Source organism: Diadema setosum, chromosome 20 (assembly GCF_964275005.1).
Source record: "Diadema setosum chromosome 20, eeDiaSeto1, whole genome shotgun sequence".
Classification (NCBI taxonomy): Eukaryota; Metazoa; Echinodermata; class Echinoidea; order Diadematoida; family Diadematidae; genus Diadema; species Diadema setosum.
The window spans coordinates 23,181,180-23,434,419 of NC_092704.1; the positions used below are offsets into that span (position 1 = coordinate 23,181,180).

The 253,240-nt window shown below is 37.8% G+C and overlaps 2 protein-coding genes across 2 annotated transcripts in view; one reads left to right on the forward strand and one right to left on the reverse strand.

Annotated features, from left to right (window-relative positions):
* Window positions 1–10,613, reverse strand: part of LOC140243926 (natural resistance-associated macrophage protein 2-like) — a 14,759-nt gene extending 4,146 nt beyond the window's left edge. Inside the window, exons 1-8 of the mRNA XM_072323596.1 lie at window positions 10,448–10,613; window positions 9,278–9,504; window positions 7,295–7,365; window positions 6,725–6,792; window positions 5,989–6,144; window positions 5,335–5,493; window positions 3,473–3,565; window positions 1,778–1,897 (exon numbers count right to left, since the gene is read on the reverse strand). Of these exons, the coding sequence (XP_072179697.1) occupies window positions 1,778–1,897; window positions 3,473–3,565; window positions 5,335–5,493; window positions 5,989–6,144; window positions 6,725–6,792; window positions 7,295–7,365; window positions 9,278–9,504; window positions 10,448–10,519 (966 nt within the window). The 5' untranslated portion in view covers window positions 10,520–10,613. The remainder of the gene's footprint in view (window positions 1–1,777; window positions 1,898–3,472; window positions 3,566–5,334; window positions 5,494–5,988; window positions 6,145–6,724; window positions 6,793–7,294; window positions 7,366–9,277; window positions 9,505–10,447) is intronic.
* A 32,555-nt stretch (window positions 10,614–43,168) lies between these two features.
* LOC140243760 (unconventional myosin-X-like) lies at window positions 43,169–238,950 on the forward strand. Its single transcript, XM_072323425.1, has 51 exons — window positions 43,169–43,274; window positions 75,650–75,781; window positions 92,571–92,677; window positions 135,617–136,062; window positions 137,688–137,875; window positions 139,506–139,634; window positions 140,579–140,703; window positions 143,209–143,222; window positions 144,125–144,209; window positions 148,556–148,659; window positions 150,357–150,486; window positions 151,222–151,340; window positions 152,088–152,234; window positions 153,301–153,468; window positions 157,078–157,170; window positions 157,833–157,984; window positions 182,674–182,776; window positions 183,515–183,595; window positions 190,569–190,693; window positions 191,371–191,607; window positions 194,623–194,677; window positions 196,035–196,207; window positions 197,097–197,157; window positions 199,284–199,424; window positions 200,989–201,029; window positions 201,629–201,800; window positions 202,317–202,437; window positions 202,926–203,002; window positions 203,505–203,563; window positions 204,212–204,322; window positions 204,571–204,669; window positions 205,645–205,794; window positions 206,596–206,681; window positions 207,148–207,402; window positions 210,125–210,331; window positions 214,757–214,768; window positions 218,821–218,978; window positions 219,667–219,793; window positions 220,868–220,971; window positions 221,612–221,805; window positions 222,738–222,858; window positions 223,319–223,405; window positions 224,128–224,264; window positions 224,856–224,979; window positions 225,815–225,927; window positions 226,720–226,831; window positions 227,461–227,512; window positions 233,485–233,573; window positions 235,031–235,227; window positions 235,967–236,054; window positions 238,238–238,950. The coding sequence occupies exons 4-51, from the start codon at window positions 135,943–135,945 to the stop codon at window positions 238,307–238,309; spliced, it is 5,715 nt and encodes a 1,904-aa protein (XP_072179526.1). The 5' UTR covers window positions 43,169–43,274; window positions 75,650–75,781; window positions 92,571–92,677; window positions 135,617–135,942; the 3' UTR covers window positions 238,310–238,950.
* Window positions 238,951–253,240: the final 14,290 nt, after the last annotated feature.

Sequence of the window (253,240 nt, forward strand, 5' to 3'; positions counted from 1 at the left end):
TGTGTGATTACATTTTCACAAAATTGGCAAAATATTGAAATGACAAGTTTGTCACAAATGTGTTGAATGTTCACCTTCCTTGACGTAGGTTTAATTGGATGAATAGGAGAGCATGTATCTAGGGATTTAAGGACTTTAACTTGACTTTGACCCATTCATACATTTAGGCATTGAGTAATTTTCAAGGTACAGGTGTGGAGAAAAAGTGCAATTTCTGAATTGAATAGTAAATTGTTACCATTTTCATCTGACCCTTGACCCTAAAATTCATAAGATAATCACTTTCAGGTAGAACATGCATAATATGTACTAAGTTTCAGGATAACTTGAGCCACTTCGAGATATGGAGGAAAAAGTTAGTTCAGCACTTTCACTTGATCTTTGACCTTTTGACCTTTGAGGCAAAAAAAAGAAGAAAAAAAAAAACTTTCCAGAGAATTTCTATTAGGTTACACATGCATACACCAAGTGTAAAAAAATAATAACCCTGCTGGCATTGCATAAATATGAGGGAAATAGTAAAATTTTGAAGTGTTACACTTGACCTTTGACCCCTGACCTTTGACCCCATGAACCCTACATTCTCTAGATAATCACTTCTAGTCAGTACATGTATATACTATGTTCCATGAAGATACCTTGAACAATTTTCCAAGGCACGGAGAAAAAAAAGAAGTTTTGATATTTTTACTTGACCTTTTGACCTTTGACCTTTGACCTCATGATCCAAACTTTCACCAGAGAATCTTAATTGGGTAATACATGTATACACTAAGTTTCAAGAAAATATCTTCAGGCATTCAATAGATATGGCGAAAATAGTGAAATTTCAAGTATTTGACCCTGACCTTTTGACCTTTGACTTTTGACCTCATGACGCAAACTTTCACCAGAGAATCTTAATTGGGTAATACATGTATACACTAAGTTTCAAGAAAATATCTTCAGGCATTCAATAGATATGGTGGAAATAGTGAAATTTTATGTATTTGACCTTGACCTTTTGACCTTTGACCTTGAGCATGTGCACCCAAAAGTTGATAGGCACAACTTCACCCCCTAATACACACACATGCCAAGTTTCATTAGGATACCTCAACAGGTTTTGATAGTTACCTTGTCCACAAAATTCGTTACGGACGGACGGAAGGACGGACGGACGGAAGGACGGAAGGACGGACGGATGGACGGACAACCCAAAAACATAATGCCTCCGGCACCACTTGGTGGCGGAGGCATAAAAATGGGTTATCTTTTGGGGGCCTGATCAGGCAACTAATATTCAAAATTGATCTTTATGTGTGCTTTTATTTCAGGCTACCACATACGTACCTTTACCAGGCCACCAAAATTTCAGATTTCAAGATTGAAGTGGCCTGAATGGGTCGCCAAAGGAAACATACGTGTCAAACATTTATACGTATAGCTATAGATCAATCCGTCTGATCTTTCAATATTCCTATACATTTATATATCCATCCATTATGTATCTATCCATGTATCTTTCTGTTTTCTTTCTTACAATTTTTCTATGTATTTATGTCTTTTATGTATCTACTTATAGTGCAAACTCCTGCCACCTTATACATGATAGATTGATTCACACTTTTTTGGGGGCCTAATGTAGAAAGGTTTTCTTCAGAGTGACAGGAAGAGAATGAACACAGCCTTTCAGTTTCTTTCTTATATGCTTAACAACCTTCAAACAAACTTTTTTCGAAACAAATTTCAAAAAAACTTTTTCTATACATCATTGGTCTCCTCTGGCCATACATACCTCCATGGCAAACTGGCCGGCATACGTCCCCGTCATTGTTGAACTTTGACCCGAGGCAAGGATCCCGATTGCCCAAATGTAGAGGGCGGGGCTGCCGTACTGACAGCCTAAGAATACACCCTGATAAGAGAGATGAAAAATATAGGGAGAGATGAAACATATAGGGAGAGATGAAAGATATTGGGAGAGATGAAAGATATTGGGAGAGATGAAAGATATTGGGAGAGATGTAACATATAGGGAGAGATGAAACATATAGGGAGAGATGAAAGATATTGGGAGAGATGAAACATATAGGGAGAGATGAAAGATATTGGGAGAGATGAAAGATATTGGGAGAGATGAAACATATAGGGAGAGATGAAACATATAGGGAGAGATGAAAGATATTGGGAGAGATGAAAGATATTGGGAGAGATGAAAGATATTGGGAGAGATGAAAGATATTGGGAGAGATGAAAGATATTGGGAGAGATGAAACATATAGGGAGAGATGAAACATATAGGGAGAGATGAAAGATATTGGGAGAGATGAAAGATATTGGGAGAGATGAAAGATATTGGGAGAGATGAAAGATATTGGGAGAGATGAAACATATAGGGAGAGATGAAAGATATTGGGAGAGATGAAAGATATTGGGAGAGATGAAACATATAGGGAGAGATGAAACATATAGGGAGAGATGAAAGATATTGGGAGAGATGAAAGATATTGGGAGAGATGAAAGATATTGGGAGAGATGAAAGATATTGGGAGAGATGAAAGATATTGGGAGAGATGAAACATATAGGGAGAGATGAAACATATAGGGAGAGATGAAAGATATTGGGAGAGATGAAACATTGGGAGAGATGAAAACATTATAGGGAGAGATGAAACATACATGTATAGGGAGAAATGAAACACATTCTGTTATATAACTTTTCACATGTACTATATTGAAGATGTGCAAGAAGCCTTCAATTATGTAACACAATTGCATCTCACTCATGCTTTAGTAAGTAATCATGAACCATGTCCACAATACTGATAGAGAGGCTCTGCACACTAACAAATATTCTCTTGAATCACACTTGGAACACCTGCTGGCTCACATATCAATGCTAGAAGGTGCTATATATTTGTACACAGTGATGTCTTTTTGTTATACCTACCAATGTGAATGGTCACCAATTAGAACCCACTTAGGACTTACAAATTTTACACAGTAATAGAATAAGAACATGGCTTTTTAGTGACAGCACTCAAAATATGCAAGTGTTTATGGCAAGTTAAGCATACAAAAAAAAAATATTCCAACGCAAAAAGATTTGTTGACGTAAATTGCACTCTGATGAAAAATTCCCCGTACAAAAGATGATTAATATATTTCTATTAATTCTGTTTACATTTTTACATACTCAGTTTGGGAAGATTGAATTCCATGCATACTTTACACATTGAAGGTGGGCAATGATAAACACTAGACAATAAAAGGTCAGTATTGAAGTTCCACACAAAATAGACAAAGCTAATCTGTATTCATAGCACACTTGATGTATCATGACTCCATGCATATTTAGAATATTTAGAGTACCACATCTACCTCAAGAAATTTATGATTTTCTTCATCCATTCTGGTGTATTCAAAATGTGTGACACAGAAAGGTCCATATGTTGGACATGCAGAGCGCAAACATGGACAATGTACTCACCCCTTTGTAGAGATCAACATTTTCCACCAGCGTGTCGTTGTCTGGAAATATGTCGACATATCGGTCCAGGTGGTTCTCGACGCACTTGTCATGCTAAAAAAGGTGAACATGAATATAGGCCAATTTGGTTTGGGTACTGTTTTTTTTTTTTGTTTTTTTTTTTTATGGTAATTTCTAACTGGGGGGCTTCATGTACACCTAACAAATGATAATTTATGCACTGACATACACTTGTAGGAAACACACCTGACTCATTGCATTACCCATAGAAAGTGTTTTTGATCTTCTTCGGAAGCCACCAGTTATGGCCGCCATAAGTTACAGTGCTCAGGGGGGCATTTCATGAAGGAACTTGTCAGATAAAATGTCCGACAAGTCAATTATATCCGACAAGTTCAGAGAAATCAGCCAATCAGACTAAAGAATTTCTCAAAACTTGTCGGATATAATTGACTTGTCAGATATTTTATCCGATAAGTTCCTTCATGAAATGCCCCCCTGAAGTCGGATTCATCTACGATACAGCAGTACGTCTAATCACTGGATGGATATTTGTCAACAGGGAAAATTTCTATGTCAAACTCATTACTTCTTTTCCCTTCTGCAGAGTACTTATGAAAATGAGGGGATGGCATGAATATCTGATCATCAAGAAAACCACTACCTGGGGTGTTTGTTTTTTTCTTAAATTCTATCATGCACTAACACTACAGAAATTTCATGTAATGTTCAACAATAAACATTACATAACTACATCTGTATGGATACATGTATGCTATCGATGCACTGGAAATTCCTGCCAGTTTCAAGAAACAGATGATGCAAGATTTGATGACTCTATGGTCTAACCCATTGAAGATAAATCCTGAGTACTGTAAAAGTGGAAATTTCCGCGGTGTTGAAATTTTCGCGCAACCAGAAACTAGCGCGAAAATAAAAACACGCGAATATTTTTGCTTGCCATATGTTCCCGTGCGTGATGTCTTGATTCCACGGAATTAAAAACACGCGAAACTCTTCTGACCCGGCCTAGCGCGAAAAATTAGTCGCGCGAAAATATCCACTTTTACAGTATACAATGGGCTGGTGTCTATCGAAAATGTGTGTTACTGCAAAATTAGCCTGTCCTCAATGGGTTAAGAGAGCGTGAATGAAACATGACAAGGCTGCCTCACTTCCAAGTGTACATTGTAATTACACCTTGTGGGTATTTTGTTTACTGTATAAGTGGTTATTTTCGCACGAGGAATTTCTGGCGCTCAGCTTGGTGAGATGAATTTCACATTTTTAATTCCACAAAATCAAGACGTTAATTAGTGGAACATATGACATGCCAAAATATTCGCATATTTTTACTTTCAGGCTGGTTTCTGGTTGCGCGAAATGCGCGAAAATTTCCCCTTTGCCAGAATTTCCACTACAATACAGTATTGTATAGAGAGGGGAGGAGAATGCACTGAATGAACCTCATAGGGATGAATCATAATGTACTATATTCCTCAAATAATGCAAACTTCCCCAACGCTCTCACAGTATTTAAAGTCAAGTGTCTTTCGTGGGCCAATATAATATGAGATATACATGTACATGTATATCAAACTGATGTATCAGTCATTTAATATTATACTTTATACTTTGTGTTTGATTTAGGCAATAGTACAGTCACCTTCACACATGGAGATATCAATATAGACTCTCTGAGGCTGCGTAGCTCCAGAATAAATGAGTGCGTCTCTGGATCTCAAGTCTACAAGACTTTAAATATTTTGTACCAGTGTCCACAATCAAGTAGCACTCCTACATTGCTCATACATGGGGCAAGTAATGCCCATCTCCTTGTTGGAAATCTCCTCCTTTCCTACCAATTCTGAGTTGGTCTTGTGGTAGAGGCCCTCGGCAAAGACGGCGACAACGAAGAGGTTGATGATGAAGGAGATGAGGAGGGCAATGCTGGCCTCGATGAAGTAGTACATGTTAGCCTCCTTCACAGCCTTTTCCTTGCTTCTGTCCACATCTCTGGACTGGACGAAAGAATGTGTCCACATTTCAGTCATCTTTTCTGAGAATGGTTGCAATTAATGTACATATAGAAAGGCAGTGAAGGCTGAAGCAAACTCTTTGTGGCAAATATACTACCACAAGCATGGAGCACACACCGGCCAAATTTTTCTCAACCAGTGACAGGTGAGAGGTCAATGAAAGGTGAGAGGTCAATGAAAGGTGAGGGGTCAATGAAAGGTGAGGGGTCAATGAAAGGTAAGAGGTCAATGATACGTGAGAGGTCAATGACAGGCGAGAGGTCAATGAAAGATGAGGGATCAATGAAAGTTGGCAATGACAGGTGAAAGGTCAATGACAAATGAGAGGTCAATGAAAGGTGGCTATGGGTGAAAGGTCAATGATAGGTGAGAGGTTGATGAAAGGAAAGAGATTAATGAAAGGTGGTTATGATGGGTGAAAGGTCAATGATAGTTGACAGGTCAATGAAGAGTGAGAGAGTTAACAATGTTTCTCACCTTCACCAACGCCGAGTGCAGGTAGATGTTGTGGGGCATGATGATGGCGCCGATCACGCCTACCGCCTGCAGAACCACCTCCGAGTTACATGTCCCACATGACGGCACAAACAATCCCTTCATGACGGCTCCTTGGTCAGGGGCAACTGCAATATACTGCATGAGGGGAGAGAGAGTCACTCATTCCTTGTATGTTGACCAGTTTCATCATGACTAAGAATTTTGTCCATACATGTACCTTCAGAATAATGGCTGCTGAATAAAGACAAACACCTTGGTCAACAATTGTCCAACATCGCAACATCTAATCCTTGGATTACATTAGATTCCAGCCAATGTTTTTAAAGAGGAGCAAGTGACTTGAATGGCTCATAACTAAGTACTGGAGGAGGGATATACATGTACACATACTTGAATACACTAGTAGAGACCAGTTTATCACAGTATATATCCCTTCCCTTCCTGCACAATTACAATCAATATTGTGCATTTCTTTATTTCAAACATCATCTCTGGCACTCGTGAATTGTATATATTGTGGATATGAGCCTCCTACACTTCTGTCCTTTCTCATACCTCTGCAATCATTTGATCTCAAATCGAGATACCTCGGCTCAATACCTAAATACTTGGCCGTCATTCTGCTGAAACTTGGTTTAATACAGCATTTCTGGTTCCATTCCTTCACTCTAACAATTTTACGGGAGGATAATATTGGCTCTCATGCTCTACTCACCTCATAGCCAAAAGTGATGGCCATTACTGTGATCAGGAAAGCAAAGAAAGCCTCTAGCCTTCGTAGACCTGGGACACAAAAACAGGAGCAAGACTTGGTATGTTGAAAGATATTGTTTTACCAGAACATTACGAACATATGAAGTATAAAAATACCAGATTTCCCGATTATTACATCTGGTGCATGAACTGCACTGCCATTGCATTTGATAATGATAATTTGATGATTTTATGATATAAAACTAACAGTGACAGTATAAATGTTTGGGTTTTTTTTTTTCTCTCTAATGGACAAGCATAATTCAAAGCATTTTCTCATACAAAGGCACACTGATCAAAGTGGGTTAAAGGTTTACAAGTGAGTCATCTTTCAAAAGATTTTTATGCAGTAAAAATATCATTCAAATCATGTTTTTAGTCTGTAAATTAGCAACTACAACCCTTTCCCCTGAAAGTCATCACTGCTTGGTAATACTGCAACAACACAGCAAACATGAGTTAGAGCCAACATGGACATGATAAGGAATTCAACTCCAATTCTTTATCACACAAATCTAGTACAAGGGCTTACCATATTTATCAAGAAAGAGGAAGACAAATGTATCTGTGATGGTGATCAGCACTCCTGCATATAGTGGAATTCTGAAATGAAAAAGAAAAGAAAATTGGATAATTCAATGGCTTCTACAGCTACACATAACTGCATATTTCATGCAGTATATATGAATTCTGTTCAAAGCAGCATAAAGTGGAAATCTTCGAGGTGTTGAAATTTGTGCGCATTTCGCGCAACAAGAAATTAGCGCGAAAATATAAGTATGTAAATATTTTTGCTTGCCATACGTTCCAGCAGTTGATGTCTTGATTCCGCAGAATTAAAAACACATGAAACTCTTCTTACCCTGCCAAGCGCGAAAAATTAGTCGCGCGAAAATATCCACTTTTACAGTACTTTCATATACTATTTGGGCTAAAATTTTCACAGTGTTTTATTCTCACAAATTTTGCAAATTGCCTTTGAACTGCAAATATAAAGACATGCAAAAAAATGTCATTAAACTAGATATATCGCTACGGCGGCTGATATGCCTCCGCCATAATGCATGGTTCTCCTAATAGGTCTATAGTACAATGTCTTGACAATGTGTGATGACAGTTTCACACAATTGGCAAAATATTAAAATGACAGGTTTGCCACAAATGTGCTGAATGTTCACTTTCCTAGAACTAGGTTCAATTGGATGAATGATTAAAATGTCAGAGTGCAGGTATTTGGGGAACTGATGATTTTTACTTGATTTTTGACCCTTTTATAAGTTTATGCATTGAGTAATTTTCAAGGTACACATGTATTGAGAAAAAGTATAATTTCAGTATCAAATGGGAAAATAGCATTATCTAAACCTGGCCTTTGACTTTTGACCTCACAGTTCCAAAGAGAATCACTGTTAGGTTGAACATGCATAAATATGTAAGTTTCATGATGATACCTTGAGTTACTTTTGAGATATGGAGGAAAAAGTGCAATTCAGCACTTTCACTTGACTTTTGACCTTTTGACTTCTGACCTTTTTGCAAGAAACTTCCCACAGAATATATATTGGGTAATACATGCATACATCAAGTTAAAAAAAAACAAACCTTCAGGCATTGCATAAATATAAGGAAAGTAGTGATATTTTGAGGAGTTGACCTTGACCTTTGACCCCCTGCCCTTTGACCCATGACCCCAACTTCACTAGATAATCACTGCCCATCGGTACAAGCATATACAGTTGAACCTCTCGTATCCGGACAAGTCGGGACCGGGGCTCGTCCGGATAAGGGATTTGGCCGGATACGGGAGACTCAATGCTTTATACATGTAGAGTCTACATATACATACACATGTACATGTACTTATGTAGCCCATTGTAGTACCACATGTAGTAATGTTTATACTGCAACCTTTTCATTGTTACACTAAGTAACAGACCCTAAAATAGAGGTTCGTGTTTGCAAGAATGAAATCATTTTCTTTTATAAATTCTTGGGATGATTTACCTATATAATTATTAAGAAATGTATCCGTTGGGAATCCCCCTTTCCTCCCGTAATTATTACAAAAGATAAAAAAATCACGGCGAGATTGCGTCCGGATAATAGAGAGATCCGGATAAAGGGAGGCCGGATAATAGAGGTTCAACTGTATACTAAGTTCCATGAAGATACCTTGAACCATTTGCGAGATATGGAGAAAAACATGAAATTTCAATTTTTTTTTCACAAAATAACCTGTGACCTTTGACCTTTGACCCTGTGACCCTAAAATCCACACAAAGTATTATCCCCCAAGGATATACCCTCATACCAAGTTTGATGTAAAACTCGACAAACAATACAAAACGGGACGGACGGACGTACGGACGGACGGACGGACGACCCGAAAACATAATGCCTCCGGCCACTTCGTTGGCGGAGGCATAAAAATGCAGAAAAGATGACAATCATGGTAACAGCAAAGAATAATTATGATATCGTATCATTTTCTTGTGGAGAGAGACGGGTGACTTACTTTCCATTGGAGAGGAGGTAGAAAGCGATGGCCGTGCCGATGACCTCCTGCATGTCCGAGCCAATGATGGCGATCTCCACCATGAGCCAGAGGACGATGCGGGGAGCCTTGGGGTACTCCCGGTAGCACACCTCGGCCAGGTGCATCCCTGTGACCACACCCAGCCTGGCGGCCAGCCGTTGCAGCAGGAGACCCAGCAGCGTGGCCAGCAGGAGCACCCACAGGAGCTGGGAGAGTGGAGGAGAGGGGGAGGTAGAGGGGGCAAAAAGACCGGTAAGTACACAAGAGAAGGGGGAGATAGTCACACTGAGTTGCACTTTCTCTTGATAATCGCAAGCATTAGATCTGCGACGCGAACGCTAAGACAGCAGCAATTACAGCTGTAGGCCAAAAATGGTGTTCTGCGAAGGTGCAAGATAGCTGTTTCCATTGTGCTATCTGGGGAGGCTGAGTTGTCTTAGCATTCGCATCGCAGATCTAAAGCTCACTAATGTGTGGTGTCAAAACATTGTTGTTGTTTTTTTCAGGGAGAACTTACTGTAAAACCAGAAATATTCATGAACTGGAGGCGTCAACCTTTTTTGTGGCATGAAACTTTCACGAATTGTTGACTGGCATTCAATGTATTGTGTTTACAAAACATTACCCAGGCATTAAACAGAATGATAAAAGCATATAACTGTATAAATGATATATATACCTCTGCATTCTATCTTTTGTTCTTTTTCTTTCTTTCTTTCTTTTTTTTTTTTTTTTTTTGCTAGTCGAGTGATATTCCTGATTATAGCCCACAAACAATGGCTGCACTCTGGGCATTGCTGTTGGTCCCTAAAAGAAATCTTATTTTTTTTTACTTTTTCTTTAGTGAGGCTTATAAATCTCTGATATGTCACAGATACACAGACACAAACGCACACAAACATACACAAACACATACACCCATACAAACACACACGCTTGATTAAAATATCAAAGAGAGAGGTGGTTTAAGACTTCCTTTTCATGGTCTTTTTACGGCCAGATTTTACGGCCTTTTGTTCTAATCTCACAAACACCCAAACCAGTCAACACTACTACCGGTACATTTTCAATATGTTCCATAACACCAAACCAATGATACCAAGCACAGGCGATGCTTATTTCCTTCCTGTCCATGCTTTAACTACTCACATTGAACTCGGCAATAAATCCAGACTGCAGGTCAGACTCGATGTTTCCTGGGTCCAGGTACGCGATGCTCATGAGGAAGCCTGGACCGGTGAACGCCCACAACTTGCGGAAGCTGAAGGCATACTGCCAAGTGCAAAGATAAAAAGATATGACAGAGATGGGGTCAAGAGAGGTAAAGCCAAGTGCCATCTCACTGGAGGCCCATTCTCATTGGGAAATATTGCAACATTTAAAAATTGCAATATTTGAGCTCTCAATTCACTCATAATGCTAATAGGCGCATTTGGCTCAGCTGTCTGATGCAATGCAACTACATGTATGGCTATGACTATTAAGTTTGCAGGAAAGAGCCCAGATACCCAGTGGAAGTCATGTGACCAACACTCTGATCTTTGCAATAATCACAGCGCTCTTTTTTTTTTAATACTGATCATATGGCTGAACTTGCAAACTGATGTACTTTAAAAGTTGAAATTTTGGCTCATTTTGCTCAACCAGAAGCTAGCGTAAAAAAAAATAAAAGCACGCAAATATTTTTGCATGCCATATGTTCCAGTGATTGATGTCCAGATTCTGTGGGATTGAAAAACACCCCAAATTTATCTTACCCAACCGAGCATGAAAAATTAATCATGCAAAAATATCCACATGTAAAGTAAAATCTGAAAATTCATACAAAGAAAAGATGTAACTCATATATCTTAAACATCTGTGTATACATACAAGCAAGTATGGTAAAGTTTCGAGAGTGACACTCACATTGTCCTGGTCTGGGATGGGCACTCGCTCTTCAAAATACGTCCCTCCATTTGTTGTCGGTGCAGTGGTGTTAGCAGGCGTCGTCTCATACACTGCCTGCTGACTGCTTGATGCAATTGGAGCTGGTACAAAGATGAGAGAAAGTGTACCTTGTGGCTCAATCAGTTACAATGTGGGTCCAATGCTTAGCAAGCATCAAATGACTTTCGTACCCCACTATGAGATTATCAACTACTTCATGGACAAATAACGAAAGCTCATATATATGATATGATATGATACCATTATAAACTATCCATGGATTGTCTACAACCATGCAAATGAACCAGATTAATTGGCACAAAGAGGTGTTTAATAGCATTCACTCTGGGCCTATTACATCATCAGAGATTAAATGAAACATTTAGTGCTATTGTGCCTTTATAAGGATGGTAGAGTTGTTGCTGAGATGGGGCTTCAGTTTTTGAACTTCTTTGTGAAACAATGAGAAACCGTTTATGAAAAATAGCTTACAAAATTTCTAGGAGGAATTCAAAGTTTACAATTTGATGAAAAGCTGTCTTGAAATGGTTGATATCCAAAGACAAAGTAGTCCTAATAAAAGTTGGGTCCCAACTTTCATTAGGTTTTTGGATATCTCAGCTATTTCAAAACCAATTTTTATCAAATAAACCTTGAATTCCTCTTAGAACTGCTCTTTCATATATCATGTTAAAACAGGTTTCTCATTATCACACACACACACACACACACACACACACACACACACAAATTCTCCTTCTCAACCAAAACTACATCCCATTAATGCTTCAGCTGGCACCTGGCAGAACGAGGTTGAACAACATTTGCTGGTCAAAGGAGGGGAGGGGAGATGAACATCATTGCCTTGTGTCTCTTTAAAAAGATGCACCACACCTGTCTTCCAATCCAACGTTCATCAATCACCACTCCTGTAGCATCATTATATACAACTTGTATCATTCTAATCTAAGGAACGTATCCACTCAAAAACAACGTCCAACAAACAAAATGTAAAATCTGAGAAGTATGCAACATGTACAAGACAGTAGTGTACGGTTTTCTAATTTAAGCTTTCTGATTATCAATAGACAAAAGGAATCCATACCCTTTGTAATATTGTAACTAAATAAAAAAGTACCCATCCACCATCATAAAAAGATATAGGGAATAGTGTTCAGAATATGAGCAATTCCTGCAATATCACTGAAAAATGAAGTACGTAGAAGAAAAAGGCAAGACTTATAATACTACCATATGTTGACAACAAGGAAAACTGCAGATGGAAAAAGACTTGAAGAAATGTATGATCAATAGTGAGCTACATGTACATGTACTTTGTACATACACAGCATCCATGTAAAAAGAAGAGTATTCATAAATACAAGAATGAATATCTCATTGAGTTCAGTAATGAAGTAATCTTGTTGGTATGTTATATTACGGGTACATGTTATGAACATACATGAGGACCACGTAAAACAAGGTACTGTTAGTTTACTACACACATGCAAAGAGGTTTTGAATAGAAAAATGTGTCAAAAGGTGCAAAACTGTAATCTCCACAAGGTGGACTACAATGCAAGTAGAAGAGAAAAATGTAGTCTTATTAGGTGCCCTGATGATTTATGATATACAGTAGGTAATCAGCAACAATGACAACACTGAACAGCTACAGCTACAAATTGTTATGCCAAAAAGATTCACAAAAACAATGTTAACTTTAATAGAACTATTCTGCAAGCCTGGGATTCATTATTTGCTCTGACTTTTTTTTTAAATAATGCAAGCTCCTGATAACAGCAGAGCAGCTGAAATTATTGTCAACTTTCTATAAAAGAAGAAAAAAATCTTTTCAGGACCATAAGACCTCTATTAAAGTAAATGAGATATCAGACTACACCAGAGGTACAGCTGTATTTGTAGTCAGTTGATGGGTTCTACAGTAGCAGCCTTTCGAGAAGCCTAAAACCACATTTTAATAGCCTTTGATTCCAAAAGTTCTCATCTCCACAAGTTCATTTATAGTTCTGTTATACTTTGACTATTAAAACCAGGTGTTTATTTGTTGTTTCTATTCTGCTTTTGTTGATAAAATGACTGATTTTATACTATTAAACTTGTTTTTTAGCACTTATTCCATTTTGATTGAGACACCATATTATATTATACAGAATATCTCAGTTGTGCACTTACACTGTCTTGCACAAGTAACATCATAATAACAAAATTGAATCTTGTTTCATATTGGTATGATAAACTGTGGCAATTCACTGCTCACTTTAATAGACTTTGTTCAAGACTTTGGTCTGGAAGAACAAATTAATCTGTAAGCCCAGGCTCAGATAAAGGACAAAATCAGGGACACTTACCGAATCTGACATTTGACCCCTGATCTTGGCTGGTCATTTGGAAATCACCACCACCACCATTGGCTGCGAGAATTGAATCAGAGCCTAAATGTTAAGATCAAAGAGATGAGGTGCATTGATGGGTTAAAGGAAAAGGGGATGAAGAAAGAGAGGAGAGATTAAGAGGGAGTGAGTAAAAGGTACATGTATGCCAACAGCAGGTCACAAGACTAATTATTTGACATGCAAGGTGCGTGACGAAGCTGAAAAATGTGTCATAAAAAGCCCTGTAATTCTGGCTGTAAAGAAATACTTGAGCTAACCTTTTAAAGACTGCATTCAAACACTGACCATGCCTTATAATACACAAATTCTCAAGTAGCATTCTGATATCATGGCAAAAAGTCACTAAACGGAAAACTAATTGAATTCTAAACTTATCTGTAGGCTTCAAACATAAATTTGGGTACATGGGACCATAAAGTGTTACCGGTCTTTCATCACTTCATATTTTGCTCTTGAAAAGTTTAATACCCTGCAGAAGGCCATTCGGCCATCTCCTTCTGACCATTATTTAGGAAACAGATACTTTTCTCAATGAACTCATGTTTGATAGGGATCAAGGTATTTTCCAAGACTAATGAGGGATTTATCAAAAGGATGAGGCTTTATAAAAAGTGCTATGTGCTATCAAATGAAGATTTTAGAAATAATTAGTATGCAAAGGGGGATTTACCTAATCTTAACCCAAGGTTCCCATAACTTCTGTTTGCACAAAACACATCTTGTGCACATACATATGATTATGTGTTTATTATTTTGGAATGATTATTAACTGTCCAGATCGTTTGTGCTCGTCTGTGAATTGGCAATTCATGCACAATGTCACTCTGCAGTGTTTACAACACCCAGCGACAAGCGTAGTTACAATGTGTATCATCTTCAAATTGGCAACATCCAGTCATGATAACTGCATCTTTCATGTCTTCAAGTTGCTGTATCTAACCTATATAAGTGCTTATAGTGCCTTGTATATCAGAGTAGGTTGTATCTTGTTCTCTATGCTAAGTGCAACATCCTTTGGTATAGAGGGTGAAGTACCCGTGGGCAATATTTTGACTGAATGCTACATGTTGCCAAGTTCTGACTGTTACATTTCTGTCTTCCTCATGTACTGTATGTACGTAGGTGTGTGAGTGTGTGTGTGTGTGTGTGTGTGGGGGGGGGGGGGGGGGTCTACGAAAGTGAATCGATCTTAAAGTGAAATTTGCCAAACCACTGGAACACCATTTACAAATGATACAGACACTAACTGGGGAAATGGAAGTAGGGTGTAAAAGTCCAGTTCAGTGCATGCAATGTGAAATTGTGAAATTATCATCTAAACACACACATCATAGTGATGGCTGAAAAGTGTACATGTCACTCCAAAAGTGTGCTTGCAAAGCCTTCTCTGTCTGAAGTGTGATGATTTAAAAAAAAAAAAAAAAAATGTTTAATAAAGACATGCACAAAAGACAACAGAAACCACAAAAGGTAAAGTTAAAGAAAGAACATGCACATGCAGTTAATACAATAGATTATATAAAATGAGGGCAGTGAGGTCAATGTTAAGATTTGATTTCAACCAAACTTCCTTCACAAATTAATTAGTGTTACTGTTACATGCCATGCACTCAAAGCATTCCTCACAGCATTGCTACCCCATCGCTCTTCCCACACTGACCCTATAATATTTTGTGATACCCATGCATCACTTGTTCCTCTGTCAACAGAAGAAAAAAAGGTTTAAAACAATATAACTCAGGGAACACACAAAAATAACAGCACCACTCCAACCCACTTTGCTGGCACAAGCATTGAAAAACAAAGAAACACCCAAACAAAATACCACAGACTTTCCTGAATTGCACAACATTTCATGAAACAGGGGAGAATAACAAAATGCATGACAAAACCCCTCACCCTTTTTAACAGACACTGATGTGACGATATTATCATACATATTGCATGTACAAGCATATATAGTGTAGCAGAAACTTACTGTATCAACTGATTTTTAAGTATCAGAGTACGATATACAGTGTACATTATATGTATAATTTAAATAATTAGTACATGTGTACAAATGTACATGTACACTTTGTACATGTACACTGCATGCCAGCATATCATTTCCTTCACACAAATACAGTGAAGCAGTCCCTTTCAGCATACTGTATACGCTGTTATTTTCGCGTACAGATATTTTCGCGAATGAGGAGGTCAGTCTTTTTTGCGAGATGTTGTTTTCGCGAACTGACACCTACGCCAATTTAAATGTCATATCACTCTAGCCTCTAGCGACATTTTCACGTGTTGTTAAATTCGCGATCCAACTGTGATTCGCGAAATTCGCAAAAATGAAACCCTCGCAAAAATAACAGCTTATACCGTACATGACATAAATGTCACTAAACACTATCAACAAACCATTACAAACATACAGTTTTGTGGCAAACACACACATTCCCAGATTCATGCACTGATGCATGAAAACTTTATTTTCCATGAGCTTGCCACACAACATAACAACATTTTCAAGGTGGCACATCTTAACAGTGTGGTCATTCCGCATTCTCAATTGGCTTGCACAATAACATGGCCTAGCAAATAAATGTAAAAAAAAAAAAATTGCAGGAGAAAAAAAAAAAAAAATCTTGCCAAGAATACTGGTAGTTATTCAAGAAATGATAAGCTACAATAAAAGCAAAGCACATTATACAGAACTGCATTAGTTTATGAAATGCAACAAAAGTCAAACTTTCAAAACAATGACTGCTTTATGTTGTTTTACAAACTGTGCTGGTATCAAAAGCTGATGATGTATATAAAATAACAATTCCTCATTTAATAGACAAAGAAAACGACATACAATGTACGTACATTGTACATATCGGTACATACATATAATCAATGTACATTGTACAGCATCATAAACATGAATGAGAGCTGTATAATAACAACATTCTCTTCCAAACTAAACAGAAGCATACTTTCTTTACAAGATTCCACGCAGAAGCAAACAGTATTCTGATAGTAACATGTGTATTACAGAAATATTAGGAAAATTTCAAGACTATTCACAAACTTGATATTCAATGTACCTTGATCACCCAATACATGTGATGAAAGCAGAGGACCAGAAATTACTATAGAAAAAGGAAAGTTCGTGTGCATTTTACAAGTTCTGTAATTTGTGAATTTTGTGAGAGCCAAGATTTGCGAAATTAAAATGCACACAAAAGTTCTTGCCTACACTAAAATGTGTATACACTGAATGTCAGAGGCATTTCGCTAAAAGTTCATGCTGCAAAAATATCTTGCTTTACGGTAGTCCTTGGCCAACCAACCAATAGCAATGACCCTGTATTTCAACATCCATGCACAGTCTCTAAAGAGTTTCCCATGTGTTCTATAAAACATTTCTGAATTGTACTATGCAAACCTACAATGTATAACAAAAATATGGTTGGATCACATCAATTGGGCATGACAAGAAATGTGACCCTTTACCACTGACATGACATTGATAAATTCAGCTCAAGATGTTTTATGTGAATATCATCACACACTCTGAACAGCATGGATTAACTGGTGTATTAAATGGAGGAGGCCCTCTATAAACAAAGAGTTGTGACTCACTGTTCTCTCCAAGTGCATCATTGTGGGATTTTTGACTGGTCTCTCTCTTTGCTGAGAAGTCTTCATCGTATTCAACCTCCATGTGTTCCGCCAGTGGGAGCTCCTGTAACCATGGTAACCACAGTGGGAGAATGCAGACATAAAAAGTTAGATTACGTGACAGATTAGCGTGAAACTCCCCTTGCCAAAAAGTAGGGTGCCAAAATTATGTCACCTTTGATTGGGAAAAACAAAAAGACATCTGAATTTCACATGATAAACTTTACTTCTTTGCAAACCATTGTCAGTTTAGTAGATCTGAGGAACACCACACACTGGTAACGCCTGACAAGAGATAGAGAAATACGTTAGCAAGTAAGATGAGGGAATTACTTGATGAACATGACTTTCTCTCTGGAACACAAGCATACTAGGTTTAATATGTAAAGTGTGATTCCACACCATGTTACAGTTGGGTTAACTCTTGTGCCACGTTGGCACGCCCGACTCAGACGATGGCGTGCCAACTTCGCATACATGTATTCTGCTCAAACGCACAAAGCCGCCCAAACCGATCGATGAATAGCCAAATGCCACGGTACAATTAAAGCGTTTCTCGCGATTCCATTCCTGTCACATGTTGCTTGCATTTTATGTGGTGAGTGGCTATCAAGCGGTGTTCTCTACTGGATTTGCAGGTAAATTCTAGGTTTCAGGCACTGTATTGTGTGCAAAAGTCATGCCTCTACAATAATTGAATGTAGTAACAGTTCATTTAAAAGTACAATTGTAAATGTCGTAACTGGTCATTTAAAAGAAAAGTGATCATAGATTTGTCATACAATTTACATCAAAGCAAAGCTTGGAATTTTCGTTACAACTTTGCTCATTACATGTCCAGGGTAACGAAAATCTATTGAACAATACATAGATTTGAAAAGCAGAATGTTTCCCCAGAGCATGACTACATTGCTTTCTCAGAATAATGTGGCACACATAAAGAGTTATTAGTACTTAGTAAAATAGTGTGTCACACAGTACATGTATATGACCAAAAAAAAGTGACATAAGGAGTAAAACATGACAAACAATACACTGTATATCTCCATCATCATCATCATTCATTCATTTTTTTAAAAATCTAACTTTAATTTTAACCATTCCGGATGGATTTGAGGAACAGTCTACACTTGGAGCAGTAGGTGAGAGATCAAGAAAATTAGCCGGCATACAGCTGTACAAGTGTACGATCTGTAGATAAGATAGGACTCTTAATGGACAACTCTCTGAAATTCACACAGAATTTATTTTTGCATTTAAAAGTTCCACTTCCTTTCTGAAAGCAGTAAGACTAAGAGCTTAGTTTAGAGTGTACTTCCTTACTTCTCATTCAATCTGGCTTTCTATATAATGTACAGGGAAAATCTGATGAAGAAAATGAAGGACATTTCATCTATATCTGACCAGGAGTGCTGTTCACATTGCCAGTGAAGTTACTCGAACTTAGAAATTTTGTGAATTTTAGGTGAAAGCAAGGCAACATTATATTGACCCAAAATATGACTTCTACTATGTGCAAACTCATGGCAGAGTTGATGAGATTATCACATGATTTGTAAAAATGTATGTTTCCTCATAATACCACTCTTTGGTGAAAATATGTAAAATATCAAAATTCTACAATTTCTTATATATGCAAGACTTTCATGAAACTTCCACAACTAGTTTAATCTGAGTTTGCTAAATTTCACCAAATCAACTTAATACATAAATATGGTAAGATTGCACTTTGAAATAAGGCTAAGTAGAGAATCATCCCAATTATTGTACATTTGCATCAAGGATAGTTTTGTAGCAAATCACCACAAAGTTTGTTGAAAGATTTTAGTCCAATGGTGAATAATGTCTTACTCTTGCATATAATTATATTACATTTGTCTGCTCATAAAAACCAAAGGAAAAGGAAAAAAGTTTTAAAAAAACCATCTGAAATTCAAAAGATACCTAATGCGCTTTACAGCATGTAAATAAGATAGTTTTGGTTGCGAAACAGACCCTTGGCTAAACTCTTTTGATAAAACAAGCATGGCAGGAAATTCAATTTGTGAGGATTAGTTCCTGTCTGTAACAACCTTGCACAATTTTGCGGGATGTCTGAGAGGTAACATGATTCTTGGCAACATTCCCTCAAGTCTTCAAACAGGCTGTCAAATATGGTATGTTACAGAGGTTGGGAATTCTTTAAAATGTCATTGAAATATGCTTTTACAAAATGACTAAACTTGCAATACCTCACACATTTACATTGTAACATAAAAACAGGAGTATAAAGTAAAACAGACTTTTGTGAGATTGAATAGCGTGTAACTTGAAAGCTCTGAATACAGGCACAGGTGTACATTAACTGAAGTCAAGTAGGCAAAGGATACATTCCAACTGGCTGTAATTATTAAAACAGTTGTCAATTTTCTATTGATGTACAAAAGAATTCCACAGGTGCATCTGTGCCTTTGGTGGCGGGGTTTGATGCCGCCGTCTTGCTGAGCAATCTGAAGATTCATTTTGAACGTTAACTTAATGTTGGCTATATTTTGCTTGTTTATCTATTAAATGAAACGAAATCTCACTTAATGATAAAGCTCATTAAACAAAGGTCAATCCCTTCAAGAAATGTGTGCAAAAGTGTAAATCAGAGCTGTATCATGTGAAAGTGTTTAAAACTGTACCCTCCTGGAAAGCCGGTTTTATCGCTTTTCCACTTGATTCCTCCAAATAAAACTGATATGGAATAATCTTCCAGTATAATTATATATTAATAGATATATCAGATTAGTGGCCGGGCACGGCCAGTCAAGGAATTTTCATTTTCATTTCATCATTTTTTGCGCAATTTCTATTCGCGCATCCCCGTGTCTTTACCAGTATATACCACCTATCTTTTATAAGTAGGGATGGCGAAAAGTAATTACCATCACAAAAACATATTTTCGTTAGAAAGTGGCTGATGATTATGCAATGAGATATGAGTCAATTGTCTTCCTATCTGCGCGGCAGATCCAGTTTGCCACATGCTTCAAATACTTTCGAGTGGCGGCATCAAACGTGACTTCAAAGGAAATACGACAGTTGTGACTCCATTCTCTTGAACCTCCTTGCATACAGCATACATTGTACATATCATGTACAATGTACATCAGGAATTGTAACTATGTCACATGAGACGGTGTTATATTCACAATCACATGTTAATTTCAGGCATGAGTGGTCATAAATGAATACAACTCACTCCAATGGCTGCAAATTTGATTGCCACTCAGTCGTGAACTGGAATCGTGGTGACATGAATTTTGGGGAAAAAGAATGCAATTGTAAGGAAACCCTCAAAATGGTTTCAGTTACTCAAATACAGCACACTAAACTGTAAAGTTCACAGATATAACATTGTTGGCTTTAATATTATAGTTGGCTTACATAAGTGGTGATTAGCTAATTAATACTGTATATGCCAAAACATAAATTCACAAGAGTATCAAAATATTTCATGAAATGGGACTTGTATATTGTCGATTTTGTGAGTGGTTGAATTTGCAATCACAAACTGTAGTGACAGAATGAGAATTGAAATTATTGCTTTTCACTTCAGAAGAAAAGTTAGTGACTTTCTGCACTATGCGTCTTCACCTAGCATTCTGGTAAAAATGTTAACACAATCACATTCTCTGTAAAAGGAATATCATGTAGCATGGTTATTGTTACAGAGGTTAAATGCTGAAATTTCATTGAAGACAAAAAAAAAAAAAAACATGCAAAAAAAAAGAAGAAAGCATCACGTAATTCTCCATATCGCGTATAGCCGTTATACAGCGATATCAGCTATCGATATCAACATCCTGGTATTTTTGCTGGGAAGCTCACTTCCGGTAACAGCTTTGAAATGTTATACCCTCAATGAAAGTGCGAAGTTTCATCGTTCTTTTTCTGAACTGTTCACACATTCATCATGGATGAATTTCAGGGAATGACAGTGCCACAACTGAGAGAATTTTTGAACAGTCGCGGTGTTCCAAATGCGGTGAAACGACGACAGGAACTCGAGACACTCGCCACGAAAGCCAACGAAGCCGTCGTATAAAAGCAAGAAAGCATCGATCGCCAACTGGCGCGCCAGCACCGGAAGTACCCTTCCCAGCACATCCGGGTACTTTGAAGGGAATTTTTTGCTATCGATAGCTGATATCGCTGGATATCGGCTATATGCGATATGGAGAATTGTTAAAGCCAAACAACTGTTTCTGAGAGATAATCAAAAGAAAGAGCTCTGTAGCAGAGATTGGGGATGATGACGTAAAAATGGAGCAGGAAAATTTCAGCAATAAACAAAAACAAAAAAAAAGAATGAAGAAGGTGATGATACAAAAAAAAATGACAAGAAAGCAGGGACAATCAAAATGCATGTACAGAATAAATCAAAATGTGTAAGAGGGATCACAGAGATTAGAGGAGGGAAACAATGTATCTACAGCTAAAGCATTCATGAATCAATTGTGTTTATCAAACTTTTTTTTCTTTTTAGCTGGAGGTGTAGCTCAGCATTTCATGGGTAATAATCAATAAGCTCTCACAGTACACTGAACATTTTACAACTGAATGTCCAAATGAGTTCAGGTCAGATGTTGAGGCTTTGAAAGTAAGAGAATGCCAAGATGTTTCACAGAACGTGTTTTTTTACAGTCAGTGCATGCAATATTTGTGACAACTCACAACATCGCTGATCGCAGATGGGTGTACGTGGACATAGGAACAAAAGTTCAAAGTCACACTAATCAAACAAATCAAACACTAATCAAATCAAATCAAAACTAACCAAACAAGTTGGCATTTTAAGCATGCACATGTACATGCACACCTACTAGAGTTCATTCAATACTTCCTCATATAGTGGCTGGTCTGCAGGAATTCAGAAGGCATATGAGGCTTTCTTCACAATACTCAATTCAACACAAAAACAAATATTGCACTACTCTTATCAAACTTCTCAATATGATCTGTAAGCTATTACATGTACATGTAACCCTCCATTCATGCCCCCTAAGTATACACTGAAAATTCTAATTGGCAGATTATGATTTGAAACACTGGCACTCAATGTTCAAGGTGGCTTTGACATATCAGAGCATGTAAAACTATTTTGATATGTACACCGATGTATGTACATTGTACAATGTCCAAAAAATAAATCAAACATAGAGGCAGAAGTTCTACCAAAATTAAACCAAAGACAGGGATGACATGTTTCTACAAAAGAGTCATATTCTGTAGCAATCACACATTATATATAAAAACAATATGCAAATCAGGCAAGGGGGTGATGCCACTACCAAACACTGCTCTCACTGTTCTGTACATACTGAAGAAATCATATTTTAGATTCAAAACCATGACTAGACAATGATTTAATAATGAAGATTATACTTCTGTATATGGCCCTCATTCCTTTGAAAATAACTAGAATTTCAATCAAGTTTTTTTTTCTTTTTTTTGTTCAGATCGATGGGAGATTTCAGGTTGGATGGGACAGTATACTTGTGTGTGATTGGGACTAACATTACTCTTTCAGAAATAGTGTGATGTTTTCAAAATCTGCAACATTCTAATTTACATCCAATTCAATATTAAAAACGTTCAAGTACCATCTCCGACCCTATCATGAAAGTCAACTTGATGGAACTACAGTACATGTACACTGTACTTCAAAGAGCAGTATCATATGCAGGGGCAGAAGGCCTTTTGTTTTTATTTTTGTATGTTGCTTTTTTTTTGCTTGTGAGCTCTTGAAATCCGGAAGTGGCGCCCCCCCCCCCCTTTTGAAAACTTGGCGGCGGCGGTGTTTGTACATGCTTGGGTAAAATGACAGTTCTGAGCTGTACCTATAAAAAAACAGTAGAACCTCATTTCAAAGAGGTCAAATATAGCAAAACCCTCTCATAACATTAACAGGGCACTTTACCAGGTCCCTACTCTCCATCTACACTGTAAATTGTTTTCCTACCCTGATATGGTGAGAGCCTAATGAAACAAGGTACCACTGTAACTGTCATGGTTCTTAGGTTCTAGTTACATGTATACACTGTAGTTTTGATACCCTCACAAAGGATTTCATCTTTCAAGTAGCACAAGAATGACAACCAGGGCCCCGTTTTATCAAAAGACAAAATCGATTGAAAATTACCTTACCACACAGGCTGCCATAGACTTACAGTTGAAATCAACTATGTAATCAATTTTTATCTCTTCATAAAACAGGGCCCAGAAATCACATCAAAAAATATTAGAAGCACCTTATACTTATATCCCTCTGCCATGATGAGTTGACTGAATTGTGCTCTCCTCAATTTATACACTCGTCCTCCTAGTGTTTGTGTTTTCTATCCGACAGCGCTTTAAACTGGGAGCTGGGAAAGTGAGATGAGGAAATATGTCCGGCATCAATAACCTGCAGGTATTCAATCCACACTTTTCAACCCATTGAGGACGAGTCCCGAGTATACTCGGGCAAGTGTCTATGGGAAATGCGTGTTGTAGCAAAATCAAACCGTCCTCAATGGGTTAAACTACAGTGGGTTGTTTTTTGTTTGTTTGTTTTTCCAATCCATGTGGAAGCATCCATCAACTTTTTTTTTTTAAATGATGCTATCAAATGTCATCCTCCTCTTTGATGCACAATTAAGAAGGAAGCTATCATTCCAGAACACATTGTGGAGTCTCTACCATCAATGGATTCATAAAACAAGGAGTGATGACCACTTATGCTACAAAGTGTATGTACGTGTACAAGTATACCTACTAAGGACACGCATTGCAGTTTACATCAAATGGTCAAAGAGTAATAATTCAATTTCACCAACAATATCAACATAAATTTTGTATTGTTGTGCAATGTACATTGATACTCACATTTTGGTGCAACTGTAGCAGGGTGGTCCACAACTTGAAATGTGAGCATGTTGCAAGCTCAGAATCTGAAAATATTGCAGAAATTGTATGTGCGCGGAGCACATATCACGAGCAGGACCGTGATACGCAATATTTCGCAGCTTAGTTTACCTGTATCTCTCTTTGTGCTGCTTACATTCAATGTTCTCTCTCATGTTTTGCACACAAATATCCAAGTACAGCTTTTGTACCAGGTAGTTTGATGTTTATGTTTTGCACATGTTTTTTATATGTTTGAATACCTTTTATTATGAGCTTGTTTCAAAATTCTGAAGGATGTTGCACAGCATGTTGCTGGCTTTTGAAGATATTGCCCAAGAGTTGAGGATGTTGCACAAGAATTTGCACATGTTGCAGCGACATGCTGAAACCCCTCATGGACCACCCTGCTGTACATTGTACATATCAGGGAATAATTTTCCTGGTATCGCATTGCAATTTGCTATGCATTTTTACACCACTGCTATACAATCTAACTTTTGTATAGCAGTTTTCTTCCATAGAAGTGTGCAGGATACCATGTGAAATATTGTTCATCAGCTGAAATTGCTAATCAAATTTGAGTTCGAAAATTATTCCCTGCATATGTACCTGTGGTTGACGATGAGCTGATTTTGCAATAACACACATTTCACATACTTGCCATAGACTCCTGCCCAAGTATACTTGGGACTAGTCTTCAGTGGGCTAATTTTGTGAGACTGCTGGTCAGATACAATGTGAAGGTTGTTACAGTACATGCACAATAATACTTGGCTCTTTCCAGACCCGGGCTGCCCAACCTGGTGCACCCTTACCACTCCAGTGTATGTTCTGATTTCGAAATATGTACTGTGATATTTGTGAATGAAAGCCGAATAAATAATAATAATAATAGTTAGAATGCATACAAACAGCCCAGTAATGTTCCTTATATCCAGTGGTCATATCTTCACATGAAATCCTCCACCAAGCGATTAAGAAAAAGAAATACCAAGACTGCAAGAGTAATCTGATCATCCCTGTTTGTGACAGGATGCTTCTTTGCAGCAGGGGTCTTTTCATTCATTGATGAAAAGGCCCACTCGGGTGTGAGAGTACCCTTATAACTTCCTTCAACACTTGGGAGTAACTCCTGCTTTTGTTCTATAGTGGGACTAAGCACACTCAACGAATAGCTGTCTATATCGATGAATGAAACTGCCCCTGCCGCAAATACACTGTAGGCACGTCACCCTGTTGCAAACAGGGATAATTACTCTATATTCTCTTCAATTAAATCCCGAACTTCACTTAGTGATCAAATGGCTCAAAGTCAAACAATGGTTATTTAATCACCGATCACCTAGATGAGAACAATGAGATGTAGACAGCAAGCTTTCATTTTACACTGAGATATGAATTGCTCTTTTTTTTGTAGTCTTGACACTCTTGTTGCTAGATTGGGCAATAGCCCTGTTGCTAGTACGGCAAGTACAGCAAGTCAGGATGCCGTGCGAAGCATGGCGTCTGGTCGAGCTAGGTCACGGCACAATCAAAAGCACGAGCAAAGCACAAGCACAAGCATGGTGAATCTTACTCTACAATTTCAAAGGCAAAGTAAGAAAAAAATAGAAATGTCGCTACGGCGACTGGTGTACAGTATATACCAAAAGAAACTTTGCGTTAAATTTACGTGTAACGCAAGCGCCGATCGTTACTGCGTTAATCTTTCTGCGTTACAAAATTAACGATCACCGTGCGTGAATGATCGTTACAGATCGTTACAGATCGTTACTGTGCGTTACAGATCGTTACTGTGCGTTAATTTTTAGATCTTGCGTTAGCGGACTTGTCATGTGGACTGGCAAGAAATCTCGGAAATTGCGAGACTCGGAGATGCCTCGGTTAAGTAACTGTCGTTCGTAATATTTACTACGGACAATTCCTGCCGGCGGAAGGCATTTAAATAGCGATATCAAATGCCGAAAAGATTTTGTAGTTGAGCAGAACTCCCCTGGCAATGTCGTGTTGTCATGGTCGTCAAATTTGTACTCATGGGCGCAGTCAATGGAATCGGGCAAGCAAAAATTTCGAAGCCACATTTTTCCCCACAGCCAGCATATTCCATCGAACATTGAACCCATGAAATCACACATACGCAAGCCTAAAACTAACGCCGACTGTCTAACGTTAGCGATGTCACGATTTCAACAACTGTCAGACACTTACTCAATTCAGGAAGGTGCAAAAGTCCATTTATATTCCAATACACAAAGTCACAACGTGTGTCTCGCCGAATAACTGGTGGTAGTGTGTGGTGACAAAGCCGAGTATTTCGGCAGTAAAAGTAGCTGCAGCAGAAGAAAATGTCTACCACTTTCTGCTCGCATTATTACACTGCCAGCAGGTGAGTCAAGTGGTGACTTGATAGGCACGCTTCACATGAAAGTTTACCCAGAAACATGAAAAATCCCACGATGCCAAGGTGCCAGAGTGGGGAATGGGGAGGGGTGGAGAGAGAGAGAGACCAATCAACAGAAGAAACCGCGCGTACTGGCGCATTCTCGGAGGTCATGAACAGTCTGGGGTCTTGGAGATGAACAGAGAAGGAATGTTTAATTAAAGATAGCTCAAGTCGAAGACCCAGGATTACAAACGTTGATTCTTTTTTCCCCTTTCGTGAAACATGCCTTCACGTTTAGAAATGGTTGCACTCCTTTAAAAAAAAAAAATCTCCTGCGATTTTTGTTAACTTAATATAGCCGTTTAAAACGTCAAACTTACCATGAAAGTGTTACTACTTGTAATACAATAGTTAATACTATACCTATTGCTTTAATCATATCTGTATAACACAAATTTGACTAGCAATGACAATAAAAAATACTTGTATTTGTTTTGTGCGGAGATTTTTTTTTTTGTCTTTATCCTGACTAGTTCCTATGAAATTTCTAATGTTTTTACGGCAGCATCAACAGCCTAAAATAAATTACTGACAGATTTATAGATTATGAAATTTTTGGCAACCATCCATTTGAACGTCAGGCATGAAAAGCTGATATTCAGCAAAAACAACTCAACAGATCAGAGACAAAGTTCCTTCAAATTTTGAGAAATAGCACGCAGATTTGCTGGGCGTGGTAGGGTCCATGCTTTGAGATCGTCACAATCGTGTTGTCACCAGGGAGGTGGAGTGTCTCTCTTCCACCTCCCTGTTGTCACGGAGTATCGGGAAGTTCTCACAAACTCCAGGATCACCCCTCCCTGCCAACTCCATGTTGCTCCCAGGGAGGCGGGAAGAGTCTCTTCCCACCTCTCTGTTGCTCCCCAACGTGCATCGTGAATGCGTGGCGTTTCTTGTCACCGTCAGTACCCGAGGCTGCTTTGTATTTGTCTTGGAATATTGATTCTTCTTGTCAAGACTTGAGTGTAGTAATCGTTTTGCATGGCTATGTAAAAAATTGTGATACAACGTGTACTCAACTCGTCTTTGTGATTTTTTTCTTCAGTCCAAAAGGAAGACAAAATAGTATCATGACGTTTGCAATTGTTCGAAAGGTCTGCTTTTGATAACTCAGACTACTCAGTAATCACCCTTGTTTTCCCGCTCCCAGGCCCTAGTAGACTTGCTAAGGGGGTAAACGCTGCATTTTTTAGTACAAATGTCCTACTTGGCACAGATGTTCCCTAGGGCAATTGAAAATTTTTCATCTAAAGAGACACTCTGTATCTATGCAAATAAGCCTTAATTTGCATAATTTATGCCGAAATACATATAAAAATTATACAATTATAAAAAAAATATATGTGCATCCAGCAGAAACACCTAATTTGTTAGAAATATTCCATAGAGTAAGTGAAAACAATTCCTGCAAAAATTGATTTCATACCTATGTAAATAAACATAAAATTTACATAATTACGCAAGTTATTGTGCAAAAATCTGCATTTTTTAGAGAATTTCTAAACTTTTAAGCATTGGATCTTGTAGTATAAAGTTTGAACCTGAGATGGATGTTCCTTGGGTCAAAAGAAGAGACAAACTGTCTCTATGCAAACAACCTGTTATTTGCATAATATGCATATCAATACCTACACATCTGCAAATAATTAGAACAAACAAAAAGCCTTAATGTGACAATGTCTTAAATTGCTTTGAACTTAATATCCAAAAAGCTAACAGAATACGCCAATATTCTCACAACAACACTTTTCAGTTGCTTAAATTTTTTTTCCATATCATTTCATCAATTTAGACATTTTATGCATAAATTATGTAAATAAGTACACCAGACGAGAAAATTCGAAACGTATTGATCTTTGAAATAATTTTTGCTATCAATTTTCTTTCATTGCATAAATGCTTTGCAGGGTGGGAAAAATAGCAATCGATAGTGACACTCTCTAAATATGATTATGCAAATCTAACAGTAGGGCCTATGAACAGATGCAAATCGGAACAATATTGCTTGCAAAAGGACTGTTTTTCCCTTGCAAACAGTACACAACTGAGGTCATGGTTAGAAAATCATTACAAAAAGCAGTACCATAGTGAAAGTGTGAATTCTGATTTTCATTGTATTTTGTAGGCAGTCAAGCGAATAAGAGGCTTTTTACATCAAACTGATTATAAACTTGTGCAAATTATGTGGATGCAAGGGTATCTGCACACATTAAGAACTTACAAGCTTGAGTTAGAAACAAAGTCTGTTTCTGAAAAAAAAAATGTTAACTCAGTATACTATGAGCTATATACGATGGCATAAAAACTATGCTAGGAAATTTATACACAATAACATTTTGACAAGGCAATAATTATGCAAAAATTGTCATGCGAACAATATAGGAGATGTTATACTTAAAGTTAAATAATCTCAGTCTCTGACTTAAAACCAGTCAATTTCAACCATAAATCAGAGCAGAAATAATATGTTCATAGCCATAAAAGAGTATATTCGATGGCTCTTACAATAATTACTTATAGGATGTGATTTGTCAACAGATCGTCACAGGCTACTGTTTACGAGAATCGTAAATGTCATATTCTCCCTGGTTGTGATTGTTTTCCCTTGAGATAATGTAACTCCCTGGCGGTCCAAAGAATGCTATATTCCACCACATATCAGCTAATACCTGTATAGATGATCATGACCTACATGATCTTGAAGCTTTTTCCAAAAAAAAAAAATAATAATTATGTTAACTGGTTTAGTGTAAAGATGTCAGAGGTTAAATTGAAAGAAATACACAGGTAAAATGTAAAAGGTAAGAATGTCAGAGGTTATACATGTGTGCATAAAGATTAACTTCTATGTGACCCACACATTAAATGTAATGATGGTGATAACTATACAATGTCACTGAACTCCATGTCCTTTCCTACTTATCAAGAGGAAACAAAAACACTTGAGAGGGGAGGGCTTAACATTTTTTTCGATAATCACCAAAGGTATCACTGTCAGGTAGAACATGCACAAATATATACTAAGTTTCATGATACCTTGATTCATATTCAGGATATGAAAGAAAAAGTGAAATATAGCACTTTTATCAGAGCTTTGACATTTTGGCAGGAAATTTCCCAGGGAATATCCAGGTAATACATGTTTATATTAAGCTTCAAGAAAAATCCTACAAGCATTGTAAAAACATGAGGGAAATAGTGAAATTCTGAGGGCCCAATTGACCTTGATCTTTGACAAATGACCTCTGACAAATGACCTCTAAATTCCATAGAAAACCCCTGCCAGTACCAAGTCCCATGAAGACACCTTGAACCATTGGCGAGATACAGAGAAAAAAGGTGAAATTTTAACATATTCACCTAAACTTTGACCTTTGACCTCTTGACCTGAAACTCTGGAGAATCTCATTTTGGTAGTACATTGTATGCAGTCACAAAGTTTGACAAAAGTACCTTCAGACGTCGCATAGGTATGGGGAAAATAATGACATTTTAGCATTGACCTTGAACTTTTTGACCTTTAACCTCTTGCCGATTTTACTTAAAAACTGCTTAATCACTTGCCCCACTATACGTCATCTTTGGACCAGGTTTGGTGAAATGTGCATAATCCAGTCTTGAGTTATCGCGTAAACTGATACAATTTCGTAAGTTAACCTTGACCATTGACTTCTGGTACATTCGGGTATTACTATGCACATATGCTAATGAGGTGGTATTTGCATAGACAAATAGTGTTTTGATATTACAAACCATTTCCTTTTGACTAAAGGAAATGCATACTACTTCCGTACTTTTCATCATAAAATGCAGTTCTTAGACTTTAAGATAAACTTTAAAAATCATGTTTTTACTTTACTTTCTTTAGTAATTATGTAAATTAGCTGGTAATGATGGTTCAGCCATTCAAATTCTTTCTCATTTTGTTTTATAAAGTGTTTCTAACAGGTTATATCTATCTAGGATGAGATTTAAGGGAAGTTTCATTAAGGCTTCATTAGGCTTTTTGTTTGTTCTGATTATCTAGATGTGTAGGTAATGATATGCACATATATGCAACTTACAGGTTGTTTGCATAGAGACAGTTTATCTCTTCAGATAAATCATTTGCTTTTGACCCAAGGAATATCCATCCCAGGTTCAAACTTTGTACTACAAGATCCAGTGCTTAATAGTTTAGAAATTCTTTCAAAAATGCAGATTTTTGCACAATAACTTGCGTAATTATGTAAATTTTATGTTTACTTACATAGGTATGAAATCAATTTTTGCAGGAATTGTTTCCACATACTCTATAGAATACTTATACCAAATTAGGTATTTCTGCTGGATGCACATGTATTTTTGAATAATTTGTATATGTATTTTTTTACATAAATTATGCAAATTAAGACTTATTTGCATAGATACAGATTGTCTCTTTAGATGAAAAAATTCCAATTGTACAGAGGAACATGTGTGCCAAATAGGACATTTGTACTATAAAATGCAGCGATCACCCCTTTTTTCGCCCTTAGCAAGCCTACTACCCTCCAATTTTATTGAGCAATCCACACGCGCGCGCAAATTCCTTTGCCATGTGGTTTTGCCAGCCAGCTGTCGGAATGTGCTTTGAAGTTACATTTCAGCCTGGCCTGGCTGGCATGAATGGGTGTCGAGTTTCAATCAATACCTACTGTTGTTTTATTCTTGTATTTGAACATGTCGTTTCACCTGACAACACACGGAGATCGGGAAGGTGTAGGGCTAGGGAAGAGGTTTTTGTTGTGTGTTGCAACCTAATCCGGGCAATTAACCCCAGAGGGCAATTACCCCCCCCCCCCCTCCCCCGAATACTGGTTAATGGTAAGGTTAGAGTAAAGATTAGGGTTAGGTTTAGGGTGAGGAGTTTGGGTTATGGTTAGGATTAGGGCCAGGGGAAGGGTCCGGGGTAATTGCCCAGGAAGAAAAGAGGGACGCGCTTTTGTTCTTGGTCAAATCGATTTTCCTAGGTGATGCTGTGGAGCTAGAAAGGAACAAAAAAAGCAATTATGATGTCTGGCGTACTTCCGGGACGTCTTATTTTTCTTGCACTCTAAAATTTCCTATTGTTTGGCGTTATCAATTTCATTAATTGTTGTTTAGTTACCCTCTTTCGCATTATAAACTTAAAGTCCATAGAACATTCATTCGCATTAAGATCACACTCGAAAAGCTATACTGGTGTATAGTTTGAACACAGCAAAATGAAATAACGAATATCCCGCAGATTTTCCAAAATTATGCGTCATGTGGGTCAATTCATTTTCTTTTCTTTCTTTTTTTTTTTTCATTTGTCTTCTTGTCGATGTGGGGGGTAGATTCAGGATATATTACTTTTCCTTTTCCCCTTTCGGCCCGATGCGATTACTCCTGGTGCTGACATTCTTTCTGCTCGTCTTCCGATTACAAGTTATACTGTTGTTGTAAATAAATGCGCATGGAGCCCCAGCTGTATCGAAAAAAAAAAAGAAAAAAAAAGCTATCTAAAGTTGACCGTCAAATACAAGTAAAATCAGAATCAATTTAATGGTACGGGTTCGCGGTTTCAATCCCCTCGAAGCCCGCGATATTTGCCTTTCAGCAAGACACTTTATCCACAAAAGGCCAGGGCTCCACACTAACTTTTATTTCGGTGGCCCGATCGGGCCACCAAAATGATTGATTTTTATTTTGTGGTGGCCCGAAAAGAAAAACAAACAAGCAAAACTACCGGTCCTAAACATAGAAAAATAAATATCAAGTATTACTGAAGTGAGTGAAATGAGAAAGTGGGAGCATTTGCAGACATTGTAAACATCCGACATTTGTTTTAGCATCGTAAAGAGGGAAAAGTTACCGTTATTTATTTCTGATGGAAATTCAAGCAATCATCCAACATTTACAAGTATTTTAACACCTTCCGGACGTGAAAGCAAACATCCGCTCTTTATTTTATCATCTATGAGCCGATTGATACCGTTAATCATTTCCAAACGTACAAACAACAATCTGTTACTTATTTTAGCATCGTACGGAGCTGAATATTACCGTTATTCATCTCCAAATTCAAAAGCAAACACCCGACATTAATTTTATGATCGAAGGAGCCGAATGTCACTGCTGTCCACTTTCGAAAGTGAAATGAATCATCTGACATATTTCAGCATCGCACGGAGCCGAATGTTATACTGTTTTTCACATTCAAACGTCAAGGCAGACATCCGACATTTACTTTAACATCAAACGCAACTGAATGTTATTGTTATTCATTTCGAAATGTTAAATAGCAAATGTCTGATATTTTTTTAGCATCTTAATTATGGAGCAGAATGTCGATACTGCTTTTCACTTCCGAACGTTCAAGCAATCATCTGACATTTATTTTGGCATCTTCCGAAGCCGAATGTTATTGAGCACTATTTACTTTCGAACGTAAAAGCGAACATTCGGCATTTCATCGTCGTATTTGTATACGGAGCTGAATATCATTGTTATTCATTTCCGAACGTCAAAGGGATCATTCGACATATATTTTAGTATCTTCCGGAGCTGAATGTTATTGCCATTTACTTTCGAACGTAAAAGCGAACATCTAGCAATTATTTCATCATCGTACTGAGTTGAATACTATTGTTATTCATTTCCGAACGCCAAAGCAAACATTCAACATTTATTTTAGCATCTTCCGGAGCTGATCGTTATTGCTATTTACTTTCGAACATAAAAGCAAACATCCAACAGTTATTTAGCATCGTATGGAGCAAAATATTACTGTTATTCACTTCCGAGCGTAAAAACAATTATCTGACAATTATTTCAGCATCTTCTGGAGCCGAATGTTGTTGCTATTCACTTCCGAAAGTAAAAGCAAATATCCAACATTTATCTCATCGTTGTACGAAGTTGATTATTATTGTTATTCATTTCCGAACGCCAAAGGGATAATTCGACATTTACTTTAGCATCTTCCGGAGCTGAATATTATTGTTATTTCCTTTCGAACGTAAAGGTGAATTTCCGGCATTTATTCTATCATCGTACGTAGTTGAATATCATTATCATTTATATTCGACCGTCAAAGCAAACATTCGACATTTATTTCAGCATCTTCCGGAGCCGTATTTTATCCTTATTCATTTCCGAACGTAAAGGTAAATTTCCGGCATTTATTCTATCATCGTACGTAGTTGAATATCATTATCATTTATATTCGACCGTCAAAGCAAACATTCGACATTTATTTCAGCATCTTCCGGAGCCGTATTTCATCCTTATTCATTTCCGAACGCAAAATCAAATATCTGACATTAATTTCAGCACCGTACGGAGCTGAATCTTACCATTATTCATTTCCAAAAGTATAAGCAAACATCCGACGTTTATTTTTGTATAATACGGAGTCGAATATTGCCGTTATTCATTTCCAAAATTAAGGGCAAACATCTGACATTTATTCTAGCAGCTTACGGAGCCGATAGTTACGCTGTTCATTTTCAAAACTCAAGGCAAACATCCGGCTTTTTTGGCGGCCCGGCGTGCGTTTTTGGTGACGCCGGTCGCAAATTAACAATGCGCGAAATCGTGATTCGATTCGCGAAAAGACTACGCTAAATCGCTACACTCGGCAGGGGCTACGTCGTCCTTTCACCAGGTCTCGTTACAAAACCAAAATCTCGCGTGAGTTCTTGCGTTACCTATCGTTAATTTTAACGAAACATCGTTAATTTGCGATACGGATCGTTACTCATCGTTACTCATCGTTACTCATCGTTACTACAAACGTTAATTTTCCCGATCGTTACTTTGCGTTACTAACGATTCAGGTGAAAGCGCTTGCGTTAATGAAACGTTAATGTTGATTAACGCAAAGTTTATTTTGGTATATACTGATGCCTCCGCCATAATGCATGGTTCTCCTAATAGGTCTATAGTACAATGTCTTGACAATGTGTGATGACAGTTTCACACAATTGGCAAAATATTAAAATGACAGGTTTGCCACAAATGTGCTGAATGTTCACTTTCCTAGAACTAGGTTCAATTGGATGAATGATTAAAACATCGAGAGTGCAGGTATTTGGGGGAACTGATGATTTTCACTTGACTTTTGACCGTTTTACAAGTTTATGCATTGAGTAATTTTCAAGGTATTGAGAAAAAGTATAATTTCAGTATCAAATGGTAAAATAGTATTATCGAAACCTGGCCTTTGACCTTTGACCCCACAGTTCCAAAGAGAATCACTGTTAGGTAGAACATGCATAAATATGTAAGTTTCATGATAATACCTTGAGTTACTTTTGAGATATGGAGAGAGAAGTGCAATTCAGCACTTTCACTTGACCTTTTGACCTTTGACCTTTTGGCAAGAAACTTCCCACAGAATATATATTGGGTTATACATGCATACGTCAAGTTTTAAAAAAAATCCTTCAGGCATTGCATAAATATAAGGAAAGTAGCGAATATTTTGAGGAATTGACCTTGACTTTTGACCCCCCTGACCTTTGACCCATGACCCCCAACTTCCTTAGATAATCACTGCCCATCGGTACATGCATATATACTAAGTTCCATGAAGATACCTTGAACCATTTGTGCGATATGGAGAAAAACATGAAATTTCAACCTTTTTTTCACAAAATAACCTGTGACCTTTGACCTTTGACCCCATGGCCCTAAAATCGAAACAAAGTATTATCCCCCAGGATATACCCTCATACCAAGTTTGATGCAAAACCACCTCACGGTTCTTGAGATATCGACAAAAACAAAACGGGACGGACGTACAATACGGACGGACGTACGGACGGACGACCCGAAAACATAATGCCTCCGGCCACTTCATTGGCGGAGGCATAAAAAATGTTACCATGGGTCTATGCAATTATGAATATGAGAAGATAAAGCAAGGCTACCCTACTATACAATTGTGACCAGCCCTAATGAACTGTGTTAAGGAGCGCCCCGGGGTTACCCTACAATAAGTGCAGCTCTGTCATACATTGCAATTGCTTCAGTGACTGCATAACATAAACAGTGACATCAACACTGTTCAATTCAAACGGTTTAGTTAAATTTACACAATTAGATCTAGGTAGGGCCCTCCGCTCTGCTCAGCTCTGTAACATTAGCCATTTTCAAACCCTATTCTGCTGAAACGGATGAAATCAAAGATGTTTGCACTTGTTTGTTTTGGGTTGGGTTTTTATTTTTTGTGACTAACGTCAACGACGACGATGGGTCGATGACGATGACCAACATCGTCCAAAATCCAAATTTAATGTCTAGGCCCTAAGTTATAACATTATGAGGCCTATGGGCAGCGTAGCCCGACCAGACACTGTGCGAAGCAACAGCTATTTATACAGCGACTGGGCTGTGTATAGCTAACATTATAGAAACAACAATGGAATGTGATATCTGAGAATATTCTGACATAAATTAGGCCTGCGGCCTACATCGTATGCGCGATGCTCCAGCCAGCCAGTGCGGTTTCAAGTAACCATCTCATATTTGAGTACGTGGGACCACGGAGAGAAGACGCTCTCGTTTCCCAATTTGCTCCTGTAGGCCCCCTACTCCTGTTCTATAGCATTGATTGGGTCGCTCTTTTATACTCAGTAACACTTTCTGACCTTGGCCACCTGGGGTCACCCGCAATATTTTGTCATTTCAAAGAACTTACCATGCTCATCGTAAAATCTTACGGACGGTTTAACTTCGTTATTTCCGTCCTTCGGACCGTGGTTGCCGTGATGTAACGAACCGTTTTTGCGTTGAATACCTGGCAAAGAGCTAGCTATTTAGCTAGACGTACGGGGCCGTACCGTGCTGGAGGAGGATGGGTAGTATACGCCCGGTACCGGCCTGTGTGACCGCCGCCGCGGTTTACGTTTCGGTGGTCGGCCAAGGCTGCTGATGGTAAAGTTTTGCGAAGTAATCTACCGCCATCTAGTGACAATTATTGACACCATTGAAATTTTCATCGCACGCGGACATTCCCAAAAACTACGAAACGATGATAAATCCCGTTTTCTCTCCTTTGGTCTAACCATAGAGGGTCTAACCTAAGGTTCAAGAATGGATTCTCTTCGGCAATCCTATTCTTTTCTTCTTCTTCTTCTTCTTCTTCTTCTTCTTCTTCTTCTTCTTCTTCTTCTTCTTCTTCTTCTTCTTCTTCTTCTTCTTCCTTTTTTTACAAATCAAATTTAGGCCATGTACAGTATACTACTGTCGTACATAAGTGATGTCGGTTGCGCTGTTTATTCAAAACTAGAAATATTCCGCGTTGGTCGTTTGAGAATGTCATTAATATGAAACAAGTCTATGGTCTTTACATGTCATTGTGATACTATACATATATTTACTACTGATACACGGATTATTAGGCCCTACAGGCATATCTTTACAAGGGTCTATGGCAATTATTAGTACCTCCTGGAAAATATACCCCAGATCCTTAAAACCTCCTAACTCTAATCCGAATCCTGAACCTACTCCCTAACCCTAACCCCGTTTTTTACTCTAACCTTATCACTAACCAGTATTTAACCGGGAGTAATTGCCCTGCTACGCTTGATAAAAATGAAGGGAGTTCCCTATTCCACGAGAACTTTGAATTAACTCTGTATAGAAAGTCTTCACAAAATTATTGTTCCACTGCAGTCTCTCCCTCCCTCGCAACCTCCCCCGCCCCCGCCCCCTCTCTCTCTTTCACTGTCTATACGTGTATGAGGTATGACACTATATATACAGTCATATTTGAATAGAACATGTTCAGTATTCCGAAGGTTTGTTTAATGAAACACAAAAATTGCATATACAATCATGTATACATATAGATTTAAAAAAAAAGAACAAAAAGAAACGTTCTTTTATCCGAACACTAAATTTTGTGGCGTTATAGCAAAGGTTCATTACGTTTAGGGTTCATTACCCCAAGGTTCGTTATTCCGAAACACACAAGATCCATAAAATCCGCTAATAAAAAGGGTTCGTTTATTTGAACATTAATTTGTGGCGTTATTCCAAAAATTCGTTCTTCCGAAGGTTCGTTAATCCGAAAATAAAAAAGAGAGAAAAGAGAGAGGGAGAGAAAAAAAGTGTGTACTAACGAATCTTCGGAATTACGAAACATTGATCGTCAAGCAATCGGATTAACGCACCTTCGGAATAACAAACTGTATAAACAAATTAAATAGAGCAAGAATTGGAAAAAAAAAAAGAACCAGAAAAGTCGTATCGACTCAACAGACTTCCGCTTGTCAGTCAGAGAGGCTACTCATTCATTTGTGAACAAAATATCAGCAATTCCGTTAAGTCACTAATAAAAAAGATTCTTATCCAATTGTTTCACATTCTCTCTGAATAAGTTTGCTGAAAATCGTACGATACAGAATAATAGCTGCGATATTCAGGGGATAGATGATGTTGTTAACGTATTGTGCTGAATATCCAAACAAGAGTTGATATCATTATGATATTTGTATTCATGTTTTGTTGAAAATTACGTGATTGAAAGTTCCTTTTGATGTTATGTACTCATGTAAGCGTTATGTATATTACTTTGTATTGTACTTTATATGGAAATAAAATCATTTGAATTGAATGATTGCATTGAATTGAATTGAATTGAATTGAATTGAATTGAATTGAATTGAATTGAATTGAATTGAATTGAATTGAATTGAAATCGAATGTGGAACGCCGGACACAAAATTTTGCAGTTACCAACGTAGTTTCCGAGAGCATAGATTGTTTTATCTCCCCACCCCACCCCCATCCAATTTTACCTCTCCGAAGATGAAAAGAAATTGTGTCATGCTTCTCTTTTCTCTTAGACGTATATAGTCTATATTGTCATTCAAATTCAGACTTAGAATCCTATAAGGCCTATCCGTGCATATAACAGGGCCCTACAATGAAGGACAGTATTAATAAAATTTTCATATGAAATGGCAAAACACACCCATCAATAGGGAAACTGCTGCAAATTGTCATATTGCCATCATTAAATAATTACACATTTAAATTTCATGACATGTTTATAATGGGAGAACCATCAGGGGAAACTGCCTAATGGCATCAAATCTGCACAAAATAAGAAAATGTCATAAAGATGTACGAATTCCACACAGAAACATGAGCTTATATTATCTAAAATGTGTTGACAATTAAAATGATCACTTATGAGTGTATCAGTATTCAAAATGTTCTTGAAAATTTTACAACCAAAACAACAAATTGTATACTTAACCCTTGCGTGCTTTGAGTGGCAGTGATTGGCGCGGAAAGCATTACAGTGTTGTAACACATTGTCCAAAGTCCCTGGCACAGAAAGTGTTAAACAATTAGAGGGCTCATGATTATACCGTTGAGTTACGGCTCTGGACGTCTGATATACCCTATACTCATGGGAAGAGTGTATCGTAAAATGTCTGTATAAGAAGACAAGAGTGGACGAAGTCATATCGGAGGCTGGGTTATAAATTCTAATTTAGAAAAACCAAATATCTATAGTTCTACAAACTTTTCCCTCTTGTCCATCTCATATTAATACTCAATCCTGCCTGTCTGATACTACATTATGTTTAAAAGTCGTCTTATCTGTCTTTATTTCCCATTTAAAAACTGTAATACGAAGATCTATGTAGGTATACAAAAATATACACCACACTGCAAAAAGTCCGGTGTTAAATATGAAACACCCAGCTGGTGTTAAATTTCCGGTGCTCATTCATGGTGTCATTTCAAAATATAATTTTTTTTTTGGATAGTTTCTTAGTTACAGAATTTCTTGTTAATTCTGAACTTCAACGAGACGATGAAGAATTTTCCGACAAAGTACTTGATTTTTGAAAAAAAAAATGTGTAAATACATTTACACCACAGTAACACCAGTTGGTGTGGTCTCCTATTGAAGCTGGACGGGTGTTATACCATTGAAATTAACACCACCAGTATCAAATCAACACCATGCGGTGTCATTAATGAATTAACTCCAGCGCAGTGTCAAAAATATCACCAGCTACAGTGTCAAATTAACACCACGAAGTGCCAGGTGAACACTTTTTAACACCGTCACAATACATTTTCTATACACCTGTGGGTGTGGTCCTCTATTGAAGATTGATCGGTGTTAGATTTAACACCCATGGTGTTAAATCTAACATCGATGTTTTTACAGTGCAGATATACACCTTAATCATCACTATACTCATTCGCTATATAGACTCACAAGAAATGGATTATGAACGCATCAAGAAGCAATAGTTCAGGATTTCAAAAATTTGTTCTTTTTTATAATGGAAATTTTGATTTTTTTGAAGTATACATCATACGCTACTGTTTTGCCCCACTTAAAAAACCAGAAAGGATGTTTTCATTCTGAAGTGAACAAAACCACTGATTCTTTTCAATCTGTATAAGCTTGTGAGAAGATGATAGTAAAATACTTAGTAGTACAAAAATAATGATGATAAAAGCAACAATATTTATAATTCAATAATATTAAAAATGACAATATAAATGTAAAAATACGACACATGCCCCAACTCCATCATGCATAATGGTGCAGCAATAATCATCTACACACATGTACAATGAAATTACTAATGAGGAAAGAAAAACGTGAATAGGAGAGGGAGAATAGTTCAGTTCAGTTTTATTTACCATCATTTCAGGAGTATACAATAAAAGGACACACAAAGATACATAATTATATACAAAGTAAACATAAACAAAACAAATACAAGACTTGATGATGGGAACCCCGAAGCGGCGCTTCCGGGGGCCCCAATCGTGGTTAGATATTATATATATATTATATATATATATATATATATATATATATATATATATATATATATATACATATACATATACATATACATATATATATATACACGTAAAACAAAGCAAAACAAAACAAAACAAAAAACAAACCAAAAGAATCAATATATATTTCAAGTTTGTCTGTACATATGGTTTTGTGGGAACCCCCCCCCCCCCCAACTGATTATATCATATACAATAATATACATGCTGTAGATACTTTGGCAAACAACAAATGAAATCATGGAGAGATGAGAAAAGAGTAGAAAACAAGGTGAGTATAATATAGGAAAGGCGAGAGTATATATACGCGAGAGCTGGACTTGAGACATATTGCTTAGTAATGATTTTCATTCATCATGTGAATACAAAGTGATGTGAATACTGACGATGACAAAAGATTTGTCAACTTTCCCTCGGGAGGAGCATGTTAAATGACAATCTCTTAAATCGTGATGAAGTAGAACTATGCTTTATGTCTTCTGAATAAGAGTATGAATCCACGCAAAAACAAAAATTGAGCATAATCGTTTTATGATAATGCCTTCACGCAGATCTGAAAAGACGCAGCGGAGGAACTATGTCGAAAATAATAATATATAGAAGAGGAAAGGTTATCCGAAATCTATAGAAATACCATGTCAACGATTCCCGGTGTGCAATTTTCCTGTGTAATGAGCCCATTAGATTTTGCTCTTTTTTGTGACTGTGAATTGGAGCTAAACAGTGTTTGAGGATTGAGGAGATCTGCAAAAGTTCTGAATTTATACAATTGTTTTATCAAGAAAATAATATTTGATTATACGCTTTATATTGTAGGTGCAGAATTACATACACGATGAAAAACAACTATAATAATTATAACTTTATCACAATACGAAATCAATGGGTATAACACTTAATGAGAATTCAACACCGGAACGGTTAGATTACATTTCATGGAAAGTATCACACTGCGAGGCATTCGTTTTGTTGTACATGACTAGTTTGTCGTAGGAGAGTATCAAAATCAAAGTCTGAACGAGAAGAAATTGATGAAGTGAAACGGAAATAACATGAAATGACTGATGATGTTGAAGAATAACAATGAAAAGTAAGATAATCACAGCTGCATAAAGTGTGATAACCCATGCACATTTCCAATATTTTACAAAAGCCTGCTTGAAATGGTCTCACAATTTGAGGAGTATTCTGCCACAGCTATAAATACTTACATGTATATAGGCCTTAAAGGTATACTTAAACAAACAAAAAAGCCATGTAAAGGTAAAAACACCATAACGAATGAGTGGAAAACAGGTGTGCTATACATTGTATGCTCAAGCCATTACAGGTGCTATGGCTCTGAGAAGGGTATCATACGTTTACGAAATGATCAATTCAATTCAATTCAATTCAATTTATTGAAAACCAAACCAAACATAGTCCCCCAAGAAGCACAGCTTGTGAGTGGGGCCTACTATAACATATGTAACATATAAACATTTATATCATACAAAAACATTTATAACATTTACAACATCTATAACATTTATATAACATGTAAAACATATAAAACATTTATAACGAATATGAACATTTATAACATTATTATATTGATTATGGAGCCAGTCTTAATCTTTATGAAGATTGGCGAGCCTACACATAGTCTTGTGTGTTCTGTGTGATGTTAATTCGTGTGTGTGTGTGTGTGTGTGTGTGCGCGTTGGTGGATATAATGTGTGTATTTTGTTTATGGTTTATGGTCTTCACTTTTTATGAAGTCCACTTATCTCATTATGTTATGTTTGATTGTATTTTGTATAATAGGGGGCCCCATTCACAAGCATGGCTTGTAAGGGGTCCTAAAAAATAAATATTTATATGTAACTCGTGATTTTTTTTTTTTTTTTTTTTTTGAAGAATGATTTATGTAATCTCCGATATAACTTATGCTTGGTTTCTGGTTTTAGATAAATTGAATTGAATTGAACTGAACTGAATTCAATCGAATTGAATAAACCAGTTCAATCATGTACACACAAAATAGTGCGATCTATTGGATGGTCAAAGATCTTTGAAGGTGTCCACCCCTGTATACTGACATTTCGTTCAAAAGTTCCAACCATGCAGAGTCTGATATAATGACAACAATGACCGTGTATTACACCTGGTACGACTTTTCCGCAACAGCTACTATAGTAGTCCAAGTTATAACATTTATGATATTGAAATAATCATTGACTCCTAAAATTTATTTGCGCAGGTGAAAAATACTGCACGTCGGTTTCAGTTTATGTTTTCATGGTTGTTTTTAGAAGTTTGTTTCATGTTTTGTCTTCGTGGCTAAATACATGAAACCAGCGCAAAACCAGTGAAAATATGCAACTTCCCACGCACTGGTCGTGCATGCTACTACTGTACCACATACACGCATTCTTCATGCACAATACTGGAGTATTCACAAAGTTTTGATGCCACGCCCACACACGACCGCTTCCGCGCTTGCGACGGACGGTGGACTGAGAGTTGCTGTGAATGCACCCTCGTGTGGCGTGAATGCTACGGTTTGTTATGGGCTGTGTGTAGGGATTCCCTGTGTGTATCATCGACGAATTATCATTCACGCACTACACAGAGGGTAGTCACTGCGTATGCGAGTGGCGCGTGCATTTACGCCAGGTGGGTGTTGCGTTGAGCTGAGTTCGGAACTTCCGATTGAAGGTACACACCCGTAGTGGCCGTGGTACACGGATCGGATACGCTACTCGCCTCTCCCGTCCTCATTTCTACCGTGGATTATGTAAGTTTTAATTTTGTTGTCGTTGTTTTACTTAATAAGAAAACCTTGCAAAATTCTGTTTAGTTTCGTAAGGTATATAAAGTTTTCAGTTTGTGTCATTGCTGTATTAACGACAATTGTCGATAGTTGTGCTGCTAAACGGATCTAAGCACGAATCTCTGCTGAACAAGGTACCGCAAGCCTCAACTCAATAACCGGAAGCGTTGCCCGGTAGGGTGCAGTCGGAGCTCCGTAGTGGGTTGGTGGGGATTCGTGGAACGGACTGTTGTGTGAATGGGCTCGATTGTTAGTCATCAACTTGGCATTTTAGTAGAATGAGCTTGATTTGTGCATTGTTGTTGAGTGACTGTATTTGTCACTCACTGTAAAATTGTCATTTCAGTGGTGTAAACAAATCTTTTAAGTAATTGATGCTGCTTCAACATCAGACTGAATGCATGTCTTTTGAATAGTTTGCAGTAATTTTTTTTTTTTTTTTACCTCCGTGCCTAAAGAGACCTATGGCTATGTCTTTGATACAACAGGTCAAATGAGAAAAAGCACTGTAAATACAAATTGCAGTTGAACTATTGTGGAAGTTGACATGTTTATGCAGTAGGCCTACATTATGACTTTTGTACATGTTGAGTCTAGCTATGCATGACATGATTTGATTTTACAGGGTTATTGCAATTTAGCATTAGCAGAGACAAAGTAATATTATTTGTCTCATGTTGACAAGAGCCAAGATCTGTATTGATCTACCCACAAATCAAATTTGCCATAAAGCTGTAGCACCTCAGACAAACATAAAATATTTTCTGATGATGAGAATGAGTGTCATATAAAACATATCACAGGTTTATAGAGAGTTTACGTACAGCATACCTAATTTTTTTTTCCACTTGATGTAAATTTAAAATATTCATAATCATAATATACAGACAAGTGATATGATAGTGTAGACAGAGAGATTTGTTTGAAGACTTCCGTAGGTGAAATGCTGTGGTTGCTTATATTTAAAGCTCTTTGATGACTGACTTGCTTAAATGAATTAAGTACAGAAAGTTAACATTATCATTAATTTTGGAAGCAGTAACCTACATTGTATGCTGTTTCCACATTGATATCATAAGTGTCTTGGTATATTCTTGCATGCAATCATTCACTAGACTGCTTTTACTCCTACTCTATCAAGAATGACCTCAAATATATATGTTATATGTACAATTGTACGTATGTACATATTGATGATACCTTCAAGGTCAAACTATACATGGGCGATATGATCATATGCACACCCCAGATGTGTTTCAGTAGGAAGTTCACTTCCGCGTTCTTTCGTGTGTGCTTCTGATTACAGTCAGCTGTTGTAGGATTTGACACTACCGAGGTTTGAGCAAGGAGGATGTTACTTCCATTCACATACACGTATCGAGCTATTATTTATTTTTGTCACGTAAATGTCAGAGCCAAAGTGAGAACTGTAGTGAGACTGATAGTCTTAATATTGCAGGTATCATAGGCTGCAACAATTTAAATTGACATGTTATCATATCCCTGCATACTACTACCAGCAGCTTCTGACACCCATTTTTCCCCTCCTAAACTTCCCCAGTGAATTCACAGCTTAAAGTTGTAAATATCACCTTTGAGCGCTCTGGAAGTGAAAAGAAGGAATTGTCATTGTGTGAAGTTGTAGTTTTGCATTCGAAATGATATGTACATGTATACAAGTAGCAATCACCAAGCAAGAAAGAAAATCAAATGTTTAGTCTCCCTTCATTGTATTAAAATAAAAGATATTATCAAAAAGATACCATAACTGTTGATCAAGGGTGGTATTCTGAAAATCTTCCTAAGTTTCTTCCTAAGTTTCTTCCTAAGTCAGAAACTTAGGAAGTGCCGAGGAAAGACAAAATTGGTATTCTGAAATTTCTTCCTAGGCACTTCTTAATGCAAATTAGGCCATCCTTTTCCCCGCCCACGTCCTTTCCTAAGCCAATACGAAATGCCGTATCATAAGGAACTAACCAATGACAATCGCATATTACTATGACGTAGGGTCAAATACACGAGTGCGCGGCATGTCCCCTTTCTCACGCTCATTTCGCGCATCAAAGTACATGTGCGCGCAATGACTGACAAGCGCGCCTATCATGATGCTTGCAGTTTGCTATTCTTAACAACGTACTTAGGACAGGGGTGGGGCTTTCCTAAATATTTTCCTAAAATTCTTTCCTAAGTGCATTCTAGAATACCAACTTCTTCCTAAGTCAGAAATTTGCATATTCCCGCCCCCTTCCTAAGTTTCTTCCTAAGTGTACTTAGGAAGAAACTTAGGAAGATTTTCAGAATACCACTTAGGAAAAAATCCTGACTTAGGAAGAAATTTCTTCCTAGGAAGGATTTCAGAATACCACCCCAAGTGTTCAGCTCAATGCCAACTCAATGCTAACTTTTTGAGATACAGTGCACTCCTTGGTGCTAGGGAAATCAGTTTGTTGTATTGAAGGTGAAATGTATTACCGGTATTTCAGGGTTGAGAAATAACCACAAAGGCACTATAAACTATAAACAAAAATAAATACATTATAGTTTGATAACAAGTGGTTTGAATAGCTGTGTTCTGTATTCAATAGGGGTTCACTGCATACAAAACTGATTGGATCCTTATACAGTTAACAACAAAATTATTCATACATGTACCCCTGAGAAATTATTAGTTTTGAGCAGATTTCTTACAAGTGAAGGATGGAGTGATAGTGATTGGGTGTTAACTTTTTACTCTATTTGTCTTCTTTAGATTGACATTAATTCCAGTTTCACCTCTTTTGCATAACAATAGAAATGTTTAAACTTTAACATCCAATCACCATCACTCAATCCTTCACTTGTAAGAAATCTGCTCAAAACAAAATATTTCCCAGGGGTATGAATAATTTTGTTGTTAACTGTATATATTGCTTGTTTGGAAGGTAATACTTCAAAGCTTTATTTCTCTTATACTTAACGTAGGGAACCATTCTTTCAGGGTGTTCCTCGTATTGATGGGGGAGGAGAATGTGCCTTTTGAAATTGAATGCACAACCCGAGAACAAAATGATTTCTTTAGCAAACAGAAAGTTTGTTTCAACCTAGCTTGACAGTGGTCTAGCTAACAACTTGAGAACAAAATATCTTTTAAATAGCAATCAGAAAGTTTGGTTTAACCTTTCCCTACCTTGCAAACCTCTGATTAATTCCAATTTGGTCAGATGTAGGTTTGAAAGGATATTAAAGAAAGGGTGCAAAGCAGGCGATTTGCAAATTTGCAAATTTCAACTGACAGAAACATCCATTAGTATGAAAGTTCGAGTGGTTTATACTATGAAACTTTCTAATTGTGTAAGTGCATGGCATTGCAGTCTTTTTCAGAGAAAGAGGTTTGATATTCATATTCATGAAACCTTTGTTGCAAGACATTTATTTGCTGACAGACTGCAACCCCAAAAGAAAGCAACCTGAGTATTAGTAAATAGCAGCATACTGTAGAAACCCATCTTTTACAGTGCGTCACATACACTGAATATTACTCATACTGTAGCGGTACGGCATATTAAAGTGATTGTGCTGAATAAAAGTGTACAGTTCATTTCTTAAAATCGTATATGATGTAATGTTTTCAACCAGATTACTGGGTACCGTTTTAGACTAACAGAACTCCGAGAGATGGGGGGGGGGGGGGAGGGTAGATGAGTTTTTCAACCAGAGAACCTCTCATGAATGGAAATTACGTGATGTCAGTGTACTGTTAATCTGTCAGAGAATTACCGAGGGGAATACAAAAGCGTGAAATAATTGTTCCCACTGCCACAAGAGACCGTGTTATTGCATGTACCTATTAAAGTCATAATTGTGGAAAGAACAAGAGCAGGAACACACATCGGATTGTATGAGAAAAACAGCCAATGACTGGCAGATGGCGCCAGAGGTGGACTCACAATTGGACGTACCCAGAAGGTGTCAGAAAGACACCTCTGGTAATGTACTGTATCTGACCATGACATGCTGGGGGAGGGGGGCTACCTTACTACTACTGGTCATTTCTCTGCCTTGTGAATGCTGTCACATTGTGTATAGACTGTTTACAATTCTGTGTTTCTTTTTATGGTAAAAATAGAGAGAATTGGGTGAAGATCTGATCACATGAATGCATTGAAGATGCTGTGCTAGGCTAAATCAAAAGAAAAAATGTGTAAACTGTACAGATTGAACTGGGTACACATATCATTCAAATCAATCAAAAAAAAAAGCTCAAGCATACAACAAAAGTTAAAAAGTAGTGCAATTGATGTGGCAATATCAAGGAGCTTATTGAGCTAAGGTAGTGTCCATTGTTTACTGAAATATATATTTAAATCCTCTTGTCTATAAAAAGATTGGAAATGGGGATATTTACATGTTTTCACCTTTTTTTAATGAATATTCATTTTAACATTTATTTTCAGCTATCATTTTCTTCAGAATGTGTGGAAACATGCAGCTTATGTTTGTTATGGATTTGTAAAGCTGGAAACATTTATAAACAGTGCTAATGTCACTGTGTCATTTGGAAATATTTTGGCAGACAGGCTATCTTAGTAGGATAAAGGTGACAGAGAGAGAGAGAGAGAGATGGAGAAGGAAGTTCTTATGTTGATCAGAAATGGTCTGAAATATGATATCTTACTCAATCACCTGATGTGATACATACATCATACATATAAGTGTGCACCTACACTTTTGTATTTTTTTCCCATTTTTATACCTTTGACCTTTAAGAGAAAACACATCTGTACATCTGTAGGCTACATTGTGAAATTTTGATAAGGCAAAAAAAGAAAATGTCATTTAAATTCATCAAGCTCAGTGACCATGGTAATACTACACTGTGTGTAGACTTTATTCTGTTGGTTATAAATTTAAAAGAACTGGAAGTATGCATTTTGACATACCATCTTTACACTTTTGCCATTGTTCCTAGCCTGGCTTCCAGACCCTCTGCCCATGCTATTTTGCCATTCAGGATATTGACGCCCTCAACGTCGAAAGCTAGTATAGTTTAAAGGGACTGTACAGTACTGGTTGAGGTAGGGTTTCATGTTTTGAACATTCCTAAGTGAGATAATGAAAAGCCTCTTATGAAATATGAAAGAGCATGTAATTTTAAGAAGGATTCAACGTGTATTTGATGAAAATTGGTTTTCAAATGGCTGCGATATCCAAAAAAGTGCTAATAATAAAAGGCGACATGCCCCAACTTTATTAGTATCTCTTTGTTTCACTTTGTTTTTGGATATCTCAGCCATTTCAAAACCGATTTTCATCGAATAAACTTTTGATACCCTTTAGAACTGCATGCTCCTTGACATCTCATAGAGTGGTTTCTGAATATCTCACAAAATGTTAAAAGCTAAATCTTCACCTCGACCAGAACTGTACACACCCTTTAAGGTGGTTTTGCCTTCGGCAAAGGCGGCGACACATGACTTTGTCGCGGGGCAGTGAATTCATCACAGCGGAGTCCAGTTGGCAAAGGGTCTGGAATCCAGACTACATTGTTCCATGATGAGGATTTCTTTTAATGCATACATGTATCAGTAAAAATTACAAAACTACCTGTACTGTAATCTAAATGAATAATGACAAAGATTAGGATATGATCAGCTCTTTCCTGTGTCAAGATTGGAATTCAAAGACATAACACACAAACAAACACTTGCATAGAACATAACAGTTCCATGACTACTGTAAAACGAGGAATGTTCGCGTGCATTTTAATTTCGCAAATTTCGCGAGAGCCAAGATTTGCCAAATGCACGCGAAAGTTCTTGTCTGTACACTGTATGCATTGAATGTTAGAGGCAACTCGTGAATATTTCATGCCGCGAAAAAGGCCGTCGGCTCCAATTCATGAAAGTTTCATGCCGCAAAAATATTGTGTTTTACAGTATTCACTTCATAGTGTCACTTGCCCCTTTAAATGATGAGATACACCTACATAGTTTTAAATACCAGTAAATGGTATTTGTGACATTGCATAGAATTACTAGTACAAGTGACTTCAATAGACCATTTTAGGCGTATGTACCAGGTACATTTTGTAATGTGTTCATATTCTGTGCATACTTTGTTCACACAAAGCTTGCTGTAGGCTTATTAAACCTACCTAGAAACAACTACTGTAAAACGAGAAATTTTTGCGTGCATTTTAATTTCGCGAATTTTGGCGCTCGCGAAATTAAAATGCACGCGAAAGCTTTTGTATACGCTACATGCATTGAATGCCAGTAGCAATTCGCGAAAATTTCATGCCACGAAAAAGGCTGTCGGCTCCAATTCGCGAAAATTTCATGCCGCGAATATATCATGTTTTACAGTAATCATTATGAATGCTATTAAGAAAACTTTTGCCTGAGAAATTTAATTGGAGGGAGCAGGTGGATAAGTAGTTCGTTACCCAGCTGTGGGAAACGTTTATGAATTTTAATACATTAGAAAAACCATCTACACTTGGAGGATATGAAGGTTGACCACCACAGCAGTTGCCTCTATGTTGATATCTGATTGCATTTCCTTGTGTGAGTGTGTGTGTGTGTGTGTGTGTGTTTGCTCGAGCATAAAGCTCCTTGAGATGTGTGTAAGGGGGGGGGGGCGCTAAGGTATGAGGGGTCACTAGTGGTTTACGTGATTCATACTCGTGTACTAGCAGACAATGTTAGGCTTCAGATACAGGCAAACCACACACCACACATTTCTCCAAAGTAGTCCATTTATTATTTTTTTTTTCTTACCAATGCACACTTGAACAAGTTACTGGTACTATTCATACAATACCAATGTGGTCTTGTGAAGTTGACAATGACTCCACAAGTGATCAATCAACCGACAGACGAGATTAAAGTCGTTTTTTCCCCTTACAAGCAGATGTTTGTAAGAAATTTTAAGATTGGTAGTATGAATCACTGTTTGTATCAAAAGAATGAACACCAAAGTTTGCCCCCCACCCCACCCCTATTTTGGAGATCTGCAATTTAATGTAACTACATGTAGTAAATATGTCAGTGGGTAAAAATGTACTTGGTATGATTGACAATGATTTTTTTTTTTTTGCAAAAGTTATCATTAAAGAATATCTGTACTACTTTTCTTTTCATCCCTGGTAATTCCTTACCAACAATTTGAATAGGATTTTCTTGTTGTTTTTTCCCCGTCTAGATTATGCAAGTTGTCAAGTGCATATGTGCAAAGTAACATCTATGGAGTAGTCCTTTTGAAGCTTTACAAGCTCTGGACTATGTCTCTAATACATACATGTACATGTTGGAGAAATAGATTCCTATTTCCATGGGTGATTAATATGATGTAAAGGGATAGTCATGGAATTGTTATATAATGTTATGTAATCATATGATGTATGACAACAAATGCTTGTGGTATTAAATGAAGCGCTAAGACTAGAGGCCCAAGCGGGACTGTGATTATCACATATAATAAAGGGCAAGAGTATCGTCTTCTTAAAGTTTCACAATGAGTTGATAGTGTCTGTGAGTCTGCATTGGTAGTGGACCAAAAATATCCAGTCAACTCAGTGTGTGCTCCAAGTAAAGTTCCACCTTTTTTGTCATCTTTAAAGAAATAAAAAGGCATTTTGATATGGTGAAGGAAATTATTTTGCTATGTATTGTATTTATAATCAAATGGTGCTCAAACACTGATTTCATTCAGCTGATTATACAACCAAGGAGGTGGTCTTCCCACCTCCCTGATACAACCAAAGTCTACATGTACAAATGGGAAATTTTCCTTTCGAAAGGGGATCCAAACTAGAGTATTTCCTCATGCCCTACGAATGTATTTGCCCCAGATTTGCACAATTTCAAGTCTGTTTCTTTTTGAAGTGTATCGTAATTTGTGTCATCAAGTGTAGACAAAAATTCATCACCTTTCAATTTCATTGTTTATGGTGTATTATCAACAATCCCGTCCCTGCCACTCCTCACTACATTTAAAGGGATCGTATAGTTTTGGTTGAGACCTAATTTCAGGTTTCTAACATTTTTGGTGAGATAATGAGAAACCTCTTATGAAATATGAAAGAGCATGCAATTCCATGAGGAATTCAACGTTTATTTGATGAAAATTGGATTTGAAATGGCTGAGATATCCAAAACAGAGCGATTCTAATAAGTGTGGGACCCACACTTTATTACGATCGCTTTGTTTTACTTTGTTTTTGGATGTTTCAGTCATTCCAAACCCGATTTTCATCAAATAAACTTTGAATTCCTCTTAAAATGGTATGCTCTGTACTATTTCCTAAGTGTTTTCTTGGTATCTCACAAAAAGTTAAAAGCCCAATTCTCATCTCCACCAATACTGTACCATCCCTTTAAAGTCTTGTATGAGACGCATCGTCAAAGAGCCTCAAGTTTAGGCATGCTGCTCAGCCTGGGGATTCAAAGTGCTGCATTTTGCAGCCAAGTGTTCTTTTCCTTTGCCCCACATGTGTGAAGGGTGGCAAATGAAATTGCTTTCCACATTGCGATGCAAAGATTGATAGCTTGCATGTGTGTGAATGCAGGTATTCTAGGTCTAGGGCTAGTGAGCAAGTGGAAGATTTCGCTCTGTCAACACAGGTTGATCATGGCACCTTATCAAATTAAGGGTGATTGGGGAGGATTATGCATTTGCTCTGTGGGATCAGATTCCAGGAAATTCTTTTCGTAACAATCCATGAGGTAAGTGGCCGAAAGAATCCAGTGCTCAAGCAGGTAACTTCCAGTTTTTTAAGGCAAGGTTTCTAGGGATTTCCTCAAACAGCAACAGTACATGTATCGTGGATTCTGTGCGGTACTCATGATGAAATCTCTCATTAAATGAAATATGATTAGTCACAACGAAAGGGAAACATAATTCATCTCAACAGAAAGTATATTAGCGAGCAGTGATTTAATCAAGAACTCAACGATGCAAGTCTTCCTGCCATATTTGTGTGTTGATGTATATCTGTGCAGAGATGAATGTGCGTGGCACATATGTATCTGTTCTATCATGATGAATGGGAATTTCAAAAGAGCACACTTACATGTAGGTCTTACAAACTCACAATAATGTTGGTCTCTAATGGAAGAAATAAAAGACTGGCTGTGAAACACAGGTTATCATAAGTAAATCTAACATAGCTGTCATCAAATTTGTATTCTGGGGAACATCAACGTGATTTTCAAATCCACTCAAAAATTACCCCAAATCCTCCATCTAATGACTTCAGCTGTGCAGGGTAATATCGGTATTTTACCTGAGCACTACCTGGTAATTCTTTCTCATTATTTGCAATATTTTGACTGAATTGAGTAATCATGTGTGATGTGTACCATTGATAACCAGGCTGTCGTCATTTTGGATTGCCTCTTCTTTACTTTCGCCCACTAGTGGCCCGTGGAGTTGTAGCTGTTACCGCAGTGCACATTCATGCATGCTAAACATCAGCAAAAGAGAAGAGAAAAAGAAGAAAAAAAGAATGTCTGTGCTCCCTGAATCATTTTGTCTCACATATTTTTTTTTATTATTCAGTCCTAAAAAGATGATTTATATCAGTTGATTTATGAAATGAGTCATACCTATGGTGGTGAAGTACCACTGTTCAATCAGGCAGCCTGAGAATTTTCCGCAATATCGATTTGGAGTGCGTTCTGTTCGATCTTGTATCATCATTACATCATGCTCTTTCCCCTGATTCCCCCTCCTTCTCCACGAATGAGAGAAAAACCAGCAAAAAAATATTGTGACAACTCTTACTTTATCCATTTTTGCTTGCTGATTTTATTGTTTTTATTATTAATATTGTAATTATTAGCATTATTAATCATCATCATCATTTGTTATCATTATTATGTAATTATAAATTGTTATATCTAATTATCATGATTGGTACCGGGTACTGTAAAACCAGAAATTTTGCAAATTTCTCAAGGAGCCATATTTACAAAATTAAAATGCACGTGAAAGATCTTGTCTGCAGTGTATGCATGGAATGCCAGTGGCAATTTACACAAATTTTTTGCTGCCAAAAAGGCCATCAGCTACAATTCTAAAAAAAAAATTGTGATAGAGCTGTGATGTGTAGGCCGTAGGTTCCTCAAAAGGGATTTTACAGACATATTTTTTTGTTGTTTAATTGTGTTGGGGGGGGGGGGGGGTTGGGAGGGAAGGGAAGGGAAGTGAGAGGAGGTTTCGACAGATCAAACCATCACGGTTGTAGAAAAGTCCAAAACAATTAAGAATTATGTCTCTCTCAAATTCCTGAAATCCCATCTTGAATTCCTAACAGCCATGGCAGAAAGCTGGCGAACGTTCCTCTGCGCATCGGAAGCTTTGATTTATTGCAGGTGCTAAGTGTATAGTACTGTATCAAGCTCTCCTGTGCAGAAGTATTGTTTACATCCCCCACGAAATGGAATGGGCAGGTTTGTTTACAAGTTTGTCCACTCAGATGCTACTTCTGTCAGAGTAAGAAAAAAAAGTGATAACGAACAAGAACGACTGAATCTCAAAGCATCCCAGCTTGAAGTACATCTTCCAGGAGCGTGATTTGTTGTTAGTTGTTATTTCCAGAATTTCAAAATTTAATGCGTTAGTTTTAAGTTTGTAATGTCTGGTCTGCTGCACTGTGACTAACAGGGTGTTCAGATGCATAAAATTTATACTAGAACAGTATAGCTATACCAAAACAGTAAAGCTCTACGATGAATTGATACGTCTGAACGCTGACTGATGACACGACGTATAACGAAACGACGGTCTGAGCATAGTTTCGAACTAGAACTCGATGACGAATCAGCATTCCATCGTGTCCATTGTGCGTCAGAACATATGGCGACCATAGAACGGTATAACTGGGCAGGGCTTAAAGGGAAGGTAAACCCAAAGATCAATGTGGATTGGGTGAAAGCAGCAACATTAGTAGAACACATCAGTGAAAGTTTGAGAAAAATCGGACAATCGATGCAAAAGTTATGAATTTTTAAAGTTTTGGTGTTGGAACCGCGGGATGAGGAGACTACTAGAGGATATGACGTATGAGTGGACAGCAATACAAAGAAAATATAAAGGATATTCAACAAAAATTCACTTTTCTAGAATTATGAAAGAGCAGTGAACCAACCGCTTTCAGAAAGCAGGGGGAATAATTGCTACCCTTAACATATGTCAATATCAAGTTGATGGAATTTGTAATTTTCACGAAAAATGGATTTTTGTAGTATTTTCTTTATATTTTCTTGATATTGTAGTCTGGGATACGTCATAACCTCTAGTAGTCTCCTCATCCAGCGGTTCCAACACCAAAACTTTAAAAATTCATAACTTTTGCATCGATTGTCTGATTTTCTTCAAACTTTCACTGATGTGTTCTACTAATGTTGCTGCTTTCAGTCAATCCACTTTGTTCTTGGGGTTTATCTTCCCTTTAATGGGAGCGCACAAGAAAGGTGACCCCATAGCTGTCACTCATGACAATTAACTCTTTATGTGCCACGTTCGCACGTCCGACTCAGTCGACGGCGTGCCAACTTCGCATATTCTGCTCAACAAACAAAACCGCCGAAACCGATCGATAAATCGCTAATCCCCCGGTACAATAAAAGCGTTTCTCGCGCTTTTGTTCCTCTCACTTAGGGCTTGCAGTCTATGTGGTGGTTAACTATCAAGCGGTGTTCCTAACTAGATTTGCGTTTACATTTTAAGTTTCTGTCATGGTTTTATGTGCAAAAGTCATGCCTGTACAGTAATGTAGCAACTGGTCATTTAAAGGAGATTTTGATATAGATTTGTCATACAATGTATATCGAAGCAAAGTTTGGCATTCCTCTAATACTTTGCTCACTATTATGTCCAGCTTAACAGAAATTTGAAGAAGTTATACAAATTGGAAACACACAATTCTTTCTCAAAGCATGACTACCTTCATGTCTCAGAATAACGTGGCACACAGGGGGTTGCCACCATGGCACATAAAGAGTTAACAGCATGTACAGTGGGAAACTGCACATCTATACAGCGTGCTACATAAGCACTTGCCCGATTGCCCAGGGCAAGGAAAAAAAATCAAAGTCGGGCAAGTGTTTTGGAACAATGAGAAAGAATGCTTGCCCGAATTGGGCAAGCAAAATGTTTTGAAGCCACTTTTACTTCCCAACACATACGTGAAGAAGTCTCAATACAATCCAACACCAACACTCTACTGAACCAAGTTTGTTACTTCACACATGTGCTGTTTATGTAAATGATTGTGTTTTATTAAGCCCTCGAATTTTTCAGTGATTTTCTATCATTTTCTTCTATCTTTGGACTTTCTTTTTGGGCAAGTAAAACTCATGTTTGGGCAAGTGTTCTGCAACAATTTGAAAATCTGCTTGCCCGACTGGGCAAGTGGTAAAAAAAAGTTACCTAGCACCCTGCTATACATTGTTTTCCAGAACAGTCGAGATTGTCTGTCTGTCGGTTATACGATGATTCTTTATACGCCGTTTCTTTGTCTGAACAGGGGGTAATTTATATCAAATGAAACCTAATCCCCTCACGTATTGAGTTATGTTCAAGTGTTTGTGCCTCAGTTTGATGCATTCTCACGTAAAAACTCATTTGACAACATGATAAACTCTTTCATTTTACAGACTTGAAATAGTCCCTGGTTCAAGCAGGTTGCCATGGTGAAGTTTAAAAAAAAAAAAGAACATGTATTTTTTTTTCTAGATTGTTTACACTTTTGTTCTCAAGTGTAGTCACATAGATCAAAATAGAAAAGCACCAAAGATAACAAATAGATAATCTTTAGATAGTTCAGGCTTCCTTGGCCCATTGTTGAATACACTGTTGTAGGTGCTGTTACCCAGGAAAGTCAGATGTTGTCTCCTAACATGTGTTACTCACATCACACTTTTTGTTCCGCAGTTTTAAAATTTTTAGTTTCAGTTTTGAGTCGGTTCTATAATATGCATTGTCTGGAGAGTATTATGCGAAATAGCATGCTTTTATAGTTGATGAGCCTCAAAGCACCAATAGTGAGGGGTAAAAATAAAGTGCTTCATATTCTTTCTCCAAGCAGTTGATTACTTAAAATTGTAACTCACTCTAGGGCTGGTTGGGCTATTAAAGGACAAGCTCACTTTCATATATGGGTGGATAAAGTGAATGCAGCAATATTACCGTAAAAGTGGATATTTTCACAAGTGTAATTTTTTTGCGCTCAGCAGGGCAAGACGAATTTCACATGTTTTTAATTCCGTGGAATCGGGACACTAACTACTGGAACATCCGGCACGCAAAAATATTCGCTTGCATTTTTTTCGCGCTAGTTCTGGTTGCATGAAATGCGCGAAAATTTCCACTTTTACAGTAGTGGAAGGCATCAGTGAAAGTTTGGGGATAATCTGACAACCTGTTAGATTATGATTTTTTTTTTTTTGACTTTTCAGTGTCATTATTGCTGGATAAGAAGACTACTATAGTTTGTGATGTCACATGCATAGATTGATATGAGAAACTATAAAGATAATTTTACAAAATTTTATTCTTAAAAAAAAAGTGCACATTCCCTTGGGTACTTGTTACTGATGTGTTAGTAATATTATTCCCCCTGCCTTCTGAAAGAGGCAAGTTGAGTGTTTTTTCATTATCCAAGAAAAGTGAAAATATGTTAATTTTCGTTATATTTTCTAAATACCATTGATATGCATGTGATATCACAAACTGTAGTAGTCTTCTCATCTAGCTATAATGGCACTGAAAACTCAAATTGTTTGATTTTCCTCAAACTTTCACTTATAATGTGTTCTACTAATATTGCAGCAGTCACTCAATCCCCATAAACATAAAGGTGAACAGGGCCCCGTTGCAAGAAAGTTGCAATCAATTGCAAATAATTGCTAATTTTGAAACAACCATTCTGATTGGCTCAGGGTCTGCCCTATTAAGAAGACATGCATGCAACAATGATTTTGATTGGCCAGTGACAATCAGTTGCAAGTTGCGTTTAAATGCAAAGTTTCTAGCAACGGGGCCCTGGTCCTTTAAAGCTATGCCAAACCCTCTCAGCCACTAGCAGTGAAAGACAAGGGAAGCTAAAGATTACTGTCCTACTATATATTACTGTTTGCATACTAGATTCAAGGGGGGAAAACATTCAGTATTGTGCTTGTGCTATCAAAAACTCACACTGGACAGGAAAGGGAATGCACAATAGGTTGCACTTTGCAAACAAGGTGTTAATTATAGTTGTCAGTATTGGTTGCTGTCCATTGTTCTGTGATATGACAAGGCACAATATATAGGCATGAAAGTAAAACAATGACTGTAATAGGACATGCAAAGAGGCATTATGAATCGTTTTTATGCATGGACAGAGAGATTTGCAGGTATCCTTTTCTCGTCATATTTTCTCGTCTGATGTCATAGCCTTGGTTGAAAAGGTAAGGAGAGTGTCTTGGATTAAATTACCTACATTGTGTTTCGTGAAATGTCATTTAAGGCCTGAAACAAGGAGTGATTAATAGCATTTGAAACTGTCAAGGCTGTTAACGACAAGATTCAAACTGCATTGTGTCTATTTTTACCTCAGGTTGATCTTGAAATACAAATTAATGACTATTGAGCATGGTAGAGTCCATAGAACAGCATGTAATATCCATATTTGTGTAAAGGCTATTAGAAGAATGTCCTTTTGTGGGTGTTTTATTCCCAAGTTTTCATCAACCTCATTTGTTATGTGCATTTTCTCTTACCAAAACATATAAAGTAAACCTTCTGCTTAAAAATACTTTTGACATAAAGACATGATAACAAAACAAACAAAAGAGAGTATGCAAAGTGTGAAATGTCTGTTTCTGTGTCTTGGTATGTTTTCTTTTGCACTTCATATGACAATAACAAGTTTATGCTTCCCACCTAGTCTGAAATCACGCATGACTCAAGTGAATTCACCTACCGTAAAACAAGGAATGTTGGCATGCATTTTAACCTGTTGAAGACAAGCTGATTTACAGTAGTTATAACACACATTTTCCATAGACACCTTCCCAAGTATACTCGGGCCTAGTCTTCAAAGGGATAATTTTGCAAAATTAAAGTGCACACGAAAGTTCTTGTCTACACTTTGTACATGTTGAATGCCAGTGACAATTCACAAAAATTTCATGCCTTAAAAAAGGCCATTGGCTCCAATTCACGAAAAATGCTTTACAGTATAAATTTGAAAGAGTATAGGCCAACATGTGTTGTTGAACCTACGTAGGTCTCTTTCAAATAAATGCCTGTGATTTCCAGCATATGTCTGGAATAGTTGATCTTATATTTTTGATATGAGGCAGGAATATCATGGGCACTGAGAATCACACTTCGAACAACTCAAATAGGACACTTAAAAAGCCATTGTTTACCATTGGGAGCAGTGATTTAAAAAGTGTATCACATTTGATGCATACATATAGTTCAGTTGTATCACAAAACATTGTACCATATAAAGATTTGGCAACAAAACCGCAAATATTTACAAGGAGATATCACTAATTTTCTCAATAAACCAAAGCTGTGAACGCTTCGTTATAGAAACTGTTTTGATAAAACTATTGTTTCATTTTGTATATTTAACAGTACTAAGTATCAATTGATTATACTGATTAACATTTTTATGTTGTTGTTTCTATCCTGAACTCACATTTCAGAACTATTTTTAAGCACTGAAGTTTTTGTTTTTGTTTTTTTCATCTGCAAATGATAAATAGTGGCTTTAAGCTTCGACTATACCATTCAGGACCTTGACACCTGATTTGAATGATTGAGAAAAAAAAAAACCCACAGAAAGAAAAGTCATATTTTTTGCAGATTTATAAAGCCTATCTGAATCTGAAATTTGCTGAAGAGGCAATGTGTTTTCATGTGACTGTATAGCAGAGAAAGAGTAAGACTGAGAGTAAAAGAGAGTGAGAAATAGATATTAAAGGTCCTGTTTACCTTTGGGAGCAGTGATTAAAAAAGAAATGTTCAAGATATCACTTTTGATGCATATTGTGTGTACGTGTAGGTCAGTTGTATCACAAAACATCCTACCATATAAGATGTTTGCAGTCAAGCCTAAAATATAAGGAGATTTCACTATTTTTCACTATTTTTCTCATTAAACCTTAAAGGCATAATTTACCATTTGCAGATGAAAGCATCAGTGCTTTAAAATAGTTCTAAAATGTGAGTTAGGGATAGAAACAACCACTGTCAAAATTTGAATCCGTATATAATCGATGTTAAGTGTTGTTAAATACACGAAATGTGAACAATAGTTATAATAAAAATGTTTCCAGACTAAACCGTATACAGTTACGGTTTATTGAGAAAAACCCTGATATTTCCTTATATTTTAGGTTTTATTGCAAATATTTCATATGGTAGGATGTTTTATGATACAACAGACCTACACATATGCATCAAATGTGATATCTTGAACATTTTTGAAATCACTGCTCCCAAAGGTAAATTGGACCTTTAACTGTAGAGGGTTTAGTCTGGAAACAATTTTATTATAACTGTTGTCCACATTTTGTATTTTTGACAATATTATAGATTATACTGGTCCAAACTTGTACATTGGCTGTTTCTATCCCTAACTCACATTTTAGAGCTACTTTGAAGCACCAATGCTGGGTTTGTGTTTCTTTTGCAAATGGTAAATTATGCCTTTAAGGGGATATAGATGAAGGGGAGAGAAGCCTTGGACAGATAAGAAAACCGAAAGAGAAAGGGGCAATTAGGAGGCAATCTATATATAGGGTAATTAGTGTAGGTGGAATTCATACACTACAGTGACCTTTCACCGAGACTAATCAATACATACAGGGGAAAGGTGTGCAGGATGAACTCAAGCGATGTCATGTGAAATCGAGAGAGCCGAGTTATGATAGTCAGTACAGCTGCAGATACCATTATGAAACACAATGAAACAATTTTACACTTTCATATTAGGCTTGTCTGATTTGTCTGATTTTTCTTATTTTGCCCAGGTGGCGAACCTGAACCATAGAGATGTTTAAGACAGGGCTGCACACTAACCTACTGTATACACCGAATATTTCGCGAGGTTTTTATTTTTGCGAATTTCGCAAGTTAGGTGCTATTCGCAAAATTAAAGACACGCGAAAATATTGACTCTGATGCCGATGTGAATGTAACCTACGTGTGTTCATTTCTCCGTTCCAGTGCAGGACTCCACGATCGCGAATTTAAGAAATTGTCGGGAGTTCCTGATTTCGCGAAATTTTAGACTCGCGAAATATATGGCGTATACAGTATTTCTTCTACTGATCCGACCTGTCTGTCAGCGCAGTACCGTAGGTACCCAGTTTTACTGGTCAGGGACCGTTGGTCCATGGAGGTACTAGGCTCGCCTAGTACCTCCTTGGTTGGACCAGTGCCAGTGTGCAGCATTGCATAAGAGCACATCTCTATGGTCTGCGTGTTGTAGCAAATTTTGCTACAACACGCATTTCCCATAGACCCCTGCCCGAGAATACTCAGGGACTCATCTTCAACAGGTTAATAAGCAGTGAATTTTAGAAGCATGATTTCAGACATGTTTTTCTGTAATTGTGAAATTGCTTTTTAGTGTCTGCTTGAGAAGCAGGTAAAGAAGAAAAAAAATATATGAGGATGAAGATTTTTGGTCGTCAGTGTTTGATGGTGTTTGTGTCAGCCCTAGCCATCCACATTCCATTAGTGATGACCTACTGTAAGGTCATTGGCCTGTCACTTTCTGAGACTGAAGGAAGAAGAGGGGGATTTTGTTGTCTAGCCTCTGGCAATGTCACCCATCAGAGAGTGGTCTAGCCGAATATTTACCTTACAGAGAATTTTTGAGGTGATAGATGTTTATCACTCTTAACCCAGTAGGGGGGGGGGGGGGGGGGTGAGGCTTTGAAATTTGCTGAGCCTGAAGCCCAGAGCCCTGCTGAGTCTGTTTCTGATAATGTTTCTGATGACCAACTTATCAGTCATCATTTTGCTCCTATCATGAATATGCATGAGTGATGACATCATGGGATTGATTGTACGCGAACAAAAGTTTGTACCTCACTTTTTTCAGCACATGTAGCCTTACAGCCAACCTGACATGCATCATAGAGTACTTCATAGTCATGTTAACACATTCTTTTTGGTCTTATCTGCATTATTTGGATGCAGATGATGTATTGTATTAAAACCACAAAAACCTGAAAGGTGTAATGTCCAGTGTCATGATAGGTGAATGAAAAGACAACATTGAATCAAAGCCCAGAATGGTGTGACATTCCAACGGAGTTCATCAGCAAGATACGAGTGACCCCAGATCAATTGTAGTGAGATTCGTGTTCATACAAAAGACAATGATGATAAGGATGACACAAAGAAAGAACGAATATTAATTGAGCTGAAGAGGTAGTTGTCTCAACTTTTAGGCTCTGATTTCTTTTTTCCAATCTACATTTGGCTAATCCAAAACCTGTTCAGTGAAAGCATAATAACATTTGTTTTCTTCTTCCATATACCATGTACGAGTGCCAAGGTGGAAACATTCTTAATGCAAGACTGATCTTTCATGCAAAGAAATGAACATGTAGGTAGGCAGAGCAGCTCACAGTCTGGGGATGAGACTATGAGAATGTGTCAGCCTCCATTCAGCTTGAACTACTGTGGTTTTCTTGGGTCGCCCAAGGTCAGACTATGACCTCATTATAGCAGCATTGATGTGTGAAGTCTGGTAAAAGGCATCTTGTGTGGCACACAATGCTCCCGTAGAATCTTACAACTCCCTCGAGGAACATGATATATTGTGGTTTGTAATGCACAACTGAAAGCTAAATTGATTGGAAATTTATCCCAGTGAGAAAGATGTTTTGATTGAAAACTATTGTTCCAAAGCAATTTTGAGTGTATGTCAAGATTGATATGTTTTTTTTTTTAACTTGGCTTGAAAAAAAAAAATAACACACACACACACACACACACACACACACACAAATGCATGTGTAAATGGCTGAATGTATGGAGGTACAATGTTCGTCACCATATTTCATTTGGAATGTTAGTAGTCGAACATGGTGACATACTTCCCGTGTAAAATGCCTAGATCATATAGAATGATGTTGCATCTTGTGTTTCAAACATTAATTATTGCTATCATTATTTTCTTTACAACAGAGGAAATTGTAAGAAAATGTCTTTCCCTTTTTTTTTTTCCCGAATCTATCCCTACATTGTAGTAGACAGGTAGCCCCTGTGATACAGCTGTGCGATATTATATTTGAAATGTCTGCAACAACAGTCTGTATTGCTCCTTTAAGAAATTTTACAACTTGGGGACAAAAATCCCCTTTTTATAGGGAACAAGCATGCATAGAATCCTGTCCCTTCATCAATTGACCATTGACCGAAATACACCTTGGGGCTACATCACTGGCCAATCCATCAACAGATTTTGAGCAAATCACCGGGGCGCCATTCAGGGGGCACATCTACCGCTGTGAAGCCACCCCCAAGAAGAAGAATATGGCTCCTTCGTGTCGACATCTTTGGTTGTCATTTATTGATGCATGATCGAGGAAGAGGTAGTGAGATTCTAATAGCGTTAGGAGCCTAGCAAAAAGAGTCACACTTTTTTATTCTTTTTCCTCAAGACCAATTTCAGATACTTTAGGCAGTTTGTGTCCATTTCAAAATTCTCAGTTACTCTTCCCCAATCTCCATGATATGGAAAGGATTAATAATCCATGGACAGTGGACAGTGTGTAGGCCTTCCTCAGTGTATAATATTGGATACACTGCTACTGTAGTTTTCTTTTTGTCTTCTATTTTCAATTTGAATATGTTGCATTTCGATAAACAAGAGTTTTCTATAGTTTTGAACTTGAATTATTATATGTACAGTGTATACGTAGTTTGCTACTTTGCGTTAATTAGATCTATAAACCAAGTCTTTGGAATTGAATGGAATAAATCGATAGGTCTTTACTGAAATCTGACCAAAGGTCAAACCGGCACAGATAATGTACATAAATACAAAAACAAAATATGGAGAGTTCTTTTTTTTAAATATTTTTTTGGGTAGTTTAAAGGTTTAAAGGAGAATCACTTGTTTTATTAAGTTTTTTTTTATGCCTCCGCCACGAAGTGGTGCCGGAGGCATTATGTTTTCGGGTTGTCCGTCCGTCCGTCCGTACGTCCGTCCGCTTTCGTTTACGCGATAACTTGAGTAATATTGACTGGAATTTTACCATACTTGGTCCAAGTATAAAGTATGATGGGGCAATTATTTGATTAGATTTTGGGTGAAATCGGCCAAAGGTCAAAGGTCAAAGGTCAAGGTCAAATCATGAAATTGTATCTGTTTACACGATAACTCAAGACTGGATCAAGCAAATTTCACCAAACTTTGTCGGAGGATGATGTATGATGGGGCAATTACTTGATTAGTTTTTTAGTGAAATCGGACAGGTCAAAGATCAAGGTCAAATCCTAAAATTTATCTCTTTATGTGATAACTCAAAACTGGATGAAGCAGCTTTCACCAAACTTGGTCCAAGGATGATGTATGATGGGACAATTAGTTGAGTAGATTTTAGGGACATTGGCAAGAGGTCAAAGGTCAAAAGGTCAAGGTCAAATGCTAAAAATGTTGCTATTTCCCCCATAATGTATCTATGCAATGCCCAAAGGTATTTTCTTGAAACTTAGTGTAGACCTGTACTACTGCATAAAGATTCTCCAGAGAGAGTTTCATGTCATAAGGTCAAAGGTCAAAAGGTCAAAGGTTAGGTGAAAATGTTGCAATATCACTTTTCTCACAAATGGTTCAATGTATCTTTATTGAACTTGGTACATACGCATGTACTGACTGGCAGGGATTATCTAGGGAATTTAGGGGTCATGGGTTAATACTGTAGTCAGGGGTCAAAGGTCAAGGTCAACTCCTCAAAATTTTACTATTTCCCTCATATACTAATAATGCTTGCATTATTAGTTTAAAAACTTAATATATACATGCATTACTTAATGGAGATTCTCCGGGAAATTTCCAGCCAGAAGGTCAAAGGTCAAAGGTTAAGGGTCAAAGGCCAGGTTTCAATGCCCCTCAAATAATCTATTTTGTACTGTAATTACACTCTTTCTTCATACCTTGGAAATTACTCAATGCATAAAACTTATAAAAGGGTCCGTCAGAAGTCAAGTAAAAATTCTCAATTCCCTAAATATGTGTACGTGCACTCTTAGACAGTGTGTAGCAAACCCAGTTCAAGGAAAGTGAACATTCAAGATATTTCTGACAAACCTGTCATTTCATTATTTTGCCAGTTATGTGAAACTGTCATCACGCATTGTGAAGACATTGTACTATACACCTATTTGGAGAATCATGCATGATGGCGGAGGCATCAGTCGCCATAGCGACATTTCTAGTTTTTATATGCATCCATTTTTTTTAGGTTGGTAATTTGCTGTACTTTTGAATGTCATCTCTTTTTTACATTGAAAAATGAAATGTAGGTCTCAATTGCTACCTAGAATTACTTTGTTTATGTTGCACAGTAATATCAAAGTAAATTGCTGTTTCTGGCATTATTTGAATGGAAGTGAATACATATTACTGTAAACTTCAATATTTTGCATGATTAATTTTTCATGTTGAGTGGCCCAAAAGCATATTCGCGGGTTCTTGAATTCGCGGTGTGCAGTTGTCTCCCCATTCAAACTGTGCAAAGAAAACTGTGAAGATATTTTCGCTGGTTTTAGAATTTGCGAAATGTGAAAAAAAAATAATGTACCACGAAAATTTGTGCGTTTACGGTATTTGGGGAAAAAAAAACCCCAAAGATGATTGTGTTCTATCATGAAAGAACTCTTCGTGAAAAGACTCATGTTATTGTCCACCTCTGGCTTGTAAAGTCAGGAAACAAATATAATAGTATGTTTGCTCTTGATTTTGGGGGCACAGTAGGTGATCTCAAACTGAATTAGGCTCATTGTCACTCAGAATGATGACTCAGAAGGCTACATGCCACTGTGGGGTTATAGTTACTTTGTATAGTTTATTATAAAAAAAAAAGGGGGGAAGGGAATATCACTGAAGATGGAATGAGTTCCAATTCAGATTTCACACAAACTTCACTCAGCTTCTTCGATTACAGTTAGATTAATCCGCGAGCAAGTGTATTATTAAACAAGAGCATCACATTACATTGTTGAATAATCATCAATAATTTGATGACCAATTCAAAGATCAAGTGCATATATTCTTGGAATATTGTTAGCAGTTACTTGAGTTGTAGGCATGATATTCTGTAGATTTAAATCTGATTTCAGAGTTTTTCTTTTCTCCAGTCTATACTCATTTTGCTTATTCTATGTATTATAAACAAAATAACCCAAACATTTTTGATTTCAATTTTTTTCAACAAACCTCAATATCATCCCTGAGTTGGGAAACTTAATTTTCATGTCTGAATAATCTGTAACTCTGAAAATGGATTGTACAATGTACGTGCAAAAGCATCATTGAAGCGTGATTGCAGATGAGAAATGTTAGACGGGTGAACTGAGAGCGTATGACACAGCATATGCGCTCATGCTCAGTACAGCAGCTATTAAAAAATCCATTAGTCCCGTGCATGCGTGAGGATAGACTAGGTTTGAGAATGAAAGCACTGTCTGTTTATTCTCACAACCTAACTGCCATTCCACTCAGTCCTGTTTATTGTGAAAAGGGTGAGAGAGGTGGAGGTGGTGGGGGTGGGGGTACTTTTGGCTGTTACTGACAGTGGGTATGTATTTTCAGCAGATCTCATATCCTTCTTGACAAAGCCTACATGGGGAAATGCCTGATGGGAAGGTATATAAGGTTGGCGAGAGTCTTTGAACGAAGGCTAATGTCCATGTCACTTCCCAAAACATTCTGGTTACCAGGAAAAGGCGCTCTTTGAGATAGCTATCAGGGTGAAAATTTTTGTTTTTCATTATGTTCATACTGACCTTTCGAATAATGAAACAAGAGAACTCATAAAGGAGAGAAGTGAATGTCGAATCAAATAAAGATATACATTTTTTTTTTTGCCATTGGATGTTGATAGACATTCTGATGTTTTTATGATTGTAAAAGGAGACATAAGTTTTTGCAGTGCATTTTTGTGACTTACGTAGCAACTGGAAGCTACCAAGTGCTGCAGGCTGCATTATGGCTGATAAGGAAATGTGATGTGAACTATGTAGACTGACATTGCTGCCAGGCCTTGGGGAGGCATTTAAGTCTATATTAAAACCATAAATGTTCCATGTACCAACAACTGCTCTGAGTAATTATATCTGAATACAACCAGTGACCACCCGCAACCAACCGCATGATTATGATTAATTATTGTCAGAAAGTGGGAGCTAAAAACTAAAGTGGACTTTGAAATGAAAGGCTGGAGCATGGAATTGAAAGGATCATATAATGTAATACCACTTTCACATGCTCCATGATCATACTTTCTCTTTTTCAGATTTTATGCGAATGACATCTCCTTGACCATACTAGGCAGTGATATTAGTCAGCAAAATTTGTGAAAATGAAAACCTTGCAAAAAAAAATTGCCGTGTACTACAGCACCTATTATAATAGGTGGCATACTATGTAGGTCCACTACAGAAACTTCACCTTCAAAGAAATGCTGAAAATCCCAAACATGAATAGGGGTATGTGGGACTACATTTACTTATAGAAGCTGCTTTGCTCACATTTTCTTTTAATGAATGGTATTTAGGCCTATACAGTATATATTCATCATACAGGATGAAGACTCCGGGAATATTTATAAACTTAAATATGAATAGCTTTTTCAGATTTTAATGATGATATAACATCACAGCTTGAAGTATGAAAATGGAGTGTTTGTTCAGCTAATGAACACCGAGGATTTCCTCCCCCACATCCTGTTTAGATGTATGAGGAGTGTTAATAAACAGGATCGCTTCTAAAGCTTGACTTCCTGCTGTAGGGTGGTGAAAATGATAATTATGTGTGTGTTGTCTTGTCTGGGACGAGGGTCGTCAATTCTTTCTGTGGCTTCAATCACGCTTTATAATAGATTATCCTCGTCAAGGTATGCAGACATTAAATGTCCCCACATTGTCTACCTAATCATCAGGTGGTTATTGCCTGCATTAAGCATTGCTGATATCCCAAGACAAATAGACATGCATGTGAAAATGTGTGCGGCTCAAAAGTGGATGCTTTTGTCAGTGGTAGGGTACTTCCGGCATCGTCGATGTTGTTATCACATGTTGCATCCTGATAGCATGGTATCTTCACTGTTTGAGAATTGTTAAGGGCAATGCAATGTTAAAAGTTTATAACAGTTTTCCTGTGCTGCTTTTTCAGTGACAATTTTCCGTCAAAACAACTTCTAGCAAACTTCTCTGGCTGGCCAAGAGATAATCTATTTATTAAAGACAACTTTTATCCATCTGTTCTTATCTGAACAGCGAGATTACATTTAGTTCTTTGTGCATACTCATAGGACACAAAATATTTCTGTAAAGATAAAATCATCTATGGGGTATATGCATACACAGAGTGTGCTTTCAAATGCATGCAAGCTGTCGAATGCTCTTCCCCATCTTGTAACCCCTCGGTAAAGTGCTAGTGCCCGAAAGCGAGGGGCCAAGAGGTGGGTTAATATTCAAAGAGAACAACAGTACGATTTCCTAACGCATGGGATCATAGCACAACAACACATGTATGCAAACACCCATGCATTTGGATGTGTGTGTGTGTGTGTTTTTTTGTACATGTGAGTATAAAATCATCATTTGGATAATAACACATCTGGGTTATAGTTCAACATTAATTGATTTTGACATTCGAAGAATGTGTAATGAAAGGGGTGCATTTGCATGCGTCTTCACTGCTGCAAGACTTGCCTGCGATATCACACTGTCTTTGAAATCTAGATACAGTACATTTGCATTACAGTTCCCTCACTGGTTCACAGTAAATTGGCAGAGGGGCGTATAGATTATTTCACCTCTTGATTATTCTGCTAGTGTTACAGAATAATTCACAACAACATGGTTGGTTCCAGCTTATCAACTAGCAGTTGCAACTAGCAACCAGTGAACTAGTAATTATCTCCCCCCCCCCCACCCCCATACCAGCATCACCAACAACTGCAGCTGCAATAAGTTACCATAATTCACATTAATATGTGCCAGATCCCAGACCCTTTTAATAGGAAATACACCGTATGATGATTAAATACGTCTCTATGCTTGAGCTTGCACTTAGTGTATTTGATCGAATTGCAATCCTAATATCTGACAACACTTCCGCTGTGGAATCTGTTGAAACACTCTATTCAAGACTAGAGTTATTTGTTTTTCTGCAGTCAGGGTAATTTGATCCTTTAAAGCACTTGAAACTTTCATTTGAAGCGACCTACATTAATCCTGCACTATATCATCGTTGCCCTTCATTAAGAGCCAGAAGATTGGAACTCTTGTGATATTATAGTTGCTGGACATAGGAGCATCTCAGTCCTCACTATATTTAGTGGTGGCATATTCCTGTTTCTGCATTTGCCATAGGAAACAATGTGATGGTAAGGTGTAGGCTATACATTGTTATTAAGCCTTTCAAAGTCGAGTTACCGTTACAACGTCCGGGTAGTGTCTGGGTAAGTTTGTTTGTTTGTTTGTTTGTTTGCTTCTTTTTTAACCCAGGTTGTTAAAACTGTCCTCACAAAATGTTGCTTGGTCGTTTTCAAGGTAACTTTTGCTTTTTGCTTTTGTAATCTCCTGCTGGTTTTTTTTTTTCTGTTTTTTTTCTGTTTTTTTCTTTTTCAAGGCAAGGAATTTTGTTCTCTGGATATTCTTGCAATGTTGCTGTAGTAAGGTCTACTAAAGCAGGGCTTTAGACTCTATTTTAGCATAATATACTGACTTTCTTTATTTCAATCTGCACTTATTGCCTTTGATGGCATGAAGCAAATTGATTATTAATATGTATACAGTACATTGTTATGAAGTGTAAGACTCTTATCATAACTCACTGGAGTTGTGACTTTGTGCATCTCAATCTGCACTTTAGCACAGTGTAGTCATTGCCTTTTACACTAATTACAAAACAATTTGATTTCACACATTGTGTTATGAATGCAAAATTGGAGTTAAGACTATCTGTGCCTCAGTCTACATTATTCAGTATTTTGTGATAAAGTATAGATACTGTAAAACCAGAACTTTTCATGTACATGAAACTTTTGCATGGAGCCAAGATATTTTCAAATAAGTAAAATGCATGCAAAAGTTTTTTTTTTTGTTTTGTTTTGTTTCTTGTCTTCACAATGCAATGAATGCCAGTTACCAGCAATTCCTAAAAGTATCATGTCTTGCCATAAAGGCTGTTGGCTCCAACTCATAAAATTTTCATGCTGTGAATGTTGAACTGGTTTCACTATGAGTGCGGATTGCCTCTGACCATAGAAAACAAAGTGATGTACTTCTTTTAATTGAAATAGTCTGTTACAAGTAATAGGAATCATAATAACAATGCACATAATAATCATATATTTATGTATTGAATCCATACAATATTTTACTGATAAAACAGTCCAATTTTGACATTCTACTGGAAGAAAAAATGGCAGAAATGTCATGAGTGCAAATGTACATACTTTAATTGTACATCTGCGTATCAATCTGCAGAAGCTAAATTTTGAATGTTTGAAATATCTGAAGAGCCTTAGCAAGATTTCCATAGGTCTGCTGTGTAAGAGTAGAGTGTATGTATGTTTGTATGCAGTCAAGATCAGATTCTTGTGATCCCACACGTGTATGAAACTGTCATTTAATATCCAGTGGAAAATGATGCACATTATCAAGTGATAGTAATCAGTTTTCCAGTGGAATCATGTAACTACTTGAAGTATTGCCACCATTGCCATCTCTCCTCTTTACTATACTACTAGTATTACTATACTGCTACTAGTACTACCACTACTTTTACAACTCTAGATGGTGAATATTATCATTATTGGTGAATATTATTATTATTGTATTTGCTACTTACTAATTATTATTTATTTACTACTACTATTACTACTATTACCTCTTTAACTACCATATCTACAATATGTACTACTACTGACACTACTTCTACTACTACTTCTTCTACTACTACTACTACTACTACTACTACTACTTCTACTACTTGTACTATATTTGTTCTTATTACATTTACAAATGTATCACAGTTAATTCAAAATGCAATCTCCATCATTACTGAAGGATCGTCATGGAAAAGGTCTGCAGGAAAATGCCGCAAAATGTGTGATTCTGTGATGCTTTGCTCCCAGAAATCATTTTACAGGAGTTGGTGGAAATATTCAGCATTCCACCGACATGAATAAGAGTTTTATTAGCTGCCCTGGGCAAAGAAAAAGAGAAAAAGAGATATAGAGAAATAGAAAGGGGGGGGGGGGGAGCGTGACAGAGAGACAGGAATGGAGAAATATAGAGAGATAGATAGAGAGAAATGTAGGCCGTTTTCACACTTACTGCGAGTGCGTAGTTGGAATCGCGATTGTAATGATGCATCAATAGAATCATGATTCAAATGACGCATTTTAGCCGTGTGTATGCAAACTGGAATCGTGGAATGTGATTTGAATCGTAATTCCAGACGTGATTCAAATTGTGGCCAGGAGGTGTTTTCCAATCACCAATTTCCAGAATTATGGCGTGAAACAGTCACGTGTACGGATTGACCCCCCAGATCATATTATATTTTGGGGGGCGGAGCTTATGCTGACCTTTCAACCCCCCCAAAAAAAAACAAAACAAAACAAAACAAAACAAAACAAAACAAAAATGCATTCCTCATAAAGTTTATGCTGGTGCTGCAATCACAGTGTGTGCTACTTACCGCTTAAGAGTAAATTGATGGGAACTCGGAAAGAAGCCACACCTCCTCATCCTGGCTCTGAAATTCAAAACCACAGAATCTGCAAAGCATTCCTTGGTTGTGTATATGGATGATAATTTCTATCGTAATTGTAAGCATAATTGTAATTCAGCATTGCAATTACGTTTCTCAACTTATGAAAATGACCATATAGAGAAATAGAAAAAGACAGATATATAGTGAAATAGAAAGAGAGAGAGAGAGATGGAGGGGGAGGGGGAGGAGTGATGGCCCAGAAAGAGATAATTATATAGGAAGAGAAATAGAAAAATAAAGAAGTAAGAGATGGAGAGGTAGAGAGTGAGCGAGAAAAGGGAGATGAAAGTGAGCATGAATTACTCACATTTCTATGGAATACATGTGTATTGATATGAGATAGACGTCATAAACCCTCTCTCTCTCATTTCATTTCATTTCCTCTTCCCCGTTAACTTCCCTCCTGCCGCCAACCCTTCAGTCTAGCCGGTGGCTTTCCCCCCACAACGCTATTGAAATGATAATCACAAGTCGGGCCCAAAGTGGCGAAAGGAGCATGACCCTTTGCCAGAAATTGATGTGTTTAAAGTGCAATCACTCCATATTTTGAATTGAGTATTGATAAAAAGAGTAACACCAAACAAATCTGGGGCCCCGTTGCATAAAAGTTACAATTATGGTAACTTTGCCATCCAATGGTAACTTCCATGGACTTCTTAATTTTGATTGGCTGTTGAGTATTGTTGCCATGGTAGTTACCATTAGGTGGCAAAGTTACCATAATAGTAACTTTTATGCAACGGGCCCCTGATTGTAGTAGATATTTCATTAAAGTCTTTATTCCAAGCAGCAATAGTAGTGAGGTGATTCAATCATCATCATATCACAAGTCTCAAATTAAGATCTTTCGATTTTTTTTTCTTCACACAAGCCAAAGAAGTGTATTTTATGTCCTTCCTGTCATATTGTTGTAAAGTTTAAATGATTTGTCAGTGATTATCTGGTGTTTTTTTTTTTTCTGAATGAGGTAGGGGTTATGGATGGTGTAGTATTGACAGAATATTTTGTTAATTATAATTTGTATTTTACTGACCAGTAGAAGAGCTGTGAAGATACGACTAAATTGGAACTGACATCATTGTTTAACAAAAACACGTTTCATTCATGAAACTGTTTTCAGACGTGCATCTGCTCTTCATGAAAACTTTTATACTCTTGTGTGTACTTGACTGTTATACTCATACTTCCTAGAATCCACTTGGACTACAGATGTGGACGTTGACTTTTTCTTCAAATATTTTGCCAAATGACACATGATACCCTGAACGGACTAACCTAGTGATAGACATAAAGGAATAATGGGGAGTCTTGATTAAAGCAGAAATTATTTCCTGGAGCTATGTTGTCGTGGGGGGAGGGAGGTTATTGATCTTTCTTGGTCTCATTTTCGTTTCCATGTGGTATAAAATTAGTCTTGATTGATGTTATCTTATTCAGCCGGTGCTCTACCTTTCTTGTTACTGGAGGAAAGAGAATGGCCAGTGTAGCCTTCCATCCAGCTGTCCCAGTGAATTAAATCCTTTTTCTACACTGGGTTGTTTGAATCAACTCCTACAACTGAGAGTAAGAAAAGTATGTGTTGTTTTTCAGTTGACCTGTTGTTGCTAGACGGGGATGGTCCACAGACACCTTTGTGATTTCCTTGAATGGAAATTTACCTTTATGGTGTATCTGCGCAGTCACTGCTGGATGAGAAGACTACTACAGTGTATGATGTCACATGCGTAGAATGATAATGTGAAGAGAATTTCACAAAATGTTATTTTTTGAAAAAAAAAAATTCTTGACTTGTAACCGATGTATGTTAAGGGTAGCAATTATTCCTCGTGCTTTCTGTAAGTGGTGAGTCAAGTGCTCTTTCATGATGCTAGAAAAGTGCATTTTTGTAGAATTTTCTATATATTTTCTTTGTATTGTTGTCCACTCATACGTCATAACCTCTAGTAGTCTCCTCATCCGGCGGTTCCAACACCAAAACCTAAAAATTCATAACTTTTGCATCGACTGTCCAATTTTCCTCAAACTTTCACTGATGTGTTCTACTAATGTTGCTGCTTTCACTCAATCCACATTGCTCTTTGGGTTTGGGTTCCCTTAAATAGTGTTGCATTCACTCAATCCACATTTCTATGAAATTGAACTTGTCCTTAAACAATGATGTGCTTGCATTTTACTCTTCCAAGCACATTGGTAATTCTTGTGCATCATCAGGGATCATTTCCATCACTTCCTTGTGTAAGCACTTCAAACATGCAAGGTGTCACTTTTAATATCTTTTCCTGTTCAGCTGTTGTTTTTACCATGTGATCTTGCGAATCATATTTCCCTGACATGAAAAGAACATTCCTCGACGTTACTTTGCTTCACAAATTTATGATGTATGTAGAGCTTTCAGAAATTATGTGAGCAATGTATACCAAGATATTCACTTCATTGTGAAATGTAATGTCTCAAGTGTACAGCAATTAGCAAAAAGGAAAAAATATTTCTTTCAAAATTTCTTTCAAACTTCGAACTGCTTTAAAGATATGAAATCAAATTGGTTGTCAAATATCCTTCTCCCCAGTTGCTTTATGGTCGTGGTCCCTCCAATATAAAGATGCCCAGTAAAGCCGTGTTTGATTGTATCCAATTATACTGCAAGTACTGTTTTGTTTTTGTTTGTATGTCATGCTTTTTCTTCAATAAAAACATAAAAAAAAAGATTCCCAGTAAAATCCATTAAAATAAGATATGAAATGGCACTTAAGTGTTGAAATAGATGTTGTATAGTAGACATACTCTCTGAATCATTGTTTCATGTAATACGTGTAGTATTATGCTTCTTTAGGGTGGCAGGTTGGGGGTTCTTTCCAAAAAGAACATAAAGAAAGTATAAGGAGAATTAAAAAAAAAAATCAACCTCTTACATGAAAAGTACGAATTCCATTGACTGGGTGCTGACATATGATGAGGGTATTATTATTTCCCCTGCTTTCTGAAAGATATTAAAATCAAGCACTCTTTCATTATGCTGAGTAAGTGAAAATATGCTCTATTTCTTATGTTTCTATATTCTTGTCCATACTTGACATCATGAACTGAAGTTGTCTTCTTATCCAGCAATTTGTTTTGGTAATATTTGCTGCTGTTACTCAAATCACATTCATATTAGGGTTTTCGTTTCCGTAACTCACATTTGGAACCATTTTGAAGCCATGAAGCTACATCTTTTCTTCTTCTTCTTTTTTTTTCTTTTCATTGTGCAGATGCATGGGAGTGGTAATACATTAGGCCCGTTCACACACAAGGGAAAAAGTGCGATTTAAAAATCGATTTTCTTATCGCGATCAAAATTTCGAAATTTTTTCCAGTGTGGACAGAAAAATCTCACTAATTACCGCGATCCTTATCGCGATCCAACTCGCACTATTAGTGCAATTTTTCAGAATAATCGCGATTATTTTGCCAAGCGTCCTGTGTGTGAGCGCGATCGAGATTCGGAAATCGGTATTTTTAATCCCATCGTTCGTAGCGCGTGCGAAACTCTATTTGGACTGCGGGGTCAGTCTTCGGTCATGCAAGATTCGCGCATGCGCAGTTTGGCCACTGATCGTTCTTTCCTTGCTGCGAAGTGCGATTTTTCCCTGTGTATGAACGGTCGAAAAAAAAATCGAAATTTGGATCGCAATTGAAATTTCGATTTTCGTTGTTTGTGAACGGGCCTACTGTAGTAGAAGTTTCTGATGTTTTCACAAAGTTGTGATATCACTAGCAGTCACATGTCAGTATGCAAATTGGATGATGTAAGGATGTTGTGACCTCACAAAGAGGTTGCCACTACTGACCTACAATCAATTAAGGACTAAATGTCCTTTTTACTTGGGCAGAAAAACAACCAGAGAATTTTGTAGTCTTCATTTTGAAGCATTGTTGTGTTGTGATAAACATGCATTCCGTACATAAACATATCGTCTGATTCAGCTCATTTTGTTTTTAAACAGTAAGATCAATGTGAACATTTCTGGAGTGGAACTTTAACTTTCTTATAACTCTCTATGTGCCATGGAGTAAATCCCCTGTTGCCACATCCCCTGTGTGCCACAAGAAAGAAAATGGAATTACAGTTTCGTATGGTAAATATTTTTTCTTCGAACCTGAACTCAATTGGAGCTCCCGGATTAAAATTGGTTTCACTGCATGTTGTACTTTTATCGAGTCATTTGACCTGCTCCATTGTAAGTGTGTAGTGTTACTGTAAATTGATGTTGGCAAATGAATGACCTACTTGTGTGCTGATTTCATAGGAGACATTTTCATTTCTGTTCATTATCTCTCTCAGATGTTGGAGTGACATTGGAATGATATCCAAGCAGTGTTTGTATACCCAAATCATTGTGCGGGCAAGCGGATTATTCTAATGTGGTCGTCAAGAAGTCAAGGTCAGAGGAAACGGAACGCTTGAGCAGCTAAGGTAAGCCTTTGGATACCCGCTGTCTGTATAAAGGTTGAGTGCTGATCCTATGAATTGCAAAGGAGGCACCAGTCTCTTCGTGAGCTTCATTGAGAAGAGTTAGATCTATGCTGGCCTAATTTCAAGGCTTTTGGTTGATTTTTTCCCCTTCTCTGGAGATAAATGTTTTGTGTGTTTATATTCTGCTCCAAACACTTCAATAGTTTGTCTGAGTTTGTCACAACTTCACAATAATTTTGCTGATTTGCACTCAAAATTTTCATGTATAACCAGCTGGTATTCTCATAATTCTTCAACTTTCCTCTTTGAATTTGATCATTTGAGTAGATTGCATCATTAGATTGTTAGACTTACTTGTATTTCTGGGGATAAAAAATGAAGATAACACTGTTTTTGCTGCACAAGATTTGATTTGACTTCCCAAATACTCATGCTAGGGAAAATTATCATTGCATGATCAACTTTTATTCTTTGTGTGCCGTGTTTGCATGCCTGACTCAGTTGACCCATTGCCAACTTCACATGTTTTGCTCACGCGAACAACAGTACATGAACCTACAGATGAATTGCAGTATGCTACGGTACATATACCATATGTCACAAAAAAATTACAATGGGACCCTCCGCAATGATAACTTTAAAAAAAAATAGAGAATCAATCCAAATACAATTTTGGGGTATGAAACTGCAACTTTTTACCCACATCTTACAGAAAACCCCATCCGATTTGGTTCAGTGATCAAAGAGACATGAGAATTTTTGTAGAGCATGTCAGGAATCCCTTCCCTCTAAGTTTTGCCCATTGTGTTCACACATTAATATGCAGTTCCAAGAGCATCCAAGTGTTAAACTTGGAAGAATCAGACCTGTGACATGCTTTAAAGCAATCCACACTTCTCTGTGACCACTTAACCAAATTGAATGGGGTTTTCTGCAAATTAAAGCTAAGATGTTATATTTTAAGACCCTGAAATAGCATTCAGACAGTTACATGTACATCATATTGGCAGTTATCAATGCGAAAATCCGATTGTAATTTTTTAGGGGACATGCTGTAAAGAAAGCGTCATAGACATCCATGTAGCTGTGCCACAAAATTTACCTTACAGCAAAGCTTGCAATGTTGTATACAACTTTGTTGTTCTACATTTCTAGCATGAAATCTTCTATAAAAAGTTGCATGGCTTAAATACACGGAATATTTTTCAACAGCACTCATGCATTGCAGTCTCAAAATAATGTGGCAAAGTAGGGGTTTACATTGCAGCACACAAAGAGTCAAATTTATGAAAGTTGTGCCAGTGCACTCTAAACTACCAGTACAACTGCAATATGACCACATTTACAACAAGTGCAATTACTGTAAATTACATCGCTTTGGCTTTTTTCCCTCTTTGGCTGTAAAATGCTAACAAAAGTCATAGTTGGTCTGTTCTGCTGGGAAATTTGAAACTTGTTTTGAATGAGCTCTTTATTATCGTGCCAGGTTCTGCTCTGGCATGAGATAAAGTTGACTCTCTATCAAGGGCTTTCATATGTACCACATGTAATGAACTTGCTTTTAAATGTTTTCTACATAATATCATGAATTTACTGCTCATTGTTAATGTTTCATAAGGTATAGAGTGAGGTATATAAATTTGATTCTTCTGCCATGTAGACCTATTAAGAGCATGATGCTTTAAATTATAGAGGCCAGAGAATTTGTTCTGTTCCATGGAAAGTTGTTTGCATCCAGTAGATATACTTGATATTTTGTAACATGTGTAATCATCTCCCAGACAGTACAAGTACTGTATCATATCTTGTACCAATAATTCCCAATCGTATACCTATACATGTACAGTATGATTACTGTAAAAGTGGATTTTCGCGTGAGAAATTTTTTGCCCTTGGCCAGGTATGAATATCGCATGTTTTTAACACGTTGAGGACGGTTTGATTTTGCTACAACATGCATTTCCCATAGACACCTGCCCGAGTATACTTGGGACTTGTCCTCAACGGGCTAATGCTGCCGAATCAGGACATCAATTACTGGAACATATGGCATGCAAAAATATCTGCATAGTTTTATTTTCACGCCAGCTTCTGGCTGCGTGAAATGCACGAAAATTTCCACTTTTACAGTAGATGAAAAGAGAATAGACCAGATTGCTTTATAGAGCAAGAAGCTTTGATCTTGCTGCTTGCATTAATCTGTTTCACAATCCTTACTGTGAAGTGCACTTAATTCTAAATGCATAATGACACAGTCTTTTATCGGTGCTTTTAATTCCTTTTGGCAAGCCTGTTAAGACGGCCATGTTAAATTCTTTGGAGTGAAATCATTGCACAAGAAGTCTCTGCAAGACCAAACAGTAGAAAATCAAAAACTGGGTGTCTAACCACATATCAAACTACATTGTGAAAGGAAGATTATACGGATAGTTGTCATAATGATAATGATAATACTTGTGCCATTACTGCTACTTTTAAGAAACTCTATTAAAAAGTAATCTGAGATATTTTTCTTTAAAAGGTAAAAAGTTTTATGATTGCAACAGACCCCAAATCACCTATAAAAGGCATTATGCCCAGTAGGATGTATTTGATTTCATTTCCCATGACTGGAATCTGAAGTATATTTTTCATACTCCACACTATACAGGTTATGTGCAGTTGTACACGTACACATTCCGCAGCATAGCATTTGTGCTGATGACATGAACACGATTTATGATTACGCAAGTCAATCAGTCTAAACGATCGTATCATCAAGCAATCTTTCACAAGCATTCATCTGCATTGATTTTGCTCATACATCTACATGTACCACTAATTAGCCCTGTTTTACTGCTCCTGTAACGATACTGATATGTGTGCACTCTACAATGCAGTGGCCAATCATGTGTATTAGAAGAAATTCCTAATCTTCATACAACTTCTGGTTGATCACACAGAATGTTAAAAAGGAGAAAAATTGAATATGTTGTCTTTTCAAGGATGAGAATTAGTGCTATGGCATAATACAAATTTTACATTGAACTGACACAGTACATGTGTATAAAAGTTAACCCGTTGAGGACGGTTAGATTTTGCTACAACACGCATTTCCCATAGACACATGCCGAGTATACTCGGGACTCGTCCTCAACGGGTTAAACTGATCATCAGCTGTTTTAGGACTTAAAATATGGAAGTGCTCAAAAGCAAACCTTGTGATTGTTATTTTTGATTTGCTCTGAGGCTTGTGTGCCTCATTTCCTTCACCTAATCCAAGCCAAAAGCCTGACTACCATTTGTAATAACAATGGGATTTTGAGGAGCCCTGCAAATCTGTAGGGATGTACATCAGTACTTTTTGGAGCTGTATGTATACATACTGAGTGACCGGTGCAATGTACATTTTATCTGTATCCAACTATGGAGGTACAAAACAATCATATTTTGTACTTGCCACAGCAGTCATCATTTCTGTCTCTTTTGTTGTCAAATCATATATTATTGAGGCTAACAGAGACATTTTTGGTAAACCGTATAGTTCACTCTAAAGTGTATCAGAAAGTGATTAAAATTCATTTCTCATGAAACCGCTTCACTCTAAAGTGTATCAGAAAGTGATTATTCATTTCTCATGAAACCGTTAGGTTTTAGTTTCAATTTATAAAACATGTTTGCACTTTATGATATCATATCTGTGTGTGATCATCTGTTGAAATTCAAACCAGACCACCATGTATCATTATCAGGAAATGGCGATCGACAACGAATATCGTTTTGGTATCCGCCTTGCAAGTCTACATTGGAGCATATCATTATATTGTGTCCTTGGTACAGGCTTTGAATGAAAAGGATTAATGATGAATGATTGAGAGTAGGTTAGTCTTTGGCACAGACGCAGTGGCAATGTTTTAATTCCTGTGCTCTAAAAGATGGAAGAATGACCATGGATGTCTAGTTTGTTTTTTGTTTGTCTGTCTGTATGTATGCTGTAGATCTTACTAACATGATTTTTAAAAAGAGTTGTTTGATTTGCTTCATATTTGGTGCATAGATGCTAGTATACAAAGGTGCAGATGTGGTGATGAAATCTTCGAACAAAAATTTCCATACCGGTAGTCGTGCCACTTGACTGTAGGTATAAGGTCACTGCCCTTTTGTCATTGATAAAATATGTTGAATGTATAGTGATTTTCTCTAGAGATGTAACTTAATCTAAGAATGCCTAGTGTTTTTTGACATTATTGATGATAATAATATTATTAGTATTATTGTTGGTATTCAATCTTATGATTACATATTACATGTATGTATGAATCATGTTTTTAATATAAGTCTGGCAAAAGTAAAAACATATGAGTAGAAGCTTTTTTAAAATGTACTTTTGAAACTTGTATGTGGTCCAGCTTCAACTTCTATTCTTTTTCTTTTTCTTTTTTTCATATTGGATGTTTGCTGAGCACTGTGCCGTCTAGGCACCACAATGCAATTTGACTCGCAGAATGTATTGAAACCAGATATATCCAGACGACCATGTGTGTATCAAATTGTATTAATTTGCCAACTAGTCTCTTTGTGTGTGTGTGTGTGTGTGTGTGTGTGTGTTTAATGAAAACTTGTCAATGAAGTGAAACATAACATACGTAGATGCTTCTTTTGAATTTGATATTGCATGCCTACTACTATTTTTTCTATATCCTTGCCAGAATGTGATTTTTGGCTTCAGGCTAGGGTATTTTGTTGTCTACTTATATATTATTCATTTTGTGTGTGTGTGTGTGTGTGTGTGTGTGTGTGTGTGTGTATGTGTGCATTGGTATGATTGTAAGATCCAAGTTGGCAGTGCCACTGTACTTGTGTGTGAACATTCAGCTTGTTTTACTCTCCTACTGTGAAGAAGGAATTAGCTTTATAAGGAGATGCTTTGCTTTTTAAAATGTTGCATAAGCATGAGAAGATCTGCCAGTACTGTGTTCTTAAATATTGTAGGAATTAATGCTTTCTGTTATTTTACTGTTTATGACCAGGATAGCAGTGTTGATACATGAGTATGTGTGTAACTTGAGGGGATGAATGCTTCTTAAATCCTCTTGTGTTTGCCCTATCACATTGCCATTGTATGGCATGCTAACAGGATGCCTGTGGTCATGAATGAGTTAAAGGGATGGTATAGCTTTGGTTGTAATTGGGGGATTCAGATTTTAACTTTTTGTGAGATAATTAGAAACCACCTGTGAAATATTTAAGAGCAAACAATTCTAGGAGGAATTCAAAGTAAAACAAAGCAAAACTAATAAAAAGAGGTCCTAATAAAGTGCAGGTCCCATCTTTTATTAGGACCTCCTTGTTCTTGGATCTCAGCCATTTCAAAACCAATTTTCATCAAATTAACTTTGAATGCCTACTAGAACTGTAACATGCTCTTTCATACTTCATGGAGGTTTGTCATTGTCTCACAAAAAAGTTGGAAACCTGAATCCCCATCTCAACCAAAACTATATACATGTATAGTACCATCCCTTTAAAAACGAGTCCATACAGCTTTGGCTGCAGAATAAGAAAGTCTGGTTGTAAAGACTATTATACTGGCAAAGGGCAGTCTGCGGCAAAAAGACGGCAAAACTCAATTAGAGATGGTCACCCAAGGAGGCCGTTATATTTGATGGGGCTCTTCCTCTAGTAATGCATGTGTTGGGGGACAGTCCAATTAAGTATTCATAGCAAGCCAGGCTTTTAAAAAGTCGTTTGTGTGTGTCCATCATTTATCTTTTCAGATTTGTCATGCCAAGTAAAAAAAAATTTGTAAGAATGGCAACAAAAGTTTATAAAAAAATATGAGCTTAATTTTGTTTAGAATGAGCAAATCTTTGTGTGGTATTTGCCAAAACGAAAATAGATTAACTCATTTACACTGTATTTTCAGTGATATAGACTTTAAGATATAAAATTTGTCACGTATTTGTTCAAATATATTCAGAAATTTATGGAAATTTTTCAGTCAGATGGTATACATTGACAGCCTGTTACGACTTGGTTTTTGAGAACTGCATAGATCTCCTTTTTTTTCAGGGATATTATTGTTCAGTGTATTATGAAATGCATCATTCATGTATATAATCTATCCAGTCATTCAAATATTACATCAACATGTACATGTATTCATATTTCAAAAGTATGTTTGTCCTAAAACATTCTGAATCAAGTGTGCATTCATTCCTTTTGTAATATATTTTTCTGTTTGATTAAATCCATCGAGACAAGGAATCTGTAATATATCAAAAAAAGACTCGCTAAATTTACCTGTTGAGGACAACCTGATTTTGCTATAACGCACATTTCCCATAGACACCGACACAAGTATACTCAAGACTACAATGTAGTCTTCAATGGGTTGATTGATAAATACATGTACAATATGTAAGTTGTTCATCGAGTCAGAAGCATCCAGGAAGTATGATTTTATATTTGTTTGTGTTTTATCGTCTTCATGATTAATACGACAGTTGGCATGAAAAAGGTGTCTACACGTAGTGATTACCATCAGAGTTAATCTTGTCGGAAGGCAGGATTCTTTAATAGTGGACTGTACAGAGCTTCTTCATTTACTTGTTGAAGACGAGTCCCGAGTATACTCAGGCAGGTGTCAATGGGAAATGAGTGTTGAAGCAAAATCAGCCTGTCCTCAATGGGTTAACATGCTGAGTGTTTTGGAATGTGACATATTTGTCAAATTTAATTCCCTTTAAAGCCGAAAATGGGTCCAGACGTGGTGCATCAGAGGATTACAGGTCATGAGGGTGTCGTACTGGAGGTATTTAGTGTGAAGATGGACTAAGAGTTTCTCTTCAAACATCAACAGGAAATCTCCCATTTCCTCAAGGCAGGGCTAGATTTCATTCCGCGGCTGAATTGGGCGTCTTGCGGAAAGGAAAGGAAACCTGCGCAATTTGAAGAATTACATCAGCCCAGACAACTCCTTTGCATACATGTCTAGTTGGTCTACAAAGATCCAGGTGCCATTTCATTAAGAAGAACAAAGGAGAAGAAGAAAAAAAAAACAAAAACAAACAAAAACTCATCCTTTATGAAGGTACTGCAAGAAATTTGGGTTCTGTAAATAGAGTTATGTCTCCCAAAGCTACAGTATGTAGAATGTCAGTTGATTTGGTTTCCACTATAAAGTACTGGTGTCAATAGTTCGCCATTAAAGACAAGTTTGTAAATAAACAAATTACAAAATGTCTATTGATAACACAAGATACTGACACAAACATGGGTATGTTGGCTAACGTATTTTGAGGCAATATCATTGGTGATTTCGTTCATGTACTGGATTGCAGGAAGCTGGGTTTGTGGCCGGTAGAATGTGTGTATATTTGGCAGCTTGTGTATGTTTATGTCCTATACACATTTCCTTCATGTTAAAACTGCCATTAAAAAGCAAACATGGAAGTACATTTTGTGGACTCCCTCCTGTTTGAAAATGGGGCTGTATACAAGCTAAAGCTGTATCAATGTTGAGTGCAGTGTGATGAACAGGTTGTTTTACCTCCCTGTTTTTATTGAGGCACTCAAGTGTAGTGACATGAAACGCCACATTGTACCTGCACGTGAGCTTTTGATTATGACAACTGCCTCGAAAGCTACTGTGATGCATAAGTATAAGACTCATAGATCACTTCAGGAATTTACTTACAATATGAACTTGGCAGCTTTTGACCTCGGGAGTTGTATTTGATTACTGTAAGAGTGGAAATTTTCACGCCTTTTAATTTTGCGCAACCAGAAACCAGTGCGAAAATAAAAGCGTGCGAATACTTATGGACATCATATGTTCCACTAATAAATGTCCTGATTCCGCAGAATTAAAAACATGCAAAATTCATCCCACCCACCCGAGTGCAAAAAATTATTCGCGCAAAAATAACCACTTTTACAGTATGTCCAATCCTAAAAATGACAAGTTGTTCTTACAGTAAAAGGGATGAATGAATGAATCACGCTGAGATTAAAACATACTGTTGTCTAAGGAATTGAGATATCACTTTCATAGAACTTGCATCCTTCATGAGGAGACATGAGCTGGTGGGGGGGGGGGGGAGGGGGAGAGGGAGGAGGGTGGGAGGGAAGGAGGGGAGAGGGGGAGCAGAGCTTGAACTAGTTTCAGAAATAGGCTAATGCCTCCCTCTGGTAATCATGGATGCGGATAATGTGAGTACCAGGTCATAAGAAGACTTACTACATGACTGAGATTGGGATAGGATTATCTGCATATTTCATGGACACTTTCCACTACTTGTGTAGATAAGTCTGGTTTAAGAGCTTACAAGACTTAAAACACAATGATTCTGCAATATGTTTCCTCATCAATTATAAAGTGTACCACTCATACAACTGTACATGTACACGTTTGCAGTTGTATGTGTGGCTCGTATCACATGAGCTGTATGTGCACTTCAAGATTATTGCTAAAATATTACACCATCATAGAAGTGGTGCTTGTACAAGTGGTGCTGACTTCCCAGAGTTATATGAATGTGAATTTTTTTTTGTATTGTCTGCGTTAATATTTGGATGCAGATAATTTATTAGCCATGAATACCCGAAAAGGGCCTCAATAACAATAATGACCTGGTACGCAAAATGAAAACACGTACTTTTATAGTCTGGAAGAAGAAAATAATATCTGCCAGAATGTTTTCAGTATTTTGCCCTTTGTCTCACGCTGGTTTGATAAGAAATTTGATTCATAGCTCTCTTTTTTTGCCGCACTCAGTATAGTAGTCATCGTCTACGACATGCGAGAAATTTTGCAGAGAAGCTAGAGGCCTTTCAAATGTAGGGCTACCACGTTGACGATAATATAGTTCCCTGTGGTGCTCACACACTGACAGTCAGGTGGTAAATACACCCCTCGGCTAAGCTACATTCAGCCCGAGGTGCGTACCCTCTTGATTCGGTGTCAAGGGCATGATTCACACAATCACTGGGGGGGGGGGGGGGGGGGGAGGGGAGTGGGGGTGGTGAAGAATGATTGCGGATGGGGAATGCGTGGTCCACATATCCATATCTATTTTTAATGCAGGGAGCATTCTATTTACATCTTCTAAGTTGGTTGTGTGTGTGTGTGTGTGTGTGCGTGTGTGTGTGTGTGTGCGTGTGTGTGTGTGTGTGTGTGTGTGTGTGTGTCTTTATTTTACCAGTTGGTTAGAAGATGAGGTGTTATAACTTGCCAGAACACTGTATGTAAGACAAAGTGGAATAGGGTTACAGTTGGACTTGAATACATGTGAAGCAATTGTGCCATGAGTGATCAATCAGACAAATGTTGAACAAGCCCATCTTCAACTACTATGCACACTTTTTAATATTTTGTGCATAGGGCCTACATACAATTGTATGATCTTCTGTGATATTTTTGATAAGTTGCATATTTTTATATCTGTATTTTTTATGCTCACTATTAAATTTGTGAAAAATACATGTTACGTTGCTCAAGAATTTCCATGAATATGGTATGTTTTCAGTACTGTTATATAGTAATGTCGTAACAATGTTACGTCTTCAATGTGAAAGGCATATTTGAAGGTACATGTATGTCAGTTGGTTTGTGAAGACTTTGCATGATGGGATACCTAGATTAATCACATGTGTACGTTTTTTTTTTCATCAACAAGATCGTTTATTCTAAAACAAGACATTATATATACATTATTAACTAGACTGATAGTATTTGCTAGCCAGACTATTACATGATGAATAAATTGTATGAGGATGATTCAATATGCTGTTTGCAAATCTCTGCATTAAACATATAAGTTTAGATACATTTTGTTGAATTGTACATTATTTGATATCATTCAGTCACACCAAAGAGGTACGTGTATCATATACCTGATATGTCCTTGATCATATTATCTTATTCAGTCTTGTCCAGTACCTTTAATCTTGAACATGCAGATGAAGTGATACTCTAGGAATTGCCTACAATATTCAGAGTGTAGTCTTCACTGGGCTGAATTTAGGTCACAATCTAATGTAGGTCGTATTCTAAGTGCTGATGATATCCAATTTATCCTCATGCATTCTTGACTCGGCGAGATGCCGAATAAGGGAATTATACAATGCTCTCATCCTTTTCCCTTTCTGGGTTCCAATATCGACCACCAAACCGACCTAAAAAATGCAACATTCATGCATATTATCAGTCTGTAAACATAGAGGGCGACTCTCAATGAATCAAACATGATGTCATGTGTGTGCGTAGCCATAGTGTCTCCATTCAATTGTCATTGCTGGAATTTGAATAATTTGTGTATTACACATCGTCTGACTGTTAGACGCTTGAAAAGGTATTGAGTTTCCTGCCAGAAGGGCCTTAAGGGCAGGTAGGCGAAATATGACATCTCAAACACTTGAAAATGGGGGAATAGTTATGGTATGTAGAGTAGGCTTCAGGATGAGTAAACTTTCTCAAAGGGAAATTCCACCATTCCCCTTTCCCTGCTGAAGTCATAATCAAAGGGGGACCATCACTTTCATGTTATCTGTTAATTGTTTTAGTGATTTACCAAAAACAACAGTTTATGTAATCCATTGTTGAGTAACAATGATTGTTATATTTTCGTAGATTTAATTTTGTAATTCATCATTTTTTCCTGTTATTGAATTTGTACTGCTAGCTAGGTATAAAAATAAGATTTCCTAGAATGTTTCTTGCATATTTAGCCCAACAGATGTAGTTTTCAAATAAAAAGTGAATACTTTTCATAAGGGATTATTGCAGTTCCTTTCACGTGAAAAAAAAAAGAAATTCTGATTATCTGTTCAAACATAGATTCCACTTGAATTTATATAGTACAAGCTGAATAAAATTGCTAATTAAGTGATTCCGCCAAGATAACACAAAAAACTGGATTTCTATTTTGAAAACACTCTGAAAGCTAAAAGTATAGAAGTTCAGGCATCCCCTGATATGAATGAAATTCCTCTGAATTCTTTGAGTGTTCCCTTCCTTTTTGTCAGAAGAGAGCAGTGTAATGCTTTACAGGATATGATGAGAGTAACTCCAACCACTAAAAATCATTATCGATATGATATCAATATTGTGTGCTTTTACCCGATATGTGCATTTACTCTCTTAGAACTTTGCTGCAAGACAATTTTGTCAGGCTTTATTATGAATATTCTGTGGTGCAATACAAAACATACTGGTAAACATGTATATCATAGAATAAAAGGAGTTGCCTTTACACGATCAGAGGAAATGAAAAAAAGAAAGAAAAAAGGTAGCAATGCTCATTGTGGTTTGTATACCTAAACCACATTTCCTGAGTAAACCCTCCTGTGTTTGCCAAGTACAAGAAAGGGTTGGTTGTCTCCACTCATGAACTCCCAGATTAACCCTACAGAGACTCTATTGTGTGGGCGCTGAACAAATTTGACTTGGACTGGAGAAGCGGAAAATGGATGGTCTGAGATCGCTGTTTCCTTTTAATATTTCTCATGTGCATTTTCAAATGTAGCTGACCTTAAGATTCCATGTGCTAAATATGACCAAGGTCTACAGAGTACTTTTTTTTTGTCAATTAGAAATGATAAATAAAATGAAATGCTGGAATGTAAACATGATATATGTGACTGTGCATCACAAAACAAACAATAAGTCACAGTCCTTGATTTTATGTGGGGATTCAAAAAGGTGAAATGGGTCAACCAAGTCAATCTTGAGTTTTTAATATTTTCTGAAAGAGCTATCCTTGTACAATATTCTTTCGTTTGGGATCATAACGTGAATGGGAAAGTGTGTTTCAGCCGTTTTTCTACAACCCTTTTTTGGGGAGAGTAGAATGATCAGGTATGTCTTACAGGCCCCTTTTCACTTCTTGTAATCCTGCGCACACTCTCCACTTACAAGTCTAATAACTTTTGAATGAATAATGCTGCTGCTTTGAAAGCTGGCATTAATCATGGACAGAATGTGTTAATGGAACGTGCCCAAGTTCAGCTTAATCCGATAATCCCTTTATTGTTGTTGCTCCAGTGGTTTACATCCTGTGTTTTGTCCCTTTCATCACACAGCAAGTATGGCTTGGTAAAAGATTAAGCACTTGAATAGACCCTGTACTTGCCTCTTTTCTCAGTTCACACTTTTCCAGATTGTTTGCTTTTTTTCCAGTATTTAGATAGGGGAGTTACGGGAGTCCATTTGAGATGAATTATACTTCATTTTAAAGCTCAGAGTCTGCTCCCTCAGAATCTACCCTTAACTAAAAATCCATGTCTGGCGACTTTTTGTTGGTTTTGTGATGCAGGGTCACATAATCATGTGATGTTCTATGAAACAGTCAAGCTTTTAAGATTTTGTTTTGTTTTGTTTTGTTTTGTATGTTTGTTTGTTTGTTTGTTTGTTTGTTTGTTTGTTTTTTAAGAATTGGTTAACAATTGGTTGAGGAGGACCTATCTTGTGATCATGTGGCTTATGAATATTATGGCAAGCCCGTGACAAAGGCTCAATTTATAACAAAAACACTAGAATTTACCATCACCACCTTGAATGTTTGGGACTACTTCATCTTTTTTTTCAACAAATTGCACTCTGGCACTTAAACAATGTATAAGTGTACACGTTATAGGTAGATCTTTGTGTTAAGACAATGTGTCAATTTCTTTCACACTGCTACTTAAACTGTGACTGAAAGTGAAACCGACAAACTGTCAAAAGATGTTAGCTGTCAGTCATAAAATGGGAGAGTAGATGGTAGTCTATTATAATGAGGGAAGTATAGCATACTAGTACAGGTCATGCGGGTAACATATTTTGCATTTGCATGGTACAGAGGATCCTCTTTTAATGTCATGACAATCTTAAGACACCTGGATCATTTAATAAAAATGATGAAAAATTCATGAAATTGTCTCATTTCTTTCTTCTGTAAACATCTACTAAACTTTTGCATTATTGCACCTTCTCTCTCACACAAGTTAGTTTAAAGGGATGGTATAGTTTTGGTTGAGTTTGGGGGATTTTGATTTTAACTTTTTGCGAGTTGATTAGAAACCACCTATGAAATATGAAAGAGCATACAATATTCTAAGAGGAATTCAAAGTCTAGTTGATCAAAATTGGTTTTGAAATGGTTAAGATATCTAAAAGCAAAGTATATAATAAAATGGTCCTAAATTGTATTGAACGTCGGTCCCGCCATTTACATGTATTAGGACCTCTTTGTTTTTGGATATCTCAGCCATTTCAAAACCAATTTTCATTATAAAAAATATCAACTTTAAATTCCTCATAGAATTGTATTCTCTTTTATATTTCATGAGAGGTTTCTAATCAACTCGCAAAAAGTTAAAATCTGAATCCCCCATCTCAACCAAAACTGTAATTTCAATTCATATGAGGTTCTACATACCCCCCCTTTTTTTTAATCATTGCCTGGTTGGACAAGGGGATCTTCAAAATGTTGCAGAATACAGAACACTTGCCCAAACATATTGCCCGAAAAGAAAGTCCAAAAATATGTAAAAAAAAGAAAAAAAAATGGAATGGAAAATTATTTGTATGTCAGGGATTAATGATGCAATCATTTGAATATAGGATACAGCATATACATGTATGTTGATTCCCATACACGAACACACGGGAGTAGTGAACTTGGTTCGATCGAGTGTTTGCATTGCATTGCATTATAGTGCTTCTTCGTGTAGGTGTTGGAAAGTTGCTGAAATGAAATGAAAGTTTGTTGCATCACTGAAACTTGAAAAATTCATAACTTTTGAACAGGTTATCTGATTTTCCACAAACTTCACTAATGTGTTCTACTGTCTTTACTGCACTCACGCAATCCACACATAACATGTATATTTGGATGGATTTGTCCTTTATTCTTGACAACAATTCGAGCTATGGTCAGACAGATTTTCCATTTTGTCACACATGTTTCCCCCATGAGAACTTGCCTGCAGGTTTTGTTTATATTGTTGTTGTTTGTGAGTTGGAAGACAACTGACGACAGACCGGCATATCTTAAATAGTGACAGATATCCATATTGCAAGCTACTTCGTGACTACCCTTGGATGACTAAGCCGGAGCAAATTCAATTCTTCTGCCCTCAATTTTCGCGAGATGTAAATGTCACATGTTCAAATTGCCTTTACATGATATAATATCTTTTACATGGATGGAGGGATCGCTCATATATGGTGACATTAACGATGCATCGCTCCGATGTATTAACTTGTTACTCTCCTTGTCCAGCGTACGTCAAAGCAGTGACTCAGAGGCCCGTCACAATACGTTGCTAATGACTCCATTGAGGAGGCGAAGATGACAAGTTATATCGCAGGGTCCGTTCATCCTCTGGTCTATATGAAAGCACGGGATGGGGAATTGCGGTGTTATCAGACCTTCGTTTTATAGCGGTTGAAGAGTGTTGGGATCACTTTTCCAAACCTTGGGTGGGAGCGAGCTTCGGTTTTGTCATGGATTTGGGACGACAAATGGACCCGCGGTCGGGTGACAAACAAAAGCGAAGAATTGGAAGGAAATTTACGACAGATATTGGTTTTTCGGTGTGGCTATACCGCTCCAAATACTTTCCCAGTCTATTCTGATGGGCTAATGTAATTTCAATTACTCTAGCCTCAAGAACGGCATTATTTCGGGGGGGGGGGGGGAAGGGTTGTTGAAAGATATTCTGCCTCTGCATCACTTCTATGCATAATGGTAAGGGACATAGAGTCATGGAAACTTTCAGAATTACTAAGTACCATTTTTTAATATGTTTAGGAGCACATTTCATGGCCATCAGGTTATTTTTTTGAAGGTCCATGAAAGGAAACTTGAATCATATACCTCCAGTAATTTTCCTTACCTGCTTCTGAAGACCAACTGTTGGCCAATCATGGCCTGTGGAGAAGTTTTCTGATGGAGTTGCGCTTGGTGTTGTTGCATACCCTATTTGTAATCTAAATTTTTTGACTGAATGGTAGCTTGATCTTTACTTATTTTGACCAATTCACTGTGTTATCATCATAATCTAGTATACATATGCCTTGGGCATATATTTCACTTGCATGAATGTCAAAGTGTTGTTTGAGTGACAGGATTTTGTGTCTGCAAAACATCTGTTGAATTTGACGCCATTTGCAGTTTTGCATCCTGATTCATTATTCTGTATCATGCATTCTTTGCAAAACACATTTTAGAAATGTGATAGCAAATGAAAATTGTGAGAGTTACAATTTGGACATGATTTTCAGCTTGCCAGCATGCAAGCGGTGGCACTACTCTGTATTTTTATGTTGAGTGTCGAGAGAGTTATATTCAATATCTGAAGTGATCTGAGTATTTTGATATTGGCCAAATCTGGTTGAGCATAGATGACATATGAAAATATTTTGATGTGAAAGTTTGCAAGGTTTCTTTGAAGTTCATTCCACAGATTCTCAGATACCAACTAATACATGTACATGTGACTTTTTTTTTAGTCACAAGATTTAGAAATCTATGAATGAGTACAAGTATGTTAGCAGAACATGATGAATTTCTATTATGGTGTTAGAAAAGAATTCCAGACCAGTTAAAAATGTCAGTCTGAAAAAAAGAATAAAATGTGATATTCACAACAGTGAAAATTTAATCAAAATTGGATGAAATGGAAAGAAGCTTAAAAATTTCAAAGATTTGCAAATTTTGTACAACAGTTCCTGAACAGTTGATATACATGTATGTGAATGAGTGAGTAGTGATGTCATCTCCTCACAGTTTTCCATTGATCATGGTCTAGAAATGGCAAAATTCCATTGTCTTGTCATAAAGTTTAAAACATTATGTCATTCCTGGATGAATAACTTCAGAATAATGATCAGTCAGATATATCAGGATTTAAAAGTGGGTGATTGTGTTTGATCAAAAAAACTGGAAACTTCATGATTTTTTATTTGTATGGCAAATTGTAAGGGGATGAAATCATTAATTCACAATTTACATATTACATATTCATATTGACTGTTCAAGAACTGTTTCATAGAAATTGGCAAGACTTCACAATGCCATAACTTAATTTTTATCAGGTTGGCAAAACTTCATGATGTCATAACTTATTTTCATCAGGTTTTGATCAAACTTTCACTGTTGTACTTGTGAGATTGTACTCTTTCTTTTAGGACAAACTTTCATTTGATTCAGATTCTTGTTATACAAATATAAAAAGTAGTTTATGCATGTCATGTAGATTGTGCCTGAATTTCATGTTTATTTGTAAATGTCTTGAAAGTCCAGTATCTATTGTGAAAGTTTTCTTATTGTTGAGGATTTCATATACACATCACCAAAGGATAATGTTTCTGTGATCATTACTGGAATTTATTGTTACTTTTTTCCCCCTCAAAGACACCATATTATTTTTGTGTATGTTCTTTCGCGTATGAAGAGAATTCATTTTCTTCAATGCACACTGTCATAATGAATTAGTAATGAAGCACCAGAAACACACCATATTATTTTTGTGTGTGTCCATTTGTATACAGGAAAGTTCATTTTCTGTCATGTGTACTATCATAATGAATTAGTAATGAGGCCCCAGAAACTATAAGTAAACATCAATTTCTAAAGCCTATTTACGGGAAACAATATCCTGAACAATGAGTAAAACGATTTCTGGGAAAGATTAAGATGTCTCACTGTTGACAGTTCTGTACCTCGACGTGAGGATGTGCCATACTTGAGGGTATATATGGCCACTTTATTGAATCAGTGCTCTGAACAATTTGTTTTGTGTTTTTTCTTTCCTTTCTCAGCGCTCTCCCCATATACCCAGAGAGATTTACGAGAGGCGTGTTCGTGTGAACATCTGCGACTCCTAACTTGAGCGACATCATTGCTCCTCAAATTGGCCATTAATCAGGTAAGAGTCGCTGGTTTCGTGTGACTAAGGACCCCCCTGGGAACTGAACTCCCGAACGCTGTCGCTCGGGTGTAGCTTCCCCGATTTAAACTCTCTTTTGGAGTAGAATGATGTGCTCCATTAAAGTTTTTTTTTTCCCACTGAAGTTTTGTAAATCGGAGTTGCAAACTAATAAAGGCTATACACTGTCACAACATTTAGCCCAGGGAGTGCTTGAGGCGGTATGCATTTTTTGTGTCATGTTTTCAATACTCTGAAGGCCTCGGCTTTTCTGTGCCAAATTTGCAAATTCTGCCGACTTTCCGTACATGTTGGAGAGCAATAGTCACTTCAGACTGTAGTGTTGTGTGACAAGTGCTCAGACATTCATGTTCAGCATCCACCGCTGCTACGGAGCTGCTGTATACAATATAAACCTGGCAGCAACTTTGCCTAACTCTGTCATATTGGGATCGAATCATTTGCAATGAATAATATCATTTTTTTTTTTCGAGGTATTGATTGGCGCGATTGACTTGGTGAGTCACCAATGTAACTGGAGGATGATGAGTATTTCGGTCGGACCTCCCCGCATTCCCATGATACCTTGCGAGATTCTACCATTTCTAGGATTCTCTTTATGAATGGTGTACAGGAGACTGCCTATGGGTTGGCTCTCATCCACGTACTTGACTTCCAGTAAACTTCAGGGAAATGCCATGGTCTCGGCTTCCATGTTGTACCCTGTGGACACGTTAATTCTATGGCATATCTGTAGCGCCTCCTCCTCCCCCCCCCCCCCCACTTCGCATGCAGTATGTAAACTTGTGTGCCTCGGGACCTATCCAATGAGGATGGGCATTTGCAATTCAAATTCTGTTCGTTCATCATGTGAACTGGGCACCTGGAGACATGATTGGGGAGGGGGAGGGGTAGAAGGGGAGTGTGGGGGGGGGGGGGGGGAATATCATTGTCATGGAAAGTTTCGTCTAATATTAAAGGTACCATTGGGAGCAGTGATTTAAAAATATTTGAGTTCTCACATTTGATACGTATGTGGAGGTCAGTTGTATCACAAACATCCTACCATACAGAAATTTTGCAATAAAGCCTGAAATATAAGGAGTTATCACTATTTTTTTCTCAAGAAACCATAACTGTAGACAGTTTATTCTAGAAACAATTTTATTGTAACTATTGTATACATTTTCTATATCTAACAATACTTAACATTAATTATACTGATTAACATATTTACATTGGCTGTTTCTTTCCCTAACTCACATTCGAGAACTATTTTGAAGCACTAAAGCTTGGTTTTTGTTTCATCTGCAAATGGTAAATAATACCTTTAAATACAGTCTGTATTTCACAAGTCCCTCTCTGTATTGGAAGTGAGCAAAGCTGAAATGTTACCATGTTAAAGGGATCGTATACAGTAGTTTTGGTTGAGACCTAATTTCAGGTTTCTAACATTTTTTGGTGAGATAATGAGAAACCTCTTATGAAATATGAAAGAGCATGTAATTCCATGAGGAATTCAACGTTTATTTGATCAAAATTGGTTCTGAAATGGCTGAGATATCCAAAACAGAGCTATTCTATTACATGTGGGACCCACACTTTATTACGATCACTTTGTTTTACTTTGTTTGTGGATAATTCAGTCATTCCAAACCCGATTTTCATCAAATAAACTTTGAATTCCTCTTAAAATGGTATGCTCTGTACTATTTCGTAAGTGTTTTCTTGGTATCTCGCAAAAAGTTAAAAGCCCAATTCTCATCTGCACCAATACTGTACCATCCCTTTAAATTATCAAAATTGAAGTCAGTGCAGAACAAGACATACTATTCCATCCAGCAGTCTAATGTGTCTACCTTCACATGACTCATGACACACAAATATGCATAATGACCATCCAACCTTGGGAATTTTCAAGGTCACACATGGGGGGGGGGAGGGGAGGGGAGTCATAGTGAATTTATGTTTCCTGTTAATTTCAGCTAAATTTAGTAGATTCATCTTCCTTTGTTTAAAATATCATGCAGCATTGTAAAGAAGAAACATGTACCCCCTATTGAAAAACAATGTGATGTATGCATAACCATATTTTTCAGGGTCATAAACTTTATTTTTAGATTTCAATTTACCATTTTCTATGAAGAGTGAAAGCCGGATGTTGAACCATTTATAGTTTTTAAACCCTTTCTATGCCAGTATCATTGGGCAGTGTGTACAGTGCTGTGGGGTTTTCTGGGCCAATCATTGCTCAAAGCACACAAAGGAATATACAATGCAGAGGAAAATACATTGCATACTCCAAAGAGAGAAACACAGAGCTATACTTTTGAAAAATAAAATGGAAAGCATGGAAATAAAAAAAAAATAATAAAAATTCAATCAAGAAATGTATTACACGTCTAGCTGGAATCTGTCAAGAAATGGAAACAGTCTAGTTTTATTCTTGGAATGTCAGTCAAAGATTTAAAGGTACTGTTTCCCTTTGGGAGCAATGATTTTAAAAATGTTTCTAGAATCAGTTTCTAGTTATCACTTTTGATTGATACATGTATGTATAGTCAGTTGTATCACAAAACATCCTACCATATAAAAAATTTTGCAATAAAGCCTGAAATATAAGGAGATATGACTATTTTTTTCAATAAACTACAACTGTAGATGGTTTATTCTAGAAACAATTTTATTATAACTATTGTTCACATTTTGTAATACTTTACATTGATTATGCTAATGAACATTGTTACATTGGTTGTTTCTATCACATTTTAGAAGTATTTTGAAGCACTGAAGCTGGGTTTCTGTTTCATCTGCAAATGTTAAATGATATCTTAGAGGGACTGCACAGTACTGGTTGAGGTGGGGATTCATGTTTTCAACATTCCTAAGTGAGATAATGAGCAAGCTCTTATGAAATATGAAAGAGCATGTAATTTTAAGAAAGATTCAATGTTTATTTGATGAAAATTGGTTTTCAATGGCTGAGATAAAAAAAAAAGTGATGATAATAAAAGGCGACAGGCCACGCCTTTTATTAGGATCTCTTTGTTTCACATTGTTTTTGGATATCTCGGCCATTTGAAAACCGATTTTCATCAAATAAACTTTTGATACCCCTTAGAATTGCATGCTCTTTGACATCTCATAGAGTGGTTTCTGAATATCTCACAAAACATTAAAAGCTAAATCCTCACCTCAACCAGAACTGTACACACCCTTTAAACTTGATGTCTTATGAGATTGGACATTTTTATCAAAATTTTTCTGGCATGGGACTATTATAATGTTTTTCTGGGACTAATCATTTACTTTATGGACTGAAAAGACACAAATTTCTCATTTTCTCAAAGAAAGCACTTTCTCAATTTATTCATATGCTCGAGAAACATTTGCATATTGGATGCAAATCTTGATTTTGTACATCTTCCAAGACAGCGCAAGTTTGTGCTGTCATGCATGTACCAGAAAAAAAAGAAAAATCACATCGGCATTTGCTCTTCATGTAGACAAAAGAGAAAGTCAATATACACTTAGTGTACAATAGCTGTATGTCATGTGACCAAAACTAAAGCAGCCCACATTGCGTGGACATTGACTGACACAGAAACAGTCATTCTTTCAGTTTTATTTTTAGATTTTCAATGATCTACCTATTTCACAACTTCTTCCCATGAAAAGGTTTTTGTCTTCCCTCTTTAATAAGCACAAAGTACTTCTAACATGTCTCCTTGTTGTGAACAAGGGCTCAGAATAGAATACTGCTGACAGTTTTGTGAACCTGTCAAGTCTTCTGCGTTAATTTTACCTCAGAAATTATCCATCTTTTATCCTCACGAAATGGGCAACTCTTAATTTTACTGCATATCAAATGTTGGAGTAAGATCAGATTGAAGTGGTTGAACTCCTCAGAGCTGCACAAAATATTTTAAAAATATACAAAAATAAGTCAATCTGAGACACAGACAGTAACTTTGAACAGTCATCTATATGTGTTGCCAATTTGCGAATAATTCTTGGAATTCAGAGTTGTTTGAATATTCTGCAACTGAAACGAAATATGTATGAACAACAAATGGCGCAAATGAAAGATTTTCCTTTTCTTTAATTCTTACTAAGAAATCACTGAAAGTGAGTAATGACAAGAATAAACAAACAAACAAACAAACAAACAAACAAACAGAAGATGTGGTAAGATACTGCACCAAACCACAAAAATGTGTTCTCTGTTATTATTAGGCTCAGTGGGCTAGTACAAATTTTGAAACTTGTATCAATACTCGGGACTTAAATAGAGCAATGAATTTTTCAAAACTCTGAGGGCTCTGGCTGAGAACCAGAACTCTACCCATATTTGCAATGAATCATTTAGTGAACAGTAAGTCTTGTACATACATGATATACTGTGCATAGTTTCACTCTCACATGTGGGGCTTAATAGCTGTGATCATTTGCGTGAGATGAAGGTATATATTGTGATAGAAACAAAAACTGAGATCTTCACTGCCAGTTCATCGCTCACAAAGTTTGTAGTACGTGATGAGTGTGTGTATGGGGGGGGGGGGTGGAGGATAAAGATCAACAGAAGACTGAGAGCATTTGAAGGAGAGAAAAGGAATATTTGGACATGATTCAGTCTGTGTATATTCTTTGTTTTCTACATAGAAGTATTTATTTTTTCTATTAAATTCCCTCCTCTTCGATTCTGTCTGTCTGTCTGTCTGACTATCCATCTTTCTTTCTCCCCTACCTTTCTGTCATTCTGTATCTTGTGCATTCTTCCTAATTCACTCATTTTCTCTCACTCATTTACATTGTAACTCTTTATGTGCCACATTCGCATCCCAGACTCAGTCATTGGCATGCCTTGTACACATATTTTGCTAAAACACACAAAGCCACTTTGATATAAGATTACATCACAGCAAAGCTTAGAATTTCTCTACAACTTTGTTCCATGCATGCTGAACATAAAGTTACCATGAAAATTTACATGGCTTTGAAAAAAAAGAAAGAAAAAAAGATGTTTTCCAAAAGTGTTCACTGTGTTTGGATACGGTCTCAGAATGACGTCGCACACAGGGGTTTATACTGTGGCACTCGATGGAGTAAGATGATATTGGTGGCCAGCTCCCTCCTTTTCTCTCTCTATCTCCCTCTCTCAACCTATTTGTACCGTATGTCCCCCAAAAAAATTACAACGGGACTCTCCGCAGTGATAACTTCAAAAATAGTGAATTGATCCAAATACAATTTCAGGGTATGAAACTATAACTCATTGCCCACATCTTACAGAAAACCCCATTCGCTTTGCTTCAGTGGTCAAAGAGAAATGAGGAATTTTGTAGAGCATGTCAGGAATCTCTTCCCTCCAAGTTCTGTCTATTGTGTTACACATTAATGTGCAGTTCCAAGAGTATTCAAGTGCTAAACTTGGAAGAATCAGACTCATGACATGCTTTACAACAATCCACATTTCTCTGTGACCGCTTAACCAAATTGAATGGGGTTTTCTGCAAAATAGAGCTAAGATGTTATATCTTAGACCGTGAAGTAGCATTTGGACAATTTAATCATATTGGGTGTTATACTGCTGTATCAATGCAAAAATCCGATTGTAATTTTTTGGGGGCACACTGTATATTACTGCTTTGAAGTCTCTGTCTATACGTATGCATCTCCTTTCTTTCCTTCTCTTGTGTCTCTGTTTCTATCATTCACTGTCTGTCACTGTTTCCCCTGTAGTTTTCTGTTAGCGCATCGCGAGTAACTGCTATCCTCGAAGAATTGATTCAATTAATTGTTCAATGGGTGGAATGTGCATTCCTTTTTTTGCGAAGGGGAAGGAATGGAAAATACACATGTTTCTCTTCCACCCTTTCACCGTCCGGACACCGCCTCCGATCCGTTGACGTGGCAAGGCCAACCCAGGCAGGGTATATCTTGCACGGGGCGACCCGTGAGAGTGATGTGATGTGCACATGCCCGTGAAGGAAATGAACTGGTGAAGCGAAAAGTGTCGGCAGACAACTCTTGAGGGTGTACTATAATCCAGACTGAATAATCTATGGTAAGCCATGGAATGCATTCAAAATTTGAGAATGGCAGTGAAAAAAAGAAAAGGTTATTTTGTTTTAAATGTCACAATTTCACATTGGGCAGTTCATTTTTGTATCTTCAGGTTTGGTAATGGTAGAAAACGCTGAAAGGTTTGTTGTCTACTTTAACACCCCCCCCATACACGGACACAGACAATTTCCAGTATTTCCAATATCACATAGATTTTTTTCATATACAATGATTACAAAGAATGTAAATATTTAAAAGTTTAAAAGAAAAATGAGAAAATGCACAATCTTTATGAAACTATTTGAACAAAATTATTGTCCCATTGGAAAATGAGGAGATAGGGGCCATGTATGTGTATTATTACTCTTAATGTGAGGAATTGAAGTGGGATATTGCATTGAATAAAGACATGGATAGGCAGAGATGGGTAAATTATATATTAGGTGGGTTGTAGTCAAGAATCAAGGCATCACATTTCTTATCAAGTGACATGTATTAGTCATGATAAGTGCTTTCATCTCAGGTTTCCTCCCCAGTTTCCATGGAAACAAATGACTACCACAGACCAGGCAGTGACCTGTGGGCAGCTACGCTTGCCACTCAAGGGTCTCTTGATAGTGGGAGTAGTAGGGATGTGGGGCATTTCTCGTTCTCATTCTGTACTGCATCTTGTCATCAGTGTGTGTACACTGAACACTTGACCTTCCTTACGCTGCTTACCAGCCCTTTCCAGAGGGTGAAGAGGCTGGTGACCTAATTTATTTACATTAATACAAATATTTCCCCATAAAGACCAAATTATGAGCTGTTCATTTAACCCACTGAGGACGAGTCCTGAGTATTGTTACTCAGGCAAGCATTCATGGGAAATGTGTGTTATAGCAAAATCAAACCGTCCTCATGGGATTAATTTGTTTCTGTCGTATCAGGACAATTACTCCCCCCCCCCCCCATACCAGTTAGTTTAATATAGGGTTGAAGTAATTGTCATGTTTAGGGTTAGTATTTGCAGTAATGAATCTACAATTGCAGCCTTTGTAATAATACATATGATACATTGGTAAGCTGCATCAAAGGCTTCACCAAAATGCCTCATGATTATTAAAATCAATCTCGTATTCATACTTCTTCTCTATATGTTGTAACTTTTATCATCCCTCAAGTTTTCCCACTGCTTTGAATATTGAACCATTGCAGATACCATACTGTGTCAAAATTGTCGATGAAGTGAAATTTATGATCTTTCTTTGTAAGCCTACTAATTATGTAAACTTATATAAGTGAATGTAAACTAAGGACTTTCATAAAAACAGGAAAAAATGGCTTATTGCGATGACTTTTAGGGTACCTCAGAGTGGAAATGTGATATTCTAACGCCCCTGGAATGACGCATAGCTCATGAAAAAAACAAAAACAGTACACATCCCTCTTGGCGGCTTCGTCCCTGCAGTTTAATTGCAGATTTAAGGTGTGCTCATGTTTGTATACATTACACCACCTGCGGGATAATCAGTGGGCTCATTCCCGTCTATAGACCAACATTGGTGGGATGTTGGAGAACCATGACTTTTGATTTATTGTCACCACCTTCGCATTAATCATACACAGAAGCTCATTGTGAAAATCTGTCAAGGGGTTTTTGAAAAGAAAAAGACATTATGCTCATTTCTGAGAGCAACAAAATTACAGACTCGGTGAAGTAAAGTGTGAAACAGGTAAACCTAGTCCCTGTTAAAGGCATAGTCTCGCAGAAGCCATTGGCAGAAAGTAATGATGAATATTGATGATGTTGATGATGGTAATGATGCTGCTGATGATAATGATAATGTTTTGATATTTTATGATGATAATGGTGATGATGGTGGTGATGCTGATGATGCTAATATCGCTAATATCCATTATAGTGGTGATAACAATGTTGTGTTTTGATATTTTCCACATCCATGACAGTGATGCTGAAATGAATAATTAACAAGGTTTAAGAAATAAAGAACAGAGAAAAATAGGTATGTTGCTCTTAAGGAATACAGTTGCTGCAAGTCAGGGGAGTTTCTTCTTTTGTGTAATAGTGTCACGTACAAATTTTAAAGGGATAGTATAGTATTGGTTGAGGAGAGGATTCAGCTTATAACTTTTTGCAAGATACTTAGAAACCACTTTATAAAGTGTTAAAAGAGCATACAATCCCAGAGGAATTCAAAGTTTACTTGATGAAAATCAGTTTGGAAATGGCTGAGATGTGCTTAGAATTGCTTCGTTTTGAATATCTCAGCCATTTCAAAACTAATATTCATCAAATAAACTTTGAATTCCTCTAGAATTATACGCTCTTCCATATTTCATAAGAGGTTTCTCATTATCTCAAAAAAAAATCATCACCAAAAAATGTTGCAAACCTGAAGCCCCATCTCAACCAAAACTGCATTATCCCTTTAAATTTGACTGGAGTTACAATAGGTCTTGTTCGACTCTGAGAGCTTGATGTGAATGTAGCATGCATGATACGTGTTTGTGTGGGATGTCTGGACACATGGTGAAAGCATTGTAATATGTATGTTTTTTATATAGTTTCTGGAATCAAGGGCTATACCAGCTGGTGACTGTCCTACATCTGTACCATTCTTCCATGCACTTAATACTTGCCATCTAGATGGTCATTTGTTTGGGACACCATTTGTTAGGTGAATCAGTGACTGCAAATCATCTAAAACTCATCATATTTTGCTTGCATCGCCTTGAAGGTCTTTTTCACCCCTTTCTTGCAAAGTAGAATCCAAAAGAAGTGTAATCTTCTCAACCTTGGCGACAACATAACAACAGGAAGGTGAGGACAGCTCAGGAACTTGTTTTCCTCCACTTCATGATGTCTTTCCTCATCTGCGGCAATAAACGCAAACCCTGAACGTATCAATCAGGAAGATGTTTGCAAGTGAGATCGACGTGTCGGATCTCCGAACCACATCCCCGTGTCTGTTGGCACCGTGTCAGGTGCTGTGGGGATATGCAAGAAATCCATGGGAAGAGGGTGGATACTGCACCATTGGGATGGGAAGGGGTGATAATGTTTACGTTTCCGTGATATCAGGGCAGAATTAACCCTGTGTGTTTTAAAGGGAGTGTGATGATATGAATTCTCTGTACACGCAATACCTGTCTCGATTTACAATTTGTATCATCAGGTAACCTGAGATATACAGTATCTTATGCTTTAAAGGTTTGAACTCTCGCTGTGCATTTTGTATCAACACCTTCTGGTTTATTCAAACTCTGGTCTACATTTAGAAGATATTCCTATCATCAGTATCAAATGTTTGATGAAATGATGCTCTGATGATGGTATAAGTGACATATTACACCTTTGTGGACTAATAAAATGTATGCCATTTATTTTTCATTTAGTTTGATTATCAACAAAATCTTTATGCTCTATGAAGTTACTGCAGTGCGACAGAATCAAGTGTTGAGTTGACTGGACTGGTACATATTCTTTTAAAGCAACAGCATGTTTATTCCACCAATTTTTTTTTTTTTTCAAACCTGTTTGCAGTTATGTCATTTCAACTAAGTGATTAGAAAGTAGCAAATATTCAATGTTTTTTATTTCACAATAGTTTGAAAAAACAACAAGAATATTAAGCATTCCACTAAACTATGCTGTAGGACCAAAACGTGTGTCAGTGAGTAAAGTGAAGTAATCTTTTGTTTTTTAATGATTTATTTCATTTTAACGATAAAGTTGACTCACATTCCCATCTCTACAAGGCTATTTCAGTAATCATGGTTTCTATAGCAACGAGCTGTAAATTGATTACATGTAGCTCTGCTAGGATTGCCACATTCTGGCAGAGTATGAGAAAGAAAGCAGCACACCATTTCCATCCCACTTTGCATGGATATCCCAACTGTACAATCAATCATTTAGAACATATTTCCGTCAATTTTTTATGATTCAATATCACCACTGAAAATGTGGTAGGGCTTTGATGTATTATCTGGGCATAATCTTTCAGTGTCATTGTACTGTGTGTATGTCAAGAGTCTGCCAATTCAAACACACTCAAAATGAATGTTTTTTTATTTCATGGGTTTGTGCAATTTGATGCAAAAACCAATGATTCTGGTGTGTGGATACAATAATCACTAGTTATTGTGATCCAGATCGTGATGCAAAAAAATCAGTCCACTGTGACGAAAAAATGAAAGCAAAACAAAACAAAAACCTTTGCAATAATTTGCCTTGTGCGGTATGATTGTGTGAATGGTATACGTGAAAAAATGCCTATTTTTTTTTTTTTCATCCCTATCACATGTTGCAACTAGTGACATTAGGTGTGCTGTAAGGGTATCTGTGGTCACACTGTGGTCAACAGGCACATGCAGATCTGAAAATTTTCTCATAGGAAAAGATAATTTTTTGCCACAAGTATTAATGTGGTGTAGAATGAAATGGATTTTTTTCACATCATGATCCAAAAGAAAAATGGTATTAAACTCTTGCATGTGAAAAGGCCCAGCCAATCTGCATGCAAGTACTGTTATCATCCATTTCCCACATGTGTCCTAGATCTGACTACATTGGAAGTATCTCAGAAACCATTTGGTGTCAGTCATCAAGTGATGCAAGTGTTGTTTTGATGCTCCCTGTTAAACCTGGAGGTACTTTCATGCGTTCCGTGAGAGAGTGTCACGAAGAACGGTCTACCGGATGCTCCCGATGTCATCCGCACAGTCCCGTTGATGCTGTCAGTAATGAAGCGCTCCAAAATGTGCGATGAATGAATCATTTCCAAAGTCATTTAATCACTGCACATGCTGTTGGCTTGGCGAGAGACCATGCTTTCCACGAATACTGGAGGAATTTATCATCGCTATGAAGAAGTTCTTCTGTTTCTTCTTGAAACGGTCGTAAATGAAAAGAGGGAAGGGTTTCAAGGACAGGGTATGTGGCTTTCTCTGGAAAATGTGAAGTGACTTGTAAGTGAATTAAACTGCTTGCATGGGAGATGTTTGCGCAGTGTGTGCATGGTTTGAATGACCGATTAAAGGGAAGATAAACCCAAAGAGCAATGTGGATTGAGTGAAAGCAGCAACATTAGTAGAACACATCAGTGAAAGTTTGAGAAAAATCGGACAATCGATGCAAAAGTTATGAATTTTTAAAGTTTTGGTGTTGGAACCGCTGGATGAGGAGACTACTAGAGGATATGACGTATGAGTGGACAACAATACAAAGAAAATATAAAGGATATTTAACAAAAATTCACTTTTCTAGAATTATGAAAGAGCAGTGGACCAACCGCTTTCAGAAAGCAGGGGGAATAATTGCTACCCTTAACATATGTCAATATCAAGTTGATGGAATTTGTAATTTTAATGAAAAATGGATTTTTGTAGTATTTTCTTTATATTTTCTTGATATTGCAGTCCACTCATACGTCATAGCCTCTAGTAGTCTCCTCATCCAGCGGTTCCAACACCAAAACTTTAAAAATTCATAACTTTTGCATCGATTGTCCGATTTTCTTCAAACTTTCACTGATGTGTTCTACTAATGTTGCTGCTTTCACTCAATCCACATTGTTTTGGGGGTTTATCTTCCCTTTAAGGTCTTCCTTCTGTGGCATTAACTAATTTCCTTGAGTTCACATTTCTCTGAGCTGATTCTGTATGTGTTGGACTGTAGTTTTTGTCTGTGGAAAAGCCGTCTGCACAGTACCTAAAATTGTAAGTCTGCCAGTTGTTTGGAATTTGAGTTTTTGCACCCATACCTGAACTCTATAGGTGGGAGGAATGTGTGAATAATTGAAATTCAATAATTTATCAGTAGGCCTTTTTAAGCTTTAATATACAGTATAGTTCGTAACACTTTTGTGAGCGTGAATATTTCATGTGTAAAATATGGACAATATGAATGGCATTGGCACAAGCTGTAAAGTGTGAGTAATATTCCTACCAGCTTTCTCCTCTAAACTCTCTTTTTTTTTTTCTCTTTCCATTAGTCAGTGAAACTTCATGTATATCATTACTCATGCCTCCTGAGCACAACGAATTATCAATGAAACCTTGGGAATGATCAGCCAGAGTTTTTTTTTTTTTCCACACAAAATGAAATATGATGTGTTCAAGCAGGGAGATGGAAAGAGAGTATATCAAAGAGCGTATACATAGTTGATTTAAGCTTAATTTTTCTGATTGAACAGGCTCCCCCCCTTGTTTTTTTTTTTTTTTTTTTTTTTTTGGTAATGCCAATAAACTTCACAGTCAAATGGTGAATATTACTGTTAAAAGGTCAATCTTTATTGCACATTTATTTATTTCATTCAGCTCCTCCCTGTTTCTTCCAAAGATGTATTGCGAAGGATGATTAGTGTTGGAATAGAATTTGAAAGCTGTTGACTCCATATCTCTCAGTAAGAAACAATTCAAATGAGACTATGACCCATATCACTTTAAAAAAAAATGAAATGTCAGAAATACTTCATATGGGTCGGATTTTGATAGCTTTTCATTATTCATTGTGTTTGATTGTGCTGTGTTAAACATGGAGTGAAGCTTGACCTTCATGTTTCATAGCTAGATAAGTTAAGTTTATCTTGTGATGAATTGTTTGAATTCCCAATAATGCCTTGCTAAATGGGAATGTGTACCTTTAAAACATAGGAACCTCTCCGAAACTATGATTTAACATTCAATCATGCGATTATCATCCGTCTTGATGGGGAAGGAGGGAGTTATTAGATGCATGTTCCATCAATTTTGGTTTCCCCGTCTCAAAGAATTTTTTGAGGGGACAAGTTTTGATCTTTTTCTACTAGGAGGATAAGGGAGAGGAGGAGGGGGGGGGGGGGAAGGAGGAGGAGGAGGAGGAGGAGGAGGGGGAGGAGGAGGAGGATGATGTGTGCGCTGCGATGGTGATGCTCAGCGATGCGGGAGATGAGTAACAGCGACAAAAGTACACAGAGCTGCTGAGACCACGCAGCGAATGAACTCGAGTAGAAGAGAACGCGAGACAGTCGAAGTGCGGGTGGAGCTGTGAGGCGGACTGTGTACTTGGTATTATGGAGAGTTTATACAGGAGAAGGGGAGGGGCATTGCTAGGCAACAATGATTTTCTGGAGAAGATTTGTCTAATGCTTTAAAATGCGATTTCTTGTGCTGATGTCATACATATCTTAAAATGAATGATTTTCACATCACATGAGAATGAAAGCACTTGCCTCATCTAGTCTTCCATACTTTTCATAAAAAGGATAACAACTTTGTAAACTATACTATAAAAGCCAATATTCAGGACAAATAAATCAATCATTTGTAATGTTGCTTTTCTTGATGTCTTACTGTAAGTGAGAACTGACCCATACTTTGAACTTATCCTCTTATTATCTTCTTTTTCTTGCACTGCACAATTTAATTTCCCTACAGTGTCCGTTCATACAACAGACTTCACTGATTTTTGAAAAATGCTACTCTTTCACTCTAGACAAAACCATACGCATTTACAATCATAGCCCAAATGCAAGAGGCAATGAAAAATCAAAAAAAGAGGAAAGTGAAAACAAAAATTAACACTTCGGAGAATTTGTTTTTATCATGTCTTACACAGACAAGGATAACTGAAACATTGGAAGTACAGTCTGGTTTGAACTGAGCAAATTTTGTCCTCCATTTGAATCAGATGGGAAGGAAATACAGCATAAAGCCTGGAGGGTTGTTGGATTTGTTGTGTTTTCCATGTAGTATGTGGTGAAAATTGTGATAGGAGCAATTCCCCACTGAATGTGTTTGCATCTATAATAGGTGTGACAACAAAACTTGTCACGAAACCCAATTTATCACACACACACACACACACACAAACGCACAATTCACACACACACACACACACACATACACACAAATGCCCACAGTATGAGTGGGGCCTCTTCTATTAAATGAAAGGTGTGCTCAATCTCGAGAGGAGCCTTGGAGGTCACAGACAGCCCCCTCTACTCAATAATTAACCCTGGGATGCGGTTTTTGGCCGGAGGACCCATGCATCATGGACTGGAAAGAGGACTCCTCTACGGAGTGAGTCAGGTGGGATGCGTCTTGCAGAGATGTACTCCAGGGCAGGATTTAGCAAGCTGGAGCCTTGATAAAATTGAGGAAATAATCAGGGACAAGATGCAACATGAGAGAAAAAGGAAGTCACAATGATGACTAGGATGTAGGGGTGTTGGTGTGATGAGTTTAATATGAGAGGAACATCTTAAAGAGTTGATTTCATGCCAGAGGTGTTCCTTTTTTTAATATTTTGAAAGCAGTTATAAAGTGGAAAATGACACCATTGAAAGCAATATCAATGCACACAAATATCCAAGGATTTTATGACATTCAAGCAGATGCCAAGCATATAAACCTGTGGTGCTGTTTAACCCATTGAGAACGAATCCCGAATATACTTGGGCAAGTATTGATGGGAAACGCATGTTTAGCAAAATGAGCTCATCCTCAATGGGTTTACCGTGAATTTCATGCCAGAGGTGTTCCTTTTTTTTTAAAATTATTATTTTGATAGCAGTTTTAAAGTGGAAAAGCTCTTATAAATGACACCATTGAAAGCAGTATCAATGTACACACATATCCAACGACTTCATGACATCCAACCAGATGCCAAGCATATAAACCTATGATGCCTTTTAATGACTCCATAAAGGCCTTCTCTTGCATGAAGATAATTTCTCACAAGAGTTTCATACTATGCATAAAAGATGTAAAGTTGTTTCATTTTTCAACGCTAAACCATACGGTATATATATTTGTAATATAGAAATGGGTACTAGTAGATGATGACTGCATTTATCCGAACATTTGACATGTGAAAGTTATGTTCAATAATTTTCAAATGCTCAATTTATCAGAGGAAAGATCATCTTATGTTTATATAAGGTTTCAATGTAGTGCATGATAATTGCCTGTGCTTTTGTCATTTACTTCAGTGTAGCCTGATACCCAATTCTATACCTGGGTAAATGTCGACAGTTATGAGATGATTGAGACAATGTTATTGAAGGATTAACAATGCCAAATGGAATACAAACCACCATCTTCACTTTAAGGATCCATGATTTTGTGTGTGATACCACAGAGTTCCTATGCAACCTGGCAAGTATTTGCTGCTACTTCCTCTACAGTAAATGTGACAAAATGCAATGGAATTAAATAGGTGCAAATATTCCATTTTGCTATTCAAACATTTTGATATCTGAAATCATGAGATGCTATATATAAGTTTCAAGGTGCTTGAGATTTCATGTGAAATTCTATTCCTGTGGGAAACATTTCAAACACATTGACTGCTAGCTCCAATACATGTGTCTGATCCTTAAAGATGTTGTTTACATGTGGGAACAGTGATTTCAAAAATTTTCATAAGTATATCATTTAATGCATATTTGTAGGTCTGTTGTACCACAAAACATCCTTTCATATATATATATATATATATTTTTTTTTTTTTTTTTGCGACAGAGCGTAAAATAAAAAGAGACATCTGTATTTTTCTCAATAAACCATAACTGTAAATGGTTTAGTCTGGAAACATTTATCTTATAACTATTGTTCACATTTTGTATATTTAACAATACTTAACGTCGATTTTACTAAATTTTTACAGTGGTTGAAATAGTTCTAAAATGTGACTCACATTTTAGAACTATTTCAAAGCAGTATTACTGGGTTTTCTTTTCATCTGCAAATGGTAAATTATACCTTTAGGCCACAGTTTGACAACTGGTGCTGTAGGATTACCATGTAGTCTAGCAAAGGATACTACACATTAGCACATAACAGGATGCCAATGTGTGGCAGTTATATTCTGCCATGTAATTTCCTAACTTGGCACACCAGCACCTTCCCTGTCTGAAGCTGTTAATTGCTTCTAATTGCTTTTGCAATGTGTGAAGTTGAAGCTATTGATGAACCTCCATTAAAGTCTACTTCCACGCTGTGTTCAAGTTAACTTTGATATAGGGAAACGGGCCCAGGAATCAAAAGAGGGTACTATCACAGGGACTCACACGTCTTTACTGCATGATAGGGAAGGTATAGTTCTGGTTGAGATGGAGACTCTGGTATTAACTTTTTGCGAGATAATTAGAAACCACTTATGAAATATGAAAGAGCAAACAATTCTAAGAGGAATTCAAAGTTTATTTGATGAAACTTAGTTTTGGAATGGCTTAGATATCCAAAAACAAAGAGGTCCTGGTAAAAGGTGGGTCCCACCTTTTATTAGGACCATTTGTTTTACTTTGTTTTTGGATATATCAGCCATTTCAAAACAAAGCAAATAAAAAAACTGAATTCCTTGTAGAATTGTATGCTCTTTCATATGTTATGAAGTTAAAACCTGAATCGCCATCTCAACCAAACCCATACCATCCCTTTAACCCATTGAGGACAAGTCCTGAGTACGCTCAGACAAGCTTCTATGGGAAATGTGTATTGTAGCAAAATCAAACCGTCCTCAATGGGATATTAAAGTGATTTACTTCCAAATGCAAATATATTGACATGGACACAGCACATTTGTCACCTGCATCATATCCGAACAAATAACTTTTACTTACTAACTACTTACATTTTTATATTAAGAAGAATGTGCTCGATGTTTACATACTTACACAGGATATCATAATAGTTTGCCATGCCTTTGTAAATTATGCACAAAAAATCAAGTGTTTTACACTAGCACAACTGCTTTGTTTATGTAAGCCTATGACGATTTGTGCGTACAATCAAACTGAGAAAGGGGATTTATTTTTTTAGATATTTCCTGCATCAAATTTCTTAGAGGTGTAGAGGAACTGGCAACCTGATATAAGTGGATAAGTGAGGAGAGCTGTAAAATACACACAAAAAGGTAATTGAAGCAGAGTAATTTGTGTGTGTGTGTGTGTGTGTGTGTGTGTGTGTTTGAGAGAGAGAGATTGAGGAGTATGAGAAAGCCAATGATGGTGCCGTGACAGATACCACTAAGGAAGACTTTCGACTGGAGCTTTGCCGCCATGGCAACCGATCCTCCTCACCCCAGCGCATGTCCGCTGTCATGCGATCGAGGCGGATTCCGTTTCAGCCCCGTGCTGCCAGGCGAACGGCTTCGGCCACGGTGACTCAAGGTTGGTGTGCATGTCGCATCTGTCATCGACGTCCCATAATCAAGGCATTTATATTGCCCGTCCCCCAATCTCTCCTCCCCCCCCCCCCTTATTTTTGCCCCCCAATATCCCCTCAGGTAGTCTGGTTTCCAGACCCTTTGCCAACTGGACTCCGCGGCGACGAAGTCGCCGCCCCGCGACGAAGTCGCCGCCTTTGCCGAAGGCAAAGGGTCTGGGCACATTCGCTTCAAGTGGGAGGAGCCTAAATTTACCCCCAGTGAGGGAGGGCGATCATTCTGTCATTACGTAATAAGGAAGAGGTCACGTTAGTGACCCCTGCATCCTCACCCAGAGGTCCCAAGGACACTCTCCATATACATTACATGCATGCATCCACTGTCCGTGGAGTATTTCCATGCACTGTTTACTGCATGGAAAGGTTTTCTGGTGCGATAATCCTGTTTCTGATAGGGCCTATTTAAGTCACTATATCCACACTATGCACGGAGCTATACACCATGCCCAAGACACATGGCATCCAAAGAGCGAAAAATGAAGAAGAAAAAAAAAAAGTGCAGCGGAGTATTGTGCAAAATTTTTTGTAAAAACTTTGTATGTAGAGATGAGTTGTGGGTGGGCGGCCCATGTGATATATAATGTATTATTCTATGTACATGTACTTTTTATGTTCGTGTTTGCTGATGAATACGTTCAGTTGAGACCCTTCTTTCTATAACTTAATAGCAGCTAGTGAATAAAAAAGAAACAGATGGTTAGCAACGTGCTCTTCCGATCAGTTCTTGTCTTCATAATATCGTGTCCCTCTCGTGGAAACATTGCGGCAACTGACTAAATTTAAAAATATTCTACGATATTGTTTATTTCTTCATCTCACACATAATGATAATCACCAAGATAATAACATCGGGATATGTATGAACCACACAAGAAAAACGAAGTACACTTGCATGTATAGGTGAGCTGGGGTATTGTGGCCCCTCAACATAAGATGTCTTCATACACCATCTTCTATCCCTTGAAATAGCCCGCTTGATAGCCGTACAAGGTCACTTCTTACCACTATATGCTCCAACATCCATTCATTTAGCAATTATAGCATCTATAGGGGGACCAGTTTTTAAAAGAACGCGCGATAAGAGCCACATCTATTCATTTCCAATTTATTTTTCATAAAGTCACTTGATGATAAAAACCTTGTCTGAAGTGGTTATGTATAATGAAACAAATAATTAAAAAACTATTTCTTTGACAGAAGGCCATTGTTTGAAGCATGATGCGCTTCGGGGCAATTATGCCCCCCCCCCCCCCCTTAAAAAGCCTTGTTTTGCTAAGAACATCCATGGGTATATATGCAAGAAAGAATACTAATTGTTTAGTTTAAGTCGCAATTAACATGGTTCATTGCTGGCATATATCAAGTGGACGTATACAGTGCAATCATAATGAATTATCATTGCAGCTTGGTTTTGGATATTTTCAGCTGAAAGACTTCATTTCCCAAGGTCATCATGCAAAAAAAAATAACGGCCAAACGTTACAAACAATAATAGACTCTGACTTACAGTTTTTGTATTCACATAATTAAGATATGACAAGCTCTAGCATTTGATATAGATTTGTCCATGTAACTCATATATTTTTTCAGCTTATTGCAGATTTATCACTTGTATATAGGAAAGTATCAGTTTTGTTGAATATTTTGCCTCAATTCAAATTCTCAAAAGATGCTCATATACTTTTTTCATTGTTTTTCATATGCTCAGAGACCCGTCCATATTAGCTAATCATAATAAACTTTCTATAAAAGAAACAGGAGCCAAGTTTATGACAAATGATATGTTTAGAGACAATTATCACCCCATCGTAAGACTATTAATTGTTTTTTTTTTATATTTCTATATATAAGAAGCAACGCAAGTTGGCTGCTTTTATTACCTTATTCAATGCAAAATGAAAATTGAGTGTAGATAAGTAGAGAACAGAAATAAGTTCGGTGATGGCACACCACAACCAATTATTAATTTTGGTCTCCATCCTGTAATTTTTGCTTTTTAATCTCTCGACGACAAACTTCTCCATTTCACATATGCATGTCTTTAGTTGATATGCTCCTTGGACCTTATAGGATGTGAGCATGTAGGCCATATAGGTGGTATAACCAGGGAGGTGGGAAAACCGAGCACTTGTGTGACCTTTTGTAAATATTGATGTTGTTACATTCCTGATTCCGATGAATGGTGAATGTGGCAAAGAATGGTTCATCCCCATGACGATGTTGGCTATAGAGTATATGGGAAAGGCGGGATACGGAGGAAGAAGAGGAAATATTCGTTTTCTATCAATAATGCAATCCAAAATTCCAATTGTATTCCAGCGCTCTTCCCTTAAATTTCATTGCGTAATAATAACAACACCGCATTTCGCTGAAAAATAAAACATATTTTATTTTCGGAATTACGAATCCTATTTCATCACCAGATTGACGCGCCTTTGGAATAACGACCCTTCATTCATTTTGGGATAAACGAAACTTTGGAATAAAGAACCCAATTAAGTTTTTCGGAATAAGGAACATTATTCAATATCATCTGATGATATTGAATAATGTTCGTCATTCCGAAAAACATGATCTGATCAACAAACCTTCTGAAGAATTACGACTCTGCATTCATTTTGGGATTAATCATAAATTTTTGATTCACTTATTACATTTTAGCACTGACAAAACTTTCGGAATAATGAACTTAATCATTCGCATTAGCGAACTTTGTTCGGAACGTAACGAATAATAACAATGAGAATTATACGTATGAAAGCATTGACAAAAATTTAAAGAATGTAATGGGATGTCCAATTCAGATACTTTTAGCTTGAATAAAATTTTTTTATATTTTTCCCGTGCACAGGTCATATTGAATCATAGCTCTTCTCAGAATATTAGCCTGCCTTATGCAATAATAATAGCTTGTCATCAACATATTTTACAGAGCATGTGGAAGCACTGTGCTTTTCAGATGGAGAAATTGTGTGTGTTTTTGTATTAAATGTATCTCATCGTTATGAGTTTAACGTTATACGAACAAATACAGCGGAAGGCGTTGTGCATCAATCAATATCGCCACAATCAAGTCTATTATACTTGCAGGGTTTTGTTGTTGTTGTTGTTTTGCTTTTTTAGAGGGCCTAGTCAATTTTTTCATCCACAAAGATGCCTGATTTTGAAACTCACAATTCCGGATACCTGATTTGGGAAACCTCTTTAGAGTTTTCATTATTCGTCGAAAATGATAATTGATATCATGAGAACAATAATTATATCTCTCTAAGATTTATAATGTTTGCTTTTTGTTAAGTGCTGTCTGGGGCAAATTATTTGTATAGGGCCCCATTTTCTCTCTCTCTTCTTTCGTTCTTTAAAACAACAACAACAACAACAGTAATAATGTCTACATGAATTGTTAACTTGTTTCTCTCTGGAAAAAAACCCAAACCATCCCCCCTCCCCCCCCCCCCCCAAAAAAAGCAACAAATTAAAATACTTCACTGTTGATGCTGTTCATTTGGATATTTGAGCACCAATTCGCACTTTGATGAATGTCGGAAAGATTTGGGACCTCAGATAATGTTCATTTACATTGAGCTGATGATTGCATTCCACGTCTATCATGTATTAGCACCTATAAAGGGACTGTACAGTACTGGTTGAGGTGGGCATTCATCTTTTGAACATTCCTAAGTGAGATAATGAAAAGCCTCTTATGAAATATGAAAGAGCATGTAATTTTAAGAAGGATTCAATGTTTATTTGATGAAAATTGGTTTTCAAATGGCTGAGATATCAAAAAAAAAGTGCTAATAATAAAAGGCGACATGCCACAACTCATTAGGATCTCTTTGTTTCACCTTGTTTTTGGTTATCTCGGCCATTTCAAAACCGATTTTCATCGAATAAACTTTTGATACCCCTTATAGAACTTAGAAGGTTTCTGAATATCTCGCAAAACGTTAAAAGCTATATCCTCACCACGACCTGAACTGTACACACCCTTTAAGATTAAATCATTGAAGTGAACTCAATATCACATATAGAAAAAAAATGTGTATCTGAAACTGCCAGGTTCTATCAAAATATGCATCCATTTTGTATTTTTTCATTGGTCAAAGATCCGTGAATGTTGCTTTATTTGTAGGATTCAGTATACTAGTAGTCAAATTAGACCGGTTTTTACATTCATACTCATAAGGCCTACAAAAAAAAAAAGGTAAAAAAATGTTGCTGGTTTTCCCCAAGTCGAGCCTACAAAAGAAATCCATTAGACAACATAGTGGAAACGAGAAAACGACCCAGATGGTTATGCATTAAAATACTGTGATTGAGATACTTTGTAAAGGAAGGAAGGGAAAAGTGGTTCGCATTTACTGATTGTATTGCACTATAGGCCCTACATTAGTTGAAAAAAAAACCAGCACAAATGAAGAAACAAACAAAAATCTTCCTTGGACACCTATTCCTCAGTGAGCTTATAACATAAGTAACAAGGATATGTGATTTTTGATTTCGTCGATAGACACAATGACACAAAATGATCTGCTTTAATTTTATTGGAAACATAGTTCACTTGACCACTTGACCATCATGGAGTACACACTGTCTACGATTGCCGATTCTTCCATCCGACCTTACTTTAGATCTTAGAAAAGTCCGAATGTTCGTGTGCAGAGAGGTAGAATAATTATACGCCTCCCTGAATGTACCTGTAATACCATCACCCTCATCCTGCATACTACAGTATACAGCATCCACACCATTGGTACACACACGCCGCAATGCCAACACACAAGTAGTAGGGAGAGTCCTCCCACCACCCGGCTCTGATAACACGCTGAGCAGGATAATTCGAATTTCGCGCTTCAGAGGACGGGAGCGCTGACAGATTTATGGATTCCGCCCAAAATCGGGCGGAATCCATTAACTCCAAGACGAATGCTTCCAGACCCTCTGCGCGAGAAAATCAACTTAAACTATACTAGTTTTCGACGTTGAGGGCGTCAATATCATGGATAGCGAAATAGTATGGGCAGAGGGTCTGGAAGCCAGACTACCCCTCAGGCTGCTAGCTGATGATTCAAACTCCCAGAGACCTTAATAGGGTTCGTGTGGGACGCGCTGTGTCAAACTGCAATTGCATAACTCTGCACATGCCCCGCATTAACGTGCAGTAGTGCACTGCGATCGAAGATGCATGTCTATCACTGACTACTCAATCCCCCATTGGAGTAGGACTTGTGCGATAAGCCTTTGGACTCAGCTGCTGTTTTTCTTTGGAGTGGATTGCTTGTGCACATCTGAGTTTTATTTAGGTTGTACTTTTGCGGATGTATCCATCCTTACGTGAGTATAATTATATTAAATCACAGTTTTGTTTGAAAAAAAAAAGAGAAAAAAGAAACATGCAGTAGTACATGTATAGAGGAGAGTGTCTTTCCACATTTGATATTTGTTTCATGTTTTGCTGTAATATTTGGCAATGAGTTGCCAGTGTATTCTACTTAAGATATTTCTTTGTAGATGAATGTCATGGATGTTATATTTTATGTACAATGAAGTACATCTTTGCTCCATCATTCATGTGTTAACTTTGATCTGTAATTGTCACAATGGTCACAAAATAGGAGTCCTCTGGATGTGTTGAATCGTACTCATTCATAACACTGTTCATTGCATTGAAAATACTGTAAATTGGATATTTGCGTGCGACTAATTTTTTGCGCTCGGCCGGGTAAGAAGAGTTTTGCGTGTTTTTAATTCTGCTGAATCAAGACATCAACAACAGGAACATATGGCAAGCAAAAATATTTGTGTCTTATCATTTTCATGCTAGCTTTTGGTTGTGCAAAATTGCGAGAAAATTTCTATGTTTACAGTATTGTGGCATAAGTTTGATTTATAACTAAAATATTGAAGAGAGTTTTGTCATACCTGCTACTGCAGGTTACAACTGTACTTCCAATGATGTGATTGGATATTGTCAATATTTCTGTGTGCGTAGTGTCATGCCTCAATGCCCATACAAACAGGACTGAAAGTTGAACTGTATTGTAATTTACATGTGATTAACCCGTTATCCCATAGAAGTTGAATGTGCTCTGCATTTAATCAATGGGAATGGCCATACCTGGAAGGCTATGGCTTAATCACTGGATCAAGTCACCCTTAATGGCTCTGACAAACATGATCTATGGGTGCCAATTTGCCGCATCACTGACATCCACTCTTACAGGACAAACCTGCCAAAATTGAGAATTTCCCCCATTTTTGTCACGTTTGTGGTAATATTGCAATTATTGGGCAGTAATATTGGCAGACCACAAAACTGCATCTGTAAAGTTGCCACAATACATCATCACAGTGTGTCTGACTAGTTTTTGTTCGGAAATGCATGAAATATTCATGCCTTGCTTCAAATTCGTGCTTTGCCAGTAAATCTTCCACGTGATGTGTGCTTCCACCACACACCACGATGACTTTCAATAAACAAAATGTATAAATATTAATCGATAAAACTCCATCAATCAATAGAGTGACAGCTAGCGCATTGCACAAGGCAACCAGAAATCTTATTGCTTGCTGCCCTCTTTAAAATCATACATTTCAAATCTGTCAATGACTGTGTCATGTACTTTAATAATGGGATGAAATTCGCTATGTTGAGAAAAATCATTCATTGTACATGATATTGGCCAATTTCACAAAGTGCAAACTTTTAATTCCTTTTGTTTACATTCAAATTCTAGCGAAGTCAGTATGTGATTGGTCTCTTTTTGTTTAATTTAGCTTCTAACTTGAATAACTGGAATGAGATTCAGAGTAGCCCTTTAAATGTGGGAGATGGGGCAGAAAAAATACAGGCAGTCAAAAGTCATCTGCTCTGCTCTATTTAAAAGTGAGCGGAGATGTGACTCGAATTTCTGAATGAGGAGACATCAATGCGGTTAACACAGTGAGCCCTAGATCTCATACTTCTGAAGTTTGTTTGTTTTGTTTTTTTACAGGATCTCTTTATCATGATTTTCTTATTCATTGTTTGTATTTCATGAGGAAGAGTCAAAATGTTTCTTTTCATTTGAAACATCTGCAGTTCATTTATGATTGTTTTGTTTCTGATGCAGATTATTCAAAAGCTTCCTAATTTGTACAATTCTTCACCTGATTTTTTTTTCCAAATTGGCAACAAATTACAGAAAAATATGTATTTTTTTTTCTCTTTCATTTTTATGAATCTCTGTCAGATCTTGTGCAGATTTGATAGATTCAACCAGCTCTGTCTTTCTCCAATATAAAATATGCAACAAAATCCGGAACTGCCAATTTGATAAGATGATAACTTCTGCATGAAATTCCCTTGAGACATGAAGGGTTAAAGTGACAGAGATGTGACTGGAATTCTTGAATGAAGAAGAAATCAACTCACTTTAACACTGGCAATATCAAAAGCATCTATGCGGCACATGCTGTCAATGGCATTTCAAAATATATGGGATTGTGAGGGTTAGAGAAAGCCAGGAATCTCTTGTGTGAATGAGGCAATGTGCATAGATCTTGCAATAGATGGGCTGGTGCACTGCTTGGTTTGCTGGTGGAAGAAGAAAGAGAGCATTGGAGGTTGGGGGTGGGGGTGGGGAGTAACTGTGGGATTCTACCCACGTCCATCCTGGCCCCCCGGGCTATTAGAAGATGACGTGCTCGGCTGAATTTGCACCGGATGATGATCGGGAGGAGCACTTTGCACAGGGCCCGATTGGATGTTGATGTGTTTGGTCACGCCTCGTGTGGTGGGCATGTGTTCGGGGGGGGGGGGGGGGGGAATCCAGAGGAGAGGGTGGGGAAGTGGGTGTTGGGAATCTATCTGAGATAGCAACACACTGTGTAGGGAGCAGGGGACTCCAACTACAAGGGAATATTTCAGTCTTCCTACCAAACACACATTCACACATACACACACACATGTACTTGTACACACAGACATGTATAATTGACCAAACAAACATTGGTGGACTATCAACCTGAATTCAGAGGGATTTGTTTGGTTGACTCATCTTCGTGGACGTGAATTTTGGAAGAATTGTATTCTCTGCTACTTGCATTTGAGGTGTCTTTGCCTTCAGATTTTCAGGATGGCTATTGTGTGTTTACACCTTTGCCTTTGATGTTGACTGAAGGTTTTTCTTTGAAAATATTTTGCAACGTTGAACTTTCATATCCTAAAAGTTGCATATTACCTTTCATAAGATTTAATCTATTGGACAAAATTTACATCTTTGATGATTGCGATGCAGTGATACCGTGTGATAGAATTTAATGTATGTTTTTTATTACAGTGCAGTACTTTTCACTCTAGTGTACACATTAAATTCTGAGAGCTACTCCAGTTTGGATTTGTATTACAAGTGTGCATCAAAGAAATTGTTTCTTAAACATCTCTTGTACAGTAGTTTCTACTTCCTTCCACCACTGTACAATATTAATGAAACTGCATTTCATTGCAAACAATGCATAGCAATACTTGTTAGAAAGTACTTTCTGGAGTGATACTACCCCATAAACAATGATATTGAAGAGAGAGACTAGATTGAACACTTGCCTATAGACGTTATCATCTTATTCGGCAAATAACTCAAGTAAGATTGGAAACCTGCTGTATGGGTATTAACCCGTTGAGGACGAATCCCGGAGTTTTCTCGGGCAGGTGTCTATGGGAAGTGCGTGTTGTAGCAAAATCAGTCCATCCTCAATGGGTTAAGAAGTACACATTGTCTAGAAAGAAAGTATCATGAATTCCTGAAGGTTTTGTTAAGCTGCTGAAGACTAGTCACTTGTATGTTCAGGGAGGTGTCTATGGGAAATGTGTGTCAGAGCAAAATTGGCTAGTCCTCTATGGGTAACCTTGATACGGTCTGTCTGTCTGGCACAAATCTGACCAGGTGATTTTTGGTGCCAGTCATGAAACATAGCAGTAATTCAAGCCACTGATGCCCCTTGTTGGCAATGCTTGCCACTAGTTTAGACCATTCCATTGATCAGCTTACGTCCCTCCTTCTCTGTAAAGTGTACGTGCCACACATGAAGGTTACCAGGTTAGAGAGCTGGATCATTAAAGAGATTGGATAATGATGCCAGACCCCCATCGCTGCCTCCATTAATCTACTCACGGGTCACCGGCCATAGATGGAGGAAACTTGATTTACAGTTTGCAGCGAGCACGTTTTCCTAGTCGTCACTGTCGTCACGTTGTCACTGTCTTGACTGAGAGATACATCATATGAAGAATACTGAATGTGTTTGTGCATTGTCAGCTACATTGTTGATAGATTAATGTACCACTCAAAAATTTTAGTTTAATGCTTGATTGCGCATGCCCATGTGTCTCTGTTTGTGTTTGTACAGTAGTGTTTGTGTTTATGCCCATGAAATTAAATACAGTAATGAAAATCCTTGGTACTCATGTACAGTAACGTATGTGATAATGTATAAATGCATCCTAATTTATCTGACATTGCTAATTTCCAGAGTCAATTATTGATGATATCTGTAGCCTGCATTGATTTGAATACATGCACACGATGATAAGTAGTCAACAGGTTAATAATTCTGCTTGCACTGATAATGTGTAGTCAACGTGTTGATATGTACCGGTACGTAGCTCAATACCCGTTAAGCCTCACAGGGCCACCACTACAAAGTCCCAATGACTCTGTATGCGGACAAGTGGCCACTGGTCAAAAACAGAGTTATGAACAATTAGAATGGAGTCTAGACTTATAATTGCTATTCTAAAGAGCCACAGAGATAAACAAAAATGTTTATTCTTCCCAAAAGATTAAATTAGGCAGTGACTTAAAGCATGTCTCAATTGTTTGTTAATAATAACCACTGCTAATTTCCAAGATTTTTTTATTTTACTGTAAAACACGATATTTTTGCGGCATGAAATTTTTGCAAATTGGAGCCGACGGCCTTTTTCGCGGCATGAAATATTCGCGAGTTGCCTCTAACATTCAGTGCATATAGTGTAGGCAAGAACTTTCGCGTGCATTTCGCAAATCTTGGCTCTTGCGAAATTCGCGAAATTAAAATGCAGGCGAACATTCCTCGTTTTACAGTATTCTTCATGATAAGATTTGACTTTTTTACTTTGACATATGTCAAAGGTCATCAGAAGATTGCAATCGGCAGTGGAATCAAGTACAGTACAGAAATAGTCTGTACACCATGTGTACAGTGTACTATTGATGCAATCACTGGCATGAGATATCACCTGTTAATGTGTCACTCACAGGGAGATGAAACAATGATTGACACATTACATTTCAGTGTTATGTAAAGTGGGATTTTGCAATTTTTCCCTACTTTTTTTTTTTGTGGCAAGAAGGAAAATAGAGAAGTCATATGCACTCTCTTTCAATGTCTAATCATTTATAGTTAGCAGGAATGCTCCATCAAAATATATTGACTATTTAACCAGTGGAGGATGAGCTAATTATTTTCCACAGACATCTGCCTGAGTAAATACTCTGGACTAGTCTTCCAAGGGGTAAGATTATTGGTAGGTTCATGTATGTGACTTGAGACTTAATTTCCCTCTTCTGGTCCCAAGTGAAAGATGAGCAACCTGTTGCTGTATCACATGCTGTTTGTTTCCATGGTGACAACCTCCAGACTGCAGAGCATCAGTGCAGAACATCCATCTTTTGAATGCTGTCTAACCGCTGGCGGCTGTCGATGGCTGATACAGGAATGAATCAGAGCTGTTCAAACAGTCTGTGTCTGCGTTGTGATAGCCCCAATATGCCCTTGTGTACTCTCAGATTTAGCATGGTATGTACTTGACCATTTACAGGGAACACTTCCCCCCCTCCCCATTCAACATGACTTCCATATGAAGAATACAGTAAAACAAACAGAATCAGTGTAAGATTCACACGGAGCATGCAGTGTAAAGGAGAGATTTAGGAGAGTATTTTTCTGTATACATTTGTGGAAATTTGTGTAAATTCTGTCACAACCACATATTAGACAATGAACATTCCTTCTTTGTTTTCTTCTTTTTTTCACCCATTATCTATCCACCTGAATTTGGACACTAGCTTAACTTTTACTTGAAATGAACTCTTACAATGTGACTTTTTGTGCCAAAGAAGAACCTTTAGTGGCATATTTGTCAAAAGAAAAGAGTTTTTTTTTTCTTCAATATTTTGGCTTAGTTTGATGTGTAATATGAAGCTTTATGTAATACACTTAAGGTATTGTATATGGGAAGAGTATCCACTGTCAGATTGGATTATGCTTGAAAGGGTGTTACACTGGACAGGTCGGGGCTTGCTTAAATCATGATGTGTCATTATTACATCATAAAATTATCCACCAATCATGAGTCACTGCCCTGCTGTGAAGTATTCATGTGCAGCGGAATTTACAATGTAATCCTCATTTATAACTCATACTATTCCATCACTGTCCTTCAAGATCCGGTCCTGCGACCAGCAGAGAATTGATTGCGATGTAATGTGAGAATAATCAAGACTGGCATGTAACAAGTACCTTTCATCTTCTCCCTCGCAAATTTTTCAATTTCTCCCTCGTGCAAAATTCGTACAACATTTTGTATCTTTAGTCTTATTGAATCACCAGTACAGTGATGTAATTTCTTCTTCTTCTTTTCTTTAATTTCAAAATGTGTTCATACATTTTCTTTCTTCATTATTGGGTGTTTTTTTTTTTTTGGGGGGGGGGATGTGGAAAGGTGCAAAGTATTACATTCCATTGTATTTATTGCTCCCGCTCATTCCCCCTCTTTCATTTTTTCTTATCTTCAGATTTATGTGACTGTGCATGTGTGCAGTGCATTTGTGCAGTTACTAAAATACATATATTTCTTGCTTAGAGTTTGTTTGTTGTTGTTATTGTTTTTATTTTTGGTCAGTTTTTTTTTTCCCAATTGCTTTTTGTTATTTTTTTTTTCCTCAAATCCCTGAATACGATAGTTCCACTCCAGAATCTTTTTTTTTTTTAAATCCCCAGTAAAAGTTGGCATCACTGCTTATACAACTATCTGAAAGCCCAAATGCCACACTTTCAAAATATTTATAACCCAAAATATAAGACATTCACTTGTAGCAGTGAAATTTTATGGTTCATTTCTAAAATTAGGGTTTAGTGGTTTATTTGTAGGTCGTAGACATGCATGTAATCTACCCAAGTACACTTTTATGTCTTGATTTATATATAGACTTTAGTATACTTTAATAACTACTCTTTGAGTCTTCTGGTGTTTGTGAGTAAGTGGATCATGTAAGGGACATATTTTTGAAGTTGATATTAATGTTTATAGCTTGTGCTAAAATCTGAATAGTTCGGATTTGATTACATTTGGCATTCATTGTAGATTATGACCTCTCCATCTATTTTCTACCCTTGTAATGAATACATTTAATGTGAAATCTGTGATAGAAAAAAGGTAAACCTGTATTTAGACATTATTTGAAATATATTTAACTATAAAGATAGAGGGAATGTACTTGGTTATTTTGTTGAGGAGAATATCATATTTTGTTTGTTGTAATCGGGGGTATGAATATATCTGTTACTCTACTATATGTTCACTTTCATCAGTGTACAACATTTATATGGACTCATACTGTTAGTTTGTGTTACCAGTTTGTAAATTCGTAGTAAACATGATTTGGGGGATTATAGTCTTAGAGAGACACCAATTAGAGTTTTGAGTTGATTACATCATCACATAATGTTGTACAACCAGCTGGGGAAAACATAGGTTCAAAATGCTAAAAAAAACATTGTACAACTTTTCTATTACAATTGATTTTAATGAAACTTCTTCTGTTTTGTCTGTTTGGTTGTACTTCATATATATTGTTGACTTCATATATAAGTTGACTCTAGTATGGCGTGGACTATCATTTTAAGGGAGAAAGGGGGATGAGGCATGTTTTAGGCAAGAGATACATTTGCAGATCTATAAAGAAAAGAGAGTCTGCTTTCATGAACACTTTCACTGGTTGTTCCACCTCTATATGTGATACGGGTGTATATGAAATGTCCAATAGATCCGCGATGACAGCCCAGATTTTGTCCAAACATTCCCCGCTAGTGCTCTGCCTTTGAACGAGCGACATCTAATCAGGGCAGGAAAGGCCATCCTCAAATTGGCAATGTGCAGAAGGAAAGAAACGCACACATGAAAAACAGAAAAATTAATTGGTTCATCAGATGAGACACATCACATCAATCATTTCGAGGGTCATACCAATCGGATCTAGCTATGATCTGAAGGATCATCCTGAGGGGATCATGCGCAGCCATTTTAACTGCGTGAGTAACCAATTCATCATTAAGGCTTGACTTCCCCACTCATCTCTGTACACATACCCTCCCGTAATGGTTTCTCATCGAACTTTGATGGATATGAATTATGGCACATTAAACCCAAGGCAAGTATGTTTATGTTCTTAAGTTCAATCGGAGGGGATTGTCGGCATGGTCCTGTAATGCTCAAATCTTGATTTGAGTCAGAGAGGAGAAAAAAGGGGGAGGCAGTTTTGTTTTTCTTTCCAAGGTCATAATAGGTCTTTTGTATAAATACTAATTTATTTTAGAAATGCCTATTACATTATGAAAGCAAAGTTTCTCGGGAGAAAGCAATACTATGTTGAATTATCATATGGTGCTCCTCATTTCAAACTAGTGACAGACAAACAGACAGAAAGAGACAGACAGATGCACACACACACTCACACACATACACACATATGACCCTCTGAAAACCTCAGATTGAACTTCAAGGAGAACCCCTCTTATTGCTCAGCCTTTTTTTTAATAGTGCAATGGCATGGCTGCAATTTTCCTTGCATACTTTTGTACTGGTAGGTAGTGAGATGTTGATTGTTGTGGTACTGAAAACAAATCATTTCTAAGTCTGTTTGCACTTTGCCCAGTTCTTACTTTAAGTAGCATATTTAAGAAGACTGATTTCTTTATATGTGATGTTCTCTTTCCTCTTCCATGCTCTATTCTATTCTTCAAACATGAATTATCATTATTTGCATCATTAGGTTCTTTATTACATGTTTATCTTCAGTAGATGTGAACATGAGAGGGGGCATTTTTCATGAGGCATTTTGTCAGATATTTTTTTCTGACAAACTGTTACAATCTAGTGAAATCCTTGCATCTTATTGGCAGAGAGCTAATTTGCCAGAAAAAAATATCTGACAAAATGCTTCATGAAATACCCCCAGGTAATTTCATTGCCCTGTTACAGTAGCTTATTTGTTTTCCTCATAGAATGGCACTGTATGTACGGTCTGATGAACTAATGTATAAGTGGATTTTTTTTTTTTTTTTTTTTAGCACATTTCGTGCAACAAGAAACTAATGCAAAAATTTAAGGACACTGTTTTTTTTTTTTTTTTTTTTTGCTTTTGCTTGTTATATGTAAACACTATTTAATGATTTGATTCCAAGGAATTGAGTATATTTGAGATTCATCTAACCTGTCCGAGCAGGAAAAATCACCTGAAAATGTCTGCTTTTATAGTGTTGTACTTCTTCAGTGTGAGCCGATTTTGACACCTTTTGATCTGTTACTTTTGACTTTACTGGTTTCGTTTAAAGTGCTCAGTTTTTTCTTTGATCTGAATGTCCTTCATTGTAGCAGCTGATTTCCTGAATCCGTGTTGATATCTCATACATTTTATCCCTTTGAATGGGCCCTTTAAGGGAAGGGGACCCATGAATTTAGATTTGGACCAACCTCATCTCTTTTTGTGTGTGTGTCAGGGAGTGTAGTCGCTAGTATGTTGACTTTGTGAGAATGAATATGTCAGTATTTGTGCTGGTGATATATATATATTTAACATAGAAACATAAAGTTCAACTTGAGTGCACATGAGTGAATGATAACTTGAGATCATAAAAGCATGGGAGAACAATTACAACCATCTGACCCCATGTACCCTCTCCTCCACCTATTCCCAAACAAACAGCACAGAGTAAAGTAAAAACAAGAGTAGAAATAAAGTGGAGCTAATAATCATTACTGCTATCAAACCGTGTCTGCCGACTAGATCAATGATTTTATCCGAGATACCATCCTTATATCACTTAAATACTCAACTTACGTATAAAATGATTCATTATGGTACTAACTACGTATCACATAGATCAAAATGGCAGACTTTGCAATGCACGATTGCGAGAAATGCTTTAGTGCCAGTTGACTGAATTGCAAATAGAGGCCTCGTTGCGCTTTGGTGACGATTATGGTAAGTTGATGTTGGAGAGTATAATTTATCGTTTTCATTGTACAGTCGGTATGCTTGAGGTGCTGTTCTTCTATGTAAGCTCCCTGAATTCCCCACGACGATTAGCTGACTTGCTGTCGTTAGCCTGATAGAACTGACCATGAGGCGTCGTCTCCCCACGCTACAGTCGCCGTAGCAACACCTATCTCAGAGACTGCTCCGATCATCATCATCAGCTCTTTGCAAGAGCTCACCTTGAGAATGCATTAGCTCCAGTCATACGAAAGCATCGTCGATGTCGTCGCACAGGGAGAAAATAAAAAAAGAAAGCAGGGGGAAAAAATGTCAACCAGCCCCCTGTTCGTGAGTCACCACAAGAATTACCCTTCTATTCCCCCATCGCACGCCGAGTTGATCTCTAATGAAGTCGATGTACGACGATGCCATATACTTGACTGAGTCTAATTGAAACTCCAAATTGCCGAGGGCTTATGGGGCATTGTTATTTTTTTTTCTTCTTTCGATTCTACCTCTCTCCTCTTTTATAGACAGCACACGCGTTGTAATCGCTGGCGCTTTTGTTAGTTTGGAGGGTGGAAAGGGCAGTATGGTTACCCTACTGTCAGCTGTACAAAAGTCATGAATCATTTATTAGGGTAATGAGTCCCCTGGAAGTTGTCATGTGCATGTCTGGAGCTCCTGGGGGCATGAGATCCCTGCCAATGTTTAAGAAAATCCCATTTTCTGTGTAAATAGCACACTGAATAATGTCAAAAACTACCCCAAGAACTTTTCTCACTGGCTCTTATCTCTGTTTTGATGCCAACGCGTTTGGAGACAAATTATTTCTGCTAAGGCTACAATTTTGAGTCATTTCAATCAGGGAAGATCAAGGAATAAGTGTATTGTGAATTGTATGCATGCTTAAGTATTACATATACTGTCCCTCCCAGTGAGATTGTCTCTGGCATTGTTGACATATTGTGTGTGTGTGTGTGTGTGTGTGTGTGTGTGTGTGTGTGTGTGTGTGTGTGTGTGTGTTCTTTGTTTTTATTTTACTTCCAAAGTGTATCAGTCCTTTCCTGTGGATTTAGTGGCATTGAACAGCGAATATAGTAAGACTCATAATGAAATTTCCTTTAATATTACTTCTGCTGATATTAAGCATAGTAATGACAAAAATGGTAACTCTATGATTACGATAGTGTAGCAAATTGTCACATTGCCAGGATACCATTTGCATCTGTACATGAACAATGAGGAATGGTAATTGTGTACTTGTTTTGTGAGATGGTAAAGTGTAAAGTATTGTTAAGTAAAAACTGTCACATTATGATTTCTCTAAAGCCCTGAAGTCTGTCATCTATGGCATGCTATCTTGTGGTATGATATACTGTATACGCTATATATTTCGCATGGGTTTTATTTTCGCGAATTTCGTGAGTCGGGAGCTATTCGCGAAATTAACAACACGCGAAAATATTACCTTCCAAAATGAATCCCTTGCCTTGACGATACGAACATTTTACGGCTTACCGAACAGACCATACTGGCTAAGCTTGTTTACGTACATATGCATGTCCACGTCTAACTAACGGTTACTACATTTAGTATACACAGCCCAGTTGCTGTGGTAGCATTCGTTGCTAGTAAGTTGAAAATTCACACTTTCTTTGCCACTTCATATTTTCTCTGGTCCCCCATTCGCGAATTTAACCATTCGCGAAAATGTGTGACATCGGCAATTCGCGAAAATTTATGTACGCGAAAATTATAGCATATACAGTAACCCATTTGAAAGAAATAATCACTAAGATAAAGATGTGAAGTTTTGTCTGAATGAGTTTTATTTGGGTGTCTCAACACTCTGTTAGAACTCTTGAGGGTACACACATATTATTACATGTATATAATGCAAATACACACCAACATATAGATGAAATATGTATGTATTATACAATCTATACAAATGCATGCAATAAACTCTCTCACTTTCTGTCAAGAGATGAAGTATATGTTTATAATACAAATGTACCTGTACCTCTCAAGGTTATATTAACACTGAAGTCCATATATTGAAGGGGTCTGCAAGTAAAGTCTACTATCATCAAATGTCCAGTGTCCAAGCATTAAATAATGGAGGGGAAGGAAGGTGCATCTGCAATTCCTTTTTGGTTTTCATTATCTCCATAATCTTAATTACATCTCGTAGCCTTGAACAGAAACACTGAAACTGTATACCATCTTCGCTTTTGTGTAAAACTCGTCTTCCCTGGGATGGGGCGTAGAGGGCTGTTGGGGTTTGGTAGGTGTCATATTGATTGTTCTTGTCCACACCGCACCACTTTCACTTTGCAAACTACCATAATAGTAACCACAATATCTGGAGTTTATTGGTTACTCCGCTGCAGCAGAGTTGTGCTGTTACAGCAGTAGATGAGTTCTTGCTGCTCATTGATTGATCAAACAGAGACTTAATATTTATTTTATTTATTTATTTTTTTTTTACCTTTTGTATCTGGTTGCTAAGGAAACAGTGAATGCTTTACAAGCTGGTAACCACATGACTAACTGCTTTGAGTCCCCTCCAAAGTGCTAGGCAATGTCATGCTTAGGGGCACAAAACGGCTGCTGTCAGGGGATTTGAACCACAGACCTCCCGATTGATAGCCTGGGGTCCTATCCACTGAGCCACACTGGCTCCCACATGATATAACAATGATCTTGCCAGCTACAGCTTTACATTGTACATGTAACCACCGGAAGAATGAGTGAAAGTCACATGAAAACATGTGAGGTGTACAAATGCTTGTATATATACCATGGTGAGTGTTCCAATTGTAGATCATCTCAGCAAACTTCATGTGTACAATGTAGTTTGAAAATCACTCTGCTGCTTGTGAAGTTTCATTTTTTTTTTGACGAAACTGTGATATTCATAGTTGAAGTCACATTATGCAAACTGAAGGTGGTAACGTCATCACCTCACAATACAAGTCTCTCATTGACCTCTACATAAAAAAATCATTAAATTTTCTTTTTTGACATGACACCTGTAGTAAAGAATAAATGATATCCCTCACATTGAATTATTGCAGTCTTGAAAATCATATGAACAGCATCAGTTTTTATAACTTTCTTATATGGTTGCAACCTGAATTATTTGATGTTTAATGACATCATGTGAAAGTTAAAGATTAGTATTCGCTATTTGTTGTTGTTTTTTCAAATTTGTGTTTGATCTTAATAAAACTTTAACTATTCTATTCATTTGATTTTACTCAAATTCATCACATTTCACCTGAAAAATACGGCAGATTGCCCTTCGAGATGTTGCTTTGATAAAAAGCGACATAAAATGCAAACTGGATAGTGATTACAGTTGAACCTCTATTAACCGGCCTCCCTTTATCTGGATCTCTCTATTATCTGGACGCAATCTCGCCGTGATTTTTTTAATAATTACGGGAAGAAAGGGGGATTCCCAACTCCTTGAGAACTCCTACCCAAACACACATGAATTACATATTACTTCCAATATGATTAACATACATTGCATCAAATTTCCTTCCAAATTGCTTACCTTCAGACATTTCAACATCCCGAAATATCCCCAAATGTAACAATGAAAAGGTTGCAGTATACACATTACTACATGTGGTACTACAATGGGCTACATCAGTACATAAAGCATTGAGTCTCCCGTATCCGGCCAAATCCCTTATCCGGATGAGCCCCGGTCCCGACTTGTCCGGATACGAGAGGTTCAACTGTAGTTCAATGAGCACACCAGCCATCGATGAGCCTATTGGGGACAGTTTGAGATTACAATCCCAACTGTCTGATCCTCGCGATAAATGAATAACGGGGTAATTATACAATGGACTTGTCTGCTCTCAATGATGTCTGTAAACAGCAATTAGGTCAAGCACTATGCAAACATGTGAGTGTCAAGAGCACACAACGTAAAAATTCGCATACTGATGGTCTGGCTGCTTGCTAGCGAAAGGCGCTGTTCTATCTTGACGGACACTGTGTGTTTACCCGCACATCTGCTTGCTGTCGATATTGAATGACCTAGAACACACAAAAGCTACATGTGACAGGTAATTGCATTTAGTACTGTTTTCCTGTTTGATAGAGATGTGTTGGTTTGTATCCATTTTTTTCCTGTGGATTGTTTTTTTCAGATTGGATATTTCTTTGTTTTGCATTCAGTGGCATCCAGTATGAATGCAGAATGTTTATTGTATCATACTATTGACAGTAATAGTAGTTTCATTCCATTTCTTGATCAGGTTTACATTGATAAATTGAAACAATTCAAAGGGACAAAAGGGTAGAATTGTCATGAAATGTGGACATGAGTTTAAGAAACTCATGAAATATAGCATTCAAAATTTGCATGTTGCCAGGAGGCAGGGATATAAATTGCATTCACACAAACAAAACAAATAAGATGATGATTTCACTGTCTTTGCTGTCTTATAAATACTCACTAGATTTTACTTTATGACATTAATCAATTAAAAAAAAAACTATCCTTTGTATCAAATTATCACAGTATAACCATACAACAATAACCTTTGAGGGGAAAGGGCTGATCATTTATCAGATAAATCATGAATTAGGCAATTTGTGTTCACCAACCAATGGGAAAGTTCTGCAGTGGTGACATCATCGCCTCAGCTAATTTGCTTATAGGGTGTGGCTGCAGCCAATATCATTGTTTTATGAGAACATAATGAAACTATCAAATTCAACATATTTCTCCATGTCCTTGTCCAAATCTCATTACACTTTTACTAATCTTTTTGTAATATTTTGCTGTGGACATATAGAATGGAATTGCACTTCTGTGGTTCCACAGAAGTCTTAGTGAAAATGTACCCAGTTCTGCAAACCGATAGGTCATGAATAGAAGAAATTTTTAATCGATTGCCTCTGTTCCCTTTTGTAATTCATCGAACCCCAGCAAAATTAATGATTCATCTTGGAGGCAGGGTGGATATCACTGACATTTCGCTCGTTATGAAATGCATAATTGAAAAAGAGGGACAAGTGCTAACAAAATTTCCACACCCTTTCGACCTTAAAACTGCACTGATGAACAGTACTAACTATCCCTTCTATGTTTGCAGCCAGAAAATATTGCTATGACAAATTAACCTCCCTAGCTTGCTTGGTAGGTAGGTGCTCTTTCTAAAAATTTAATGACATTTAGCTTTGTATGAAATACATACACGTATATAATGAGAAAGATGTCGAAAGGCTAAAAATATCCATACCCTTTCAATACTATACACGCTATGATAATGGGCAGTAATTATCATCGGTACTACGTTTTTAGCCCGATAAATCAGCCTCTGTGGATTATTAGTCAAGTAGTGCTCTTTCCAAAAATGTGGTAAAATATTCTGGTGCTCAATGTGGATCATTTTAAATCTCCTGTTTGCTACAGCTGTAGAAAGTACTTCAAAGGTGCTGGTAGAAAAACAGGAAGTACAATGTGTAAAGGGGAAAAAAATGTACAGTGTATGATGGATTGCACATGGTCATACAGCTGCAGTATCTAAAGTTCTTTTGCTGTGAAAGCCAAGTACATTGTTCAGAGAAGAGAAGAGAATGGGAGATTTGTATGTATATTTATGATAGATTTCAGAAAATGAGAGAGGGCAATTTACAATGTACATATTAGTAGAGGAATGCATATTTGTACATTTATTTGTTTGTGAGTGGGTGTGTGTATTATGTATATGTATGCATTTGAGAAATTAGTGAAGGAGAGAGAGAGAGAGAGTGTGTGTGTGTGTGTGTGTGTGGGAGAGAAATCAAAGACAGTGTGTTTGAGAATAATATGTGTGTGTATACATATGTGTGTGTATTGAGAGAGAAAGGAAGGAATGAGTGCTTGTGTGTGAGTGTGTGTGTGTTTGTGTTAGAGGGAGAGAGATGGTAGAGGGAGAAAAAAGGGACTAGAATGTATATTAGTATGTGTGTATGTGTGTGTGTTTTAGTGTGGTTGTGTGTTTAGAGAGAGAAAAAATGAAAGAGAAAAGGGAGAGAGTATGGGTGTATACATGCTGTGTGTGTGTGTGTGTGTGTGTGTGTGTGTGTGTTAGAGTGAGAAATGAAATGGGGGGGGGAGACAGCAAGAAGAGAGACAGAGTGTGTGTGTGTGTTTATGTGTTTGCGTTTATGTCAGGCAAGAGCAAGAAAGCTATGAAAGTATAGAGTGATGATCTTTCCATCTGTTTCTGTAATTGCTCCAAACCAAGCAAGGTACTTTCATCCCAAGGGGAAAATTATGGCTTATGAAAAGGTACCGTGACATCTGAATGTGAAGGAGATGGGAATCAAAACAGACATTCCCTCTGTGCTTAATATTTGTGCATAAACTTGACAGTCTGCATACAAACAGTGTAATGAGGTCATGGCGCCAGTTTTACGTGCAGAGCATAGAGGTGTACTTGAAATTTGTGATGAGGTTAAGGGTGCAACACATTTTTTCTTCAATTTTAGCTAGTTGTGATCATATGATGCATTTTAGTGGCATGCCAAATCTATGCAATGCATGATATTATCACATAAAATCACTCTAATATGTATGCTGTGTTTTATGTCTACAGTACTGATTAGTTAATACCTGTGGCATGTATTTCTGAACACACAAAAAATACATCACCATACATGTAATGAAATTAGAATCGTGTAAAAGTTGTTGAAGGGACTGTACAGATCTGGTTGAGGTGAGGATTTACCTTTGAATGTTTTGTGAGATATTCAGAAACCACTCTATAAGATGTCAAAGAGCATACAATTCTAAGGGGAATCAAAAGTTTATTTGATGAAAATCGGTTTTGAAATGACTGAGATATCTAAAAACAAGGTGAAACAAAGAGATCCTAATAAAAGGTGTGGCATGTCGCCTTTTATTATTATCGCTTTTTTGATATCTCCGCCATTTGAAAACCAGTTTTCCTCAAATAAACATTGAATCCTTCTTAAAATTACATGCTCTTTCATATTTCATAAGAGGTTTGTCATTATCTCACTTAGGAATGTTATAAACCTGAATCCCCACCTCAACCAGTACCGTACAGTCCCTTTAATTGCACTTTGTATGCCATCACTCCTGACAGTGTTGTTCACTTGCATTGCAATTCAAACATAGTATACATCTGTAAGTGGAACATTACCACCCACATACAATCCTATGTATCTCAAGATTTTGTATTATCTCAAGTAAAGTAAAGACTCTTTTGAATCACCACATTTACATTATGTACAACAAATTGAATATCCTAGCAATGTCAGCAGGAAGCTGGGAAGACATATCAAAAATCAATTGTATATGTAGCTACTGTGACATTTCAAGAAATATCAGGACATGATTGTCTCATGACCCATCAAAATGAGTTACCATTTCACTACTTCTGGTGAGTTGTGACTTTGTAGGATGCTGGTCCTTTAACACGGTGCCATTAGTCATAAAAGGTGTGTGTTATGAAATGTGAGAATCATCATCATTCATACTTGGTGAAGTGTCACTGAATGTAAAACCACCATCATTCATAATCCAGTGCATAGATGATCATAATATGGTCGTTTGAGTGCCAGAACGTGCTTACTCCATTGATTTTTCCCTGCTTGCAGTATTTACTCCCTTCTTGCACTCAGCTGATGACATTTCAAACTACCATCAGTCACGCAAACTGCGTGTCATTGACTGTAAAACCACAATCATTCTTCACACACAGGGTACATGTATGTGTTGAACAATCATTGCCCATATGGGTACATCAATCATTTAAAAATGTGCAGAAATCATTATCACTTGGGTAAAAGAAAGGCATTATATAAGATATAATTTATGATGTATGTGATGAGTTTCTACCTCTTCTGGTGAGCTGTCTAGAGAATAAGGAAGATAAAAGTAAAAACAAAACAAAACAAAACAAAACAAAACAAAAAACCTCTGATTGCCAGAGCATCCATGCCTACTCACTTGTGAGGATAATGGGGGGGGGGGGGGGGATGATGCACACAATCTTGTGAAAGAATTGTTCAATACAGCAATTGACTTCAGTTTTTTGATATTCATGAATTCTACAATTAGTGTAAAAGATATCGAGGATATTGATAGACAGGAGTTTGAACTATTGTAATGATACTTTTATCTCCTCTTGTGTCACATAATACAAGAATTGCGGTATAAGGGTGTCTCTTAATGAATTTGTTCAATGGTAGTATTTTCTACTTGATGAATGGAAAATTAAGTGTCAGTAACATACAATGTACATATTGTATCTGCTGAAACAAATGGGGGGATGTTTTCATAGACTAAATATGCCCCCCTCCCCCCAGCTGCCATACCCATGCTTGCAACTACAGCAACAAAATTAAAATCTCACATCATCATTCATCACTCAGAATGTTCCCATTGGCAGGTGTTGCATTGGTTTTCGATTAGTGATGAGCTAATCATGTGTCATGTATCAGTCTGGTCCCCTCCGTCAGATGTTGCTGCGATTAGGCAGCGGGAAGTCTGTCCCGAAACCCGGGCGGCACCGCGTCTGATTTCGACGGTCCGGCGTCTGGTTTTTGATGTCTCTATATCACGCTCTGTTTGCCTCCATCTTGTTCATTGGCCGCTTTTGGCAAATTTGTTAAGCTCTCATGTCCAACAGCTGATACCATGGTATCATTTTAAACCTGCTTAATTTGTATCGGTCTGCCTGAAAAGAAGTAATGTCTTATACCCCTTTCATAAACTCAATAATGCGGATAATATCCGCAACATTTGGTCGTAAAATCGGAGCGGGGAAAGAATAATGCGCTTTATTTCGACCCTTCTATTATCCGCATAATAGCAGCATCGGGACCAGATTTGGAGTTTATGAACGCAAACCCAAATAATGCGGATAATTGCCGGGATGCGGTCAAACGTCACCTGTCTTTCCCGCAGGAGGGACGTGTGCAGTCACCATGATGATTATCCGCTTTTTTCAGGACGGGCGCTCGTAAAAATAATGCGGATTATTTTCAGAGTTTGTGAACGCATTTTTTATTGAATTATCCGCATTATTCTTATGCGGATAATAGGAGGATGAGTTTATGAAAGGGGTATAAGCTTCAGGAGTCCAAGGTTTAGTGACAAATATCTCTTTCTTTCTCTCTGTCTCTTGCACTTGCATTTTTGTCTCCATACTTAGAAACACTTTTACACATTGTACAATGATTTGATTGCTCACATTGAAGTTCTCAGGGTCATGCTGTACTCAAGCAGTCAGTATAGCTTAGTTTGGTCCCTACCTATTGGCTGTGGTATGACTATGATACATATACGTACATGGTAGTGTGTGATATGTACACACACACAGCAGTGCTGTAAAGTCATTCCAAAATGTGTAGAAAGAGATAAAATTTGTGGTAAATATTCAACTTTTAGCTGACTCTAGAGATTCACATGCAAGTAGTTTAGGTTGTAAAATGTTCAGGGTTAGTTTGTGCACGTTAAAGAATCATTATACAAGGTGATACAAAAATATGCGAGTGCCTTGCGCTCATGCAGCGGCTTCAGATTAAAGATAGTCAGGTATCAAATACTAAAGGACCTCTCATATCACCTCTCTCTGAAAATCTGGATGAGAAACTACTCTCCTTTTTATTTGGCTTAAGTGAATTTCTGTAATTTTAATGGCACAAACAAACTTCACTCCCACACCATGCAGACACACATCTGTAGCTTTCGGGTTTGTTAATCCAAGGAGGTATAACCTCCTTGGTTAATCTTAGTTGTTTGTTTCATTGTAATGAAGAGATCCAGGCCATTTTGTACTTCCCTGACAAATGAATGATTGTAGCCCAGGGTTATATTACATGGTTCGAACAGATAATGAGCACATTCATGACGTCAATGTCAGTATTATTAAAGAGAGCCTTCAGGGTCAGGTAAGCTCAGAACTTTGCAGCAAGTGTTTACTGATGGCAGTATTCCTCTGTAGACTCACACTCCAGTCTGTTTTTTTATCATGTTTGTCAATATCCAGTACAACCACCTTCACAGTTAAATGCTGCACTAGTACAGACTTTGCTGTAAATGCATGCAGGTGCCCTGCACTATCTTTTCTTCGAGCCTGTTAAAGTAGATTTGCAGATTTGAAATCATAAGTCTGTTTGTGAAAAGACTACTTTGGTAATGATAGTGTCGTTCGTTATCAGAGAGGTTTTCTTTTTGTGTAGATGTCTGCAGATAAGACTACTGTACGTGTGAGCATTCCTTCGCCCTGTTGTTTTAATCCGGAAACAGACACCTGGAATTCCTGTACAGGCATGCTGTCAGGGTACACCTTTGCTCATATTCATATCCTTTCCTTTATCTGACCTCCAGGACCGAACATCAACAGCGCGGAAGCGAGGGAAATGCATCTCAGGTTACGACTCCGGTAGCAGGGCAGGAAAGCAACTAGACTAGATCAACGTGATCGGAGCGATATCACCTCCAGGGGGAGACTAACATCAACAAAGATATTCCTACTGTGCCCAACTTTGGACGGGCGGCATCGACCTAAATGCATTAAGCGGCAGAACCAAGTACCTGTCTTACTGACCCCCTTGTAAGAGGATTGGTCGGAACGGGTCTGCTGGGGCAGAGCTGGTGGAGGAGGAGGAGGAGGAGGGTGGAAACAGACGGGGAAGGTGCATCAAGCCATCGCCATGGCAATGACGTTCCTCCAAGATGGAGTCGGCCTGCAGGACATGGCCAAACTCATGGACCTGCATGAGGGCAGTATTCTGGACAACCTCAAGCTGCGCTATGAAAACGACAGGATCTATGTAAGTCAGAGACCAGGATGAGCTTATATTCTGCTGTTCCTCTTGAACTCAATAGCTACTATATATGCCTGGCTAATCTTAACCTACATGTATCAAGTTGTGGAATAAATTCTGCTGCAGAAACTTTGATTTTGTCCTCAGTTAATTGACAAAGATGTCTGAATTTTACTTCAAATCTTTTTTTGGAGAAAGCAAAAATGGAACAGGGTAGATTCATTAAATCTTCACACAAAAAAGGAGAAAAAAATAGAATTTTGTCATGTTCAGACAGAAATATTAACCATGAACGTTGAAGATGTGTTGCCAATTTAGATATCATTGTTATGCTTTTGAAAGTCCTGAAATTAAACTTAAAGCAATGGTACCTGACCAAATGGGGCTGAAATGGAAGAATATTTTTGTTCTACCTTGTGCAATAGGAGCACTGAAAAATTAATGAAAAGATTCAGATCATTAGATTCAAATTCTAACGAAAAGATTCAGCACCAAACCACAGAAAAATGTAGTTTCTGGGATATGATAGGTTAAAACACACTTGCTTATTAATCTTCTTTGCAAAGGGCTATTAATCCTCTGCAAAGGGTTATTAATTCTCTGCATAACACATTAATTTCCTGTCTGCAGGTGTGTGTCTGAAATTTGTGTATATTTGACTCATTGGCATCGAAAGGTTTAAAGCAAGCAAATGGAACTTCTTGGCTGAGGGCAATGCATGGTACAATTGATAGAATTGATTGACAAAATTTAATGAAGAGCATAATGTAGAGGGCTGTAAAACTTATTTCATTGTAGTACAATTTTGTTACAAATGTAAGTGCTACATTACCCTGTATATTCTATGTATAGCTTGATAACCCCATTGTTCTATTTAACAAATCTGACTTCTGAATTTGGTAGCAAAAATATAGATCATAAGGATTCTCCTGTCTTATGTAATTGAAGATAGTTGTTTGCACAGATATCCATCAATTTTTGGATGCTGACCTGCAAAATTGACATAAAATTTGTAAATTGTGCAGTTACACTCTGCTTACATTCAATTTGCAGCACTAATGTGGATTTGTGGATGAGCACAATTACATTTGGCTCGTACAAATATTACATTGTATGTACTTGCATTACTTTGGCAAGAATAACAATTGTAATTCATCAGTACTTCATTTCCTTTAAATTCGTTTTTGCATGATAGGACCTGGATTATCCAGCTATCTATTATCTGGATTCTCTGTTATCTGGACGTCGACTCACTGACATTTCTTAAATATGTATTCATGCAATTTCCATGCCGATCTCACTCAAAACAAATACATATTCAATCATGATGTCTTCAGTAAAAGACATGCTTTCAGAGAAGCAAATAATTGTCTGTCTGTTCCCTCCGTGCTGTCAAAACTTCACAAGAAGTACAACCTTTGACGGAAGAATTGTGAGTGTTCCAAGTTACTAACAGTCACATATTTTGCAGTGGAGTTTAGATCTGCTATCTGTAGAACTTGATGCAAGCTGTGTTTTAAATTATTCAATTGTCAACTTCAAGTCTCTAGACAGTAGGACCGACCAACCCTTTCACGAAAACTGATTTATTGCATACGATGAATATTCACTACTTTTTTATATCTATTCAGACGTTCATCGGCTCAATCTTATGTGCTGTGAATCCGTATAAGACGATTCCGGGGATGTACGACACAGCACTCATGCAGGTCTACAATAAGAAGCACATCGGCGAGTGCCCACCGCATATCTTTGCCATCGCCAACGACTGCTACTATTCCATGTGGAAGAAGGGGGAAAATCAGTGTGTGCTTATCAGGTAAATCTTCCAGACTATAGGTTCAAGTAATCACTTGAAATAGCTACCATTCATACAGTTTGCTGAAGAAGAAGTATTATAACTGCTACGTGTAAATCATTTCCAAGTGAGAAGGCAAGGAACTGCTGTGCAAGTAATAACGTCTGAATGATTTGTTCATTTCTCTTTCCTCTTGTTTTGTTTTTGTGTTTTTTTATTACATGATCATGTGCACTGGTATGCATTAAAGGAACTCTTTAATGATAGTATAGTACGGCTTACACAGTATTGTAGCTGGAGTGGCTTGCATTGTGTGATGCCAGTCCAAACTTAGTAATGAGGCTCATAATGCCTCCAAGGCTATGAAACTTTCGATCGCCAGATCTTGGACTTGTGAAGAATGAAGACTCGATGAGGAAGTCGTACGGTATGAGAGATAATGCAGAGGTAGCCACCAGTATTGTGTGTATAATCACATAAGCTTAACATCCTTTCGTGTAACCGATCAAGGCCCCCAAAACCATATTTGTTTGATTTGGTTTTGTATCTTCTTATTGGGATTTTCTTAATATTCATTGTATTTCAAAAGGTAGAATAAAAACTGATCATTCCTTTGAGCCTTGTTTTGGCCTTATACCACAAACACCATACACAAATTGTACTGTAGTTTATTGTGGTTGCAGAATTATCAAAAGGCTCTATTTGTTTAGGAATCATTTTCAATAAGCTTATTCTTGTGCTTTTCATGATTCTGCCACTATCATAATTGATACCATGCACTCTTGTTTGTTTGTTTGTTGATTTTGATGCAAATCTTGTAAACCACGGATTAAAGTGGAAATAAATGCATTGAAATAATTTGATAATTTTATGAATGATCCTGAAATTGGCAATACATTTGAAAAGATTTGATGCAGATCCTATGAATTCAACCAGTCACATCAAGTCCTTTTCAGTATAGAATATGCAGTAAAATTCAGAGTTGCCAATTTGATCACAACAAAATTATAATTGCTGCAGCAGAATTACACCAGGATTTTTAATGGGTTCTCACATGGATCTATACTTACTTTACTGTAGGCTTGTATTTGACAGATGGCAGTTATTATGGTCCAACATTCTTCCAGAAATATTTCCTTCCTTTGAATGTCAGTCATGGTTATCCAAACATTTTGTGTAGACATTAAAAATATGAATAAAGTTGCTTACCCTGCAGTAGATATTAAAATGTATAATAGAGCATAGAAACAGCTTCACACAGCATGGTCTAGTAGGCAGTCTATCATTGTAAATTGATAAAGTGATAAGTTTGCATTATAATCTGATTGTCCAATGAAGAGAGTTGAAGACATAATGAATGCAGGTTTTTGTTTGTTTTTTTTATGACAAAGGGCAAACAAATTGATGTGTACAATGTACATTTATAGCTGTACATATTTTGTTAACAGCAGTGTAGGTGTAAACTCACTTGAAAAAGAAAAAAAAATCTATCAGACAAAATGATGAAAAATTGAATTAGAAATGTGAAGACATCAGGAGTATTCTTTCAGAATTGCTCGTGTTTATGCAGAATAGTATGCTAAAGAGTGATACTCAGTATTTGAATAACATTGTATTAATGCTGGCTTTCCATTTTGTGTATTGATATCAGTGGGGAGAGTGGTGCAGGCAAGACAGAAAGTACTAAGTTCATCCTGAACTACCTGTCTGAAATGAGTCAGGTGGCCACCGTTGCCAAGGAGCAAGAGGTCAGAGTTGAAGATGCCATTTTGCAGAGCAGGTCAGTATATTTAGTATAAATGTTAGTATGAAAACCCATTTATTTCAACAGCAGAACTGATGATTATGTATTACTGATTATTTGTTTTGTTTTTCTTTTGGGTTTTTTTTTGGGTTTTTTTTTATTGTAAAGCACTTCGAAACATATTTGTCCTAAGCACTATATAAATTTTTCATATTATTAATGATCAGCCTATTCAGGGTCTTACACAGACTTTTTATTTCCCTTGGGTACAAACTGCAGTCTGTATGCAATAAATGCATGAGATGTGATTTCAGTAATTAACTCTATTGGAGAGGCACTTTGACACTTTAACAATTTAAATCTTTTGTTTTTCGCAGAGAGTTCCTCATTTTTTTTCATGGTTGACAACACTGTTTGCAATGTGAACTTAAACAATTAAACTGAAGCCATGGAAGGTTCAGTTATTTTGTTATTGCAGTATTCTGTAGCTCAGAAAACGAGATAAATTCTCTGAAGGTGAGAGCAATGAGGCTAATGATTCTCTTTAATGGTATTTTAAAAAAAAGAAAAGGAAATTAGCAGTATGCTCATTACTTTCAGCTATAAAGCACTCGGCTTGAGTTACCTCTTGTGTCTTTGTATCAAGTTTCATTTCACAGGAAATCACATTGAATATTGTTTGAAATCAAATACTGTCATTCAGAAATTCTTACACTGCCATGTGTCATTGTAGCTGGCCAAAAGATCTATAGTACACTAGAACTAAGAGGTGTCAAAAATAGAAGATATTTGTTCAGTGTTGTCTCTAGTGTACCAAGTGTTGAGCATACGATACATCATTTGATTGGCAGCTTGCCAAGCTAAATTTTTCCTGCAATTTTTATCTTACATTCAGCATTTTGTTTACTGTTTGTTTATAAGAAATGAAGGGGCAAAGCAACAGTATCTCATGTTATTGTGTTCCAACACTTACATTGTAGCCCCATCATGGAGGCATTTGGCAATGCCAAGACGGTGTACAACAACAACTCCAGCCGATTCGGCAAGTTCATCCAGCTCCAGTTCACTCAGAGTGGTGGCATCTGTGGAGGAAAGATTCGAGACTGTATCCTTGACAACGGCATCACGTTGTAAATGGATGCCAGATTTCACAAATGGCAGATATCACCAAACAATAGAACAATGATACTTGATCATAGTGGTGTACACTCAACTTACAATAGATATACATTGTGTGTTTGATGTAGAGTGTTCAAAACTGAGACCAATGATTTACGACATGTACAGATGTGTCAGGGAAGCTGTGAGTAATGAAACTGGGGATCCATTGTATATGCAGGAGACACAAAAGCTGGAGTGGTCATGTATTTGAAAAATGGCTACCACTGACAATTCACATTTAAAGTATGCTTTGACTAACCCATATAACATAACATAACATAACATAACAAATGCTGGCTGTCACTATTGCCAATTTGCAGAATGTTCGAAGAGATGGTATAGTTCTTGTTTGGATGGAGATTCAGGTTTTAACTTTTTGTATGACAATTGGAAACCGCTTATACATACATTGTATATAAAGCATATGCTTCTAAGAGAACTTGAAGTTTATTTGATGAAAATCTGTCTTGAAATGGCTGAGATATCAAAAAAACAAAGTGGTCCTAATAAAAGGTGGGACCCACTTTTTTTTATTTTATGACCACTTTATTTTTCTTTGTTTTGGGGATATCTCGGCCATTTCAAAACCAATATTCATCAAATAAACTTTTTATCTCACTAAAGGTAATCCCCCATCTCAACCAGAACTACAATGTATACCATCCCTTTAACCTCAAGAGTCTGAAATGCTATTTCAGTGAGGATATGAGTCCTGCAATATCAATTCAAACTCTTCGTTGGGGAACTTCTCTATTTCTCGCTTCCACCATTCATTAGGTACTGTATGTTATGTACCTGCCTGGAAACTGCGTGTTATACATAGTATGTAAAATCTTTCCAGCTGTGTGTTAAGCATTAGATTTGCATCTTGTGTGTACAAGCATACACAATGTGCTACTTTTCGTCAAGACTTCTTTTTTGTTGTTGTTTGAAATATAAAATGCAGTTAAAAATTATGATTATGAAATGATATCGCACACATTATACATACACACAACCAAACTATAATTCATAGTTGAACGTTAATTGTCTTTGTTTTTAATACAAAAAGCTAGATTGAAATGTGTGTTTGATGAATACAACAATTGATTCTGAATCCTCTTAAAGATTGATTTTTTGCTCATGATGCATGTAGGTAAAAGCAACTTCAAAATTGTATACTGGTACAATGTATCTTATAACTCTGGATCCATCTTTAGGAAGACATTGTGTAGATGAGCAATGCCACCAGTAAAGCATGCGATTGAACGGGACGGATACTATAAATTGTACATTAATTGAAAACATTAATGAGAGACAAATTGTTTTCAAAAGGTCTTGTGTCTCCTTAATCAAGTAATTATGAACATATAATGTCTCCCTAAAGCTGTATCCATAGTTTATTTATATACATATGCAGTGTACATATATATATAATTTTTGAGGTATTTTTCTGGTTTCAATGGGGCAGACTGTAGGGTATTAAAGTACTCTGCAAACGGAAGTAATCATTCCCCGCATTCACTTACACAGACACATACACATGCATAGAGTATATAGTGTGCCTGCTGGTCAGGTAAAGTCCAGCCTCACACCCAGTCTCTTCTCATTAATTATTTCAAGGACTCTCCTGTTAATTTGCATGACATTGTATGGGGGCTAGATGCAGGTTGATAAAGAAAGTTAATTGCGTTTTCTTTGAAAGAAGACTATTATGTGTGATTGACTAGATCTTTCTGTGAACATTTGTATGGTGCAGTTGAGTACCCATTTGGTATCTTGTTGATAAAGACAATTTGAGGAAACCTTCCATCTTTTTCTTTTTTTTTTTTTTGTGCACAGAATCTTCTGAGAAATAAACCATAACTCCTTTAGAAATTGCATGTACAGTATGCCACTTAAAGCAGGTAATATTTGTACTTCACATGATAGCAAAATTGATATCAAATTGACGTGGGATGGAGAATCCCCTCCCCAAAGCTTCCTCTCAAATTTATGCATGCTGTAGCAATTTGTGTTGAAGTGACATCATGAGGTGTTATGACTGCCTAGTTCTCTACCTTTGTAAAACTTGAGTTCATTCTATCAGTGGAATGCAATCTGAGTTTCCCAGACAAAAGTCATGTATAATATAATGCCATCTCTTTCATTTCACAGTAGGCCTATAAAGCACTTAGGCGATGCATTGGAGTGCATTCTTTGTGTTTTGTGTCTTCAAGGTGAAAAAAAAATTGGAGGGAGATAGAAAGAGAATATATAGAGAAAGAGAAATAGAAAGAGAGGAGAGGTATTCATAAACTCTATCCATCATGTCATACGTCAGTGCTTGTGTTTTTTTTTTTTAGGATGTAATGATATATACATTGATGAATCCCAGTGAAGATACAACACCTGTTCTATCAATTCATTGTGCACTCGTTTGTTTGTTTGTTTTTGTACCTTAACTTCCTGCTAATTCTCAATAATTCAGACCTGCTTGAAAAGGTGAGTAATCTGTAAAAAAAAAAACATTTTCTTTCAGTGAAGAGAAACAGTTGCATGTATGATAAACTACTGATAAATTCTTAAAAAAAAAAAAAAATCTGTTGAACTGTAACTCCCCTAGATATTACATGAAATTGAATGACTGTTTAGTTTTTTTCTAGTCAGCATTTACATACATCAACAGAATTAATACAATATTATGATCAAGACAATGTTTTGAATTTAACTCTGAATGTTTAGAAGTCTAATGTCATCATGAAGACCATCTTTCAAGAACACAAACCAATTTTCTTTGTAGGCAGACTCTGTACACAGGCTACCGTAATACAGGCTGCTGGTGTGTGTACATAATAATATGCTACAGTACAACACCTGTGAATGTAGTTATACAAAGTACTGGTATGTGAGAACTGATATTAGATTATTTAATAACATCCATTTCAAGGTGAAGTGCTTTAATGGTGGTGGCATTGCGCATCTTGAGATGGAATATCCTCACGAATGTGGACGTCAGTAAACTACACCGATGCTTTACATCTTCTCATATATACTCTATTTTTGTCTAGTGACAGTAATAGAAACAAAAAATTAAAGTGCGCTGCATGTTGAATTGTTGCAATTCACAAGTTTTTACAAAATAGAATTGAAGGAAAGCCACTTAATTGATAGCTGTCTTTCTTTTTAATCGCTAATTTTTAGGGATGGAATTATCATAAGAAACACAAGCTCTGTCTATTCTGAGTTAATAGTTATGTCTTTGGATAATCCTTTGTAATAGGATTTGTGTAGAAAGAGAGTGTGTGTGTGTGTGTGTGTGTGTGTGTGCAATCGCATAATTTAACTCAGACTAAAATTCTCTTTGCTCATGTTTGGTAATATTTCATCTTACTCCTACGTGGCAGAATCGAGTTGTCGGGCAGAATCCACAGGAGAGGAACTATCACATTTTCTACTGTATGCTTGCTGGCATAGATCCACAGCTGAGAGGTAAGCTCTGCTGTTTCAATAACCTCAAAGAGATCATCTATATATTCTCTATGTTGCCTTCACAATCTCTTCTTGTCAATCACATTCGATGATAGCATTTTCTGTTTGTTAAGTTGATGGTGGTGATGTTGATAATGATGGTGATGATGATAATGATGGGGATGATTATGATGGTGATAATAATGCAATAGTAATGACCGTGATGATGCTGATTATGATCGTAGCAATAAGTGTAATGCTGATCATAGTGATCTGGATGATAATGATGATGATGATATTACTGATGATATAATCATATGATCTTGAAAGTAGCAGTCAAAATAGCTCAGTAGTATTATTGTAAACCCGATAAGGATGGTTTGATTTTGCTACAACACACATTTCCCATAGACACTTGCCCGAGTATACTCGGAGCTTGTCCTCAAGATTGCAGTTGTGTTTTCATAGTCATCATTACCAGAGCTCACGTACCAGTACATCATTTATCTTCTCATTAAATCTCATCACTTTCATTGAAAGTGTTTTATTTGGCATTTTTATTATGAATACATGTATGTGTTTTATAGACTCTGTATGTGACAGCAAGTTCCTAATTAATCTGTTAAAAACTGTATTCAATATGGGACAGGATATCCAGAATCTTGTAAATTGACTAACCCTTAGAATTCAATCCATCAGAGAAAACTTCTCTATGGGTGTGTGCATTTTAGTTAGGATGCATCCCTAAAATATCCAATCTTAATCTACACATTTTTAAGACCTTTTGAGAGCCCATTTATCAAAGCAAAGATTATATCATTCTTGTATATTGTGTACATAGATTTGCATATTGTTAGAACATCAGGCACTATCTCCCTGTAACAAACCAGCTACAAGTCTATTCCTGTACCCCCCTGCAGCCAAGAATGCCCCCCGCAGAGTGGAAGAACTCTCATGAGGGAATGTATAATTTGTTGCCAATTTGAATATTCATAATCCTTGTGACTCAGAGAGAGGCGCTGACAGAGCGTTGTTTTCTTCCCGCTTTATTCTTTTAACTCCCTCGTGTGGTCATCTTTCCTTGCCACTCTCGCATCCGGATGGACTCTATCGCCGCGCTAATTCCCACGTCAGCTGCATTAAGTAATTAAAGCCGGCTTGCATAACACTGTTGAGGGTGAGGGAGGGTCCTGCGTCCTGCGATGCGAAATCCGCATTGGACGAGTAGCTCCCGGCAACAGTGCAGACGTACCAGACACCCATGCGATGTTTTCAGACACTTAAACAAGTCTGCCTACACATTTGCCCCCTTTTTTATAATGGAACTTAAAAAAAAAAAATTCTTCTTCATCCACTATACGAATATGTGATTATATGTGATTAACCATGGGATATGCATGTTGTAATTATGCGCAGTGACTATTAGTCATTTATTAGTAATTCCACCCAAGGAATGGGACAGACATAACTGACTCATTTAAGTCAATACTGGACAGATATAATAACACAACAGAGTACAATCAAATTATGGAAATTTTCTGCACAAATTACACCAAACTCCAATGTGTCGGTAATTGTCAGAATATTTTGCCAGCACGCATGAATGCAAATGATTTTTCCACTCCCAGTCTCATTCCAGTGTACACTCATACTGAACTGTTTTATACTGATAAGACATTACATGCTTTTTTCTTTCCTCTGAGAACTTTTCATCTGTATTTTCAGACTATCATCGTAAATATACTATAGTGATGGGATAATCAGGTGACACATACAAGGATAGTGCTAACTCCTTATATTTTAGGCTTTACTTTTGTGAAATTTTTATATGGTACTTCGGTAGGATGTTTTGTGATACAATTACTAACATACACATATGCATCAAATGTGATAACTCGAACATTTTTTTCAATCACTGCTCCCAATGGTAAACAATACCTTTAATCGCCCATCTTGAATCCATCTTCATGGATGCAGGCAATTCATTGAAAGTAGATCCTTGAAATGAGGCTACCATCACAAGCGTGATGGAGTGGTTCCATTTTCAACCCTATCTTTCTATATCTCTTTCTCTCTCTCTCTCTCTTTCTCAATCTGTCGACCACAACAAAAAGAAGTATATCACGCTGTAATATGTGCCTGACCAAATGGTCAATATTCGGCAGATGAATGGTAAATACCAAGGACCGTTAAAGCCTGAAAGTCTTTAGGACGGTGTTATAATGGCTGATTGGTGGGCAATTACGCGGAGCGGTTCATCTCCCCGAGCCTTTCATTCTAGGAGCTTTTGTGTGGTCCATTTGTTTTTGCCTGGAAAAAAAAAAAGTTAGGACACACTCCTGTATCGACTTTACGTGTCTTGAATGTTAATGACCCTTGTATGATCTCTTGCAGTACGCCTGTGAATGTCTGACTGTCTGTCTGTCCGTCCGTCTGTCCGTCTTGTTGACAAAGTGATCCCACATTCTTTCATCCTAACAATCCCCTCCCCCTCCCCCCCCCCCCCCTTCCTGGAGTATCATTTATTTCCTTCATCTTGAATATTGCCTTGTAGTACAGTATGATACGCTACACATTCCCTTGCAGCTATCTAATCATTCATTTCTAAAGATAGATAAAAACATGTAGAATAAAATACAGCAAAAACTGAGACTGAGATATACTCACAATATGACTTGATGTGTCCAGTCTATCCTCCCCCCCCCCCAAAAAAAAAAAAAAATGTAAATAAAGTGAACAATTGAAAAAGCTTGCAGCAAGCAAGCAAAGTAAGATTGTTTTGAAAACTCTTTTATAAAAGAAATCTATCTCTTTCTTGCTTTTTATAGCTTTTACTCCATGATATTGAAATATAATTCCATTTAGTTCGTGGCAATACATAATAACATCAACTGTGTCTTCATACAGCTTATAACGAACATCTGGATATTAGCGGATTAGCGCATCAAGGTTGGGTGGGCTGTGCTGCACTGTATAAAGCGTAAAAATCTGTCTTTTCAGTATCAGGGGTAATGGAATTAGCCTAACCTCATAATCACTTTTCAGCGTACAAAGTGGAAGCCCCAAATCTACGAGCTGAACATATGTAAGTGGGCAAATTGCATTACGTTCCACCTCCCCCGGGAAATGATATTATTTATGGAAACTGAACATTGAATTAGGCCCTTCCATTCAAGTTTAAGATTACTTAATGGGCTTTGTAATGTTCCACCACAATAGATTCCCCCTTTCCCCTAGGGGAAAGAGAGAAAGAGATGGAAAGAGAGAGAGAGAGAGTGAGGGAGAGAGAAGGAACAGGGACAAGTCCACAATCTCATCTCGGTGTGTAGCCTTCTGACTTGTCAAAATAATGATGGGAAAAATTCAAATGTTTTTCTTCTCTTTAATAATGGGACAAAGTACTTTTTAAGGTCAAGATTCCCCACAAGATTAGAGTTTTAGGGGCAGGAGGTTGTAAGTTCTTGTGACTTTCTGCTGCTGCTGCGAACTTTCTGCTGCTGCTGCAAACTTTTTGATCTTAAGAGACATATTTCATCTAGAATCTTTTGACCTTGGAGGTGTGAAGATATCAAGGGCTTCCTCCACCCACCCACCCCCCCCCCATTTGCTCTGTATTTTGTACCATAATGCATATGTTTTGTTTGCATATACAATGTAATCCAGTGCAACATTAGAGTTGCAAGCAGAAGCTTTTTAAAGGGAAAGTTTACTTTTGGTTGAGATGGGGATTTTGGTTTTAACTTATATGAAATATTAAAGAGCATTCAACTAGGATGAATTAACAGTTCATTTGATGATAATCGGTTTTGAAATGGCTGAGATATTCAAAAACGCAATAAAACAAAGTGGTCCTCATAAAACGTGGGTCCCACTTTTTATTAGGACAACATTGTTTTTGGACATCTCAGCCATTTCAAAACCATTTATCATCAAATAAACTATTACTTCCTCTTGGAATTTTATGCTCTTTGCTATTTCTTAAAGTGGTTTCTAATTATCTCACAAAAAGTTAAAATCTGAATCTACATCTCAAGCAAAAGTATACCATTCCTTTAAGTTGTAAAAGTATGCCTGCAGTCATAGTATGTACTACCGACTTTTAGCCCGTTGAGGACGAGTCCCAAGTATGCTCGGACAGGTGTCTATGGAAAATGCGTGTTGTAGCAAAATCAGCCCGTCCTCAACGGGTTGATACCAAACAAGAAGAGGAATTGTGTGCCTCATGGTTTTGTCGTCATAATAATCATAATTTAATGTCATCACTGTATTATGATCAGTTAAGCTTCTGTGGTTGTTATTGTTCTACTGGTGCTGCTTACCCGCACCTAGAGATTCATGTCCTGTATTCCCTTTGTTTGTATTTTTAGGAGAGCTCCGTCTGGGAGACATCGGGAGGTACCACTACCTGAACCAGAGCGGCTGCACATGGGATGATTCCATTGATGACAAGGGCAACTATGCCAAGATCAAGGTCTGGACATAATCTTTTTTAAACGCCCCATTTTAACAGAGTTTTGTTACCGTGACAACGTCCGGGTAGTATCCAGGTAACTTTTTCTTTAACCCTGCCTGTTAAAATAGTCCCCGCAAAATGTTGCTCGGATGTTGTCACGGTAACTTTTGCCAAATTCTTACTGCGACATTACCCTGACATTTACCCTGACATTTACCCTGACATTACCCTGACATTACCCTAACATTACCCGGGTAACCCTTCTATTAGAATCCAACTGCAGTAAACATTCCTTTCATACACTCAGCACTCATGTGCAACATTGCGGACAGAGAATGATCGACACACTGCACGCCGATCATGTGCATGGATTGTATTGTAACCACTGGTCTCTACAAATGTATATAGTTGAGATCAGTGATTATATATGTTTTGCTTTGGACAGACATGTTGCGCTGGCCAGTGGACGGGATAGTTACATTAGTGGATATACCTTCTGTGTAGAAACCTACCCGGAGAAGGTTTTCGGTGTGTGTCTGTTAAAACGGTACTCATCACTCTCTCCTGCTGTTGTATTGCCCAAGGCGAGGAATTTTGTTCTCCTGACGTTGTCGCAGTATAAAGCTCTCTTCAAACACGGTTTAAGACTATAAACCCACTCCCTGGGGAAGTGGGATATCCCTATGTCAATAGCTGTCCAATCTGTTTGAGTGCATTAAATCTATTGCATACAATGTACATTTTGTGTGCTGATACATCTATGTGAATCGAATTAATTTGATGTTCTTGGAAAGGTTGCCATGGTGAGAGGCTCCATACTCACTGCTGATTTGAGACTAATTAGGCAGATACGTTTTCATGGGGACAATTGGTTAAAAAAACATAGAAACAAACTACACATTCAACATCGCAATGCATGTATTTTGAATGTGACTATTTGAGTTTTATTAGTAGTAGCATATATAGTTGATATAAAGTCAAAAACTTAAGCAGTAATGTTAAAGAAAGACAAGTTAGAACAGAAGTTCATTGTTGTCTTGTTTTCATCCATTTATTTTACCAGGAAAATATTCATATTTGGATTTCAAATATGTATGTCTTCTGTGACCTTTTATCTGATGACAAATTACTGTCAGAATTTAATATCACTTTGAAGAGAGCACTGTAGCAACCAGTGGGGTGAAACCAATAAAGCGGTGAATCAGCCGTGAAGGCATTTGAAAGATGATGTAATCCATATTCATCAGTGGTTGATTTAGGACCATATGAGCACAGATTAGTGCGCAAAGCACAGCGTAGATAAATCAACTGTAGCATCACAGAAATCAGTAGGAAACAGTGGCGGATCTACAGGGGTGGCATTTAAGTAGATAAATCCCCCTTGGGTTCCTTTCTTGGTTTTTCTTTGTTTTTGAGGGGTTAAGTGGATTAACCCCCCCCCCCCCCCCCCCCCCCCCCCCCTTGGGCTCCTTTTTTTCTCCTTTTCAGCAGATTTGGGGAGATAACTGGCAGGTGGTAGCAAAAAAAATGTAAAGACTTTTTTTTTTGCTTTTTTTTTTTGCTTTTCATGGCCTATCATCATTTGGTCAAATCCCCTCTTTAGTTAAAAGCTAGATCTGCCCCTGGGAAATGGATGTGTCAGATGCGCAAGGATGGATCCGAAATGGCTTTTGATCTCGAACTGTTTTTTTTACTGAATACTCTTTGCGTTGTAGGAAGCCATGGGTGTGATGGAATTCTCTCAGGAGAATGTCAAGGATGTCTTCCAGCTCCTAGCCGCCATCCTGCATCTCGGCAACGTCAAGTTCATCACGGCGGGCGGGGCCCAAGTGGAGAACATGAGCGGTGAGGATGAACGATGGAATAACACAGCATTACTTTCCAAACAAGTTGTCAGAGTGTGGCTCTGACTCCATCCTGCCATTGGGATAGAGTGGGAATAGGAGTTTATCAATTCACATGCATTGTACTTACGGATTTTTTTTTTTTACTCATTTATGTGCTTATGTGATTATTAATTGATTGCTAAGTATATTGTGTCAGTAATTCATGGATTCTTCATTTATTTGATAGATAATTTAGTTGAGTGCAAAGTTATTCATTTACTTAATCTGTTTGTGTACATCTGCTGGAGAGGTATGATTTATGCAGCTGAGTGTAACTACTGTTCAATGCTAAAGATAGAATGAATAAAAGGAAAGATACATACCTATGTAGGTTCCAAAGAAACTTGAGAAAAGGTATTTCTTCTCATGTTTCTTTTGTATGAGGTACATGCATCAAACAGTTCAAAGATGATTGCTCTCTGATTACCCAAGTGTCAATCTGATCAGTTCAGCTAACATAGTTTTATTGTGATTGCTGCTTTCTGTAAAACTCTCATTATTGATACAGACAGTTTCAATAGACACACAATCATGATTGTTTGTTTGTTGGTACATTGTATGTCTTCTTCAGACCTGGAGACGGTTGCTATTGTGATTGCTGCTTTCTGTAAAACTCTCATTATTGATACAGATAGTTTCAATAGACACACAATCATGATTGTTTGTTTGTTGGTACATTGTATGTCTTCTTCAGACCTGGAGACAGTTGCGCACCTGCTGAGCGTTGATGAATACCAACTCAACGACGCCCTCACCCAGAAGACCAGGGAACTCAGGGGAGAGGTCATCAGTACTCCACTTGACCTGGATCAGGTACGGATCTTCAAATTGGCAACATTCTAAACTCTCGACCCATCATGTTCCTGCTCGCCTTCCATAGAAATCATGACAATTATGCTCTTAAATATCAGTACTTAACCACTTCAGAATTGTTATTAAGACCTCTTGTTGTCATTACAATGAAAATGTAATGTATACTGGATAAAATAAGTAATATTTGCCATATACACATAAAATGATAGAACTATAGGTTATTTCTTTCAGGAGATAGAAAATACCCCCAGATAGACCAGGTTTGTCAAAAATATTATCACTTTACTTTTTGTGCATTACTATCTTTGTGTTGAGAAATACTCTGGTATTATAGTTTTGATATTGAGAAATAAGGTTAAAAAAAAAAGTGTATTGACTTCTGAATTTGTTTAGACCATATCCGAAAATGATGACAAAGATGAATGTCAATAATCACCGTATGAACAATTGCAATGTAATATGGTACTGTCTTGGTCGTGTTTTAATAGAAAAGTGAACGGAATTTATCTCTCTCTCTCTCTCTCTCTCTCTCTCTCTCTCTCTCTCTCTCTATATATATATATATATATATATATATGTATATATATGTATATATATATATTTATATTTGTATATGTATTGTAAAAATTTTTAACACATTTGCAAACTAAAACATAATTCTGCCATTTGCCGCTATGGTTCACTCTTTTGATAGATTTAATAAACAGTTATGATAAAAATGACAACCATTTTTTTCCATCTCACCAGGCCGCTGACTCCAGAGATTCTCTCGCCATGAAGCTGTATGCTCAGTGCTTCCGATGGATCATACAAAAGATCAACAACCGCATCAAGGGCTTCGGCACTTACTGCTCCATTGGCGTCCTCGACATCTTTGGTTTCGAGAACTTTGAGGTAGGGGTAATATTACATACAGATGTTGTTGTAGTATTACATACAGGATGTGGGATTGTGGGAGAGTCAGTTGTAGTGGTGGTCATAGCTATTTTTGAGATGGTTTGTGATGCTTTGTTGATGTATTAGGAACTATGTACAGGGATGATGATGATGAAAAAGATGATGATGTTGTTGATTGTAGCAGTGATGATGGTGATATTGACAGTGGTTGATATACTAATGATACTGGTGTTTGAATAATGATTGAACATACCTAATCATGATACTATGATGATGGTGGTGATGATGATGATGTTGTTGTTGATGATGATGGTGATTATGATGATGATGATGATGATGATGATATTGATGATGTTTATTATGGTAAAGTCATGATGGGTGATAGCACTGATTTTCAGAGATAATAATTTTTGATTGTGATTAATAATAATCATGATAAAGTACTGAAGATGTGAGTAATTGAAGTAATGATAGTGATGAAAATGATGATGTTAGTTTTGGTAATGATAAAGTTGATAAAGTTGATGATGGGTGGTAGTGATGAGTTATAAGAGGTACTGATGATGGTAACTGTATGCCTTACAAGTGTGGAGATTATAGTGGTGCCGTTGGTGATGATAATGATGATGATGGGTAGTCAAGACTTCATGACTCACACTAACAAATCAGATTAATGGTGATGGTAATCATCTTACCAATGAAGATGATTATATAGATGATACATTGAAACATATGCACGCTTTGGAATATAGTCAAAATTGTCTACGATGCTGGGATGAAGGTGGTACATGTAACTTTAGACGTGATTATGACGACGATGATGAAAATGATGACAGTGATGATGCTTAAAATGATGATGAGGATTAAAGATGTGTGGATTGCTGCAATCAAAGATGCATCATAGCTTAAGACACATACATGTACCTGTATATTCCTTAATCCGTTGTGTGCATTGAATGCCATTTGTCACAGAAAACCCCATAGCATCATACATAATGTTCAAAGTTCCTGGTACAGAAAGGGTTTAATCCAAAACAATCTTTACACATCACACTGTTTCCAGGTGAACAGATTTGAGCAGTTCAACATTAACTACGCCAACGAGAAGCTCCAGGAGTACTTCAACAAACATATCTTCTCGCTGGAGCAGCACGAGTATGCAGCTGAGGGTCTGGAATGGGTGGACATTGCTTACCAGGACAATGGGGAGTGTCTCGACCTGGTGGAGAAGGTAACACTCCCTTAAAGGACAAGTTTACCTTTATAGACATGTTGGTTGAGTGAATGCAGCAATATTACTAAAACACATCAGTGAGAGTTTGAGGAAAATCGGACAATCCGTTCAAAAGCTATGAATTTTTGAAGTTTCTGCTCAGTCACGGCTGGATGAAAAGACTACTATAGCTTGTGATGTCACATGAGTACAACGATATAAAAAAAGAATAAAGAAAATTCAACATATTTCCATTTTTCTTGCAGAACAAAAGAACACTCGACTTCTCTCTTTCAGAAGGCAGGGGGAATAATATTACCCTTAACATACATCAGTATCAAGTCGAAGAAATGTGCACTTAATTCAAAAAGTAAAGTTTTGTGAAATTCTCTTTTATTTTCCTTATATCGTTGTACGCATATGACATCAGACACTGTAGTAGTCTTCTCATCCAGCAGTGACTGTGCAGATATTTAAAAAAAAATTCACAACTTTTGAATGGATTGTCCGATTTTCCTCAAACTTTCACTGATGTGTTCTATTAATATTGCTGCATTCTCTCAATCCTTATGTATATGAAGGTGAACTTGTCCTTTAACCCATTGAGGATGAGCTGATTATGCTGTAGATACCTGTCTGGGCATACTCCGGACTAGTTTTCAACAGATTAAACCATAAGAGTCCCAGAAATCATGTTTCTTTGGTTTAGTGCTGTATCATTTTGATTTTAATGCGCAGTATTCAACATTTCTATTCATCTGAAAGCAGGAGAAAACCTTCCATCCATTTGAGCCCGATTTGGCCATTTTCCACTGTTTGATTTGGCTGCAGAATTTTTCAAAAGCTTTTCTTTACTTGCTAACTTATTCAATTTATTTTCATATTTCTCAATGACGGAATGTACATCAAATATTATAAAATGAAGTGAATCATAATATCCGGCTTGGATGCACAGTAAATTGATGTAGACATATAAAACATAGCGGTCAATGTTCGTAAGTTTGGCTCTATGTATAACGCTAAAGAAATATGATGGAACCTACTTGAAAGCAAGCTTGTTGAGCGTACAGTTGTTGTAGGTCCCAAATTCTGAACAGACTGTAAGATACAGATGAGGAGCATGGATGCAACGTAGGACCAAAATATAGAAAAACAAGAATGAAAGGCAAAAATACCCGGGGAATTAACAGAATCTTCTCAATACAAATAGTGATAAACAGACAACCACATTCTGCAGATAGATGTAAGAACAGTTGATTTAGCAATGTTGACAATATGGTGTAAGCATACGATTTGAATAATGCTGCAAAAAGAACAACTCGACATGCGAGTCCTCGGAAGAGACACATTAAGCCTAAAGAGTGAACATATAAGTACTAACATTCAACAAAGAATTAGAATTACCAGCCAGTATAGTGCTGAGATGAATACAATGCTATTAATGATTCTCAAATTGGCAATACATTTTAGAAAAAGTTCCAGTTTCTGTCTCAAATCACCATCTTTTTGTGTTAATTTCTACTGATTTTATGCAGATTTGATGAATTAAATAGTTTCATCTATTTTTTTTTTCAAAATAAAGATATGCTGTGAAATTGTTTAATTGTGACAAGATGAAAATTTTCGTCAGAATAAGACGGTAAAACTTTATTTCCATTGAACGTTCAGTTTGCTTTAATGAAGAGAGTAAAATCCAATGAATAGAATGGTAATATAGGTTTTACCATTTAAGATAAGATATACCCAAATAAGAAAGCTTTCGAATTTGAAAGTATCACATGTCATTTAAAAAAAAAAAACACAAGCAAACAAACAAACAAAAATACAAACAAACAACAACAGTTATACAAGTAGCAACCTTATATTCAAATTAGGTAAGGTGGTGATGTCATAATGGCCTCACAAGTCTCTTATTGGCCCGCTCACCTCTTGTCTCTGGCTACCACTTTAAAAACTTCCTGTATGTACAGAAATTATGTATGTAGTAAAGAACATCCACGTATTAGCTTGACCAGTGACTAATGATTCTGGTTCCACTATACCGAAGAAATGTTTGTTTACGGCGACTGCCGGTTGCTTGGCACCATTGAAAGAAGTGAAAGTCAATGACACGGCCATAAAATTATATTGTGAGGGAGGAGGAGATCCAATAATGCCTTCAATGTACAGTGTATATAATATGTATCATGATACTTTGTTTCATTGTTTCAAAGGTCACAGCAGTCATTAGAGTTTTTGTGCTGGGTCTGCATGTGTATACCTTTTATATGGATGTGTCCATGTTGTACAATGTATGAGGAACATTGGGAATATCTCTGCCAAAGTGGCTGCAATATCGAACCTGTCTACAAAGACCACCCGTCACCTGTTCTTCCTTCCAAATATCATGCAATCATGTCAAGGGATGTGTACATCTACTGGTACATGCACAATTGCAATCCCATTATCTTCGCTGAAGAAAATCAATATTCAAATAAACTGCAATGAAAACAAGAAACTTTCAAGAACTTCTTGGTATGATGGGTTACTAAACTTTTGTACTGGTACTGATCCAATGCAGAACAGAAGCCTTGATATTACCAAAACAAAGTCAAACAAGAAGAATAGGGGGAAAACCTTGGTTCTTGTGAATCAGTTGGGCTGAGGACTTGGCTCCGTACTTACGGTTTCGGTTTCATGGAAACGATGGAGGATCCAGGACATTACTGTCTTGTTGACTACAAAACCTCACAGTATTGAAAAGTAGATTATCATCTGAATTCAAGATTACTTTCTGAAAGGTTTTTGCACTTTGAGAAATGGGATTGTTGTTGTTGGTGTTGATGTAAGGTATATCTTATAATGGACAGAAAATAAGTGACAAAATACAAAGGTCTGCTTTAAACTGCGATTGGTGGTATGATTGGTTTTATTATTATTATCATTATTATTATAATTAATATGATGATGATGATGTATGTTATTATTATTATTATTATTATCATTATTATTATTGTTATTATTATTATCATTATTATTATCATTATTATTATTATTATTATTATTATTATTATTATTATTATTATTATTATTATTATTATTATTATTATTATTGTTATTATTATTATTATTATTATTATTATTATTATTATTATTATTATTATTATTGTTATTATTATTATTATTATTATTATTATTATTACTTCTGCTACTACTACTACTACTGCTGCCAACACTGCTACTACTACTTCTTCTTCTCGTAATATTTATTAAACCCCTTTTTTCCTTGGTCATTATCTTCTTCTTCATCTCTTCCTTCCTTGCCTCCTCTGTTGTTTCTTTTTCAATTTCTTCTTTTCTTCTTATTCCTATTCTGCTGCCACTCCTACCTGTGTTGTTGTTATAAGTCATTGTCATCCTCATCACCGTTTTTAGAAATTCCTTACCCAGGGTATGGAGTAAGCTTCTAGGGAAATGTTTCTCACATTTGCAGAGAGACACAGAAATGTTTATATAGCAGTTGCAGGGAACTTCAAAACGTCTGTCTATTACCGATTGATTACCTCACAGCATTTGTAGATCTTGTTGTCGGGCTCAATTGATTCAGATTTATTTATGTTTTTTGTGTGTATTTTTCTGTTGCCATAGAAACTTGGTATCCTCTCTCTGATTGATGAGGAGAGTCGCTTCCCAAAAGGAACGGATTCCACCATGCTGAGCAAGCTACACAGTACACATCAGGTAATGATCTACCATGTTTGGGACAAAGTTTGAATTATGTGCAACATATAGAATAATTGTGACATCTGCATTACCAAATGTGCTTTTAAACAGTGCCCCCAAAATACTCATTGGGATACTGCATATACCATTTATTATGTTATTTGTGAATTAAACAACAAGGAAAATTATTAACTCTGATGTCAACATGAATGCAATGTGCACTTGTATTTTTTCTTCTGTAACGATGTTTTGTTTCTACTAATCATCCACTTTACTGTAAATGTGCAGTGTTTTATGATGTGGATTTTTAAAAAAAAAATTTGTGCTCACCATCCTGAAAACAATATATAATTATGCAAATATTTTTTGAGACATTAATTCTTTATACATAATTTCTTTCATCTGCAAAATTGTAGAATTTTTTTGCAACTGATTGACATATTGCCCTTTATTGATCTAAGTTGGCCTGTCATGAAAATTGAATTGTTTGTAGTATTTTCTTGCCAGCAAGGATGTTGAACATCTTTTGATCGAAAAATTTATTTTATTTGGGTTGTGGCTAATGCTTGAACACAAAGAGGAATAATTCTTTTTTACTGCTTGATGGACAAATATCCATTGTGTCCAAAAGACTGATAACTTATCTATTTTTTGTCTAATTTTCTCAATAATTCTTGCAGAAAAATATGTTCTACATCAAGCCGAGAGTGACCAATGTCCAGTTTGGCATCAGACACTACGCGGGTGATGTCTACTATACCACAACAGGCTTTCTTGAGAAGAACCGAGACACATTCCGAGATGACATCCTCATTCTCATGAAGGAAAGCAGGTAAGAATCTCTATCCTCTTGTGAGTTTCCAGGGCAACACATTAGTTATCAGATGCTGGCAGAATATGGGTGTGGTCTGGTAAAATTTTGTGTGAATATTCCAGATTGTGCCCGTTTGAAGGGTTTTGTCATCATTAATGAAGAAAAAGTTAATTTTCACGGGTGTTATAGGCACAAGTGTATTTGAGGGTGTATGTGGACTGGTAAGACAGGAAAAGAATGCATACCAGATATATGTCAATATAGTTGTAAGTTATGCATGAGCATGACTCTTCTGATACTTGGCAACATAAACATCCAAGTGTATGTGTGTGAATGGTAGTGTAGGTGGTAGTGTACGGGTGGGAATGTGTGTGTGTTTTTGTTTTTGTTTTTTTTTCATTCAGTTGTACCTTGAAAACACTGTGTTCTGCCTCTGACAATTATGACCACATTTACAAAATGGTTTTGGTGATGTGAATAATAGGCATGCAGTTGGTTGTGATTGTGTTAGCCTGTGAAGAAAACATTTTTTACTCATGCTCTCATGGTCTGCATGTCTTGGCTTTACTGGCACTTCACATTTTAAAGATCCTGCCACATGAGGGCAGTAGACAGTGTGGCTCTAGCTGTTTTCTGTGAATCTACAAAGTAGATCCATCGTGGGATTGTAGTAGCAGTAACAGCATGATATCGAGCTATGGTCACATGACTTGTCCAATCCTGGTTGGATTAACATCACTGAGAGATGTATGTAATGCAATCCTGCTCCGTCTGTTAAAAGATTAAAGGCACATTCAAAGTTTTCATGCTCATTGTTGAAAATAGAATAATAATTAATGCTGATGAGGACCTGGTAGAAGTTACTGATCAGAAGTATAGTTACTTCATGAATACAGAAACTATGAATATTCAATTGAATAATCATGCTGATCATGATTATTCAAGCTATTCAGAAGCAGTACACGGTATTTTTGCATAAATTGCTCTTTCATAGCCTACTGAAGGTGCTGTATATGTGCTGTGTGTAACCTCAGGAAGTGAAAAGGGTGAATAGTAGAACACTAAAAGTGGAAATTTTTGCACCAGTAATTTTTCATGCTCAGTCGGGTGAAACTAATGTATATTGTTGCATATTTTTTTCATTTTGCAGACTCAAAGAGATGAATTATTATTAAGTACTGCATGCAAAAATATTTGTGCACTTTTATTTTTGCTCTAGTTTCTTGTCATGCCAAATGCTACAAAATTTCCACACTGCAAAAATTCCTACTTTTACAGTAGGTGTAGTTGTAGCTATCATACCAGTGGATTCAAACAAAACAAAACAAGTGAAAACACATAGTAAAATAATAATAAATCAGTTAGATATGACATAGGTTGACAGTGTTTGATGTTTGGTTTCTTGTGCCACTTCAGCTGTTACAGGTAGATCTCTGAGCTGTTCGATTTTTGTTGTAGTTGTTGTGGTCATAAAGGGGCATACAACAAGTACCTTGTAATAGAAAGTTGCCGGGACAATAAAATCATCATAGTGCCCCAAACGGCTTCTTCATCTACCACAACTAATGAACGGGTGGAAACTTGGTTGCGTTCAGTTTGTCATGTTGGGACAGTTGAAGTGAACTTTGTGTTTGCAATTTTGGGAATGAGAGTATTTATTTCTGCACATATTTTATAAATATCTCAGAAAGAAGACTGTGCATCCTACTGTATTTTTGCACTACCCTAGTTCTGTGGAGTGCGCAAGTTGCCAAAAACTTCCACTCAGAGGAATATTCATTTATGTAGTCATTTTTAACATCAACTTTTAAGATTTTTTTTTGTATGTATGTGTGTGTGTGTGTGTGTCTTTTAGAGAATGTTCTTTCTGTGTTTTATAGTGTTCTTTAATGTGGTTGGGCCTGAATGAGCCCATTTTACTCATGAGTGTGGGAGTTTGATGTAGATTCCTAAGATAAGAGGGAGCAATTATGTCAGGGGAGGAAGTGTTATTTCTAGTTTTTGACACCTTCTATGGAGGATCTTGCTTCGACTGCTGGTTAGTCAGTGCATACAAATATGGCAGAAATGTCACGTGTGTTGACTAATACAGCTCATCGTTTCTACTCCAATGAGCTACTCCTATGTGTCGAACTGTTTGGCCCTTAACCCACTGAGGACGAGTCCCGAGTATACTCGGACAGGTGCTATGGGAAATGCGTGTTGTAACAAAATCAGCACATCCTCAATGGGTTAACCCGTTGAGGATGGACTGATTTTGCTACAACACGCATTTCCCATAGACACCTGCCCGAGTATACTCGGGACTCATCCTCAACGGGTTAATAGCTGGAATATAGTCTTTCTTCAAGCACTGAAAGAAAGTTTTAAAACTTTTTTGTTCTTTCATAGTGTGCGAGGGAAGACAGCTGATTATTTTGGGAAGTTTCATTAAGATCAAAAACAAAATAAGAACAACATTTGGATAAACAATGTACCAGTTGCTTTTTAAAAATGACAAGTATTCTTACCAGTGTCAAGTTACCATATTCACATTGGTACTATTACCATGCATACACCATCTTTATTCTGTTATAATATTGTTTCTCCTCTTTATATCAGCATGGTCGAAATAAATTGACATATCCTCTTATACAATACATGTACTTCTTGAAATTACTTTCAGAGAGCGGAACCTGTGGTAGTTCATGATGAAACTTGGCACATGCCACTCCAATATCAAATGTCACTTTCAGATCAGGTTTAATCTTTGAAGATTTACTGGTGAGGATTACTGGCAATTCATAAAAAAACACACTTGTTTAGCCAGCTCTCTCCCATCCCAAGCCTGTTGCTACTGCAGCACACCTTTTGCTGCCAGTCAGCATTCTAGTAAACAAAACTTGTCTGGTTTCAGATTCATCTCCATCCCCAGGGGCGGATCCAGGAATTACAAGTATGTCAAGGGGGGGCACAACAAATATTTCTGGAGCCACTTCCGGGTTTCATTTCATTTTTTTTAATTTCTTTTGTTTTTAACGAAAAATAAAGGGGGGGGGGGGCGTGCGCTGGTTGCGCCCCCCTCTGGATCCGCCACTGATCCCATTGTTCCTATGTGTATGATACTTCAAGTTCTGATCACAGGTTTCCCCTTACTATTCAATGCATTCAGGTGCATCAAAACACCAAAATTAGTTTGCGTTTTGCATTTCATCAGTTATTGTCTGTGGGTCTTGTGTTCGCAGTGTGCTACAATTTGAAATAGACTTTCATTTGTGTGTTACATCCTCTCATACTGTCTGTCCCAAAAAGACAGTAATATTTGGCTTTCTTCTTTTGTTGTTATGATCTTGTCTTTGACTGTGATATGAAAGGTTAATGATTTATTTTTGTGGAAAGAAGATAACGCCACAAGGGCTGAATGTTGTGGTATCAAATGGAGGTGATTGGGTCAAATTAAGGCCATATGAAGAATATGAAAGCACAAATTAATCAGTGGTGGCCCATTCATTATAGGAGATGATACTAGTGTGATGATGTATTACCAGAGGAATGAACTTGCTAATTATTTGATGGTCCTGCCCATAAAGTCTTAATCCAGCAGTAAGTACTGCTATTCGACAAATTGTCTCCATAGTACACTCCACCCATCTGCAGCTGTGTTCTGTTAATTCTTTGGGGTATTATGGTAGACCTCCAACAAGCTGTCATCCCATCAAAAGGGATAGTGTACAAATGCTTGTGGTCACCAAAGCCTGCATACGCCCTAGCTCGATTGGTCTCTATTGACCTTTGACCCACTGTCTGTGGATACCTGGTTGATCCTGTACAAGGCCTATGAGAATTTTATAATCTGTAAGACGATTGGGGGGGGGGGGTAGGACAACATAGATATTCAAGAGAAAGTGCTGCTCTTTGGGTGATCTCACCTGAGAAATGAAAGTAAGGTAAAATGATGATAAAAAGGAATTTGTAACAAACCTGCATTAGCCATTTACAGTATAATTGTTCTGTTGTTGTTTTTTTGTTATTCAAGTCTAAGAAAAATACAATGTGAAATAGATTACTTAAGACACATACTCCATTATTATAAATTTGTTCATGCCAATTCTTATTGTTTAAAAAAAAATCTAAATGTGAGTAGAAATTAATCACTGGAGATACTGAATATTCGTTCATTGAGAGCATGAGGTGTCACCTAGAATGTCAGGATGATATATGGATGGTAAGCCAGATTGTTGTTAGATCCTTTTGAAAACTTTTGAAAACTTAGAAATGCATAATGGTTTTACTAGCAGTTACGATGTGACATGAAAGATTCAAATTATGTGATAATGACAGAAAAGTTCCCTGAGGATTGGTAATTTACCATTTGCTGTTTAAAAGTTAAATGATTTTTACCTTCCATATAGCACTTGGTATATTAAAAGGATGGTACAGTATTGGTGGAGATGAGAATTGGGCTTTTAACTTTTTGCGAGATACCAAGAAAACACTTATGATATAGAACAGAGCATACCATTTTAAGAGGAATTCAAAGTTTATATGATGAAAATTGGGTTTGGAATGACTGAAACATCCAAAAACAAAGTAAAACAAAGTGATTGTAATAAAGTGTGGGTCCCACACTTTATTAGAATCGCTCTTTTTTGGATATCTCAGCCATTTCAAAACCAATTTTCATCAAATAAATGTTGAATTCCTCATAGAATTACATGCCCTTTCATATTTCATAAGCAGTTTCTCATTATCTCACAAAAAAAAAAAAAAAAATAGAAACCTGAAATTAGGTCTCAACCATAACTATATGATCCCTTTAAGCATCTTGTGAACGGAAGAATATGCTATCTCATATTGTCACCACTGTTTATAGGATTTGGTGTCAATTACACTAGGCCTATAGTGATTGTTTTGTAGATCTCTTTAATATCTTGCAGAAATGATAGTTCAAAATAACACAGTGATTACATGTATGTCAAAAACACTGTCAAACAATGCATGGAAAAAGAGCTTCTTCCGTGAAAATTTGAGCCAACATTCTGAATTTTTGGCTGCATGACATCATCAAAAATTCAAAATCAATAGATACTCTGTATGTCTGCATGTCCCTTTAGATACACAATATTTAAATTTTTTGTCTATCACGGCATATTCACAAATTATGTACAGGAACAGTACATTGCCTGTGACCGAGTTAAAATTAGACCATCAGCAACCATTTTACCACATGAGTGAAACATCCTCTTACGCTTCAAGAATTTATGATGATGTGTAAAATCGTCCTGCAGCTTTTGCTCACGAGACCGGCATAGTTTGCTGCTGAGATCACGATACAACTTGCCTCTATTTGCGTGCGAAACCGCACTGAAATGGAAACCCCCAAAAATTGGCACGTCGCTGTGACGTGAAATGAAGGGTGATGGGACGAAAATATAGGTGTCGCACTCAGACAAACACGCGAACACACACTCCAAGGCACCTATATAGTTGGTGTCACTCCATTTTTGGAGCAGCTCCCTTGTAAATCTTCCCTACAATTTATTTTGACCCACTTATACATGTAACATTTATTCTTGGCAGCATAGATTTACTCCCGATTCCTGCCCTTGGTCTGTAGCTCAAAGCCGTGGGAGATATTTTATAAAGGTTAATCGTAAATTCCGTCCGCTCATCCAGAAACTGTCGATTTTTGCTCTAAAATGGACATGTGAGTGTAAGATATGTGTGAATAATGATGTTGTGATAACACAATTTTAGTTTCAGTTGAGTAGCAACGAAAATGTTAGATGTTAGCCAAAAAGGTACACAGACTGTATTGAAATCCAATCATTGGTGCGATTGGGTAATGTTAAAAAGAGATTACAAATCGGACCAGGAATCGGGATCTTCTTAGGAAGAGTGAATTGCATGCAGTTGTTGAGAAATAATACTGCTAGGGTAAGATTGATCATCACACAATATATAATGTTCCACTTACCCACTATCCAATGGAAAGAAAGCACTAGATCACTCATTCAGAGATAAAAGTTGTGTGCTACAATCAATACTATTTTACACTTTAACTGAAAATACTCCAAATCAACTCATTATCCTGGCAAATTGCATCAACCAGATCAAGTTTCTTGATAAACCCTTTTGATATGTTGCAAGCAAATTCCATACATGGTGGAAGATGATTTTGCGCCCTTCCCAGAACTACATGTACATTTTGTATGTTTTACTCTTGCAAGAGTTACTGTTTGGGGCTGTCTGTTGTATCGGAGGATTTTGCAAGACTTTGATTCATCAACACCAATTAGTATGCTGAAGATATTTGCATACCTAGCAGGTTAAGTCCTAAAAAGTGATGTTGTACAAGTTGTATGTCTTGCAAGTACTATATTTTAACATGCATTGTCCTATTGATTTTGGGCTATTAGGGTTTTTTTTCGAAGGTGTCACTTCATGACACTTGCATTGTTCATGACAGTTTGTGGAGTCATTGTATGGCAGGATTTCCATCTTTTTGTGTAGTTTTTTTTTCTTTATACCCCCGCCAAACGAAGTTTGAAGGGGGTATATAGGAATCAGCGGGCGGTCGGTCGGGCGATCGGTCGGGCGGTCGGTCGGGCGGTCGGTCCTGTTATGTCATGTACTAATTGACATATACTCGGATGTACACCAAATTGTAATACTGAGTGGAGAGGCTCAGAGACACTCATAGGCACAGAGCTACGTCAAGTATTGCTCCTAAATAAATGTCTCGTAACTGCTGAATCACGCCTGTCAAGGAATTATTCTTTGTGTCAAGGATGACAACATAACATGGTGGCAGCTGCGGGATTGGAATTAACCTTAATTTTGAGGAACTCTCAAAATTACGACTGAAACTGTTTTTGGAAACACGAATCCAGACTTGGTACTGCACCGATGCGTCGCCTCTCCCACAGTCTAGTGACCGCATCACTGTAGCACTGCATCGTCTGTGCTATCCCTGGAACTACCGTGTTGTGCCTATGCAAATTCAAGTCTCCCGCATACGCGGACTAATATGCGTCAGCGTTGAATCGAACACTCGACTCGTAAACTGAAAAAGTGACAAATTTGGAAACTCTTGAAACTTCACCCCGCTTTTTTTGGCCCTATTGTGTGAGTTTATGGACGCTTTCCGGCACGCAAAGGGTTCATTTCGCAAAGCCTACATGCAAAGATCAATGTTATATTGGATTTTTGTGCTCGTTTCGCCAAAGAAAGCCGTCATACTGCGTGAGTTTCGGACGCTTTCCAGCACGCAAGTGAGTAAAACAATTCCATATCTACGGAAGATTTTCGCTGCTACGGAATAAACTGCATTGTTTCGACTCTGCATTGGAATGTTTTGTCCTTGATGGAATGATGCTTTGTAGACCCCTATTCTGTCTCGAGATGTGTGACACTGACTGAGTTAAATAATGGTTTTGGACGCTTTGCAGCACACATCCAAGACAAATTCTGCCACCGCCACACAGGTTAGTCTGTAAAACAGCCGTTCTCACGGCTAGTCCAAACTAAGTTAGGCCTACTGTCAAAGTTAGTGAGAATAATCTGACATTTTGACACTATCGCCGATCGGTACTGGCAGCCCAGTTGAGAACGCATCGACGTACGTGATGTCTAGCTAGCTAGCTACGTGGATGAGCAATCGAATCGGAGCTGAAGCCTTCTGAAGGAACTATTTTCTGCCGTTCAAGCAACAGTCTAAACGCTAGGACAACTGGCGACGGTACGGATGTTCACCAAGCGACCAACGTAGAGCGAGCAGCCCCAAGCCAAGGGCGAGGACAAGGCCGAGCTCAAGTCAATACAGTGTAGAAGTTGTAAACTAAAAAACAGTGATCTGATATTACAATTGGGATTTTGAAAGTGAAAGCATGAAATTCTTAGTCGTATGACTGCAAATGAGATTGAAATTTGAGAGCTGGAAATTACTCTGTTGAATTTGAAACCTTTGTTTTAAATCCAGGATTTTTTTATTAATTTAAAAGATTAACTCTCTGGTTTTATCAATTTAAAATGAAGTTGTAACGGTTAGACTGGGTTAACTTCTGTCTACATGGTTTATTAAAAGAAAAAGAATAAAGATCTTATTTCATATTCGGTTTGGCGTATTGTAACGTTAGATCTATATTGTAAGTTGGCCAGACTAGAAAAACTACATCAATTAAAGATTTTTTTTAATGTGTAAAGTAAAATGTAAATTAGAACAGTGTCTAGATATAGACGTACCTAATAGAAGAAATTGATTGTCAATAACTGGAGTGTGAGAATTGAGTTATATTTAACATGCCCGTAAATATCACCTAAGCTGATTTTGTTTTCAATTTGCATAAATTTTGTGATTTATTGGAATTATTTAACATTGTAATAGTGCTATTAGTGGAATTCAGAATTGAATTTTGGTTCAATCTATTATTAGCATCAATTTGCTTGCAGCATGCTCTAACGTTAGATAGGCCTACCGCACTCACTGGAATTTTGAAAAAAAAATGAAAAAAAAAAATAATGTAACCTCTAACGTTAATAGGTTTTTAAACTGATTGATGTGTAATTAGGTTTCTAACATAGAACTCTAGTGTATTCAGATACTGATATTTTGTATTTGAACATTTTATTCAGTACTCATACCGACATTTTCTTTTCATGTGTATGGAAGCATTCGATTTATATTTGTGCCTATTTCAATTGAATAATGGTGTTTATTATTAACTGGAATTGCATATTTCCCTAACATTGCAAAAGGATTATATTACACTTAAACTGGGCACATACATTTCCTAAACAGTCTTTAATTTCTCAATTGATATTCAAAGAACATACAATGTATTTTATGTGATTGCGTTTTATGTCATGCTAAGTTGACAATTTTATTTTCATGTACCGTACTGATGTTTTTCACAGCATTTTGTCAGTAAACTAGATACCATGGCTGGCCCCCTCCCTACCCCAACTTTTGACTGGGATTGCCCAGACAAAGCTCAGGCATTTAAAGAGTTCAAACAGCTATCCCAAATGTGGTTTAACGTAAAGGGAATCAAGAAAGAAGACCAATACAATTACATAATAATGTGGTCAGGTCGCGATGGTCTTCGCGTTTTTAATACATGGAATCTGACTGAAGAGCAGTTGAAGGATCCTCAGAACATTTGGAGTAGATTGGAGAGTCACATCCAGCCTACCGAAAACTTTCGTATCCACCGACTGGAATTTCAGCGCTACAGACAGCTGAATAATGAGGCTATTGATGACTTTGTTGTTCGATGCAAATCAAAAGCAGCCAAGTGCCTCTTTCGGGATGAAGACATCCAAGAAGAACGCATAATTGAGGTACTGATTTCTGGAGTTCAGTATCCGGAAGTCCAGAAAATGCTTCTCGCTAAAGACAAAATTACTCTGAAAGAAGCCCTGGATATCGCGAGAACGCATGAAGCGAGCACAGCACACATGCCCCAGCTTCGAGGACTAGAGAACAATGCTAATGTTCATACAGCTCAGAAAAGCCGTACCTGCCCGAATTGCGGCACGATCCACCTGAAAGGAAAATGTCCCGCATACTCCTCTACTTGCCACAACTGCGGAAAAAAAGGTCACTGGAAGAAGATGTGCCGGAGCAAGAGCAGTAGCAGAGGAAAAAACTATGACCGCCGTGGACCACCCAAACAGAAATCACAGTTTCATCAAAAAGGATGGAATAAGAGAAAAGGGACTCACGGTAACAAAGCTGTCCACCCACTTGAAATGACAAGTGATGATGAACATGCAACAAGTGAATTCAACTCACTAAAACTTGAGACTCTGACGTTTAACAGGGACCTGTTATTCGACAGCCTAACTGCTGATGTACGCGATGAGGTATTTGCCACACTAGCCGTAGACATTCCGAATAGACGAGGAGATCACACTCTCAAAGTGAAAGTTGATACAGGAGCACAGGGTAACATACTGCCTACCCGCATCTTCAAGCAGATTCATCCAGAATGGACTGACGGGGATGATACCGCACGCGAACCTCTGATCTCCAGGAGCAGCACACGACTCTTAGCGTACAATGGTGCAGAGATTCCCCAGCACGGGACAGTGAACCTATCGTGTAGATACAAGAATGGGCAGTGGCACAAAACTACATTCTTTGTGGTTGATACTACCGGACCAGCACTCCTTGGTCTACCCAGTTCAAGGGAGATGGAACTGGTAACACTAAATTGCGCTGTGCAGGCATCAACACAGGCACCTGTAAGGAATACCAAAGACCTACAGACAAGGTATCCAGACAGGTTTGAAGGCATCGGCAAATTCCCTGGTGAATTTCACATTGATCTAAAAGATGATGCACAGCCGGTCATTCACTCCCCAAGAAGACTCCCCATCCACTTGAAGGAGGAACTCCAAGGAGAACTCAACAGGATGGAAGAACTTGGAGTTATCAGAAAAGTCACAGAGCCTACTGATTGGGTATCCTCAATAGCCCTGAGCCGTAAATCCAACGGAAAGCTTCGTGTTTGTCTTGACCCCAAGGACTTAAACAGGGCATGCAGAAGGACCCATCACAAGACACCTACACTTGAAGAGATCACCTTCAAGATGAGCGGAGCAAAGGTCTTCAGCAAACTTGACGCCCGTCATGGATACTGGAGTATCGTCCTGGACAATGAATCCAGTCTCCTAACCACATTCAACTCTCCGCTTGGACGATACTGTTTCAAGAGACTTCCCTTCGGCCTAAATGTGTCGCAAGATATATTCCAGGCAAAGATGGACGTGATCTTGGAAGGATGTCCTGGTGTCATAGGAATCGCCGACGACATTGTAGTCTTTGGCTCCTCCGAAGTGGAGCACGACAACAACCTGCATAGACTCATGCAGAGAGCACGCGAATACGGACTAGTGTTCAACCTAGACAAGTGTGACATCAAGATCGCCTCTGTCAAGTTCTTTGGGTGCTACTATGATGCAAATGGCATCCACCCTGATCCTGAGAAAGTGGCCAGCATCAAGGCACTGTCTCCCCCTCAGAATGTGAAGGAGCTACAGCAATTCCTCGGAATGGTACAGTACCTTTCACCATTCTTTCCCCACTTAGCTGATCTGACAGCAGACCTTCGGGATCTCACCCGCAAAGACAGAGAATGGCAGTGGTCAAGTTCACACCAGATGGCCTTCGAGAATCTCAAGAAGAAAGTTGAAGAGCTTACAACTCTGACATACTTCGACCCATTGAAGCCGACAGTCATCCAAGTAGACGCATCACAGAAGGGCCTAGGAGCCGCCCTCCTTCAGGACAACAAGCCTGTTGCCTTCGCGAGCAAAGCATTGTCCCCCACCGAGCAACGGTACGCCAACATTGAACGTGAACTACTAGCAGTAGTCTTCGGATGCACACGTTTCCACACATATGTGTTTGGATCTAGGTTTACTGTCGAGTCAGATCATAAACCTTTGGAGAACATCCAGCACAAGAATCTTGCTGACACCCCACCAAGACTCCAAAGGATGATGCTAAGGCTTCAACCGTATGATGTCCACATCATGTACCGTCCAGGAAGCACGATGCTACTTGCTGATGCACTCTCGAGATTGAGCCCAATCTCAGGACAGACCCTGGACATAGAGGAGACAATCCATGTCATACACTGCTCTGACACAAGGCTCCAAGAAATCAAAGAGCAGACCCTGCAAGACAAGACCATGAGTTTGCTTTCCACAATAGTGATAGAAGGATGGCCCGAACACGCACGGGATCTACCCAAGGAGATCAGGAATTTTTGGTCTTGCAGAGACTCCCTCTCTATCGAAGATGGCATTCTCATGAAGGGAGACCGGATCTTCATACCCCCACGGATGAGGAAGGAGGTCCTAGAGAAAATCCACATTGGACATCAAGGCATAGTCAAGTCGCAGGCATATGCACGTTCGTGTGTATTCTGGCCTGGCATAGACAAAGATGTGGAGAATATGACTCGCTCCTGCACTCAATGCCAAGCACACCAAAGAAGACAGTCTGCGGAACCACTCACAAACCATGAGGTACCCCAAGGCCCTTGGAAAGTTGTCGGTACTGACCTGTTTCACTTCCGTAACGACGAATACTTGATCATCGTGGACTACTTCTCTAAGATGCCGTTCGTTAGGAAATTACCTGCCCGGTACTCAAGTGTGGCTGTAATCCGCCTGACAAAGGCAGTATTCAGTGAGCATGGAATCCCAGAGAAAGTGATAAGTGACAATGGGCCACAATTCTGTAGTGAGGAATACAAGAGATTCAGCCAATCCTGGGGATTCACACATGTCACCTCTAGCCCACACTATCCCAGAAGTAATGGTCAAGTGGAGAGAGCAATACAAACTGTGAAAGCAACCCTGACCAAAGCTAGAGAAGGCGGCCAAGACGAGTTTCTAGCCATGCTCTCCATCCGCAATACCCCCATAGATAGCAAGCTTCCGCCACCTGCAGAAATACTGTACAGGAGGAAGTCTAGAAGTGCACTTCCTGTGAAAGACACTCTGAACCGTGGTAACATACCAGACAATGATGAGATCCGCCAGATGCTTTGTGACCGTCAATCCAAGCAGAAAGAAAACCATGACATACGCGGTACAAGGAAGCTGCCGAGCCTAGAGATAGGGCAACAAGCTACTATGAGGGACAGCAGAACAGGACTCTGGACACCGGTGGTCGTGAAGGACGTATGTGCCGAACCAAACTCCTACCTGGTACAGACCCCCAATGGGCACACACTGCGTAGAAACCGTAGTGACCTGAGAGACCTCAGTACCACAAAAATGCGGGTCCACTTTGCCCCCACCCCTGAAATCTTGACACCCAAGAAAAGCCAGTGTAAGAACACCCCTGACAAACCAGGTGTATACACTACTAGAAGTGGTCGCACTGTAAGACCACCAAAGAGGCTTATCACAGAGTAGCAAACACATACTCTGCTTTGTAAATACTGTTTTATGTGTTAAGAATAGCCCTTGTGACTATTCCATTTTTAATTGAAAATTATTTGTTTTGAGATGCATGAGGCAAAGCACTTCAAATTATTCACATCTATGGAAAAAGGGAGAAGTTATGTGGTGTAAACTTTGAAACTTACTGACATAACGTGACAATATAACACCCAATGCCGAGATATACATGTTTAGTCAGACCTGTTGATAGAAGTGCATATTGACTTCATGAGTTAACCAAATTTGTGAAAGCTAATTCTTATTAGCATTCAATTGTGATAATGAGCTATGTATGTACAATGTATGAAATTACCATAGTTCACTCTAGCTTCACCCGTAAATAGTATAGATTGAACTTTTATTGGCATGCTATAACATACTAGAAAAGAGTAAAAGCTTTTCAATATACGCACTTTGGAATTAGTCAAAATTAATACAGTCTTTAATCAATCTTTATGTATCAGTCACAAGAACAATACTAGTGATATATGTGCATGCAATTACTAGTTTATTCATTTTAGGCAAAAGATTTACTTCAGACAATGTGGAATTGTTACATTACTGAAGATAATCGCTTTAACAACAGGTCACAGATAAATTGCTTACAACATGCAAGTTGCTATTCCATATAAATATACTGAACTTGCATATGTGTCACATTCAGTGGCAGATATTGTATAAATGTTACACGGTGTTATGATCAAGATACCAACTTGGCGTTCGTTGAATAGAATGTGTTTTCTAAAGTTGAGCGGTTATTCTGACTCGGTTAAAGACCTCATCTTCTTTGTTGAGAGAGGGGATGTTATGTCATGTACTAATTGACATATACTCGGATGTACACCAAATTGTAATACTGAGTGGAGAGGCTCAGACACACTCATAGGCACAGAGCTACGTCAAGTATTGCTCCTAAATAAATGTCTCGTAACTGCTGAATCACGCCTGTCAAGGAATTATTCTTGGAAAAGAAGGCTCTAAAGTATACATTACTGAAGATAATTGCTTTAACAACAGGTCACAGGTAAATTGCTTACAACATGCAAGTTGCTATTCCATATAAATATACTGAACTTGCATATGTGTCACATTCAGTGGCAGATACTGTATAAATGTTACACGGTGTTATGATCAAGATGCCAATTTGGCGTTCGTTAAATAGAATGTGTTTTCTAAAGTTGAGCGGTTATTCTGACTCGGTTAAAGACCTCATCTTCTTTGTTGAGAGAGGGGATGTTATGTCATGTACTAATTGACATATACTCGGATGTACACCAAATTGTAATACTGAGTGGAGAGGCTCAGAGACACTCATAGGCACAGAGCTACGTCAAGTATTGCTCCTAAATAAATGTCTCGTAACTGCTGAATCACGCCTGTCAAGGAATTATTCTTTGTGTCAAGGATGACAACATAACAGGTCCGTTGCAAATCTTGCGTCGCGAACTACTTCCTCAGTTTTCAACCGATTCCCATAAAACTTGGCACAGATGTGTGCCTTGGGTTGTAGATGTGCAAGACGTATTTTTTGACAGTACCCAAAGTACGTTGCCATGGTAACGGCATATTATGGGCAAAATGGGTACAAATCTTGCGTCGCGAACTCCTCCCACAGTTTTTGATCAATTTTTATGAAATTAGGTACAGATGTTCATCTGAATATGTTAATGTGCAAGACACATATTTCCGCAGTGGCAAAAAGTCCGTTGCCATGGTAACGGCATGTTATTGGTAAAATATAGGGCAAAATGCTTCATGGCAAAACTGCTTCATCAGTGTTCTTCCAATTCTCATGGAATTCATATTGAATGTTTGTCTTAGGATATAGGTCAGCATGACACATTTCTTGACAGTTACAAAAGTATGTTGCCATGGTAACACGCTCACATATTATGAGCCAAAATGATGGAAAATTTTGTGTTGCAAACTACTTCCTCAGTTTTTGCCCAATTTCCATGAAACTTGGTACAGATGTGTGCCTTTGGTTGTAGATGTGCAAGACGCATTTTTTGACAGTACCCGAAAGTACGTTGCCATGGTAACGGCATATTAATGGCAGAAGATCAAGGAAAGATCTTGCGGATTTAACTACTTCCTCAGTTTTTTGACCAAAGCTTATGAAATGTTGTTTGGCGGGGGTATAACCAGTCGCTGTAGCGACATTTCTAGTTTTTTTTTTTTTTTTTTGGGGGGGGGGGGTTGTTGAAAAACTGAGAAATACACTGCACACACTGAAAGATTGATCATGTGAACTTGGCAGAGCAATATCATTTATTGCTTTCCATGCTGGATGAACTAATACCATGAATCTACCTGAAATTATTAATCTTCAAAGAGTTGTTTGAAAATGTATACAGGGTATGCAACAGGGACTAGAAAGTGTGTATTTATACATACAGGAATGAAGAATGTTAACCATTTCAATTGGATGTTGTTTGCAAAGAAATTGTCAATCTAAATAGTAAGAATAAGGTACAGCTTTCAGCCAATATGTGTACACTCAGTGTGTAGGATCCATCAAATATGTCAAGTTTACATCTACAACGTAGATGAAGGTTATAGCTAATGTTGCCTTTAATATGCACCAATGTGATCGACTGATATCATCATCGATATGCTCCTGACAGATAGAATTTGATGGATATTTGGGCCTGTTTGCAACTCAATTGCGAGTAAAGGGCTCCTCCTTGTGCTAGGAAGGTCGATGGATCTCGTGGTGGAAAGAAATTAGAGTCACATGCTCATGATGAAGAACTTTCTATGGGGTCCCTGGTATTGATGTAATTTTTGAAGAGCTATACAGTCTGCCTGGTGTCTGCTTCCTGATCATGCAATATGGAGCCCCCTCACTTCGTCCGTGCCCCCAGCTGAAGGTTTGGCAGCGGCGATCAAAAGTGTGTGTGTTGGGTTGGGGGGGGGGGGGAATTGATGGTGATTCCATCACTACCTCACAATCTACATTATACGCTGCAACAAGCTGCACTATGATGCAGTCGATCTTTACCGGGAAGTGTTGGAGGAATTTATCGTCCGTTTGTGGCATCTGTAGGGGGAGAACGTTTTCCTCAAAGCGGACTTTGTAGTGTTTGATTACAGAGCAGACTTTTAACCTGTCCTTGGAGTCAGTCCTAAGTGGTTTGGAGTGAATTGCGATGGCAACAAGAAATTTCAACTATGCTCATCTGTGAATTTGACTGCTGTGACAAGAGAAAGTCTGTGTCGCATTCTAGCATGATTTTCATGTGCAAGGCGATCTGATCATTTAAATCAAGCTCAAAATTAGTGGCTTAAGACATTCTCTTTCCAACTCCATGGATTTGTGGCAGGATGATGTTGTGGTTGGAATTATCCTGTCCCAGCAACTCGGTTGCTGCATTATGCCAATTAAACCCTGATCATCCATCGTAAATGTCGTTCGTTCCTTTACCTTGGGGGCCCTCTGCATCAAGGGATATCGACAGAAGTTGCACCACCCTAAAATTGAGAGACGCTTAGATTGTGTGGTGAGAAGTTCATAAGGTCTGTCTCACTCTTTGCACATGAGGAGAAAAATGCATACTTATATGTACATCTATATGCATGTCTTGGTATAGGATCAGAAAGACAGATACTTGTAATTGTGTTTTTCTTCAATTTGCGAGGATTTTGTGTTTGTTGGTGTGCTGTGTGTGATACCTCCTAGGTTTGTCTGTAATTGTGTGTATGTGCGTCTTCTTTTCCATGCGAGCACTACCTTGTGATTGAATATTTGTTTATTTGTGTTTTTGTACATATCTATATGCATCTGTTTGTGTTCCTGTGTGTGTTTGTATCTGCTTGTGTATGTTTGTATGCACCTTTGTGTATTTTTGTAGCGAGTTAAAATCAAATCAAATTTGAGTAGTTTGTAAGCAAACACAGGATGGGATAATTACAACATGAAGGCCATTAATTCTCCTATTTATGTATTGATATTAATTGATGCTTTTTTAACTTGTAAATTGAAATAACTCATTTGTACTTTCTTAATCTCCAAACCAGAGAGCCTTTCCTCTACAATGGCTGTTCTTTGCTGACTAGCAATCACCTTCTTCTTCACAGCTCTGCATATACATTGTACCAGCTTTTCTCCAAGGATTTGCAAGGAGAACTCAATCATTTAATTGTCAAAACTTGCTCTCTCTGGCTCTAGGATTTAGAAAGCACAAATTTTTTTTTTTTTTTTCAGCTGGACATTTGACAATGTACCTCAGTTGCCTTCGATGTAATTTCCTCTCGTGTAATAGGCTTTATCATAACCAATTTTTGAGGCCTGGCTGCTGAATTAGTTTAACATCCTTGAGATACAGTGTATGTTCCCTCTTGATTTTCATCAAAATTGCTATGTCACTGGATGAAGTTGATATGCCCAATCTCTTTTGAATGGCTGCAAAAAGAGGCCCCAAAAGCAGTTACTGCAAAGTAAACTGATCACTAAACGTAACTGGTAGCTACATGTATACTGGCCCCTTCGTCTCTTATTCTTTCCTGTGCAAGGGGCTGAAGGGAAGAAAAAGAAAGAATAGAATACTTACATCCCCTATTTGGTAAGAGATGGGTAATCTGTTACAACCTTGAAATCACTCAGTAGTGAGAAAACTTGTCCCACTTTGGAATATTACAGAGCTACAAAAGTTGCATTCACATACATCGTCGGTTTTTGCATCACAATAAAAAAAAATATATATATATTTGCCAAAGTTCACACACACTGATCACAAGAGTTTCAAATTACATGTATCAGCAATGACTAGAATGTGACCCAGGCATCCTAATGTGGCGAGTTGTACTGTGGGATTAAAATCATTGATAAAGTCTCTGTGTGCTATTCACACATTATGCGCGAGGCATACTATCGTGATTTTTTTCTCTTTTTTTATTTTTTGTTTCGATCAGGCTGAACCAATTTTGGCAACACAGTGTGGAATGTGGTAGTTAAAGTTTGTGTATGTGTGTTTACACACAGTTTTTGCATTGTATTGCAAAAATCAATTTTCAAAAACTTAATAATTTGGGTGTGTGTGAATGCAGCTAAAAACCTCTGCCTCCTCTGTAGTCCATCTCCCCCCCCCCCCCATGAGACCAGGTAAGGTATAGTGCCAGATTAAAATGAAAGTTTCCCTTTCACTGGTTTTTCATATTCTTGAACCAACCCCTCCCCTCAACTCCTTTCCTCCTTTCATGACAGGTTGAGTGATCAGGATGTTCATAAAATTGAAAGAGGTTTCCTAGGTCTCCCCTACTTTTTATCCCAAGGGGTCCATAAAACACCTGCCCAGGCCAGGTGTCATTAAAGTCAGGGATAGTAATGATATTATGCTCATTAAAGCTCACCTAAGTAGAGGTTCTTGAAAGTTAAAATGTCCCACAGACATTGGACATTGCACATCAACTTGTTTCTCATTACCAGGTCCGTCCATTCTCATCTTTAGGATCAACTAAGTGATTTCACTGCAAAAGACAATGGCACACTTTATGCCCAGTTGAAAAAATTCCATTCCAATTTGTAATTTTTATTAATACAATGTAGCACAGTTGTATAGCAGTATTCATGGTAATGTAAAAGTGTGTGTGTGTATTTTTTTTTTAAATCATCATATCTACTTCTACATTCATTTGGTACTTGACAAGATCCATTACTATGAATGTACATGTAGCATCTGTGTGAATAGATCAGCTCCTGACACATCTGTTTTCTGACCAACACAAAGGTGAATTTCAAATGCACATTTATTGAAGGAATTACCCTTCATTGAGGGCATGCAAGGCCTCTTTCAGATTTTTTATTCCATTTTGTTCCAGAACTGCTGGAGTCTAGTTTAATTTGTGTGAAAGATGTGAGTGGTGTAGTTTGTCATGCCAGGCAGAAAGTTTAACAAGTAGCTCCACTTTATCACACTGCACTCTAGCACTTTACAGGATGCTGCGGAAAATAAACAAATTTATAAACAAAATCATTCATTTTGCGATGAACAGGATGCTTGCATGCTATGGCATTTTTCCCCCCTCGCCACTGGAAGGAACATGGCTATCACCATGATTAAATGTTGCAGGGTTGGGCAGCGAAGTTTGTGGGCCCAGGAAGCTGGCATTGCAGTGATAGTTTTGAGGAAAGGATCAGAGAGTAAGGGGGATGCCGAAAAGATTGAGTGAAAGTGCGGGATTGGCAGTGAGTTGGGGGGGGGGGGAGCAGGAAGAGGGAGAAAGGTGACGGGGATGTTACCGCAGAGACTCTCGCTTGGCAGTCACTGGCTCAGAGTTGTGTGAGGCTTTGACCTTGTGCAGAGCGAGACTGAAGCGGGTCCCGTTTGACGGGAGTGTGAAGTCTGGTGTTTGATCTGTTAATATCCTGTGAGTCGTACTGCTTCATTTAGACAAGAGCAGGGTGAATCTCAGTATTAGCCATCCATTGCCTCTTCGACAGGTAGGTTGTCGTGATTGGTTTTACGGAGTGGTTAAGTATGTGTACAGGTGTGTCATTTGAATTTTGCTGTTTCAAGACCTCGAATTTATTCAAATTGATGAATTCTTGTTTCGAGTTCTTTACTCTGTTGCAACTTGTTGACAAATTGCCCTTTATCGACATAAATAAGCACTGATTTTTTGTTTTGGTGTTTTAGTATAGCCATGATTTAAAAAAAAAAAAATCATGGGCATACATTCTCAGCTTGGACTCGAACCAACCATCTCTTGATTTCGCTAGACAGGCGTCATATCCACGAGACCACCGAGTTTCCGCCCGACAGCCAATGCCTTTGCTTATCCTTTTAGCATTAGGTATTGTATATTTATGCAAATTAATGAATTCTTGCATCAAGTTTTTTTTGGGTTTTTTTTTTTTTGCAACATACAAGTATTGACAATTTCTCATATCATGGCTACTACTAAAACACTGAATAATCAGTGGTTGATTAAGTTGATACGTCAGTCAGACCTCAAATTTGTTGAGGTCTTTTAGGAACACTCACAATCTGACTATTTTGTGCTTTGACATTTAAAATCAGTTGATCAAAAATAAGATGCTCACTGTTTACCAAGCAGGTGCACAGTGAATGTAATCTCTGATAGGTGTTGTAAGAGCAGTCAAGATGGTGGTGATCAGGCTCATACATGAATTATTGTCAGAATCCTGTTTGATGTTTAATCCAACAAGTCCTATAAACCACTTTTTTTTTTAGTTGTGTCTTTTTATTATAACTCTGACTGTTCATTGTTAGTTTATCAGAAGGTATAGTAAAAACATTCTCTTTTACTTGAGCCCTGTGTAGTTTGTATATTAGATGTTTTGTTTTTTTCTCTTTTTCTTTTTCTTTTTTTGCTTCAGTTTCAGATTTCAGTGGTGTCTTGCTTTGACATTCTGTGCCAGGATGCTAGAATTATTTCATTTTATTTGATGCATAGGTTGTGTAAAATGTTTTGAAATGAATTGGGAAAGGAAAGTAGAATATTTTCCTTGATATGATAGAGGCTTCTCTTGAGTGATGTAAATGATTAATTTCCTTGAAATTAAATCAAGACTTGTTTATTGCGAGGGTTACCAGGGTAATTATGGTCAATATACATATATGAGTGTGGGATTCTTCTCTTTAATATGTGTGATTTTTTTTTTTTTTTATGTGTGTGTGTGTGTGTGATGGCCAAAAACATATCATTTCTGACAGAATTTCCCAGTCAGTCTGTCACAAGTAGTGGCACATATGGGTAGATGCAATTAAAAGCAGGAAATTCCTGTAAAAATTCATAAACTATGTCTGCAAGATATTTCTCTCCTGGTATATTGGACAAATAGCATTGGAGCAACAGACTTTATAAACTGGTTTTTATTGGATGGAAATCATTTGTCAATTCAAATCTTAATCTTGATAATCTAATCTTAATATTTTCCTATGTAGCATGTGTCTGGAAATGAACTAGTAAAATGAAACTTGACACCTGTTTTTCCTTAAGTCACATATGCTTTTATTGGTGCTCAATGTAAAGTGAAGGAGTGAATGATTCAGAACTGTTATGGATAAATTGATGAATTTATTATTTCCCTATCTCTTATCCATCTGCTCCTTCATCCAACCATCTATCATTCACCAGTACAGTATATGTCAATCTATCCAATATACCTACTATATGCTACTGTACGAGCTGAAATTTTCGCGTACAGATATTTTCGCGAATTGCTACTTGGAGGACACTTTCGCGTCTTGTTAATTTCGCGGTTGCGAGGGTCTAACTGAACTTAGTTATTCACGCGTTGTTATTTTCGCGTGTTGTTATTTTCGCGGTTCAAAGGCGATTCGCGAAATTCGCGAAAATAAAACCACCGCGAAAATTTCAGCTCGTACAGTATATGTAGCGATTCAAATTTTTTTGCAAATCGGGACTTCCCGACAATTTTGCGAGTGGTTAAATTCACGATTGTGGAGTATAGTACTGAACGGAGAAATGCATGCGTGCATGTCACATTCATGAAGGGATCAGAGTTATAGGGACTGTACAGTACTGGTTGAGGTAAGGGATTCATGTTTTGAGCATTTCTAAGTGAGATAATGAGAAACCTCTTATGAAATATGAAAGAGCATGTAATTTTAAGAAGGATTCAACGTTTATTTGATGAAAATTGGTTTTGAAATGGCTGAGATATCCAAAAAAGTGATAATGATAAAAGGCGACAGGCCACAACTTTATTAGGATCTCTTTGTTTCACCTTGTTTTTGGATATCTCAGCCATTTCAAAACCGATTTTCATCAAATAAACTTTTAATACCCTTTAGAATTGCATGCTCTTTGACATCTCATAGAATGGTTTCTGAATACCTCGCAAAATATTAAAAGCTAAATCCTCACCTCGACCAGAACTGTACACACCCTTTAATATTTTTGTGTGTTTTAAGATTTGCGAATAGACCCAACTCGCGAAATTCGCAAAAATAAAAACCTCGCAAGATATTTGGCATGTACAGTATTCCATCCATTCATCATTTATTTCTCCATCCATCTCTCTATCCATCCATCAAATCATCCATTATTTTCTCAATCCATCCAGCCGTTGATGATCTATCCGACCACTCTAATTCCACTGGCATAGCCTGGCTGGCTTCATGATATTGATAATACGGAATCAAGTATAAAGTACCTTCATTGCATGCTAAGACTGCCCTGTGTTATAATAACCTTGTTATGAGGCCACCTTTATTTTTATCATAATCAGATCAATCAAGTCATGGTTCTGCAAATAGAACAAGAGGGTTTGCTCAATTTGCATGTGACCGTTTAACACAATGGGCAAACTTTAAATCGTCAATCAATCAATCATTGTCTTGGTCTAGATGTCCACTTGACCATTCACTGTCGACCACTAAAGCTTATAGAATTTCAATGTCGGACTGACCTGCTAATTTGATACCCATTTCCGTGGTATATTTGATCCTTGCTGCATAGCTGTATAAGCTCGAATCAGGGTAGTGCCTAGTTCTGACATTCGTTGTTCTACTTGCTCTAGTTGAAAGATCTACAGTGTGTCAGTACAGGTATTATTTATAGAAGAGTTAGGGTGTAATCCTTGGGTACATGTCCATCAACATTGACTAAATCCCAACCACTATTACGTCCTGCTAACGCTGATATTTGAACCTCTATGTGGCAGTTGCTAAGGAGTGTTGCACCATTGACATGTGTAAATGGATATGACTGATTCTTTTAGGGGTTTTTTGGCCTTTTTTTTTTTTTCAATGTCATGGATGACTGCTCATCACGTCTTCAAATTTGCCTAATGATTGCCAGCAGAATTCTCATGAATTTTCTTAATAACTTTCCTGAGTGTACTTGGTTGTTGTTTTTTGTTTGTTTGTTTGTTGTTGTTGTTGTTGTTGTTGTTGTTTTGGGGGGGGATTATTTTGATTATTATCACCAACATTTTTTTTTACCCACCATCGAGACCCAAAGGTGCTGAAGCCATATCAGAATCATGATGCACAAACATAAAAAAAAAAAGAAACTTGACGTCAGCTAGCTCTGTATGCACGTCACTTCCAAAGATGTTTGGGTGTTAAAGTGCTACATGTGTATAGGGCCATCAGGTAGCATGCACAAACTTGTCACGTTTGGAGAGCTTTTGGGATCGAAGTCTCTTAGCAATAGCATGTAGTCACTTTAAAACAATAGGGAGTTTCCTTTGGGATTAGGGTAAAAACCCAAATTCATATCAGGACTTTCATCAGAAAAGTTTCAGTTAAAGTTAATCAAAACGATCTTTCAGATTTAAAGGAGAATGGAACCGGGATATATATGTGGATTGAGTGAATGCAGGAATATTGAATAGTAGAACACATCAGTGAAAGTTCAAGGAAAATCAGACATCATACCATTCAAAAGTTATGAGTTTTTAAAGTTTTGATGCCGCCATTGCTGGATAAGAAGACTGCAACAATTTGTGATGTCACACATGGACAATGATATAGAGAAAAGAAAGATAATTCAACATATTTCACATTTCATAGTTTCATTTGCAACAGAGTGATTTAAACAGCCATGTGAATGATGTGAATGGTGGCAAATGAAATTGAGTTTTGTATTGCATTGCAAAAAAAAAGATAAAAGCTCCTCTCTTTGAATGCAGTTAGGTTTATAGTGTAAACAGGCACTAAACTTTTGAATGTTTGCTCGCGCAATGCAGTCTTTTCCTGTTTTACATTTCTTCACAGCATAATCACTCATTTCAAAAAAGAAAAAGAAAAAAATAGGTACCAGTTAGGTGCAGTGTTCTGATGAATTGATAGTCAGCAATGGTTACTATGACAACAACAATTTTCTCCCTTACCGTCATCGATAGGTTTCCAAAGTACCAATAAAAGCATGATTTGACATTTAAGATAAAGGCACGTTGTTGTGTGGTCATGACTGACGAGTATGGAAAATGATATCACAATGAGATCTGTCAAGCACTGAATTAGCTCTGCCACAACTCCTTAATAAGCACCTTGCTGCACTGAGGCCAAGCCTCAATGAGTGGATTAAAGGGTGTATGTTAGTGTTCCATACACAAGGTTTGATTTATTTCACAATATACACCTGTGAAGGGAGTGAGCACTCAAGCCGAACTAGATGCAAGTTGGGTTTGTTTGTTGTTGTTTTTTAATCTGTTATTGCATAAAGGGAGATTGTTGATGTATGTGTAAAATGTGTAGGAAATATCCTACACTTCACTAATATACATACTGTTTTGGTTTTTTTTTTTCAGTTGTGGCTAATTGAATGTCTTTCACCAGGGCAGGATATTCAATTTCTGCTACTGCACCCATGGAACTCACAGACTACAAGTTTTGGCTAATGGGTGCACTTTGAAATATCTTGCTTCTGTGGTTATGATTGACAAAACACCGAGATGAAAGAGAAGGAGACAGTGTGATATGTTTGGGCAAAGGTAGAATGTTATAACTTTTTGAATGACTGTTCAATAGTAGGCAGAAAGGGAGAAGTATACATGTGCTGGTGTTAGGGAATTAGTATATTCAAGAGAGAATTGATTGAATTGAATTGATGTTTGTGTTGTATTGACATTGAACCTTTGTGCACAGTGTATGCAAGTATGCACACACTGTCAAGAACTGTATGAATACAGAGTAAACTATCGTGATCATTTATGTGCAGAAACATGTTGCTAAAATATGACACTATTCTGTTATTATTCTTTTCATTCTTATACAAGATTATGCATCAGTGGCAATGTTTTCTCTGCTTCATTTTGAATTTTCCAGGTCCGACTTCATCTACGACTTGTTTGAGACCGTTGTTGAGAGCCAGAAATCCTCGGGCGGAAAGGACAAGCGGAAGAGGGTGACTGTCAGTGCACAGTTCAAGGTAAGATGTGAACTGCCATTGAATAGACATTGAATGTAAGATAGTGTCCATAATTGAATGACTATTGAATGTGAAATAATGTTTTCTTATCCTTGTCCTCCAGAAACAGACACTCAAGTCATAAATGATTTACACTTTCACCATTATCATGAGCAGTCGGAACTTTCATCTTGTTTTTTTCCTCCACTGTAGTTCATCCATGGTTGTGGAATAAGAATTGTGTGATGTTTTTGAAACAAAGGTTTTACACTTCACAGATTCGAGAATAATCACACCTTGTCATAATTTGTCAACCTGATTAATGCATGCAATGTCAAATGAACCGAATAAAAATTCATGTCTGCAATCAATCAGAAATAGACAGCTACATTTATGTGACAGAGGAATAAAGCTTAAATGATAGATGAAAAACATATCTATAAAACAGATATGATATACAGGCAACCTTGCCAATAAAGACAAATCTATTTGGACTGAAGAAATACATGTAGCTTTGACTTTTAATAGAAAAAATTCAACTTTTGATGCATCAAAATCAATATAATATGAAGAGAAGAGGACTTAAAAAGACCTTTGACTTAGGCCCTTATTCGACTTATGTGAGGTCGACTTAAGCAAGGTTGACTGTATTGACAAAATGTTTAAAAAACATGCCAAGAAAAAACATGGGTCATTTCTAGTAAAGTATTTCTCATATTTACCAATTTTCACCAAGCTGTTTCTGCTATTATCCCACAGGACTCACTGCACTCTCTTATGTCTGCCCTCAACAACTGTAATCCGTACTTCGTGCGCTGTGTCAAGCCCAATCAAGAAAAGGTGAGAACGCATAGATGAATTGGCAAATTGGCAACTCGAGCTGTGAGTTCTGCTGAAATCTAGGAAAGAATGTTCACTAATTCATTGTTCATGTGATTATCAACATGCATAGTCGTCACTCGATTGTTGTGGTGACTGGGCATAGTATTTAAAGTGTTTTATTGTATCATAATTTCAGTCTTTGCACTACATGGATATACCCCGTGTATGTCACTCTGCAGATCGCATAGGAATGTTCTGTTATCAGTTTCTATGAAACTGAAACTTCACTGACACTATTAAAGGGAACATAAACCCAAAGAGCAATGTGGATTGAGTGAAAGCAGTAACATTAGTAAAACACATCAGTGAAAGTTTGAGGAAAATCGGGCAATCGATGCAAAAGTTATGAATTTTTAAAGTTTTGGTGTTGGAACTGCTGGGTAAGGAGACTACAGAGGTTATGACGTATGAGAGGACTACAACATGAAGAAAATATAAAGGGAATTCAATAGAAATTCATTTTTCATGAAAATTACACATTCCATCAACTTGATACTGACATATGTTATGGGTAGCACTTATTCCCCTGCTTTCTGAAAGCAGTCAAGTACTCTTTCATTTTGCTATAAAAGTGATTTTTTTTTTTGTGGAATTCCTTTTATATTTTCTTTATAATGTATTGTTGTCCACTCATACGTCATAACCTCTAGTAGTCTCCTCATCCAGCGGTTCCAACACCAAAACTTTAAAAATTCATAACTTTTGCATCGATTGCCCGATTTTCCTCAAACTTTCACTGATGTGTTCTACTAATGTTACTGCTTTCACTCAATCCACATTGCTCTTTGGATTTGCGTTCCCTTTAAAGAATTCTGAAAATTGTCAACGAAAGATTGAGATTGCAAATTGCTGTCTTTAGTTTCAGCAACATACTATATATGCCGTATATTTAGCGAGTCTAAATTTTTGCGAATCAGGACTTGTCAATGATTTTGCAAGTGGTTTTAAAGTTCGCGATGGTGAAGTATAGTACTGAATGGAGACATGTATGCATGCACATCACATTCATATCCAGATCATAGTCAATATTTTTGCCTCGCTTTGAATGCGAGAATACACCTGACTTGCAAAATTTGTGAAAATAAAAACCTTGCCAAATATTTGGCGTATACAATAAATGAGAACCAATCAGAAACGGGGAAAATTTCAGGCATTCTCGCTGTTCAAAGATTCATGAAGTACAATGTTCTACACTTCATTGGTTCTCATAATGTCACACATCAAAGGATAACCTCAGCTTTATTCAATCCTTCATGCATGCCTTCTCCTTTTTTCTTTATCTTTTTATCACCATACCAACAAGTTTAGTTTTTGAAGTTTTTTTACGAATAATTTCCTCTCCCCCATTACTGTCAGCTGGATGACAATTACCAGTTTATGTCCCAAGAGTAATCATCATTTAGATTTAGATTTAGATTTAGATTTAGATTTACAGTAGTTCCAGCTGAAGCTAAATATCCAAGGGACATTATTCTCTATGGGCAAATTGTATGTAGGAGGTAATTATTGATTTGGATTAGAGGTTGGGTTTTTTTTGGTTTTTTTTTTGGGTTTTTTTTTTTTTTTTTTTTTTTTTTTTTTTTTTTTTTTTAACAGAAGACCATTCTCTGAAGATAGTGCTGAAATGAGGTGAGGGAAGTGGAGGGGGAGAGGGGGGGTCAGCCTGTCACCCAGGATTATCCTATTTCCCTCAAACAATTTCCCCTTCCCCCTCTCACCTGTAAACCTGCGTCAATCTCCCGATGATTGATCGGCATCAATTCCTTGATGATTCCCCCAGGTTCTTCCACCCCCCCCCCCATTCCACCCCCTCTCTCAAGCACCCTCTGTTTACTCCTCAGACAAGAAATCCTGAATTTTTTTCCCCCCTCAATTGAATTTTCTCACAGGTAAAGAAGACAGATAAATCAGTGATTTCATTGACAGTGTGCAGGATATTTGAATTTGTCATGATTTTGCAGTATCATAGTTTTTTTTGGGAAAAAAAAAAAGCTCTCATTCCTGTCCATATTAGATTTAAATTGAAAAAGAAATGAACAAAATGTGAGGAATTGTTCGCAGCAAGGTTTTTGGTAAGCCTTGGTGAAATCCCTGTGGTGTATTTACATGGGATGAAAATGAATCATTGAAAATAATCTCTTTTTATTTGATTTAATTCCTACCTTCCAGCAATGTCATGCAAATGGAAAGAAAGAAAATAGAACAAATTAAAGAAATCCAAAGGGCAGACAGACCTTAGAACTTATTGCTGAATATCTGTGTCAGCCTTTTTTGCAGTTTTTTTTTTTATTCAGTCATGATTGAATTATGATTTGACCTGAAAAAGCTCCTGCAAGGGTCTGATTCAGTTCAGCAAATATCAGTTTTTGTCATGATTTTTGGCTCTGTATGCCCCCTTTGTTTTCCACTCATGACTTTGAAAGAAAGACAAAAAACATAAGCAAATCTAATATCTGTGATGAAAGCGTGATGTCATTTCAGGACAGGTCACGCTAACAATGAAGAAACCAATCAAGGGAATTAGTTTTCTGGCATCCTCTGAAAAAAAAATAAAGCATGGTCCCAAGTGCTCATCAGTTCTGAAATCCAGAAGGGTTTGATGCTGTACAACAGTATTCTCAGTTTGTCTGCTTCTAAACCGATGATGTGAGTGTAGGGTTTATGTTTATTATTAAATCATTAAGGTATTAAAGTTGACATTAAGTTTGTATACAAACCGGGGCTGCAGGAATAAATTTTGGTTTGTTTGTTGTTGTTGTTGTTGTTTTTTTGGTTTTGTTTCCTTGGTGTGTTTTTTTTTTTCTCCATCTTTCAAAGGTTTTGTTGCTGAAGTTACTAAAGTTACTAGAAGGAAAACTGCATAGACAATTAGATACTATTAACTAACTTAAATTCTTCCACACATGATGGAAAGGGCATACATTGTACTATGTTCTATTTGACTCACACTGAACATTTAACAGATTGCTTAGAGTTTTTTTTTTTCTCTCTCTCTCTCTCTTGTTCATGTCAAAACATCTCTTTATTTCTTTGTGCCCTGCGGCAGAATGGCCTCAAGAATAGCAAAAAGGTGTTCTGGAAGTTCGCTAGAGCAGTCACGCAATGTGTGTAGAAAAGAAAGTGTGATGACTACTGTTTGCCTTCGAGCTTTCCTCATGTCAACACCAAACAGGTCTGTCATGCAGCATTACCTGTGATGAATCTAAACACTTTGAAAAAAGGGAGAAATAATGATCCCTGGATCAGGTTGTCTTGGTTTCTGCAGTGCAGGGGGAAAAAAAGATAGAAGAAGGACTGGAGAGTGTGAAATGCCCCACCCCAACTTTTGTGAAGAATGCAGGTGCCTTGTTGTTTTTATATTGTACCTGCTAAATTGTGCGATTTCCCCTTCATTTTGTCTTTTTATAGCCAAATTACCTGCTATGTCATTAAAGATTTCCAGGTGTCTGGTAGACTCCCTGACTCAATGCAGCATAATGTTGTCCTTGGCTTCATGCAAACAGGAGCTTTATAACGTCTTGAAATAAAAATGAGCTCTTTTAGTTTAATAATCTTAAGCGTTGTACGAGTGTGCAGTCTTTTTAGATGATGCGGTGTGCAGTTTTAGGAACAGGGTTAAAATAATTGCTGAGCCTTGCTTTCCCTCTGCTAAATAACAGTCATGTGAAAAGAAATACATTGTACCTTACTTCAAGAAAGGTTCCATGAAGTATTAAAAAAAAGGAATGTTAGAAGTTTGAAATTTTTTTTTCTGCCTAGTTGTTTGACATATTTAAATAAGAAAGTTCTTCAAAAAGTTGTGCATTGAATAGTAGAACCAAGATATAGCTGTAGGTTGCAACATTCTTGCAAGTAGAATATCCTCAGTATATCTCTGCAATCAATTGTGATTAATTATGCTAAACTTTACCATCTACAGGTTCCTGCAGAATCTTTCATTCGTTTTGAGAGTGTAGGAAGTGTATGAGAAGTCCCCATTCCTTGTGTGCTTGGCCTATTCAAAAGTTGGCGTGGACGATACAAGGACATGTGCCCTTATCAAAAGGGAGATCGGTGTAGAAAATATGATTGAGACATCTGCTTAGTAATTACCTGTTTATCGTAGTGTTAGTAATTACCTGTCTACAGTGATCACCTGTCCTGAAAGGTCACCTGTTAGGGTTTTTTTTTTTTTCTCCATGTGTAGTCACTGAATGTGGCTTTGGCTATGTCATGTTTCCCTTCCCATCCCCATCAGTGGCATGACATGATTGGGGGAATCAGCAAACTCGTCTTTCAACCTCCTACTCAGAGTGCATCCGCGATGACATTCTAGCTCCACTGCAACTGCTTAGTGCTGATTTGATGATAATTGGCATCTCCTCGAGATTAGCCAGCCCTATTTCTATCCCATTATCCCTAGCAACTAATGCCAGATTAACAGTTGACAGAATAGAATATGCCTCAAAGTTTCTCTCTCTTCTCCCAATAAAAATTCCCCCCATTTTCTTCTTCTTTAAAAAAAAAAGAAAGTCACATCCCTCCTCCCATCTGCACACCTTTTTTTTTTTGTTTTCATCCTTCTATCTTTTCCTCTATGTTTCAAATGTTATTTTTTTTTCTCCTTATCTGTCTCATTCTGTATTTGTAATCACTCCTTCAGAGGCTTATGTTATCCTTTAACACATTGGATGTGAGGTTGCAATTTCATCTTCTAGTTTACTTCATGATCTCTTTCATGACTGTTAGTATTTATTTACCTCTACCCCGTGTCACTTTCAACAATTAAACCCCCCCCCCCATGTTCCTCTTGATCCATGCAACTATTTCTGCCTTACTTCCAAAGTATTTTAGTATCCTGTTCTGTCTTAATAACATACAGTGTACATGTATAACTTTTGCCTCCTCTACCCCCAAAAAAGAAAGAAAAAATGAAGATAAATCAGTATTGATGGAATGCATAAATAAAGAGTTTGTGATGTGTACGTTTACACATTTCCATCAATGCAATATAGACTGTGAAAACGTGAAACAAGTCTGTGCATTATGCTGTACGCCTGTTCCATTATTGCACTTGTAAACTTGTGTTATGTACATTTCTACAGCAGCTATAAAGCTATTTCTCTGTCCAATACAACAGAGACTCCAACTCTCCCGCTTTCGACGGGAGATCTCCCGCCGAAAGGCCATTTTTGCAAAATCTCCCGTTCTCCCCCTTGAGATTTAATTTCTCCCGCCCTGGTTCTGTGTCTCCTGCTTAAAATGATTTCTTACTTAGTGTCAACCTTTGTTGAAAAATAAGCCGTAGATAGCATGAGAGAGCATCTACAACCCTAGAGCTTCCAGGGCCCTAAGAGAGCCCTGGACCCCCGGCTGCAAGGAACTTCGCGCTCGTGATGTGCGCAAAGTGCACATCAAGTATGAGTCTCCCGTTTGCTAGGGATTTCAGGCGGGAGAATCTCCAGATAAAACAGGTTGGAGTCTCTGATACAAGATAACCTGTAGGGTCTGTATGGATGGATGGCCCACATACACGTATGGAGGAGTGTTTGGTTTGTACTGATATGGTCATGTGACTGACAGCTGAGGTCATGTACGTGATTATCTTCCTGTTTGTTTCTTACAGATAGTGCACTAACGGGGTCAAGTGCAAGTTGCTACTATGGCAGTGATGAAGAATGGGGAACCTTTTATATGGGTGTAGGGCAATTACCCCCCTGCATGGGTAATTACTCTGGACCCTTCCCCTGACCCTAACCCTAATCCTAATCCTGAATCTAATCCTAACCCTAGCCCAAACTCTAACCCTAAACCAAACCCTAACCCTAATCTTTACTCTAACCTTACCACTATTTAAACCAGTATTTTGCCAGGAGTAATTGCCCTCAGGGGTGGGGGTAATTGCCCTGATATGTTTCACAATGTACTATCCCTGTCATGCTCTGGTGGCACAAACATCTTCTTACAACACTGGTCTAACAGCTTCCTGTATGCCGTGTCCCCTCCTCCCCACCTTGCTCCATCTGTTTCCCCTCTCCCTCCCCCTCCTCCTCCCCTCCTCCTCTTCCTCTTCCTCTTCCTTAGAATCCTGTCGTCAGTGCCTCTAATCTGGGGCTGTCTTGGGTGTAATCACACGCCCCCAGCAGGTTGGAACATGAGATCCCCCGGGGGTGTATGATGGCTTTTCTGAAGGAGCCGTACTTGTCAGGTTTTGAAAGCGGCATCCAGCGTAGAGTGAAATGTTTGGGGGGAGAGTAAAATATGTCACTGGGGACACAGTGGCACAGTGGATAAGACTCTTTGACTTTATATCGAAGATTCTGAGTTTGAATGCCGTCAAGTGGCTGCGTCCTTGGACCAAAATGTTTCCACCCACCATGCCCCTCTTGAACCAGGTGTATAAATAGGTACCTGGCAACGCTAGGGTAATAACAGGGAGGTGGGAAGAGCTCTCTTCCCACCTCCCTGGGTAATAATAATGGCAAGGTCCTTGGGAAGAGCAGTGGCAACACTGATTAGGCTACCCTGGATGAAGGAGACTATGTTATGTTATCATCATGATTATGATGGTGGTGAAGATGATGATGATGATGATGAAGAAGATGATGAAATTATTGTTATTATCAACATCATTATTATTGTTAGTGTTATTATGTACATAAAAAACAAACAAACAAGAAACAGTAGCAATCATTTCTTGATTTTCTGTAACTTAGTATAACACTATTACTACTCAATCCTGCATGGGACTCCAATAGACAGTGTACACAATGCTGTGGAGTTTTCCATGTCAAGCAGCACTCTAAGCACACACAAAGGGTTGTGGACATGGTATCCCCCCTCTTCCTCTCCCTCAATGACAAAGGACTTCCAAACCCTTTGTGTGTAGGATCTAAAATTGATGTATTGGCATCATCCTCATGTGTTTCTTTGTCTTGTTCGATGGCGGCAGACTCCAACCAAGTTTGTGTCGGAAGTGGTCCTGAATCAGCTCCGCTACTCCGGGATGCTTGAGACGGTGAAGATCAGGAGGGCGGGCTTCCCGGTCCGACGAGTCTTTGTGGACTTTGTTGCCAGGTAAGAGGGAATACTGTTACACCAGAAATTTTCTTGTGCATTAAACTTTCACGAATTTTGCCAGGAGCCAAGATTTGGGAAAGTGAAATGCCCATGAAATTTGTTTGTTTGTTTTTTTTTTCTATGCAGTGCATTGAATGCCTGTGACAATTTGCAAAAGTTTCACACCGTGAAAAAGTTTGTCATTTCCAAGTTGCAAAAGTTTCATGCCGCAAATGTTTCTGGATTTACAGTATAGTCATCATTCATGCGGATGGGTTGTAGTTATCAAACCTGTTGGTCATTGGTCTTGAAAGATTTGACAAAATTATGTTATCAGCTGTAATTGCATTGCCCTTCCATAAAAACTGTACCGATATGAGAAACAACACCAACACCAATGGACATTTTTACCAGTATCTCACTAGGTATTTTTAGAGTTATGAGCATGGATTGTGTGAAAGTACTTGTAAGTCATCTTTTGTAATTCACTACACATGACTTTGGTAATGCTTTAGATTTTATGTTAAAAACCCCCCGGCAAAATTAGGTGTGGTTTGGCTGAAAGTAAGAAATTCAAAGTTTAAAGTCATCATGTCTACTTTATATATATATTATTATAGTCTGAGATTGAAAGAGAAGAAATGGGAGAGAAAACTGTTATCGTATAATGTTAATATCATCACTTCATCCTCCAGGTACAAGGCTTTGTTCAGCAAGGACCAGCAGCGGCAGGCGCAGTCGTCTGACGATGCCCGCCAAAAGTGCAGTGCCCTCCTGGCGCAGTTCGACGGCAGCAAGAAGCAATGGCAGCTCGGAAAGAACAAGGCCTTCCTCAAGGAGAACCTCGAGAACGTCCTCGAGCGGGAGCGAGAGAAGATGCTGGGGATCAAGGCGGACCTGATCAAGGCCGCCTTCAAGGGCCGGGTACAGAGGTGAGTGCATTGAGGTACAAGTAGGCATTCTCCCTATCAATGGGAAAAGGGAATATGTCACATAATTACTCTTCATTTTTTTCTTTCATTTGAATTATTTAGTTTAGTAGACATGTTTAAATCAGGTACCAGTTAAGGTCTTCTGTTTACCGACGAGATATTTGGTTAACAATTCCTATACATTTATAAAATGTTTCACCATTTACTTGAGTACTCTAATCAATTGGATAAAATCTGCATCAACAGACCCTACACAATTATCAAAGCAGAGAGAGCAAAGTAGAGAGAGCTGTATTTACATGGAACATGCCATTAGATATGACAGGAAGGGAAAGAAAAGGAAGTATGCCTTTGTTAAAAAGACTGGGGGGGGGGCCTAAAAGGCCCCCCCCCTCGACATTTCGCGCGATTACTCTGCAACACGCAATGCTCTCGCCGCGATGCTCTATGACTTTTTTCTTTCGAGTTTCCCGCACATTTTGACACCAAATTTGTGATGCCCGGGGGTGCAGTTCTGAAGTTACATAACTTTTTGTACATGCACGTGAGGCCGAAAATGGCTCAAAAATGTGATTTTGTGTATTAAGTCAATGCGAATTGAGTTTTTTCACATGGTTCATATAAATATGCTTATTTTTACTCTCAATGGCTAAAATTAATTTGTTTTAGGAGTATTATGCTTCAAAAAGTGTCTGCCACAAATTTTGTTAAAAAAACAACAAAAACAAAAGGTTGAAAAAACAAAGAAATACATAAGAAATTCATAAAACAATAAAATAAATAAGAAATTAATTTTGATACCGAACTTTTTTTTCAAGTACATTTGCTAAGAATGCCACTAAAGAATAATTAGACCAAAAATGAGCACTTTTGGAGCTTTATTTACTGATTTAGATCAAAGAGTCTGATTTCTCGCATAAATTAGCATAATTAATCAAAAGAAAATAAAAGAAGACTATTTTGTAAAATTTAAATATACAATCTTGTAGATTACATCGCACACTACCATTGTGCAAATTTCCGCGGCGATCGCGCGATCCACGGCCGAGATCTTAAGGGGGGGCCCTTTAGGCCCCCCCCCCCCCCCCCCCCCCCAGTCTTTCGAGCTACCAAAATAGCCCAGTCTTTTTAGGGTTAAGAATGGATGACAGCAACAACAACAACAAAATGATTGTATGAATACAAGTAATCAAAATATGGAGATCTGTAAGAATATTTTTTTTTGTGTAAAATCAAACAATTATGAAGGAATTTAAATGTCATGTTAATATGATTTAGCACGGCATTCAGTTGGTACCTCAAGGTATTCATCCTATTCACAGTTTGTGACTTTACTCGGTTTGTTTCTCTGATTTGTGTTTAATGCAATCGTGCAACTAATTTTATATACATTCTTGAAAGACGTCTTTTCATGAACCCGCTGAAGACATGTCATAAAACAGAATTATAATGAATGCCATGTCCTTTAAGAGGAAGGGAGCTAGTGCCTCGGCATTGATTTTAAAAATATCTTATCGAGGTCTTTCTTGTATTCAGCACAAGAAGAATATTTCATTAAAGATTTGTTGCTGTACTTGACTCGTTCTCAGTTTTTTCGTGTACGTGAGGAAGAGAAACCCCACAAAGGTACACCCCCTTTTCCTCCCTTCCCACGCTCGACCCAATCACATGTGCAACAACTGATTAATAGTTACCTGTCCTGTGTAACCTTTGAGTGTGGCATCAATAACCACACAACGTGACTCATAGAGTGTAAAATGACTTAATTCCTGTAGAAGACCCTGAATTAAAGAACCAAGACAAAGCAGAAACAAGAGATTTTTATCATATAAAGTGTCACGAACCTAATCCACATCTATGGGTTCCCTCAAAGCCAGCCCCACTTGCTTATTACCAGATTCTTAAACCTTTTATATCCACGAAGGGGCTCCTCCATTGTGCATTATTTCTGTTTTTGATACGCTAGTCTGTGGTTATGAAACTGGCAGTGTGTTGCCAATTTGCAGCTCGGAAAACTGTGAGAGCAGCATTAATCTATGAAAGAGCCCTAGCCTGCTGTTGAGCAGAATAATATACATGCATGTTTAACCCGTTGAGGACGGACTGATTTTGCTACAACACGCATTTCCCATAGACACCTGCCCGAATATACTCGGGACACGTCCTCAACGGGTTAACTGTGAGACATACTTCATATTGAAAAGAGCTGCTGAGGAAGTCTGTGAGCTAGCATGAAATGATGTGAGGTCTACTCTACACTGTCAAAGATTATAAAGACAATGTAAATCATCACAACTAACAAGTAGACATAAGTTAGAAAAAAAAAAAGGAAGAAAGCATGGCTATTTTCCATCACTTGATAGGTTAAATGTGGGATGCATCTATTGTGGTGAAAGTTGTGAATCACCCCAATGATTCATGGATAAATTGCTTCCCTTTGAGGAATTTTGATAAGCAGACACTAATTTGTTTGTGCACTTTTTATTTTTATTTATTTATTTTTGTCATTGGCCCATGGAAACTGTAGCTATCTGTGGCATATAGCAATGGGGGGGGGGGGGGGGAAGAAAAATTAGTCTATCTTTTTATCTCATGGTCAAGTCATTTAGTAATGGTGTATCATCAGTATTGAATCAGTCCAAGAAAACCTAAGAGTAGAAATAAGTTACCTGCCATAAGGAAAATCAACCTGGTCATTTCACCCTTTGCATCTGCTATCCATCTATGAATAATTGCATTTATGGATGTTTTTCATGAGAAAAAAAAAATGTGTGGGGTTATTGAAATACAGTCATGTAATGTCTTCACAAAATATAAAAGTCCACTGTCATACACACAGTCTGTTTCTGTTGATATTGCTTTTACATCTGTGTATGGACCCATGGAGGAATCAATTCCTTTGCACACAAAGAGTTGAAATAAGGACGAATTGTCTGTAACAATGCAAAACTTCTACAATTTTACAAGATGGACCAAAGAGTAAGGAACATCTTTTCGTTTTTCCGTTCTCTACAGGAAGAAGTATCTGCAGACTCGAGCGAAGATTATTTTGGTCCAGAAAGTGATCAGGGTAAGAAAACTTTCAGGTCTTCTCAGGTCTGTGTCATTTATTGCAAGCGTTTAATCTTTGATTCTTCATGGCTTGAGCAGATACATTGAGTGGAACAAACATTGATACACAACATGGTGAAGCTGACTGTGTTGTGTATTTTGGAATGTTTGCTGCCCACGTGTCTGTATATGTGTATGTATAAGTGGGAGGTCATGGGTTAAATGTAAACCATATTTTTGGTATGCCTGTATGCCTGCAGAAACTGACAATTTTTGCTCTAATTGTCTCGGGTAATGATGAAAATGTGAAATATTAGCCAAAAAGATATGCCAATAGTATTGCAACTCAGAGTGTATCCGATCACGGTTGTTACACAGCGTATTCATTGATCTGTCACGCAAGAGTGAATTGCATGCATTTGTTGAGATATAGAAAGGTATGCAGTGCATTAATATCATGACCTACATTTTGTACAGTATCATAACGTAACGTTTCATCTATCCGCTGCTTAAAGAGGAGAGTGTTAGATCATTCATCCAAAGATAAAAGTCACGTCCCACGATCTTAACTATTTCACACTTATGCGCTCAAAATATTCCAAAACAACTCATTATCCTTGCAATTGCATCAGCCAGGCAAGTTTTGTGGTAGACCCTTTCCATATATTGCAAGCAAATTCCAAATGGTGTAAGATTAATTTTAGCACTTCCCAGAACTATGTTTTACCTTTAATACTTACATAAGTGAAGGAAAAAAGTGCCTCCCATCTATGTCACAATGCTGTCAGTTTGTATGCGTTGGCGTGGCAACACGCCATGCTGTCGCTGTTTTGGGGGGAAACAGACCCAGTGTTGCTGTAGCTCCATTATCTCACCTGTCACTAGCAGTTACCATGTGATCCAGAAAACATACATGTCGTATGTTCCCCAGCCGTCAGTGGGCCACCGATTAGTGACTGTTAAAACATTCTTGTATGTGGGACGTGGGTACTTGAAAACAAAACATAATGTCAAGTGCTGGTATATTGAGACTTGGGGTGACAATGTTGAATTGTGAAGTGATTGTGTGTGATGTGTGTTTGTGTGTAGGTGTGTGCATGCATCTACATGTGCTGTCTGTCCATTTATATTTCAATTTACTAGATTTCAATTAATTACAGTATACTGTGAAGTAACAGAACAAAGTGTATATTACACTAAAAGATAAAAGAAAGACACTGTAAGTTATTATGTGCTGCACATTAAGTTTTTTTGGTTTTTTTTTAACCCTATAGCATGTCATAATTCTAACTGAGTGAATATGAATGCAGGTCCACTTTATGAAATAATAACCTATATCTTTCCCTTATTTTGTTTGAATATTGTGAAAAATCCAGATGCACCAGAGGCGCCTTGCCTTCATTCGGATGCGGAAGGCTGCCATCGTGCTGCAGAAGTACGAGCGGGCCCGCGTCGCTCGCAACTACCTGGCTTACCTGAAGGAGGAGAAGAGGAAGGAGGAGGAGCGATTGAGGGAAGAGCAGAGGAGGAGGGAGGAGGAAGAGAGAAGGTAAGAGCAAACTTCTAGCCAGAGATCTGATATACTGTATACAATGTATGCTGTTATTTTTGTGTAAAGATACTTTCGCGTATGATGAGGTCATAGACATTTTCGCGAGATTTTTTTTTCGCGTATCGACACTGACACTTACGTTAATGCTTTGTCAACAAAGTGCATGGAGACATTTTTGAGTGTTGTTAAATTCGCAGTCCAACTGTCATTTGTGAAATTTGCGAAAATTAAGCCCTCGCGATAATAACAGCTTATACAGTACAATAGTTACAATGTACAATGTATAACTCTCAAGACTGTACTCTTTTGTTTTACTTTGTGATCATGTGACGATCATGCGAAACTGGCAAGTTGCATGTGAATCTTTTTCAGGGGCATTTTTTTTTTTTGTCCCACCCCATTCTGTTGGCCTTGTTGCATCAAGCTTGCAATTGATTACAAGTGAAAAAGCATCATTAAAGTTGGCAGTGTAGCCCAGTCAATACACCTGTAAATGTTTAGAAATGGCTGCAGTAGTAATCTGCTCTGGTCCAATGGATAAGGCCCTGGGTATTTAAACAAAAGGCCTTGGGTTCAACTCCTTATTAAAGTGTTCATTGTTGGACAGGGTGCAATACCCACTTTGTCCCTCTTGCTTGGCCAAGGTTTTTCAGAGGGGTACCTGGCAATGCAGGAGTACCAGGTAATGATAATGACAGGATCCTCGAGAAAAGCAGTGCCAACAATGAAGAGGCTTTGCAGGGTAAGCATCAGGACCATAATTCTTGCAATTGTAGCATGCTCTTTCAGTAGGCCCACCCTGCTTGTTACAGATAAAAAAAAAAAAGAAAGAGGATGATTTAGAAATGACTCCTTCTGTTCTTCTCTGATTTTTTTTTTTCTGCAGGGAGCTTGAAAGGTTGAAGCAAGAGGCCAAACTAAAGGAGATGGAGGAACTTCAGAGAAAGGTACAGTATTGTGAAATCAGCAATTTTTGTGAGGCATGAAAGTTTCACAAATTTCACAAGGAGTTACAGCTGTATAAAGATTCCCAAAAGTAAAATGCAAGCGAAAAGTGTTTTCAGTGCATGATGCATTGAATGCCAGTGGCAATTCACAAAAAGTTTCACGTTGCGAAAAAGGCCGTCGGCTCCAATTCGCGAAAGTTTCGTGCCACAAATATTTCTTTTTACAGAGTTGTAGTGACATAAGAACTTTTCCTTCACACAAACAAACCTGTTGCAACTTATTGACAAATTGTCCCACATCCACTATTGATATTGTCAAATTTTTCAATCAGGAGCAATTACAAAAACAACTCAGTGCAAGAATGTCATCAATTTACACAAGCCTGTTGTTTTCCCAACTGTGCACCTGTCATTGTTATGTCTTCCATAACTATGTACAATTGTTTATGCACCTGTTGTTTGTGTAATCCATCTTTCTTTTAATGCATTCCATTGATATTACATCATGTTTTGTTATGTGCAGATTATGCTTTCACAATTTTTTTTTCAGCAGTCCAAATAACTGTACCAGTGTGTATAACTGTTATCACTGTTCCACTGTTTATATCTTATATAAACAGTGTTCGGCCAAGTAAAAAAAGAATTCAAAGTAGTTTCTCGTCCGGGTTTTTTGAGATCAGTGATGAGGGAGGTCCTTACTATTTACTATTTTACTATTTTTTAAAAAAACGAAATATATTTTCTCGTCCGGGTTTTTTGATGCAAGTGATGAGGGAGGTCCTTACTATTTACTATTTTTTTTAACGAAGTAATTCTCGTCCGGGTTGTTTGAAAGCAGTAATGAGGGAGGTCCTTACTATTTACTATTCTTTATCGAGCAGCCATGTCGGGCTCCATTTTGGCACTTACGTGAAGCATGCTCAACATATGAATACAGTGAAATCTCGACGCAAAATAGACGCACGCGAGGACGAGCAACTACTATCTTTTTTTTTACTTGACCTTAACTTTTGTGGTTATTAGACCAATGCACATTATTCAGTCTTAAAGGTGGGGATACCTTTTACAGACCTCCCAAAATGCAGCAAAACATTAAATATGAACCTCAGGGGACTTGTTTAGGCCACTGCTGAGAAATTTGGAAGTCAACAGTTATCTACAATTTGAATAATGCACAAAACTCAATTACTCAGTAGTTCTGTGTGTCAGCCACACTGAAGCCTTTTTGTTGCAGTCTTCTGTATCTTTTATCTATAAACACAAATCTAAAAGTATAAGAGCTGATGTAATAACATATAGAGTGTGTGGCAAGAATGTATATAGAAATGTTTGTAAGTTTTGATGAACTTTCTTCACAAAATATACATGATGGACACACATGCAGTGCATGGGTCTGCAAAGGTAGCCTAGTAATGTACTGGAATTTACAGTGAGCCCCGAAAAAAATTCAATTCAAAATCTTACGGTCAATAAAAATGTACTAAATGTTACCTTCCACTTTCAATACTTTATGGGAGTTTCTAAAATGATACTCTCTTCAACACACCACTGTATTTATACAACTCTTCATTTGAGGCATGCAAATGGGATTCCCTACCTTTTAAGGATCAACTTACTGCTGATGAAATTCTCACATTTGGTTTCATGTCAGTTTGTGGAATAATGAAGCACTAAGATTGAAGAAATATTGTATTTTCTTGTCACAACACTGATATTAACAGGAGCAGAAATGCAACTACAGTCAACCTTGCCTAAGTCAAATCTATTTGGACTGAAGAAATAGCTTCGACTTAGAGGAGATTTGACCTATGAGGGATTAAAATCAATAGAATATAAAGAGAAGAGGATTTCAAAAGACCTTCAACATGGGCAATTATGCAACTTATGGGAGGTTAATAGCAAACTTGACTGTATGAAATAAATTATCAGTATCATTTTTGTCAGAGATTGATATGTATATTTGGATTCAGTAGTCTACAAGATAGACAGTTGTGTCATTTTTTATTGAGTATCAAAGAAAATGCACTGTAAGTATCTCTTGCCTTGCATAGTGTAGCTATGATCAACTGCAACTATTTGTGTGCAGAGGCTAACATTTTTTGTTTTTTCCTATTGCTTTCAAACAGCTGGAAGAGGAGGCTAGGCAGAGGCAAGAAGAGGAGGAGGAGAGAAGGAGACTGGAGGAGGAGCAGAGATTGGCAGAGCTGGAGAGAGCCAGGGAGATTGAGAGACAGAAGCAGATTGAGGAGGAAGAAGCAAGGAGGAAGGTAAGGAGGGAAAGTGAAGTTGAGTGATAGAAGAAAGAAATAGAAGGAGGAATAGAAGGAGGAGGAGGAGAGATTGGCAGAGCTGGAGAGAGCCAGGGAGATAGAGACAGAAGCAGATTGGGGAGGAAGAGGCAAGGAGGAAGGTAAGGAAGGAAAGTGAAGTTGAGTGATAGAAGAAAGAAATAGAAGGAGGAATAGAAGGAGGAGGAGGAGGAGGAGAGATTGGCAGAGCTGGAGAGAACCAGGGAGATAGAGAGACAGAAGCAGATTGAGGAGGAAGAAGCAAGGAGGAAGGTAAGGAGGGAAAGTGAAGTTGAGTGATAGAAGAAAGAAATAGAAGGAGGAGGAGGAGGAGGAGAGATTGGCAGAGCTGGAGAGAGCCAGGGAGATAGAGAGACAGAAGCAGATTGAGGAGGAAGAAGCAAGGAGGAAGGTAAGGAGGGAAAGTGAAGTTTAGTGATAGAAGAAAGAAATAGAAGGAGGAGGAGGAGGAGGAGAGATTGGCAGAGCTGGAGAGAGCCAGGGAGATAGAGAGACAGAAGCAGATTGAGGAGGAAGAAGCAAGGAGGAAGGTAAGGAGGGAAAGTGAAGTTAAGTGATAGAAGAAAGAAATAGAAGGAGGAATAGAAGGAGGAGGAGGAGAGATTGGCAGAGCTGGAGAGAGCCAGGGAGATAGAGAGACAGAAGCAGATTGAGGAGGAAGAAGCAAGGAGGAAGGTAAGGAGGGAAAGTGAAGTTGAGTGATAGAAGAAGGGACTAGGAGAAAGATGAGGTAGAAGAGGAGGAAAAGATAGTAAAGAGACTTGATCAAGAAACCTTTTATTGGTTGGGGATGTTAATATAGCAGGGGATTTCAGCTTTTTACCAACCTTTAGCAATTTTGTGTGTGATTACTTGGCTTGAGAAAGTCCACAAGAGTGAAGAAAGCTTGCCCACAAAATTGCTAAAGGTTGGTAGAAGCTGTAACCTCCTGATATATAGTATAGAGGCCTGAAGGACTGTACAAGCATATTGGTGGTGGTGATGATGATGATGATGATGATGATGATGATGATAAAGATAATAAAGATGATGATAAAAAGGAAGAGAAGGAATAGGAAAGAGAGAGATGGAGAAATTCAAATGTGGCATACCAGTCAGGGAAATTTAGGGACAAACATCTTGACTTCGGAGGAGGAGGAAGAGGCAAAGAGGAAGATAAGGATGATGAGAATTGAGGGAGAAGAGGTTATAGATAGCACAAAGAACCAGGGGAAGGAGAGTATAAGGGAGGGAGAGGGAAATGAAGGGGAGCTAGAGGATAAACCTAGAGTGATGATGGTTATGATTGAGATGATTGTGATGCTGCTGCTGCTGCTGATGATGATGATGATGGTGTCTGTGATGATGATGATGTTGTTGAGGATGATGAGGATGATGATCATGAGGATAATGATGATGACGATGATGAAGAAAAGAGAAGACTATTCATAGTGAGGAAGTCAGTTCTGAAGCAATTACTTGTATGTGCATTATTTTTACATGCTGTTTTACTGTGATTTGTTCTCCTGTTTGTTCTACACAGGCTGAGGAAGAAAGACGCATACAAGAAGAGGAGGACAGAAAGTAATTACTTTGTCATTTTTCTCTCCTTTTTAAAAAAGGTTCCTCAAATAATTGATTCTTTAGTATAGTATATATAAACGTGACAGATTCTGTTTTCACAAATTACACTATTGTAGGCACGAATTGATGATGCAATAAGTACACCCTGTATCTGTGAATTCTCTTTCTCAAAGACTTAACAACAAACTTTGACATATTTATTGTTGATGTTAATGTGTTAAAGATTTCCTTTTACAACAGACCAATAAATGTTACTATTAGGAGATGATGAATAGAATTTCTACTTAATGAAGCAGACCCAGAAAGTGCTTTTTCACAAGTAAAGTTGATACATTTGATTATTTTTTTTTGTCTCTCTCAATCTATCTATTTATCTCTTTCTTCTATTACTCCTCCTCATCCTCATTCTTTTCTTTTCCTCATTTTTCTTCTTTCCCTCCTCCTCCCCTTCCTTCTCCATCTTCTTCATGGTCCTTCTCACCTTTCTGCTCCTCCTCCTTCTCTTAATCCTCCTTACTCTTCTTCTGTTCTTGCTCATCCTTATTCTTCTCCTCCTCTTCTCCTTCTTCTTCTTCATCTATTTCTCTGTTCCCCTCCAGGAACCACATGGAGGCCGAGAGACAGAGAGAATTGAGGGAGCAGGAAGAGCTGGAAAGGCAGCTGGAGGAGGAGGTTGCTAGGAGAGAGGCGGAGCTTCAGAGGATGAGGCAGGCCAGGCTGGCTGAGGCAGAGAAGGACATCATGCAAGAGTTTGACAACTCTATCGCCATGGTAACCACGCAAATTGATCTTTGGATACATATGATTGATTGACATACATCTTATGTTTCTTGAAACAGTCTTGATGTTACACTTCATCTGTAAAAGTTTACATAGGAAAGCTGAAATTGTGCTATCAAATGTCGCTTTCTTCTCAGTACTTTGCAAGTTGCTAATGTTGAGTACCCCGAAAAGGAAGCACTAAATGCTGACATTGCTCTGACAAGTTTACTTCACGCATGGGGAGAATAAAGTGTATACAAGCATGGTATTTATCAAGGCACTTATGTCAGGAGGATGGTGTGTCTGGCACAAACTCCACACAGAATTGCAATGAAACTATAATGAGTGCATTATATGGTAACTGGTTTAGCGCTTGAACTAGAGTCCATTGTTATCTCCATGCTGTAGTCAGTTGCGACCGATGAGGTGAATAATGATTTCAAATATCAGGGCAGTATGACTGGATGAGGTGAGCTTTGAGACACTGTATGCTCACCTTGAATTTTGACTACCTTTTGTCGCCAGTTTGAGCATGAACTGCCGGAAGATGTCTCTGAAATGGACGAGGATGAAGATGACTCAGACACCATCTCCAGGAAGTCGGATGAGACTCAGTACTTTGAGGGATTCCTGCAGATGAAAGCAGGTAAGGCTGAAAGGGATAATGAATATCCAAATTTCCAGGCGGTGATGTTAACAGTGATAATGATGATGATGATGATGATGACGACGATGATGTCGATAAAATTGGTTGCAAAAGAAGATTGTATTGATGATTACTTCAAGCATTATACTGATGTTGATGATTGAGATATATATTTTGTGCAATAATTGTTGTGACGAGTATGAAGATACTGATAAGAAAGAAGATTTAAAGGGTAGTGGAGATAGATAGGTAGATACATACCTTCATACATACATACATACATACGTAGACAGAAAGATAGATTGGTAGGGAGATGCATAGATGGATCGATTGATTGACAGATGAACAAATAGATAGAAAGATTGATGTATGGATGGATAGAAAGAGAGGTAGACAGATATACCTCTCTGGACAGATATTTGTAAGCATTTGCAATGTATTTGTGTATATAACTGGAAACATGTTTTTCTATCTCTCTATTCCCTCAGGTGGAATGATGAACACGTGGAAGAAGCGCTGGTTTGTTCTTAGGGATGAGACACTCATGTGGTTTAGGACAAAACAGGTAAGGACCACTTACAAAACTAACTGGTGATGATGATGATGACGACGACGACGATGACAACGACGATGATGATGATGATGATGATAGTAATGATAGTGATGAAAATGATAATGATATAGTAGAATAAAAAGTGAAGAATGTAAGAAAAAAAAATGTTGAGATTACAAAATAAAGAAAAGTAATAACAGCGAACAAAGTTATGATGTGCAAGACCTGCATAGTTTTATTCCATCATGGCAAATTTAACATATTTAAAATATTGTACCCAAATGAGCCACAGAAAATGAAAGTGAACGTAGTTTCTATGGATGGAATCTCTACTTTACTATTGAATAGTACTATTGTATGCACGAAGTTGAATTCAAACCAATAGCTTGTCATCTATATGCAGCTGTATAAGAATGTGTGTACGCCCATCAATACTTCGAGTGGTTGACTTTATTTTTGTTGATTTGTTGCATTTGTTAATTTGTTAATATGTTATTATTTGTATGAATGGTAGGAAGCACTCAAGTCTGGCTGGCTGCAGAAGAAAGGAGGTGGAACTGGGACTCTCTCAAGGTAATGATCAGGCATGGCCATGTCAGGCTGTAAGGTTTCCATGACAATGTAAACTTTTTTGCACTATGTTGCAGTTTTGTGTGAGGGTATATGCGGACATGCATGTAAGCAGTGCGTTTTACATGGATTCAATACCAAGTACAAGGGTGTGCAAGTTTTGATGTTGTTGTTTTCTCTTGTGCTACAGATATGTTAGCAATCACATGCTCCATGCAGCATTTGGTCTTTTTATGTGTGTTTTTTTAGCCTTTTACCACCCTTCAAAATACAATATTGATGTGTGCACTTTTCAGTTTATACAGTGTCAGTATGATAGGCATTACAGAGAATGACTTTGAGATAAATGTGTTATATTTTTCCTATTCAGGAAAATATTTCTCATCATTCCTGAAGCAGAGAGCATCCATTTTGTCATGATAACAACATACACGTACTACAAAATATATGTACATCATATTGAAAAAATTGCAAGAAATGATGGACTTGATACTACACCATACTTTGATATTAGAAATTGGCTTTAGAATTCCTGATACAAGAAATAGCAATTTTCATTCGCCCCTTTCCCAAATATATGTATAAGTATATATAATTCTAGGATGTGTGCAGAATAATGCTCACCAGTGATTTCTACTCTTACTCTTTCAGGCGAAACTGGAAGAAGCGATTCTTTGTCTTGAAGGACACGATACTCTCCTATTACGAGTCGGATGCGGACGGTGCCAAGCTTCTCGGCAAGATTGATGTAAAGACCATGAAGTAAGTCTGTTTTTACAAGTGTGTGAGGAATTATTACAAAAACAACATCTAGATGGCTACATCTGCTATTGGAGTACATACATGTACTAGCAGCGAATCTTCAATTTGCTTCTGTAAATGTCAGATCAGATATTTTCATATACTGTGGATGACCTTTGGTATCCGTGGCAACAAATGAATGAGCCACACAATTCATGCTTGTCTGCCTGGTTGCTATTTTTGTTTTGTTTTCTTTGTTTTTTTATCAGTCAAATCATCGACAGCAGCATTGGGCGGGAGAATTCTCTGGAGCTGATCACGGACCAGCGGACGTATGTCGTGGTGGCTGACACCGCTGATGAATGCAGGTTTGTGCAAAGAGGAAAAGATTTACATTGTTTATAATATGCTGAAGCCAATTTTATTTACGTAAAATTTGCATTTCAGCTGATATTGGCAAAATTAACAATGCACCAAATTGCAATATTTACAATATATCTAAATATCTCCATGTGGAGAAATTAAGAATATATGCCTTGTCACCATCTTACCCATAAAACTTGCAGACATCAAGGCAAAGAAAGCTACTCTATTGAATGTGATTATGAGAAATAAAAGAAAGAGAATATTTCATGGTTGTTTCAAACTTAAAAGTCTGGCATACAGACTACTTCCTAGTCTAACTCAATCTGAAAGTCCAAAAATGTTTAAAAACTGTTTCTCCTTTTTTTTTTCTTACTTGGAAGGCATGGTGGAGTTTGTTGTTGACCATTGTGTTTAAATGTCTAATTGCCACAAATTTTGACAAATTATGTATATAATTAGAAAACTTATTGTCTGATGAAGGGATAAATGTCAAAGTCACAAAATTGATGTGTAGCCCCCTTTTTTCCTGCAACCTGTATACAGGGCTTTCTTATTGACAGGGAACAGAATAGATATTTTTTTTTTTTTAAAGAGCATGTGGTGGTGCACAGTTGTGCCTAAAATTTTGTAAATTGGACCGTAGTTTGTAGAAAACATTCTATGAGAGTTTACAATTAAGAGTAAGATGTATGAAAAATTACGCAGAAAGGAAAGGCTTTTAGAGCTACACCAACTCTAATCCTGGTAATCATGAGCACCTTGAAAAAAAAATGTGAGGATATGAAGTCTAGCTTTCTTTATTTCTTATATTGCTTCTCTGTTATGACATGTATTGTTTCATATTTTGCCAAATGAAGGAATGAATGAATATGCATCAGTACTCATGGCAACATAAACTTCAAAGATTTGAACTTCAAAGGATTTTGTTGTGTTGTGGTCATCTGAGAAGCCCTCTCTCTCTCTTCTCTCTCCCCCAGTGAGTGGTACAGCATCCTGCACCGAGTCAAGAACGCCAACGAATTCGAGCTCCGCCAGCTGAGGGATGAGGAGGCCAACCCGAACAATGCCATCGGCTCGCTCGACGTCGGTCTCATTGACTGCGTCGTCCCCGTCAATGTAGCAGCAAAGTTAGTAAAAGGCATCATTGTATACTATGGGTCCCTTCTTCTGTCCTGTCTCCGGCTTTGTTGGGCCGAGTAGGTTCGCGTTGCGGAAATTTTTTGACAAAAAAAAAAAACACAAAGAAAGAAAAGAAATCCTTATTCATTGTTGACCATGTAATTCAAAAAGACCGACATAACATGTAGTATGCTCCAAACTAAACTGTCGTCATTCTCCCCCCCCCCCATTCCTTTCTTTTTTCTGTAAATTTACGTCTTTGTCCAAAGTTACAATCTGTAGTTGCGTATCTCAGCATTGTGTGCGGCTGTTGATATTGAAAATGTAGAGGCATGTACATTGTAGGAAAAATTATAGTTCCATAATTTACTACTAAGCAGAAGAAAGAAATAAATGCATCCTTTTATACATGTATGTTCATGTACATGATAAACACAGAGCAGCATGCAAATTTAAGTGCAAAAGAGTGTGAATTTCAAATACACATTGTTTTTCTCACTGTTTTCCGATGCTGACTGGATTGGAAACAACTACAATGAATCTTGGTAGTGAAGGCTCAAAATATAACGTTTGTCTGGCTGAGAATGAGCACAACTTGCAAATATGAGTTTTGCATGATATTAGGATTACATTGTAATATCAGAGAGGGAAGTTATTTTCCTTTTTCCAGTTGAGATATGGTGATATTTACAATGTATGCTGTATGCCAGGATTATGAAATATATTTCTGAAAAGTCATGATCATCTTTTATATTATTTTGTCATTGTATGATGTCATCAGTTAATGATGCCAAACTTTACCACTGCAGACCAAATGCCTTTGCCATCATCACTGCGGAGAGGGTGATTAGCCTGGTCGCCTCGGCACCGGAGGAAATGAACAACTGGCTGACTGGTGAGAATCAGGGGCTTAATGACATTGCACACCTGTATATAGTGTCGGGCCAATTGAACTCACAGGACACTGTTCAAAGCTATGTGCAACTTTGCAAAGAATAGAAAGATTATGCAGAATGTTGATGTGTTCATCTCAGAACTTATAACCCAAATCTTCTTCCCAAGATTGATGGTGGGCAACATGGTAAGAGAAGAGGTTTTCCTTGATGCTACCTCATCCCCCAATAAAGATATAAAACAAATGAATAGAACACTGCCTCAATCAAAAAGATTTGTCATGAAGAGAGTGACTTCTGTAAATTAAAAACAAAACAAAACAAATTACAACTTTCTCAGTCTTCATCAGAAATTCCTTTCACTGTCCCTTTCTCTAATTTTTCTGCATCTATTCACACAAACTAATCATCAGGATGGAATTCCCCTTTAAGTACTAGTATACCCTTTGTTGTTGATTTTTATTGTAGCCCTGACCCAGTATCACAAGGGTCAACGCACTTACCGCAAGGAGGAGGTGCTGATGAGTGGGTGGATGACGAAGGAGACGACCTCGGGTCCGCTTGCCCGGGCGAGCAGCTCGCGGAAGAAGCGCTTCTTTGTGCTGACGCAGCACTCGCTGGACTGCTACCGCAGTATCGAGTGCGTGCAGAAGATGGGCGCCATCGCAATCAATTCTCTGTGCTCTGTGACGGTGCCGGACGAGAAGACGTACAAGGAAGAAGGTAACATTCACCAGTCTCCTCCTCCTCTCTGTCTGTCTGTTTATCTCATTTCTCATGCTTTGTCTGTCTCTCCCCTTCTTCTTTCTCTCTCTCTCTCTCTCTCTCTCTCTCTCTCTCTCTCTCTCTATCTATCTACATCTATCTCTATCTATCTATCTCCCTCTATCTATATATCTATCTATCTCTATCTATCTATCTCTCTCTATCTATATATCTATCTATCTCTATCTATCTATCTCTCTCTATCTATCTATCTCTATCTATCTATCTATCTATCTGCATGTATCTCTTTCTATCTATCTCTATATATCTATCTATCTATCGATCTCTATCTATCTATCTACAATCTATCTGCATGTATCTCTTTCTATCTATCTCTATATATCTATCTATCTCTCTCTCTCTCTCTCTGTCCTCTTTCCTCCTTTCATCCTATACAATGTATCTTTCCTCTTATCTTTTGGACTTTTCTTTATCATGGATATATTACGATTAATCTCCTGCACATTGGCTATGGTATGAAGTTTTCAATCCCAGTCCCAGGCTTCTTAACATAGTACAGTTTCTTCCTTTAACCTCATGTAGCATAAATGATTCTACACACAAAAACAAAGCAAGAAAAAAGAAAAAAAAAAGAAAGCGTAACCTTGCCTAGTGTTAGAATTCCTACAGGCATACTGTAGTCAGTATACAAAGTAGTACATATTGTAGATGTCCATCTAGTCAATGAGCATACATGCATTATAACCAGAAAGCCTATTTAGGGCATTTGTTAACAGAAGAGGCCACTATGTATATGTTGCCCCTCGTCAAAAGCTACATTTGTAATTTATCTGTCTTGTGTTCTGCAATGTTGCATACCAGTAGTGCTCACATGTTATACGTCAGAGACATAAAGACTGTGCTTTGACCTGATAAATCCCATAAAGATCATTACCTTTTTGATTGTGCACTTCATTTATATTGGTCAATTCTCATATTCTTAGGAAGAATGCATTTAAAGTGCTATTATGTTTTCATGTCATGTCACATTTTGGTGTTGCAAAATGCAGCCTTTATTTGGAGAAATTGGACGGGAATGCTTCGGGAACATAACATAATGCATTTTCGACAAATATGAAAGCTGATGGACTGAAAGTCACAAAACTGTAATAATGGCCATTGCAGTCTTGGCACTGAAGGTTTATTTCAAGGTGGATTTGCTATTAACTGTTCTGAGTATAAATGAAATGTTCACATTTATATTTCTGTGATTGTGGGCACTATAAGTAAAATTAAGATGAGGCTATGTGAAATGTGATGCATATTTGTAGAGTATAAAAAGAACACAAGGTAATGGAGATAGAGACTGTGGTAGGGGATTTGGTTTTGCTTCAAAATAACCAATTTCCTGCAGAATGTTGTGTCTAAAACTGCAGAGTCAACATTGTAAAAGAAAAACTTGAAAATCAGCAAGGCATATTCATTTTTTTTAAATTCTGTTTGGAATTTCTGATTTTGACAAGTACTTAAAAAAAAACTGAAGAAAGTGAAGTTTAGTGAATGTTGTTATAATTCACTGCATGTTCTTCAATAATTTCAATCTAGCGCATTAGAAAATAAACAAAGGTTCCATGACAGAGACCTGATGATAAATTTGGGTGCTTGTAAGCCATAAGGGGATTATCACCTTTATATCTTGATGAATATTCACTATGTTACTGGCAAACCTTTTCATATACATTGTATATTTACATCTGATATAGAAATTTGTGTCAAATTCCCTTATTCAGCTCTGCTTTTTCTCAATTACCCTGTTCATTCCATCATACAATGTATTGTTAATGGTAAATACCTTCATGCATCACAGTTCATGAAATATGTTACAGTGTACTTACCCGTACATATTGTTTATACTTGGATGTACATGTACAATCGTACACTCAGGATTGTTTGCTATATACACTTGTATGAATGACACCATATTGTGTATGCATGATACATGTACCTACATTTTGTATTATGTGTAGTCATACAAACAGTTCAGACATAGATTATTAGAACAGTAGAAGTCAACACAAATTGCTCTACTACTTCTTAAAAGGATGAAGCAGATCTCATCACCTGAATTTACTCATCTAAAGGACACACCATCACTGCTTTGAATTTGTTGATACATTTCACTTTGTTCAATCATTTTCCACATATAAGTGGGAGAGGCAAAGTAGGAAATTAATTTCAAACTCATTGCAAGTTTATTTTTCCTCCAAGAAATCTGCACCCATTTCATTAGCACCCCAACATTGATAATAGTGTGCACAGAGTATGGAAACCATGCCTATCATGACAGAGCTTGGGAAAAATCGGGACTTGATGATTATGCAAAGCTATTCTAATTTCCACTAAATTATATCTTTGGTATCTTTGGTCTCCCTTCACAAGCAGAAGCAACAGGGGGTACATTATGTATCTTTGGTCTGTGTTGCAGGGGTGTTTGTACCGTTTATCATTCATCCTGTTGATAAAATGCATGTTTTGATGAATAACTCATTTGGTGAGTGCTTAATCTTTTGTACGCTCTGGTGATATATTAATCGTATTCTTCATGGCTGTCTTTATACTCCTTTCGTCCACCTGACATTCCCCTCCGAACAAACATGGCTCATTCTTCACCCTCGCCATCTACCTCTCATCTCGATATGCAACCCCAAAAATATTTGTAAAACACCCCACGAAATCACAGGCGGTACGATTGATGATGTAAATGACGCCCCCAACGATTATTATTCCAATGGACTTGAAAACGAGAATGAAAACCCTACCTACGAAAACATACCACACATCGCCAATCTGACCCCCCTCACAAACGGAAGCAACGGGGGTCACAGGCCGCGCCGCGTCCCCACTCTCATACGCACTAGAAAGAAATCTCGGTCGACAGGAAGCGAGGGTACGTATTGGATCCGGGCTCCGTGGTCTTGGAGTAGAGTTAGTACGATCTCGAACTCCCCGATTTTATTTGTTTTTAAGTACATAGCTGTGAAAGCAAAGTGGTTTTTTTTTCTTTTTGTTCTATCTGTCTATCTGTTTGATTATTTGTGTAACTGTACCTGCCCTGCCTGCTACCATGGAAACCGTGTGCATGGATATTGCCCTATAAAGCCATTCGCCCCTCCCGCGTCTCCATGTTGTCATGCATGCGTGGTAACCGCATCGCATGCCTACGTGTTCACCTGCTCTCTGTACGTGATGTGTGGTTCTTGCATGGCATGCTCTACATATATGTCTGTGTGCTCTGTCGGATGTAAAGTTTCCCTTCGACGGCACCGCGGCTCTCGCTACGAACTCTGCAAAGTGCAAGCGGGGGAAGGAATAAATTTGAAAGCTTCTGAAATGAGACAGAACAGTTTGCTTTTTTCTTTATGGGTAGAGCGAGATTCAGAACTTTTAATACTTGATGGCTCGTTTAAAAAAAAAAAATGCATTCTGCTTTAGAGAAATTTTATGCTGGAGTGCACGTAGTGATTCAGCCAATCTTGTTTGAAATGTATATTTCAGATTGTTACAACTGACAAAAAACAATGAACATTTCCGTGGAGACTGTGAGAAAATCCCAACAACAAAGAATTTTTATTTCCTTGCCATTGCAATTTGACTTTTTTTTTGGTTATTTCTATTTTTTTTTTATTCCCCAAATTCTTTTTTATTAGCCAAAAGCCAAGTTTATGCACAAAATATGCAAAATGTTTAATCTCTCTGCAAGTTTTTTTTTTATTATTATTATTTTTTTTACAAGCAAATCAAAGCAAATTTTGTTGTGTTAAAAGCTACCAAGTCTGCAGGCAATGGGGTCATCTTGACTATGTGGTCACTACAATGACTGTAGAACAATCGGTGTTAGTGTTTCCCACTGTTCTACTCATGCATGAACTCAATTGTTAATCCCCCAAACATCCCTTTGATGTCATCTCCTAGTGCCTATGGTGTCTTTCAGTCACTAAAAGAGAAATTTGATTTTACACCTTAAACCCTAACTAGGCCGGGCTATTTAGGTAGATCATAGAGCCGGGGGGGGGGGGGGGGCCTCCCAGGCCCCCCCTCCAGATCTCGGCCGCTGACTGCACGATCGCGACAAAAATTGGCACACACATTGCCTATGATGTAATCTAAAGTACTACGAAGTTAAATTTTAAAAAAATTATCATTTATGCTAAATTATGCTAATTTATGCATAATGATGCATGAAATCAGACAATTTGGTATAAATCACTAAATACGGCTCAAAATGGACACATCTTTTGTGCAAATATTCTTTTTAGTGTCCTGAGCAAATATAAGAGAAAAAAATTGTGCCATCAGAAAAAATTTCTTAAGTATTTTATTGTTTTTTGAATTTCTTATGTATTTCTTTGTTTTTTTACTTTATGCTTTTCATTGTTTTTTCGATGAAACTTGTCCGCGACATTGTTATGAACAAGAAAATATGTTATTAATTGATTTTAATCAATAAAACCCCAAAATAATCATACTTTTATGAAATTTGCCTGTAAGCACAGTTTGCATTGAAATTGTACACAAATTCATGTTTTTGAGCAATTTTTGGTCTGACATGCACATATATTTATGCGCAACTTCGGAACCGCGCACCCGGGCGTCGCAAATTTGGTGTCAAAAGATGCGGGAGACTCGAAAGAAAAAAGTCACGAAACGTCGCGGCGATAGCTTTTTGCGTTAGCAATACATCGTGGGAAACGTCGAGGGGGGGCGTATCTTGGGAAACGTCGAGGGGGGGCCTCGGAGGCCCCCCCCCCCTCGACGTTTCCCACGATGTATCGCTAACGCAAAAAGCTATCGCCGCGACGTTTCGTGACTTTTTTCTTTCGAGGCCCCCCCCCCCGGCCTAGTTAGGGTTAATACAGTAACACTTTCGGGAAACAAATTGGACATCAACGTAACTATGTACATGGAGATTGACGCACAATGTGTGAATCTTACACATTTGTATCAAATTCATCTAAAAAATAAAGCCAGTAATAATCATTCAATAAGTATATTGTAATCAAACAAGTGTTGAACATTCCAGGTCTTCATGAATGATAGGAAAATTTGTGAAGTATATGCAGTGAATAATGATAGGTTATGATTGTCTTCTCTTTGTAAAATAAACACAAAGTGCTTCTTTTGGTTTTCTTTTTTAAAAATATTTTGTAATGAAGATACACCTGTATGTCAAAATGACAAATGCCATACAGCTAGTTATAAATATTATTGCTGAGTACTGATACAATGAACGAGATTGTTTACTGAAGGAATACAAGGTGTATAGGGAAATACGATGGGGCCTATTGTACATAAGCAAACCTGCTTGAGTGCAGGCCTCACTGCAGGAGATCTGACAGACAAGTTGTGGCAAAAAGAAAAAAAAGATAAATAAAATGATAATAATAAAAATAACAATAAGTGATAACTGACAAAGTAAAAAAAAAAACACACACACACACTTAACACCAGCAGCATAATTGATGCATTGTATCCAATATCCAATATCCAATATCCAATATCTTCAAGACCTGTTTGTAAACGTATTCTAGTCTACCCGTAGTATGTTGTAAATCTAACCTCCATTACCCCAAAATACTTGCAAGTAGCAAAAGATGATGTGAATGCGTAAGATATATACCTTAATGTTCCTTCTTAAACAAGACCTAACATGGATATCGAAGGGTCTCTTTGAGTCCTATTAGGTTCAGGATGACATTCTAAAGAGATATTGAGTGATATTTCAAATATTTCCGCTCAGTAGCATGATCCCCCCCCCATCCTCCTTTTGTACCTCCAATACCCCCATAATACTGTTGCAAAAAAACGAAAAGCAAAACTGCAATCATATACCGTACATTTACTCGAGAATATTTTCCTGCATAAATCAGACCTAATATGGAAATTGTAGCATGATGAAAACACACAAGATCAGTGATGAAATTAGGAATGAAATATGATGTATTTTAAATTGGATAAATGAGTATTTTGTCGTGGATGTTTTCCTGGAACTGCACCGATGGCCCTTCCCTGCTCTTCCTTCTGTTTTTCCCATTCCTTCAATGTATGCATGTCATACATTTCTGGAAAAAAAAAAGATTACATGTACCTTGGCACAATGCTGTATTTTGGTGACACATTGTCCTGAATCAGTGTTTTCTTTCTTGTTTTACTTGTTTATCATACATCAGGTTTCCTACTTGTAGGTCACACAGAATATCACATGTAGGAAGCAAAAAAAAAAAACAACAACAACAACAACAAAAAGATTTTTAATAGTATCTATATGTAGGGAGTGCTTTGAATGTATTTGGGCCTGTACATAGCATTTTGCATGCTGTCTTGTCAATTATGTAGCATGAATTTTGCTTGTTTGTCAGTTTTCTGAGTGTCGACACATTGACTACTATGTAGAAGTGATGGTAAAATGGTAGAAAGTAAAGATAGGTATGGCTGTTTTTCTTATTCACTGGTATCAGCTAGAGCCAAATTTAAAAACAACAACAGAACAATCCACACTATGAAATATTACATGTCTATGGTATGATATGGAATACGTACATGTTGTAATTAATGATTAAATTACATTGAAGAATGGCATCTGCCCATCTTATGATGTTCATCTAGTGGTATTGCCTAATTTCGACCAGCAAAACAGTGGTCAGAAGGCAACAATTCATACAGCACATCAATACATTACAAGACAAGAGAATACATGTACATATTGTATGTTCCCTCAAATTGACCAGGGGGGCATTTCATGAAGTGTTTGGTCGGATATTTTTCTGACAGACTGTTACGAGTTATCGAAATTCTTGCATCTGATTGGCTGAGAGTAAATTTGTCTGACAACTTTGTTGGACAAAATGCTTCATGAAATGCTCCCCAGATCAAGACAATCGTACTTGTGTCTGCAGAAGGCCACATATTTGGATGGCTGAATTTATTTTATTTCATTCTCTGTGTTCTCTCTAATACACTGTAGGTGTATAGTGAGAGCTTTGATAATAGTATCATGTACAGTAGTTCAAATGTTTTTGTGTGTTTGGTTATATTTGTGTTTCTTCATTTCTTCTTTGTATAGGATTGTGGTGTGTGATATTACATTCTTCTAGCGATTCAAAATGTGGTTTGCTCTGTATTCTTAAACATGTACAGACTTTCAACTCAAGCTGTCTGAATATCTAATCTATTGCTTTTAACTGAAACTGTTTTAGAGTTTTGTTTTTTGAGGGGCAGTATGTCCTGCGCTACATTTCCTGATGCTGTAATATCTTTTTTTCTCTCTCTCCTGTTTTTTTTTTTTTTTTATATCTATCTGTCCTTCGTGAAATAGCTCGCTTAGCTGGTAAGACATCACTACAACTGCCCTAGCGTTGCTGTGCTTGCATCTGAAATGGCCTGTGTGTGTATTTGAAGTGGAAAGTCGGTGCATGTAATGGAACCCCTGTGTGTTCTGTGGGTGTGAAGAGAACAGGTTTCATGCGCTCAAATTTCTCGCAGCCTCTGGGTTCAAACCCCTCCTTGACCAGAACAACACCCTGTCATCCATGCGTCTCCAATTTCTCAAACGCAGCCCATCCCCTAACCCTATTTTTGGCTACTAACTTCAAACAATCCCTGTTCCTAACATTTTTGTCTTTCCACTATGTCTGTGTGAGTGTCTGTCTGTCTGTGTGTGGGTGTGTTTTTTTGCACTGTGGTTGTGTGTATGCCTATATGCAAGGCTCAACATAAACAGTGGCCGGGGCCACTAGATGGGGCGGCTACAAATTGATGTTGAGCCAACAAATTTCCAAAAAAGGTTATCTTGTGGTGTCCCGTTCAGGCAACAAAAAAAAAAAAAAAAAAAAAATACAAATTTGATTGTTTTGTTTTTGATTATTTTGGGCCAAGACATTTCCTTTTCAGATGACCAAAATTTCAGATTTGAAGATTTTAGTGGCATGATCAGGCCACCAGAGAAAAAAAGTTGGTGTGGAGCCCTAGTGTGTGTATGTGTGTGAGTGTTTATGTGCATGCATGTATGCAATTTTGCTTTTGACATGCCGCTGCTGTTTTATGAACCCTTCAACGTATTTCCATTCCTTCTCGGCATTACAATTCATTCTCTGGTTTGATTTGTGCTGAAAGTTATTTCCATTTCAGTTACCTGGAAAAGCTGAATGCCTTGCCCTTGAAGTCTTGTGTGCTTTCTTTTTCAGCGATTTCCCTGTACTCAACCAATTTTTCTTTTTTGTGTGTATTTTTCTTGTGTCCTTTTTTTAAAGATATTTTTTTTAGCTGTGGATGTGTTGTGCAGTGTTTATATTAAGGAGGGATATTAGTCTTTTTAATCAGTGAGACAGTACATGCATTTCCCAAGAAAGTCGCTGTATGATTTGGAGGGCTGATAAGTTATGGTGGAAATGAATGACCCTATATAATACAGAATGGATTCGGGTTTGTAGGTTTACCTGGTTGTACTAATAAATTCCCAATTACCTCTTTCTCTCTCTGCTTTTGTTTGTCTGTCTCTGTGTATGTGTGTCTGTCTTTTTGTAGCTCTGTCTGTCTGTCTGTGTGTCTGTCTCTGACTCTTGATCTCTTGCTGCCTTGCTGCTTTGTCAGCTTTTTATCCTTCTCACTGTATTCCCAACCACATTAACCCTTTGAAGACCATCTGATTTTTGTGTAATGCTCAGTTTCCATTGAGATGCTGGTAATGGGTTTTTGTGGGACCAGTCAGAAAAGGGGTGATGCAATTTTCCCTCTTTTATATTCAAGCTGTTTCCACCTTTTAGCCTCTTTGAGGGGAGCATCGATGGTTTTAGAGCACTGGAATAAAACACCGGCAGGCAAAGCTGTGAGAAACCAGGAAAACAACCATCAGAGTGTTGCAGTGATGAAATTTTTGCATTTGTCATCTATGAATATTCAAACTAGAACTTTAGCATCAGAGTTTTACCTGTCCTGTAACTTGCTGCCTGCAGTAACAGGGATCTACACATACTACAAAGATATTAGGTTGATGTCTCATCTAATCCATAATACTAATCATGGCTGTCACATGCTTAACTACATTGTAGAGAAGCACTCAAAGAGCACAGACCTCCATCAAGCAGCTTATGTCCACCCATATTGCAATTTCCATCAAAAAGAATTTATTCAAAAAATCCCAGATCCATGTGGTGATATGGATCACTGCCAAAATTCTACATTATGTTCCTTGTGTCATTAACAACTTTCCCTGAAATTTTATCCAAATCTGTTCATACCTTTAAATATTTGAGTTATTTTGTGAATGAAAAAACAAACAGACAACAAACCAATGCCAGAAAAAATATAACCTCTTTGGCGGAGGTTACAAGCCAGTCGTCATTTATACATGTAACTACCGCGATACTTGGAACTAAGTTCTTTTTTTGAAACCTTTCCCCATCATAAGGATTGGCATAATAGAGCTGCTCAAAACATTTTTATCAGTCATCAACTTTTATTTCCAGAATAATGAAACGATTGATTATATTCATTCGTAAGTCTTGCATCACAGCACATATTTTTAGCCATCAGTTTTTGATCGACAATTGACAGTCTGTATGCCCAACATATGGATACCGGTACTGTTTATATTTAACACATTTTGGGAGCATGATGTGCTCGTGAATTGGACCTGTAAGACAGCTTCTAGAGTGGTTGAATTCCCAATTGATATGAGGACTGCAACAATAAAATGAGGAATGAATATTGTCCCTTTCCAAGAAAATATTTGATAGTGACTTCCCACCATGAAGACAATGTAGTAAAACATTGTGCTATTGAGGACAATGTTTCCCTTTTCGACCTGCAAAATTTTCAAAAGTAAAAACACTCATGTGACAAAGATGGCATATCACAGTTAGGTCTTCATCAAATATTGATATAGTACAACATCAATACCAATGCATAGTCCTGAGTATGAGCCTTATTCATGCGATCATATTGAGGTACAAAGATGGGAGTATTTGTAATTATGTTGTCATCCATGCTTGAGTCACTATAATGGATGGTAGATTTTGCCATTGCCCTATGTGAAAATGGCTATGTTAGTATAATGCTCTCAAGAGGATTTTTTTTGTGTTTTTTTTTTATTATTATTTTGCGGGGGAGGGGGCTGTCAAGGAAGAGAAGGGAAAAGAAATGTCAGCTGTCCGTTTGCCTGCTATTCCCCGATTTGCATGATCTTTCTGTTCTGATTTCTGTTCAAATTGTTGCATAAGATGATACGGCACAGCAATTTAATTGAATGCAATGCACATGCAGCTTTCCATACTTGATGCTGCTACGCTTCATTTCCTACTAACACAACCAAACATTTTTTTTTTTGCAAAGGAGAACAATGAATTTTTCAGAGCTGACATTCAGTATTGATTTTTTCTTTTGATGTAAGCTACACTGGCTTTTTGTATAATATGTCATTAAAAAAAAAAACACACAATTTTTGATTGATTTTTAGGCAAATTATAACTCTTAACAGACAATTGTTGTGCTGCTATTCATTAGGTAAAAGTGCTGTTGATGAATTTTTTACCATTAAAGAGGAATTCTGCAACAAAATCTGACTATGTAAATTAATGTTCTATCAAAGTGCAATATATGTGTCTTTATTTTTTGATTTGTAATGCTCTTCTGGGTGTTATTCTATTTTTTGTTTTTATTTTCTTTTGTTTTTTATTTTGTGCTTATGCCTTCATTCAATTGTGTATGCAGACAGCTCATGCAGTTTGATGGATTAATATTTTTGTCTCTCTTTGCAAGAGAATAATATACAATGTCATGCCATACATTTTTTATTCTGATTACTTATGGATACTGCTGTTTCTCATTACTGACAGTAGGCATCAGATAAAGCCATCAAAAAAACAAAAAAAAAATAATAAATAAATGGAAAGAGGAATAACTAAAATTATTATTCCATCACATCTTTGATAGTCATGTCAAAGGTTTATGCTGTCAAACATTTTAATTCATAATGTCAGCCCCACCACCTTGTTTACAACATACATGTATAATGTAGGTCTGAATGGTGAGGTAACCTCTTTGTGTATCATGTATTGCACTCTCATGCATTTCACTGAATTTATCAGTACATTTGTATACATTTGTATACCATTAGTCAACCTAATATTTCAACATTTTGAGTTTGTCAACAGAGAAAACAAAAATCAATGGAAAATAATGGCATTTCCTTCAGTAAATAGTAAAATTGAAAATATATATTTATATATTTCTGTGGAACACATCAGAAAAGTTACCAGGTAATAAAGTTATCACAAAATTCTCTGACCTGTACCTTAATCTTACACATACTACATAAGCTTATGTAGGAAAAGAAAGAATCTGAATGAACGTGTTGGGATGTGTGTTTCGTCACAAACCTAGGATGCTGGAAGATTACGCTGCACAGTCGCCGCTCCTCCCTCAATCTCTACACGACGTCCAACGAGGAGGCATGGAGGTGGACCAACGCCATCCAGGACGTCATCGACAGCAAGCCGCCCCTCGAGACACCATTCCAGACACTCATCAAGGAGATCAGGGTAAGACTTTGGCCATGGTTGAGGGAGGATGTTGGGGTGATTAGCCTAGAGTATTCTAGTTGGCAATATTGCCCTTCATTAATATAAATATGCATTGATTATTCAGTGTTTTGAGTTATAGCCATGATAAAAATCGTGGACATAGGGCCTACATGTACATACTTACACCTGTAGGTGGAATTTGAACCCTTTACCCCTGATTGCTAGACAGGCGTCATATCCACTAGACTACCAAGCTTCTGCCTGATAGCCAGTTATGGTGCTGATCCCTTATGGTAGCAGAAACAGCATATTTGTTCAATTTACAGGTAATAGTTCTTGTGTCAAATTGTTGTTGTTTTTTCCAAATGATTTACAAACACAACCTGACACGAGTCATTCATTTGTAGGACAAGACGGAAGAATTTCATGATACACTGTAACAGGTGAAGATGTCTTGAGCAAAGATGCATCCAGTGCAATTTTTACAGTGCAAAACGTCAAGAAAAATACCAAAAGAGAATCTTCACAGTGCTTCCCCAAAATCCTCCTTGCATTCAATCTTTGCATAGATTGACTTTCCATATTTAAAGGCAAAATTGATTCTCTTTGGCATGGCAAAAGATGATAGGTGTGAACTGGCCATATTGTCACAAAAATGTTTTTTCATCCTTTTGATCGATTCACTCCCCACGATGCCGTTCTGCAGGAAGTGAGCATGGCGGGTGACGATAGAGCCCTGGAGCGCCTCTACCAGCTGAATCCCATTCTCCGCAGTACACCACACCCTCTCAAGGCACCACTTCTACCTCTACCCTATGGCCACATCAGCTCCGGTATGTGTACCCCTCTCCCGTCTTTATGGTACCCCTTTGCATCTATCCTTTAGTGTGCGCATGGAACATACAATATGTTGTGTTCTGGTCATCATAACAAACCTATGAGGTGCAACTATGCTGTCTACTCTACCTCTTATTATGCTTTAATAGCAATGCTGTTGACTTACCATTTTCATTACATGTTTTTGCCCCTAGGTGAATGCATGTACATTTTAAATGAAGGCACTGATGAATTAATCAACTAATTTAGTTAATCAATGAACAAGTAATTGGATTGAGTGATTAATGAACAGATAACTGCATCTGCTTCGATGCATGACTAGATACATGTAGATGAATGAATAGATATACAAAGTGACAGATGAACATGAGCTAAATCAGGGCTCGACACTAACGGTGGCGCGGTGGCCCAGGGCCACCAAAAACGCACAGCGGGCCACCAAAATTTCAGAAATGAAGAATTTGGCCTAATCGTGCCACCAAAAAAGGTGGGATGTTTGCCTTTGGGCCACCAAAAATAAAAGTTAGTGTGGAGCCCTGGCTAAATATGTATTATAGAATTGGATTTTAATTTGCAAGCAGATGTCACACAAGTTAGATGTACTTCTCGAAACTTTACCCAAATTATATGTTATGTACATAACAGACTCTTGGCCAAAATGGTTCCAAAACAAACCTGTCAGACACATAGACAAATTGTTATTGAAGTTAAAGTTCAATAAGACTTGCATATAGGGGTAAATAGTGGTAGTAGTGAGGCTACACTACACGGTCAAACCGGAAACAATCCCGGCATGAAACTTTCGTGAATCAAAGCCGACTTTCTTTTCCACGGCATGAAACTCCTGTGAATTGGCAACCATGGAAAATTTAAGAGTACATGCATATACTGTACTTCGTGTTCTGGATTATGTAGACAATTGTGGCTCCTTGCAAAATTTGTGAAAGTTTCATGCACGTGAAACATTTCTGGTTTTACAGCAGCTAAAGTGCAGTGTAGATGGATGTATTTGCAAAGTTGATTTATTTCACTGCTATAGCACCATTGTGTATTGTCCATCTTTCATTCAGATATGGAGAAGGGTTACTCCACACTCCAGGAGGAGGCAGTCAAGATTTTCCCCGCCCTCCAGGGTTCCCTTGACAATGTGCCAGACCCCTTGCCTCTCATCCAGGTGAGCATCAAACAAACAAACAAACAAATAAACAGACAAACAGACAAACTATTTCAAATGGAGTATAGCAAAACAAAGGATAAAAAACGAACAAAACTTTCTCCTCCATCCTGTCTTTATGATGAGACATCTGTGGCTTGTGGAAACAAGTAATTTCAGTTATTGTGTTTTCAGATCTTGTGACAAAGATGTGGTTCAGGAATAGTTCAAACAAGAACAGCCTTTTTGTAAAGTTTTGCGGATAGCCGTATGCCTTTTTTTAGATTGTAAATTCTGCATCAGCAGCATCGCAGTCACAGCAGGTTGAGTCATTTGATCAAATTTTTTAACTATGTTGCTGTTCTGCAAAGACGAGTGGATCTATCTGCTCGCATCTTGAAACTGCTTGTGTTATTAGTTTCATCATTCTTTACCTGTAACTTCATTGCAATGTAACAATTTCCATGTTGCCATGGTTACCTGCAGACCATCCTGATGTTGATACTGTGTCGATGTTGATACTGTGTCCCTGTCTTACAAAGGCAAGTGAATCAGTCTGTGCACATTTTGGAGCTGACTGAACTATCAAGAGGATGATTATATGTTTTGATTATAACATCATTTAACATAATGGTTTCCATGTTTCCATGGTTACCCGCAGACCATCCTGCAGACGGCACACGACCTGAAGCCCCTGAGGGACGAGGTCTACTGCCAGGTGGTCAAGCAGACGACGCAGGTCAACGACCCGGACGGTCACAACAACCTCCGCAACTGGCAGCTGCTGGCCTGCATGGCAGCCACATTCCTCCCCAGCCGCAACATCCTCAGATACGTGCGCTTCCACATCAAGAGGTGGGTAGTATGATGTTGCTACAACATAGCTATAAATATATGATTGTATTTAACCCAAGGTAGCCTCTTACATTTTTTCCCCATGCTGCCGTAGGATTCTATCATTATTCTGTTCACCCAAGTGTTGCCACATACCCATGTTTATGCCCTCGTGCAATAGGACATCTCAGAAAAAAAGAAAGAAAAAAAAGACAGTATTGTCCAAGAATTTTTTGGCCATGCAGGATTTGACATGTGGATTGCATGGCTAAAACTCAGAGCCTTCCTCAGCCACTAATGCGTTGGGCAGTATGTCTCGTCTCCTTACCATAAAACTTTGCCTAGCAGTGATATCAATATTACGGGATAGTGTACAGTCACTCCTAGCCCTGTAGCAAATATAAATTCCGAGTACATGTATAAGTCGTACATACGTGTATATGTAAGCTATCATGTAATGCCAATGTGTGTTTGATTTTTATTGTGTGTGGTTCACACTGGACAACCCAAAACTTCTGTCCGAATCACATGACATTGATGTCATGAAACATCACCACGGTTAGAATGGTAAGCATGGTAACAACAACCCAGTGAATACTGAAATTTGCTAACTTGTGAGAGAAAGAGAGTTAAAGATGAGATTGATAGAGCTTATGATGTACAACTGTATTCACTGAAGAGTGGATACATAAGTTTTCAGTACACTTCAAAACAGAACAAGAAGAGTAAACGTACAAGATACAAGCATGTAAAGATGTTAATGTGTACAGCAAACTCAATTACATAAAAGAAATCACTTCCCACTTTAGATGATGAATGATGAACCTAATCACACCTTCAATTGATAAGTTAACTTAACCGTATAAAAGAATCGTTGTGGTCTGGTAAAGATACATGCAGATATGCCTTTGCATAATAATTGGAATGCTTTCGATGTGTCTGTGATCTGGCAGGCAATCGGACCTCTTCCCAGACTCCCAGATGGCTAAATACGGGGCATTTGCTCTCGACGCCCTGAAGAGGACGAGAACAAGAGAATTCCCACCTTCCAGGCAGGAGGTCATTGCCATCTTGGTAAGATGTGAACATAGCAGACGATCCATTTCAGAGTCTCATGGATCTATGTCGCACATGCGTGACCCGTTGCTACGATAGCTTCAAAAAGTCACTGATAGTCAATTTCCTGATTTTAACATGTTTTAAATTCTACAGACTTGAACTTTCTAATAATAGGATTTATGATATGAATTGTTATGCTTAAAAGCAGTTTTAAAAGTTAGATTCCTTTCTTTGACTAATCTAGCAATTTTAGAGATTACTGAATATTAGAGCATTGTAAAATTTTGAATTTTGATACATTGTGTAAAGTCTTCCCATCAAATGTTTTTGCTAAATTAGATGTTGACAAAGCTGACATATTGACATTCAAAAACAATTCAGTTACATCAGGAGATGATCAGATGAGATCAGATGTTATTCAAAAACAAAACGAAATAAACATTACTGGAGAGTGTATTTTCCAACCAACCCACAGGGTCGACGAGACATGAATGCTACCGTCCACTGTCATGGTGAAGGATCTTGCCAGATCACCATCAACTCATCGACTACCGCAGGACAGGTAAGATCTTGTAGACTTTTTGACAGATTACTTTATTTACAAATTCTTGCACACAATTCTTTGCTTCCACTGACGGGGACATTCCAATATCATTCCTTGTTGTTGAGTAAAGTGTACTAGTGGAATAATTACTAAAATGTAAGGGAGGACTGCTAGTATTGTATGGTCATTCGTAGATAGTATGAAAGAGGCCATTATCTTTTATAGCACATGCATTTTTTCTCTTAGGTATGATGTGACAATTTTATTCGCTGCAAACATGAACAAAGGATGCTGCTATTAAAGGTCCAAGGACCATTATTTCAAATCACTTTTGGGTTGGATCAATTTTCCTTTAATAAAGACTTTATTTCAGCAACCCTCCCAAGGGCATTTTCTCTTATTGCTCATGCTTATCCTCTTTCTTCTTTTTCTTGTTTATTGGTTTCCTTCTCCTTCTCCTTCTTCTTCCATTCTATATTGTCCCTTGCCTTCTGTTGCCATATCTATGCATTTGAATAAGTTATTTTGTTACATGAAAGATAATTCTCATCATTCAAACTAACCTCTCTTTTAGTTTGGTATTCAATGTTCAACTTCTTTAAAGTTCTCGTTTGTGCATAGGCATACATGCTATCATGAAGCTCATTCACGCATGCTGCAAAACAAACTGAACACACTTTGCCCTTACCGTCACAATAGTAAGGTCACACACATTGTGTATTCATCCTTGTCCCACACAGGTTGTCCACACACTGGTCAAGGGAATGGGCTTGGACAACTGCCACAATCGCTTTGCCCTCTACGAGCGCAGCGGCATGGTGGAGAAGGCCATCGACGACAGGACGGTGATCGCCGACGTCCTGACAAAGTTTGAGAGGTGGGGGCTTCCTTGCTGTGTTTTTTTGAGATGGAAATTACCCCACAATATTATCCATTGCAATGATACCGATAACCTATTTTGATGTAGGCATTTCTTTACAATTCATCAAAGAAATGTAGGCCTACACATTTGGTCAGGGTAAAAAGATTCCTGTGATCACTGTGGCATCTCAAGTAAATATAACAACAGTATAACTAATGATCTGTAAAACAGAGTTTGCAACACAGAGAAGAAAGCCATCTGCCATGCTTCATTGTTGTAGGAAACAATGTTCTTATGATTATGATACTGCATGAGAATGTCAACCTGCTACACCGATCAGGCAGCCTAAAGAATGTGTTACGCCTACCCAGGGAATCACTGATTCATAACTCAGTGTGTGAACATGCCAGCAGCTAAATCTGTTTAGGTACGATGTTAATAAAGTTTTTAAAGCTTATTATGTGTGACGAACATAAGGTTTGAATAACGGTCACATTCATAAACTTGCATCAGGAATCACTATCAAAGCACTGAACAGTACAGAAATTGGGCAAAAAATGAATCCCCCCAAAATATCATGGTTATATTAATTATCACCTGCTGCAGGTATCAGGCTAGGAACCTCAGCGATCGTGGGAAACCATGGCAACTGTTCTTCAAGCTCTTCTGCTTCCTGGATACCAAGAATGTGGAGCCAGAGAGCATCGAGTACAGCTTCATGTATGAACAGGTGAGATGTGAGGATAAATGTATTGGGGTTGTCAGAGTTGCCAATTTGTATGTTTTTGTGATTTTAGTTTTGAGGGTTTTTTTTTTATCTGATATAAGATCATATCTTTATGAGATTGAAAATATGTTTCATCTGAAATTTGATTTAACATGTGAGGTATGTGCAATGTTCCCATTTTTTTTTATTCAGTTATGATTTTTGCTTTTGAAATTCATGGTTTTGCTAAGCATTGATCAGTTTGTTTTTTGATATGCTGTTTTTGGCAGCCGCGGGGAAAGGCTGCATTGGTAGACACACAGGATTTTGATGAGAAGGTTTTGATTCATTAAACTTTGGAGTTTAAGGTTCATCATTCAGCCTGAAATGAAGTTTGGAGGAACCCGTTTTGACCATAATGTGAAGAAGAATCCGAGATCAGGATAATAACAGCCAGCCTGAACTTAACAATGATACTAATCATGATGAAAGGGAAGATGATGATGTTAATGATGGTACTAATACAGTAGTAATGTTAATGAATATGATCATGAAGATAACACTGGTGTAGATGATGATTTTGATGCTGATGATTGAATTGTAATGACTGACTGAATGTGGAAAAATCAATTTGACTACTGTAGTGATGAATGTCTTGTGTTTTTATTGTGTAACAAGACATGTGCAAATATTCAGCATCTGATGGTAGGGATATTGTGATGACTGCAAAAATGGCCATGAAGATATGACTGAATATGATGACAAGAAATTCTAATTCTAACTACAGTTTGATGCAATTGTCTCGGCAATGTCTTCAAAGAGTTTTTTAGCATCTGTTTTTGCTCCTCGCTCTCGCTAGGCCGTTGAGGACGTGCTACGAAACCAGTTCCCGGCGTCTCACGACAAACTCATCCACCTGGCGGCTCTACGGATGCAGTGTCTGAAGGGAGACCACATCGCAGGAGATTGGATGTGAGTCGCCCCATTTCTCTTCAAAAATATTCTGATTTCTTCCTTGTAATGCATATAACACAGGAGTCCATCTATGTACCTCTGTCATTTTAATGAGAGGCCACAAAGTCACATTAAATTGCATCACATTAACTCTTAAATTCCCAGGATAATTTTGCTGCAGAAATTATCATCATATACTCATTAAATTGGCTACTCTGAATTTTTGTGTGTATCCTGTACTGTAAATACACTGTAGAGCGATCCTGTTCAGTTCATTTTATCTGCACGGAATCAAACGAAATTGCCAATTACAGAGAGAAGTATCAATTTAAGTCTTCCTATATTGTGTTGCCGATTGGAGGATCAGGTAGAAGTTTAGTGATTGAAATGCATTCGACAATTGAACAAATGAACTATACAATTACGCAAGACCAAATGGTGCTCAAATGAAAGTTGTTTTTATTCTGTCAAATGCAATACAATGAATAGTAAAAACAAAATAAGATTAAAAAAAATAGTAAGATACAGCCCAAACCATAGGAATACTGTATATTTGGGGGAATTGATTATTCAGTGCCCTGTTTCATAAAGCTGTTTGGAAAGTTACAAACCACTTACGAGCGCGGTGATCAGTTCTGATGTGCTGTACTTATCAGAATTTCCATAACTCAGCACAAGAACTGATCACCAGTCCTTCTTAAGTCGTTCATAACTTTACGAATAGGTTTATGAAACACCCCAAGGTATTAAGATCAGATGTTTTCATCCTTTGATTGTATATGATTTTCGTTAAATTTCCTTTTATTGCAGTCGTGACCTCTCCATGGTATACCCAGTGGATAGATTCAAGAATGCCAACAAAAAGGAGGAGAATGATTTTGCTGGCTTCCCAATGAGGGGACGGAAGGAGGGAATTTTGTCTGTAAGTGGACACAGTGGCATGTACTGTGCTGTTAATGATAAGTTTTCTTTACCAGCTTGAAATATTATTTCTCTGTGGTTCTCAACAATTAGTCCGTCTTTGACATAACTCTTAAAGTGTTCATATAGTGCCTGCATTTTTGCATTAAAAGATTATTGTATGTTGCAGGTTGTTTTTAACCTGCTGAGGATGAGCTTATTTTGCTTTGAGTAAAACACACCTGCCCGAGTATACTCAGGACTAGTCTTCGATTAGCTAAAGTTTGGAGGGGGTATTATTACCTAATCAGATGCATTATGTATACAGGTCTTTACCTTTTTGATTTTGTCTTTTCCAACAGTGTGCTTAGTGGATATGACACCTTCTAGTCTCGTAGTTTTTGATTGCCGATGAGACAAAAATTCTGTAGAATATAGATTTTTAGTTTGGAATGTCCATACACTGTAGCTGAAGATTCATGTATCTTATTGCTGGTGAAGTTTGAGGAGTATATCGTAATTGGAGAGCATATTTGTCTCTCTACTGAAGACACGTTTAAATTTAATTACTATTCACCCGTCTTGCATTGTCTTTGTCAATATTCAAATTTCCAGTGGACAGTCATGTCAATGATTATTCCATGTTTGCAGGGAACGCTACGAGGACTGGGTGAAAAGACTTTACGAAGACTTCAGAAGTCAGGTACGATGAATCTGCTCATATTTTCTCTCATACAAGAATTGTGTGATACATGGATATACTTTTACAGACAAAAGGATAATGAATATTATAGTCTTTTTGAGGGGTGCATTGTTTTCTTAAGATTTAGTCAGTTATGTAGGTGCGAACTGTAACAAATGAAATACAATTAGTTATACAGTACATACATTTAAAGTTTATAGACATAAGAGCATTTGCATCTAGATAAAAATTTTTGAAGAAAAAAAATTGAACTTATAATTTCATTCTCAAGTGTCATATGTTTCCTAGCAGTGTTAATATGAGATATTTTGTATAATTATACTTACAATATGATGACAAACTATTATGATACAAAATGTATCGTTTCTTCAAGCCAGAATTAAAAATTCTGTTGAATTTGAATACAACCCCAGAGACTCGCAATGAAGAAACGAGTGCAATGCTGATATTGTTAGATTTCAAAAGAAACTTATTTGACTATTGAGGAGAAGCTCAGTACTCAGTACCAAGCTCACCTTAAAACAAAAGAAAAAAGGATTATACAAATAGGTTTTATTGTGAAATTAGGTGATTATGGTGTGTGCATGAAATTCATGATGTTTAGAATATCAACAGCAACAAAAAAGAAAAAAATTAATAACACATATAGGGTGAAAATAGAATGATTACATTTGATTACTTTTTACTCTGCTTTGGAAGTAGGTTCATGTACATTAAACATTAAGATTGAGATATTTGAAAATATATTTGTTTGCACCTTATAAATTTTTTTTGGGTCTTCTTTACAGAGACTGCATGTTTATGAATGTATATATAATATCACGTTAAAACACATAGTGAATCAAGCTATGTCATGTACGTTGCACTTTAACTTTGAGATTTGACATCTTTATAATACATTAATGATTACCACACTTTTATTGCATGTCTTCTTTTCAATTGAAATTAAAATTTGCATATAAGTACAGCTACAATATATCACACACATACACACTAAAAGAAGCTGGTTACGTTACACATTGACATTTAGATTTATTTTTGATGATATTCAAGTATATAAATCACTTCCACATTATAACTTCATGTTTTTAAAGTCAACTGAAAAATGTGTGTAACATGTTTTTATATCACCATTATAGCAAACACATGCACAGTGTACCAGGTGATACCTTCATTTCATGTGTATAACTGATCCCCTTAAGTGCACTCATACGGGATATCATACATGAATTTTTACATAAAGTCAATTGTTAGGAAGGTTCACATGTAGAAACCGGTTTAGATAACCATTGGTATAACAGCTACACATTGTACAGTTCTCAATAAGATTCCGTGAGAAGAACAGCATGTGTTCAGTAGTAAAATCAAACTCAATCTTAAGGGTAGCACTGAGAAATACTGTATATGCTGAAATGCTTGCAGTGGTTTCATTTTTGCAAATAGGCTCTCGATTGCAAAAATAACAGTGCATGTAAGCATTGACAAAAGTGAAACGAAAATATGTCCTGCACGCATGTATTGTTGTTCCAGGCCAGCGCACTAGCATTGCAATATCAAGTGACTATTAGTAGTTGAGCCCCGATGCTGTAGACAAATTTATTGTGGTCCCTGCTCAAATCTTTGGAATAAAAGTACTTCTTATCTGAGAGCTTTGATCTCATTTCAAGCATTGGTGGTTTTTTTTGTTTGTTTGGTTTTTTTTTTTTTTTTTGGGGGGGGGGAGGGGTTGACAAAATGTTTACAATTTCACACTTTCTCCTGAACGTTTTTATTATTTGTCATGATAATGAGAAGACAACACATTGTGAAATTTACAACTCACAAAAATGTCTGATCAACTGCCATTTGCGAAAGTGTGTGTCTGCAAAAGTTTCAGCATGTTACAGTAAATTGTCACTCTTAGGCCGGAAGGATTTTGACTCCATACACTGAAAAGATAGGTAAGGCCAGTCGGCCCAAGATACATCCTCTTTGAAGTCATAATTACTTATTTACTGTATGTGTGGATGTCTTTCAATGTCTGTCTTCAGCGTATCACAGTTACACATGTTTTCAACGACAACCAGAAATGGATTGTGGTAATGTTTCACTTTTACAGTAAAATATACCCAGAAAAACTATGAGTGATTCGCTGTCATTATCCAGAAAAAATTGTAGATTGAGGTATGTTTTTACTTGTTATGACATATTTCCTGTAAGGAAATATTTACATTTAGTCATGGTTTTTGATATGAAATCCATGGTAGGGCCAAAAAATGTTCATATTGTACATATATATTTTCCATAGAATGCTCATGACCAGAAGTCTTCTTAAATTGTGTTGCCAGTTGGAGGGTCAGGTATAAGTTTAGTGATTGAAATGCATTCAACAATAATTTAACAAATGAACTATGCAATTATGCAAGACCAAATGGTGCACAAATGAAAGCTGTTTTTATTCTACCCAATGCAATACAATGAATAGTAAAAACAAAATAAGATAAAAAAATAATAAGATACAGCCCAAACCACAGAAATACTGTATGTTTGGGGGAATTGATTATTCAGTGCCCTGTTTCATAAAGCTGTTTGGAAAGTTACAGACCACTTACAAGCGACGGGTGATCAGTTCTGATGTGCTGTACTTATCAGAATTTCCATAACTCAGCTCAAGAACTGATCACCAGTCCTTCTTAAGTCGTTCATAAGAAAGAAAACAAAATATGATTTGTAAGATTTCACACTTGTCAGCTACAATGTAGAATCAGGAAATTCAAATTGTGGTGCTAAATATTTTCAAGAGTACATTGTGAACATGAAGAAGGAAATTATGTGTAACCATACTGCCTTGCAAGTAAAATTGCAAGGTATGTTAGATTCCTCCAGGTATTTTATTGTGCACTCATGTAACTATATTGTCTGTGTTTCATTCTATACCTCATTCACTAATATTCAACCCAAATGGTATCACTACTTTGCAAGTAAGTTCAACTCGAACCACACATTCTTTATTCATTGCCCCCTGATGTTCAAGCGTTTGGTCATACCAACCAACGTAACATGCATGAAATGCCACCACCTTAGCTTCACCCCTCCGGTTGACACCAGTCCCCCTGGTTGACACCGGTCCCCCCGAAGATGATGCAGTGCACATACATTATCTTAACACCCAACATGCTTCATTTTTATCCATTACCACTGTAGACTTGAAAAATGGTACATTTTGTCTGGATCACTGTTGCACTGAGGGTGTGTTGTGTGTGAAAAGCAGGAGGTGATGTGTGAACTTTCATCAATGGATCACTGTGTGGATGATGCTAATGATGATGATGATGATGATAACTTCACTCAATGGAAATGAGTACGAATGGTGATGATATTCATCCTAATGATTAGATTAAAGTGATAGTGATCACAAAGATGGCAATGAATAGGATTCTTATGATGATAATTACCAAGGAGGCTGATAATCATTATGATAATGATAATGATTAATGATGGTGCTTGTATTCATAGCAGCTGGGATGGCTTTGGTGATACAGTGGACTCCCATTATAACGAAGTCCTTAGGAGCAGCAGTTTTCTATTGTTATATATATTTTTTTTTCTATAACCGAACAAATAAAGAATAAGAAACATAGAGTGCATAATGTTGCAGCCTGAAATTTTACTTTGTTGTATCCGGAATTTTGTTATAACTGTGTTCGTTATAATGGGAGTGCACTGTAATGGTGATGTTCATTTAACCCGTTGAGGACGGTTTGATTTTGCTACAACACGCATTTCCCATAGACACCTGCCCGAGTATACTCGGGACTCGTCCTCAACGGGTTAAGTAAGCCCAGAATGATGGTGATAATCATGAATGTGGATATGCACTGACGAAGTGATTACACCAATGCGGATGAGAACTTGACTCATATTTGTTTTCTTGCATCTCTCCTCACGTATAGAGCATATCATCACTTGAGAGTCAGAAGGACATTCAGACTGTAGAATGTCTGTAGAATTAATAACTTTCTGCTTCTACACTGCCAATGTGCATCCAGTAATGGTGTGCACTGACCCCAAGTTGAGCAAACATGGAGACCCATGATTTTGAGAACTAAAAAGGATGAAAAAGTTTTCTTTCCTTCCCAACTTTATTCTGGTACAGAGTGCATTGAACTGAATTTAGTAAATTTCACCTTATGGTTAGTGTGGTGTCATGGTAGCTTAAGGTGCATGATATGCATGTCTTTATTACAAAAAAAAAAGGAAAACAAAAAATCACATAAAGCACTGAGTGTGTGAGTTATGCTGTGGTGAGATAACATGTACATTTGTGTGGGTTGTCATGGGTTACCATCTTGTCTATTGTGGTTGCTATGTGGGTTACCATGAAATGAGGCCATCGCATGATTTGAGGAAAATGATACTCGACAAGATTTTGCACAAACAAATACATACCTTTTTTCTTTGAATATTTTCATCTGCACTCTGTTGGTATATTACTGACAGGAATTTCATCTCATCAATACTTGCAGAAATCAGGATTTTTCTTTTTCTATTAAGAAGTAACTTTCCAGATAATTTGTTTATTTGCTTGGTTTCTTTGTAATTTTTCATCTTAGTGAGATGGCTGTTGTTGTTTTTCTCTCTAGTTAGGATTAAATTCTAATGGTGTGTCTTTTGGTGTGACCACCCCCCCCCCCCCCCCCCTCCAAATAGAATAATAAATCTTTGAGTGTGTGGTGCAAAGCTGGTTTATGAATAGAAGAGCATTTTTTATCATTTTTAGACTGGATTTTAGATGCATTGTTTGTCATATGGCTGCCGTTTCTCCCCAACGTGTGGTGGGCTGATACATTTAGCAACCTTACCCCCTCCTGCTAAAATCCCTTCATGCTATGATGTGTGATTTTGGCAACCAAACAAGGACAAAGTCATGTGTGACTAGTTGCCCATAATGTATTGCGCAGTTTGTGCTTTGTGGACAATTGAGGTTTGTGGTGTAGTGCTGATTGATATGGAATGTTGTGCAAAATGACTAGAAGTTCTGAATTTCTTTACAGTTGTTAATAGTTTCTTTAATGTCTTTTAATGAGTTACATGGACATTAGGAGGCAGGACCACAAAAAAAAATTTTAATGTATGTATTATTTGTGACCGTGCATCACAAAACAAACAAAAAGTTGCACCCCTTGATTTAACGTGAGGACTCAGGAAAGGTGAAATGGGTCAACTGAGTCAATTTTTAGTTTTCCACATTTTCTGAAAGAGCTATTCTTCTTCTACATTATTCTTGAGTTTGGGATCATAAATTGAATGGGAAAGTGGGTTTTCAGCAGTTTTTCTACAACCCCTTTTTTGGTGGAGTAGTGTGATCAGGTTTTTCTTAGAGGCCTCTTTGCATTTCCTGAAAATCCTTTGCACCCTCTTCACTTTCAACTCTAATAACTTTTGAAAGGATTATGCTGCTGCTCTGAAAGTTGACATTGGTCATGGTCAGAATGTGGTAATGGACCATGCTCAATTTCAGCTTAATCTTATAATCCCTTAATTGTTGGTGCTACAGTGGCTAACATCATGTTTTTGTCCCATTCATGGCACAGGTAGCAGGGCTTAGTAAAGATTACACTTGAATAGACAGTGTACTTCAGTACCTTTTTTCTTAGTTCACACTTTCCAGAATGTGTGTGTGTTTTCCAATATTTATATAGGTTAGGAGAATCCATTTGGATTGAGTTATACATCATTTTAAAGCTTAGAGTCTGCTCTTTCAGAATCTGCCCTTAACTAAAAATCCATGTCTGGCGAATTTTTGTTTGTTTTGTGGTGCAGGGTCACATTTTAGTTCTGTGTCTTCTATATGAAGAGACTTTGTACAAACATGCATTATAACTCGACTCCCTCCATATTTGTAGGATATTTGTCATTTTGCGTATAATATACAAATAAATGCAAGTGAATTAAAATTACATTTCATTATCTTGTTTCCCCTGATTCCACAGCCTCAGACGAGTCAATCCTGGACAGCGTCTATGCTGACGACATCTCAGCAACCACGACGGCAGTTATTGAGAAGTGGAAAACTCTACAGGTAGGCATTGTGCCCATCAATCCACCTCAATTTCCATTTTGATTTATGATGTTACCTTTTTTTTTTTTCCTTATTGTGATAGAGATTTTTCAGGAGGGAATTATTCACATTGCACTCTGTAGACAGGCATATCAAATGTTAAATTTGTGTGTTGTGTATAATTTTGAAGTATAAGTGGGATAATGTACCATATTTTTTTTTTTCTTAAAAGGAGGATGTCGGTGAAGGTACAACTGTAGGTTAGCTCAGTCATCCAGCAATTATTTCATCTGCTGGAAAGATTGATTGTTTAATTACTGCGATTCTAGTTCTGCAGCTCTGTGTACCATGACGGATTTCATGACTCAGTGTGTGATCTGTGTGATTGATTCTCCCTCTTCATCCCCTCTATCTATTTCTTCCATCTCCCTGTTAATCCCTACTTCCATCCCTCAATCCCTCTGTCCATCTCTCCTTCCTCACATCACTTCATCTGCTTTCCGCCCTTCTGCTGTTCCTCTCTCCATCCTTACATCTGTCTGTCCATTCCTCTTCTCCTCTTCATCTTTTCTTCCATCTCTTTGTATCTCTGCATCCCTGTCTTTCTCTCTTTCCAACTTTCCATCTCTTTATCCCTCCACCCATCTATTCCTTTGTCTCCACACCCTTCCTCTGACCCTCATTTAATCCTTCTATCTGTCCTCCATCTTTCTATCCACCCCTCTTCTATCCCTCTATCTCTGATATTGCATTCCTATATCCCTTCATCCTTTCAACCATCTCACCATCCATCTCCCACCCTTCCTAAATTCTTCTTGCAATCCTTCCATCTGTCTGCTTATTTCTCTGTCCTCTGCCTTTCTCTCCACCCCCTACATCCATCTCTCTATCTTGCTGTTACTTCATCATATTTCTCCATCCCTTCATCCTTCTCTCCATCATTCTATCTCTCTGTCCATTCCTCCATCCTCCATTCTCTGTCACTCCAAATTTCTCCCCACTCCCTCTCTTTGTTGCATCTCTCCTGATATCCCCCTCCATCTCATCATCCACCACTTCATCTTTCTTACCATTTTTTCATCCCTTAATTTCATTCCTCCATCCCATCTTCCTTCTTACCATCCCTCCATTCTTCTCACCATCCGTCCATCCTTCTTACCATCCTTCCATCCCTTCACTCCATTCCTCCATCCCTCCTTCCTTCTTACTATCCCTCCATCCCTTCATTTCATCCCTCCATCTCTTCATCCTTCTTACCTTCCCATCATTCTATTCCTTTATCCTACTTACCATCCCTCCATCCCTTTATTTCATCCCTCCATTCTTCTTTCCATCCTGTCATTCTATCCCTCCATCCTTCTTACCATCCCTCCATCTCTTCATACTTACCAACCCTTCACTCTATCCCTTCATCCTTCTTACCATCCCTCCATCCCTTTATTCCATGCCTTCATCCTTCCTTCCATTCCTCCAACCAGCACATGAGCCCAGAGCAGGCCCAGGAGGCGTACATGGCCATGATTCAGCAGTGGCCGTACTATGGGGCGCGGCTCTTTGAGGTGGAGTGCAGGGACACCCGGTACCCCTCGGGCCTCTGGCTGGCGGTCGGTGCGGACATGGTGGCCATCCACAAGCAAGGCATACCTCACCCGATTGAGGAGATACCCTATGAGAAGTAAGTTGTCAAATACCGGTGTCATAGATCCAATGCTTCAAGATTGGAAAAATCTGAGCTTGATGAAAAGTTCCCATCTCCCATCTGAAACTGACCTTTACCTTTGCTCAACTGCCAACGAGTATATTTTTTTACAACATAATAATAATAATAATGTATACTAGATTCTTTTCTCCGCATTAGAACTTGGAAAATATGTGTTTGAAATGAAAAATCAAAAAATGAAAAATTTGATTTTTGCCTTCACGCACTGTTATTCACTTGTGCATCAGCATGCTTTGCAGTGAGCAGAATTAGGCCTGTAACTTTTTTATGTTTGAAGTTCAGACATCTCATCTTCCTCAGAAGTGAATGGGCAGACAGACATAAGTACTATATACGCAATAGCAAGTCTAAATTTTCGCGAATTGGGACTTCCCGACGATTTCGTGAGTGGTTAAATTCGCGATTGTGGAGTATTGTACTGAACAGAGATATGTACACATGTGTGTCACATTGATATCGGGATCAGAGTCATTATTTTCGCATGTCTTTAAATTCGCAAATAGCACCCGACTTGCGAAATTCGTAAAAATAAAAGCCTCTCAAAATATTTAGCATATACAGTGAGCCACCCAGTCTTTCTGATGGCCGGTAGTTTGCGTTTTGGTGATCACTGCCTTGTAGATATGGATGTGGAAAAGTATGAGCTCATCTCATTGTTCATGAAATTTCATCCTACTTGTTTCATTTTTGCCAGAATACTCTCCTTTGGCGCACCCATTCCAAACGAATATAAGATCGTCATTGAGGGGAGGAGGGACGAACTCACGTTTGAAACAACTCAGGTACGTTGCTCAAACTCTGTCGAAATAGAGTACAGTAGTAATGTTGCCACAGTCTTTTGTTATAGCTTGCATTAGAACCAGGTGCATACATAAGCACTCGAGCCAGATGAGGTTATGTAGAACCAGTTTTCATAGCGATGAATGACGATGACATCACACTTTGGTACTCTATAACATCTTGAATTTTTGTCCCCGCCGAACGAGTTCGAGCAGGGGACTATGAAACGGGCTCCGTACGTGTGTGTGTCTGTGTGTCCGTCTGTCCGTCCGTCCGTCCGTCTGTGCGTCCGTGTGTGATCAAAATGTTCAAAATGCTACTCCTTTGCCATTTCTAACCCGATTTTGATTTTGTTTGCTTTATATGATAGCACTACATGGGAGCTTTGAAACTTCTATACAGAATTTCAGTTGTGACCTTTGACCTTGACCTTTGACCTATATAATAATAATAATAATAACTCAGTATTTATATAGCGCTTATCAATGAAATTCTCTAAGCGCTTTACATACTATATACCTAAACATAAACTACTGCATGATCCAAAATACTACAACACGAATAATTAATCACTTCAATGATAATAATAATTGCATAAGTACACGATGGTTTACACTACAATGAAAGCACAATACCCTCAACAGGCTAGTAACATTTACCTAAGCAACTAATTACGGAAAAGATAAGCCTTAAGTGCAGTTTTGAAACTGTTGAGGGATGGCTGATTTCTTTCTATATTGTACATTTTGCTTCAAAATGCTACTCCTTCTCCATTTCTAACCCGATTTTGATTCCGTTTGCTTTATATGATGGCACTAGGTGAGGGCTTCAAAACTTCTACACAGAATTTTGACCTTTGACTTCTTTGACCTTTGACCTTGATTTTTGACCTATATTGTACATTGCCTATGAAATGCTACTCCTTCGCCATTTCTAACCCGATTTCGATTCCGTTTGCTTTATGTGATGGCACTAGGTGAGGGCTTCAAAACTTCTACACAGAATTTTGACCTTTGACTTTGATTTTTTACCTATATTGTACATTTTGCTACAAAATGCTACTCCTTCGCCATTTGTAACCCGATTTCAATTCCGTTTGCTTTAAGTGATGGCACTAGGTGAGGGCTTCAAAACTTCTGCACAGAATTTTGACCTTTGACTTCTTTGACCTCTGACCTTGATTTTTGACCTGTATTGTACATTTTGCTACCAAATGCTACTCCTTCGCCGTTTCTAACCCGATTTCGATTCCGTTTGCTTTATGTGATGGCACTAGGTGAGGGCTTCAAAACTTCTACACAGAATTTTGACCTTTGACTTCTTTGACCTTTGACCTTGATTTTTGACCTATATTGTACATTGGCTACAAAATGCTACTCCTTCGCCATTTCTAACCCGATTTCGATTCCGTTTGCTTTATGTGATGGCACTAGGTGAGGGCTTCAAAACTTCTACATAGAATTTTGACCTTTGACTTCTTTGACCTTTGACCTTGATCTTTTTACCTATATTGTACATTTTGCTACTAAATGCTACTTCCGGCGGGGACATATATTACGCACCGCGTAATTTCTGCTTTTCCTTGTTTCTGTAAAAAGTATGAAAACCCCTACTGAAATACCAAGGACAGCCAAGAGTAGATTTGATAGTTTGAAAAAATCACAAGTAGAATGCTGGTAGTGGGTGTATGAAGTCTTGACTGACATTGGTGGCTATGGAGTTTGAAATCTCCTCTTTGTTCAGCAAAAGGGAAGCCAAGTATGCTTGCATTGTCCCTTTAACTTTAAAGCCCCTTTTGTCGAGAGCAGCATTCATATATGTTTGTTTTCATCATTTACTTTTTGCAGTTTTAAACTGTCCAGTCTTTAAGAGCTATATTATCATTCGAAGCTGAGATTTTCGCTCTTTCAGAACTGGACCTTAACCCGTTGAGGACGAGTCCCGAGTATACTTTGTCAGGTGTCTATGGAAAATGCGTGTTGTTGCAAAATCAAATCGTCCTCAACGGGTTAACTAAAACAGTCAATTCCATATGGGGTTTCTATACAGGCTCACAAAAGATTTTATTTCTTTAAATACTGTCCAAGGTATCATTTTACCTTTAATTTATGACACTTGTAAATTCCAGTCAGAAGTGTGCCACATATCTCTCATGTTTCACTTTTTTTTCTCTCCAACTTTCCAGGTGTTTGAAATCGCCAAGCTGATGAAAGCGTATATCAACGAAATCGTGAGGAGACGACAGCAAGTCTCGTAGTCCACGTCCACGGCCTTCATTTTGTAGTTCACCAAGCTATTGTCTTTCCATTTTTTGTTTTTTGTTTTGTAAATCATGTTTGGTACACCGTATTTGATTTCTTCTGTTTTGTCTGTTGTTTTTTTGTTTTGTTTTGGGTTTTTTTTTTACCTTTTGGAGGTGGCATTTATCAGTTGCACGGTGATGCATGTACATTTCTCACAAAGAAGTTATCAAGTTTGATATTGAAAGGATGAAGTTGGGTGATATTGAGAAAGATAGCTGTGAAGGTTGCTTGTGAAAACGTAAAACATTTAAATCAGCGTGGATGCAGACTGCACAAATCCTTGTCCGGAATATGCTGCTAATACAGTAAAACTATTTTCTGTGTAGTGTTTGGGAAAGAATTGTCATGGTTTGATCGAGGTGCAAAGTGAAGGATGATGAATTTTGTGGACCACAATGATTTTTCTACATTTGTACAACCAGATTCACTTGCAAGGATCCGAACCCATGACCAACAAAAATCTGGTCAGTGTTCAACGGGCATCCTAGGGGCTCTGAAATCTATTAATATGTGTATAACAAATAACATTGAGAATCGGAATCCGGAATCTGTCATTTTTGCAGTAGTTTCACCGCAGACTAGCTCTCTGGAGATTAAACCCCCCCCCCCCCCCCCAAAAAAAAAAAAAAAAGGGGAGAATAATAGAGGAAATTCATAGACTTATAAATGCACCCCCTCTCTCCCATTAATCAAAGCTGCATACTTCATTGAGAGGTAATGTCCAGTAAACTTTTAGATTTGACCATAAATTAGAACTACACGTAAGACACGTTCCAAACATGAACAGGCATCTAGTGAGAACAGTGTTAGTAGAGATGAAATATATCCTTGTGTGTCTTGGTGTGTGTATGTGAAGCCTTTGGTGTCCAAAAACATTTTATTGGCACTTTGGTGTGTACAGTGTGTGTAGAAAAGTAGTATGGCTGAAAAAGAAAAAGAAAAAAAAGAAAAAGGAAACGGAGATTGAAATATATGTGCTGCAGTGACCATAGTCTAATTTTGAAGGATTTCGTAAATGGTGCAGCTTTAACCAAAGAATGTGATGTTGCAGGATACAAAATTGAATTGTGAATCATGTGAAATGGATGATTTTCCCCTTGCTGTTGCTGCTCTGTCATAAATTTTGTGTACAGTGTAGTTATGATGGCATTTGATAATGATTGAAGGTGTTTTATTTGTAGCCGGCCATTGCATACATTTGATCCTTCTTCAAATGTTTGCCTATAGATATTGATAAGTATGAACAAGGTGCACCTTGTAAAAGATTGGTAAAGTAGTAGTATGTTTTGCATTTTTTTGTTAAACCTGTAGCTCATGTCTACTGACTATTCAATATTGGTGCCTATTGTGATATCATTTGGAAGAAGAGAATATGACCAAGCAATGTGACATAGTGTAAAGAGATGATGAACAGTCTTACATGTACACATGTCTGTGCAAATGTTGGTATAGTAGTAGTTGATGTACATGCTTTGCAAATCATTAGGAATGTTGGACAACAAGGTTCGTTTGGCAGGAATGCTTTATGAAGGTGAACACTGCAGATTGTACAGACAGTTGGCATTGGGTGTTCCCTGATGAATTTCGTGATGTGGTCATCATTGCTAATTTCCCTAGACATTCCCGACTTAAAAACTGGTTTGGCGCACATACATGCACAAACACGCAAATGCACACACAAATATGCACATGCACACACAAACTCCCGACATTACAGGCTTCATGAATTTTTAAATTGGTGCAAAAATGGTGCACACAATCTGTCCAAATTAATGCATTTACACTTGCATTTTCCCATAAACTGGTGCAGACTAAATATTTGGTTTGATGCCAGAAGGGCTTTACAACATACTGTAGAACAGGTATTTTAGAGCAGAAAGGTGTCATGAGAACATACTACCTTAAACATCAGTCCATGTGGCTTTCACTTTATTATCACTGGCTCCAGATAAGGGATTTTTGTTGTTACGGTCTTACTAACTTTTTTCTTCAATGAATGAATGAATGAACAATCCATTGCAACTTCATATGCCATGGGGCTCAAAGTAATGTGGCAATGGATGTATACCAGATTTTCTACTCAGCAATTTTTGCAATGGATATACATTGTAATGGATTTTGAAGTTGATGATTTTGACATAGAATGAAAATGTAATCATGATATGCTGATTTTATTTTATAAAGTATTTTTTTGTGTGTGTGCATCCAGTGGAAGTGACATAAGGACTTGAAGGGGCCAACTCACCCATGGAATGCACGTACTTGTGGGAATGTGAAATAGATTTGTGTCCATTTCTAAATGCAACTCTTGACATTAGTAATGATGACTAGTGTGTGGCCGTCGATTGTCCACTTGTAGTTATTTAAAGTTTGCAAGGAAATTGACTTATAGTGATGCATAAACGTGTTGAAATATTGTGGACTCGGTTTTATCGTGCGTTTGCGGGAGCCCCATTGTAAATATTGTACAGTTTTGTGCTCGAGCGGAGTCGGAAAGTCACCACGGAAAGTGTGAATATATTTGTATGTTGTGATGGTACAGTGAAGACGTTTTGTGCCCACCAGGCACCAGCAGTACTTTATGTCGTTATTCACTTCCGGTGATCATGAATTATTTTTCACCCGTGTCCCGCAGTGATGCAAGTGTCATTTAAATAGTCGCATGGTAGCCATGTTGTAACCAAATGGTAGCGTAACAATTCAGGTACAATGTATGTGTCCCCTATGGACACAGGTTATCTGGAATCTTCTTATTTCATCATTATATGTTCTTCTGCTGAGGAGTTTATGGAGACCAAAAACTACAACTATTAAAAAGCCTGCATATCATTATGCACTTTCAAAGGAAGTAGCATTGTGGCACAACATAGGTATGTAACATTTATTTTCCTATTGATTTATCTATCTGGTAGGTCATTAAGAAAATATAAGCACTGTCATATAAAGAGTGAATCTGGTTTTATAATGTAAGATAAGTGCTATTTTAATCAAATGTCTGATGATTTGAAAGAGAGGCTTTTGCCAATTTATTGAATACCAAGTAGCTGTGTCTACACTTCAACAATGAATTGTCTGAGAGTGTTACAATTGACTGTGTGTTATATACATTGTACCTGTCTTCTAATCATTATATTTTGCTCAACTCTTGTGTTCTGAAATTCTTTCATTTTTTTTTAACATCAAACATGTCTATGCATTCTTTTCTATGTTTGAATCTTATGAAAAAACAGGAACCCACCCGTGCACATTATCAATTTGGTACTGTACAGTTTCAGTTTGCAGTGTCTAAACCACCAACAAACATTTGTTGGTATTTTCTGTTGCTGTTTTTTTTCCCCCCTCTGTTTCAGGGAAGAAAATTCAAAAAGACACAAGCTATTGACAGGAATCTGTAGAAACGGCGTTCTTGGAATATGACTAATTTGAGGTGAAGGAAGAAGAAATTATCAGATTATTGTCATCCTATGTTGAGATCAAATCATGTTAGCAAGCAGTGTCAATTTGAAACCAAGAGAGAGAGAGAAAAAAAAAAAGAAGGAATGAATTAAGAATTGATATACCACTATTTTGCTCTATATTTTGAAGCGTACTAGCAGTGTACCAGTAGTCAATACCTGCAGTTAGAATAGCCTTGGAGATGATAATTATTAGCCAAATAAAAATGTGACAGAGTCTGGCAAGAGCACAAGGGCACACATACAGCCGTACACTAAAAAGAGTCTGCATGGGTGGAGAATAGAGCACATATATATGATATAGGTAGAATATGCCAGTATAGTGCAAGACAAGAATTCCTAGGCAAATTACTATGGCCTTCCATGATTATGGTTTTCCCTTGTTCCTTTTTATCAGGACTTAAATCTTAAGCAGACGAAACAACAACAAAAAACCACCAGAGATCATAGCACTACACAAAAAAGTCACACTTGTAAAAGGAGCTTAAGTACTGTTTTAATTGGATAGCTGGATCTGTCAAAACAAAAACAAAAACAAAAAATGGCAAATAAGTTGTCTGATTTACTGTGATTGTATGAGTTCTTTGGTTTCGACTGTGATGCAGCTTGTTCAACGATATATTTTATTTGAGAGTCTGTACACTGCATCCAAGAATGTGAGAGTTCTTTTTGTTTATATATGAACATATAAATACATTTTTATACTCAAAATATTGAAAGGAAAAACTATGACAGAAAGGAATAAAGAGTCCTTATACAAGATACGTTGTGCTTGTCCTTGTCAGACATTTATTGTGTATTTTTCCATTGCTTCGTCAGTGAGTGTTTTTGGGTGAATGCCCGCCAGTTCATTGTGGATACAGCTGATGATCTTCCTTAAGTTTGTTTGTCTGAATACACGTACTGTAAAAGTGGATATTTTCGCGCGACTAATTTTTCGCGCTCGGCGGGATAAGAAGAGTTTTGCACGTTAATTCTGCTGAAGCAAGTCATCAACTGCTGGAACATATGGCAAACAAAAATATTTGCTTGCTTTTATTGTTCGTGCTATTTTCAGGTTGCGCGAAATGAGCGAAAATTTCCACTTTTACAGTACATAGCAACATACAGTGGACTCCAGATTGAACAAAGTCCTTGGGACCGGCAGTTTTCTTTCGTTATATCGAAATCTCGTTATAATAGAACAAATAAGCAATAAAAAAACAGAGCTGATAATGCTCCGGTATGAATTCTTTACTTCGTTGTAACTGGAATTTTGTTATGATTGTGTTTGTTGTAACGTGAGTGTACTGTAATTGCCCTCCTATTCCTTGCCACAGTAGGGAAACAAAGCCTAACTCCATTCCCATAATAATCATTCTACCTACAGCTATGTACTATGCATAGGCACAACTAACCTCTTTGCTCATTATCTTTGATGGATATGGTTTGAAATGCAAATTTCATTGCCTGTATTCACAAATAAGGAACAGAAAAAATATCTGTACAATGCACTCCCATTATAACAAACATGGTTATAACGAAATTCTGGTTACAACGAAATAAAAGTTTAGGCCGCAACATTACCATTTGTTTTTTTATTGTTCTTTTTTTCTTTTTTTTTTTTTGGTTATAGCGAAATTTTGATATAACGATAGAAAACTGCAGGTCCTGAGGACTTTGTTATAATGTGAGTTCACTGTACCTAAAAAGAGTGCTCATATACAGTATGTCCCCCCCCCCCCCTCCCAAAAAAAAAAAAAAAAAAAAAAAAAAAATTACAATCAAATTTTTACATTGATAACACCCAATATGATTAAACTGTCAAAATGCTACTTCGGGGTCTTAAAATATAACATTTTAGCTCTATTTTGCAGAAAACCTCATTCAATTTGGTTAAGCGGTCGGTCACAGAAAAATGTGGAATGTTGTAAAGCATGTCATGAGCCTGATTCTTCCAAGGTTAGCACTTAGATGCTTTTGTGTGTGAATACAATAGACAGAACTTGGAGGGAAGAGATTCTTGACATCCTCTACAAAATTCCTCATTTCTCTTTGACCACTGAAGCAAATCGAATGGGGTTTCTGTAAGATGTGCGCAATGAGTTACAGTTTCATACCATGAATTTGTATTTGGATTGATTCACTACTTTTAAAGATATCATTGTGGAGGGTTCCATTGTAGTTTTTTTATTGACGTACGGTATTAAACATTCCACACATATTTAATACATGCAAAATAAAATTTCCAATCAGTGGCAAGCAATGCCTTAGAAATTCTCACAAAAGCACTGCGCTTGACATAGTTAATTACAACCATTATGCACTGTCGACGCATCTAAATCCTGTGTAACTTCAGAAAAAATTTGATTTTGTCAAAAATTTACAACCTTTGAGTTTCATGATGTACAATACAGTCAGTAATATCTGGTATATCACAATGTCATATTCTTTGGGAAAAGTAGGGCCTACAATGTACTGTACATGTATATGCTGTTATTTTCACGTAGAGATGTTTTCGCGAATGACAAGGTCATAGACATTTTTGCGAATCGACATCAATGCTTACTTTAATGCTCTATTAACAAAGCGCATGGAGACATTTTCACGTGTTGTTAATTTCACAATCAACTATGATTCGTGAAATTCGTGAAAATTAAACCCTCGCGAAAATAACAGCGTATACAGTAATCAAGTTGTCCAATTTGAAGCATACATGGTGCAGTGTAAAGTGCCTGATATTTTGATGAATGAGGAAGTACAACTGGATAGGCACTACTATGCTTTTATTGCCCCCCCCCCCCCCCCCATGACAGGGAGCACAGAAACACAAATGGCAACATGAGCAAAACCATTCTTCTAGGATTTAGTGGCGTGATGTATTGGTTTGTGTGTTTCATTTTAATACAGCGCTTCGCCATACTTACCCATCCCAATTTTACAACTGCTTTTAATTACCCTCGAAGCGAATAGCCACCGGTAAATACTTTACATTTTTTGCTTTAAGCCCCTGAGATCCAAAGCGGGAAACCCCGCCAGGGCCTATATAAGCAGCCCTCGCGCTGCGCCCTTCCTCTTTTGTATACTGCGCGTCTATCTCATAATTAAACACCGGTAGAAAGAAAAACCATCAATCACTTAAACCTCAACGTGTGGCCATGAACACGGCCACCATTCTTCCACCGGCAAAGATGTCTGACAAACAAAATGAATCGCCGAAGACAAAGCCGAACTAGAAAGGAAACTCGGCGAAGGAAAAGCCGAGAGAGAGAAATGAAAGCGCAGAAAGTAAAACCCCGAACTCCACGGCGAAGGGAAAGGCGCCGGAGAAGAACAATGTGGTGCAGCCGCAGAAGGGCAAACCACACGAGCACGCAAGGCGAGCCGCACTGCCTATCCCCCCTGCCACTGGCTCAGAGAAGAAATCTCCCCGTACAGCCAGCGTGACATCCCAAGCCTCTCACGGAACCAGAGGGAAGAAAAGAAAACTACCCACTTGTCAAAAGAAAAATGAAGGGACTCCCGCAAAAAATGCCAACCTCCGGCATAAGTACCCTTCCCAATCCGGAAGAGGCGGGCGAGTGGCTGACGAAAGCCCTACAAAATATCATCCCGAAAGGAATGCTTCCCATAACTACTGAATTTACCTTGAATTTACCTTGAAGTGCCACACCTCCATCTTCACGTAGATATAGATTGAAAGTGTGGCAGGGTTAGGGAGCTTATTAGCCCATTAATAACCCAACGCCGTAGCGGGTAAGGAAGTGGGACCGCCACGCTCCTCAGGAGCAGTATCTAGCTTTCCCGACCCAGACCCACTAGACCAAACCTACAAGAAAGATGTAGGTTCAAGCCAGGCAAGACCCTCTCGATCTCATACCCACACTAACTATTACACTCAGTCACGATCTCTGGCCTCCCGCGAACACAGCCCTAGCCTAGAGTGAGAAAAGGACAGGGAAGTAGAGATATATATCGTCGGAGAGTCCGACTCAGACCTGGATTACCATCGCCCACGTATTTCTAGCCGCTCCAAAAACTGGAGAGACTGCTCCATAAGTTCACTCTCCGAATCTGTGAATGGCGATAATACAGCCCGCTACACATTCGAGATGAGAGATCGCGACTCGCAAAACGCACTGGCTGATTCCGAAAGTGATCCTATCACAGCGGCGCGACTGCTCGCTCGACAACACATACTGGTGCTGTGCTTGATGGCAACGATGATACAATGTCAGCCACATATCTATTGACCAAATACTGCCCTCAGTTGGCTGCCAATGAACAGACGAAAGAAACCGAAAAGTCGATCTTTCGCATACACTCCATGCTCGGGGGTACACAAAACGCGAAGAAAAGCGCAGTCAAGATGGACGCCCCATACAAAGACTGCTTCAAAGAGCTAGACCAACAGCGTACACAGATGAAAATATGCTCGAAAGAAGTGAATCAAAACTTCCGAATCGCGGAAGATGACTACAAAAAGTATCTCACTACCCCGTCAGTCCCAGACGTAGCTTTTCGCGTTGGCGATGCGAGCGTGAAAAAGCAGGGCAATCCGAACAGCCTGCGATCGCGCAACTTCCGAAATAGCGAATGGCACTTGTCAGCCATCGATGCCTCAGCTAGAGCCTCAATACAACTTGCTGTATATCAAGGTCATCTCACTACTGCCTTCCTAGAAGCAGAAAGACTTGGCGTCGAAGAACACGACGAAGAAAAAATCCGGGACATGCTATCAAAGGTGGCAGACATCCAGTACGAACAGGCGACACGTACTGCCCTCCTTTGTACACGACTGCGACGGGAAAAGGTGATAGAGGGTCTGCAATTAGACAGAGATGCAGCAAAAGCCCTCATGAAAGTCGAGACTGAAGGAAAGGATCTGTTCAGTGGTAAGTTCCAATCCATTCTCGATGAGAACATCACTGCTAGCACTACAGCTGATAAGACGATATACAAGCTGTCTAGACCTATATACAGTTTGTACAAGCCTAGGTCCTTCAGTGGTAGACAACAGGCCAACTTTCCGAGCCAAGAAAGAGTCCCAGTCTACCGCCGTCAGTATCGGCGTGATGTCCCGTACACGGGCAGACAGAGTAGACCCACTATTAGCACTAGTAGCCCACAAGACAATTTTCGTGGTCAAAGGGCTAACACATGGCAAGGAGGCAAAGGTGACAAAAGACCCCACACCCTGTTCTCACAAAGTGCACACAAGAGTGGAAGGGGAACACAAGATCCTAGACCACAATTCTGACTATCTATATCCAGACCTGCTCCAAATCAACAATCAAATACCAGTCGGGGGCGATTACGGTGGTTCAGAAAAAAATGGGAAAACATCTCTCACGACAAATGGGCCATAACTATTGTCCAGACAGGCTACGCCCCTCGGTTCACTCCCGTAGAACAGATAAAGATCTATCAGAAAACTCCCCTACCCAAAGACCCAGTAAAAAGAACAGCCCTTCTTCAGGAAATAGACTCCTTACTGGAAAAACAAGTAATAAGAGAAGTAACACAAGATTCCCAATTAATCCTATCTCCAGTGTTCCTCGCCCCAAAACAATCAGGGCGGTTTCAGATGGTGCTGAACTTGAAAAAGCTAAACAAATTCCTATCCAACCAAACCTTCAAAATGGAAACTCTATCCACAATCCTCCCAACTGTAAAACCCACAGACCTCGCAAATACGATAGACCTAAAAGATGCTTACTATCACATTTCCATTGACCACGACAGCCAACGCCTACTAGGCTTCACAGTAAACAGCAGGTACTTTCAATTCAAAGCCCTGCCATTCGGACTAAAATCGGCACCAAGAATTTTTACAGAATCCTGGCAGCAGAACTCAGAAGAAGAGGAGTCACTACATTCTGCTACCTAGACGATTGGCTCATTTTGGCCCCATCCCAAGAGATAATCACTGCTCACCTAAAAATAGCAATAGACCTGGCCACCAATCTGGGATTTGCAATCAACCTGGGAAAGTCAAACATTACACCAACAACAAATCCAGAGTTCCTAGGGGCCAAACTGTCCATACCCCAGCTAGTAGCCTAGTCCATTAGAACACAGAATAGAGAAAGTAACGATGAAAGGGAAGAAGCTGCTGTCGGCAACGACGTCAAAAGCAAGGCTGTGGCTAACCTTCTTAGGACTCTTGTCGAGTCTGGTAGATGTTGTACATATGTGCAGGATGCTAATGAGACCCCTCCAACTTCACCTGCTAAAACATTACCGACCAAGATATCATTCCCCCGACAAACTAGTTCCTCTGTCACCAGAGATTATAACGGCAATCCAGAGGTGGATAAATTCTCACGTACTACGCAAAGAGAAACCAACAAGGAGCTCCTCCCCCTCTTCGACCATAACAACAGATGCATCCCTACAAGGTTGGGGAGCTCACATCACAGGCAGAAAAATTTTGGGATGTTGGGGGAAAGAAGAGACAAAGCTGCACATAAATGTACTGGAAATGAAAGCAGTCCAGTTGGCGTTGAGGGAATTTCAAACACAAATGATGAGCAGATGCATACTGGTAAAGTCGGACAACATGACAGCAGTGTCCTACATAAACAGACAAGGGGGAACAAGATCTTCAACCCTTTGCCGTCTGACACTGCAGATTTTAGAATGGTGTCTGAAAAACACAACATCTCACTGAAAGCATGCCACATTCCGGGGAAGGAGAACTAAATAGCAGATTTTTTTATCCCGCAGGAAGTATCTTCCCATCGAATAGCAACTCAAACGGGAAATAGCACAAAGGATAATCAATATGACACAGTCTCAAATCGACTTGTTCGCATCCTCCCTAAACAAACAACTTCCCATATACTGCACGAAACATCACGACCCACAAGCCTATGAAATAGATTCACTCTGGATGTCGTGGAAAGGAATGTCAGGTTACGCCTTCCCACCATTCTCAATGATCTCGAAAGTGCTTGAGAAGGTAATAACGGACAACGCAACAATCTTCCTTGTTGCTCCGTGGTGGCCACAGAGACCATGGTTCCCGCGTCTGACGAAACTGCTCGTGGACACTCCCAGAATGCTCCCGGTAAAGAAAGACCTACTGAAACAAGCAGGAACACAGACATATTACCCAAATCCCGGGAAGCTAAGCCTGACACTCTGGCCCATGATCAGGAGAAGTGCAGAAGATGCAGGCCTTTCAGATAGGGCTGCCAGTATGGCTGCCAAATTTCTCAGACCCTCCACAAGGAACACTTATGATTCAAGACTGCAACGATTCTACACATGGTGTGACAGCATGCAGATTGATCCAACCTCAGCCCCTGTAGGTAAGATAGCAGACTTCTTACTCTAGACTTACTATTTGATGAGGGACTTAGCATTTCTACAATTAGAGGGTACAGACCAGCTATTGGAGCAATCCATACAGGTTTTAGTGATGGAGAAACAGTATCTAATTGCAAATTTCTGTGTAGATTAACCAGAGCTTTCTTCCTATAGCATCCCCCTCGGCAAGTTCTATGTCCAAGGTGGAGCCTGCCCAGTGTCCCACGGGGACTTACTAAAGCTCCGTTTGAACCAATGCACAAGGCTTCCTTGCTTGATTTGTCAGTAAAGACGGTATTTCTCCTAGCTGTAGCCACAGGTGCAAGACGTAGTCTGATCCATGCACTTTCGCTTGAATCAGGTCACATTCGCTAGGAAAAGAACAGAGTTTGTATGATTCCAAAACCAGGTTTCATAGCCAAAAATCAGACAGAATCTTAAAAACCACGTGAGGTGGTAATCCCAGCTATGAAAGCCTTCTCGTCAATATCAGAGGACAGACTATGGTGCCCTGTGAGAGCCCTAAAATGGTACATTAGTTGCACTGAGAAAATCCGCAAATCTAAACAGTTGTTCGTTAGTTCAGTTGAACCTCACAGCCCTGCTTCCGTAGACACAATTTCTCGATGGATAGTCTAAGGGATAGAGGCAGGAGGAGACGAAACCCTATCCTCAGAACTACTTAGGGCCCATGACACGCGAGGAGTAGCAGCCTCATGGGCCCTTTTTAAGGGCGTATCTCTAGAAGAGATCCTACAAGCAGCATATTGGGCTACCCCAAACACATTTATCTCCTATTACCTTTCTGATGTAATAAGCCAAGGGACGGATTTTGCAAAAGCAGTGTTATCGTGCCCCACACAAACCTAACTTGGCCCTAAAGACAAGAAATGGTAGGAGAAATTGATAGCCACAGAATTTTGTCAGTGGTGTATTGCCTCCCCTCTTCCTAAATAACCGTGGGAGCTAGCAGTTGTAAAAGTGGGATGGGTAAGTATGGTGAATCGCTGTAAATCAGAATACTCAGTAGTGAGTATCTTATTTACTAGCGAAGCCATACTTAGCCATGAACCCCCCTCCTCCCCGGTGGCAATATCACCACTTTGATAAGGGGTACTAAAGAGGAAGGGTACAGCGCAAGGGCTGCTTATATAGGCCCCTGGCGGGGTTTCCCGCTTTGGATCTCAGGGGCTTAAAGGGAAAAATGTAAAGTATTTACCGGTGGCTATTCACGTCGAGGGTAACGAATAGCAGTTGTAAAATTGGGATGGGTAAGTATGGCTTTGCTAGTAAATAAGATACTCAAATACTGAGTATTCTGATCAGCCATATCAGCTGTAATACACAGAGGTGTGAAACACTTCCAATATAAAACATGGTGGAAGACAGTGCAATAACCTTCCTCAGCATCATCACAACACACACAGAAAATGGGCAGCATTAGCCAACTGACTTTCAAAATCAAGATCTCTGAACCAGCCAGAGAACTCCTTCAAATTCAATCCTTCAGTGGGCAACTTCCACTGCAAGCATGCAAGTTTGTAACTATTAAGAAGTGATATATTTCTAGCTTGATTCCACATGTTGGTGCTCCAAAATACTTTTGCTCCTTCCTTTCTCATCGCAAAGTTACAGGTGGCCATTCAGCGCACTCTTGATAGTATTTCCAATTTTAAATGTCCAACATTCATGATCAAAGATTTTTTAACATTGTCATGTTTTATATAGTACTGTGGTCACCAAAATATCATGGAGAATGTTCTGTGGCAAAGTTTTCTACCAAAACTGACATCTATTGGCGATGCATGGCATCCTGCTGGTGATGGTTCTGGACGGGGGTCTGTTTTCAATCCAGAGAAATGTTGAGCTTCCTTGCTGACATCTTTACCTGCAATGATACAAGACAGGTGGTAGATGTCAACTAGAAATGTCGCTACAGCGACTGGTTATACCCCCGCCAAACAACATTTCATAAGCTTTGGTCAAAACAACATTTGATAAGCTTTGGTCAAAAAACTGAGGAAGTAGTTAAATCCGCAAGATCGTTCCTTGATCTTCTGCCATTAATATGCCGTTACCATGGCAACGTACTTTCGGGTACTGTCGAAAAATGCGTCTTGCACATCTACAACCAAAGGCACACATCTGTACCAAGTTTCATAGAAATTGGGCAAAAACTGAGGAAGTAGTTTGCAACACAAAATTTTCCATCATTTTGGCTCATAATATGTGAGCTGTTACCACGGCAACATACTTTTTGTCACTGTCAAGAAATGTGTCATGCTGACCTATATCCTAAGACAAACATTCAATATGAATTCCATGAGAATTGGAAGAACACTGATGAAGCAGTTTTGCCATGAAGCATTTTGCCCTATATTTTACCAATAACATGCCGTTACCATGGCAACGCACTTTTTGCCACTGCGGAAATATGTGTCTTGCACATTAACATATTCAGATGAACATCCGTACCTAATTTCATAAAAATTGATCAAAAACTGTGGGAGGAGTTCGCGACGCAAGATTTGTACCCATTTTTGCCCATAATATGCCGTTACCATGGCAACATACTTTTGGGTACTGTCAAAAAATACGTCTTGCACATCTACAATCCAAGGCACACATCTGTGCCAAGTTTTATAGGAATCGGTTGAAAACTGAGGAAGTAGTTCGCGACGCAAGATTTGTACCCATTTTTGCCCATAATATGCCGTTACCATGGCAACGTACTTTTGGGTACTGTCAAAAAATACGTCTTGAACATCTACAACCCAAGGCACACATCTGTGCCAAGTTTTATGGGAATCGGTTGAAAACTGAGGAAGTAGTTTGCGACGCAAGATTTGCAACGGACCGACCGCCCGACCGACCGACCGCCCGACCGACCGCCCGCCCGACCGACCGTCCGACCGACCGTCCGCTGATTCCTATATACCCCCTTCAAACTTCGTTGGCGGGAGTATAATGATCAGTGAAAAACATGGGCAGACAGAGAAGATCCCTTGATAACCAGGTCCTAAGGATGCAGAATTGTTGGGTCTTGTACAGAAATGAACCGTAATGATGATAACAACCTCAAACAAACAATGATGTTCACAAAATACTTTCAAAACTTTTCTTTACAGCTGCCTTGGCTGGGATGCACAGATGCAAAACCAGAGAGACAGACATGGTACCTGACACCTAGTGAAAATATGATTCGGTTACACGACAGATATTCAAGCAAAGTAATGCTTAGTATTTGTGGAAACTGAAATTAGAATCAAAAGATTTCTCAGGGTTAAAGATAATAAAAAGTTTTGGTACCTCAAAAATTTCCCTGAATTTCCTTGTCTTAGTTTGTGTTTCAGGTTAAAGTACCTTTCATATAACTAACACTGTGAGACTTACTCGCACCAAAGTGCTCTCATTTCTTAGTAATCATGCAATAATGGTTTCGTACCAGAGCCGCCATATGGCGGCGAGGTAGTATTGTACAAAACCACTGACTGCGACCAGCAGCGTGCAGCCCCATATGCATAGCTAACTGCGACCAGCAGCCCCATACGCATAGCGTAATGGGGCTTCGCATTGTAGCATTCAGGATCATGACAGATTTAGTATCAGTACACTGAATACTACAGCCAGCGCATGCGCACACAAACATCTTATCCGTTCATGGATTTGAAATTTGTGCGCATGTGATGTGTTCGCATGCACTGGCTGTAGTATTCAGTGTATGTAGCTCTCCCAAGGTCCTCTCGACCGAGTCACATTCAGTCATCAATTCGAACAGAAAGGGACTATTGGCAGAACCAAACGTTGCCCGAAGCCTGTTTTCAATACTTCAACTTAATTGGTAAGTCATCAAATTGAAGAAATTTTTGGATTTTAAGTTGATATTTACCCGCGATACTAAATCTGTCATGATCCTGAATGCTACAATGCGAAGCCCCATTACGCTATGCATATGGGGCTGCTGGTCGCTATGCGTATGGGGCTGCTGGTCGCAGTTAATTGCATGATTACTAAGACATGAGAGCACTTTGGGGCGAGAAAGTCTCACAGTGTTAGTTATATGAAAGGTACTTTAACCTGAAACACAAACTAAGACAAGGAAATTCAGGGAAACTTTTGAGGTACCAAAACTTTTTA

Excerpts from the sequence above, each read along its gene's own strand:
- LOC140243760 (XM_072323425.1), top strand. The coding sequence starts at position 135,943 with ATGGCAATGACGTTCCTCCAAGATGGAGTCGGCCTGCAGGACATGGCC. Across the intron at positions 157,985-182,673 it reads ATTCTCATGAAGGAAAGCAG|GTCCGACTTCATCTACGACT; the intron begins GTAAGAATCTCT and ends TGAATTTTCCAG. Across the intron at positions 220,972-221,611 it reads ACCCCTTGCCTCTCATCCAG|ACCATCCTGCAGACGGCACA; the intron begins GTGAGCATCAAA and ends GGTTACCCGCAG.